At 34.8% G+C, this 288,358-nt stretch overlaps 1 protein-coding gene and 1 pseudogene across 3 annotated transcripts; both read left to right on the plus strand.

Moving 5' to 3' along the window:
• The first annotated feature begins 99,989 nt into the window (after positions 1-99,989).
• On the plus strand, positions 99,990-230,586 carry LOC149557113 (protein TOPLESS-RELATED PROTEIN 2-like; annotated as a pseudogene).
• Positions 230,587-263,849: 33,263 nt separating this feature from the next.
• On the plus strand, positions 263,850-271,181 carry LOC149557114 (alpha/beta hydrolase domain-containing protein WAV2-like). Of its 3 annotated transcripts, XM_089831826.1 has the most exons (8): positions 263,850-263,951; positions 264,045-264,394; positions 264,756-264,791; positions 264,909-264,987; positions 265,183-265,237; positions 265,360-265,476; positions 269,691-269,846; positions 270,620-271,181. In XM_089831826.1, exons 2-8 carry the CDS (start codon positions 264,055-264,057, stop codon positions 270,839-270,841), a joined length of 1,005 nt encoding a protein of 334 aa, XP_089687952.1. In that variant the 5' UTR covers positions 263,850-263,951; positions 264,045-264,054; the 3' UTR covers positions 270,842-271,181. The 3 variants fall into 3 exon arrangements, with proteins under 3 accessions (XP_089687952.1, XP_089687953.1, XP_089687954.1); XM_089831827.1 differs by having other exon boundaries at positions 263,850-264,394; XM_089831828.1 differs by lacking the exon at positions 269,691-269,846.
• Positions 271,182-288,358: the final 17,177 nt, after the last annotated feature.

Here is a 288,358-nt window from a genome sequence, read left to right on the forward strand (position 1 = left end):
TTTCCATAGAACATAATCACACGACAAGGAGAATAGAGCAAGTGCACAAGGTACATTCAGCATCAACATCCAACTGTCCAATCTCAATGGTATAAGAAACACTACCACACAACCTCATGGAACATAAATGGCCCACTCCCACCGTGGTGAGGAGATAATCTCAAGCCCCAAATGGATAACAATCAAAAAGTCATAACAAGAATATAGGTTAAGGAATCCTGATAGCAATCCATCTCAAAGGTACCAAGTACACAAGTACCATCTAATCCCAGACACAACAAATACACATAGAGAAACTTAGCATGCATGTGGGCAAGTGTTATCACATGAGTGAACTCTAAGGTTACCCTAGTAGTCACTCTAGACTCCAACCCCCTTGTGATTCTATATAGCATCAATATCCTTTCTTACAGACAATTAGGCGTACTAACAAGGCAAGGTCACAGCTAATTATCCTCTCTACTCCCATTCTTGTTTGTACTAACACTCGAGGCATGAGTGAGGTAACACACTGACTCTTGTTAATTCATTTAAACCCTATTAATTGAATGTTATCACTTATTAATACAACTTACAATGGGTTGCCCAAGCATCCTCTTTAGGGCTTTGACCTCCATGGCAATCCACTTCCCAACATACACATAGATATCCTACCCCAAGCTCATAAAAGTATATCTTATAAAATCACAATATTCACCTCATTCCTATACAAGCAACTGGAAAACACCAATAGATGACTAATAGAAACCTCACAAGTTACACCAATAAAATCACAAAACATGAGTTTACAAAGGAGAACTCAATCTCATCACAAAAATACGTGAATATAGAACATTGGTTGGGAATGAAATAATCATGAATAAACAACATCACATAAAAGAATCACGAAAACAACCACTTCCCAAGCCTTTGGTAAACATTCCTGTTTGGCTGAACCACTAGGTTGAGATTTAAAATAATTATAATTAATCAACCATTTTAGTTTTAGATATAATTTCATAAGAATCATTTGGGAACAAAATTCAAGTATTCATTTGTAATTTTTTTCTAATAGATAAGGTTCTAAGTTTAGTTCGATCATAAAGCCCTTCTCATTTTTTGTATTTTAAAAGAACCAATTCATAATAAAATTATGTTTTTTTAAATATTTCATTCCTAGTAATAACCATTATTTTTAAAATAATAGTAATAGTAATAGTAATAGTAATATATATATATATATATATATATATATATATATATATATATATATATATATATATATATATATATATATATATATATATATATATATATATATATATATATATATATATATATATATATACAAAATTTAACAACTTAAAAACCATTAATTAAAAACTCTACGTCATAATAACATTAACTACTAAATTACATTTAATAAATTAAATCAAATTTAATTAACTAAACTAAATTTAACATTATTAAATAATAATTTAAATTATATTATATTTAATAATCATTATTTAATATTATTATAAAAAAATAAAAAAAATATTAATTTGAAATATATTAAAAAAATTAATAATAATTTTATTTTTTAAAAGGCTATATTAAAAACCCCCTAAATAAGGTGAGGTCATTGCATATGACCTTTAAAACTGCTACAGCGGCGTAGCTACCTTGGCAATCTCTACTGCTTGCGGCAACTTGCAGCCATGCTATAAATGGTTACATGGAAGGAGGGGAGGGGGGTTGGGGAGGTGGTGGCCCCGTCCCCCAAAATATGTATTTTCAAACATTTTAAAAAAATTTTATCCTCCCTCATTCTATTTTTGAAACTAGTAAAGAAAATGAGTTACTATTACTATGGTCACTATCATATATATATATTTTTAAGAACTTTTTCAATATAGATCTGATAGGGAAATTACTTTTAACCATTTGAATTCAAACAATTATCTATCTTGATTTGAAACCCTACCCATGCATTTCTTTTCTTCAAGTTTTCTAATAGGGGTTCTCAATTTCATTTTTTCTTAGATGATTCAATAACAAAGAACAGTTATTTCTTGAACGAGGGTTTCAATTCACAATGCATTTTCCATAAACAAAATCAATATAACATGTACAAAGAAGACAAGTTTTTGTTGAAAAAAAAGATTTCCAATAATAATTTCTACAAGATTCCTACCGCAATTTGACGCTACAATCTAACAATAGCTCAACAATTGCAAAATTTACGTCTCATAGATCCTTCGAAAACTTCCTATCTTTCAATCTTCAAAATTGCTCCTCCAAACTTGTGTGTGTAGAAATGAGATCGAATCTCTTAATAAAGAGTCTAACCCTACCTAGGGTTTTTGGTTTACAAACATGCAAAAGCATCTCCTTAAAATATTTTTTTTGTTTTTTCATTTAAATCAAATTCCCATGTGCATGCTTTTTGTCTTTAAATAGAATAAACCATTTTTAAAGTATTACTTCTTCATTCTTTTAATAAGCAGGATGTTTTTAGAAAATATGTTTATTAATTTTACTAATAATAATATTTAAAGTCCATTATAATCTATATCTCAAAAAGCAAAAATGAAGCAACAAGTGAAATTTGCTAATTATGCGAAAGGCGGGTATGGCGATGAAAGACCTGGTATAGTAAACCCTCAATGTGAAAGGTAGGGCATACACAACAAATTAGTGAAACTAGCTAATGATTGTGCCAAAACAATAGACTCTGCTCAGGACAGAAAGAGATTCACTGGAAAAACCCAGCATCGTGAACAGTTGATCATGAAGAACAGCTCCGAGGCATTAATATGACAACATGAAGAACAAAACCAAAGTATTGTTCAGAAAAACCATGTAAATCCTAACCAAAATTCTCAAATTCCAAACCCTATGCCCCATAATACCCAAAATCAAGAACCATAGATGGATAAAGGATGAAGCACAATGTATAATTAGAAGGATATCTAGAGGTAGAGGGAACAAAAACACAAGAAATATTTAGATCTCCATGGAAAAGAAGCAAAATCTAGGGAAAAAGAAGACATAGAAAGAAGGGCGATGCAAGCAACATTCTTTGAAAAAATAAAATACATTGTCCAAAAGGTAACAGAACCCTCCTTTTTGTGTCAAAGCCCTACAAATCAATTAACCTAAATTCTGCAACTTCATCTGGTAATCCTCCCAATCTGAAACCCCCTAATATCTCAGAAGCAAAAAATATCTTGATCAAACCATGGTCCAAAAATCCCATTCCATCAAAATATTGACAATATAATCCCCCACTAAAACCCTTATTTCAATTTGGGAACTTTACCAACCAAGAATCAGATATAGCAATCCCAAATCCTTCCCAACAAGAATAAAAGGAGGCAAATGAAGCACCCATGATCATCATCAGTAATAAGGTGAGCAAGAATCGTTGGTTTGATTGCAAAAATAATGGAGTTTATGCTATATGTATTGGATCAAAGTCAACTTGGATAGATTTGGTTAAGTGGTTCAAAGCCATGAACAATGAACAAGTAGGTATCACTTTTCTCTCTGATTATTTAACTTTCTTACATTGTAAAGAATCTAGACATAGGCAATCTTTATTGAAAAAAACCTCTTAGCTTTGTTAAGGGACATAGCTTAAATTTCTTAAAATTGTTTCCAAATTGTAATGACGAACTAATTACTTCCTTAAATATATCGATATGGGTAACATTAAATAACATCTCTGCCGAGCTAGTTGATCTTAAGTTACTCATTCAAATCAGGGGTCTTAAGAGTTTTGAACCTCACCATAATGGCTACAACTAAGTAAAACTCCTAGTTAATCTTAAACCAAGACTATATCATCATAAGGATATCAAAATTATTTCAAACAGATCTCTATACAAAGTCAATTACTCAATTTACAAAGGAGAAATCAAACATATCTTGCTCCTTAAAGATAGGAAGAAGGTAGCAATTGACTCCTTAGACTTCGAAGAAGTAAAGATGGAAAATGATACAGAAGAATAATACCTAGAAATAAGAGCGCAATTGCAAAAATCCTTCCACAAAAGGAATGAAGTCAGTCAAGTGCAAGACACTACAAGAACTCTAAGCTCTATTTTTGCAACAAACAAGGATGAGCTGGAAGAAGGAGAAATAATAGAGCCAGAAATCGTACAGAGTGTTCTTAAAAGTATTAAGAAGAGGACCAAAATTACAGTAGAGGAAGATTTAAACCAAATCACCTAGATAAAATTTAAAGAAGATATTGATTTGTTCAATATCTTGGACAAACAAGATTTACTCTTAAAAGAAGGAAATGTGGAAATAGATGAAGAAAAATGGAAATTACAAAAAACATTTCTAGCATCAAATCTCTCAATGAGGAAGCAAAACTTAAAATCAATGATACTATTGATCAAATAGTATTAGCTCAACAAAAAACTCAAAAAAGAGAGAAAGGTGAGTAGACCCAAGGAAAATTTTCATTAGAAAAAGGCACATAAGAAGAGCAAGAAGGGGAAAGAAAGAACCCAGCAAGAAGCATTATGCAATCATAAACAACAGACCAAGCCAATAGAAAAGATCAATAACAATTTGGAAATATTCCTCACTATAGAAGAGACAGAGAATGTCTGGTTATTTTCAGTAGTAAACCCAAAAAATAATGGAAAGTTGATATCAAACAGAAGTCAAGGTAAGGAAATGGACAAAATAAAAACAATAGCCAAGGAAAAAGGTGATAAAGTAGAACCAACAAACAAAATTAAAAAGATAGTAAAATTCTAGCAAACACCAGAATAAAGAAAATTAGAGGCCAGAGAACTAAATAATATAAGGAGCACTCAACAGGGAATTGAAAGATGAAGAAAAAGGCAGAAGATCATCGATAGGAAGATGAGATACTAGAAGAAGCAAAAGACAAAATAAAATATTTCGATCAACTGGCAGAGGAAATCAATAATGTATTCAACAAAGAAACAACTAAGGAAGGAATAGAAGAACACATTGTAGAATTGATCCAAAAAAATTTGGAACTTGGAGGTAACAACTACAGCTTTGAAGACCTAAGAAGAGATGTTGAAGCTTTCGATCAGGAAATAGAGACAAGAGGTATAGAGCAGTTAGAGAAAGCCTTAATTGCTCCAAATGTAACAAAGATACATAAGAAAAGAGGTAGAAAATCTCATAAAGAACTATGAAACAGAATTGCCACAACTGAGGGACAAACAAAGCTTATAGATATTTATGATGCATGGAAGAAGAATAACCTTCCCAAAGAGGTATGAAGATACTATCCTGGAATGTTAGGGGCCTCAACACCCCTAGCAAGTAGCAACTCTTAAAAATTCGTATCAATAAATATAAACTTGACTTTTTATTAATTCAAGAAACAAAGTTAAGTAACTTAGAATTAGAAAAGTTTAGGGAAAAATTAAGATTTAGGAAGATAATAGGAGTACCTTCAAAAGGAGGCTCACATAGGTTGGCAATCATTTGGAATCTAAAAACTTACCAATGCAAATCCTTAAGGAAAAAAAATTGGTTAAGTGTGAAAGTAGTTGATTTGAATAATTCTTTAACCTTTAACTTGATTAATGTCTACGGACCTATAACTAACTCTGACAAAAAAATAGTATGAATTGACATCAGTCTACATACTCAGCAAGAAAGGATCTTCTCCTTTATAGGGGGTGATTTCAATGCCATAACAACCCTAAAAGAGAAATTGGGAGGAGCGTCTAAACTACCATAGGTAGTAATTGACTTTAATTATTGGATCCAAACTATTGAATTAAATGAGATCCCATCCAAAGATAATACCTTCACTTGGAATAATAGAAGATAAGGTAGCTCCTAGGTGCAAGAAAGCCTAACAACTAATTCTTTAACCTTTAACTTGATTAATGTCTACGGACCTATAACTAACTCTGACAAAAAAATAGTATGAATTGACATCAGTCTACATACTCAGCAAGAAAGGATCTTCTCCGTTATAGGGGGTGATTTCAATAACAACCCTAAAAGAGAAACTGGGAGGAGTGTCTAAACTACCATAGGTAGTAATTGACTTTAATTACTGGATCCAAACTACTAAATTAAATGAGATCCCATCCATAGATAATACCTTCACTTGGAATAATAGAAGATAAGGTAGCTTCAAGGTGCAAGAAAGCCTAACAAATAATTCTTTAACCTTTAACTTGATTAATGTCTACGGACCTATAACTAACTCTGACAAAAAAATAGTATGAATTGACATTAGTCTACATACTCAGCAAGAAAGGATCTTCTCCTTTATAGGGGGTGATTTCAATGCCATAACAACCCTAAAAGAGAAACTGGGAGGAGCGTCTAAACTACCATAGGTAGTAATTGACTTTAATTACTAGGTCCAAACTACTGAATTAAATGAGATCCCATCCAGAGATAATACCTTCACTTGGAATAATAGAAGATAAGGTAGCTCCTAGGTGCAAGAAAGCCTAGATAGATTTTTTACTATTGGCCCCTACCAACATATCCCAAATTACTTCTGAAACTATTCCTTATTTTGGCTCTAACCACTTCCCTATTTGTCTAATAGCAGAAATGAAAGCCATCCCAAAGAGGAATCCTTTCATAGTGGAACAAATGTAGTTCAATGATAAAAAACCTTTTGGACCTATTGGAACAATAGTGGATCAATACTAAAGTGGAGGGCTCTAAGATGTTTAAAGTAGTACAAAAACTTAAACTGATTAAAATTAACTTAATATGGTGGAACAAAGACCATTTTGGAAATATCTTTGAACTAAAAAGAGAAATTGAAGAAGCCTTAATAAAAATTAATTAATTAGTGATGAGAAAGGGTATGGATGAGAATCTGTATACTCAAGAAAAAAACCTAAGATTGAAGCTGGAAGATATTCTGGCAAAAGAATAAATCTACAAGAGAGAGAAATCTATAGAAGCATGGCAAAAAGAAGGGGATATTCTTTCATAATTGTACCAAGGCCAAAAGATCGATTAACTACATAACTAAAATCCACTCACAAGAGGGACAAATCCTAGAAGCAAAAGAAGAAATAACTAAGGAAGCCCTTGGATATTTTGAAACTATCTTGAACGAAGACTCATCCTATCAAGATCAATCAAAGTTTCTAAAAACTATCCTTAAGATTATTAATGATAAGGAAAATAAGATCCTACTTAATAAACTCTCAAAGGAAGAAGTAACAAAGGTTCTTTTTAAGATGAATCTAGATAAAGCCCTAGGACCGGATGGCTTCCCAACTTTATTTTTTCAAAAATGTTGGCACTTCATGGGTGATGAAATTACAAAATCCCTTGAGAGTATGAGGAACTTTGGGAGTATCCTCAAAGAAATTAATCACACCTCCTTAGTTCTCATCCCTAAATTTAACCAATGTATAGGTTTTAAAGATTTCATATCTATAGCCCTTTGCAATACTCTCTATGTAATGCCCCACCAAGGAACCCAAAAGAAATTAACCTAAAGTTTTACTAAGTTTTCCAAACATTTAAAAAAAAAAAAAAAAACTTAACAACAATAGATATAATATAGCGAAAGCAATAACATATACACATACATAAGAAACACAAACAAATTACATCTCTCAAGGGTCCCATGATGTAGAATCACATTTAAGTTTAGTTAATACTAAATCCAATATATAACAATTCCACATTAAAGAATAACTACAAGTACAAGTCCATTTAAATAACATACAATTATCTTGAATGCCACTTGGTAAAAATTAGAATGCACAATCATCCACTGTACAAGTCATAGGGTATGAAAGGTTGAAATAATATACATCATAGAATAGATTACATCATCTCGTAAGATCTATGAAATCAAATACAACATAATAGAGTATAACCATCCATCATAGTACACAAGAAAAAAATGAAAGATAATAGAAAATAGGGAACTCCAGCCATGACATCGAACTGTTGGATCTCAATGGTAAAAGTAAAAGCACTACCACCCAACCTCATGAAACCTAAATGGTCCACTCTCAATGTGCTAAGGAGATACTCTCAAGTCCCAAACATGATAACAATCCTAAAAGTCAAAATCAACATCTAGGTCAAGGAAAACCTGAAAGCAATCTAACTTAAGGTACCAAGACACAAATGAAATCTAAACCCAGAGGCAAACAATGACACATAAGAAATCTACTATGTAAGTGGGCAAGTGTCATCGCATGAGTCAACTCTAAGGTTATCTTGGCAGCCTCACTGGACTCCGGCCCCCTATTGACTCTACGTAACACTAGTATCCTTTTGTACTAACAAGGTATATAACAAAGAAAGGCCACAACCAAGCATCCTCTCTACTCCATCCTAGTATGTACTAGCACTCGAGGCATGGGTGAGGAAAAACAAAGACTCTTATTAATTCATTTTACTCTCATTTAATGAAATGTAATCACTTATTAAAATAACCTACAAGGGGTTACCCAAGCAACCTCTTTAGGACTCTAGCCTCCATTGCAAACCTCTTACCAACATAACATACATATAACCTACCCTAAGCTCAATAAAAGCAAAAGGTCTTATACAACCATAAACCAAACATCAATTCTTAAATAAGCAACTAGAAAGTACTGAAATATCACTGATCATTCATAGATTTGACCAATACAATCATCCTAATAGGACTGATTCAAAATCAAGTACACATATATCAAACCATGACATCATCAAAACAATAACTCTTGGCCTCTGGTAGACATCCCAAAACTGGTCAACACTCTAAGTCAACCCCAAACCCAACACACAAGAAGACATACAATTGGCAATATAGTTTCATAGTTTTGTTTGGTTTTGAAAACATTTAGTTTAAGTTTAACAGTAAGGTTCCACTTTACATTTCGCTATAAGTTTTCATCATAAAAAAGTTTACAATTTCCCAAATGAATGAACCCATTTCCACTTTTAAATCCAAAAACACATTCACCACTAACTTATAGAAATTAATGTCTTTATTATGACTATAAAACAAATTAAATAATAATCATTAAATTATTAAATAATAATTAACAAGTTATTAATAAAATAATAAAAGTTTACTAATAATCATAATTATTACTAACAAATTTATTTAAACTTACCAATTAACATCCAATAACAATTTGATGTTTTCCATTTCGGAAAAGTTTCCATTTTTAGAAGGTTTTCATTTTTGGAAAGTTTTCATTTTTAGTAGGTTTCCATTTTGAGAAAGTTTATGTTTTTAGTAGGTTTCCATTTTTAACAATAAAACAAGAACATGTATCACATTACATAAACATGGAAAACATCAAATTGTTATTGGATGTTAATTGGTAAGTTTAAATAAATTTGTTTTATTGTTAAGTAATAATTACAGTTATTAGTAAACTTTTATTATTTTATTAATAACTTGTTAATTATTATTCAATAATTTAATGATTATTATTTAATTTGTTTTATAGTCATAATAAAGACATTGATTTCTGTAAGTTAGTGGTGAATGTGTTTTCGGATTTAAAAGTGGAAATGGGTTCATTCATATGAGAATTTGTAAAACTTTTTATGATAAAAACTTATAATGAAATGTAAATTGGAACATTACTATTAAACTGAAACTATATGTTTTCAAAACCAAGCAAAACTATGAAACTACATTGCCAGTTGTATGTCTTCTTGTGTGTTGGATTTGGGGTTGACTTAGAGTGTTGACCAATTTTGAGATGTCTACTAGAGGCCAAGAGTTATTGTTTTGATGATATCATGTGATGTCATGGTTTGATATATGTGTACTTGGTTTTGGATCGGTCCTATTAGGATGATTGTATTGGTGAAATTTGTGATTATGATCAGTGATATTTCAGTACTTTCCAGTTGCTTGTTTAAGAACTGATATGTAGTTTATGGTTGTATGAAACTTTTTGCTTTTACTGAGCTGAGGGTAGGTTATCTGTATGTTATGTTGGGAAGTGGCTTGCAATGGAGGCTGGAGCCCCAAAGAGGCTGCCTGGGTAACTCATTGTAGGTTATTTTAATAAGAGTCTTTATTTTTCCTTTCCCATGCCTCAAGTGCTAGTACAAACTACGATGGGAGTAGAGAGGATGCTTGATTGCAATCTTGCTTCGTTAGTATGCCTTGTCAGTACGAAAGGATACTAGTGTTGCGTAGAGTCACTAAGGGGTTGGAGTCTAGTGAGGCAGTCAGGGTAACCTTAGAGTTGACTCAAGCAATGACACTTGCCCACTTACATAGTAGATTTCCTACATGTCATTGTTTGCCTTTGGGTTTAGATGTCATTTGTGTCTTAGTACCTTGAGTTAGATTGCTTTTAGGTTTTCCTTGACCTAGATGTTGATTTTGACTTTTTGGATTTTTGTCATGTTTGAGACTTGAGACTATCTCCTCAAAGCAGTGGGAGTGGACCATTTAGGTTTCATGAGGTCGGGTGGTAATACTTTTTACTTTTACCATTGAGATCCAACAATTCGATGCCATGGTTGGAGTTCCCTATTCTATATTATCTTTCATTTCGTTCTTGTGTACTATGATGGATGGTTATACTCTATTACACTGTATTTGATTTCATAGATCTTACGAGATGATGTAATCTATTTTATGATGTATATTCTTTTAGCCTTTCATACCCAGTGACTTGTATAGGGAATGATTGTGCATTTTGATTTTTACCAAGTGGCATTTGAGATAATTATATATTATTTAAATGGACTCGTACTTGTAGCTATTCTTTAATATGGAATTGTTAAATATTGGATCTATTATTAATTAAACTTAAATGTGATTCTACATCATAGGACCCTTAAGAGATGTAATGTGTTTATATGTTGCTTATGTATGTGTGTATGTTATTATTTCTGCTATTTTATATTTGTTGTTGTTAAGTTATTATCTTCTTCTTTTTTTAAATGTTTGGCAAACTTAGTGAAACTTTAGGTTAATTTCTTTTGGGTTCCTTGGTGGGGCATTACACTCTACAAACTCTAAACCAAGACTTTAGCATCAAAGCTCCAGCAGTTCCTCCACTTGCTCATAAGTGAAGACTAGTCTAGATTTGTCCAAGGAAGATCGATCTATGATGGTTTGATTGTTGCTTAGGAAATAATACACTCACTAAAATTAAGTAATAAGCTAGGGGTGCTAGTTAAACTAGATATAAGTAAGACCTATGATAAAGTAAATTGGAGATTTTTGTGTAAATGCCTGCAGGCTTTTGGTTTTACAAAAGATTGGATTAACTTAATTTTTGAATGTATATCTACACCTAAATTTTTGGTACTAATTAATGGTACTCCAAAAGGTTTTTTTCTCCCTTATAGAGGAATTAGACAAGGAGACCCCTTATCCCCCTTCCTTTTTTTTTTTTTTCTCTCTTAGAAGTGTTGGGCAGATTTCTTAAATAGTAAAAGATGGAATCATCCCTTAAAGGGCTCAAGATTTCCAATAACAAAAAACCTAAAACCCACCAACAATTTGTAGATGATACCATACTCTATGGGGAAGCCAGTGTAAAGGAAGCTGACATACTTAACTCTACACTTATAGACTATATGAAGGTATCTGGTCAAGAAATTAATAGAGGAAAATCTAAAATTTTCTTCTTCAACACAAAGGAAGAAACACAAAAAAGGATAAGCTTCACCCTTGACATTATCATAGGATCTCTACCATGTAGGTATTTAGGTTTCCAATTAAATGATTCCTCTAAACTTGCTAAACTTTGGGAACCCCTATTAGGTAAAATAAAAAAGAAAATCATCATGGAAAGGGAAGTGAATCTCTTTAGTAGGGAAACTACTATGCTTAAATCATTTTAAACTAGTATGCTTATCTACCAACTATCACTGCAAAACCCCCCAACCAGTATAGAGAACTCACTGAATAAAATCCTTAAATATTTTTTCTAGCAAAGAGCAGATAACAAAAATAAGTTCAACCTAATGGCTTGAATAAGATCTATCAAACTAAGGAGGAAGGTGGCTTTGGTATTAGAAATATAAAACTCCAAGCTCTAGCCTTGGGAGCTAAATTGATCTAGAGAATGATTCGTAATCCAGAGCTTTCTTGGGCCAGGACTCTCTTAAGTAAATATATGAACTTCTTAGATCCCCTTAGCATCCTCAGAACCAAATCCCCCCTCAAGGATCAGGGGTCTAGAATTTCATGTTGAATGCTGACATATTATTTTCAAAAAAGTAACATGACAAGTAGCAAATGGTAGGGAAGTTAGATTTTGGATAGATTCTTGGGAAGGATTCCCACCCCTATGTAAAATTCAGAGGTTATCCAAGTCTAGGACTATCTTATCACAAGCAATAGGAACCCTCTTAGTGGATTATTGGGAAGAGGATGTGTCTACAACTAAAGGATGGAAATAGAAAAGTTTGGAAAAATATGACATTCCCACAGAAGAACTCTATATTTTAGAATCTACCCTAGCCTTCAAGTCCTTCACCCTCTCTTCATCTAGGGACAAAATTGTATAGATTGGATCTTGGACTAGAGAGTATAATTCTAAAGATGGTTACAGTTATTTATCCATTCTTAAGGAAAATACCTTGAAATTACTACCAACTAATCTTTGCTGGTACTCGTTATGCCTACCTAAAGTAAGAACCTTCTCATGGCTAGCAATACAGAACACAATTCTAACTGCATAAGATTCAAAAGAATGGATTATGAAGGGCCATCAAGATGTCCCTTATGCAAGGAGGTAGAAGAAGATCCTAACCATGTCCTCTTACATTGCAATTTCGTCCACACAAATTGGACTTGGTTTTATAAAAGAATGAGCATTTTCATGGTTTCACATGAATTAATTTTAAAACACCTCTTAGCCTCACCAAGATTCCACTACAGCAATATTTTTAAAGGACTATGGATAATCTCACCTTCAATCATCATATGGGAAATATGGAAAGAGAGAAATAAGCATATCTTTAAGAGTCATGAAATGTCTATTGATCAAGTTATACTAAAAGTAGAAGCATCGATAATTGAAACCCTGAATATTAAATTAAATCAAACTAATGATAAAATGACTTTGTGGGATGGTTCTATCATAAATAGATGGATTGGACTTAGAATATCTCCCTTTAATGGTAAAGGAGAAAGCTCTAGTCAAACCTTAAGGAAAAACTATGTGTGGACCCCTTCGGAAACCAGATGGGTTAAACTCAATTTTGATGGGGCTTCTAGAGGCAATCCAGGCCTGGTAGGGATTGGATGTTGCATTAAGAATAATTCAGAAATACCATTAGTAGAAAGATTGATGAAAATAGAGCCAACCACAAAGAACGTTGCAAAATTCAAAGCCTTAGTGGAAGGTCTTTGGCTATGTACGCAATTCAATTTCAAGAAAGTTTCCATTGAAGGAGATTCTTCTATCATCATGAAAGCCTTGCAGAATAAAGCTACCCCTAATTGGAAACTAATTAGTTTCCTTAACCATGCCGTCAATCTTATAAATAAACTTGAGAATGTAACCATTATCCACATTTATAGGGAAGGCAACACTTTAGCTGATGAACTTGCTAATAAAGATACCGATGGTATTGATATATTGCAAAGATATTGCTAGACCTAGAGGAATCTCCCTTGATTTGAATCGACGATCTTTTCAAATCCTTTCATTGCCACTTTCTACAGATCTATCCTAACAAGGACTCCTTTTCAAATTTGTTAGATTATTCATTTTGTTTCTTCCTGAGACTGTGATTATCATGTGTCTGAAGCCTTATCATACTAGCTATTAACTAACAACACCTAAGATAGATTAATCCCTCAAACTAGGGCCATTTTTATGCAACAATCTCTCCGATATTAGTAAGTGATGGATACCCCCATTAAACTATGTTGTAATTCGAGGCTAATGGAATTTGATGAAACAATCAAGGTAGAAAGATTAAGGTTGATGTTGATCAAAAGCATTAAGGTTGTAATAAGGGCAGTCATAAGGGTTTTGGCAGATCAACACATCAATTGCCCAAATTGGTGGATCAAACTATGACATAGTGGCAATGTTTACAACCATAGCTTGCCATGTTTACAATGATAATGATATAGTTGTTGAGCTTTGTACCAAAATTTTTATTCCAAGTATTCAACTTAGTCTTTAAGAAGCATTATGGAATATTAGGGATGACTTAACCATCCTATCAACTACCAACTATAGGATGCTCTATATCAAAGGAGCAAAAGTCCCTACATATCCAATCATCTTCACAGAAGATGCAGATGGTTTCTGGGAAACCTGGTCCATCTTTGTAAGAAAATTGAGCTTCTTGGCCCATTAGCACGAGGTCTTTGACCCAACCAATCTTAACAGGGTAGAAGATTACATAGAAGAGGATGAGGTTCTGCAAGATGAAGCAATGGAGGAAGCAATCTAGGAACTATGAGAGGAGCTTGAGGAAGATTTAGAGTAGTTAAGCCCATTGACAGAGCTAGATCTCTGACTAGGATCTAAGGTTTTAGGCTATGTTCTAAGTTTCTAAACAATCTTTCAGTTTAAATGACCCCCCATTTTGTTTAGGGAGTAGAACATACTATTTTATTTCAGCAACTACTATAAACTTAAATTATTATATTTTAGATGCAAATGTCATATGTAAAGTTATATTACTATATAAGGATAGCATTTTTGGGAAGGTTTTTTGTTTAATGCCTATTGTCTAACCAAGAAGATAGATTTGCAGCCTAGGAATGGTCTGATATAACAAAAATGAAAACTGGGAAGTCATCTTAATCTTCAGATGGATTTGGTAGCTATGAACTTGTTTTGGCGGGAACTAATTTTTTTTGCAGCATAGCCATGTTTACCTTTAAATTTTGTAGGTCACTGATAGGGTTATAACAAAGTACCAGCTTTAGTACTCTCTCCTACTCACCTGCTGACATATATGGAAATAGATGTTCTTTCACTTGAAGGATCCCTCTTTAGAACAAAATGCAGTTCAATATTCATCTTGTAATCTTTCTATCATTAAAATTCAAAATGATAGAAAGCCAGTGATAAATTTAATGTAACAAAGTTATTTGTATTATAAATATAAAGATCTCCAAGGCTGAGACTTTGTAAATTGGGGAATACCTCTTTTAATCTTGTAATTATATAGGACTACGGTCCCAGGAAAGATCAGAGGTTTTCTTCCCTGTTCTCTCTAACCAGTGCCCATTTGAACAGAGGATTATGTATGTCATTCTCCAAATTATAAATATATAAATTAATGACTTCGACCTTTTATCGGTCAAAAAAATAAAAATAAATTTAAAGTCCACTATTTAAATGCAACTTCTAAATTTATTATTGTTAAATTAAATAAATATAATTACACCAAATCTAGTCTTTTAATTAAATATTTAATTTTAACTCTTTTCTTTAATTAATTTCATAATTAATTGAAATAATAAATCTAATTTTTCTTTATATAATTTTCATTTAATTAAATCATTTAAAAATCTCTTAGGCTGATTTAATTATACTTGAAAATCACAACATACCCACAAACTCAATAAGATAAAAGTTGACTACAAGGACAAAGTGAGAAATCAAACTCAAAGTTCAGGATCTCGAATTCACATCACTTTGATGAATTCATAAAGGTGAAGAACTCATATACTTGTCCTTTAATCTAGGAAAATTAGGCTCGAGTTTAGGATTTGGACTTGAGAACTATCTCCCCTTTTTTTACCATTGAGATACTGCATAGGGCACGCTCATCTTGGCAATGGCGGGGAGTGGTACATCATATAGATCTCGACTAGTAGGTTACTTTGACTCCCTCCCTCAATCACATTAGATACATCAAACATAAAGAAAAATATACATGTACACCATACACATGCAAGTATGGGGTAAGTAACCATAAAACCACTATTAAATCATCCATATAATTGTCATCATGAAAACAATTGAAATCACTATATGAAGTATACAAAGCATCATCATCAAAAGAATCACCATGAACACATAAAATATACGAGTATAAAGTAGCTCATCAAATATATAATTTAAACATGTAAATAGTATCAACCAAATTAGGTAACCAAGTACCACTAAATCACATCACACAACCATGCAAACTAGCCTAGAAGAATTCAACAGTGTAATATAAAAGAAAACTAGGGGAAGGCACTATATCCTCACCCCTAGACTCAAACTTACTCCTAGAAGCCTACAAGAAAGAAAAAACTCAAGCACTCAATGTACAAGTCCCATTGGACCCCCCCCCTACTGTAAGAGGATAAGACTACACTATAAACACCCTTTGAGATCTACCCATGTCTCCAATCGTGGGCTCTGATACTGTAGGTCTCTGATTCGAGAACTGTGGATGTTGTTGGGGATAATGGGATGATTTATGCCCGTGTTATTCGCATGAAAAATAATCTCCAAAAAAACTTCCCTACACTCTAGGTGCATTGGACTACTAAAATATACCCCCACTAGAAAAATAACAAGTACTTTGTACTAGTTGGTTGTACTAATTGCGCCTATTGCACTAAGAGTAATGGGAATCCCTAGAGTGTGAACCACTGCCACCGCTCTATACTAGAGGATAAGATCCTCCCTATTGTTGTTGATGATGATTGAGGCTTCCTAGTACTATTCGCTCCTAGTTTTGTGTGCTCCTAGACCATGACGGTGCTTGTCCACTTGCAGGTGAACCCACAAAACTGCCATGTCCTGAAGTGACATTTTGCTCAACAAGTATGGCTTGGCGAACCACTTCCTTAAGGGTCTAATGTTGGAGTACCTTCACACCCCTAATGAAACTATTATTTAGTCTATGTATGCAATGTTGCACCATTAATGGTGAATGGTCACTGATCCCTATATAGGGTATGAGCTCAAAGAACTTCTACTCATACTCTACCACAGTTAAGATGAATTGTCTTAGATTGTGAAACTCATATGCTCTCTATTGACTCTACTCCCCAAGTAAAAAATTCTCATGGAAGTTCTCTAGAAATAACTCCCACGTGACATTATTCATATCTAGAAATAACTTCTTCTCCTCAATCTTCCACAAGGTTGTTGGAAAGATATTCATGTGGGTAATGACATACCTTGCTTTGATATTTGTGTCAAAGTATTGCATCACAAAAAATCTATCCAATGTGATCAACCAATTCTCTGCATTGTATCTAGTACCAGCTCTTGAAAAAGCCTTAAGCTTGACTCATAAAAGATCCTTCATCTGATTGGCTTTGATAGCCTCTAGCATGTTCCCTGTATGACCTCTCTAGGGCTCCTAGATCTTTGTCTCTCATCATTCTCAGAATGATGTGACTCCCCTCACTAAGCTCTCTCCTGGATAGGTAGGCACTCTAAAATAATCTTTAGTAGCTGCCTAGTACCAGGTTCTTTAGAGTCTACATGCTATTCTCCACTATTACCCCCTCTATCCTCTTCCTGCACATGACTCTTTCTTTGAGTCAGAGGAGGGCTATCATGTCCACCTCTCCCATGACCTCTATCTTAGCTTACATTATGACCCCTAACAACTGATATATTCTCATACACCATCTTTATATAACATCCAAGAAAGAACAACATAATGCCAAAAAAGTCAAAAAAGTAGGATATCTTAAAGCACAATCATAAGAAAACATGTTTTAAAAACCAAAATTGAGAGTTATTCACATTTTCCTTTTTCTATGTTTAAATACTTGGGTTTGAAGTTCAAGTTGTAATATATAAGTATAGTTGTTTAAGATTGTTTTAAGTGGACTAGTTGTCATCTAGTGGCATTCCAATACACCCAGAGCTCCCAATGTAGAAACTCGGGCTCTGATACCAGATGTAATGCCCCACCAAGGAACCCAAGAGAAATTAACCTATAATGTCACTAAGTTTACTAAACATTTTAAAAAAAGATTTAAAAGAATCAAGAGATAACAAAGTGGAAGCAATAAATCACATGCATACTTAAGCAATACAATAGTAGTTACATCTCTAAAGGGTTCCATAATTTTGAATCACACCCATACGTTTTATTAAGATCAAATCTAATAAGTAAATAAATTCCATGTCATAGAATAACCATACGTACAAAATTACATGAAAGAATATACAAGTACATAAAATGCCACATGGCATAACCATAATGCATACTCATCCTCTACACAAGTCACAGGGTATGAAATGCTAAGAGAATATATATCATGATATGATAAAACATCCCATAGGATCTCAAATAACCAAAGTACAAAATACTAGAATATGAACATTGATGAGGCCAAATATTGCCTTTTTTGATACTCTATTTTATTTTCATCAAAACATTTGTGGACCTATTTTTATCGAAACCTATGATAAACCTATGGGTAGATACTATGCCATCTTTTGCTAGTATTATATATATTATGCAGTATTTCATATAATTAGCAGAATGTGTGTTCTTATATTTGAATTTAATTTGAATAATGCTTATTTACAAACACGTCTCTGCATAATAACTAACTTGTTAGCGATGAAGCTGAAGATGATTGGGCAAATTCAAAGATGAACGTTGCATACAGTTAATAGCATTCAAGAGGAGAAAGAACGTTGAAGTTTAAGTCATAGTGGGGAAGAATCATACCGATTTCGAAGGACACGACTGCGAGAATGGAGGAACTCTGAAGACTTACTATATTCTTTGCATTTATGTCAAGCAGTTTTTGTTTAGACTTTATTCTTCCCGCCTTGAGCTATTACTCTTCCTTCTTTCTCACCTGCGAATTTGTAGTTAGTTAGTTAGTTTTTCTGTTTTTGAAATAAGTGTTAATTTCCTACATATAGGGATTAGACCAGTTGTGTGTAAGTTTGGAAGTTAGTACGAAGTAAGAAGAAGAAGGAACTGTTAACTTTTACAATTGTGTTTTCTATAGTTTCTATGTATTGTTCCCATGTAATGAATTTCTGAAAATGTAATGGAATAGTTTTTAGCTTCTATCCTATGTTAGTAGATTAAAAGAAGCCAATCAAGGGGGCCCACTTGGGAGGTGGATTAGATTAGGTTAGTATAGCTTTATTTTCAATAATTTCTAGTTTTGCAAGTAGAAGTTGTACATTCCTTCCTGTAGCATCATACTTCGTGAATGTTCTTGCAACATCTGTAAGAACAGTTATAGTAGATGAACTGAGTTGGAATAGATGTTAACTTTTCATTTCATTTCCAACATTTGTTTCATTCAAGTGTGTTCATTTCCTGCAGCAATAGTATAGGTTCTTTTTCATGCATTTTACTTTCCTGTAGCATAAGCTTAGTGACTCATTAAGGTACCTAGTGCACATATTGTGCCAACTATTTCAAGTAATTGTCCCTGGGTTGACAATATTAAATGCACCTCATGGTGGGAAAAATAGTCCTTAGTTTGAATATATTATTCCTAAGCATGGCCAGAGCGTGACTATGATACACCTATTGTGAGGCAGACCATTTTTGGTGCCATTGTTGGGGATGGTGTCAAGCTAGGAACATTTTTGAGTCATAGTTTTTGGACAATTTTTTAAAAAGTTTTCAAGCCATTAAAGATGTTCTAGTTTATGGAAAAGCCATTAGAGATGCTTGCTTGAAGAAGCCTGGAAGGAAGAAAAAGGACCCCACCATAGTCCATGTTGTGGGATAATTGGCTAACATCATGTTAGGGAAATTGATCACACCAAAATATTCTGATCCAGGAAGTCCAGTAGTGAATGTCAGTGTAAATGGTCAGTGTGTTAAAAATGCTTTAATAGATCTTGGAATTGCTATAAAGGTTATGACCAAAGACACTATGAAGAAGCTAAAAATAGAAGGGTTAAGGGCTACACCAACAATTCTACAACTTGCAGATAGTTCTACTATAACCCTTGATGGGATGATATAAACCATAGTTGTAACCATAGATTCTCTAGAGTATCCTACAAACTTCATGATTTTATCCCCCAAAGTTAATGTATCTGGTTACCCTATCATCCTAGGATGACCATGGTTAGCCACAACTGATGCAAATATAAGTTGAGATTAGGGAATATGACCATATCAAATGGCCAAGCAACAAAGCAATTTGATTTATATCCTCCAGCATAACCATTACCAGATTTGAGCACATACGTTTGGCCAGATTTAGGGGATGAAGAAGAAGAGTTAAATTCTATAGTACAACTCATGATGTTGCATAGATAATCTTTTTTAAAACTACAAGAGGAAGATTCAGTACTCTAGAGTATCCTCACTAACAATTGTGTGGTAGAAAAAGATATATCTAAAAGTTCTATGTTGGAATTAATCAAATATGAAGAATGTGATAAAAATTGTACTTTTCTCATAGAACCTGATATTCTTTATCCACTCTTACCGTATGAATTAGAAGCAAGTCCAATCTCTGAAGCTGTTGTGATAGAGTCCACCACTACTGTTGAACTAACTAAAGGTCATAATCTCCATGTTAATCCCAAATTAACACCCACACAGATGGAATAGTTAAAAGAGTTGGCTCAAAGGCATGAAAAGGCCTTTGCATGGGACTATAGTGATATGAAAGGGTTGAGTCCTACATTGTGCACCCATAGGATATAAATCAATGAAGGCTATTTACCACTTCATCAACCTTAGAGAAGGATAAATCCCAGCCTTAGAGAAATAGTTAAAATTGAAATGCAAAAATTGCTTGATGCTGGTTTTATTTATCTTATATCTGATAGTAGATGGGTGTCACCCCTGGTCATAAAATGGAGAATTTGTGTAGATTATAGAGAGTTGAATAAAGCTACCAATTTTTTTTACCATTTATAGGCCAAGTTCTGGACACTCTAGTTGGAAAGAAGTATTTCTCTTTTCTAGATGGGTATAGTGGTTATAATTAAATCAGTATTGCTCCTAAAGATCAAGAAAAAACCACATTTACATGCCCATGGGCTACTTTTGCATACTCTATTTTACCATTTGGTCTATGTAATGCTTATTTAATGTTCCAATGAGGTGTTATTGGCATTTTTGCTGATATATCACATGATTGTATGGAAATATACATGGATGACTTTACAACATTTTGAGTCACTTTTGAGGAAGCAATGGTGAATCTTGAAAAGGTTTTGGTTAGATGTCACAAACATAATTTGGCACTTAATAGTCAAAAGTGTTTCATGCTCATGTAGCAAGGCGTGGTACTTGGTCATTTCATATCAGTTATAAGAATACAAGTGGATCCAGCTAAGATAGATGTAATTCAAACATTGCCCATACCTACAAAATCAAAAGATGTAAGATCTTTTCTAGGTCATGCTGGATATTATAGATGTTTCATAAAAGATTTCAGCAAAATAGCTAGTCCCTTGTATAAGTTACTCACAAAAGAAGCCGAATTTAGTTGGACATTCGAATGTGATGAAGCCTTCCTGCAGCTTAAGAAACTTCTAACTACAACCTTAGTTTTACAAGGCCTTGATTGGAATTTACCTTTTCATATATATACAAATGCCTCTGACTATGCTATAGGTGTAGTTCTAGCACAACAATCCCAAAATCTTGAAAATGCAATATATTATATTAGCAAGAGCCTTCATGGACTAGAGCTAAACTACACTGTGACTAAAAAAGAACTGTTAGCAATAGTTTATGCCTTGAACAAATTCTGTCATTCCATCACTAGATACCCCATATTTGTTCGTACTAATCATGCAACAATTAAATATCTTATGAACAAACCTGCTATAATAGGTAGGTTAGCAAAATGGTTACTGTTGTTGCAAGAATTTGATATAACTATTGTTGATAAGCTTGGAAAAGTCAATGTTGTAGCTAATTATTTGTCAAGAATCCATCATGATAATATTGACACTACTTTGGTAGATGATGCATTTCTAGATGAGCATCTATTTCATATTGCTGTTCAAACTCCATTGTGTTGTGGTGTCCACAACACACGCCCATTCCTAGTGAGGAATGGGGACCCCCTACCTTTTCCAACTCGTACACTCATAGTTCGAGAGTCAGGAGGAGAAAATTATGTTAGAGTTAGATTTTAAGTCAAAAATTGAAAAAACACAAATTTTTTTTTAAAAAAAACAAAAAATTAGAAAATCGAAAAAACACAAATACATTAAAAAAATGTTTTAAAAAATTAAATATAAATAAATAAATATATATATAAAATAAAAAACAATAAAATATAAAATTTCAAAAATAAGTAAAAATGATAAAATTTCAAAGGGATAAAAAAGAAAATAATAAAAATAAATGGAAATAAATAAAAGGCCTAAGTGGGGGCATTTTTTTTCTTTATTTTTATTTTTATTCATAGTTTTTATGTTTTTGGACTAATAACGCTCTCTCTCATAATGTGTAGATATTTAAATATCGTCCACGTCCAGAGCAACTCCCAAACTTGTAGTATTCAAGTTCTAAGGTGTACCTTCAAAATCAAGATTCCACGATGACTATGCTGAGATTAGAGATACCGACCTTGGACACATGAATTTAGGAGATTTCCTAAGAATTAGCAACAAGCCAATGGAGAGGTCAGCCTTGGTATTTGCATTGATCCATTCCAGATTAGTGAGTGCAACATCACATCTTGTGTCAGTGCAATCTATTGAACTAATCATGGCCTTGTTACAACACTTTGTTCCTAATGAGAGGGTGGTCAAGAGCGTCACAGGGGAAGTGGTATTGGATTTGTGACCTGATTACATTGAGAAGGTTTTCCACCTACCAAAAGTAGACCAGTTCATTTGACTTTTCTATGAAGGAGCTGAGAGATGTTATAGGGAGCATCAACAAGAGGCCATTGACATTATACAATCCTCGTACCTAATTGAGAAGCCTCCTTAGGGAAGGATAACCGAAAAAGTGGATATGACTCAGGGATACATGAAAGAAGACATAGGGTACTCTATTATTCTCCTGAGAAGAGTCATGGGATTACCTATAGCAGGTCACCTCAGCATATTCATGGTCAACTTCATTGAGACCATCTGATAGGAAAAGATGCCATTGGATTGGGCCACCATACTAAGTGAAAACTTGTGTGAGAAACTGAGGGCGGTGAAGGAAAAGAAAAAGTTTTACATGACTACTTACCTAGTGTACCTGCTTGCAACAAGAGTAATGAACTATCCCAGCTTGTATAAGAAAGGTAGTATGCAGGACCCCAATGCCCGACCTTACATAGTTTATTCGCAGTTGGTGAAGAAGAAGCTCTTAGCACAGAGCAAGGAATACATGATTGTGAATGATGCATTCATTTTTGCTATCATACAATTCATTGAGGTTGACTATGGGAAGAGGTTGTTCGATGAAGCCAAAGCATAGATCATGGCTCTCAGAGCCTACTTCATTTAGTTCAAGACATTCATGTATCTTCGGGTAGGTAGTGCATCAATCAATCCTAAGAGGCTTCTGAGATACCTAAGTGACAAGTTGGTACTATTGGAGATCTCTAGGAAAATTGAGTTGGCCTATGAGAAGATAAAGAGGCAACATAGACTCTGCTGCAATGGTTGTTGGTCATTGGGTTGTATCAGGTGAAGCAAAAATAGGATATTAATAGGATATTCTGACCTTCGAGTGGGAATGAGAGAACTATCCTCTTGAAGAATACAACTCTCCTCGGTCATACTTTGATAATGTTGGTAAAGTGGAAAGCTTGGCAGGGAAGGACTTCCATCATAAGGATGCCATTGAAGATTATTGGATGAATGCTACAAATGACTACAATGTCCGCATCAGGGACTATTGTAGGATGACTTTGTATCTAGTAGAAAAGGCTCTCCATTTGAATATCCCTGATGAGATAAGGCTACAAGACTCTAAAGAATTATTGGATGCTCTGTTCAATGCAGATAAAGTCAGTGAAAGACCCATTCTGAATGCAGAGGTTGACATAGAGGAAGGAGATGACATCAATCATTCAGAGAGAGATGTCATTAGAATGACAAAGGATTGGATCAAGAAACCTTTTCCACTTGATCCAATTCTTGATACTGTAATCTTCCATGCACATGCTTGCCTAGAAAGAGGTAGAGGAAAGTTGTTAGTCCTCTTGATCTTGAGCACCCCAAGCAGACTCTAAATACCATTCTTAAAGAAGGGGAAGGTGTACGGCTCAATCCATTTTTGAAAGCTTGTCAAGAATGGCGAGAAATCCTTGAGGATAGAGGTGTTACCACAATCACAAGGAATTTGAAGTTACTGCATGCTACACAGAAGAACATGAATAAGATCATAGCAATTTTGAGGTAGGACTTCAGTATCATGGATGAAGTACGAGCATGGAGCAAGGATTTGTAGACTCTACAAGCCATAAAAGGGAAAAGGTACCACACTTTGATCGATGTATAAACAAGAGAAGAGCTAGACATGATTGATGATTGAATAGAGAAGATAACAGATGGCAATAAAGTAATGGAAACATTACACGAAGAGATTCATTAGCTCAAGGATCAAGCCTGAGAGCAAATTTTGGAAGCTACAAAGTTGTACAATGATGCATGCTTGGACATTTTTGAAGATGAAGAATGAGAGAAGCTATTGCCAGTTGAGGTAGTAGTAGAGAATTTAAAGAAGACATTAGAGGAAGCATCCAGTGATGAAGATATTAGACAAGCCTTTAGGATAGAAGAAGCATTGTTGGAGTTGGACACTAAACTTAGAGATTTTGTAGAAACTCGAATTGAGGTGGACAACTACAGATAGAAGGTAAAGGATAAATATAAGGCTTTCGATCTTCCACATGCCACCAAAATTATTGAGATGATAGATAAATTCAAAGGCAAACATCCAAAAATAGATTTGGGATGAACAAGAACAAAACCTAGATGCTAGAATTTCAATTTTGACACAGTAAAATTTTGAATTTTTGACCTAGTCGAGGTCTGCAGGTTCGCAGCTTTGCATTTTCATGTAGCTCCATAGGTCTGCAGCTCCACATTTTCATATGGGTGCACAGGTACATAGGTCCACAGCTCCACAATTCAGAGATGCACTGACAGTTAACTACTTGTTCCAAAAATAATGCTTTCCATGCATTGGGAGCACATTCTGACAATAGTTTAACTTTGACATACACCTAGTGAAGGGCCAACTTCTATTTTTGGTGCCTCCATGCACTTCCACTTCAACTGATGGCTTCTTCCTACTTTCTCTCTCATACTTTCTCTGTTTTTGACATGTAAAGGGCTCATGCATCCAATTAATAAATAAAATATGGATGGAGTCCCTCTAAGCACCAGATTAATTCTTAGTCTGTATATGTTTAGTTTGTTTAATGTTTTAAAAGCATTTTATTGCATGAAGATATCTCTCACTCTCAACACAAATTGAGAAGATGATTTCTTATAAATACCCCATTGTAAAATGTAACAAGGGCCACTATTATTATGCAATAAGATTATGCTTTTGGTGCTTGCATTTGGAGTGTAGTTATTCTTGCCTAAATGTGTCACTATTTTGTGAATTTTATTCATGAGATTGTGATTGAGCCAAAGGTTTATTGCATTATTTCTGGTTGTGCGATGTTTTAGTTCTGGTGTTTGCTACAGACTTATGAATTCCACTGATGTAATGAGCTTGAGAAGAGATCACGAAATTGTGTCTGCATAGCCTTTTGTCTCACATGAGCGCACTTTTCATGGCCTTGCGATTTGATGAAAGGTGAAATATTATATGATCGTTAAAGTTTCTAACCGATGATTGTATCAGTGGATTCTAGGAAGTGTTGCTCCTATTTTCATTGGTTTCCTACCACTTTCTTCGAAAGTTTAAGTCACACCGTGTTGTTTTCTGTAGCTTATGTCTATTTAGGATTTCAATTTAATTTATTTGCTTTCAGTTTCATTATTTTCTTTGCTAACCCCTCGTTAGAATAGGAACTCATTTTAGTTGCACTGTTAGATTGCATTCATTGAAAAAAACTAGAAAATACAAAAACATATTGTTCTTTTGAGTGTGATTTTGAGACAAAGAATAGATTTACTTCATTTTGAGATCATAGTAGAACCAACAAAGACCTCCTCGTGAACAATCACATTTATCTTCAACTGAGCAAATTTTGGTATTTCACAAGACAAATACTACTCCTTGGAGTTGATCCCAAAAAGATTAGCTTTTCAAGAGAGGAATTGCACAATGGATTCCTGCTGTTGACCTCATGTAAAATGATCACCCAATAGAAGTGGCACTAGAAGGAGGGCCCCTTTTGACTCCCGAAAAGGAAGAAAATTTGTTAAAGTTTCAAAATTTTACACTTCTGCAATAATTTGTGCTTCACAAAAGTTTAGAAAATTTTCCTGAGTTGTTGACAAATTCAAGTCCACAGCTTTGCAGCTCTGCAGGTATGCAGGTCCACAGTTACACAGGTGCACAAAATTCAAAGAAGTGAGAAAGTGTACTTCTGTAGAGAGGTGCACTTTTTCTAGAATTGATGCAAGCTAGAAGATATTGATCCAAAATCCCCATTTCAGCAAGCATTAAGGTCTACGCCAAGTACACACGAGTTTCTTGCGCTTACCCACTTCTGTAAACCATGCAATGACAAGGGAATATCCCAAGTTCAACCACTTCCATATGAAATTTCATCATCTTCTTCAACTCCACCTTCACTCCAACCACCTGGTGGACCTCCACACGTTCCGCTAGCTACTCCTCAACAACCACCGTTAGGTCCACCAAACCCTCTAATGGCCTTTTTCACAAACACCGTAGATTCACCAATAAACTTGAGAGGTGCACTCCATGACCTCCCCAAGAATCCCGAGAAGTTTTGCCCCAGATTCATCTATGGCGAGACTCAAACCACTGAAGATCATGTCAAGGTATTTAAGGAAATTTGCAATCGCAAGCAAATTGCTAATGAGGACATGGTTTTTTTGTTTATTTCCTTACTCCTTGGGAGAAATTGCCCTCAATTGGTACGTCAATTTTCCACCTGGATGCATTGGAGATTGGGATAAATTTGAAAAATTGTTCTTGGAACAATTCAAAACATTCATCAATCCAGCTGTGATACATCAATAATTCATATCAATCAAAAGGGACCCAGCTGAGATAGTTTCCCACTTCAACCATTGCTTTCATATGGTCTACCACAAATTGGAAATGCCATACACCATACTGGTTGAAGCCGCTATTCAGATTTATTTGAATGCTATGGACCCTCTTACTGCGATCTTTCTGAGAAGACTTCCTGCAACAAATATTGACACATTGGATAAAGTCTTTGAAGAAGCAATCACATTCACAAAGCAAGCCAATCATAATGGAGGAGGAATGATGCTTCCAGTACAAGCAGTGCCTATAATACCAACATACCCACTATGCCTAGCCAGTTCATACCTATGAACCCAGTTCCATTACAACAAGCACCTACTCCACAAACTCAAGTGATAACATATCCAGTGTATGAGCCTCCAAAAACAACTTTCTTTGAACAGAAAGCAATGGTTCCTATAGAAATAGATAACAATCTTATTTCGAAAGTTGGTCAAATGAAGAAGACTATGTCACAGATGAACAATGAATTGACACGTCTTAGATTCTCACAAGGACAAAATAACAACTTCCAAATAAATAATACTAGCCCCTACAATAACAATTTTGGTCAGAATTACAATAGGAATTTCAATGAGAATAACAACAACAATGCAGGAAATAATGGCGAAGGAAACAACTTCAATCCTCTTGATCACAACAATGGCTTCCAAAGGCAAAACTGACAATAGAACACTCGACTAAATAATGGAAACATTCTTGTTAACAACAACAACAACAACATGCAATACACTGATATCAATAAGTATGATGATAGCCAAAATGTGCCTAATAACGATGGTTTGTACTACAATGGTAATCAGGAGGTGAATCAAAATTCACAAGTAAATGACAATCCTCCTCCTATACAATTCAATGCTATTCTATTGGAATCCTATGATTTTGCATAGAATGCACAAGTGGAGCAACCAACAAATGAGGAATTATCATTCTCATTTAGCCAAGAACCAAACCTTCAACACGATGAGATGTTTGCCTTCCGAAATGACAATCGAAATACATACAATCTTAGAAATAGAAAGGATCCCTTAATAGATGGGATTCCTCTAGGTTTGCAACCAACTCCACCTAATCCAAGAGAAAGTAACAATCTGCCACTGGTAAGACCAGTGTAGGGAAGAAAATAGTATCAAAACCCAATTAATGTGTCAACAATATTGAAGAACCCCACTTGGTCCACTGAAAAGTACAATGCAGTAGAAGATTTGAAGAAAACTAAAGCCAATATGTCCATGTTTGACATGTTACAGAATTGTCCACAACAAAGAGAAGCACTCATGAAGACATTGGATAATAGAAAGGTTTCCCACAATATCAATGTTGTCCCCTCAAAAGGTAGTGCTGCAACAAGTAAATGTTGTAGAAGTGATGCCCACCATGTTCAAAGACAAAGTTGAGGTACCCCCATTTTTTCTTAGCATCAAGATATATGGGAAGAATCTTCATAATTTCCTTATTGATTCAGGAGCTTCATGTAACATAATGCCATTATCAATAGCTCAAAGGCTAGGAGTTAGTCCTCAACCCTCTAATCGAGTGATAATACAGTTGGATAAAACAGAGGTAAAAGTCATTGGTGTACTGAAATATGTGCATATACAATTAATAGTTGACCCTTGGATCTAGGATGTTATTGACATACATGTGGTAGACATCCCAGAAATATATGGATTGATTCTAAGCAGAGAATGGATGAGATGTTTGACAGGATGGTTTTCTATAGACTTCACTCAATTGTGGCTACCATGGAAAGGATTGAACAATCAAATCAAGATAGATGCTGAGTCCAAATTGAAAATAATGATCACAGATTACAATGCCCCGAATGTTAGCATTCTTACAATCAGATTTGGGTTCATATAAAGTGATGGTATTGGATATGGTTCCATATAATTCATCTCAAGATTAGAATGAAGAACCTAAGGTGCCGGTACCCAAAAGAAAAACCGTGACACAGTTCATAGACAATATGGTGACTAATTTATAATGTTTAGGAGAGGAAGTTGATCCCAACATCCTCCTCCTTCCAGGATTTTGTTAGTTACACAAAGTTATTCATTCCAAATTTGAATGTTCATCATGTCAAGAAGTAGTTGCAAAGGTATTGACCCACATAATGGAAAACAAGGATAAAAACACCTCGACAGATGAACTCATGAAAATCCAAAATACATTCAAGTCATCCAAACTTGTTGAAAAGATCGAAGAGGAAATTGAAGATTTAAACATGTCATATAGCAATACCTCTTCAGATGGTGGAGGTTTGTCTTCCCCTCCTCTAGGGATGATTAAAGTTCAAATAAGAAGACAATATCTGAAAGGTAAAGGATGGACTTCAGTAGTCATTCATCTTGACCCTAAAGTTAAGGAAATCAAAGCATTGATAGGGGAAATTCAAGAAAAACAAGAAAACACACACTTCCTCTATCTACAGATTATGAAGGGGACTCATCAAGTCTTGCACAAGGAAAGTTACAATGGGTTCCTAAGAAATAATCATTCAAGGCTCAAGTGAAACAAAAATTAAGGATGAATAAGTATAAAGTCAGAAAACCCAAGGAAAATGTAATTTGGACACTCCGCTTTGATGGTTCTAGGTGCAAGATGGGAGCTGGTGCAGGTATCGAATTGGTCAACCCAAAAGGTAGGTCTTTCTATACTACATATCAGTTACAGTTTAGATGTACGAACAATGCTGTGGAATATGAGGCATTAATTCGAGGACTTCTCTTTGCATTGGAGAAAGGAGTCACAACTCTTAAAATTGAAGGGGATTCCAAATTGGTCATACGACAAGTAAAATCCATATACTCTTGTAATGACAAAAGATTACTTGCTTACAGAAAAAGGGTATGGGATATACTGGATGACTTTGAAGCCTTAAACATCAAATCCATTCTAAGAAGAAAGAATGTGGTAGCAGATGCTCTTGCCATCTCAACAAGTGCTTTACAACTAGTTGAAGCAACCAAGTTGAAAAGATTTTTAGTAGAATTGGTCACTGTTCCATCCATCCTTGACAATATCACCAACTTTCAGGTCTTTCAAGATGATCAATATATACTTGAGTTTATCATGTGTATTCACCATTTTAAGGGACAAGAAATTGATGATACACCAAACAACAAACCTGAAGATGATGGACTTGAAGATGAAGATGGGATTCTAAATTTAAAAACTAACACTATTCTAAAGGGAATGGTTGGATTGGAATGTATCTTTGATCCTGATGAATCAACACTCAATAGGAGGGAAACTCAAGAAAAGGGAATCAAAGAATGTGACTCATACAATTTGGGTACTAATGAAGAACCAAGAATGGCACATATAGGAAAAGTGTGCAACTCATAGGAAAGAGAGGATATGCTTAAATTACTCACCGAGTATAAGGATGTCATTTCTTGGAGCTATGAAGAGTTAAAAACATATGACCCTAAGATTATTACACATGATATCCCACTAAAACCAAGAGCTAAACCTTTCTAGCAAAGACAAATACCTATAAATCCCATCATTGAACCATTGATAATGAAGGAGGTTAAGAATTTACTTGATGCAAAGATCATATTTCCCATCCGCCATTCTACTTGGGTGGCTAATTTGGTTCCTGTGCGGAAAAAGACCAGAGAGATTCATCTTTGTGTGGATTTTTGTAACCTGAACTTAGCATCTCAAAAGGACAACTATCCTTTGCCCTCACTAGATGAAGTGTTGTAGATCGTGAATGGGGCTAAGATGATGTCATTTCTAGATGGATATTTAGGGTACAATCAAGTGATGGTAGATGAAGAAGATCGTCTGAAAATGGATTTCACAACAAAATGGGGGACTTTTGCCTACAGAAGAATGTCTTCTGGATTGATTAACGCTGGAGCTACGTTTCAGCATGCAATGGATGAAGCTTTCAAAGGATTGATAAATAAATGTATAGGTATTTACATGGATGACCTGACCATCTTTTCTAAAGATCAAAGTACCCACATTGCTAATCTAAGACAGGTATTCAATTGATGTCGTAAATATGACATATCTCTCAATCTCAAGAAGTGCTCATTTGGTGTTACTAAAGGAAAGTTGTTGGGGCATGTTATTTTTGAAGTGGGAATCTCCATCGATCTAGACATGGTCGAAGCTATTTTGAAGTTAGCACTCCGCATAGTCGAAAAGAACTAAAATCTTTCTTTGCAAAGATAAATTTTGTGCGAAAATTCATAAGTGAATTTGCAGAAATTGTTCATCCCCTTAATGATTTGCTCAAGAAAAGAGTTAAAATAGAGTGGTCTTCGAAAATCAAGAAATCATTTGAAGATATCAAAGTGGCTATTTCCACTGCCTCGGTGCTAGTGAGTCCTAACTACCAACTACCTTTCAAGATATATTCTTTCACTTTAGAACATTCTTGTGTTGGGATTTTAACTCAGAAGAAGGAAAATGAAGATGAAAGGCCAATCTCATTCATGAGTTGCCCCTTAAAGAATGCTGAGTTGAAATATTCCAACCTTGACAAATAGTCCTTCGCATTAATCAAAGTAATAAATAAATTTTGTCATTACATCCTTAGGAGTAAAGTGTATGCCATTGTGTTTGATCTAGTAGTGAAGACACTTTTGATGTAGAATGAGCTTGGTGAATGACATGGGAAATGGATGGAAATACTCCAAGAATTTGACCTTGAGATTCAACTTATGAAATTGGTTAGAGGTCAGGGTCTATTGAAGATGATAGCTGAGAATCAGGATGGAGATGACAAGGAATTCAAGTTTGACACTGAAACAAATGAGGATGATCAGAAGAAGATGGTTGTGTCACAAGTTGACAATAATCAGGGAGCGGTGATAGATGTTTGGTATCAAGACATTGTTTATTATCTCCTACAAGACCAATGCCCAAAGTGGATGAATAGTTCACAATGCAAGGGACTTAAAATGAAGCATGAATCTTATATGTTGCATGACAACAAGTTGTACAAGAGAAACTATGAAGGGATTTATCTGAAATGTTTAGGTCACGAAGAAGCAAAAGAAGTCTTGGAACACTTTCATGATAAGTATGGTATAGGACATGGTTCGACAGAAGCAACGACCCACATGACTCTAAGATTGGGTTATTTTTGGCCCTCAATATTCAAAGACACTTTTGAGCATGTACACTCTTGTCATATCTATCAAACTAGTGCCAATAGAGAAAGGAATCCAGCAATGCTCTTACAGCCTGTGTAAGAGATACGCCCCTTCGCAAAGTGGGGGCTAGATTTCATTGGTCCGATCAGCCCACCATCATCAACTCGACACGCATTTATTCTCACATCTATGGATTATTGCGCACGATGGACATAAGCATAAACATTCAGAAATTGCACTACTAAGGTGGTGACAAATTTTTTGGAAGAACACATTGTTACCAGGTTTAGAATGCCATTCACCCTTGTGTTTGATAACAAGTCTTCTTTTATGTCCACATTCTTGACCCAGTGGGCATTTGAAAACAAAGTTATTATCAAGTTCTCCTCAAATTACTACCCGTAAGGAAATGGGGTAGCAAAATCTACAAACAAGAACTTGATCACAGTAATAAAATGATTGTTGAAGGAGAATCCTAGGGATTGGCATACACAACTAAAATATGCCCTGTCGACAGATCAAGTGAGAGTAAAAAATGTCTTGGGGACTTCTCCATATTTGCTTTTCTAGGGACAAGAACCAGTGTTCTCGCTTAATCTCAAAATTTTGATTTTGAAATTCATGAGTGGGTATGCTGAAGATGCTGATAAAGTACAGATTAGATTGATGAATCTTTTAGAGATGGATGAGAAACAAACAACTGCATTGGAGCACATGGCTAAACATCAAGCTATCATGAAAAGATGGTTTGACAAGAGGGCCATAATCAAATCATTTAGGATTTCCAACCTTGTTCTACTCTAGGATAAGGCTAAAGAAAAGCTGGGCAGTCATACTAAGTTTCAATGCTTGTGGACAAGCCCTTATCAGATCAAAGAAATTTTGGGAGAAAACACTTTTAGGCTCAGTTCCTTATAGGGGGAATTTCTTCCTTTGCCCATAAATGGGCAATTTATGAAGCATTATTTTGAAGCCTGAAAGACAAAAAAAAATTAGTTAGATTTTTTTTTCTTTCTGCATTTAGCTTAGAACTTTTATTTCTACAAGTGTGTTTGCTTTCATGTTACGTGTTTGCTTTTAGTCGTATGTTTCCTTTAAAAGTTGTGTCAGTCCTAAGGGGTAAGGTGTACTTGAGATTTTCTCTTAAGATTTCACTAACCACTTTTTGGTTTCGATTTTAGGAAGAGGTGTTTCTTTGTCAAAACATTTAGATGATTGTGTCTCTTATACTAATCAAGCAACAAATATTTCTTGTGGAAATAGGGGATTTTTAGTTTGGAAATCAGAGGCCTAGACTAACAAGTTCTCAACACTTTGCAAATTTAAAGATTTGATTGTTTTAGGTATTGTTGAATTGAAGTCAAAGATGACGAGAGACGATCCAAACTCTGACTGGTTCAAATAGGAGGGGTCTCCTCAAAAGGTTGCTAAGATCATTGTTTGGCATGAGAGTTTCCAAAAAGTTCTAAAAGAGGAATGCAAGGGATGTTTACAAGAGATCAAATCTGAGAAACAACACCGATGTTCTGACTAGACAGTCTAAGTGTAGTCAGGATACAAATTTAAAAAAAAAAAACAAAAAAACAAAAAAAGAAGAAGAGATAAAATACGGTGTTAAGTCTGAAGGATTCTAAAGATTTAAAATGGCAGAAGATACATTCTCGCAACAAAATATCTTGTATTAAAAGTATTGGTTCATCAAAAGTAACATTTTGAACTACATGGAACAATTATTCAAAAGCCAGAAATTAAAAGAATGTAGCATCCCACCAAGAGCCCTCGAACTGATTCTCTCATCTGGTGAAGCAATTGATTGATAAAAAATTTTGTGGAGTTTTCGAATAAATGAGCTGGGAGGAGTGGAAGATTGTTTCAAGTTGTCAGAAAACTTTGATTAACTACATCTTGGCACATCAAAGGGAATGAATACACAACGCACACACTGAGCTTGAAGGTTTCTAGTTCTAAGTTTTTTTTTTTGATTGAATAGTCATCCGAAAGACACTCGAGATGTTCAAAGGTCTTGTTGGTGTTTGACACACATTGGACAAATGTTTGTTGATGAAGAAATGCCTTGGTCATTTCTTCCTTTTTTTCGAGGCTATTTGTTGTGGTGTCCACAACACATGCCCCATTCCGAGTGAGGAATGGGGACCCCCTACCTTTTTCGACTCCCAGACTCAGTTCGAGAGTTAGGAGGAGAAAATTTTGTTAGAGCTAGATTTTAGAGTCAAAAATTGAAAAAACACAAAAAATTAGAAAATTGAAAAAAACAAAAACATTAAAAAAATGTTAAATAAAATTTAAAAAATAAAATAAAATAAATATAAAATTTCAAAAATAAGTAAAAATGATAAAATTTCAAAAATAAGTAAAAATGATAAAATTTCAAAGGGATAAAAAAGAAAATAATAAAAATAAATGGAAATAAATAAAAGGCCTAAGTGGGGGCATTTTTTTTCTTTCTTTATTTTTATTTTTATTCATATTTTTTATGTTTTTGGACTAATAACACTTTTTCTCATAATGTGTAGATATTTAAATGGCATCCACATTTGGAGAAACTCTCAAACCTATAGTATTCAAGTTCCAAGGCGTACCTTCAAAATCAAGATTCCACGACGACTATGCTGAGATAAGAGATATCGACCTCGGATACACAGATTTAGGAGATTTCCTAAGAATTTGCAACAAGCCAACAAAGAGGTTAGCCTTCGTATTTGCATTGATCCATTCCAGATTAGTGAGTGTAGAATCACATCTTGTGTCGGTGCAATCTGCTGAACTAATCATGGCCTTGTCACAACACTTTGTTCCTAATGAGAGGGTGGCCAAGAGTATCACAGGGGAAGTAGTATTGGATTTGTGACCTGATAACATTGAGAAGGTTTTCCACCTACCAAAAGCAGAATAATTCATCTGACTTTCCTATGAAGTAGCTGAGAGATGGTATAGGGAGCATCAACAAGAGGCCATTGACATTATACAATCCTCGTACCTGATTGAGAAGCCTCCTTAGGGAAGGATAACTGGAAAAGTGGATATGAATTGGGGATACATGAAGGAAGACATAGGGTACTCTATTATTCTCCTGAGAAAAGTCATGGGCTCACCTATAGTAGGTCACCTCAACACATTCATGGTCAACTTCATTGAGACCATCAGACAGGCAAAGATATCATTGGATTGAGCCACCACACTAAGTGAAAACTTATGTGAGCAACTATGGGTGGTGAAGGAAAAGAAAAAGTTTTACATGACTTCTTACCTAGTGTATCTACTTGTAGTGAGTGCAACAAACTATCTCGACTTGTACAAGAAAGGCAGTATGCAGGACCCCAATGCCTAGCCTTACATAGTTTATCCCTAGTTGGTGAAGAAGAAGCTCTCAAGATAGAGAAAGGAATATAGGATTATGAATGATGCATTCATGTTTGCTATCATATGATTCATTGAGGGTGACTATGGGAAGAGGTTGTTCGATGAAGCCAAATCACAGATCATGACTCTTGGAGCCTACTTCATTTATTTCAAGACATTCACGTATATTCGGGTAGGTGGTGCATCCATCAATCCTAAGAAGCTTCTGAGATACCCAAGTGACAAGTTGGTACTATTGGAGATCTCTAGGAAAATTGAGTCAACCAAAGAGAAGATAAAGAGGCAACAAAAACCCTACTGGGAATGGCCATTGGTCATTGGGCTGTATCAGGTGAAGCAGACTCGGGATATTCCAACCTTCGAGTGGGAATGGGAGAACTATCCTCTTGAAGAATAGAACTCTCCTCAGCCATACTTTGACAATGTTGTTAAAGTGGAAAGCTTGGCAGGGAAGGACTTCCATCATGAGGATGCCATTGAAGATCATTGGATGAACGCCACAAATGATTATGATGTCTGCATCAGGGACTATTATAGGATGACTTGTATCTATCAGAAAAGGCTTTCCATTTGAATATTCTTGATGAGATAAGGCTACAAGACTCTAAAGAATTACTCAATGCCCTGTTCAATGTAGATAAAGTTGACAAAAGACCCATTCTGAATGCAGAGGTTGATAGAGAGGAAGGAGATGAAATTAATCATCGAGCGAGACATGTCATTAGAATGACAAAAGATTGGATCAAGAAACCTTTTCCACTTGATCCAATTCTTGATATTATAATCTTCCATGCACATGCTCACCCAGAAAGAGGTAGAGAAAGGAAAGTAACAGTTCCTATCTTTGCACTCTAGTCCCCTAGCAGGCCAGAGATAGTCTACCAGCTTGATCGCCTAGTGGGATATTATCACCCTTTTGAAAGGAAGGGAAAGAACAAAAGAAAGAGGACCTCTCCTCAGATGATTCAGACAAAATAGGTTGCAGAACATGTGTCTTCCCAGCAACATGAACAGAGCTCATAAGAGTCCCAAGGTATTGGAGCTACTCAAATCCAAGATGAACCTCAGTTGCCTCCTGTTGTGCCAAGCCAATAAGAAGAGGGAGAAATTATAGAAGCCTCCATTCCTCCTGTACAAGAAGAGACACTTTCTCCGTCCATCCCCAAGAAACATAAGAGGATCAAGATTAAGATGAAGAAAAGGCAAAAGATCAGTAGAAGATTAGTACCTAATCCATCTATTCCTGAAACTATTCCAAAGGAAGAAGAAGATGAGGAAGAAACAAAATCAAAAGAGGAGGAGGAATAAGTGCCCCTATAGGGAAGAACTCAGTTAGCAAAAGTTGCAGAGTTGGAAAGAAGAAAGAGTGCCATAGGTACCTCCCCATCCACCTAAGCAAAACCATTAGAACTCTCTTCTTCAAAAGATGAAGTGCAACATTGGGTGAATGAGCAAAGGGAAGGAGGTGAAGATGTTTTCTCCATGATGGATTTTGATTTCATTCCCATGGGTATAGAGTTGGTGAGAGATAAGATCAAAGAAAACCCTACAAGTGAACTCCAATAGGAAGATTGGATGTAGATGCCGCCAGATACACAGGGTCTTGATCTTACTCCTCCATCTCCATCATAGATTATGGTGGTAGATAAGGGTTCAGTAACTCCCCCACCTTCGAGTTTAGAAGAGGAACAAGTTCAAAAGGAACCATCACCACAAGAACAACCAGAGCTAAGGGCTACTGATGAATTGTCAAAAGAGGGACAGATGGTAGAATATGCACAACAACCTTCCCAAGATGCTGAGAAACAAGCTACATGATCTATAGAGATTTAAGTTATAGAAGGAGAGTCCTCACAATAGGAGACAACTCTAAGCAAGAGTGATAAAGGGAAGGAGGTAGTCGAACACACCCCTTCATCACCAAGAGCCAAGGTCATAGAGAAACACATTATGAGATGGTTTCGAAAGGATATAATTAGGAGTGCTAAGCCTCAATTTTGTGCTTTGGAGGATGCCATTTGTGAAATTGCAGAGATCTTGAACAAACCCAATCTCCATTACATGATACAATGCCATTTATGTTTGTCACTACCATACAGAACCAAGATTTATTTTCACAAGTGGCTCTCCCTCCTGAAGATATAGATGCAGAAGCCATTAGTCTTGAGGATTATGAAGTAAAAGATGTTATGTTAGGAAGGCCTACATAGGATTCAACCTGATAGATGATGACTATGGGAGTCAAAGAGGTTCTCAGGCACATGGAACAAGATGAGATTGAACTCTGAATGCTTTGAAGGCAAGTTGAGATCCTAAAGGGATATCTAGCCAAAGTTGTTGGTCCTCTTGATCATGAGCACCCCAAGCAAACTCTAAATACCATTCTTAGAGAAGAGGAAGGTGTATGGCTCAATCCATTTTTGAAAGCTTGTCAGGAATGGCGAGAAAACCTTGAGGATAGAGGTGTTACCATAATCACAGGGAATTTGAAGTTGTTGCATGCTATGCAGAAGAATGTGAATAAGATCGTAGCAATTTTGAGGTAGGACTTCAGTATCATGGATGAAGTATGGGCATGGAGCAAGGATTTGCAGACTCTGCAAGCCATTAAAGGGCAAAGGTACCGCACTTTGATTGATGTATATATTGAAGAAGAGCTAGACATGATTGATGATTGGATAGAGAAGATAGTGGATGGAAATAAAGTAATGGAAAAATTACACTAAGAGATTCATCGGCTCAAGGACCAAGCTTGAGAGCAAATTTTGGAAGCTGAAAAGTTGTACCGTGATGCATGCTTGGACAATTTTGAAGATGAAGAATGAGAGAAGCTATTGCCAGTTGAGGTAGTGGTAGAGAATTTCAAGAAGACATTAGAGGAAGCATCTAATGATAAAGATATTAGGCAAGCCTTTAGGACAAAAGAAGCACTATTGGAGTTGGACACCAAACTCAGAGATTTTGCAAAAACTCGAATTGAGGTGGACAACTATAGTCAGAAGGTAAAGGATAAATATGAGGCTTTAGATCTTCCATATGTAGCCAAAATTACTAAGATGATAGAGAAATTCAAGGGCAAACATCCAAACATAGCTTTGGGATGAAAAAGAACAAAACCCAGATGCTAGAATTTCAATTTTGACACTCAGTAAAATTTTGAATTTTTGACCCAGTTGAGATCTGTAGCTCCACATTTTCATGTAGCTCCGCAGGTCCACAACTTTGCATTTTCATATAGGTGCACAGGTACATAGGTCTGTAGCTCCACAATTCAGAGGTGTGTCGACAATTAATTGCTTGTTCCAAAAATAATGCTTTCCATGCATCGAGTGTACGTTCTGACAACAGTTTAACTTTGACATAGACCTAGTGAAGGGTTAGCTTCTATTTTTGGCACCTCCATGGACTTCCACTTCAACTGATGGCTTCCTCCTACTTTCTCTCTCATGCTTTCTCTATTTTTGACATGTAAATGGTTCATGCATCCAATTAATGAATAAAATATGGATGGAGTCCCTCTAAGCACCAAATTAATTGTTAGTCTATATATATATAGTTTGTTTAATGTTTTAAAAGAATTTTATTGCATGAAGATATCTCTCACTCTCAACACAAATTGAGGAGATGATTTCTTATAAATACCCTATTGGTTTTTGAAAGCACTAGAGGGTTTTCAATTATCCCAATGAGAAGATGACATATTTAGGGGTAGCTAACTCCCATTTTCAACATGCCATTTCAGACACTAGGCCAACTATAAGGCTAGACCCTTCTTCTACTTCAGGCTCTGCAAGAACTAGCACATCCCAGATCTTCCATTTAAAGTTCATCAATTCTAGGGCCAGTTCTACTAAATGCCTTCATTCCAGAGAAACTTTCCAATATTTTCCAACCCCCTCCAATGAATGGATGAAAGAAAGATATATCAAGAAGTGAATTCCTAGATCTGATCTCAGAATGACATGTGTCCACTTGGAATTCAATCCCTTGCAACTGAATAATCTCTTTCATCTTTCTACCCCTTTGATTTGATTTTGTTTTCATCATTACTTGTAACTGATCTTGAAATATCTCTGTTGAAATGATGAAAACTTTTTTGCAACCAAAATATCTGATAACTTCATGAAAATGCTAGTGAAATCCTGATTCAACTGACTTGAAAGTGGTTACATTCGATCCCAAACTGCATTTTCATCGCCTTTTAACCACATTTAGGTTATTTCCATGTCAAAAAATAGTTTTGAACTTCCTCACCTGAATATAGTTACAAATTGGAAACCTGAGAGAAAATGTCCTATAGCTTGAACCAGTGGCATTCTATGCAAAAACTGACCTCAAAACTGGAAAATTCAGCTTGTTCCGGTTCTAGTGATATATAACATTGCATATTTGTCTTATCAAGAACCTCCAGAAAGCCAGTTTAAAAAATACCCCTCTATTATGAGACTCAGGCCTGCAACTTTGATTCTTTGCTCATTCCTTTCTGTAATTCTACAATGTCTTCATGAATAATAAAAAATTGCTTCACACCCTTGTATTGGTAGTCAACCCAATGAGATTTAGCCACATGTATCTTTCTTTCATTTTTGGCACTTTGAACTGGACCCACTAAGTTTTGAAGATACGTGTCATTTAGTCGCTATCTTGTTATACATAAAAGTGAGCACCTTTCTATAGCGAGATAGTGACCATCGTTGATTCTGCATTGATTGTGTGGAAGACATTTGATGCATTATTGAAGAGGAATATGGTGGGCCCCTTGTCACTATGTCACTATTCGTAACCTTTGTGCAACTCACCATAGCGAGATAGTGACGATCGTAGATTTGAGATCGATCTGACAATCATGATCTTTCATATGTTTATGAATAGGGTGTGGGTCTAGTTATTGATGAAGCAAGAAAAACCCTACACCGCTAGCATATAAATTCATATTTTAAAATCTTGGTCACATTACCACACTGCTTGGGTCCCAACATCTATTTACTTCCCGACTGGGCGCTATGTCGCTAACAATGAGAAGAACAAGTTCCTGATAGCAATATAGCGACCTCTGGTGCTGTCACTTTTCCCGGTGTATATGTGTATCCCACTAGATGCCATAGTGTGCCAAAACTCTATAACTAATATTTGACAGAGCATTGTCTGGGACCCACCTTCTAAAATTTTTTTCGTAGGATTACTTTCCATCAAGGTGTTATGTCGCTAATGGTGAGAAACACAAATTTCTCGATAGCGATATAGTGACCTCCAGTGACTATGCTTAATTTGGTGACAGAAAGATAAAGGCAAGTGAAGTCATAATCACCCTCATTAATGCTTCTGACATAACAATAAAATCGCACGTCCATTTGATATCACCGCCTTTCAACTTAGCGGCAGTTACTATGTCGCTAAGGGTAAAACACTTGCATCTTTTCATAGTGAGATAGCGACCGCTATAGATCTTTCAAGGATCAGGCAGTGAGAAACAGAAAAAGAAAAGGGGAGACTTGGGGTGTGGAAAGTTTGAAAAGGATGGAGAATATTCGCATATTTTAAAAGGTTTTCACACCATCAGTGGATCCAGTTTGATTTTTTACCTAGGCAAGGGAAAATTATAATGCGAAAAATCAGACCAACATACCCCATTGTAAAATGTAACAAGGGTTGCCGTTATTATGAATAAGATTATGCTTTTGTGCTTGCATTTGGAGTCTAGTTTTCTTGCCTGAAAGTGTCACTATTTTGTGAATTTTATTCATGAGATTGTGATTGAGCCAAAGGTTTATTGCGTTGTTTTTGGTTGTGTGATCTTTTAGTTCTAGTGTTTGCTACAGACTTACGAATTCCACTAACATAACGAGCTTAAGAAGAGATCAAAAAATTGTGTCTGCATAGCCTTTTGTCTTGCATGAGCACACTTTCCATGATCTTGTGATTTGATGAAAGGAAAAATATCATATGATTGTTAAAGTTTCTCATTGATGATTGCATTAGTGGATTCTAGGAAGCGCTGCTCCTATTTTCATTGGTTTCCTATCGATTTCTTTGAAATTTTAATTCACAACGTGTTGTTTTCTATAGCTTATGTCCGTTTAGGATTTCAATTTCATATTATTTTCTTTTAGTTTCATTATTTGCTTTGCTAACCCCTTGTTAGACTAGGAACTCATTTTAGTTGCACTGTTAGATTGCATTCATTGAAAAAGACCAGAAAATACAAAAAAAATATTGTTCTTTTGTGTGTGATTTTAAGATAGAAAATAGATTTACTTCATTCCGAGATCATAGTAGAACCAGCAAAGGCCTCCTCATGAACAATCACATTTATCTTCAACTGAGCGAATTTTGGTACGTTGCAAGACAAATACTGAACGTTAGAGTTGATCCCAAAAAGATTAGCTCTTCAAGAGAGGAATTGTGCAATGGATTCTTGCCATTGACCTCATGTAAAATGACCGCCCAACACATGGTATGCAGACATTGCTAACTACATTGTAGCCAATAAAATACTAGCACATTTTTCTTACAAGGAAAGGAAGTTGCTTGTAGAGAAAAGTTTCCATTTCTCCTGGATAGATAATCTCTTGTTTTACACTAGACCTGATCAAATCATGAGAAGATGTGTAAGAGAAGATGAAATATATGACATTCTACATGCATGTCATAATGAACCATGCAGAGGACACTTTGTAGCAAAAAAAATAGCTTTCAAAATCTTGACAACTGGTTACTGTTGGCCTACACTTCACAAGGATGCAGTCAACTATACACAGAAGTGTGATAAGTGTCAAAGGACGGGCCAACCAACAAGAACAGATGAAATGCCTCTTAACCCATAAATGGCATTAACACCATTTGACAAATGGGGCATGTACTTCATTGGTCCAATTGATCCTCCATCCAATGGGAAATCCTATATTCTTGTGTGCACTGATTACTTGAAAAAATGGGTTTAAGTTAAGGCTATGAAGCATGCTCGTGATTAAAAAGTTGCTGAATTTCTATATGAAGAAATTTGTACCTGCTATGGTGTACCCAAAGAGCTAGTCACTAATCATGGTGCACAATTTATCTCTAATATGATCTTAGAGTTGATGAAAAAATATAACATCAGGCACCGAAAATCTAATCCTTATCACCCTTAAGCTAATGGACAAGTAGAGGTCACAAACCGTGAGCTAGAGAACATCCTAACAAAAACGGTTCATCTATATTGTAGGGATTGGACTAGTAGATTACAAGAAGCTGTTTGGGCTTACAAAAAAAACATGGAAGACTACTACAGGATTCACACCATTTGAGCTGTTATATGGTAAAGTAGCAATGCTTCCAATTGAATTTGAACATAAAATTTTAAGGACATCATTGGCATTGGATATTGAACTTCCTGTAGCACAAAGAGGCTATCTTCTACATCTTAACTATTTGGATGAGATGAAAAAAATTTCTTTGGAGCACACTGAAATTATATAGAGACAAAGAAAACAATGGCATGAATCTCACATTCTCATCAAACAATTTCAAATTGGTGACTGGGCAATACTATATGATTCTAGATTTAAAGATATGCCAGGAAAGCTACAGACAAGATGGTTGGAACCATACGAAGTTACTCATGTCTTTGACAATGGAGCTGTCCAATTAACTACCATTGATCCAGTACCTTTTAAACTATTAGTCAATGGTCACAGATTGAAATTGTATACATAGCCCCAAACAAAAGAGGACCTCTTGCAGCAGTTTCAGTGGCTGGATTCAAATAAAAATCAACTAACTCTTCCTGTAGCCAAAGGTGTTAACCTTCTGACTGCTGCTCTTCAATATTAATTTCTTTGTGCATGTTCATAATAAAAACTTTATGTCCACATAAAGTTCACTTTCTTATTCCATATCATCTCTTTACCTTCCACCCATCCACCTCATCTCATTTCTTTACCTTCCATCCACCCACTTTCCACATCATCAATTTCTCATATTTTCAATAAACACCGCAACTTGCTAATGGATGCTATCACTACTAATGCAACTTCTGCCACCTTTTCAGGTACGTGCGATGATCAGTTGACAAGTATAACATTTTCAAATTATTATTCACTTATAGTACATAGATTTCATTAATTATATTTAATACTGCATTTTGTATATGATGGTGACGTTATGCTAGTCCCTTACCCGTACTAGGTCTGACAAGTGTGGACACTTGTCCAAATTTAGCAAGGCGTAGGGAAGGTCACTAATATCCAATGGCATTTCTAATTATCCATAAATATTTTTCCAAATCTTTGTATTTCCTTCATTGATGGAATTTAATTGCCATAAGTACACAAGTGAGGCGTTGTACCCCTTATTTAAAAAAAAATGACTTTATTGTTAGGTTGTGATGTGGCTTGTGTTTAAATTTTATGTGATCTGAACCCCATTTTTGGATGATTCTCATACATATTTATGATTTACCTTCATTAAAGCCATATTATTGTGCATAACAATTCGTTATGACATTAATTACCTATTAAAACAAAGAAATGTGAGTTATGTCTGGGTTTCACAAAGTAACTTGAATTCATAAGGGGGGAAACAAAGCCGATAGAGAAAGTGTTAAGAAAAATGGATGGATAGTTGCAGAGGAGAGAATTAGAGGAACATACCGTGTTGCTCTTAGATGTAGAGGTCGTAAGAAGGTTTAATACATGCAAATGGCTAGGGTATTTTTTGAGTTTGACTGCATTTGATGAGGAGGTAGCTGTAGAATTCACACAGACATTCGATGAAAGTGAAGCTTTTGTTTGGGGTTTAATAGTGATTGCAACAGAGGAGCACATTACTGAAGTGATTGGGTTTCCTACAATTGGAGAACATTATCCTAGCACACATGATGTGAGGTCAACAAGAGCTCAATTTAGTAGATCAATTGATCCTCAAATGGACATTACAAAGCAAGGTTGCAAGAGAATGTCACTGCCTCTACCATACAATGAATTAGCCATGCACATTATTAGGTACCTTACATGTGAAGGGCGATTCTCATACTTACATGCACATAATTTCAAATTACTTAGCTATATAAGGCATTAATCTTTTAGTAAATATTCCTAATTTCTTATACAATATGCTCTATATTAGTGCAGAAGAAACTCAAAAAGGAAAAGACAATTTCATTACCCATCATGTCCTAATTAAATTACTAATAGAAAGGTCACTTAGAGATGTGTCTCCCATGACATGGGATGAATTTGTTCAAGCCAAAACTTTGCAACCCCAAGTTGCCCCTAGTGAACAAATTACCGAGGAAAATGTAGCTCCCACTAATGAGCCTACTGAACAAAATACCCAAGAGGTTGAAGCCAAAAATACCCAAGAAAATGTGCAAGAAACTATCCTTGTTCAAGAGACTATACCTTTACCTGTTCAAGAAACCCAGAAACCTACTTCTAGCAAAGCAAAGAAGAAACAAAAACTGCAAGAAGAAATCTTTGTTCAGGAAAAGGAAGAGCCAAACCCTACAATTGTGAGACAAAATAGAACTAAGAAAAGTCCTGCAACAACTACTCCTGTAGCAGAGACATCTAAAGGGAAAGGTAGACAAAAGGTTGTGATACAAGAAGAAACCCCTATAAGGAGAAGCCCTAGGATGAGAGGGCCAGTTTATAAAGATTCTACTCTATCCAAAACATATACTAAAGAAACCCCTGTGCAAATTGTTTCTAATCACTCTCCTCCCCATCCTAAAATTGCAAATGTTCCTAAAAGTTTTAATGAGGAATATAGGGATGAAATCAAGGAAAATCCAAATGATACTGCAATAGACTAGCCAGGTACTTCAAGCTATAGAGATGAAATAGTTTCTGAACAAATTGATCCAAACTCCACCCTAGTTACCCATAAATCAACATGGATTACTAGTTTTGTAGAACATTTATGGAAGGAACAGAGGAAGAGGAAAAAAATCATAAAGAAGATAGTGGTTATATTACACTGCAAAAACTCCTTTTTTAGTTGTTTGGACAACATTTGTTGCTAAAGCCTTATGGGAAGAAGAGAAGAAAAATATGAATAAAGTCATAGCATCTTAAGGTGAAGAAATTGCAGATTTAAAGGAACAATTAGCAAGTCAAAAGCAATGGATGGATCATGCTCTCAAGTTGGTCAATCAGGCACTTGATTGTAGACCACCACCAAGAGTTCATGCCCTTTGTTTAAAAGAACAATTTCTTTTGTTTCAACTAATGTTAACTCTTAAGGATATTAATGTAGAGTTCAAAGTAGCCCAAGAATTTTATGGATTATATCAGACTCTTCTATCCTAGCAGCAGAATTTGCTTTGTGGATTATATGTTCATAATTTTGTTATCCCTTCAAAGACCCAATGGAATCCCTTGCTCTATATAGGAGACATACATTTAAGAGTCCTCATGTCATAGATGTTTAATGAAGCAAACTATGATAGACAACTAAATAATTACAGGGATGAGGAAAGGATAGAACCCTTGCCTTTAAGAGCCGAGAGCAACAAGCTAGATGAAGTTCTTAGGCATTGGTTCACATTAACTTATGGAAAGAAGAATCTAGAATTAAGGGATAGAATCTTTGCTAGAAGAACTAAAGCATATGCTAATTATGAGAACTTACCCTATTTTTCCTTCCAGTGAGCTATGACTGGTGTTAGAAGTAGATGGGCTAGATTGCTCGAGTCACTTAAAAGGTCATAACCACATAGTCCCATCAACTTGGAGGTAGCACTTCGTAGGGTTCTTAAGTATCTAGAGTTAGGGAAGCAAGCCAGACCAAAATTATGGTGTCCATTAACCATGCAGCCTCCAATGCTCCTGTGGCCTTTGTATGACATTAATACTGATAGACTTGACAAGCTACAAGAAGATCACAAAAGGGAAGTGTGGGAAAGAACAAGAGGATTTTACTATACCTTCAAGAGAAGCAGGAAAGGAAGGACTGAGATTGGAGAGTTCAGGTCATTAACAAGAAAGTGCAATGCTTGAGGACAAGCATTAGTTTAGTAGGGGGAAAATGATGAGGCCAAATATTGCCTTTATTTCATGATAGTTTTAAACACTTTGTTGATACTCTATTTTATTTTCATCAAAACATTTGTGGACCTATGTTTACCGAAACCTATGATAAACCTATGGGTAGATACGATGCCATCTTTTGCTAGAATTATATATATTATGTAGAATTTCATATAATTAGCAGAATGTGTGTTCTTATATTTGAATTTAATTTGATAAATGCTTATTTGCAAACATGTCTCTGCATAATAACTAACCTATTAGTGGTGAAGCTAACGATGATTGGGAAAATTCAAAGATGAAAGTTGAATATAGTTAATAGCATTTAAGAGGAGAAAGAACATTGAAGTTTAAGTCATAGTGGGGAAGAATCATACTGGTACCAATGGACATGGCTATGAGAATGGAGGAACTCTGAAGACTTACTATATTCTTTGCATTTATGTCAAGCAGTTATTGTTTAGACTTTATTCTTCTCGCCTTGAGCTATTACTCTTCCTTCTTTCTCGCCTACAGATTTGTAGTTAGTTAGTTTTTCTATTTTTGGAATAAGTTTCAATTTCCTATATAAAGGGATCAGACCAATTGTGTGTAATTTTGGAAGTTAGTAGGAAGTAAGAAGAAGGAACTGTTAACTTTTATAGTTGTGTTTTCTATAGTTTCTATGTATTGTTCCCATATAATGAATTTTTGAAAACATAATGAAATAATTTTTGGCTTCTATCCTATGTTAGTAGATTAGAAGAAGCCAACCAAGGGGGGCCACTTGGGAGATGGATTAGATTAGGTTAGTATAGCTTTATTTCCAAGCATTTCTAGTTTTGCATGTAGAAGTTGTAAATTCCTTCCTGTAGCATCATACTTCGTGAATGTTCCTGCAGCATCTGTAAGAATAGTTATAGTAGATGAATTGAGTTGGAATAGATGTTAAATTTTTATTTCATTTCCAGCATTTTTTTTAGTCAAGTGTGTTCATTTCCTATAGCAATAGTATAGGTTCTTTTCCATGCATTGTACTTTCCTATAGCATAAGCTTAGTGACTCATTAAGATACCTAGTGCACATACTGTGCCAACCATTTCAAGTAATTGTCCCTGGGTTGACAAGATTGAATGAAACTCATGGTGGGAAAAATAGTCCTTAGTTTGAATATATTATTCCTAAGCATGGCCAGAGCATGACTATGATACACCTATTGTGAGGCGGACCAACCATATAACATAATCACAAGATATGGAGAATAGAACAACTACACAAGGCACATCTAGCATTAGCATCTAGCTGTTAGATCTCAATAGTATAAGAAACAATACCATATGACCTTGTGGAACCTAACTAGCCCACTCCCACCATGCTAAGGAGATAATCTCAAGTTCCAAAGGGATTAATGTAACTAGATCCAAATCTCCTAGTCTAGGTCTCAATCACCAAAAATCTCCAAGGATTCTTCTAAGCCTATAGGGTTACTACTTGACTCTATTCCCAAGAGGATCTCTCACAATTATCCCCTTCTACAAGATCTATTACATCAATTAATATTCCACTTCCTTTCTCCCTTAACTCACCTAGTCTCCTAGCTAGGCTTTTCTTTCTATCTTGTAAGACAAGGTACAAAATACAATTCAACATTAAAAATCCATCAAAATGTCTTCCTCAAGCTTGATATGAGCATCCCTATCAATCTTGGGTTTTGGCTCACAAACCCACTTCACCAAACTTCAAATTTCTCTTATTAGGCCTAGTAGCCCAAGAGCCCCCAATTAGGCCTCCTATCAAGGTTTATAAGAAATAACCCTTAAAACTTGGAAAAAACTTACCAAACTATCTAGTGATCTAGATATCTTTTTCAAAGACCTTTAAGATTTTGTAGGTTTCATACTTCCAACCTGTCCATTCACAACTTTAGCAAAAAATTTCCTATTTTTAAGGGTCTTAAGGGTTTAAATGCAACATAGCAGTTATGGACTCCAAAATCTCATCAGATGATTTGTCCTAATCACCAAAACTAGTTCAAGGCACCTCCACACCTTTTTCTCCACCTCTACTTCTTGTATTGGCACACACCAATCCCAATCACTCAACTGCTAGCTCTGTATCAACATGTAACTCCTAGCAGGGTACATCAAACTCGCCTAGGGAATGATTTGAAATATAGAAAAGGAACTCCTTATCTCCTCAAAATTAATATGGACACTATATACAAAGTTCTCTTCTTGAATCCAAAGGGCCATGGTGATTTGATAGGTGGAATTCAAGAAATAGCCAATTCTTTTGTAACAACTCAAAACATGACAATAGACTATACAATAACAAAATAAATTTAAAACACCTATTTAATCAACACTTCAAGACACCAAAATGATAGAAATATAGCTACATTCAAACCTCTAACTATCCATGAAACAAATAAATCCCAATTAATCCATTCACATCGGATGTTAGGGTATGCAAGTAGTTTGTCTAGAAATGCTTCAAAATGTGTTATTGCTTCAACTCCAATTCATACAATCTTAACACCAACCCTTCTCCTAGCTGTGGGATGGTGTTATATAGTGTTTGTGCACATGTGGAAACCTTCTATAGGGACCCAACAACTAAAAAATGCAAGTTTGTTCAGTTTGGGCAAAAAGTTGTCAAAGTTGTCAAATGCAACTTTTGCAAAATTGCTTGAGCAACTTTTCCCTCTAACCTTGTATGGATCCAAAAACCATACATATGGGTTCCATATGATCCAAGAATAAATTCTAGCACCATTTCCCAACCTTAGAGTTTTTCATCAACTCTTGGTCAACCCTTGACATATGCAAGCCATTACAAGAAATATTGGCAACCCTAAGACTCCTCAATCATTCACCTATCTATCTACCCGTAGTCACACCCTTGGAGCTTTATATTTATCTCGTATTCACTGATGGTTGGATAGAACCATCTGCAAGCCAAAATGTGTCAGGACCTTAACCTAGATCCTAGGTTCTCTTGCACCATTCTCCCCCTATAACAAAGAACTCATGGTGGATCAACATTAAGAAATTTAGTAGAGATACCTTTCTTCTTAAACTCACTCTTAGCTATCTGTGTTGCCTCAAATTCTAGTTGATTCATCCATTTGATGAGATGTTCCATATAGGTCCATGTTTATTTTTCTCCTTCACTTTGGAATCCAGAACTCTTTTAGCTTGAGGCTTGGATTTTGTTGGAATACTGACCTCCTTAGTGTCCTCTTTGATCTCTATTTCTTGGTGTCCCTCTTTAATGTCAGTTCCTTTATACTAAATTAAATCTTTCTCATTAAAGATAGGAAATTGCCAAATCTTGTGGTAAATATATCTTATAAGCATTAGAACCATATTTTGCAAGAACTTTCCAAGGCCTTATTCTTCTCATTTGTAACTTTGTCAAAAAGCATTTAGTAAGTCTAGCTTTGTTCAAATGCACTAATACCCAACCTCCTACCTCAAATTACACATCTTTCCTATTTGTGTCCATTTTCTACATCAACTTTTGAGTGGCTTCACCCAATGTTCTCTTGTCTTGTTCATGTACCTCCCTCATGGATTGTGCAAAGTTATTTGCATGTCCACTCATTTCTTCATGTGGTTTCAGTTCTCTAAGTTCACATATTCCTCTTGGATGGTAACCATATACTATTTGAAATGGACTTTTCCTTGCAGTCTTGTTCATACTATCATTATAAGAAAACTCTGCTTGTGATAGGACTTGATCCCAAGTCTAACCATACTCTTTTGTTAGAAACCTTAATAGGTTTCCAAGTATCCTATTAATCATTTTAGTTTGACCATCTATTTGTGGATGGTAAGCAAAAATATGGGCTAAATTTGTGTCTAATCTCTTCCATAAAGTTTTCCAAAAGTGTCCCATGAACTTAACATCCCTATTAGAAACAATGTTGGTGGGTAACCCATGTATTCTCAAAATCTCCTTGAAAAAGAGATGGGATATGTAACTAGCATCATGTGTGGTTTTGCAAGGAAAAAAATGTCTCATCTTACTGCACCTATCAACAACAACAAAAAAATTGTCCCAACCTAACTTTGTCCTCGACAAACTAGCAATAAAATCCATACTAATACACTCCCATGGCCTATTTGGTATGGGTAAGGGTTTATAAAATCCTCCATTTGTAGAAGTACTCTTAGCCTTTTGACATGCCATACACTGATAAACATACCTCTTAACATCTTTATGCATTCTTAGCCAATAGTAGAATCTCTCCACTATCTATAGTGTCTTATTTGCACCAAAATGTCCACTAAGACTTCCATTATGCTTATCCTAAATTAGATTTTCTCTCATGGACTCTCTAGGTACATACAACTGATTTCCCCTAAAAAATAATCCATTTTTCAAAGTAAAATCATAATATATTCTATGAAAATGATTATTATATTCTAGTCATACCTTGCAAATCTTTGAAAAGTCTTTATCAGCATATAGGTCCTTAAAACTATCTACTCCAATGCTTTCCAATTGGATTTCTTGGATGGTGAGTAAAATCTTGTTTAAGGCATCAACAATTTTGTTTTCTTGGCCTTTCTTGTGTTTAATAGTAAAGTTATATGACTAGAGAAACTCCACCCATTTGATATGCCTCAAACTCAACTTCTCTTGAGAGTTGGTATAACTCAATGCCTGATTATCTACATAGACAAAAAAATCCTTTACTAAAATATAATGCCACCATTTCCCAAGTTCTTACACTAAATCATACAATTCCAAATCATAAGAGGAGTACCTTGACTTAGCCTTATTTAAACTCTTAGCAAAGAAGGCTACTGGTCTTCCTTCTTGACTCAAAACTGCCCCAACATCAACATTGCTTGCATCACATTCAACAATGAGAAACTTGTGAAATATAGGTAACACAAGTATAGGTCTTGTAGCTACCTCTTTCTTCAACCTTTCAAATCCCTCATTTTCCTTTTTGGTCCATACAAACATGGTTTTCATTCCCCCTTTGATAGTGTCCAAGACTGGAGCACATATCTTACTAAATCTCCTTATGAACTTCCTATAAAACTATCCCGAGCCATGAAAAATCCTCACACATGTATCTATCTTTGGTGTAGGCTAATTGAGTGTGGTTTCAACTATATCCTCATCCATCTTCAAGTTACCTTGCAAGAGAACAAGCCCAAGGTAAACTAGTTCTTTTTTTAGAAACTCACTCTTGTCTAGGTTGATGGTTAATTCCTCTTCTTGCAACCTCATAAAAAATTTCCAAGTGCTTTAGATGTTCTTCTTTATCATCACTATAAATCAATATATCATCAAGATACACCACCACAAAGTTACCTACGTAAGTAACAATAAAACCACTATTAAATCATTCATATAATAGTCACCATGAAAATAACCAAAATCACTATATGAAGTATACAAAGCATCATCATCAAAAGAATCACCACGAACACATAAAATATATGAGTATAAAGTAGCTTATCAAATATATAATCCAAACATGTAAATAGTATCAACCAAATCAAGTTACCAATAACCACTAAATCACATTACATAACCATGCAAATTGGCCTAAAATAATTTGGCAATATGACATAAAATAAAACTAGGGGTAGGAACTACACAGACTTAATGAACACATTGCAACATAAAAAGTGGCCCTCATTTAGTAAAAATTCACAGACCTATATCTTGTGTTACTTAACCATTTTTTTAAACCCTGTCTTCTCCTACAATCACATTAAAACCATAGACATATAATACAATACTAGTCTCCTCTCACAAGCCATAGTAAACACATAATTTGGGGGAGTCTAGTTACTCATGATGACTTTAAAAATAAACAAAATTATCTTCCTTCTCTTTTTAGGAACAATCAACTCAAACTTGCAATTTTTCTTGTTCAAAAATGAATTAAATTCCTTACCATCTACAAAAATAGGAATTTGAATTCAAGAACAACAATGTACCTCTATTAACTTGGTGAAATATCGAAATAGATGGTTCAACTCTTTTCTGTGTTGATAATAAACTAAAGAATGTGAAAAAAGGGTTAAAGAGTGGAACAAGAGTTCTTTTGGTGATATCTTTGATAGTAAATCTAATTTGAAAGTGGAGCTACAAATTATCCAAGATAGAATTCAGTCTGATGGGTACTTGGAGGAGTTGGTAAAGGAAGAGAATGAAAAGCTGGTAAATAACCATGATATTACTTCTAAAGAAGAAACCTTTTGGAGGCAGAGATCAAGGTCTATTTGGCTCGAAGAAGATGATCAAAATACAAAAAAAATTCATCTTACTACTATGGAACATAGGGCTAAGAATTTAATTTCTAGCCTTACTAGGGGAAAGGATAAAATCACTAATGAAAATGAAATTACAAGAGAGATGGTTTCCTGTTTCTCATCCCTCCTCTCTGATGTTGATGAATCTAGATAGATGGAGCTCCTTGAAACTATTCCTCAAGTTATTACTAATGAACAAAACAAAATGATGATAGTTATTCCTTATGGGGATGAAATTTATAAAGTTGTTTGTTCCTTTGAAGGAGATAAATTCCCTGGTTTGGATGGTTTTCCAATGTTTTTCTTCTAGAAACTTTGGGAAGTTGTTGGTAAAGATGTTTGTGATGTAGTGAAAGAATTATTTGGGGCTAAAATAATGCTAAAGGAGATCAAGTCTACTTTTCTTTGTCTAATTCCAAAGAAGTGAGGTGCTGATTCCCCTAAATATTTTAGGCCTATTAGCCTATGTAATTTAATCTACAAAATTATTTCTAAAGTTCTAACCCTGAATTTGTTGACTATCCTTCCTAATTTGATTTCTGACCAACATAATGACTTCATTCCTGGAAGGAAAATTCTAAATTCTATTATTGTTGTTCATGAAAATACTCATTCTTTATCTCTATCTAACTTTTAGGGTTTTGTGATGAATGTGGACATAATGAAAGCATATGATAGAGTTGACTGGAGTTTTCTCCAAAAGGTTTAATTGACCTTTGGTTTTAGTGAGCAATGTCTTAAGATTATAATGCAGCTTGTTACTACCTCTTCTTTGGTTGTCTTAGTTAATGGGAGCTCTTCTGATTTTTTCAAACCTTCAAGGGAATTGAGACAAGGTGATCCTATATCTCCTATTCTTTTCACTATTATGGATGATTGTCTTGGTAGGTATATTGGCAGGCTTGTTTTGAAAGGAGAAATTCAAGGTGTGAGGTCAACTTCCCAACCTCTATTCCATTCTCATGAATAATTGTGGATGATACTATTTTCATGGGTAGAGTTGATGTTAAGGAGAAAAGGAGTCATAAAAAGGCTCTTAACTTATATTCTACAATCATAGGGCAATTGGTCAACTGGGATAAGATTTCTCTATTTTTTACTAACACTCACGTTCATAGGGAACATAAAATTGCAAACATTTTGGGTTGTACTATATGATCCTTTCCTAGTACATACCTTGGTCTCCCATTGAGGTTTCATCCTTCTGAATCTTTTTGGGAGGATCTAGTGGAGAAATTCAATAAGAAATTAGCTGGATGGAAAGGAAATGTGATGAGATAAGTAGGCAAAGTGAATTTATTGAAGGCTTGTCTTCAAAGTCTTCCTACCTATGCTTTGAGCCTTTTCAAATTTCTAGCTAAATTTGTAGATGCTATTGATAAAATTCAAGGAAACTTTTTGTGGCCAGGTACTAAAGAAAGAAAGAGAGTGGCTCTGATAGCCTAGGAAAAGGATTGTAAACCTAAGATGGAAGGTGGTCTGAGAATCAAATCAATTAGAAGTATGAATAAGCCCTTCTGTCTAAACAAGGATGGAAAGTGTACCAAGATGATAAGGAATGGAGTTCTATCTAGAAATATAAGTATCTTTATAATGTTCCAATGACATTTGATTTCTTGTCCTACCCAAATATCTCTAATTCCTCTGCCATTTGGGGTGCGGTTCAAGGTACTAAACATATTTTGAATAAAGGTTGTAAGTGGAAAGTTGGGGATGGAATAAATGTTAGGTTTTGGGAAGATTTAAGGTTACTGGACCATCCATTGTTCAATGAATTTAATGATAACCTCCTATAGAAAGATGTAAATAAGTTTTTTGGAATTTTTGTGGGTATTTACTCAAGAAATAATGGTTGGGTGAATATTGTTGAGATTTGCCACAGTTTTAATAGTATTCAAATTTCTCTCAACTCCTATAATCTTTATTCTAATATGGAGAATACCATGGTTTGGGGCATAGAATGTAGTGGTAATTTTTAGGTATCCTATGTATTTAGATCTAATGTAAAGGATAATCCTCCTGTGGGCCAAAGCTTGGATGGAAGGACTTATTCTTAAAATTAATTTTCTTTTAGACCACCCTTCAAAATAAAATTTTAACTGTGGATAATCTCCAAAAAAGGGGTATTTATATAGTAAATAGATACAATTTATGTAATATGGAAATTGAAGATACTAACCACCTTTTCATCAATTGTAGTTTCAGCCAGAATGTTTGGGGATCCCTCCTCTAGTACTGGAATATATTGTGGGTTCAACCTAGTAATCTTGTTGAATGTTTTTAGAATTGGAAATGTCTTGTTAAAATCTTTGATATTTGCTTCCTATTGAGTATTTCTCTTCCTCATCTATGTTGGGGTATCTCGAAAGAAAGGAACAACATAATTTTTAGAAACAAAGAAACTCCTAAGTGGGTGGTGGGCCAAAACATTATTAGGGCTATCAAAGAAAACTCTATATCTCAAAATAAAAAAATTGATGATGTGAAAATATGCAACCCTATGAAAATAATAGAAAATAAAATGAAACACAATGAGCATAAAGAGGGTGTTATATAGAGTTCCCCTCCTATGCGATGGGTGAAAGCTAACTTTGATGGATTAGCTAAAGGAAATCTTGGAAGAGCTGGGTGTGGTGGATTCCTAAGGGACCATTATAGTAGAGTGGTGGATGTTGTGGTGATCCCTATTGTTCAGTCAACAAGCCATAAAGCGAAGGCTATTGATGCTCTTTACACTATTAGAATGGAAATGAAAATTGGTTATTAGAAATTATGGATGGAAGGGGATTCCTTAAATATAATTAATATGCCAAATAATAAGAATATGGTAGCGTGGAATATTGAAGGGAGTATTATAGAAACTAAAAATCTGATTAAGAAATTTGATAATGTTATTAAAGCTCATAATTACCGAGAGGGAATAACGTGGCTGACTGGATCGCTAATAAAGTATTGAATGTGAATGATAAGCTGATGTGGAGTGAAAACCTCAACAAAGAAAGAGAGCTAATGGAAATCATTAATTATGACATGACTAATGCAATTTAAGGAAAGATTATATGAGATTTTGAGGACTAATGTAGCAAGTGGTGGCTTTAATATGGAGTATTATTATTTCTTGAGGGAGTACCTTTTCATAATTACCATTAGGATAGGGCATGTATTTTAGGCAAAAATCTTCTTTGAGTTAAAACATAACTCGTCTTCTATGATTGTTACCATTTTTTTGCAGAATTATTAGAGCTGGGTGCATTATGGGTGGGGAGCTTGGGAAGTAGGAGCCTTCTAGCTATAAATAATGGAAAGATAAACATGTGGTGTGGAATATACTCTAAAAGGGTAAGGTGACTATGTATATTAAGAAGTTTCAAGGCTTTAAACCCCACATAATGGATTACAGCTTCAAGAATTGGTATGTGGAGAGAATTACTCTTCATGGGGTTATAGTGGAATTGATAGAGGAGTTCATTGCTGAGATTATTGGTCTTCCCACAAAGGGTCTAAAATTCAAGAAGGAAATTATATATCAAATGCATCATTCAAGAAGTTTCCCAAAAGAGAAGAGGAGGAAAAAAAATTTGCGAAGGACAGGGACTTCTATGACCTGGATCATAATATGGCAAGATGTTTTATCTTGTGTTCATGAGTATTTTATTTGAGATGGAAGATTGAAAAGGGTTCATAAATTCTATTTTATATTTTTGAACCATTTCAATATAAGGATAGGTTTTCTTTCCCCTTTTACTTGAAGTTTTCTTTACTGAATAATCTCTAAACCCATAGGAAGAAAGAGACTAGGCCTATTCTCTATGGTCTTATTTTGTTAATTGAAAATTATTGTAGAAAAAAATGCAGTGAATCTTTCACTTGTAGTGGAAAAGAAGAGGAAATATCTTGGGAAAGAGCCTCTTGGAAAAATGAGTGCTAAAAAAACTAAAAGCTATAATGTGAAAACTGAGGAGGGTTGTAGTGATATTAAGGGTAAAAAGAAGTTGATTATGATTGATAATACTTTGAAGGTTAATGAGGAAGCTATGGATTCTGAGAGAAGCAAAGAAGATGAGGGTGGAATAGAAACTAGTGATCTCAACTCCAACTTGGATGGGTATTCAGGCAGTTAGGGAGTTTCTTTGGTTAAACATGATGGGGAAAGTGGTAATGAAGGCGAAATGGAGACTGTGTCACATTTAGAACCCTCAGGCTAGAATTAGGATAAAATTATCATGACTCAAAATGAAGGGCCTACCCAGATTGATTTTAATGAGGTTAAGATCCTGGTGGAATTAGAAAAGGAAAATAATGTTGAGGATAACACCCTTGTGATTAAAGAGCAGAATGAAAACAAGGAGAACTAGAAGGATAATACTGCTTGAGAGGGTTTAAATTAAGACAATTAGTTAAAGTTGGATGGTACCCATGATGCGACTATTAATTTGGAGAAAAGGTGTGATGATTAGGCTAATGAAGACGATAATAGCATGTGAAGATGTATTTCCTCCATAAGGCTAAATTTAAAGTTGACACCTTTCTCTAGGTTGATTCTTGGCTCTATAATGAGATCATTATACTCAAGAAAAATAGGGGAGATCTCCTTAGTGAACTGGATGAAGAAAAAACTAAGAGAATTTAGATGGAGAATCAGGTAGGTAATATCCCTGAGAAGTTAAAGGCCTATGAAATGGAATTACGCCAATTGGTTAAGGATATCAGACAAAGGATGGACATGGTAACCTCGAGTTTGTGTGTAGTTGTTGCGAGCATCGGTAAAAGAAGTAACAAGGAAATCATATCTCCTGTTGTAATTAAGCTATCTGGTGGCCCTAGTAAGAGAACTAGACAAAGTATAAAGAAAGCTATAGTTGGTACACTGGGTTTGGTTGTGGAGGATATCCTTCAAGGTATCATGGTGGCTGGTAAGGAATTAGCTAAGATGATCAAAGAGTTAGCTTAGTTGCGGGCTTTGGTTGCTGGTTGGGTTGTTGGTCCTAGTTTTCTTATTTATGTTTCATTTGCAATTAATTGGATACTCTATTAGGTTCTAGGTCCTTGTAAAAATTGGTTTTGAACTTTTCTCGTTAATTTGTAGGTTCTAGGTCCTTGTAAAACCTAGTATTTTGATGTGCTTGTGAACTCTAGGTTCCAGGTCTTTGTAAAACTCAGGGAAATTTTATCATTTAATATTTTTTGCTAGTTTTAAGGGGTTTTTTTGGTCCCCTCAAAACCTATTTTTACCTTAATCTAAAACAATTCATCTCTATTTTTAATACATTAATAACGTTTCAATCATCAAGAAACTTAGAAAATATTAAATAGTCATGGGTAACCTGTAGTAAACCCAAGATCTTATTCGTTTCACTTAAATAAATTCATCCATTTTATTGATTATTTGGAGCTTACACACTTTATATACTCTACTCCTTCCTCTAAGACTAACAACCCATACAAAAATTCCAAGGGAAATCAAGCATGAACAATTATAACTATTGGTTATGCAATTTCATAGTTTTGGAAATGCAAGAAATGTTGTCAAGTTGACAAGTTGTCAACTATGACAACTAATAACTTAATGAATCAATTACCATTATGAATGGTCTTCACATGACCTTATAACTTATTAAAACTCCTAATCTACCCAACAGACTCACAATTAACTCTCTAGGCCTATATTGCCACCTTTGTCAATTTTACATATTTTGACATTTGTATTGCTTTCCATTACATTTGATGACTCAAATGGCCATGAAATAACATGTAATGAATGATTAAGGTCTTATTACATTGAAAAATGACCATAAATGGTTTTTTATTTGACCTTCAACTCTTGAGGATCCTTTAGTGACCCTATGCCCCTTCATGCTCTCTTGGTGCTCCAACACCAACTCCACTCTACTTATAGATACTAGAATCTCCCATGTCTCTTAAGGCTAAAATTATGCCTTATCATGAACTCAAAGACTTCCTCAAACAATGAACTATGATCATCTCTATTATACCTCTATGACAGACCCTTGTCTTAACTCTACTTTTGAATAAACCTAACACCATAACATAAATTCTTACAACATAGCAACCCATTATAGACTTTGTTTATCCAACTAAGGATCCCAAGACCAAGTACTTTACATTTCCATATCTCCTTATTTGATACAACACTAGACTTATTTACCATAGCGCAACCCTTATGTCTCTTATCATTTATTAGGACAAATTGGTAATTAATAATAATTACCAACAGGTTAATAATAGTTACCAACAAGTTTTAATAGGTTATAGCCTCCAAATTCCATCTAAACACATTTGATACATTTTTTACTTGTCTTTTGTGTAAAATTTATACCCTTTCAAAGAAATTTAGATGTTTTAAAAGTATTTTTGGGGTGAATTTTGTGAAATTAGAAAATTTTTGGTCTGTAAAATTAAATTATGTGAACTATGGTTTCAACTTTTTTTTATTAGCAATAATACTTGAATGTAGTAGACTATGCTTCTATTTACTATAAAATATTCATTTTCCTCTTCCTTGTCTTTTTTCCTCTAATGTAGTAAACTCTACATTCACCTCTTTTAGAAAATATTTCAGTGTCTTTGTTCCTCTTGTTTGTCTTTTTTCTCAATCTCACCCCTAGTTGTAGTCTTAGTATTCAAAGTAATGTGCTCTTCTCCTTATCATCTTAACACTTTTTACAACTCCATGAAGGCCTCTAGTAGTGTACATTTATAACCACAACTAATATCTCTATGATCTCATCTTGAGGCAAGTTGAGTACTATTAATGCATTCGCCTCATTGCATTAGTTTCAACTGTGATTCTTGCAAATACATCCTCATTCTTTCTAATCTCTCATTTATGCATTATATTGCATGATTTTCCTTTAAGTGTGTGATTTTCAATTTGGCTTCAAGTCAGTTTGGGCATTTTTGTGCATAAGAAATGAGTTTAAACATTGTTGTCATATGCTGGCCATATGGATTTTGGGACAAAGAAAATAGGTTTACATATTTTTTGTTTAATTATTCTATTTACATTAGTTTGATCTTGTAGAAGAAGAAAACATCATTTGAGAATGTTCCATTTTAAAAGTGATTATGTAATCTTGATTGATAGTGTGAAAGATTAATCCAAACTTAATTTTGTATATCTTCTTACCCTATCTTCATTTTGACAACCCATTTTCCATGGAACCTTATCATTTTAAGGTATATTTCTCTCCTCATTATTGATATTTTACATCTCTTTATCATACATTTTAGACTTTCTTGGTTTATCATTTAATGAAATTGATCTTTTGTATAAATGACTATCACAGAGTAGCAATTTTTTGACTTCAACATGTGTACCACCCTAGTCAATCAATTGTTTGCATCCATTTTTTGTGCACCCAGATTCAAAGGTATGCATGTTTATCAGTCGTAACTATAATTTGCAAACACTAAAAATGAGTGACTTCCACAATAGTTTTTTCTATTTATGTGGTTCTCTTACACTGTGAAATGAGAGAGAAAAATATAAGCATCACTGTACTTCTAATGGATGTAGCTTGCAGGGACTTTCATTCTATCGCCTAAAATATAATCTCAATTCTTTGTTGTTGATTATATGCACAAGACTCCATTAGGAATAGATGATGAAGGAAATGCAAAATAGACCATTCATCCATAAGTCTTATAATTTTGTCTTTAAATATCTAGCCAATGATATTCTAATATTTAAAAAGCAAACACAATTGTTGAAAAACAAATTAATAGGAAGTTCAAGGTAAAGTTTATAAGCTATCTATAGGCATGAAATTTCTTGAGGATTCCCCTATTAAAGGCCAATTTGGTTGATATTCTGTATAAAGATAGTATTTAATTTATTGGTTATTATCAAGGAGAAATTTACCAAAATAGATTTACCATTGTCTATGCTGGAAGTTAAGAAAATGTTGTTGTTCTTACAAAATCATCTTACATATGTTGCTTTACTTGACATAGTGTTGGAGTATAACATGACGTAATAACCTAGAAAGTTAAATGGAAAGGAACTATTTCAACGACATCACCTTAACATTATGTTTATGCTAGAAAATTATCGTGGGAGAAAACTTCCACAAGTAAATTTAGTAAGTATAGTTCGAACTCTACAATGGCTTGTTACAAGGAAAGTGGTGAAAATATACAATGAAGTAAAATATGAATTCTTCCCCAAGGACCCAAGCTCAACCTTTTTTTGTCAACTAATTTAGATTCCACATTCCAAAACTCTCATAGCATTTATTAAAGGAATTTTTTTTTGTATTATTGTGGCATAGTTATAGTAATTTTGATGAGTAATATATAATAAGCCGAGAAAAAAGACTTTTTTTTTTTTTTTTTAGACTGCAGGAATCGGTGCAACATGGCCCCCCTATAAACTACAGTGCGCCTGGTAAAATTTTTAACGTGACCGGTAGCACTGGTGCGACATGCCCAACGATACCACGAGGATGGGGGAGACTAGAACCTGTGACCAACCCCTTGCAACAGGGAAGATTTAGCCAACTGAGCTAGGGCCCCCGCCCTAGCAGAGAAAAAAGACTTGTTTCAAAAGTTCTTTGCAAATTTTTCTAACTAACTAGTTCTTGCATCAAATTTCTCTTACGCAACTATTTATATACCCCATTATAGTTGGTAATATAATTTACATGTTATGTCTCATGAAAGCATGCACCTACCCTTGTCATAATCATAATAGAAAAACCCTTTTGGAATAACTGGAACATCACTGACATGGAGCTTCTTTTATGATGTAGGAGCATCTTGGGTTCTTTGGCAATCTTGCATCAACCAAAAATATTTCCTGCTTGATGTTCTTGTCTATTGTTCATGGACTGGACCTTTTTGTTCATGTTCTTTCTTTCTACATAATTGGAATCTTAATGAGGACCTATTGTGGATTATCTTCCTATTTTTGTGAAACTTAATTTCATCTTGTTGAATAGATATTTGTCTCATTTCTTGAGGCATGTTCATTTCTTGGAAAATTGAGTAACATGTAGTTATTTGCTTCTATGAGGTTTTTGTGACATCAAGGCTTAATGTGGTCTTGGGGATCTCTTCTTGGGTCACATGTGGACCTATCCTCATGCTTGTAGATGTTATTTTTCTTAATTATTTTCCCTCTAATTTCTCCTTTGGGGTAGGACCTATATTTTTGCAATAAATTTCCTGACAGGCTGACTTGAGGTCTTATTGTCTATATATTTTAGATCTAGTATTAAAGTAAGTAGTATTAAAATTACTAGAAGGAAGATAACATAAGATTGAATTTGTAAATGTAAAATTCTGAGCTCTCAAATTGTATGTTAGTTGTTTATGGCTAGAACTAGGCACGCCTTATGTCTAGCATGCTCTAAGAAGATTTTCTAGTAAAATCTTCATTTGGAAGCAATATATATCTTATTGTTTCTTCCACATTTGTGTTAGTTATCATGTGTACACTTTGGAAGGGTGATTTTTGAGTGATCCTTGGTTCATTTCTCCATCCTACCTTGTATTAGGTGGTATTAGAGAAAATATTTCCTCCCCTGTGAAGTTTTGGGATCATGGAGAACCTTGATTGGATTAGTTGTAGGGTGGTGGATATGATTTCTGACCTATAACTTGAAGAGGGTTGCAATTCTTGTACGGACTATTGTCAAACTATTCAAGGTAGACGAAATGCAGATAATGCTATAATGGAAATATTGAGACAACCTAGAGAAGAGGAGGACATCTTGATGATGTTAGTGATGAAGATGAAGAAGTTGCACCTAATCCTAAATTTGAAGATGAACAATATGAGGAAATGATTTTTAGAGCTTTGTCTAGAGAAAACTCCAAATCTTCTTTTGAACTTTCAAGTTACTATAGAAAACTTTTTATTGATGCTTTATTGGATTAGATATTTGAGATTAAGAAATATTTTGATTATGAAAGTATCCACAAGGATAGGAAAGTGAGAATATCAACTACTAAATTTTAAGGGCATGCTTCTCTTTGGTGGGAACACTTGCAAACTAGTAGGTGGAGAAGAGGAAAAGACGAGATCAAGACTTGGGTGAAGATGGTCATTAAGTTGAAAAAGAAATTTCTTCTTGCTAATTATCAAGTTAATTGGTTGAGAAGAATGCAAAATTTGAGATGGAAAGACACGCCCGTGAAATATTATACTAAGGAATTCTATAGGTTGGAAATTATATCTAGAGATGTTGATGATTAAGTTGAAAACATTACTAGATACCTCAATGGTTTGAGAACTTCAATTTAGGATGAAATCAAATTTGTGAGAATGAAAAATGTTGAAGAAGCATACTCATATGCAAATATCGACAAAGAAACAAGAAGATAGACATAGGATAAGAGGTGGGAGATTTCAATAAAGTAGAGGTAGATCTTATGAGTAAAGTAATAAAACTAATAGTACATCACATAACAAAGGTGTTGTAGTTCCACAACACATACCCCATCTTCGACTTCAAAAATGGGGACCCTCTTCTTATTTTAGCTCTTTGATCTGTTAGATCACAATCTCTTTCAAAATACCTTGATGATCAAGAGGGTCTAGGTCATGTTGGGTAGGTTTTTGGGTCAATGTTGTTAATTTCATTTTGTCTCGAGTTCCCAGTTTTTGTCTAAGCATTTTGTTTTTAATCTTTCACTTTTCATTCCTAGAGCATGATGGTGACCTTGGGACCCACTAGAGCTAACATGGATTGATGATTTAGATCATAATTAGGTTAGTTTTCTTTGATTAGTTTTTTGTATTCAATAAAACACTACTGATTATTAGATTGCATGTGTAGATTCAACATATGCATCTTCAGAGATTGAGGTTAAGGAAGTAGGAGTTCAAGTCCATGCCAATGTTGGACTATAAGGAGTGCATAAATATGTTAATCTTAGATTGGTTTTGACAAGTGAGTGTCTATACACTTAAGTCATTTACTTAGTTAATTCCGAACAAGTAATGTATGTTGAGCACAACATGTTAATTAGAGCATGCCGAGTAAACAATGAGTGCCAAGTCACTCATATGTCGAGTCACTCAAGTGCTGAGTAGACAGTATGTGCTAAGTGATTTAGGAGCCAAGAAAGCAATACATGCTGAGTCATTCAGATGCCAAGTGACAACATTGAAGTCATAGTATGTGCCGAGCACCAAGGGCTTCAGATGCTGAGTAACACAGTTTTGTCCTAGTTGTTTGTATTGGCACAAACTACTATGTAAACCATTTTTGGGGCAACTTAAGGATTGAATTAGGATATTTTGGTGATAAGGATGAATCTTAAGCAAGAATCCCTATGTATTACATGCACCCAATCAGATAAAGGGAAGGTTTAAGCGACAATATTGATGAATCACATCCATTCCCTAAGTCACCTAGGTCTTCTTAAGGAGGATAAACCCTAAACTTCTTATGAGCATAAAAGGGAATAAATGAATGATCAAGGAGAGTTTTGCATGCACAAACCAAGATATTGATTGTGATCAAGGTATTATGATCTGAATTACATTGAAAAATTAGTTAAAGGAGAACAGAGGAAGGAAATAGTGAACAAAAGAGAGACATTTGATCAAGAAGGATCAAGTATACATTAGTATAGAGGTGATCTATCATCAAGCAATAGAGTGCTAATCACATGATCATTGCTGAGACATTCTAATAGGTGAATTAGTTAAATCTCTTAATAGAGTACTCCTAACAGGTTGTATTGAAATCCTCTAACAAGGTGCTTACTTAATTGTGAGTTAAAGTCCTTTGATTAGGCACACTTCTAATAGGGTGTTGAAATTCTTTAATAGGGTGAGACCTAACAATATTTGTAAGCCTTTAACAGGGTAGACCTTTCATAGGGTAGATCATTTTTCATGATCAAACATTGTAACCTTCATTAGATACACTTTATTACTGCAATAATGAAGATTTGTGGGGTGTTATCCCCACCCCAATTTTACCTTCTCATTGGAGGGTTTTTGGGTAATCATATCTTGTGTCATGTATATGTGAATTCTTACTTGTTTAAATACTTTAGATGTATATTATTTACATGGTATTTAAGTTTACTTATTGAATATATGAGATGGATGTGTGGTGAATATTCTTATGGGTTCAAGTTTAAAGCACTAATTCACCCCCACCCCCTCTCAAAGTTTACCTTTCCTATTGTAATTCCAAGAATTGGTATTAGAGCTTTGCTCTCTAAAAGTGAAGCCTAAGAGCTTTGAGGAAAGATCTTGGAAATGGAAGTCTACAAGTTGGGAAAAGTTATTGAGAACCAAGAGATTGGAATACAACTCATTCTACATCAGTTGAATGAAGCAAGAGAAGATCTAATGAAATCATTGAGAAGAAGAAAATAAATTGTTATTGAGGAGAATGACACACAATACCAATATATGGACACTACTAAGCTATTTGCAAATGGTAACTCTAATGAATTTGATGTAGCAGTTGCAAATTTAATGGAAAAGAACAAAACTCTAGCTGAAGAGATCAAAAATCTTAAGATAGAGCAAGAATCACAAGCCATATTACTATGCGAGGTGACCGAACAAAAAAGAAAATATATGGAAAAAAAAGTCATTATTGAAGATAACAAAAGAATTTTTAACAATAGACTAGAGGAGAAATCATTAGAAGTAAACATCATTTCTCACATGCAATTGGAAACAACGAATCAAGTCATGATTGCTAATCATGAAATAAATAGTAACGACATTGAGATAACAAAACTAAAGTTGGAGAATGAATAGTTGACCAATGATATGAAAAGGGAAAAGGAATTTGCTGAAATTTTCAATAAACCAAATGAAACTATCAAGTAATTTGAACAATTGATGAGATCTCCTAGATCTAACAATGATACATTTGGACTTGGATACACAAGTACTAAAGAAGAAGAATAATCCAAAAGTGTTGAAGAAAGAAGTAACAAAGGTAAGAACTCAAAACATAATTGTCATATGTGTGATAAGAAAGGACATACTGCTAATGTGTATAGGAGCAAGAATGCAAATCAGAATGTTAAGAAGAAGAATATGGGTCACTGCCATAAGTGCAAAAAACAAGGTCATCAGGCACATGAATTTAGAATCAAGACCATGCACACTCAAAGATTTGAAGGATATTGTTATAACTATGAGAGGTATGAACATAGATCTTTTGCATGTAGATCCAAACCCAAGTGGTCATCAAACAAGCATACAAAGGTAAAGAACATTGACAACTTTTATAATTGGGATTATAATACAAGGTATAGTTGTCACTATTGTCAAGAGTGTGGACATGTTCCTAATGACTGTATTAGAACACACTTTAGAGGTGATTAAAAAAGGTGGTTGAGTCAAAGCACATGTTTTAGCTATTTGGAGATTGGTGACATCAGCCAATATTGTCCAACAAGATCAAAGGCACCAAGTTGTGAGTTCAACAAAGGAAAAGGCAAGCCAAATATTGAAAATGTCATAAGTGAGATGAATAAGACATGGAAGAGAAAGGAGGATCGCAACACATCAAGTGCAAATGGGATCAGTACACCCAATGGGTCAGGTGATCACACCTCATCAAACTAAGCAATCAAGAGGTATGTGGGACTAATATTTAGAAGATATACCATACATTAGTTGCAAGGATTTAGTTCTAAAAAGATTACATATGCATGAATAAAGATGCAAAGTGTTATTAGAAATCAAGGAAAAATCTTTAAAGTTTTGTCAACTTTTTCATGTTACTGTTGAGTCTGAAAAGTCTCTTATGGTTGCCAAGTGAAATGTTAGTGGATGCCAAGCTAATGAAATTGGTTAGTTGAGGTTGAACTTGTAATGGTTGTTGAGCAAATGGAAAGACATGAGGGTGCCAAGTGAGCCAGAAATGTAGTGCCTGCCCTAGTTTGCATTTTGCTATTGTTGCCGAACTCTTTCTTGGTGTATTTTCTATTAATTAAGTCTAATTAAAAGATTTAATTAATGATGTAATTAAATGGAAAATTAATATGATATTTTAATATTTATTTTTATTTAATTAATTGGAGAATTAATTAAATAAAAATAATTAAATTTGAAAATAAAAGTTATAAGTTTAAATTTGGAACGTGATAATATTTATTTAATTTAATAACAATATATTTAGAGTTCATTTTTAAATAAATGCTAAATAATATTATTATTTAAGTTAGTAAATATTTTATCAATTAAATTTTGAAAATAAATTTAAAAGTGGAAAAGATATTAAAATTATTAAAAGATTTTAGATCGCATGATGCGTGCATGTGATTAAAATATATTAAGATAAAACAAGTGGATTTAATAAAGTGAGTGCATGAGATTTGAAATTAATAAATCAATTTAAAAAGGAGTCAAGTGAATATTAAATATAGAAATTTAATTAAATAAATTAATGTGCATTATTTTAATATTTATTCACATAGGAGTATGCGAGCTCTCGTGAGTTGTAATGTTGACAACATAGGAGTTTGCACTCTAATTATGCACGTGTTGTCTACACTTAGGAGTTAGCACATTATTTGAGCACATGGTGTCTACAACATCCTAGACACCTCATCATGTTTATCTTCTTATCGTGGAAGTTATGTGCTTAGTTGTCATGCTTATCTCCTAGTTCTTTCTAGACACATTCTAGATGCATCTTAGAGGCCTTTATATACAGGCTCTCCTAGTGTGTATGGACATCCTCTTATGCTTCTAAAAGAACTCCTAATCACTTCAAGGGGGTTTTGGTTCTTGGAGGAATTGCGAACATTGGAGAAGGAAGAAATTTGCGAAAAGGAGAAGGTTCTAAGAGGAGGAGCTTCTCTACGATTTTCTGAGGCATAGTGATTTAGCATCAGTGTCTAGGTAGGCACTCGTGATTATTTTGCATACTCTATTACGCTTTCTCTTTCTCTTCCTATTTTCATCATGTCTGTTACGTGTGTCTGAATACTTCTATATGAATGAATCTTCAATTTTGTAATTCAGGCATGCATATTGTTTCATCCAGTTATGGGAATTAAAAATATTATTGCAATCTTCCTTTAGTAGAGTCAAGATTTGGAAATTGATTTGGGTTTGGGTTCGAATTAAAATAGAATCTTATTATTATGCATCAGTTTTATATGATTTATTAACTAATCTAATTAAATTAAATTAAATTAATATCAGTTAATAGTAGAAGAAGTGCAATTAATTATTAGTCAATTTAAATAAATGGATTTTTAAATGAGGGCAAATTAAAAGAAAAATTAATAAGTGTTTAGTGGAATTAAATAATTGAATTATTAATGAGATTGATTTTACTTAAAAATCAATGAAGATTATTTTAAATAAATTATTGCCTTGGAGTGTTTTAAGGAATTTGCAAATTAATTATTTAAAAGAAGATAAGTATTATTCTAGAGATTTGAATAATGGGAGATGCTCTTGGAATTAAGGGAGTTTCATTTAATTATTAGTAACATTGATTTTAGTAAAATGATGCAATGATTTTATTAAAAGTCAATGGGAATTAGTTTAATGATTTAAATAAGTAAATAATTATCTTTTGACTATTTTAGACAATTGTTTAAAATAATGGAGGGATAATTCTATGTTTTATTCGAAAAGATAAATGGGTTGACTTGGAGATTAAACAGAGAATCTTATACACTTGAAATAAAATATGAAAACCTCATTTTTGGCTTAACCATGTGATTGCAAAAGCAAACTAAAACATGTGTTTGTTCCTCTATGATGTTTGTTATTTGAATATCCGGATGGGTTTAATTATTGGGGTGAATGAAGAATACTTTTACCTAGAATATACTTTGAAATGAAAATTGAAACCTCTCACTTGGCATAACCATGTATTTGCATCTTGATTATCTTTGGAAATTGAATGGGGTAATTTTGTATTATATTTGAGCAATTGAATGAGTTAAACCATATTGAGTAAGATGTACCTCTTTAAATTTGAAACTCACACTGAAGTGAAAATTGGAACTTTACTGTAAATTGACATTGTGTGTTCAGAGCTAAACCCAAACATGAAACCTACATTATGGTATGTATATTGTTTGTGTTTTAGGATTTTGGGGTTGACTAGATTGTTGACCAGTCTTAGGTTGTTACCAAAGGCTCAGGGGTTATGTGTTTGTGATGGCATGTTGATGTTATTTGATCTCGATCTTTTTAAATCCAACCATGGTAATGTGATGGTGTGCTCTATGAGATGTTTGTATTTACTAATTGTTATTGCTTTCTAGTCTTCTTGTGTGAGGCTAAGGTGTATGTATTTGAGATACATGACTTAACCATTTTTGAGTCATCGATCAGTTGTACTTGGATTACTTTTTGGTCGCCTTGATGGGACTGAAGTGTTTTCTTTTGATCTTGATGATGTCATGTTGTGACATGTTTGACTTGACCATTTTGGAGTCTTTGATCAGTATTATTTTGAGATATTTTCTGGTTGCTCGTCGAGAACCGATGAATATTATGGATTATCATTTAATGCCTTTCAGTTGCTTGTAAAGAACTGTTGTGAGTATTATGATTGTCTTTTGTTGGATTTTAGTTACTCGTGGAGAGCTAATGTCAATATTGTGGATTATCTTTTGATGTTTTCCAGTCATTTGTTTAGAACTGAGATGATTTTATATGGCTCTTTGATTTGTGATTTTCATGAAAATTGCCCAAACTAGGGTATACACCTGAGGTTTTGTGAGATATCCTTTATACTATTTATGTGGATGGATGTCATGATATGTCTTATGATCCAAATTGAAAATTATATTTATGAGGTTTATTTTGTGGAGCATTTATGTGTACTTGGGTGGAAGTACCAACTTATTTTCAAGTTGCCTGTTAAATAAACCAGTTTGATTATTGTGAATGTTGTGGTATGGGACACAACTGTGTTTTTTGTTCTTAAAAGAGGTTGTCTAGGCACATGTCTTTGGGAGTGGCTTGCAGTAGGGGTCCGGGGCCCAAAGTGGTCAGTACTAGGGTAACCTATTGCAAGTTATGTAATAAGTGATAATCTAGTAATTAATAATTTTGGAGAAACATACTAAAAAGATAAGTTAGAGATATTTGACCCGCCCATGCCTTCAGTGTTTGTATGGACTAAGGATGGGAATGGGATGATTGCCTCATCTTCATGAGAGGGATTTTTGGTTCCACATGTGCCATGTTGAGGGTCCGGGGTTTAGAGTAACCAGTCCAAGGTAACTCAACGCTTGAGGGTTCGGGGTCTAATGAGAGACCAGTCTAGGGTAACTCAAGTAGCCATGTGGTGACACTCCCTAGAATGTAGCTTGAGTCTCCTCTATAGAGTTTGTGTGTACCTCTGGTGGTGTACTTATTGTTGGATGTGTTTATTGTGGTTATTCACTTTCATTGATGATGATTGGTGATTTTTGGTTGATGTACTCTTCACATGTGGATTTTGACTTGAGCCTATCTCCTCCAGTATATTCTTTGTTGGCTTTTACCTTCAAAATGTTCTTGGATCATTATGATGGATGTTATATCTTATGCTTTATTCTTCCATGTTAGATTTCTTTATGCATATGTTGTAGTATGTTTTAGGAGTGACATTCCTACTATGATGATATCGATGATCTCTTCAATGACTTGGGATGTTACACATAGAGGGATGGCTAGGGCCCATGATGGTCTAATGATGCTATTTACAGTTGGGAGGAACCGTGCACTTAGTTAGTTGTGTTTGTGATTTATGGTTATACTTTATGATGGATGTTTTTATCTTCTATGATGATGTATCATGTATGGAATTTGGTTTCATTTACTTTATTGCACTTGTATCATAGATTCGATGAGGATGATGTATGTTTATTTCTACATACGTTTATTCTTTTTAGCCTTTCATACCCTGTGACATGTATAGTGGATGATTGAGCATTCTGAATAGGCATTTGAAAATGAATGTATATTATGGACATTGGACTTCTTAAATTATTCTTTCATGTGAATGTGGTAGTTGTTAGACTTAGTACTAGTTAGATTAAATGTGACTCAACGACTTGGGATCCTTAAGGAATGTAACCTGTTATGTATGCTTATAGTTGATTGTATGTTATTACTTCTACTACTATGTGTTTGATATGAATGATTTATCTTTCATGTTTTAAAAAAAAAAATTGTTTGGAAAACTTAGTAAAATTTTAGGTTAATTCTTTTAGATCCCTTAGCGGGGCGTTACAAGGAATCAATTAATGCCAAGCTTATAGTTGTGTAAGCACTTAGCATTAATTACAGTGTTTTAAGGGCTATTTGATTGATCTGTTCTCATTTAACATCATTTGAATTTGAGAAAGAAGATAAAGAGCTAAAGGAAATCTAAAGAATTTCATCTAAAAAGTTTGTAGGAGATTTGAACAGCTATTCAACACCATTTCATTAGGATTTATAAGGTATTTACAATGTGCTGAGCTACACACTTTCAAATTTTGCAAACCCTAGATATATGTAATGATGTCAAGTTCTTCTAAAGTGAAGGGAGTAGAGGGAAAAGAGGTTTTAAAAGTTCAACTAATTACTAATGAGATCAAATAACCTATTTTCAAGGCTATTCTAGACAGTGTACAAACAGGATCCCTTCGGTGCATTGTCTATGATACCACCACAAGTATTAATGATTCAAGATGTTAGGAATTGTTACAATTGCAAGATTGGAAGCATAGGTGACATGTAAATTAGAGAAGAATATGGAAGACTATGTGAAAATGGAGCATTGAAGGAAGAACACAAGATTTTAGAGAATAAAGGGTTAGCTCGTGCCCTAGATATCCCCAATGTTTTCAAAACTGAGTGGATTAAGATTGTCTTAAGTAGAATTCATGATAGCTCAGTATGGTTAGAGAATGGGCCAAATAAAATCACAAAGAAAATTGTTCATAAGGTAATAGGGTATCTAATCCTAGATCGACCAAAGACTATGATAAGTGAGTCAAAGAAATTTATTGAAAAGAACACAGGGGGTGTATGGAACAAAAGGGGAATGACCATTGACTCTATCATAGATCCCCTGATAGATTTTGTTGTGAGGGTGATAATACACAAGTTTTATCAGTCAAGCAGATTAAATAGTGTACCTTGCATTGCAGTGGACATGGGCTACAAAATTTTGAAGAAAGATCATACTTATGATCTTGTTGAGTTGCAGTTGTAGCAATTGATTGAAAATCTGGGAGCAATAGTGCTCAGTGTAAATTCAGATCTATTTTGGTATGTATTTTCTTCTATATGTAGAATACATTTCTAGTTGTAGGGAAGAGAAATAGATCATTTGTAGTACAGATAGGAGAATTCATTGAACAATTATGTGATAACTTCGAGTTAGTAATGACTAGTTATTTTGAAAATTTTAAACAATCTATGAAGAAAAGATGAAGGATATTAGCCTCACTAGTGGAGAAACATTATGATGATGTTTTCTTCGTAGTTGATACTGATCACACATAGGTTCAAGGAACAATTCCTAGAGTGAGATGGCTAAAGCCATTAGGTTATGAGATAAATGTTGATGAGGCCTTTGTAGCAATCAAAACATTACTTGCAAAAGAAGTGGACAAAGAAGCGCAAGCTTTTGGCGACTATGAATTGGCCAAATCAAAGATTACTATGGAGTTGAAGACTACTTCTATGATTAGGAAGAAGAAAAAATTGGTGAAGAAATTGAAAGAAAAATTTGATGGAGCTGAAGAAGAAGAAGAGGAAGAAGAAGAAGAAGAAGAAGAAGACATATAGGCTCAAGCACCACTGGTACTGACACAAGGTCAGGGAGAGGATCAACAAGAGGAAATAGAAACTATAGAAGGTGCCAAGGATGAAGAAGCCAAAGAAGCACCTATTCCTACTAATAAGAAGAAAAGAAAAGCCAAGACACAAGCAGTGACAAGACCAAAGAAGGTTGCAAAACCAAGCCAACCTAAAACAACAACACCTACCACAAGGGCTAGTACAACAGTCACTACACAAAAGGTTAAAGAGGTAGCCAAGCCTAAAGAGTAGGAAGGTGGAGCACAAAAAAGACCAAGAAGAAAGTATGTTGCTTAGGATGAATCTGATGAGGAGAAGACAAAATATAATGATAACAACCAATTCCAAGTGGTGAGTCACAATCATCCTCAGACCTAGATAATTTATGTGAGAACATTAGAAACAATGCTAATTTGTTAGGTTTCTCTCACATTGAATTTGATAATCTTGGAAAGATTGAGAAAAATCAAATAGAGGAGGCAATATATGCCATGATGGATACTTTTAAGAAAGCTCCTCTAGAAATTTCCAACTCCATATCTAAGAGCTTATATGAAAGAGTTGAGCGAAAATGACACTATTGTTTAGACACAAAGAAGCAGATTAGGGAAACAACCCTTGCTCAAGTTTTGCCAAAACTTAGCAAGGCACAAATGTCTAAAGCCATAAAGAAATATGCTATGATATTTGTACCTAAGTATAGGGCATTTAGCATATTATAAAACAACATAGATGATGTTATACAAAAGTCCAAACAAATGTGGAAGATTACACATGGACTAGCCACAACCAAAGATGATGAACAAAAACCTATTGAGGTAGAAGATGATGAAGAGGATAACAATGATCAAGGCATAGTTAAGGGAGGTAGTGATATGAATATTGATGATCAGAAAACAATTAAGGAAGAGTAGTAGCCATATCAAAGTGTACAAGATACACAAATGCCAAGTGCCAACCCTCTATAGGTGATAAGTGCAAATACTAAAACTATCACAGTAAAGGATGTTTCTGATCCTACTGATCAGAACACCAATCCCCTAATAGAGGAAGATTTGAAAAAGATACTTATCCAATCCACACTATAGGCCAAATTATGTGACAACCTTGTATTGGTAAGTGTTGATGAAATTGAGAAGCTAGAGTCTATGACTGCAAGGGAGGAAGCGAAAACAAAAGAACTACCTACAATCACTCCTCAAGTCACAAGTGTACAATCTTCACAACCCTTAGTCATATATCAAAGGAAGGAGATAGTAGGATGCACTGTTAGTACACCCATGGAAGGCACTCCAGTCTCAGAAAATGTTCAAGAACTTGAAAAATACAAGGTTGAGATAGTTGGAGAAGACAAGGTGGAAACATTAGTGAATGATGGGACACAAAGTAAAATAGGTTAGGTAGATGCACCTGTACCTCCAACATAAGATCATGGTGCAACTATAATCAAAGAAACGAAAAAGGAAAAGTTTGAAGAGATAAATTTGACACCCAAGCCAAAGGAGCTAGTAGTAATTCAAGCACTTGTAACATTACTAGAATTAGGAACTCCTTCCAATCAAACTCTTCGGAGGCCAAGCATAGATGCTACACCATTGTAGTTCTCAGTACTGAGTCCTAGCTCATATAAGGTAGAAGAGGTAATAACTTATGGAGATGTTAGCTTAGATGAAGAAATTGTATTACCCAAGTTTGATTATGTAGCAAGAACAATTGAGCAGAGGGGTATAGTACAAGAGGCCCTAGCAAGAAAGAAACATCAAGAACTACTCAAAAGGGAGCATAGGTAGAAGCAAGATTTTATTGAGATCAAAGAAATTTTCTTAAATGCATTCAGTCTGCCTACTCTAGATGAAACAAAGCCAATCATTGAACAATTGACCAATATAGTGGAAAGAGTAAGTAATATAAACTTGGGTACTAATGTCAAATTATTAGAATGGTTTGAGAAGTAGCTTCAAAATAAAGTGAATGAGAAAATATCTAGTGATATTGCACTAACACAGGTTGCGTTGGCAACTAAGATAGATAGTGTGAAGAAGATAATAGAGAATATTTTCTCTCTATACACCAAATTGTGTAATCCTACACTCTTCACACAAGAAATAAGTAATCACATCATGAGTTTGGAGAGTCAAATGTAGTAATTTGATGCAAAATTGCCCATGACTCTAACTTAAAGTGAGGAACACTTTAGGACCCTTTTGCAATCCCAAAGTTAATTAGCAACATTACAAGAAAATGAAGCCCACAGAAGGGCTAAATTGGTTAGCATTCAATCTAAATAGAGATTTTATAGAAGGAGCTAGGCTATGTAGAGACACTTATGAAGAAAAATCCCAAAATTTCTACATTAGATGGCTTAGTACACCTTGCTGTCGAGTTGACCATCCAAATTAAGTCTTTGGAGGTAGCATGTGATAATTGGGATCCAACTCTTAAAATAAAACTTGAGGTCCAAAAATCTTTCTTGGACAAATACACTATCAGTGTATCACTCATTGAAATCAGTGTCAAAAAGGGGGAGCAAGAATGGGGGAGAAAGAGCAAGCAAGTAGAAAATAGAGAAAGAGTATCAGTTGAGGCAAATCTACTTAGCAGGAGAAAGATTTTGATATAGAATACAATATAGAACATATCAAACAACTCAGGGGGAGCTATACGATTTTGAGGTATAAGTCATGTTGCAAAATTTTGATATTCTAAAATTTTGTATAGAAGCTGAATAGTTATGTATGTTATGCTCATAAGAATAAGAGTATTAATGTATGACCAAGTTTTTTTGACACTCATGTCAAAGGGGGAGATTGTTAATCTCAGATTGGTTTTGACAAGTGAGTGTCTATACACTTAAGTCATTTACTTAGTTCATGCCAAACAAGTAACGTATACCGAGTACAACATGTAAATAAGAGCATGCCGAGTAAGCAGTGAGTGTTGAGTCACTCATATGCCAAGTCACTTAAGTGTCAAGAAAATAGTATGTGTTGAGTGATTGAGGAGTTGAGCAAGTAGTGTATGTTGAGTCATTTAGATATCGAGTGACAACATTGAAGTCACAGTATGTGCCGAGCACCAGGGACTTCTGATGTCAAGTAACATAATTTTTCATAATTGTTTGTATTGGCACAAACTACTATGTAAATCTTTTTTGGGCCAACTTAAGGATTGAATTATGATATTTTGGTGATAAGGATGAATCTTAAGTGGGAATCCCCATGTATTACATGTACCCAATCAGACAAAGGAAAGGTTTAAGCGGCAATATGGATGAATCACAATCATTGATTCATACCTAACCCTAAGTCACCTAAGTCTTCTTAAGGAGGAAAAATCATAAACTTCTTATGAGTATGAAAGGGAATGAATGAATGATCAAGGAGAGTTTTGCATTTGCAAACCAAGACATTCATGGTGATCAAGGTATTATGGTTTGAATTGCATTACAGAATCATTTAAAGGATAATAGAGGAATGAAACAATGAACAACAAAGAGACATCTGATAAAAAAGGATCAAGTATACATTAGTATAGAGGTGATCTGTCATCAAGGAATAGAGTGCTAATTGTAGGATCATTGCTGAGACATTCTAACAGGTGAATTAGTTAAATATCTTAACATAGTAGTCCCAACAGGCTGTATTGATATCCTCTAACAAGGTGTTTACTTAACTGTGAGTTAAAGTCCTTTAATCATGCACACTTCTAATAGGGTGTTGAAATCATTTAAGAGGGTGATACCTAATAGTCTTTGTAAGCCTTTAGCAGGGTAGACCTTTCATAGGGTAGATCATCTTTCATGATCAAACATTGTAACCTTCATTGGATACACTATATTACTACAGTAGTGAAGATTTTTGGGTGTCATCCCCACCCCAGTTTTACCTTCTCATTGGAGGGTTTCTAGGTAATCATACTTGTGTCATATATATGTGAATTCTTACTTGTTTACATACTTTAGATGTATATGATTTACATGGTATTTCAGTTTACTTATTGAATATGTGAGATGGATGTGTGGTGAATATTCTTATGGGTTAAAGTTTAAAGCACTGGTTCAGTCCCCTCAAAGTTTACCTTTCCTATTGTAATTCGAATATAAATCTTGAAAATGTTAGAAATAAATACATAGAAGTGCTTCAAATCCCCATCTAATCAAAACCTAGAAACCGTTTTCAAACTTGGAAACTTTGATTTGTTTGCGAAGTTGTGCACCTTGTGCATAACCCCAAGGTGTGCAGGTGTGCAAGTGTGCAAGGTGAAGCAAGTCAAAAAATGGGCCTAAATCACAAGAAAGATAAAAAAATAAAAAAATAAGAGTGGTCTAAAAATTCATTTGAGAAAAACCCAAAAATCATTTTTAAATTTGGGAATTTTGATATTTTGGCAAAGTTATGCACCTTTGCATAGGTCCCCAAGGTGCACAATTTTGAATTATTAAAGATGCATGAGTGCAAGGTTCCCAAGGTGGGTGCACGGGTTAAAATTTTGAAGATTTTATGGAGGAAGAAATTTTTTCTCCAAAGGTGCACAAGTGTAATGATTTCTGAATACTTCCAGTTGAGCTGACAATTAATTGCCTATTCCAATTTTTGGGCATTTTTAGGCATTGAAAGCATGCTTTTGTGAGTATGACAATTAAACTGATAGAAACACATGGAGAAGGTCAAGTTCTCATTTTTTAAAGCCCCATAAGGTTTCATCTAAAGTCTTCTTTCTTCTTATCTCCTTCTTCTATGTTTGTGTAAAGTGGTTGTAAAGGCACATGCACCATTTAATAAATAAAATAGGAGTGTAGGTCTACTTAGCACCTAGTTAGGAGTCTATTTGTACATAGTTTTCATAAAATTAGTGTTTTAGCATGCTTTTTTCAAGGAAAAATCTCTAGATCTGATAATTTCATACTAGACAGGGTTTCTTATAAATATAGAGATGTAATATATATTCAGGGCTGGTATTTTGATACAATGAAGTATTCTATTCATGCTCTCATTCTAGGTGTATTATTTCTTGCTTGAATGTGCATTTTCTTTATGAATTTTATGTTAATGAATAGTAATATATCCAATAGTTTTCTTGTGTGTCAATTCTCATACATTAAATTAGTTTTTGTGTTTGTCATATTTGTTAACAAATTGCTTTGTTGTGATGAATTGGTGAAAGGATCATTCTACAACTTTTGCATAGCAATTTGTCTCATGTGTGTGCACTTCTCATAGTTGCACAATTTGATGAATCATGAAACATCCTTCAATTTTCATTATTTCCTTTGGTGATTGCATCAGTGGAGTTAAGGACACGTTGCTCTCGATTTCATTGATTTCCTTTTTTATCCTTTTGAAGATTTAATTCTCAGATGCATTGTTACTATGACATATGTCCATTGGGAATTTTATTTTAGAAATTATCTTTAATTTCTCGTTACCCTATCCTAGTAATTTTATTTTGAACATGTGGTTAGAATATGAATTCATATAGTTGCATTGTTAGAAACTTGCATTCATCATAAAGTTTGAATTGATTTATTTTTGGTTTGTGGTAACATTTTTCTCAAGTTATGCAGGATTCGCAGATACTAGAAAAGGTTTCCTTATGAACATACACGTTTATCTTCAATTGAGCTACCAAGTGGGTCAAAAATAACCATCTAAAACCTTTGAGTTGGTTGTCTCTCAAGAGAGAAATTCATAAGGATTTTTGTTGTTGTCATCATGCAAAATGAATACTCAATAGAAGGGGCACTAAAAGGAGGGCCTTAGTTCTAAAGTGTTATAACTTTGTAGGTTCACAACTACACAAGTGGGTAGGTGTGCAAATTGGAAGATCTTGATCTATCGTCTCGCTTACAGGGAGCATTGAGGTCTTCACCCAACAAACAGGAGTTCCTAGAGCTCAACCATTTTTGTAAGCCTTGTAGCAACAAAGAGATACATAGAATCCATCTATTCTCTCCTTATGTTTAATCATCATCATTTACTTCATAGTCCACTACCCCTCTTTACACCATTTCTCTCAAACCTCACCAACAACAAAGTTAGCTACCACCATCATGCACACTGGCCTTCTTTAATGTGGAAAATTTTCCATTGAACATTGTTGGGCAGTGTGGCACTAGAAAATGGGCTAAATGCATAACATACTATGAGAAAATCACAAAACTCAATCATCATAAATTAGCACCCACTAGTCTACCATGAAAGCCAAACTAATCAAAAGAAGAAAATACAAAGTTAGAAACCCCCTCTTTCATTTGTAGCTCTCATGTCCTTCTTTCTTCTCCAAATGATGTAGCTCCAACTTGCCTATAATGCACACAATATTGAAGCAAAGTCTATGATAGGGATAATGCCATGAGAATACTTGAAGTGTGATTTTAGGGTGAGAGCAAGAATGAAAAAATGCAAAGAAGCTAGGGACTCAAAGACTCAAGAATTAGGACTCCAAGGACTAAGGACTTAAGGACTTCAAGACCAAAAATGAAAGGAAGAATTCTCATTTTATAATTGTCATGGAGGATGACAGCATTGGATTTGTCACCCTTAGATATGCGATGTGGCAAGAGATTCCTTTGAGAATCCATGACGCATATGACAAAATATGCCAATTGTAAGATTCTATGATGCATGGAAGTCAAACTTGGCTAAATGTGGAAGAGAATCTATGACACGTCATAAGACACCTCAACCCACTTAAAGCCAAGAATCTATGACAAATAAGCCAAATATGGACATGTGTAAGAGAATAAGAATATTTGATTATGACATATCTTATCCAAGTGTCAAAGGAGAATGCACGAGGTGTCATATCCAAGTGTCACTATGATGCAATATTTTATGGAATATTTGAATTAAAAATCCTATAGTTTGACCTAGCACTAAGAGCTGCGATAGTACCAAGGTCAAATTGATAAGATTGATAGGTTGATAGGTTTCCAAGGCACTGAAAGCCACAACAATACCTAGGATCGAATAAATGATGATTGATTTGGGATGTTTGATATGTTCTGGGTTGATTAGGACTGATTTTGAGTGATTTCAAGTTGATTTGGGGTGATTTTGAGTTGATTTGGGGTGATTTCAAGTTGATATGAAATGGTTTTGAAATGATATGAAATTGATGTGAAGAAGGATACAAATGATAAAGTATGATCAATTTGGCCAAAAGATCAAAGTTAGTAGAATGAGAAAATGGGACAAATTAGTAAAAAGAAGTGATGAAACAGTAGATGTGAACCATTTTTGAGCATCTACATTTTGCCCCTCTTTGATACAATGTGATTTAGAGCGTTGTGTCAAAGAATAACCGATGAGAAAGCCACAACATGCCCTAGTAGGGATGATATATATAGGTGACCCCTCAAGAAATTGACTAAGATAAGCATATGATAAGTTTATTTTTTGACAATGAGAAGAAAAAACCATAGAAATTGACGGATCACAAATTAGAGCTAAAATGTGAAAGTTATGAGGTCTAGAGTGCAGAACGGGGTCAATCAAGATCTCGAGAGTAATTGCATGGGTTACCACTTAAGAAAGACACAAAATGATAAAAATTATAGCTCATTTTTTCTAAAATGAATATATGAATCCAATGCAATTGACAGATTGCAAATCCAAGTTAAAATGCAAAAGTTATGGGCTCTGGAGTGCAACATAGGGGCTCCAGGAGCAGTTCTAGGGATCCTACTATCCCAAGTGCACCCAAAACTCAACCAAGTGCGTCCTAGATGCACTTGGTAAGAAAAAGTGCATAATGAAAGTACCAAGTGCATCCATGATGCACTTGGGAAGCCCAAGTGGACTCAAAAAGTGCAAAAAGTGCTTGAGAAGGCTCCGGGGGCCAAAATCAACATGACGGGGGGCAACCAGGAGCCCAAGAGTAGTCTCAAGGATTACCACTCCATACAATGAAAAAATAATTAAAATGATAGCTCATTATGTTAAAAATAAATATATGAGTCCAACACAACTAACGGTTCGTAAATCAGAGTTGAAACACAAAAGTTATGGTCTCTGGAGTGCAACATAGGTGTTCTGGGAGCAGTTATGGGTACCCTAGGTCCCCAAGTGCATCCTGGATGCACTTGGTAAGCCCAAGTGCATCATGATAGTACCAAGTGTGTCCATGATGCACTTGGAAATCCCAACTACACTCTGAAAGTGTAGATTGCACCCTAAAAGGCACTAGAGGCCAAAAACAACCCGATTGGAGTCAGAATGCCCTGAAACTTTGCATGCATGCCCAAAATGATGGAAAGATGTCATAACATGAGTGAAATAATAAAAAAAGGTCAAATTTGGTCAAATATGATGAGAAAAATGTCAGACTGAGGTTGAACTAGGTGGAAAGCCATAGAAAGTTGATTGACAATGTAGGATGATGCAGGAATGCATGAATGCAAGATGAAGATGATTTGGTGAATCAGAAGACATGATCATGGTGATAGAGAACAAGATGAAGAAGAAAGATGAGATGAGGAGATGTTAGTATTATGGAAAGAATTTTTCTTTTTTAAAGTGCACTATATGTCAAATGGAGCTTTATTTTGATATGGCAAACATAATGCAACACATCGTGGCATGAAGGGCTAGAGCACAAATGCAAGCCTTTTGTGTAAACAAGCATGATGTAGATAGAAAATGACCTTGTCCTTCCTAAGGCATATGTACATGCCCTATACTTTCAAAGGTACATTGTAACAGACAAAAATAACAAAAGATGACCATGAACCATCCTGGTCACTCTCATAGAACAATTTATATAATCAAGTGGCATAGGAACATGATCAAAGAAAAACAGAGCAAAAAAATAAATCACTCACTAAATAGCATGGGCCAACAACTAGTCTTGTCCATTTTTACTTGCTTTTGAGTGCTTTTAGGTGTTCAGATGGTGTTTGACAGGTTGATAATGTGATAGTTCTTGTTGTGGATTCAGTTGAGGGGTTCGTAGTGACATGTTGGATTTATTGTTGATTCACGTCACTTAGATATTGTGATTGTCATTGAAGTGTAGTGCTTTGAGTTTCAATCTGCAAAGTGCAAGTGTGTACACTAAAGTGGTGGTTATCCACAATGAATATGTTAAAGGTTTATTGCAAAATTTTTTTGATGGGTTTTGTGATTTTTAAGGTTTTTGAGGATATTTGATTTTTTTGTGTAGTTGATTTCTTCAGGGCATTTTATGATTTTTAGGGTTTTACTTCAAGACATTTTCCGATTTTTAGTATTTTTTTAGGATCATTTTATGATTTTTAGTGCTTTTTTCAGGACATTTTATGTTTTTTATAGATTTTTCCAGGATCATGTTTGAATTTTTAGAATTTTTTTAGGATCATATAAGCATATACAAGTGTTAGCTCCAATCCGTTATGTGATAGGTCCGATGGATAAAAAGTGCTTAGGAATTTGACCCTAGTTCAAGTTCAAACTCATGCACAATGTAGGTAATATGCCCCCAGACAAGACACAAACTATGTACAAAGGCCAATGACAAAGTGTGTGTGTAGACTGGTGATGCTTAGGAAAGATAACAAAGGACCTTAACCAATTCATGAGCCATGATAAGGGACCAAGGATGTCTTGCAATATGAAGGATATGATCAAAGAATGATAGAGGGGGAAAAACAAGATGGAATCTTGATAGATGGAGGAGCAACAACTAATTACACATGGTGCTTGTTTGCCAGGTTTTCACCATGGTACTTGCCCAAAGCGTCTGTTTGTCAGGTTTTCACTTTTGGACAGATTGTTTTCTCTTGACTAAAATTTTTGTGCCAAGACTCCTATTTGCTAGGTTTTTCATCAAGGCATCCATTTTTTCATGACCTTTTTTACTTTTTCCTTTTCTTTTTTCATGACTTTTTGCTATTTTTTTGATATTTTTTCAGGACTTTTTTCAAATTTTTTGATATTTCTCAGGACTTTTAGATAGAATCAAGAATGTCACTGCCAAATGCTAAGAAGATATCTATTGTTGGTGCTGCTAATTGATAATCTCTAGACCCACAACTGACCATAACTACGTAGGAGTCATTCTGAGTTTGTAGCTAAGATCAAACCAATGAAAAGGCCTTGAGATATACCATCATGTACTGTGTGTAAGACAATGTCTACTCTTGCGAATCAAGGCAACTGAGGATAAATGGGTCAATAGATATGTCATGTGGGATGTCACTGATGATGACATGCACAAAGGCTTGTGGAATAAATATTTGATCTTGGGTGTTGGGAAAATTAGGTAGCTGGATTTGGGGATAAACAATTGGATATAAGGGAGGGTTGGGAGGGTTGAGACCAATGACCTTCCACATGAATGCTGATCGAGAGAGCTCCAAAAGACTTTGTGGCATGTTGAACACTGGAGCATTGATATTTATGGCATCATATTTTTCATTTATTATCCTTGGGAGTTTCTTAGCTTTTGATTTTTTACGGTCTAATGGCACCTTTCAGTTTTCACCAAGAGACCTATGCTTGCTATCTTTTTCTCTTTTTTCTTTGTAACTAGAAGATGGAGTTGGCTCCCCAAAATATGCCAATGTGTTCTCTTTAGAAGAAATTGCTTTTTTATGATTGTCAATCACAATGCCTTCATAGATTTCAAAGTCTATTATAGGAGTGTCCTCATTTTTGAATCAATCAAAAATTGGTGGTCCACGTTGGTACCAATCCAATAGTTCAGGGTAACTTGACGGGATGTCATCATCAGGGCTGAATGGGCTTTGGTGAAAGCTATGGATATGGGCATTAGATTCTGTTGTATCATTGAGTTTATGCTCATAAGCTAGAGGATTGTTGGTTTCAGGTGGGATATCCTTAGATGCCTTTTCATCATACAAAACATCCATAGTCTTAAACATAGGTACCATAGTACTAGGAGGACCTATTCATAATGGTTTAAATCCAAGCCCCAAACTAGGAGGTCATCCTTTTGTAGTGATGGGTTCAATTATACCTTGTTTTTGAGATCCAAGACCACTATAGCCATCATAGCCTTGTTTCTAAATGATAGTAAACCCAAGTCCATACTTGTTAGAAGATACCAAAGTGGGTTCTTGTTCTACTTTTTCTTTCTCCATACAAACAGAAGTATTCTCATTGATGGAAGTGGCATTTTGTGTACTAATGGGAGAAAGTGGTGACTCTTTGATGTGGGATACTTGAGACAAAAAGTAATCTCTGCACCCATTGTATTCAATCTTCATCTTTTCCTTGGTCTTACTAAGGAGTATATCAACATCCACATACTTAGAGGAATCTATGGGTTGTGCTTCATTATTTATTGGGATTTGGTATGCAGTAGCATCTCTTGGATTAGCACAAAACTGGAAAGGATCTGGATCACTGGGGATGGTAACCTCTACGTTGTCATAGCAAAACTTTAGACATTGATGATATGTAGAAGGGACTGCTTTCATAGCATGAAGCCAAGGGCATCCCAGTATCATATTGCAGTTCATTTCAATATCTAGGACATGGAACAATGTGTCTTTAGTAGCTGGGCCAACTTTGATAGGTAATGTGATGACACCATTGGAGAAGCGTTCACCATCATCATAAGCTTTTATTGTGATTCTTCAAGAGGGATCCACATCATCTTCAGAATAACCCAAACCTTTGACAACCTTAAGAGTATAGATGTTCAGTCCTGCTCCTCCATCTATTAAGACACATCTGACTTTGGCATTATGGATAAATACTTCAAGATGAAAGGGATCATTGTGGTTAGGTTAGGAATATCTCGAGGGGAAAAGGTGATATGCTGTGAGCCAGATAGGTTCCCAACCATGGCTTGGAACTGGGCAACATCCATGTTATCTGGGACTATTGACTCTTTAAGGGCTTGCTCCAAGATCTTCTAGTGTTGGGGAGATGCACATAGTAGGTCCAAGATGGATATTTGTGCAGGGGTCTTGCCGAGCTATTCAACAAGGCTATAATCCGATAAAGTAGGAGCAACATGTCTACTAGGGGGTGCAGGTCTAGTAGAAGCAGTAGGTCTAGATGGGGCTCTAGGTAGGGTGATCTTGCTATAGCATGTAGTGACAGTGCAATGAGGGTCTTCAGCCTTTAAAGTGAATGTGGATATGTAGGAATCTGACTCACTGAAATAGTTGACAGTGTAGTCATATCCCATGCGCATGTAATTAACATTAGCTTGTGAGTTTGAGTTTGAACTGGAGGGCTTCTCTTTGTCATGATTACCCAAAGGATCTTTGAAGATAGTGTAGTTAGAGTTAGATGCCAAAAATGATGGATCAACTGTGATTACATCGTCACCAATAAGGTCTTGTATGGCATGTTTCAATTGGAAGCATGATGAGGTTTTATGTCCTTTGGTGCGATGGTAATCAACATTTTTTTTGTCATCCCACCAATCAACTTTAGTCAATGGTTCATCTTTGATCGGGGGTAACTGTAGGAAGTTGTTACTCAATAACTATTGTAGTGTAGTCTCAAGGGGTATCCCCAGTGGTGTGAATTTTTTGTCCTTGGTTCTAGGATGTCTTCGAGGTTTGTCTTGCGTGGGAGTCTCAATCTTCTATTGCAGGGCTAATGTTTGATTAGGAGTTTGTGAATTTGTAGGATTTGCACCCTTCAAAGTTAGTTGAGGTTGTACTGTGCTAATCATGCAGGCATCCACAATGCCATCATTAGTCACATTCTTGTTTTTGAAGAAAATTTTTGGCTTGTCATTAGAGGAACTAGTGTTTGTGTTCTCCTTGTTTATCTTGAGGTTTCTCTTATAGATAAGAGCATCTTCAATACTAGCCCCCTTTTTCATCAGTTTAAAAATTGTGCTTGGGCTCTTGATTTTGAGTTCATACATTAAGTCCAGGACTAAGTTTTCAATGCACAAGTTTACTTGTTGTTCCTCAAGAATGTCTAGTGAGCATTCACTGACTAAGCTTCTCTAATGTAGTAAGAATGTGATAAATGGTTCTCTTGTCTTTTTTTAGTCGAGCACAAATAAAAAAAGTGTCACTTCATTTGTAATGTTAAAGGAAAAGTGGGAGATGAACTTGTTTGCTAGCTCTGGCCAAGATTTGATATTACTAGGAAGTTTGGAGCACCATTCAAGTGGGGGCCCACCTAGAGAATGAGGGAACAATCTCATGAGGTAAGTGGGCTCATCATTGAGTTTAGTACATGAGGCACAAAATTCTCTGATGTGATCAACAGGGTTTCCTTTTCCTCAGTATTTTTCAAACCTTGGAGCCTCATAGTGTTTTGGGAATGGAGGCATATACAAACTTTTATCAAATGGGTTAGGACGTAGGTCCCTTTCTGTATATAGAGCCTATTTCTTTTGGACTCCCAATGGCTCGACTTGTTTGGAAAGATATTTGAATTGTTGTAATAGCTCTTCATTGGGATTTTGTATGATAGTCTTTCCTTCAAGTCTTTTGTGTCTATGAGTAGATTGTTTGCTGTGGTGAGAGCTATATCTACTTGGTTCTAACATTTTCGTGTCTGATGAGTCTGGTGATGTGTCACTAAGTGGTGGAGGTATGTTGGTACCTCAAAGAAAGAAGGGTCTCTATTGTGGGGGAACTTGTTGTGGTATTTGATGTGGCACTTGTTGTGGGATTGATTGCAATTGTTGTACCTGTATATGAGAAATATGTTAGCAAGTAATACTAATCTATTCAAAAACAAAAGCATTAACTAGCATATAAACCATAACATAAATGAGAGACTAAAGAGGAAACACCAATTGGAAATGTGAGCCAAATGAATGGACTCTCCCAATGAGATTTAGCTCCTTGCTTGGTAGATGGGTCTAAAGATTGGGATGTATGCTCAAGGTTCTCAAAAACTAGCTTCAATGGAGATGAAAAATGGCAAATTGGTAGCTTTGTGAGCTCTCAATTTGGCATCATAAGGGTATGGTTGATGGCTTTTGGCTCTCAAAAGGGCATTATAAATTTAGCTCTAAGATTGTGATGAAATGGCTTGGGATGGGATTCAATTTATAGGCTAAGGGGTAGAGGGATGGAGGGCTTAGATGCAAGGATGGATGAAGGCTTAAGGAGGGCTAGGATGCACTCAAAGGAGAGCACATAGATTGTGCTTGTTTAGCACCAATAGGAACGTGACACTTGTCACAAGGAGGATGAGTGTGAGAGGGTAGGGTAAAGGGTTGGTTAAAGGCATGATGAATGAGGTTGAGTATGTAAGAGAGATGTAAGAGGAATGAGTGTGGAAGAGGGAAGAGTGTGGAAGATGGATGTAAGAGTCATGAGTGGGCTTGTAAGAGTCTTTTATGGTTTGTAAGAGCACTCATGACTTGGTGGTTGGGATTTTTGAGGGGAGACTTTGGTTTGGATTAGGAAAGTCTTAAACTTGTTTAAGGAATGTGACAACATTAGGGGGTGGATTAGGCTTGGGTTTAGGATTAGATTAGAGATGTTAGAGATGTGCAAGTGGATGGCATTAATGAGGGTGGGTGAGTTAGTGGCTAAGCTTGGTTAGTATGGGTGGATGGGGTGGATTAGGCTAAATGGAGGATTAGGGATAGGTTAGGGGTTTTTAGATTTGAAAATTTTATTTATCAAATAGATTTATTTAATAAATGAGGATTTTTAGAATTAGATAGAAGAATAGGATTTAATTGATAAATAATAGGTTATTTGATTTATCAATTAGGACTATAGATGATTAATTAAATTAATCAACTAGGGATGGCAAAGGATTAACTAAATAAAAATTTAATTAATGATGCCTTTACAGATAACTAAATAGGATTACTAAAGCGGTGTAATCAAATTTAGGTGTCTACTTTTTGCCCCTCTTTGACATAGTGTTGAGACAACACTATTTCAAAGAAGTTTGAATGAAGACGATACGAGGAAGATGTTTTAGCAATGAGGTTTCCCCAGTCTCGAATAAGAAGAGGAAGACTAGACTTAGATGATGCCCCCTCAAGAAGGTGGCGGGGAGAGAAATGAGGCTCGACGACTTCTTGAAAAGTACAAGAAATTGAGATGAGCTAAGACACAGGTTGGCAAAGAGAAGGGGCTAAATTAGCTCAAACTCTCACTATGGGAGAATGATAAATGGAAATTAGAGGCACGAAAGTAAAGCAAGCTTAAGACTTTCCAGGATTGGGGGGGGGAGATGGAGGAGCAGAGCGCTATAAAAGGAATCCATGGTAGGGAGATGGATGATAGAATGATAAAGCTGATGCAATAGGATTTCAAAGAGTTAGATTGGCAGAAGATGCGTTTCGGAGATCCATAGGACTAGGATTGTGGATCTCGAAAGATGAGGCTTGGTGGATTGATTTGATTGGTGGATCCCTAAGACTAGGATTGTGGATCCCTAAAGCTAAGTGTGAGGAGTGATTCAAAGAGATACTGATGCATAATCTAGGGTAGGAGTGACAGATGTAGGATATGGATGGGGGATAATGGAGATGAAGGGAATCATTGAAGCTTTTTGAGCGGGGGGATACTTCAAAGAGAAGTACCACCATGTAGTTGAGCACTAGATTTTCTATAGGACTGTTGGTTAATTGCCAAGGTTACAAATAACATCAAGGCCTTTTTACCAACCGTCCAGAGGACTGACGAACTGACTCGAAACAAACACACAAGGATTGCCCTAGTATCACACATGAATTCCAGAGGAAGCAGCGTGGAAATGACACTAGGTAACCCACAAGCAGAAAAAGAAAACAAGCAAAAGACCTGATCAAGACCTTATGCTCTGATTGCCCCATTCGCAACATACCATGATATGGAAGATCGTGGCAACCTTGAGGAGGGAACAAGGAGATTGCTTTTAAAAGATACTTCAAGACCCAAAAGGGAAGATTCCAAATCAAAAGAAAGTGAAAATCCAAAAGAGAACCGTTTGCCAACGAGATGGGTAGGACGAGGTACTAACAGACCAAGATTATACATGAGGAAAGCTATATCCTGCAAGGACCTATCGGAGAGCACCTAAGCTGGTGGATCGGGATGAGTGGTGCATTTGGTAAGCTGAACTAAGAAGGATAACACTTTGGTGACATGAGATCTAGCTAAAGGATGCATTGGAATAGCTAACCAAGGTGTGCGATGTGTGCAAGATGTTGACCAAGGATGAACTAACACGAAAGTCGGATAGATACAATGATACTAAGCTAAAGAGGATGTATAAGCTGACGGACCAAGATATGTTACAAATGTACAAGTTTGTTCATGTTTTGGTTTTTTGTGAGATGGAAATGTTTGTGAAGGATGGGATGTCTATAATAGTTGATAGGTGGATAGGTAGATGGTTTGTGAAAAGCTTAAGGAAAATGGGATTCTTTGTGTGCATGTGATAGGATACAAGCTAGGATACAAGATTATCTACAAGCTGGAGCATGGTACAAGCTTTGGACAAGATTTGGATATACAAGGTATGATACAAGATTTACAAGGTATAATACAAGCTTTGGTACAAGATTTACAAGCTTTACAGGAGGTATTTACAAGCTCCAATAGATTTTGGATATTTGGTTGGAACACCAAGGGAACAAGCAGGTGTTTTATGAGATGGTGGGTGAATGGATGAGGGATAGGATAGTGATAGATAATGGATTAGTCTTTAGTACACAAGGCGCCTGAATTACCAGGTTTTCACCAAGGTACCTATCCAAGGCGCTTGAATTGCCAAGTTTTCACCATTGGATGCTTATTTCTCTTTACTATTTTTCTTTTTTTTTGTATTTTTCAAAAGCTGGGTATACCAAGGATCTTCAAGCATAGAACTTCTTGAGGTGAATGATGTTAGTAGGATCATTCAAGAGTTCTCCTTCCGGTGTAGATTGCTGATAGGCTCTGGAGCCAAAGAAAGCAGTGACAACATAAGGACCAAGCCATGTAGGTTCAAACTTGCCTTTCTTTTCTCAATCTGCTTGGACTTTCATGTTTTCTTTGAGGACCATGTCACCTGGCTGAAAGTGTCGTGGAAGCACCTTCTTGTTGAAATTCCTTTTGAGACGAGTTTGGTAGACTGTGAGATGGTCATAGGCTTGTTGTCTCTTCTCGTCTAAGAGATCTAGCTGGGTGAGCCGAGCTACTCTATATTCTTCATCTGAGATTTGCCCTCGCAAAGATACGCGTAGTGAGGGAAGTTCAACTTCTATAGGTAATACCGCTTCAACACCATAGACTAAGGAGTATGGAGTTGTTCCTATGGATGTACGAAAGGAAGTTCGATAGGCCCATAGAGCCAGATTTATTTGAAGGTGCCAATCACGGCTGGAATCATTGACAACTTTCTTTAGGATTTTGAGGAGGGTTTTATTAGTTGCCTCTGCCTGGCCATTACCTTGTGGGAAATATGGGCTAGAAAAGCGGTGATGGATGAGGAGGGAAGTGCATAATTCTTCCATGTTGACATTTTCAAAGTTACCTCCGTGGTCAGTGAAGATGGTGGATGGGATGCCGAAGCGGCAAACAATGTGGTACAAGATGAACTTGGAGACCTGAACTCCTGTAGCTGAGACTAGGGGGACTGCTTCCACCCATTTAGTGAAATAGTCTATAGCTGTTATTATCCATTTATGTCCATCAAATGAGAGAGGTGTGATAGTTCCAACTAGATCAAGGCCCCAACAAGCGAAAGGCCAAGGTGGTGCAATAGGCTGTAGATCTTGTGCTGGAGCGTGCACAAGATTTGCATGTTGCTGACATGGGAGACACTTTCTGACAAAGTCACAGGAATCTTCTTCAATGGTAGGCCAATAGTAGCCTGCTCTAAGGATTTGTCGTGCTAGGACAATACCACTCGTGTGGGCACTGCAAAGTTCAGAGTGTACTTCTTTTAACGCCATTGCGGCCTCATTTTCATCTAAACATTAAGAGAGAGTATCGTGATAACCCTGATGATATAGGGTATTGGCTATGATAACATAGTGGGATGATTTTTGGATGAGGTTCTGGCGTTGGGTACGTGTGAGGTGAGGAGATATGATACCATCGTTAAGGTAAGTGTGAATTTCATGGTACCAAGGGGATTGGGGACCAACCAAGATACAAACATGGTTTGAATCCTCATTCGCATAGGCGGGTGTGAGGAGCCGCTCGACTAAAAAATCATACTGTGTAGCTTCTTGGGGAATTTCCAAGAGCGAGCAGATAGTGGCCATGGCATCTACTGCCTTGTTCTGCATTCGAGGCACTTGTGTAAACTGAAGCTTTGTAAAATGCTGGGTCAGCTAATCAACTAGCTCTTTGTAGGGTAATAGCTTTTCATCTTTGGTTTGATATTCATTTAAGACTTGTTTGATGATGAGCTGGGAATCGCCAAAGATTTCTAACTCAGTGATATTCCATTCTGCAGCTATCTTTAACCCTGCTACAAGAGCTTCATATTCTGCTATATTGTTGGTGCTGGGGAATTGTAACTTGAAGGCTTTTGGAATATAATCTCCTTGAGGTGTAACTAATAATATTCCTACCCTTGATCCATGAGATGTGTATGAGCCATCAAAATAAAGCTTCCATGGGGCTTGTTCTTCAATTAGGCAGATATGCTCATCTGGGAATTCTGTGAGCAAAGGATATGCATCTACTAGAGGTGCATCAGCTAGGTGATCTGCTATAGCTTGCCCTTTGATTGCCTTTCTATCCACATACTGGATGTCAAATTCGCTAAGGAGCATAACCCATTTGGCCAAATGGCCTGGAAGTGCTGTTCTGGAGAGCATATACTTGAGAGGGTCAATCTTGGAGACTAGTTGGATGGTATGACTTAGCATGTAGTGGTGAAGCTTTTGAGTTGAGAAAACAACTGCCAAACAAGATTTTTCCATAGGAGTGTAATTGAGTTCATAACCAGCTAGGGTTCTACTGATATAATAGATGGCTCTCTCTCTGCTATAATCATCATGTTGTGCTAGAAGTGCCTCTAGAGCAGTAGGTGTTGTTGATATATACAAGATCAAGGGACGACCAGGAACTGGTGGAACCAAGATAGGGGGATTGGTGAGATACTGCTTGAGCTGATCGAAGCTGCGTTGACATAAAAGATCCCACTTGAAGTTCTCATTCTTCTTTAGCAAGTGTGAAAATGGTGTACACTTATCTGCAAGTTGGGAGATGAAGCACCAGACAGATTGAAGTTTTCCTTGTAGAGAGCAAAGTTGTCGCAGTGTCTGGGGAGGAGGCATGTCTAAGATAGCCTTGACCTTTTTGGGGTCGATCTCTATACCTCGTTTAGAAACTATGAAGCCTAGAAGCTTGCCAAATGTGACCCCAAAGACACGCTTCTTGGGATTTAGCATGAGATGATATTGGGCCAACCTATCAAAGACTTTCTCCAGGTCAGCAAGATGATCCATGAAGGTGTGAGATTTGACTAGGATATCGTCCACATAATCTTCCAAAATGCTATGGATAAGATCATGGAAAATGGCTATCATAGCTCTTTGATAGGTAGCCCCAGCATTCTTTAGGCCAAAAGGCATCATGGTGTAGCAAAAGGTTCCCCAAGGGGTAGTGAATGTTGTCTTATGCTGATCCTCTTCTGCAATCTTGATCTGATTATACCCGAAAAATCCATCCATAAGGGACAGAATTTCATGTCCATCTGTAAGATCTACAATCATATCTATGTTGGGCAAGGGAAAATCATCCTTTGGACAAGCTTTGTTAAGATCTCTAAAATCAGTGCAGATTTTGATGTCACTGGAAGGCTTAGTGACAGGGACCATATTGGAGATCCACTCTGAGTAGTCGATAGGTCGGATAACCTTAGCAGCTAACATTCTTTCTAGTTCAGCTTTGACTAGTAATGCCACCTTGGGGTACATTTTTCTAACCTTTTGTCTGACGGGCTTGATCTTTGGATCGACTGCAAGATGATGAACTACAAGCTTTGGATCAAGTCCTGGCATGTCCTGATATGACCATGCAAATTGGCCAATGTTCTCTCATAAAACCTCAAAGAGGAGGTCAGCTTGGTCTTGTGATAGGGATGCAGCAATGTGAACAAGTCTAGGGATATCTGAAGAACCAATGTTGACTTCTCTAGTATCCTCTATTAGAATAGAAGACACCTCTGGTCAATTATCTTGAGGAGGCAATACTAAATCCTCATGTTCTGCTTGTGGCTCTAGATTTTCTTGCTGAGGGGTTCTCTTCACTGCCTTAGCTAGTCCCAGATTTACCTTAGTTCCAATTTTGGGTGTATCGAAACTAGGTTGGGGATTTTCTCCAAAATACCCCTTGGGATCTAGCTTGTAGATGTAGGCAGAATCTGGCTTTGTCTTCTTATGAGGAGTTTCGGCTCCCATGAATCTTAGAAGTGCTTCCTCTGATGCAAACTCATTAATATGTATGACACTTGGTTGGTCCCAATCTATGAGTTGTGGATGAGCGAGTGGTAGGTCAATGAGATGGATGGATAGTTCTCGGAGAACAGAGTCTCCTAGGAAGATTTGGTCTGGGATATCATCGTAGGCTCTCTTTTCAACTTCCTTAGGAATGTCTTCAATTTCGACAAGGTCACGGTGGATGTTCGAAAAAGCATGACCATTCTCATTGGTGCCCCCAGTTGTGGGCATGCCAAAGCCAAGACCTGACTTCGTTTCCCAATTATGTGCTTCTATGGGACATTGCATGCCCCTTTCTTCTGGTCCTAGTCCACCTCCTTGATAGTTCCATTTTTTAGTGATGAGCTTATGTTCTTGGGGATACTTCAGGCTGAAGTGATCAAGGCGTGCTTGATTTCTTTGAGGTACATCTTTATGTAACCAATTGTTGATATCTGGAGTGAGCTCTTCATGAAGAGGGGTTTTTGAGGACACAAAGGTGGTTGGGCCAAACTGTTTGTATCGAGGAGGTGGAATCTCCTTAGCTTTGTGATATGTTGGCCGGCCATGGGTATGTGGATCAAGTGGGATTGCTCCGAGCTCAAATGCATCAGACACACTATATTCTCCACAGCCTTTGTTGTTGATCTTTACAGTAGATAGGGTGGAGGCGAGGATGGTTTCTGCATCATTACAAGTGTGGGATGAGCTGGCGATGGCTGTGCTGATGTCTATTCTAGGGCAATGATTTGTATATGAGGCTTCAACTGCATTGTAATAAGCAAAGGGTTCTGGATCGACATGGATGGTTACCTCAGTGCCCTGATGCAGAAATTTGATGCACTGATGGTAGGTGGATGGAACGGCCTTCATAGCGTGAATCCATGGGCGACCGAGGAGGATGTTAAATGGTAGGTTTAGATCAAAAACATGGTAAAATATCTCTTGGATGACCAACCCAACCTTGATTGGTAGCAAAATAGTCCCTTCTGTGGTCCTTTCCAAGTTGTCATAAGCTTTGATGGTGATAACCTCACTGATCATATCTGCCTCAGTATACCCAGCTTGTTTTATGAATTTTAGGGTGCAAATGTTCAAGGATGATGTATTATCTATCATTACTCTTTTTATGACAAAATTGGATACCATGATGGCTATGCGAAGTGGAAGGGTGTGATCTAGCTCGACCGCGGGTATGTCAGTGGGTTTGAATGATAGGGCACATGAGGAGGATAGGTGTCCGACGAGATTACGAAAGTCAGTAGCATTGATATCAGAAGGGACACGAGATTCTATGAGAGCACTGTCAAGGATGTCTTTGTACATAGGACTAGTGTGGAGAAGGTCTAAAATGGAGATTTGGGCTGGCATGTTCCCAAGGTGTTCCAAGATATTGTACTGGCTTTTTGATGGAGCTGATGGTGCTGGTAAAACTGGTGGGCCTGCGATGTTAAATTGTGCTCTTCGAGTGGTGACTGCAAACTCATTGTCTGGTCCTTGGATATTGATAACATTGATAGAAGGCTCTTTCTCGGATATACAACCTATAAGGCTACCATAGTCTATATAGGATGAAGTGTGGTCATTGTTCTTCCCATGCTATTGGTTTGGCTAGCGATTGTTGGTGTTGTTTTGGATAGGTGCTTTTCCAAGATTTTGATTATTGTGTGGAGGAAAAGCATTTTGATAAATCTGTAAGCCTGCATTGGGAGAGGTTTGGGCACCAACAGTGATTTCTTTTCGATCAATGAGGCCCTGCACATAATCTTTCAGTTTCATGCATCTGAGGGTGGTGTGACCATTTACCCTATGGAACTTGCAATACTCATTGTCCTTGTACCATGCAGCTTTGGATTGGCTTGGATCAATTTGCTAGGTAGGAGGAAATTTGATGAGGTTTTCCTTAGCCAATTTCTCAAAAATAACATCCAATAGCTCACCAAGGGGTGTATAGTTTCTAGGTGCAGGTTGGAATCTGGGCTTTTGCCCTGCAGCTACATTGATGGCATTAGCTTGATTGTTAGACCCTTGAAAGTTGGGTCTTGTATTGTGGTTTTGATAGCTTTGGTTATTCCGTTTTTGGTAATTGATAGCTTGTTGGTTGTTTGTTTGATATGGTGGGTTAGACTGGTTTCGAGAAGGACCAACAATATTCACATGTCTGGTGTCAGTAACCCCATCTGTTGCAACATGCTTGTTTTTGTTCCAATACCTAGACCTATCATTGGAATGTGATTGATTTTGGTTGGCCTCTTTGTAAATCTTGACCACACCATCTTTAATGAGTCCTTGCTCAAGGATCATTCCTTTCTCTTTGATATCCTTATAGGTCTGTAGACAGTTAATGGTCATGTGGTGAGCCAAACTAGGATGGGAATTATCAATAAACATTTTCACCACATGGCATTCTGGCAAGGTACAGGATATGCGGGTGGTAAGGGTTTGCCATCTTTGTAGGTATTCGGAAAGGCTTTCTCCACCTTTTTGCTTGGTGTGGACAAGATCAACTATTGATAGCTCTGTTTCAACAAGATGGGCATATTGGGCTACGAATGCCTCAGATAATTCAGCAAAGTTTTTAATTGTGCCATAGGGGATTCTGTAAAACCATTCAAGAGCTGGTCCAGCCAAGTTTTTGGGAAAAAGGCGCAAGATGAAGACATCATTGTATGTCACGTCCTAGCAGTGCATGTAAAATTCTTTGATATGTGTGATAGGGTCTCCTTTTCCTTTGAATTTTTCAAATTTGGGTACCTCAAAGTGTTTGGAAAATGGTGTCGTGGTAATGGCTCTGTCAAATGGGTAAGGACACACATTCTCAAACTTGAATGTCTTCGGATCATTCCCTTCTTGGATGGCTTTCAAAGCTGTCTTCATTTGCTCCCATTCTGAATTGATAGGTGATCGTTGGGGTGCCCCCAATGTAGGAGTGCCTTGAGGTAGGTATGCGCTAGATGGGGCCATTGAATATGGATGGCTGTGAGGGATTTGCTGATAGGGATTGTACATTGTTTGGGTAGCTGCATGGTGGATGATGGGTTGCTGAGGGGGAGGTGGCGCATATTGCTGCATGTGCTACGAGGCTTGCTATTAATATGGGATTTGAGGTTGGGATTGAGGAACATAAGCCAGCTGTGGGATAAATGAATTTCTTTGTGGGAGTAAGGTATAAGATGGTTGTGAGGCTTGGGGAAAGGATCGGGGGGCTTGTGGGGTTTGACCAATATATGTGGGTTGTGCCCCCATTTGGGATGGTATTTGCAAATAATTGGTGGTTGGCTGGATTGGTGGATTACCTCCTAGAAGTGGCATTGAAAAGTAGTTGGTAATAGGAGGTAATGGATTAGTTGGTGGTGGAGGTGGTGGGAATTGAAAGCTTGGGAATGGAATTGATGGGGTTTGATAGCTTGGTGGTTGGATTTGGAAGCTTGGTAGAGTGGTGGTGGGAGCTGGGGTCACTTGGGAGCTTGGTAGAAAATTGGCAGTAGCTTGTGGGATTTGATAGCTTTGTGGAGTGAAGGTAGTAGCTTGTGGATTTGTGGCTGATGGTATTGAGCTCCCAAGACCTAATGGAAATGATGGGATTATGCTTTGGGCTGTGGTGAACAAGCTGGGGGCGATGAAAGGTTGATTACTTGGCCCCATGGGTGGCATCCCTGTTGTATATTGCTGAGGTTGGCCAAAGATGCTAGCACTGATTTGGGAGATGGGTGGATTTGGAAGGCTGGGTTGGGGAGCAGTAGCAATAGTGAAGGGGGTGAACGGTGAGGTGTTTTGGGTAAAGGGGGTTTGGAGCAGAGAGGTATGAACCAAGGATGGAGTGGTGGTGGCTGGGTTGGTTTGCGGCATGGAGATTTCAACTTGGGTGGATGATGGTATGTTTGGGTCTATTGGGTCATATGGATTGGCTGGAGGTTCTTCTTTTGGCATATATTGAGGATAATTTGGATCATAATAGCCTATGGGTGGTGGCAGCTGCCCAAACAACGGGTGAGATGGATCTGATAATGGAGGGGGTCTTCCAAAGTCAAAGGTTCCTACATTTTCCCTTCAAAAATTAGCCATGATTGTCTCTTTGTTCTTGTCTATAATGGCGTTTACTAATACTGCATTTCTTGGTTGGTTCATGAAGCTTCAATGTCAGTAGGTGATGACATAGCTTTCTCTGGGCTGAAGGATGGCTGCGTGCTCAAGGGGGGTGAGGCTGTTCGATCCAAATGATAGGGCTCCATTGTTTCTTTCTTCTTGGCTAAGCGAGTGACAGGTGGCATGAAAAATGCTCCTAAGGATGAGATGCAATAATGTTGATGGATGCAAAAGGGGGAAGGCTTCTCTATGCAAATGATTTCCTAGGTTGAGGCAAAGCTATATGACAAAACCTAAGGAGGATTGGGTTGGGGATTCTAACTTCAAAGATATGTTGTCAAAGCACAAAAGGTCTGCTTTCCTATGTGCAAGCTTGGTGGTGATTGTGTCAACTTAAGGATAGACTGATGATCCTTTAGGAAGAACATGAGATTGACCACTTGTGGATCCCAACCTTTAGCTCAAGGTGATGAGGGATAACAAGTGACAAAGCTAGATTACCCTAGACAAAGCTCTGTCAAAGGGATAACCTTGGTGAGATTGGTGGATTTGGAAGATTTTAGGAATGGCAAACTTTTAGCAAGGTGAAATTTTTTTTGAAAGCTTAGATGTGCAGATTTTTGATTGCTGGCTAGATGGTTTGATTCTAAATGAGATGGATGAGCTAATAATGCTTACAGGGATAACCTAAGATGGCTGGCTTTTCTACAAAGATGACTCTAAAGTGAAGCTTATCCAAGAAGATGGGGAGAAACAAGGGTGTCTAATCATAGAAATCATGCCTAGTTGGTAAGGCATAAGCAAGATTAACTAATTTGATGGTGCGCTCTAACCAAGCCTCTTGAAGTGCTTCGTCGGTAGCTTTGTCCTCTTCTTTGTGGAGTTTGGCAATTCGTGGGCTTGGTGTTATTTCTTTTCTCTTGGCTGAAAGTTCTTGGTATGCTAGAGATGGCTTGAGTTTGACCTTGTGAAACTTCTGTTTGGGTTTGGGTTGTTCCGACATAAATTCCTGAATTTACTTGGCTTTTGAGAAATTTCAGTTATTTTGCTTCAACTTGTTCAACTTCTAAAATAGGCAGTGACTACGCTAAGTGTGCCCTAAGCTAGGATTGACCAAGTTTGGCAAATATTCATTCAACAAGTAAAATAAAATCAAGCAATAGATAAGAACACCCAGATAGAAGTTTGTGGTTCTTAGAATCTGATACTTGTGCCGAGGAGTGTGTATGTTCTACAAATTTTTTGATCAGTCACTCCAAACACACTAACATCTTAGATGGTTTTCTGCAAGGCTGACAGTTGGTTTAGCTAGGGAGTCCTCGATATACACAAAGTACGTGAGACCCAAATTCATAGATGAGACCAAAAGGATGTCACATAGCCGAGAGGAGCGGTAACCCACTTCTCCTCTTTCACTTCTCAAGGGTATAAAGTTCCTTGAGGCTTAGCTCGAATGACAAAATCTTGATCTCAAGAGAGGTGTCTTTCGATTCACCTCTCGATTCTTATACTCCGCTGGAACGCTAGAGTTGAGGTCCTCCAAGGGGTGATGAAATCCCCAAGCAAACCTCCTAAAAAGAAACAAGGTTTTGGATCCTAATCTTATGCACCCAAGATGGCCTCGAAAGACGACAAGGGGAGAGAAGACTTGGATGACCTTGGGCTAAAAAACACGCTTGTTCTTTTACCAACTGACTCTTATGTGTGCTAATCTAGACTTTGCAAGCACTCATGTTTAAGAGACAATGTTCAATTCCAATTTGAAGCACCAACAAAAGTAAATCGATCAAAGAATGCAAACAATAAGAAGAGTTAGGGTCAACAAAAGCAAAATTGCGCGCCTGGAGGCCCTCCACGTTAAGTATCGATTAATTTTTTTTAAGGCATTCAAGATTGAGTGTGGGTTTGTTTTAAGCTCAAAACAAAAGTGTGTGAGATTCGATTTCAAGCACGTGCCCGAAGGCTCTCCACGTCAGTTGTTGTTCAATTTTAGTGCCCAAACTTAAAGTGTGATCGATTTAATCTAGAGTTTTGGCCATTTAAGAATTTTGATAAAGTTAAAGCAAACGTTCAAAGACCAAGTGAGTTAGTTAGATTGTGGAATATTTAACACCTTTTTCAAGTAGACCCATCCCCATAAATGGCACTGAGATTGCAACCAATGGTTGAATTGATGGGTGATTAGAAAAGAGGTGAGTCCAAGGAACTACTCAAATTGATTTTTGCAAATTTGTATTTAATTTAACAAACTTTCTTAATTGTCCAAAAATAAAACTTTACTTAAATTGCATGTGAAAAAGAGATTTGTTTTGTTCAATTTTAGAAGCTCCAAATAAAGTGTTTGATATTGCAATGGTTAATTGATCCTTAGCATTCAAGATTGGATTTGTTGTTTTAAGCATGCATTCCAAGGAAAGTTGATTTTAATCCATGGCATTCAAGAGCGTGTTTTGAGCAACATTCATTCAATGGAAAATGTGTTTAACCATTCAAGTTCATTTTTTAGCAACATGCATTCAAAGACAAATGGTTAAACATTCAAGTTCATTTTTTTAGCAACATGAAAACCTGCAAGAAACATGGTTAGTGGTTCCATATGTGCTCCAAGCTGCAATGAGACAAAAAAAAACAATTTAGTTAGTTAGCCAAAATCTTCAAAAATGAGAGCTTAACTATGGAAAATTTTTTTAAAACTTTTTTTGCTATTTTTCCTACGCGTAAAAATGCTTAAGATGGTCTAAATCCTACAGAACCACTAAAAGTCAAATTTTGATTTATACTTATTTTTTTTTTTTTGAAAAACTATAGGTTCATTTGTTAGAGTTTTGAAAGCATGCAAAGACAATGACTTGAACAAGACAGCCAAAAACTAGGTGACAAATCTTGAAAAATAATACAACAGGCGGAGACGCCAATCTGCACAGACATTGATCTGCGTAGACGACAGTCTGATGAAGAAAGTAGCTGGCGGCGTCGGAGATGACAGTTGGCGGATTGCGGTGGTGGAGACGACAGCTTGACAGGCGGAGACACCAAAATTCGCAGACGACAGCCTAGGCTTTCGGAGACGGTGGTTGAGCTCGCGTAGACGACGGTTATGCAGGCGCAAACGACAATTGAGCTTGCGGAGACAACGATTGAGTTTGCGCAGACGACGATTGAGATGGCAGAGACGATGGTTGAGATTGTGAAGACGATGGTTGAGTTTGCGCAGATGACATTTTGTAGAGACGACAGGCAAAGACGCCAAACTATGGAGATGATAGGCGGAGACGCCAAACTGCTTAGACAACAGGCGAAGACGCCAATCTACGCAGATGACACTGCGCGACGTGAACCGACGGGTGCAAGTTTTTTCCAAAATTCTTTTGTTTTCTTGGTTATTTTCAAATTTTTGAGGGTATGTCTTCTTCTCTTTAGTGCGTCCTTCAACCTACAAAACAAGCAAACAACCTTGCAACAACTCAAACAACATAAACCATTAGATTGTTAGTTTTTAAAAACAACATGTAGATTGAAATGGATGAAAAAAAAATGACCCATAGCGGGGTCCTGTCGGGCGTGCCAAAATGTATATGAGAAATATGTTAGCAAGTAATACTAATCTATTCAAAAACAAAAGCATTAACTAGCATATAAACCATAAAATAAATGAGAGACTAAAGAGGAAACACCAATTGGAAATGTGAGCCAAATGAATGGACTCTCCCAATGGGATTTAGCTCCTTGCTTGATAGATGGGTCTAAAAATTGGGATGTATGCTCAAGGTTTCCAAAAACTAGCTTCAATGGAGATGAAAAATAGCAAATTGGTAGCTTTGCGAGCTCTCAATTTGGCATCATAAGGGTACGGTTGATGGCTTTTGGCTCTCAAAAGGGCATTATAACTTTAGCTCCAAGATTGTGATGAAATGACTTGGGATGAGATTCAATTTATAGGCTAAGGGGTAGAGGGATGGAGGGCTTAGATGCAAGGATGGATGAAGGCTTAAGGAGGGCTAGGATGCACTCAAAGGAGAGCACATGGATTGTGCTTGTTTAGCACCAATGGGAAGGTGACACTTGTCACAAGGAGAATGAGTGTGAGAGGGTAGGGTAAAGGGTTGGTTAAAGGCATGATGAATGGGGTTGAGTATGTAAGAGAGATGTAAGAGGAATGAGTGTGGAAGAGGGAAGAGTGTGGAAGATGGATGTAAGAGTCATGAGTGGGTTTGTAAGAGTCTTTTATGGTTTGTAAGAGCACTCATGACTTGGTGGTTGGGATTTTTGAGGGGAGACTTTGGTTTGGATTAGGAAAGTCTTAAACTTGTTTAAGGAATGTGACAACATTAGGGGGTGGATTAGGCTTGGGTTTAGGATTAGATTAGAGATGTTAGAGATGTGCAAGTGGATGGCATTAATGAGGGTGGGTGAGTTAGTGGCTAAGCTTGGTTAGTATGGGTGGATGGGGTGGATTAGGCTAAATGGAGGATTAGGGATAGGTTAGGGGTTTTTAGATTTGAAGATTTTATTTATCAAATAGATTTATTTAATAAATGAGGATTTTTGTAATTAGATAGAAGAATAGGATTTAATTGATAAATAATAGGTTATTTGATTTATCAATTAGGACTATAGATGATTAATTAAATTAATCAACTAGGGATGGCAAAAGATTAATTAAATAAAAATTTAATTAATGATGCTTTTACAGATAACTAAATAGGATTACTAAAGCAATGTAATCAAATTTAGGTGTCTACAGTACCATATGTTGTTGTTGTGCCACGTGTGATGGTCTTTGTTGGGATACCTCTATTGGTTGTATGTGTGACCATGTACGTGCTTGTTGTTGTAGAGGTATTTGTTGAGGTTGTTGTGGCACATGTTGTTGTTGTAACAAATGTTGTTGGTATGAAATTTTTTGCTCAAGGAATCTTTGGTATTCCAACTATTGTTTGAGTTGCTCTTGTTTTTTAGCAAACTTCGCTTGTTGTTGTTGGAATTGTTGTTGATACATTGCATGGAAGTCAAGTGGGTTTATGTTGGACCATGTATAAGGGATGTTGGATGTTTGCATCACTTGAGGTTTTTGTTGTTGTGGTTGATGTTTTTGTTGATATGTTGGATGTGTGTTGGAGAGATTAGGTCCTTGGACTATCGCAGGTTGATGTTGTTGGGATAGTTGGTTATGTCCTTGAGAAGTGATTGTCATGTTGGTATTGTTTCTTTGGCTCCTTTGTGTGTTAGAGGTTCCTACTTGTGACATCATATTGACTTGACTATGAGATGTGTTCTTGTTGGGAATGGGTGTAATGTCAATAAGGCTTTTCCTTTATGCATCAATAGGGATTGCTGTAGTTGATGTTGCACATAACGTACTCGAGGGAGGCTCCGTAACATTTGATGTCATACCACTTGGTAGGGTTAGGAGCAAAGGTGCACTTTATTAATTTTCCTCCAAAGAAGGTGTGTCTAGCATCCCTAGAGCACAAGTCCCTTTAGGTGCATCTTGTTGTTGCATCATGTGACTAAAACCAAGTCTTAATGTCCTTTTGGGGTGTTTAGGGATTGGTGGTATTTCATCGAACAAGGGGTTTACATTGATGTGTTCAAATGTACTTTGGAGGATTTTGATGGTTGATTCTTGATGGGACTTTATAGGTGCCATTATTGAGTTTGAAAGCTCCAAAGGTAATTTTCCCTTATCTAAGTCCAAATTGATCATGGGTTGTATGTTTTCAATGGTTGTGTTGGTTTGTTGTTTGGACTTAGGTCCTTCCACGTTTGGGTTGAATTTGACAATTTCTTGGGCTACCAAAAGTTTAAAGTTCTTGCGATTTTTTTTGTCTTGACATGCCCTAGCCATTTCTTCATTAGTGATGCCATAGTTAGTGTCAGAGTCATCATTGAGGTTTACCATACCTTGTTGTATGTTTGATGTGTTATAGTTGAAGGTACTTGTGTTAGGTTGGCTGAATTCAAAGGAATGTGATTGTTCATCTTCGAGTGTGGTTGGCACACTTCCTCCTCTGGGTGGTATCGACACGAATATAGGTTCAAAGTCTAGATTCCATTGAACCATCCCATGTGTGGGGGAAGTGTTTGGAGGAAATGTCATGGTAGGTGAATTGTTCAAGGTTTTTTGTGTCATAGCTTAATTATGGTGCTCTTGCAGATACATGTTCAAGGGGTCTGCTAGCAATGGTTGTGATGCCTTGATTTGGTCTTTGTCAAATGTCAATTGGGTTTTCTTACCCTTCTTCTATCTTGGACAAGGTTTCAGTTGCATTGATGTCTTAGAAAAAAATGGTTGGTAAAGTTCTTCATGTCTATGAGCTGATTGTGTCCTAGTAAGTGCTCGGATGATACCTAAGAATGCAGATGCAGTGGAGGGAAACTTGAATGGAATTTTCTGCCTCCCAATTGTGCACCTAAACTACCAACTATGCTTAGACAGTAACAAGTCTGACCATGACATAGTTGGGGGTTTGAAGGTAAGTGGTTGGTAAGTAGGAGGTATGCAATGGGTAAACAAAGGTGTTAGGGTGCCTAAAATGCAAATTTTGAGTGTTTTGAGTGATTTAGAGCGTTTCGTAAGGTCTTGGGATGCAATGCAAGGTGTGGAAGTGCAGATTAGGGTTTTGGAACCTAGAATGAAACACCTAATTACCAAGTGCATCCTAAAATTAACAACTATGCACTTGAAGTGTGCAATTGGTAAAACAGGGTTGCAGTTGGTAAAACAAGGTTGCGGTTGGTAAAAGAGGTCAAAACTTGATAATTAAGATGTGGGTATGCAAGATATGAGTGTTTTTGGGATTTTTAAGTGCTTGGGGATGTTATGAAATGTGAGGAAATGCTAAATTAATTAGGGTTTTGACATGCAAAGTGCAAATGTGCTACGGATATTATGCAAATGCAAATGCAAATGCAAGGTGTCATTTTGAAGGTATGCAAAATGAAGATTATGGTATGCAAAATGTAGGTTAGGGTTATTTTTTGGACTTGGTAATGACACTAAAGCTAGGTGTATGCAAGGTGTATTATGCAAAGGATGGTGTTTTAGCATTCGTGACGACATTTGGGACATGCAAAATGAGGGTAAATGCTCAAGAAGGCAATTTGGTTGATGGACAATTTGATAGGGTTTGGTAATGAAAATGATGCTAGGATTTTGATCAATGCAAGATGAAGGGGATATACTACTAGGGTAAGTCAAAATGAAATTTAGGGATGCTAGGGATATGGTTATGCTATGAAAAGGGTATATGGAAAGTTTTGAACTTAGGTAAAACCTTTAGAAAGTATTTTGTGTAGGAGTTTAACCTTGTGATAAAGGACTTTGGATCTTGACCAAAAAGTGATAAAAAATGAAAAGATCAAATTGATAAAAGATGAAAAGGTCAAATCTATCAAGACATAGACAAATTTTGACTCAAGAAAATGACAAGAAAAGATAAAAAGACTAGTTAAGATCCATTATCTGTCAACACTAGGAGATACTCTAAGACTCATACTTTTTCTAGATTTTTGACTAAATTCAAAGGTTTTAGGGGTTCAAAATGATGTTTTGGGGACTCGAAATGGTGGTGATGCTGAGTGGATATGTGATATGGGAAATTCCTATGATGCACAATGGGATTTTTGGTGCAAGATGTAGTTTTGGGTCAAGTGTAGAATGAGGAGGTACAAAGGCTCCTAGATGTAGTTTTGGGGTCCTAAAGTTCAGTTTGGGGGCCCAAAATGGTCATGAAGGTGCCCAAGTGTGCCCTAATAGTGAAAACTACATCAATGACATAGTTGGTAGGTTTTGGACATAATTGGTAGTTTCTGGGCGCAGTTGGTAAGCTAGGAAGAATGTTTGCTGATTTTGAAGGGTATGGTTGCCAAACTGATATGCCAGGAAGCTAAGGTGGTGGGGTTGGTGTTAGGATGGGTTGGGAGATGCAAAAAATAGGTTATGACCTAAGGAATGATGTCTTAAGTGAAGGTAATGAAGACTAGGAGGTGTAGAATGCAAATCTGGCCAAGCTAATGCAAGGGGAGCTAGCTAGGCGCCTAAAGAGACAGTTGAAGCCCAAAATGTTATCTAGAATCCAAAACTGGGTTTGAGGACCACCAAGTGTACCCAAAAAATGTAGACTATGTCAATGATGTAGTTGGTAATTTTTGGACGCAGTTGTTAATTTTAGTTGGCAGTTGGTAAACTGGGCTAAAATTAAGGCAATTTTGGGAGCTATGAGTTCCATATTGATGTCACAGAGAGATAAATAGTAGGGGAAAGTGTTAAGGCCAGTATGAATGCTCAAAATGATGCTTAGGACACCTAGAATTATGGTTAAAGTGGTCAAGATGATGAATAGGTATGCAAAGATGCAAGGTGGTGAATGCCAAGTGCTGATTTTGAGATGGAAATGCAAAAAACTAAGGGAGGTAAACTAAACCCAAATGGATGCAATATGAAAGGTAATGGATGCTAAATGAGGACTAAAAGGTGCAATATGAAGTCTATATGATGCAAGTATGAGTCCTAGACTAGGGTGAATGCAAGTGAAGTCTATATGAGCGTGAGATCTACGCTTTGCCAAGCACATCTAAGATTACAAGTTGCCATGTTTTCCAAGGTTTGAATGTGTTGAACCAAAGTTTGCAAAGTTTGATAAAGATTGTAAAGTCTTGACAATGTGTAATGTTTTTACAAGTGTTTTCAAGTTTCCAAGGTGTAAATTTGAATGTTAGCTATTATCTTGATTATGTTTTACACACACGCAAGACACATTAAGACAAGAATAGTTGTTGTTAAAAGTGAACAAGCACACCACAACCTAGGCTTTTAGGACCATATCCACTGAATTCCTACTTGAACTGAAGTTCAACCATGCTTATCCAGAGTGGACAACCTAGCATCTTGGCACCACATGCTCACCATTACAACACACTCACTTCTTGGGGCTACCAAGATTTGCTTCCCAAGGGGCATGACTTCCAAAGGGATTTTTGCCTCTACTAAGGACCGCGAGAATGTAATATGTCTTCACGGGCATGGGTGACCCCTTGAGCCAGTGGATAGAAAGGATTTTGGCCACTAAAACATGGTTTTTAGTAAGGGAATTCCATTTGGCAAGAGAATGATAAACTTCTACAGAAGGTCTCCCAGCCTTGAGAACCAAGGTTTGACGCACCATAAGGGTACTGGAGGAGAGCTATCATGCAACAATACTATCGACATGACTTTCACTGTAATTGAGTTTTATATAGAAACTAGAATGTTGAATTGGCTTTTGGCCCATTACTGATCTGAGGTCACCCCCTGACATACCCAATATTGAGTATCTTGGTCCAAGACAGGCCTCCTATAGAAGTTACACAAATTTCTCTTACACCCAAGATCCACGAATGGTGAGGGGAGAGGACATGTCCAATGTAACTCCTAGGGATTTAAACATTGTAGACATGCCAAGAAAAAAAGAAAAAGTTCATTTTAAGCACCAAACGAAGTGTTATCTAATCTAGGAAATCCACACACATGGTTTTAGCAAACACATAATGGTCTTCAACAACGTCATGCAAAGAAAGCATTAGTAGTCTATTATGATCATGTCTTCATCCCATGATTCCCATATGCTACAAGTAGACCATTAGTAACACAAAATCCTCCAATATATGTTCTAGAAGAAAATGGAAACCTTACATGTAGATCCTGATTGATGTGTGTGTTTTGTGTGAACCAAGTGTGCTCTGACAGAGCAGATTGTAGCCCAGAAGGCCAAAATGGCTTAGAACATCCCCAAGTGCACCCAAAGAGTGTATACTACATCAATGATGTAGTTGGGGCCCAGTTGGGTGCAGTTGGTAGTTTTAGGGCACAGTTGGGATGTTAGGTGTAAATTTTGGGGAAATGGTGCCTAATAGAGACCCAAAAAATGTAATTTTTTGACACCTATACTACCAAGTGCACCCAAATAGTGTAGACTATGTCAATGACATAGTTGGTAAATTTTGGATGTATTTGGTAAGTTAGAAACATTAGAAAGGAGTTTTTTTGGCTTCCAGACTCCTAAAACTGCTCCTAGGGGTCCCAAGTGCGCCCTGACAGAGCAGAGTGCACCTTAGGATAGAAAGCTAACAAAATGCATGAAACAAGAGCATACAAGCATGTTACTAGACCCCCTAATTAATCTAGGTGTGAAAATGAAGAGCATATAGTTGTTATACCCTTCCAAGTGAGCTCCTTCCTTGCACCTACAAGCACAAAACAAGAAAACCCAAGTTAGATTAGCATGTTCATGTCGGGTTCACCAATTGTGGCACTAGAAAATGGGCTAAATGCATAACATACTATGAGAAAATCACAAAACTCAATCATCATACGTTAGCACCCACTAGTCTACCATGAAAGCCAAACTAATTAAAATAAGCAAACACAAAGTTAGAAACCCCCTCTTTCGTTTGTAGTTCCCATGTCCTTCTTTCTTCTCCAAATGATGTAGCTCCAACTTGCCTCACAACATTGAAGCAAAGTCTATGATAGGGATAATTCCATGAGAATAATTGAAGTGTGATTTTAGTGTGAGAGCAAGAATGAAAAAATGCAAAGAAGCTAGGAACTCAAAGACTCAAGAATCAGGACTTCAAGGACTAAGGACTTAAGGACTTCAAGACCGGAAATGAGAGGAAGAATGCTCATTTTATAATTGGCATGGAGGATGAGAGCATTGGATTTTTTACCCTTAGATATGCAATGTGGCAAGAGATTCCTTTGAGAATCCATGACGCATATGACAATATATGCCAACTGTAAGATTCTATGACGCATGGAAGTCAAACTTGGCTAAATGTGGAAGAGAATCTATGATACGTCATAAGACACCTCAACCCACTTAAAGCCAAGAATCTATGAAAAATAAGCCAAATATGGACATGCGTAAGAGAATAAGAATATTTGATTATGACGTATCTTATCCAAGTGTCAAAGGAGAATCCACGAGTTGTTATATCCAAGTGTCACTATGATGCAATATTTTATAGAATATTTGAATTAAAATCCTTTTATTCCATAAAATAAGAATTAGTAGAAAATGGAATTAATGATGGAAAATGTAACTTAGGAAACTGTAAATTTCCATGGTTTGTAAATGATGAATCAATTAACTAATAAAATTAATTGATTGAGGACAATAATTAGGAAGAATAATTAGAAATAATAATAGGATAAAATTATGGGTTATTTCATCCTATAGGGAAAATTAGTAGATGATTGGCCAAATTGATTGAATGAAAATGTGACGATGATGGATATCAAATAAGATGATGACAAGTAGACCAAAGCCATGGTCAAATTGATTGATTGATTGAAATTGATAACATGCCAAGGACATATGACATGAATTGATTGATACATAACATTTAACTGACATTGCAAATGCTACAGGATCGAGATTGATTGATAAGGTTGATCATAATAACATCGACAAAAATTGCCAATATTATTAAAATGGTTGATAATTCCATGATCTAACATTGAAAGCCTCAACAATGTTAAAGATCAGATGACATGAAGATAGTTTGACCTAGCATTGAGAGCTACGATAGTACTAAGGTCAGATTGATAAGATTGATAGGTTGATAGGTTTCCAAGGCACTAAAAACCACAATAATATCTAGGATCAAATAAATGATGATTGATTTGGGATGTTCGATATGTTATGGGTTGATTAGGATTGATTTTGAGTGATTTCAAGCTGATTTGGGGTGATTTTGAGTGATTCCGAGTTGATTTGGGGTGATTCTGAGTTGATATGAAATGATATGAAATTGATGTGAAGAAGGATACAAACAATAAAGTATGATCAATTTGGCCAAAAGATCAAAGTTAGTAGAATGAGAAAATGGGACAAATTAGGACAAAGAAGTGATGAAATCGTAGATGTGAACCATTTTTGAGCGTTTATAGGCAGTGACACGACTTGCCCAAAAATCCTAATTTTTTTTTGCCCATGATTCATCTATGGAGAATAAAAAATAAAAAACACATTAATTTTTTTAAATGAATTTTCAATTGAAAGAAAATTCATCATATGGATGTCATATGTTGCCTATTCCCTTACACTTTGGGGGAAACAACATTTAATTGGTACCTCAATCTCCCACTAGCATCAATCATAGATTGGAACTCTATTGAGAGAAATATTCTAGTACAACTCAAGGTCTACATTGATCCATCTATCCTACATCATCAATTCATCTCAATTAAGAGAGGTCCCCATGAGTCTATTTCATAGTTTAATCATCACTTCTATATAATGTATCAAAGAATGGAGTCTCCTTACACTATCCTCTAAGAGGTTATCATCGAGATCTATTTGGGAATAATGGATTCATTAACTTCTATTTTTCTAAGAAGGATCTGTCCCAAATATATTGATACCCTTGAGAAGGTCTTCAAAGTGGCTGTTACATTCACGAAGCAAGTATATTTCCATGGTGGAGAGAACTTTATATCTCCCTTCATTTTGAATAATGCAACAACGATACCACTATTTCTAGTAGGAGAACCTACTACATCCAATCAAATTCCCCTATTGAATCTTGTACCTTTACCACAATAGGTTACTATTGTTCCGCTATCAATAATTATATATTCAAGGTATGAGCCCCAAAAGATTTTATTCTTTGAACATAAAGCTTCACTTGGTAAACTCAAGAACAATATGGCTAGTGAGTTTGAGGCCATGAAGAAGACTATGTCTCATTTATCCAACAAACTCATCATAATAAAGTTATATTCCTCTAGAAACCAAGGAAATTATCCAAGACAAATTGTTGTCCAAAATAATTATTCTCAAACTAGAGCATAAATTATGGCCCCTATGATAATGTCAACAATGGGAATAATTGTATTATAGGTATGCGTCCAGGTGAAAAAGGATACATGAACAAGGATGTTTCAAATCACCCTCCCCAAACTATCAACATTTGCAATTTAGGGCTATGTTGTTTGAATCATATGAAAAATCTAGAGGAGAACAAAGTTATGAAGATGATCAAGAGGATTTTGTGTTCCCACTCAATGAAGAGGAAGATATTGAGTATTCTAAGGTACATGTCTATTGGAGTAATAATAAGAACACATACAATTTGAGAAGAATAAAAGAGCCTCTAAGGGATCATGTCCCTCTTGGGGGTGCATCCTACTCCTCCCAATCCACAAGTCAATGATAGTCCAATCCTTTCTAAGGCTCCAACTAATATTGCCATGACATTTAGAGAGGAATTTTATATTACAGATGAGGTTTTCAAAGGATTTGTGGATAACATAACAAGAGATTTGAAGTACCTTAGAGAAGGTCAACATACAACTATTCTTTTGTTCCCTAGCTATTGTCACCTCCATTAGAGAGTCATTCTAAGTTGAAATGTGCTAGTTTCCAAGATGCAACATCTAATGTGTTAGCACATATGGGTCAAATTTCTAAAATTTATAAAAAAATTGGAGTTTTTGCAAATTTTGATGTTGCAGTGAATATGGAAATGATAGAAAATTTTGAGGATGCAAAAAATTGTGAAGTTCCAAGAATCTATGGAGTTGTAGAATTTTTTTAACTTGCAAAAAATTGTGAGGATGTAGAAATTATTGAGGTAACTAATTTTTTTGAATCTAAAAGTAGTCAAGAAGAGTATAATAGTGCTTCCTATAGTGGTACTAATCCCCCACTGGATAATGATGAGATACCTTTTCCAAAATAGGATATGTCATTGGAGGAGATAGAAAAGGTACTTAATCTGGTATCATGCTTGAGTAAAAAATGTACTACTTTGAGTATTCCCTAAACATATTAGACCTTGCAATAGCAAGCTCATGTACAATTCATCTATTTGAGTTACATTCAAAAGTGAGTTGTCTTGAGTGCTTATTAGCTTGGGAGATCACCATGGAAGGTAAGTATGATCTTGAACATTCTTCCTTGATATATGGGGGAGAAAACACCTTTATTGATGATATTAATGAACCCTACAATTCAAAAGGTAGGCTTATGATTGAGTTTTCTAGTTGCAAGGAGCCTAAATGTGACAATTCATGGTCTAGGGCTAATGATGGTGATAATAAGGATCATAAATGCAATATTTTATCTTTTGGGTCTTGTTTTGATAGCTATATTACATCATTGATGCGTATGTTTCCATGTGCTCATGGAGTTGTGTACCATGAGGTAAGACTACAAAAAGGAGAAATTGTAATGTGTGAGTGTGCCCTATGGTGGGGGACTTGCTAAATCAAATGATATCTTTCCATTATCTCTCTTTTTTTGAATATGATGCAAAAAGTGAGAAAAATTATTTGTGGATAAATCATGACCATGGGAAGTTATCAAAACTTCTGATTTTATGTGAATTTTGCCTAGAATGTAAATGAAAACTGCCCAAATTTTATTTTTCTAAGTACAAAGATAAGTCAAATTTTTTAAGAATTATATGGGGTGGGTTATTATTACTACACATAATGAGAAACCTACTGACAACCAACACACTTTCTTATTGTTCAAGGTTTTTTAAATATAATTTTTGTTCCTTTTCTTTTGAGTCTATTTAGGTAGGTGTTAGTTTTCTTTGTTTTGAGTCAATTTTGTTTAGGTATTTGCACAGTTTTTCTTCTTTTGCTTTTTAGTCTTTGAGTCAAGGAGTTAGTGTGTTTTGTTGGGCATTTTCTCATCACATGGTCCATCCCAACATGTTCTGATTTCTAGAAGAGGTATTTCTTTTTTCTTTTTTTTTTTGGCAAAAAAGTGGTATACCACTTTTATATATTTATATTAATAAAAACCTGGTTCAATGGTTCATGGAGGGAAGAACTAGTAAGAATCCCTCCAATAATCACCAGATACAAAGTAATTTAAAGTACTATACAATTAGCCCATCTCAATGTATCCATCAACAAAAGCCCTTATAACATTTTAGCTATTTACATCATATTTGTATGCAAGCTGTTACCAAATCCATTACATCAACCCTTCACTAATACAAAAACAACGCAAAAGTATTCACAAATTTACATGTATCAATAGTCACAAAATTACCCCTTAGGGTCACAAAAAAGAGTAATCTACAAGTTAACAAAATGTAACCACTCCACCCTGCAACTAAAAATAGTAGATCCACTTCAAAAAATTGAGACTATCGAAAATTACAGAGATCTCTCCAATTCGTGCTACACAACTAGTTCCTAGTCCATCAAAGTCAGGTCCTCATCATCAAGAAAATTCAGATGAGCCATTAGATTATCAATTTGAAACAAGTTACTTGGCCCCTATTCATGAAAAGCCATAGGAAAATTAGCTCATTCCTGAATCTGCAGAGAATGTGGAACATCATGTCCATGAAGTAGGTCACTGATAAACACTACTTTCCCTTGAATCAAATATGCCTCTTCTATTGACATAAGTTCTCTATGTTTCCACAAAATGTCATCTAGTAGGCTGAGATCCCTGTTTAAGACTATACTTTTCCAATCTAAAAGGAAGCTAAGAAATCTTGTATCCCTTCTAAGCAACAAATTTGAAAAGACACCCCCGACTAGTACTAAACACAACACCAAATCATATTTCCTTAACTCCTCTATAATTACTGGTTTGTCAAGTGCATTGTATCGAATTACCCTATCCAAAATGCAAGCAACAACTTCACAATAAGAAATAATATCCATGACATATGTTAAGAACAAAGAGACCACATGTGATGACATAATCATTCTCGCTAAAGATGGATAAAGAAAATTTGAGCCCACTATACCCATTAAAACTTCACAACATTTTGGGCAACCGAATCTAAAAACCTCCTCCAAATCAATAGTGGATAGACAACCAAAAAATGGGATTTCCCTATCATAACATTTCCTAATCACCTTGAAGAACAAAGCATTCCTGTCCATCACACTAAAAAGAAAGATCACTATCGACTTCGCTTTCAGATTTCTTGATGAAGAAGTGAAAATATACAAAGACAACTTTCTTAAATCGATCTCCTTGCACATGTGAGTATCCATTTCCATCAATTAGCCTAGCTCAACTGACATATTCTTGTACTAAACATACTGAATGTGCAAACAAGGCTTTAATATAATTATGCATCACCTTGTTTTTAACATGTGTTGTACCAAACATATCTTACTTTCCAAAAATGATACAATGATAATTAACAAACCATATGCTCGAATGATGTCAATGTCCTTATACTTCAAATCCATCATATTCGTAATACATATAAAGGGTTATGAAATACTAATTCTATCCATCTCAATTACCTTAAAAAGATTAGAAAATAGAGTGGCAACAAATGTACTCAGTACCATGTATGGTATTTGTAAATCACACCCCAGATTGGATAAAATACCTGCTACCTGATTCCCTTCTCTCAGAGTATGGGAAAATACCTCAGAGTTAAATCTATATATTAGATTGCAAGCTTGATGTAAGATGTACCCAGATTTCCAATTACCCACATGTCACTGTAAACAACCATTAATCACTAATGTTGAATCACCCTCTATGTGACTATTTGCATAATTCTTTTTTAAAGCCATTTCAACTCCAAATAGAAGAGCCATTGCTTCTGCACAGTTATTAGTACCTGGAGGAATTTTTCTGGGCTAATAAGTCAATCACCCTACCTTCATGATCTCTAATACAAACCCCTATCCCTGAAGCTACTGGATTGCCTCTTAAACATCCATCAAAATTTAATTTCAAGAAACCTTTCTTTGGAGGAATCCATTTCACTTTTTGTCTATTTTTTTTAACACTTGGCCCAAGGATAATAAAGTTATAACTAGGGGAAATTAAGTTGAACCATCTGTTTGACATTAAAATATCCTAGCCTGTTACAGTTAAATGCTCATTAGTTTTCTTCACATAGGCTAATACCACTTCAACTATTGAACTCTCTTAAGACTTATATAGGTCTGATGGAAGGATTATTATTCTTTGATTATTAATCTCACGTTAAAATTTGATCATTCTCATCACTCTACACAATTAAAGAGCGATACATAGGTTGTTGTTGATCTAGGTGAGCATTGATTGAGATTTTTCCAAGTTGATTGGTATGAAAGACGTTAGTTTCTAGAGCCTCTTTATGATTCTTCTTCATATGTGAATCTCTCAAAATTCAAAAAAGAGGAACACAAACGATGAGAGTCAAAGAAAGTAAAGAAATTTTAAATGCTCTAGGAGAATAGTCTAATCATTGCCCGAGCATTTCAAAAAAAAATTGAAAGAAAGGAAGAAAAAGAAAAGAAAAGATCATGCAGGGTAGCACAATCTAATCACTTCCCTGTATACGCAAAAGAATTCAAAGAGAAATTAAATGGAAACCTATGAGATCTCTCAAATTACAAATCTTATTGAAAAGAAAAGGTAAAAGCCGACTCATTAAAAGAGCCCTCTGAATGGATTCTCACATTTGGCCAAGAGAAACAAAAATGGGTTTCTTGAAGATTAATGAAGCTCTTGCCAATTAATGAAGATTGGTTTCAATTATTTCTCAATTTTGGTTTCCTAAGCCCAAGAATTGAAAGGAATTAAGACATTATACACACACTAAATGTGAAAACTAAATTTTTGGTTTAATGGCTGAGATACTTTGTAACCTCTTATGAAATCTATTAGAGTAATAAAGTTTTTTCCTCTTAATTAAATCATATTGATTTAATTATTAAGTCACTTATTATCTTTAGTTTACTTAAACTAAGCTTTGGACATATAATAATTAATTATTTTATTAATTATTATCATGCAACCTTGGTTAGTTACATGTTAGGGTTTTGATCTCCTTTATAAGGATGACATCTCTTTGTAATTATAACATTGATTCACTTTTGATAATATAAATTTTTATTTTTTCTCATTAAGAATGTCGCATCTATGGATCCAAAAATTCCAACCTACATAGCTTTTGCTTCTCTCTTTCTGGGATAGGTGTTTTCATGTAGGAAATTCTTGGGAGTTGTGGAGTTGAGCTCTCATCAACTTAAACATGGTATCAGAGCTCTAGATCTTCATGCCCATGTTCTATTTATGAGAGATCTGACATAATTTTTTAGATCTATGGCTTTTAGAGGATTTTATATTGGATATGGGGAGGACCAATTTTTTGGAGCACTTTGAGCCCAAATGGACATCACCATTGCACTCAAAGTGCTTGAAAACCCCAATTTCCATATAAAATACGTCAAGATTGGATGTTGTTGAAATATGAGGCAAAATTTTTTTTTGCACTTAGGCTATATTCACTTGGGCATTCAAAATGAGGCAATGATTTTATTATTTTTTCAAAAAATATATGGATTTTTTTGGCTTTATTATAATTTTCCTTATTCTTTGGCATTGAAAAATGCATAAAAGCTTTGTTCTTTATTCGTAAAGGTGCTTGTATTTTTTAAAGTGCTAGGAACTCACATTGGATGAGGTGGCCTTTTTTGACTTTGGGTAGACATTTTTATTTGGAAACCCAAGTTCCTATCTCCCTTGAAATTGGTGCTTCTCATCCCTATTGGCTCCATCAGCCCATGCACTCGATCTCTACACCCACGTCTATACACAGTACAACCTTGACCCTTGCAAAAGTTAGACATTTCTGACACACCATTTTTTTGAGGTCTTTTGGAAACTATGGCACGCTAGGGTCACTAGTATATTGATTGGCGATGATTTCTATATTTTGGATTGTGCGGTAATTTTTGGCAACCTCGACCTCCATCAAATCATCCAACATGGGGTACACATTTTTTTTGGGAGCTATGCATAATTTTTTGAGTGCATGGTGACAAGTGTTTGTCATCCTATGCATTTCCATCCTTGCACTCCATGATTCATGTGAGACAACTTGTTTTGTGCCCTTATTTTTGTGCATGCAACATCCTCCCACACCACATTAGTGTGTCCTCTAAGTTGGCACATTATTTTGGGGTGAAATTCGACATGCTGTGGGACTCTTTGGGCCTGCAAGTTTGGTGGGCATGATTTTGGGTACACATTCTTACCTCCATGTGCTCAACATTGTGAGTGGTTGGTTTTCTTTTTTTGGCACATTCATTGCCCCTATGTAACCCACTAAACATCCCTTCCTAGAAGTGCTACAATTTTTGTTGGGCTCAGTTCATTTAGTTTGGGAGGCCCAATCAGCTGCCATGTGGCCCATCTTATTCCATGTGGGTTTGTTAGATTTGGCTCTCTATGGGTGGATTTTATGTAAATTATTTCTTTGGGTACTACAGTGAAATGACATGATGCATATTAGTGGCACGCTTGAAGCCATGAATTTTTGAAGGATGACTGTAGTTTTTTACCCACGCTCATGGGCTTTGTGCCTCTTTTTATGTAGCAAACATTGGCATTTTTTTTTGGGATACATTAGACCCTACTCACATGGCCATGACAAATTTGCACCCATTAAAGGACTTCTTGACAACATTGCCCACTCACCAAGTTTGGCATTTGCATGGTGTTTGTTGGACTCTTCAAAGTGGTTTGTCGATATTTACCAATGGTTTTGGTGAGTTGATAGAGTTTTTAATTCTCCCCCATGCAATTTTTCTAACATATGAAGTAGTTTACTGGGCATGTACATGTTTTTTTTATCACATGTCATTTATTGGCCACTCAATTATTCTTCCACCACCAAACCTTTGATCTAGCTTGTTTTCGATGATCAAATATTTTTTCTGCTAGGGGTTATTTTTTTGCCTTGATGATTCCTTGACCATCAAGTTTATGATCATTACTTGCTGATGTTAGTGTTGCATCAACACTTCTATCACCCCTTCAGGCCTTATTTGGACCTACCTTTAGTTGTTTACTCATATCTTGGGCATACCGAATCCGATTTGGGAATTCTTTATATAGTTGGAAAGGTCTTTCAAATCTCTTTCTAGTGATGCTATTTGTTTTTCCAAATTCTACTCTAGGCACATTCTATTCATTTTTTGTAGTTTTACATTCAAGTGGATATCTTGGTTGTTTTAGGTCTAGAGATAATTTTTTTGCTTCAGACGATTCATCATTGGTTGTACTATCTATTTTATCGACCTTATGTCTCTTCTGGCCTTTTTAGACATCATTTGTATGCATTCTTGCAAACACATTGAGATAAAGTGCTATATTCCATCTGTATTTTTATTTCAATTATTTTTCCTTATTTTTCCTTCTGATTCAAGTAGTGTCATCTAAGGACACTCGTACATATTATTGTATTCTTGGGATTCACCATATATTGTGCCTTATTGTACATGCACTACTCTGATTAAATTTCCATGGGGGGTTGATGTTTTGTCTTTGTTTGCCATCTTCCTTTGCCTAGTGAGTTTCCCTTTTGTGACATGATCCACATTACACGTCTGAGATTGATCACCTTAGTGCACAAATATGTACTCATTTGTGCATCTTGATCATGATTTCTTGACATGTAGTTCTTTTGGCCCACTTTTCTAGTTTTCTGTCACCTCACCCTTATCTACATTAGGGGGATTCTTCTATTGTTTCTCATGCTTTCTTGGTTCAATGGAGCGATCTATGTATTCAGTATTTGTTACTATGTACTAGGTGGATGCAATGGTTGGGTACCTATATATTTTGGTGAGATGAATCATTTACCATATAGACACTCTTCTTTTCTTTCCTACTTTGGTTGTAACCTTCCATGTTTGATTGATCAACTCTTTAGGCTTTGATGTTTCATGTCATCTATATCTTTGAGTTCAATTTTTTTTCCTTTGTATGCCTCTTGATTTGATGCAGATTATTGTCTTCTCTAGCTAATCAAGTTCTATTTCAGTGGAGGTTCTTCAGATCAATGGTTACTTTTGACAGAGTTTTGCAACTTCTACATGCTTTAGTGGTGTTCTTCATGATCATCTTTTGTTCCTATCTCTTGGGACATTCCCTAGTTTGTAGGCTTCTTCAGTCCTTCACCAGTTCTTTTTAGCATTATTTCCATCTCTTTTTGGTGTAAGGTTTTTCCCATGTAGTTTTCTCCATTTCTTCTCTTTTCAAAGATTTGGTTGTGCTTGGGTACCTCATTAGGCTTTGTTGTTAGCACCCAAATTTACTTTTAATAGCAATTTCTAGGTTTTTACCTACTCCCTAAGTTTATCTTGGGGGGGGGGGGGTGTGGTGTTAGAGTAATAAAGATTTTTCTTCTTAATTAAATCATATTGATTTAATTATTAAGTCACTTATTATCTCTAGTTTAATTAGGGTAAACTTTGGGCATACAATAATTAATTATTTTATTGATTATTATCATGCAACCTAGGTTAGTTACTTGTTAGGGTTTTGATCTCCTTTATAAGGATAATCTCTTTTGTAATTATAACATTGATTCACTTTTGATAATATCAATTTCTCTTTTTGCTCATCAAGAATGTCTCATTTGTGGATTTGGGAATTTCAACCTCCATAGCTTTTGCTTCTCTCTTTCTATGATAGGTGTTTGCATGCAGGTGGTTCTTGGGAGTTGTAGGGTCGAGCTTTCATCAACTTCAACAACGTTAAGTTTATTGCTTGATTGAGTCTGAGGGTGCTTGCTGATAAAGAAATGCCTTTGTTGTTAGGTAACATGGACCAGTTTCTACAAATGTAATTATATTTCCATTGTTATAGTTTGTATCTCATATAAATATGAGAGGATGAGACATGTGTCATAAAGAGATATGTCTCTATGACTAATCATTATAAGATAACAATATAAATCACAATATAACATATGTATTATATATTATATATATATAATGTATATATAATATTATATATATAGTATAATATTATAATATATTATACCAACATTGTATGTTAAGATTAAATCAATCTGACCATAGCTATAATCTTAACACCCCCTCTTAGTTAGGGAGGATTGATATAGAACACATTATACTCTTAAGTATATGAAGAGATACCATCTTAGTATGATAATCTTGGAATGGTCTATTTAAGTATATCAACATAAATCCATCAAAACACACACATATATATATTTTAACATATATTACATATGGAATTTGCTTCAATTCACTATGAGGTTAAATTTCTCAACACTCCCTTTTTAGCAAAGAGAGAATTAAAGCAATTATAATACAATATTTGAACACCACCTCAAGTGTGGTTTAAGATAGATTTAAGTTATAGTATCTGGCAAGATCTGGCCCAAAGAACCATGATGAGTTGATTATCAAGGTGTCTAACAAAAGCTAGCCCGAAGAACCATGATAAGTTGGTTATCAAGGCATCCAACAAAATATGGCCTAAAGAGCCATAATAACATTTGCTCCAACACATTTTGATGTTATGATGGGGACACAACCCAAGCACAGAATGGACACAACAATAAAGGGAAATTTTATTAACTTTGTAAATAAGCTAATACATCCAGTACAGAGAAAATAGACTTCAAAACATGCCCTAACGGCTTACAATAGCATAAATATAGAGATAATTTCTCTTTTTAGTACCTCCTCTCAAACTCCACTCCGAACTACCTTTTACAATACCAAAAATGTCCTTAAATAGACCCTAGAGAGTTAAGGACTAGGAGTACATTCTAGAAAGTGCTAGTAGGCATCCACCGACCTAGTAGAAGGCTCCAGAAGCTGTGTTAGAAGTTGGTGCAAATCTAGAAGAATCCAAAAATGATAACCGAACTTTTGGGAGGCATAACTTTTGAACTGTAGCTCTGATTAACGAACCGTTTACATTTTTGAAAAGCTCTCGAAGTGCTCTATAGCCCTATGGACAAGCTTTGCTTGTCCCCCATTTTTTGGCCCTTTTTGAGGTCATTTAATGCCCCTAACCTGACTTTGAAGCACTCTTAGGAGGTCTCCAAAACTCGAAAAATTGCAATAACTTTCAAACCGTGGGGCCTTTTGACCTGATTCTTTTTCTGGAATGCTCTAAATTACAATTATATTCATCTAGCCAATTTACACCTTCTAGTTCACTGAAATGATGGCCCAATTACATACTCCTATTTTTTTGGCATTTACACGTATCCCAAGGTGTTCAAATACTCTATCCTAGAACATTGATAGTGGAACTGTGAGAGTTGGAACCTTTATTTGACCCAAATGGGTATCCAGAAATGAAAACACATGAAACAAAAACTAAGTCTAAGTACATTTTTTTGGGTGACACAGGATTGCCCTTATACCTCTGGATGCTCCTGCATCAGACACCCAGGGTAGATTGAAAAGTGACCTTGTCGCTTTATGAATGGTAGAGGAAATCCCAAATGGGAAACCTCAATTGCTGAAATCCAAGTTGAGTCCTCTATCGGTCATCCTTTCCACTTGACCAAATACTCTTCATACTACCTATTTCTGGTACTCCTACCCACATGATGATCTAGAATGTCTTCTATCTCCTCCTTCTTAGAAGCAGGAATTGGACATGGCTCTAACACCAGTTCCTCATCTGTACCATCATCATGATACTCTGTTAAGTCTGCAATGTTGAAAATAGGAGAAATGTGAATACCATCTGGCAGCTCCACCTCATATGCATTTCCTGAGTCATGTTTCTTTAGAATTTTGCAAGGGCCAAATTTCTTCATTTTTAGCTTGTTGTAAGTACTGGCTAGAAATCTTTCTTTTCATAAGTGCACCATGACTAGATCCCCTACTTGAAATTCTTTATGTCTTCTCCTTTGATCAGCCCTAGCATTATACTCTTGATTCATCTTGGTAATGTGTGCTTGAACCTCCTCATGTAGACGCTTGATATGTTCAACAAATTCTTCAGCTTCAACACTTGTCCTCTCCCCTTGCTCTATCTTCCTCAATTTTGGTGCAGTCCTTGGGCTACTTCCATATACAATTTGGAATGGTGATCTACTAGTACTCCTATTTACGGAGTTACTGTAAGCAAACTCGGCTTGTGGTAGAATCAAATCCCACCCCTTGGGCTTATCCCCTGACAGTCTTCAACAGGGTTCTATTGAACATTAGAGACTCTCTTCTCTCTGGATCAGCATTTCCTCTTGCCCATTGGTCACTTTGTGCATCCTCCTCTTGAGCCAAATGGATTCTCCTATTCCCTTCTTGGCTGCTACTACCCATTTTCTCAAGAAGTGCTTGTATGTAGCAAGTGCAATATGTAGAGGTAGTGTTATAGAAGGTCAACTAAGCATTTGTTTCTTTTCATTTTTTATATTTCTTTATCTCTTTATCAATCTATCTCTCTATCTATACCTCTTTCTATTTGTCTCGCTTTAGTATTAATTTCTATATGTGTCTTCCTCTTACTACTCCATCTACAGGTTGCAAACAAATCATCCTTCTTCCACCAACGAGTCATTCCATTCAAGAAAGACCGTGTCTGACGATATCAACACACAAAAAAATAGGGAGAAAATTGCTAGAATATGGTCTAACTTAAAAATAAAAGGTGATGGAAAATGTTATTGTCCTTGCAAAAATTGTAAGGGCTTAAAGACTCAAAGATATCTAATCAAAACAACTGAGGAACATTGTAGGCAACATGGTCACATTGAAGGGGGAAACAAATATCGTCCATTGGTATGTATTTTAATAATTTATAAATTACATAAGACATGATTTGATGATGATATCATGGTCATGGCTAATATAAGGTCATCATTTTCATATTGGTTAACATCCCTGAGTTTCATGTCATGGACCATGACAATTCGAAGAATGCAGATTTCCAAATGAGGGAACATGGAGGTGTGAATATTGAAGTAGAAGGTAATGATACAACTCTTCTTGATGTTGTATTGTTGTTGGTGAACTTGAAGGTTATGAATGGTTTATCCAACATAGCAATGGAACGTATGTTAAGGTATGCCATCTTCTTTCATTATTTTTCTCGTAGTTCCCTTACAATTAACATTGGGTTCATGTAACAATTAATATTATTGAAATTAACAAATTATATTTTTGGTCGTAGGTTGATAGGTGTGAGTTTGTTACCACCATCAAACATTCTACCTCGCTCCTACCAAGAATTATCTACCATCATAAAAGATATTGGAATGGAGTATCAAACAATAAATGCATGTTGTGATATTGCTATCAGGATTTAACTGTGTGATTTTTGAGTCAAACTCATTGACCCATGTTTCATGAGTAATGATTCAACATGAATCCATCTCTCATGAGAATAAATGGAACACTTAGCACTCATTGGATCTAGGTGATGCTCATAGGGGTGAAGCACCGGGACTTCCTGGGAGGTCACCCATCCCAGTACTACTCCAGCCTGAGCACGCTTAACTATGGAGTTTCCTCCATGGTTAAACCAAAAGCTTGCAACCCCTTTTGCAAAACCTTTACCAAGTGTTGTGTCTTATGAAACATTCATTAGAAAGCCTCTTAAGCTCATCAATTGATAAGTAGGAGATAATTTCCACAGCAAGTCAAATTGTAATATTGCTATCAAGATTTAATTGTGTGCTTTTTGAGTCAAACTCATTGACCCATGTTTCATGAGTAGTGATTCAACATGAATCCATCTCTCATGAGAATACATGGAACACTTAGCACTCATTGGATCTAGGTGATGCTCATAGGGGTTGCAAGCTTTGGGTTTAACCATGGAGGAAACTCTGTAGTTAAGCACGCTCAAGTTGGAGTAGTACTGGGATGGGTGACCTCCTGGGAAGTCCCAGTGCTTCACCCATGTGAGCATCACCTAGATCCAATGAGTGTTAACTGTTCCATTTATTCTCATGAGAGATAGATTCATATTGAATCACTATTCATGAAACATGGGTCAATGAGTTTGACTCAAAAATCACACAGTTAAATCTTGATAGCAATATCACAATTTGACTTGTTGTGGAAATTATCTCCTACTTATCAATTGATGAGCTTAAGGGGATTTATAATGAATGGTTCATAAGGCACAACACTTGGTGAAGGTTTTGAAAATGGGGTTGCAAGCTTTGGGTTTAACCATGGATGAAACTCCATAGTTAAGCGCGCTCAGGTTGGAGTAGTACTGGGATGGTGACCTCCCAGGAAGTCCCGATGCTTCACCCCTGTGAGTATCACCTAGATCCAATGAGTGCTAAGTGTTCCATTTATTCTCATGAGAGATGGATTCATGTTGAATCACTACTCATGAAACATGGGTCAATGAGTTTGATTCAAAAATCACACAGTTAAATCCTGATAGCAATGTCACAATTTGACTTGATGTGGAAATTATCTCCTACTTATCAATACATGCATGTCTGAATGATCATATTATATATCATAAATAGCATGAATTTGAAAAACAATGCCATATTTTTCATACTAGTAGATATCAATCAGATCAATTAACAAAAAAGGTGCCTCATAAGGTTATTCGGCATATTTCCATTATTCCATGTCTGCAATGATTATTCAGGTGCAATAGCTTGGCACAATTTATGGATTACCATACATGCAATAGAAGACAAGATGACATTATGCAAATGCCTGCAAATGGTTTGACATTTGAGAAAATAGAGAAAAAATGGGCATACTTTAAAGAAGAACCTTGTAATCTCAAGCTTTCATTGGCAGCAGACGGTGTCAATCCTTTTGGAGAGATGAAATCTACTTACTTGGTGTGGCCTATTTTTGTTATCAACAATAACATACCTCCTTGGTTGTCCATAAAGAGAGAGCACATAATGTTGACACTAATTGTTCCACATATTTTTTGATTTAATGGTCATCTAAATTAATTTATTATTATTAATCCATCAAAATGGTCATAATAATTATGTAATGTTTTTGTTCATTCAACTAGGTAAGTGCCAAGTTAAAGATATCAATGTATATATTGAACCCCTTATCGACTAGTTGATGATGTTATGGAATGGGGTTACTATGTATGATATCTGTAGATCAATAGGACAAAGACAATTTCAATTTAATGTAATGCTTGTATGGACAATACATAATGCCCCTGGCTAACATATTTTTGTGGTATGTTCTCTTCTTAACACCTCTTTTTTGGTATGTTATAGTGACAACACAAAGTTAACAAGTTTAATCCAATTATACATGATCTTGTAGGTCTTCAGACAAAGGAAAAATTTGTGGTCCAAAGATGAAATATTATCATTCAAAAAGTTTAAGAAAGCAGGTGTTCAATGAGAATAGACACTTTCTGCACATAAATCATAAGTACCGAATTACCAAAAAACATCTTTTCAATGGGAAAGAAGAGACTATGTCAAAGCCATAGAGAATAACACTTCGCCTATGGAAGTTCGCATATAATAAAATAAATCATTGAGGTAATGTCGTTCCATCTGATGGTTTTTGTTTCAAATTTATATTTTGATATTGTGTTTTGTTTACTAATATGTAATTGATGCTTGCGAAGGTTGTCAAGGCATCAATGACCAACTTCCAAAATGACTAAAATTTTATCCTACATAATTTACTAGGTTTCTGTACTACAAGAAACTCCCAATTATGAATTTGTTTGATCCTATGCATATTGGAAAGAATGTAACAGAGACATTATGAAAAATCTTGGATGGAAGGTGTGACAAAGACCAAATTGTCAAAACTTGTAGTGAGATTGAAGAATCCAACCATGCAATGAAAAATGGCATTCAATCAAATAAAAATGGAGACCAGATTGATACAAGTGCCCTTGGTTATTGTCAGAGTGGCAGAGCAATGCTATAAAAGAAGTCATAAAAAAATACGATTTCCCATTGGATTTGTTGTGAACATAAACAATCTCACATCAAAGAAAAGTGAATTTGGGCCAGGGTTGAAAACACACAATTGGCATACATTTATTAAGGTAATTCATTTTATTTTGTATTCACTATATATTTGTATACTGCATGTAGTTTTAATTGCATTCTTTTATAAAATATTGACAAGATCATTTTACAAATATTGTAGTATGTTCTACCTCTATCTCTACCACACCACTTCGCCAACAATGTCAAATAGGTTATATATGATTTTGGAAAATACATGAGGTGGTTTTCATCTAAAGAAATCAATAAAGAAGATATAAAATATTGGAAGAGTAAAATTCCTCTTCTTATGTGTGAAATGCAAAAGTGTCTACCTCCAAATTTTTCAATGCACAAGAACACTACCTCATACCAACTAGGTCAATGTGGATGGTTGAGAGGAACTTGAAATTTTTGAAAGGCTTGGTTTGACAAAGAGCACATCCAAAGAGTTCTATGGTGGAGGGATATATGGTATACTATACAATGGTGTACATTAGTGAATATCTTCCTAAGTTTGCAGCAAAGATCCATGTAGATCGTATTTGGGATCACAACTCAATTAACAAATTCAAAGGGGAGTACTTGATGGGAAAAGGTAGATTGAGGAAAGTGAGAGGTAAATCTAAGATGTTATTTTAGTTAATTAAATCTTATAAATCTTCAATATAAGTTATTTATAATTGGTGTATTTTTTTTGATACAGGTGGTTGAGAGTGGGATGCAATACATTTTTATATTGCGAACAATCTTGATTGGATGACGGTATGGATTGAACAATGTAAACAAAATGGCTGCTCATTAACATGGGAAGGTGTTTCTTTATTGGTTACAGAAGCTCATCGTAATGTAGATTCCAATGTTACGCCGATGGTAGTTGATCTAGTAAAGGGTTTAAGAGGTGGAGAGGTACATAGAAATTTATTAATGATCATAACTCGACGTATGTTTTGTATCAACTCACGATGCAAATAATTTACACACACTTCAAAAATTGTAGATCAAGCACCACAAAGCTATGTACTATCATGGCCACAAATTTTGCATAAAATAGTTGGATGACACAAAGAAAACTTGTGATTCTGGGATAACTACAGTTTTCAAGGTCACCAATATATCATCTAGAAATGACATACATCCTCAACAATCTCAAAATCAATACTATGGAATCTTGGATGATATAATTGAGTGTGACTTTAACTCCTTCAATATAGTTCTATTCGTCGTCAAATGGTACAAGTTATGACTAAATCAAAATGATCTAGATAGAATGGTTACTCAACATGATAATGGATTTACAATGATTAATACAAGGTCATTTGAGCTAGTTGGAGATGAGCCCTATGTTCTTCCAAGACAATGTGAGCAAGTGTTTTACTCAGAGGTTCCACATAAATAGGGTTGGTCATTTGTTGTTATACATGATCCAAGAGGAAGGTCAATAAAGTATAATGTTATGGAAGAAGAAGATATTGAAGATGATGAAGAAGTAGATGATGAAGATAAAGATGATGGTGATAATGATGATGATGATGATGGTGATGATGATGATGATGATGGTGATGATGACGATGGCGATTATGATGGCAATGATGGTGATGATGATGGTGATGATGATGGCAATAATGATGGTGATGATGGCGATGATGATGGCGATGATGATGGCGATGATGATGATGATGATGATGATGAGGATGAAGAAGAAGAAGATAATCAATGACATAATTGAAATGATCAATGAAATGATTGACATGATTTATTGCTTTCAATTGTAATGATTACATATTTATTGTGCTCAATTCTAATGATTACAACATATGTTATTTATAATTACCATGAATGTTTATATTGTGTTTGATTATCACCCTTTTTGCAAATAGGCAATTGACTACAAACATTGTCACCCCTTCTATTGACAATCTTGCATTCCATGTATAAGGTAAATTTGTTCATGTTTACGATGTTGCATATTGTTCATGTTTTCTTCTATGTTATTTGTAGCATACGCGTATCATGTAAATTTTAGCTAACTTAAGATAAATGATTAACATATGTAGGAAATTTGGTTACATATTTATTGTGTTCAATTCTAATGATTACAACATATATTATTTATAATTACCAATGTTTATATTGTGTCTAATTATCACCCTTTTTGCAAATAGGCAATTGACTACAGACATTGTCACCCCTTCTGTTGATGATCTTGCATTCCATATATAAGGTAAATTTGTTCATGTTGTCTTCTAAGTTATTTTTAGCATACATGTATCATGTAATTTTTAGGTAACTTAAGATAAATGACTAACATATGCAAGAAATTTGACCCCTTTGGCATGGATCGTGCATAGTGACATGGATCAACAGGTATAAGTTAATAAATAGACATAACTTTCTTATATTCTTCTTTTTTATCATTGAGCACATATGTTATAAATAGACATATTATATAATCATATAATGTATATATAGACAAAGAAGGTCTGTATAGAAATATAATTGTATAATCACTTTCAACTTACTACATTTTATATCTCTCACGTATAGACAAAGAAGAACTGCACGTATGAGTCACGACTTGATTATTCTATATATACTATTTAAATATTATCAAATTTCCATTTGATGGATTGCAGGACCCACCAAATAGGTACTTGTCAGATCTATCTACATTGAATGAGGGAAATGAGGAAATGGTAGATGAAAGCTCTACATGTACCACAACTAAAATAGGGAGATCAACTAGAGGTCAAAAGATTAGAAAAAAAATTGATAAACACATGCAATTTTTCTTTGCTAATGGGGGGTCATATTCTTATGATGATGAGACCAAAGGTGATATCAAGGTTCCCTTTTAGTACACACACATTGAGAAAGAATGGGTCCCCAATGAGCTACCTCCAATTAACATCGATTTTTGTGTCAATGAGAGGATATATCACATTGCACCATCCTCATCACATGGTTTGGGCCTATTTTTTATGGATGGGATAAAGGTATGTTACAAAAAAGTTGTCAAATTGTTCAAGTATGTCAATCCATGTTACAATTACAATGATTGGATGCGGATTGTTCAATAAAAAAAAAGTATGCATAGGTATGCACTATCAGCTAATTATATGCAATGGAAAAAAAATGATCAAAGTAAAAGATTTGCTATGTACATTGATGGGAGACAAAAAGAAAAAAGTAACATTGTAGGTTTTATAAATAGGATGAGACCTTCCTCAACTAGTAGGCAACCCAATTGCATATTTGAGGTGTGTGAGGGGAATGCAGTTTTTGTTTGTGCAATAAAATTAATAAGTGCAGGGGAAGAATTGCTAATAGATTACTATTTAAATCACATAGATACAAACAAAGTTACTATCATGAGGGTTGTAAGTATTATATACCATTTTGTTAATAAGTTTTTTTTTGTTGTCTATTGCTTTCAGTTAGCTAAAGTTTTTATGTTTAATCTTTGTGATAGGATGATATGGATCCCACACATGATAGAGGCCATGAGGATGCTACTCCCACCCATTATTTAGCAAGGGTAAACCTTATTGAAATTGTACAAATTAGATAGTTGAAAAATGTTATATTATTATGTTATTTTATTTATAATTTTTGAGTTTTTATGATAGTTTTACTGATATTACTCTCACAATTTGATGTTCAGAATAAGGGAAAAGCACTTGCAGTAAGTACAGAGCCAATAGCTACCCTTTCTGATAATGATATTGCAGAAAAACCTAATTTAACAATTATGTTGAAGAAAAAAATAAACAAATAAATTTAGAAAAAATGAGAATTTTGGATGAAGCAAATATTCCATTTGAGGAGATGATGAAGAGGCTATCTAATTTGAGAGCGCAAGCTCGTCGTTATGAAGTAAGCAGTAATGAATCTTTAGTTATAAAAAATGTTCAATAAAATTTTATATTTTATAATCTTTTATGTTGTGAAATAAAATATGTAATATGTGTTCTTGTTACAGGATTTTTTGGCAACTGATCTAGAACTTGGTCAAGGACAACATGGTGAGGCCGCTATTAGCAGAGCTTTGACTGCCACTGGTACAATAATCTTTTAGTTGACAAGTTACAAGGAATTTTTTATTTTGAACATTCAAAAACTTCTTAAGTTAAATCTTACTTTTATTATTTCAGAATGTCTTTGCTAACAATGTATTGTTCAGGTCATCAAGTGTAGGAGACTCCTACGAGGTTGATGGACATCCATACGAGATTTTTGACTGTAATGTCAACACAAGGGGATGCCCAGCTGGTAAATCCTTGTTTTTCTATATTTGGTTTTGTGTTAATTATGAGTTGATAAATTGTACTTTTATCTTGGGTACATGACATAGTGGATTATTATTTTACTAGTAAGAGATGCACCATCTACTATGATAGATATAGATCACAATGCATGTATTGGTGATAATTCATCATCATTTCCTAGAGCTACCCATGTTTCTAGCACGGGAGCTATGCAGGCGTTGTTGTTGATTGACAATGATGAATCAATGCCTTTAAAATGTCCTAAGATTCTAGGTAATTTAAACAATTATTTTTATATTGTAATATGCATTTACCTATTCATAAGAAGCTTTATGACCTCACACTGCAAACATTTGGGCCCACCATACGTACAAGGTGGAACATCATAAGTGAACTAATTTTATCCCCCTATTTTTTTTTCATATCATTAATTGGTGCAGCATTTTTCCTTTCATTCGGGTATTTTCTTTTAATAGCTATATCTAACAATTTTGTGTTTTTTCTTAAAAGGTGGAACTTTCAAGATAAAAAATTAAAAGATCAACTCATCAAAGATTTAGAGCATGAGTTTGGTATTAATATTTTTGATCATAAGAAAATGTTACAAAAAGCTTGCAAACATCTTAAGGTTGTGAGGGACTCATATAGAAAGAGTCTTGTCCTAAACCCAAAGTACAAGAATCCTCCCTTTATTACAGTGAGGGAATGGAATGAGTTCATTTTGGATGCAAAGGAGAAAGAGGATGGTCGAAGAGAAATTACACCAGCAAATGCGAGAAGGTATGCAATAGTATTAACTACTAGTACATTAATATAATAATGCACTAATTAGTACTGATATTTATATCTATATCATCTAACATATTTCAAACTTTTCATAGGTTGTAGGACACATTAAAGGAAACAAAGGCTAGGCTAGAAAAGGTTGGGCAGCACAAACTTGGCTCTAGGGGATATTCTAAAATCAAAGCATGAGTTGTAAGTAGCAGTAAATTAATTGCAAAGAAAAATTATTTATAAAATGCAAATAATTTTGTTAATTAATAAAAAAATTTAGGGCACTGATTTTAATCTAGAGGCCACAGAAGAACACAAAAGAATTGCCTTCAAGCAGGGCTATGTAGCCATGGCTAAACGCCTATGGCAAGCTTCCACTGCCCCAATTGAATAGACTCTTGCATCATGTGCATAGGTAAATATGCCAAAAAATATATTAGAAATTGAATACTTGAGCAATAATCTATTTGATAATAATGTGCATGACATTGCAATGCAACCTGTTAATCGTGACACAGATCATATGCCGCATCATGAAGCCCCTGATGTGCATCGTACAGTCCATGGAGGTGCTCATTTTCTATTTAAAACTAATTATGTAATTATTAATACAATTTAACATCTTTAATTGAACTTGGTGTAACCTTTTTGTGTATATTTTAGAGGATATAGAATCATGTCGTGCTGAACAAGTGCCAGAGGATGTTCAAATTGATAAGTTGGTAGATCATGTCGCACATTCAGGTAAAGAAAATCTATGTTTTGTTCTTTTAAATTAATTTTTTAATTTATAGTTCTTTTACTTAAATAAAAACTCGTGATTCACTAATATAAAATGGTGTGAATTTAACTCATGAAGTACTTGTTATTGCAACGGACCCCCCTTTGGTGTAGCAGCCTCATGTTCCTCAAGAGATGAGGAGGAGACATGCATTGCAATTAGAACCAGTAGAGGAGGGGGATGACGAGGACATTGATATTCCTCTTAGAAATTTCACGAAAAAAGAAGAAGCAAGAAAGCCAAAAAGAAATGATTGTTGTGTGTTAATGAATTTTATGTGTTAATGAATGTTATCATGTGATTATAATGATTGAATGTTATATTTCAAAAATGGATGAATGAATGAATGTTATTAAATGTTAATGGGGAATTTAGAGTGATTTTGGGGGGGGGGAGGGGCCAAATGAGCTTCCACCTTCACGTGGTTGGCCTTGTTTAGTAGAGAATATTAAACTATTCTCGAAACCAAGTGAAGCTCAAACTTTAAAGATAAGCTTATAGTGAATAGTGATAACCAATTAGCAAGTCCAAATGAAGTTCTTCATTACAGGTACCTTTTTAGTTTTTAAATCACAATGTCATGTTTTAATATTGTGTAGTTTTTTTCTTAAGTCAAAGTATTCTTTTACTATAAGAACATAATTTATGACCATTTTAGTAACTATTCTAATATCACTTTATGAAAAATCCTATTTTGGAAAAGATGGCAATAAGTGGTGCTATCTATTCCTTGGGAGATTGGATTGCATAGGTTTGTCTCTCAAAATCATTTGCATGTGGTAGGAATGCATACTTACAACCATTTCATTCTACGTTTAAAAACATTGATGACACTCTAGACACAAAATAATGCTCATTCTATTGACTTGACAGTGCTATGAAAGAAGACCAATTTTTGAATTTGAATGAACTTGGATGTTTAGATTTGGTCTCCTTGGATTTAGTCTTCATGGTTCTTTGTCTCATTATTAGTATCATCCTGGTAAGGTAACACCTTTGCCTTCCTTCTTAGTCTCTTACAGTTCATACTTGTTTAATTTGAATAATTTTTGAGTTCCTTACAAAAAGGGTATGACAAACAAATATGGTTAAATAGGCTTTGTTTCCTTTACTTGAACTTGATGTTATGTTTTATCATTTGTAATTTTATTATTTTGATGTTGAACTTGAAGCATATGATGATATGATGGTATGATCATGATGCTATGGTTACAAGTTTATGGTGTTTTTGTTGTTTATATGATATTATGTGGCATTCTAATCTAGATTCAGGCTTATAGCCTATATCCACTCATAATGTTTCTCCAAATCATCCCTTTGTTGCTACATCTTTGCTATCAATTTGTCTGCCATCTTCTATTATGGAGATAAGTAAGATCAAGGTTCATGAACTTCTAGAGCTTACTTTCTCCATGTGGACCTTGTGTGAGTAGACATGCAAAATTTGAAGAAGGATTTAGATGAGCTATAATCTAAACCAATGCCAATCTAAAGTAGATATTTGGCTATGATATTGTGACAACCAAAACTCCTTGGTACAAGTGCTGTTGTCACTGTACCACTCCAAAACATGTAGAAATACTACTAACACACCTTTTGGACCATAGTTGATATCAATGACAAGTTTGAAATTAATGACAACCCAACATACATATTTGCATCAATAACCCCCTTCGTCATTTATGAAAACACTTGCGAACTCTTCACAATGTCATATACCCCCCCCCCCCTTGATATCAAGGACAAAGGGTGTCCTCTAAAATACTGTATGGACTTTGTGTTGCCATACATTACTCCCTGTAATATGAAAAGTCATATCTATAACTAGACCCACATATCCTTCTTTGCAATTCATGACTTCAATATTTACATTAGCTTCCTCTATCCCTATGGATTCCCCCTTAGGGAATGCACCAAAAATAAATGCAATAGAAATCAAAACTATATTCCTCATTTGCCAGTGTATATATAGATCCAAAAATGTCTTACCACCAAAGTTGAGTCTTATATGTCAGGTAATATGCCATTATACTATATCTTCAACAATCCAAAAGTAGATTCTAATGAGGAAATGGTTAAAGATAGAATCCTATTCTAACATTAAATTGCAAGAAAAGATATTTTGCAATATCAACATTAACTATTTTTTGCATTTCCTTCTCAATCTATTATGCGCCTTTTGAAACCTAAGATAAAGTCACCATCATTTGATCAATTGCTTCCCTTAATAGAAGAAATTCTTTCTTAATTTGATTTGTTTTCTCTTGTAATATATCTAGTAGAGAATGAAGTTGACTAGTCTGCAATAGGAGAGATGCCATTGTCTTCCTCTAAATCATGTGTCCATTAGCAAAATATGGGTTTCAATTGAGTCCATTTGTGCTTTAATGTGCTTGGTAGAGTCTTTCCATTTCAAACTATACTTGAATAGGTTTGTAGTATTCTTGACACACACTCTAAGCTTCTTTAGATTTTCTTTCAGCATGGTATGAGCATTAGTGCACTTGTTACATCTCTTAACTTTCCCTTTATCATTCATTCTCATTATGACCTCTTATGCTTTTTGTTAAAGGTGTGAAAAGTGATCTTTGAATGAGTCTATCAGTAGTTTCATTTACTATTCCAGGGAAAAAGATGCATCAATATGAATGTGAGGCATCATGAATAATCTTCACCACATCATCAATCAGAATTTTTTTCTTCAACAATTCCTTTTCTTACCTCTTGAGTTTGAGGAGCTGGTTTGCATCATTCAAGGTCTGCTTTAGAATCACATTTATTGTTTTAACAAAATTTACAAGGATAGCACCTATTGTTTTGTATAGGTTACAAGGTTGATATATACCAATTCTGGTGTTGCTCTTTTAGCATTTGTATCAAATGTACTCCATAAACTATGGAAATGGCCATGGAATGAGCTGAATCCATCTGGAAAGGTGATGCTCTTAATTTGGAAAGAATTTCTATGTGCTTCTTAGAAAATTGTCTTTTAAGTGACTAAGACAGTGATCTTCTCTACAGTCTACTGCTAATCTTCAACTGCAAATGTGGTAACTAGCTAGTGGGATTGTGATGACTAATGATATCAGTTCTACAAATCCAAAAGAAGTTGATGCTTGCATAGAATTGTCTAAGAATGATTCCTATGTAATGTTTGCCTTTGGTGGAAAGGTCTCCTTATTTAATATGATGACATTCAAGGTGCATCTTTTGAAAATATGTTCCTCTTCAACATGACTGCTGAGTTGGTCAATTTAGAAGTTATATTCTTACTTGGGTTCCTTATCAAGTTTTTTGTTTCCTTTTTTCAGCCAAAGTTTTGAGAAAATATTCTGTGTCATGCTTGCTAATGAGTGTTTATAGCAAGTTATGACTACCTTCATGGCACCTCCTCCCGCAGGTACTTTTCTGGCTTTTCACCCTCAGGATAATAACATCATTTCAATTAGGATGAAAGATTCAACAATCTAGATATTCAATGTCTGAGTAGATGAGGTGTGATCAATGAGTCTCTTTCTTGCTCACTCATTTAGTGCATCATTAAAAATGGCGACTTCTAACTTGTGTCTTTTCAAAAATTGGTTAAACTAACCAGGCAAAAATGAAGCTTAAAGGCCACCAAAAGAAAATTATAGGCTTGGCATTTTCACACACTTTGAATGTATTGGTATCTTCTGGGGTTGATGCCCAGGTTTGTCTTCTTTTTGTATATCCATTGCCATCTCATTTTGTACATTCACATGTTTATAGATTAAAATTAGTAAATTTTTAGCCAATGTTTTTGTAGCTCTGTTTCTGGAGCATTGATAGATGGGAGAAGCGAAAGTCAAAATTTTTACAAGTGCAGACAGGAAGATCATCACCACCGGTTGGGGATACAAGAGTATAGTTCCATAATGATCAAGTTCACTTTTTGGTTGTTCACGAGAGCTAGCTTGCTATTTATGATGCTTCTAAGTTTGAGTGTTTGCATTGTGTAAGTCTTTATCAGCAATTTAGAATTGAAATTTAGTAAGTGATAATGATATAAGCTACCTTCTCTATATGAGTGTAAACTAATATCACATTTGTTTGTACTATAGTGGACACCTCATGATTCTCTATCTGCTCCCATTTCAAGTGTGGTATATTCATGCAATAGCCTTCTCATAATTGCAGGCTACTGTGATGGTGTTGTTGGAGTATTTGATGCAGAGAACTTGAGGCCATGCTATCATATTACACCTTCTGCATATTCAGCTTCAGGCATGAATAGGTAAGTTGGCCTAGGGAGGAAAAAGTTATGTTATGTATGGATAAATGGATCCCCAAGTATTTTATGATTTAATTCAAAATGTATCCTTTGATTATTCATGCAATGTCTATCCTCTAGTAATTACATCACACCCATCTGACTCAAATTAGTTCACTTTTGGAATGACTGACGGAGGATTTTATGTCATTGAGCCTTCAAAATCAGAAGGAAAGTGGGGTGTGGGACCTAGATCAAATCCAACATTAAGAAATCAAGGTTTAGAACCAGCTCCAAGGTAGTTCATCATATTAGAACACGACAAATGGTGCCTTGTACTACCTTTTTATGTTTACCACTTACCTATCTACAACTCCACAATTGATATTGATAGTCTCTTGCCCTCACCGTGCTCCTTTCGATATATCAGTCTTGTAACCTATATATAAATATATAAATAAATAAATAAATAAATAAATAAATAAATATATATATATATATATATATATATATATATATATATATATATATATATATATATATATATATATATATTCAAGAGCATGGTGCTTCTTTGTGCATAAGTTTGAGCTTTTAGAGAAAATCATTCACTTATGAACATTCCATCAAAGATGATGTATACTGAGGATATGGCTTTTCTAGCTATTAAGTGGAAGTTTTACATTCAAATAACTTTACTTTTATTGATGCAACTGAACTATGAGTGCCTTTTGTGTTCTTGAAAAATGGTAATCTTTCAACTTTTGTGAAGCCATTATGGATGCAAATGAACTACAACTGGTGAGGTGTCAATTTTAAGGCAATTTTTGTTTCTATAGTACAGTTCAATTGCTAGAAATATTTCATCTAGAGGTGTCAATTGATAGATTGTTAATTTTCATGTCATTTTCTACTTTGGTTGGGTAGTTCTCCTTGCATTTGTAAATCTTGATGCAGTCTTTAGCCTAATGATAGTTTGGTATTGCATCCAGGGTGATAACATAGTTGAGTTAAAATTTTGCATTAAAGAAAACATCAAGGGATAATATTTGGATTGTGGATATTTGTAAATTATGTTGGTTTTAGACATAGTTAGATCCTAAGTTACTATGTTCCAAACTTGGTGGTAGGAAAGAGCTAATAGGCTCAGGGATTGATTGCATTTTAATATTATGTCCTGGATGCTCTTGCCAAGGAATTGATCAAGAAGCAGCCAAATAAGGGGTTGTAGTTATATATGCACTCTTATAATGATGTGATTGGGACTGTAAGTTTTTTTGTCACATTTATTTTTTTGAAAAATAGAGATTAGTTAGTGTTATTGGCTTTCATTCCTAATAAATAATTCTTTCCTAATTTTATTTTTCCCTACAGTCTTCACAAGCAATGGTGTCTCAAGAACCAAAATTTAGATAGGCTGTGCCAATTATTACAAAGGCTTTGCTCTCATAGAAGCCTTCTAAACTGTACAAACTTTGATTCTAAAGCATAATTTCTTGGTGGAGACTTAGGATATCGTGCACATTTCTTCCTCCTTCCCATTGTTTTTATGAAATAAATCATGTGATGAACGAAATAATGGTGTGGAGGTAGAAATGTGCACGATACCTTGAGTCTCATGCACTGAGCAATTATGCTTTAGAATCAAATTTTGTGCAGTTTAGAAGGCTCTTATGAGAGCAAAGCTTTTCCAATAATTGGCACAACCCGTCTAAATTTCTACCAAGTGTTGGTCTCAATTTCACCGAACATGTCTTCCCTTTGTCGTCGAATGTATGGTACCACCATAGAAAATTAAGGGGTCTTGGTCACAATTTCAATGATTGTTGGTCAATTTTCCTGTCCGTGGTATGGCACCACTATAGAAGATTGAAGGGATCTTGGTCACAATTTTGACGCTAGTTGGTCATTTTTGCCATTAAAGGTTTGGCTTCACCGTCAAAAAAGTCAAAGAGTGTTCATCAAAATTTTGACCAGCGATGGACACAAATGAGGAAATAAGCTTTCAAGTTGGACTAAGGAAATTGACAAACCTCTCATCGGTAAGTCGACCTTTTTAAAGTCAAAATTTTAGCACATAATGACTGTGATGAAAAATTGATGAAAAAAGATCGATGATATGTTTAGTCATCTATTCGACCAACTCTGGTCGAAATTGTGACCTTTTCTCGTCAAAATTTAGGGCTAAATTTACTAGTGTCCAAATTCATCAAGTGACGTGAATTCATGATTTTGACCCTTGAGTTTGATCTAAGACTCTATCCTTTGTAATGAGATTTCATATTTAGTTTTGTGGGTCTATTGTGATTTTTAGTTATAATTAAATCAAATAAAATATTATTAAATGATTTAATTTAATGAAAATTTTATAAAGAAAAATCAATATTTAGTTATATTTAATTAATTAAGAAATTAATTAAATTTAAAAGATTTAATTAAAGTTCTAATTTTGGCTCAATTATATTTATTTAATTTAATAATAATTTATTTAGGAGTCTCATTTTTAAAGTAAACTCTAAATATTATTATTGGTTAAATTAATAAATAATTTATTAAAGACATCTTGTGATTTAATGAAAGAGAGCAAATTAATTTAGTAAAGTTTATTTTTATTAGAATGCAAAAGGTTGCAGATAAAATTAAAATATAATAAAATAATAAATAAAAAGGTTTCATGTGATTGCAAAATCGAAACCCTAAGAGGGAGAAAAATTCTTTATTAAGAAATTAGAGCTCATTTCTTCACACATAGGTTTGGAGGAGCTAATTTTTGAAAGGAAGGAAATTTTCTTGTGAACTTTGAGCATTCGATTAGTTAGCATTAGATCCAAGTAGGATCTTGTTGAATTTTGCGTAGTAATTCCTCTTTTGAATTATTTGTTTTCTCCATGTTTATTGTGGATCTATATTTAGAATTCAATTGGGTTGAAACCCTTGTTTGTGAATTTATTCTCTTCATTTTTGAAACATCTGTAAATGAATTGAAGATTGGAAAACCCTTGTTTGGTAAATTTTAGAGATTAAAAAATTGATTGATTAACTTCAGCATAGGCTTTTCAAAAGAAAATTAGTTTTATTTACTAGATTTAACTATTTAAATTTTGTTGCCCTATCAGATCTAGATTGTAAATTTAAAAAAAAAAAAAAAAATGAATATAATTACCACAGTGATTGGTAATTATTGTGATAATCATTAAAATATATAATAGTTTAAATTTTTTTGAGAAGGGTTTATAGGGGGGAATTAAAATTGATTTGGATTTTATATTTAAAAAAATTGAAATATTTTAAGTGGGAGGCGGGCCACCATCCCCACCTCCCATCCTCCCTTTCTCCATGTTGTAGCTCTCTTTTAAGGGACTGTGTGCGACAGTCCTGCTGCCATAGCAGTAGGTACTACTAATGCAGTACTCTACTGCTAAGTCAACAGGGTTGTCATGGTAGCGGTACAACCTATGGGCTTTAAAACACTAAAAAGGTAGTTTTAATTTATTTATTTGTGTTTATTAATTTTTTATAATATAATATTAATAATTATTAAATACTTTGTTCATTATTAAATGTTATTAATAGTTTTTCATAATATATATTATATTATTAAATTTAGTAAGTATGGTTATTAGGAAGTTAGTATTATTTTATTGATAATTTAATAAGTTATTATTTTAATAATTTAATAATTGTTATTTAATTTTAATAAAAATTACTAAAAAGATTGGTTATAAGATTATCCTTAAAATTCAAAAAGATAATAATATATTTATTTAGATAATTTTAATGGAGATTGGTGTTATTAAATTGATAGTTTATTTTTATATAAAAATGGGGCTTTATATTTAGACAACTTTTAATGGATTATTGAGTCTCTTGAGGTTCTTGTGGACTCAAATTTTTTGTCAGACATGACTCTATGAAAATGAAAAGTGAAACCCTATCTGTATATCAAACCTTTGTGTTTTGAAAACCTAATGAATTATGAAAACAATTGTTAAAACTCTGATGAGATGTATGTTGTATTTCATGTTGGGGTTTGGGTTTGACCTAGTATGTTGACCAGTTGGGATGTTTACCAAAGCTTGGGGGTTTTGTTCTATGATGATGTTATGGTTATATTTTGGTCATGATCTACTATACCCAACCATGGTGATGTATTCATGTATGTCTATGATGAATTTTGATCAGTTGCTTGTTAATGCTTTCCAGTTGCTTGTGTAGAATTGAGGTGAATGGTGTATTATTCATGTTGTAAGCTTTGAGTTTTTTATTAGTTATCTTCTGGTGCTTTCTAGTTTCTTGTATAGGACTGAGGTGATTATTATGATTGGTCATTAAGTTCTTTCCAGTTGCTTGTAAAGAACTGAGGTGATTAGTGTGTTTTATCTATAGGTGCTTCCCATTTTCTTGTAAAGGACTGGGGTGAAAATTGTGATTTTATGAGTTGTACTTTTCATGAGCTTAGGGTAGGTAATCTATGTGTACATTGGGAAGTGGCTTGTAATGGAGGCCAAAGCCCTGAAGAGGCTACTTGGGTAACCCATTGTAAGTTGTTTTAGTAAGTGATAAAATTTCATTAAATGAGAGTAAAATGAATTAATAAGAGTCAATGTTTTTCCTCGCCCATTCCTTGAGTGCTAGTATAGGCTAGGATGGGAGTAGAGAGGGTGCTTGGTTGAGACCTTGCCTTGTTAGTAAGCCTTGTATGTACAAAAGGATATTGATACGGCATAGAGACACTAGGGGGCCAAATTCTAGAGAAGCTGCCAAGGTAACCTTAGAGTTGGCTCATGCAATGACACTTTCCCACTTGCATAGTATATTTCCTATGTATCTTTGTTGCCTCTGGGATTAGATGATATATGTGTCTTGGTATCTTTGAGAAATATTGCTATTAGGATTTCTTTGACCTAGATGTTGGTTATGACTTGTGGATTGATATATGTATGGGACTTGAGACTATCTCCTCAACATGGTGAGAGTGGATCATTTAGGTTCCATGAGGTCAGGTGGTAGTGTTTTTTCTTATACCATTGAGATCCGACAGTTGGATGCCATTGTTAGATGTACCTATGCAGTTGTTCCTTTCTTTTCAATCTTGTATTTATGTTGGAAAACTATATTATATTGTACTATATTTGATTATCAGAGATCTTATGAGATGATGTATTTTATTCCTGATGTATATTCTTTGAGCTTTTCATACCCTATGACTTGTACAATGGATGATTATGCATTTTGGTTATGCTAAGTGACATCATATATAATTGTATATTATTTAATTGAATTTTCTCTTATGGTTATTCCATGATGTGGATTTTTGTTATGTGTTAGATTTAATATTAACAAACTTATAAATATGATTCAATGTCATGGAACCCTTAAGAGATGTAATATGTTTTGGATGGTTGTATGTATGTGAGTTATTGCTTCCGCCATGTTATCTATTGATGTTATTAATGTTGATGTAAATAAGTATTTACTATTTACACTTTACTTAAGTTTACTTAGGTTAATGCATTATTTTATTATTTCTTAGGTGAGACATTTAGGAGTTTGTGTATTTTTATGAGTTGTCATGTTGACAACACTGAAGTAAGCAACTCTAGTTCAGCACATGGTGTCTATAACACTAGAGTTTGTATAATTAATTGAGTTGTCATATAGGCAACACAATTATTTGCATGGTGTCTACAACATAATTTTGTGTGCTACACCTTTGTAGGCTTATCCTCTCATCATCATACTTACTCCTGTACTTAATGGAGGATAACCCACACCTGGTGGATATGTGCTTGGTTGTATGACTTATCATGTTGCTAACCCCTAGGCATTCTAGAAGCATTCCAGAGGCCTTTATATATAGGAACTCCTAGTGCACTTTCATATTGAATATCATATCATATCATTATTCTGATCATACTCTTTTGGTCTACTGTTGTGCTTGTGCTTGAGTTCCTTGGTCTTGGGTGAATTTTTTCCTAAGGAAAATTCTTACATGGTATCAGAGCTATACCAAATTCTTACATGGTATCAGAGTTATACCAAATTCTTACATGTTATCAGAGCTTGGGGAGATTCTCTTCACATAGCCATTCCAGACCATTCTTGCTTTAGCACCTCGACTCAGATCTAGAGAATCCATAGATATTGGGAGTATCTAGAGCCAAAGGACCTCACCATTGCATCCAAAACATTGATTCGATGAAAATTGACTATAAATTTTCCTATATTGGGCTACAATCAAAATTGAGGCAAATTTTTTTTTTAACTGGCACCTGAAGGCCCCAATTTGCAAATCTAGTATGATCTATTAAATCAGCACAATTATTTTGTTCAGATAATTATTTTTGAATTCTACATTTTTGAATTTTTTTTTTGGCTACTAAGGCCTACAAAGAAATTCTTTTTGTAGGAATCGGGTGGTGAAACCCCGACCCCTGCAAGAGGAATATCCTTCAATTGACTGAATATTCAATCAGAATATTTACTTCATAATCCAATAGCTTCAACAATTATTGAAGATTGCGTTCAAATTTTAGTGGCCAAATTTTGCTAACACTCAGTAGTTTATTTACAAACATGATGACTACATAAGCCAACTGCCAACAATACCATCTGGCGAAGAGGATTCCACATATAATCCAGTGACCATGCTTTTGTTTACTCCCCAGTGTGCAACCTCCTTAAACAACTACATTTTTCCTCTAACAATGCATGTGGGACTAAAAATATTCCCCTTGCCGAGTTTTCCAACCGGTTGTCCTTCCTCAAACTAGTGTTGACATTGTTTCATGGTAACCCTATGCTTTCCCTCGTGTGGCAAAAACCACTCCTTCCACACTAGACATGCGGCTATGTCATGCTTGACAAAGATGCCAGCTCTGCTACCCTTTTCCACATTAGCACCCTTTAGCCAAACACGTCGATCATCGTACATCTGACTCGACAGACAAACGTGAGCTCCATACTTTGACATGCAGACCTTGCCATACACCACATGAGCTGCACACGTCAATTTTGTAGGTTTACCACATGTTCTATCTGTACAGCTAGTCAGCTACCATGTCATCCTAGGGTGCAATTTTTCGCTAATGTTAGATAGGCACTATCTTAAATTTGACGGCCATTTGACCATCATTTCTAGGAAAATTTGAACTATTGTGATGGTTGTTTGACCATCAAATTTAACCTCATTTTTTTTGGATCAAATCCCTCTCTAGATTTAGTTTTGATTTGACAGTCCAACTTTGGGAGGCCATAACTTAGTCATCCAAACTCCAAATCAGGTGTAACTTTTTTTGATTTTGGCTAGAATTTCCTAAATTTAAGTTACCAAAATTAACACCACATAACTATGCTACATGGTCCATTAAAATGTGATGTCAATTAATGCATAATGAAGTTTCTCAATATGCAGATGGTATCCTTCCTAAACCAACAGGTGATTAAGTATCGAAAAGTGATATTAATGCTTGGGAATCAGCAAATAGGAAAGCCCTAGGTGATATTCAATTGGGGGTTGAAGAAAAAATCCTCCATCAGATCGAGAAGTATAAGACATCCAAGGATGCTTGGTATGCCCTCAAAAACTTGTATGGTAAAGTGTCTGAGCAGGATGTTTACAAAATTGAAGATGAGGTTGTCTCACTAGAACCTAAGACATTTGATTCTATACAAGATTTTATCATAAAGGTGAATGAATTAAGAAAAAAGCTTGATGATAGTGGTAGTCCTATTAAAGATGATAGTTTAATCTATCTTATTCATAATAAGTTGCCATTTAAGTACTCCACATTGTGTTTCTTCTTACAACACCACAAAGACTACATTAGGGGCTACCTATTAGAAAGTCTCTTTTGATCATTATGCTCAACTATTGGATGATGAAGAAAAGAAGTTGCAATCAATAGGGATTCTCAATTTGCCCAAGTCTAAGGCATTGGTGGCCAATAATGAGGGTTCTCAAAATTTAGTTGCTCAAACTTTAGATAAAGGAATGGGCAAGAAAAAAGAAGTGGAAAAATAACACACAAGAGGATATAGAAAAGGTAACACCATCATCAAATTAACAAGGAAAGTCTTCCTGGAATTCAAACAAGAAGGGAGAAACTAATAAAGAGAAGAAAAAGTGGGCCTATTGCAAGAACTTGGGTCATGATGAACATGAGTGTTATCATAAAAATATTGATGAGTTGACGACTGTCATGAAGAAGCACAATGTTCCACTGTTTAATGCTTATAAGGAGAAAGGATCTTCATCTTTAGATTCAAAAGGCAAAGGGAAAGCACTTATGGAAAACTCAAGTTCTTCAGTGGAATGGATTCTTGACTCAGGTGCCTCATATCATACAGGTTCTTCAAAAGGAGACTTTTCTTCATTGAAGTAGTCTAAGGTACCACACATCATTGTAGGAGATAATATAAAAATGGAAGTTGAAGGGAAAGGACATGTGGAGATGGAAAATGGAGAGTTCAAAGATGTTCTCTATGTTCCTAACCTAAGTTCTAATGTCCTCTCAATTTACCAAATTGCTCACTATAGATATGGCAATAAAGTTGAGTTCCTTCTAGATTTAGTAGTGGTGTACAATCTACAATCTCAAAGATGATTCATTGGTTATAGTCGGGAAAGTTAATCATGACACAAGGTTGTATTCTTTCTCCCACTTTGTGCCTAAGTCTCCTTTACATGCCTTGTTAACTCAATCCAATTCACAAAGTACATTATGGCATGAGTGGTATGGCCATCTTGCCTTCCACTGTCTTCATCAACTTTTCTCAAACAATATATTCAGATCTACCTACAATTAGCTTTTCCCAAGGTGAATGTTCAACATGTTTAGTGGATATGCATCTAGAGGAGAAGTTTGATAAATGGAAGTCTTCAAGAGCACCAGTTGTTCTTCAGTTGGTTTACATGGTACTAGCAAGTCCTTTCATAGTGACATTAGTCAGCCAAGGTTTCTATATCCTCTCTTTCATTGATGACTTTTCATGCTACACATGGGTCTACTTTCTTCATCACAAAAATGAAGTGTTGGATAAGTTTCTAGCCTTCAAGAATCATGTTGAACAACAATCAAGGAAAGCCATCAAAGTTCTTCAGATGGATAATGAAAGTAGATATGTGAACACAAGACTTAAAGACTTTTGCAAAGTTGAGGGTATTGATCTTTAGAATCCACTAGCATTTAGTCTGCACAAGACAAATATTGTAGCATTGAGGTTACGAACTCTTAAGTCAATGGCAAGTTGCATGATACAACACAAGTCTCTAGATCCTATACTTGAAGTTGAAGCTATAAGAAGTTCCAATCACATACTTATTAGGTCTCCTCATAATGAATTATATGGAAAGACTCCTTTTGAGGCATGGTGTGGTAGAAAACTAGTTGTCGAACACTTCAGAGACTTCGGTTGTCCAACATGGGCAAACATATCTTCCAAGGGATACAATGCACCACCACCTAGGCCTTGTACTTTCATCAGCTATGAAGATGGTGTTAAGGCATATAGACTTATGGATCTTGAGACTCATGAGATCTTTATAGAGAGGAATGTTCACTTTGAGGAAAGTTCACCCAGCTTGTCCTCTAATCCTCTCTGCACTTCATACATTATGGAAACTGATAGTGACACTAGCGATAGTGATTCAATAGACTCAGATATGTGGGATCCTATTGACAAGTATAGGGAGAGGTCACATCATTAGCACATTCCACATGCATATATAGCCACAGTGATAGGTCCAAGACAACAAGGTACACCTAGTCTTCTAATTCCAGCATCAGTGGATGACTTCTTAATAGATATTTCAAGTTTTTTCGTGGAGTCACACATAGCAGATTTGGGAGACATCATTGATAATATACATCTTCTCTTTGATGAAGAAGATCCTTCTTCAGTTGTTGCAAGGGCTCACTTTGACCCTCTTGTCCATTCTCTACATGATTAGTCTACATAGGTTGATATGATTGTGGATCCTTATGTACAAAAATTGTAGGAGGTCTCTTTATCATTTGAGGAGACAATTAATTCTTTGGGACATGTTCTACATCCATCCTTGCTAGATCCAACATTGTTCTTTTTAGCAGCATTGGAAGGGGCGAAAGTCAATATCAACATAGGGATAGTTGAGCAAGTTTTAGAGGCATCATTGATCATTGGGATTCTTTGTACACATAGGGGAAACATCTCATATGTACCTATGATATTGTTTCTTCCAAAGGGGAGGAACATTATTCAATAGTCTTGGATCAACTTCTACATTTGGAGGGGGGACTACCTTGTCTCCTTTCTTCTTGTCTCTTTTATGGGGGACCTTTTCCTCTGTTGGGATTATGTTCTTCTCATACTTCTCTATTGTATATACTTGATGTATGTCATAATGGGGGGATCTTGATTACTCCATCCATCCATGCATCTTGTTTTTTCATCTCTCTTTTTGGGGGATGGGTTTTCCCATGAGGTTTTCCCTCTTTCTTTTCTTTATGAGAGATTGCATTGCATTATGTACTTGGGTATCTATCATGGCCTACTAGTTGGGACCCATCTTGCATTTCATCCTAGCTTTCATAAGCTTAAGTGCATTCCCCTAAGTTGCACTTAAGGGAGGGTGTTGGTGTAAATAAGTATTTACTATTTACAATTTACTTAGGTTTACTTAGGTTAATGCATAATTTTATTATTTCTTAGGTGAGACACTTAGGAGTTTGCATACTTTTATGACTTGTCATGTTGACAAAACTGGAATAAGCAACTCTAGGTTAGAACATGGTGTCTACAACACTAGAGTTTGCATAATTAACTGAGTTATCATGTAGAGAACATAGTTATTCACACTCCTATTTTAGCACATGGTATCTACAACATAATTTTGCATGTTACATCTTTGTAGGCTTATCCTCTTATCATCACACTTACTCCTGTGCTTAATGGAGGATAACCCACACCCGGTGGACATGTGCTTGGTTGTATGACTTATCATGTTGCTAACTCCTAGGCATTCTAGAGGCCTTTATATACAGACACTCCTAGTGTACTTTCATATTGAATTGAATATCATATTGTTATTCTGATCATATTTTTTTGGTCTACTATTGTGCTTGTGCTTGAGTTCCTTCATCTTGGGTAAATTTTGCCCTAAGGAAAATTCTTACATGGTATCAAAGCTATACCAAATTCTTACAATTATCTTCAAAAAAAAAGTTTGGAAAACTTAGTGAAACTTTAGGTTAATTTATTTTGGGTTTCCTGGTGGGGTGTTACATTGTACACCTTGGTTTTGTGATTTATACTGATGAATTGAAGATGGATCCTGCTAATGTAAAAGCTATACTTGAGTGGCCCACACCTAACAATGTTGGGGAAGTTAGATCATTTCATGGAGTAATAAGTTTCTATAGGAATTTTATCATAAACTTTAGTTTTGCATGTAATCCTATGATAGAAACAATAAGAGGAGACAAAAACGAATTCAAGTGGACACATGACAAAAGTTTTGAAACATTGAAACAAAAGGTAGCATAATTACCTATGCTTTCTTTAACTGATTTTACTAAAGTTTTTTAAGTTGACTATGATGCTAGTGGGAATGCAATTGGAGTTATTTTGAGTCAACAATGTGAGCCTATAGCTTTCTATAGTGATAAATTAAATGAATCAAAGAGATATGAATTGGGTTGAGTATATGAAAAACTTTTGTTTTGTATTTGAAGCATAGGAGTGTATCATCAAACAAGGTAGCAGATACATTGAGCAGATGAAGAAGTTTGTTAATAGAGATGAAGGTTGAAGTACATGTGTTTAATGATTTTAAGAACTTGTATGAAATTGATCTTGATTTTGAAAAACCTTGGAAATCTTTTAAGAATCACATAATTTATGAGCAAGATAAGTGGATTGACTATTTCATTTCGGAAGAGATATTATTTAAAGGAATGCAATTATTTATATAAAGATGATCTATGAGAGAAAATATCATTAAAGATAAATATAGTAGTGAACTTGCATGACATTTTGGGATTAACAAGATGCTGAAGTTCATTTCTGAGAGATAATTTTGACCACAACCATACAAGGTTGTTCAGAAGATGGTGAAGAGTTGCAAAATTTATCAAGTTGCTAAAGAAGCTAGTTAGAATGTGGGATTATGTACACCATGACCCATTCCTAGTAAACCTAAACCTTAAGAACATATCAGTATGGACTTTTTTCTTAGACTACCTAGAACTCAGAGAGGTAATGGTTCTACCTTTGTAGTGGTTGACATATTTTCTAAGATGATATATTTCATACCTTGTAAGAAGACATCAAATGCAATACACAATAGATTTATTTTTCAAATAGATTGTCAAATTTCATAGATTACCACTGACTATTGTTTTAGATAGAGATGCTAACTTTAATGGTTACCTTTTGAGAACATTTTGGGAGAAGTTGAATATTGAGAGTAAGTATAGTTCTACATTTCAACCACAAATAGATGGACAAACTGAATTTGTGAAGAGAAGTTTTGTAACTTGTTGAGAAGTTTGATTGGAGATAAACATTATAATTGGGACTTGGTTTTGGCACAAGTAGAGTTTTCATATAACAATTCAATGAACACAAGTACTAGGAAGAAAACTTTTGAGATATTGAATGGCATGAATCCTAGAGGAACTACATAATTAAGGAAATTGGACACTAAGTTGAAGAATTTGAGGACTATATGAAGAATTTACATGAGGAAGTGAAAAAAAATCTAAATAATAGTAATCAAGGATATAAGGAGAGATCAAATGGTACATCTAAAGAATTTTTTTTCCCTATTGGAACATATAGCAAGATGAAGATGAAGAAATTTGGGCCTTGTAAAATCTCGAAGAAACTAATAGTGGAAATGCCTTTGAATTTGAATTGCCCGAAGATATGGATATTTCACCTATTTTCAACATTTCAAACATCTATTATTATTTTGAATCTGATAAAGAGGTAATTGATAATCTTTGTTATCCTAAGAAGACAAAAGGAGTTGAGTAAATCTTGGACATTAGAGAGAGAAAAAGGACAAGAGGAAAAGATTACAAGGAATACTTAGTTTAGTGGCAGAACAAACCAGTTGAAGATAGTTCTTAGATCTCTTAAGATGAGTTCAATCTTTATGATACTTCTCAGAATATCTACACTTTCAAATGTGGAAATCAGTCAATATTTACCTCAGGTGTCTAATGTAGGAGCATCTTGGGTTCTTGGCAATCCTGTATTAACCAAAAATATTTTATGCTTCATGTTCTTGTCTATTATTTGTGGAATGACCCTTGGTGTTCATGTTATTTCTTTCCATGTAGTTGTAATACTAATGAAGAGCATGGTTCATCTTTCTATGTTCGTAGAACTAAATTCCATCTTGCTAAATAGATATTTATCTCTTTGCTCGAGGTGTGTTCATTTCTTGGCATACCAAGTAGCATGTGGTAATTTGTTTATGTGAGACTTTTGTGATATCAAGGCTTTCTACAGCCTTGGGGATCTCTTCTTGGATCACATATGGACCTATCTTGGTGCCCACGAATATTAGTTTTATTAATTATTTGTTCTCCTTTGAGGAAGGACCTATATTTTTGCAATATATTTCCTAACAAGCTAACTTGTGGTCTTGTTAGCTTTATATTTAGATCTAGGATTAGAGTAAGTAGTGTTGAGATTAGTAGAAGGAAGATAATATAATTTTGGCTCTGTAAGTCTGAGATTCTAAGCTCGTAGATTGTATGTTAGTTGTATATGGCTATAACCAAGTAGGCCTTATGCCTGACATGTTGTAAAAAGATTTTCTAATCAAATATGCATTTGGAATCAATATATATCTTGTAGTTTCTTCCATATTTGTGATGGCTTCTATATATATATTCTAGCATGGTGATTGGTGAGTGATCTTTGGTTAATCTCCATCCTACATTGTATCATGTTCTATGACCAAAATGCTAATAAATCCATAATTTGCTTTCATATTTCTTATTATTCTACATTATTTGAACTTGCAGATCACACCAATGGTCTTTGTTGGTTGTTCGACAATCTCTGAATGGTATAATTGTGTTAGGAAAATGATTTGGTAGTTAATGATTTTCATGTTGATAGTGGTATAGTATTAGATTCTGTCATAAACCATATTTTTAAAATTTGACTTAAAAACTGTATAAACATTCTAAAATAATGTGCAAATGATTAGATGAGGAGTGTTGATTGTACAAGTGGCATATATCCAACTCAAAGTCACAGTATTGGGATGAGAATCAACTTAAGGACATATATGTAAGACATTGATAATATTGATTGTACAAGTGGTATATATCCAACTCAAAGTCACATTATTAGAATGAGAATCAACTTAATTGTATCAATCTCATGCGTAAATGTCTTTAAGTTGATTCTCATTCCAATAATGTGACTTTGAGAGGGATATATGCCACTTGTACATTCAAAATTTCTCATCTAATCATTTGTGCATTATTTTAGAACATTTATGTAGTTTTTAAGTCAAACTTTAAAAAATGGTTTATGGCGGGAGAATACTATACCACTACCAACATGGAAATAATTTGCTTGACATAATTATACCATGCACAGGTCACCAAACTTGGATTGACTCTTGAACAATTATTGATGAATGTTCCAACAAGGATGTCATACTCCCAACAACATCCTAGTTGGTAACTTCAAGTACTTACCATCATAATACCAATGACTATCGATGGAGATTTTGATGAGAATGTTAGAGCCCCGACGACATCCTTATCACTCTTCCATTGGTCAAGCTTCTCTCATGACTCTCACTTCCCCATATTTTACCAATAACAACTAGAGTTGGTATTCCAATGACATCTCATTTGTGATAGCTAGCCTTATCTTTGGAATTATGATGACTTCACTCCCCGCTAGTAAGTTTGACAATCATTTAATGATGACACATTTCAACAGTATTAGGATGGCTATTTTCTAGATTGCACGATGAACAAGCATTATAAATTGGTCCCAAATGTAGTAGTATTTGCTATTTAATACCTGTAGTTGATAGGCATGTTTCCTTCACAACCACCTCTTAAGATTTTAAATGAGATTGCTCCAATAAATACCCTTCTAGCTACCCAAGAAGAAGCAAATAAATAGATAATTTTTCATCAAGGATGATAGGTTTAATAATTTATTTATATTCTTTATAATATTTATTTATGTTTTTTTCCAATATTTTTCATTATTTCTTCCTATCTTTAGCCTTGGAGTTGTCTTTATTAACCTTGGTCAATTTCATTGATATGCAACCAAAAAGACTTAAAAGTTTCATGGTTGAACTTGATAATATTATAATATTATGTAATATTTTTTATATGTGGCAATATATGACTATGTTCCAATGAATATCTGATAATGTGGTAAATAGATATATGTTTCATATTGGACATGTGTTGTCTTATTAACAATTATGATGCAGGCCAGATCATTAAGAAGGAATGAAGAGGTGGAGGTCCAAGCGGTTAGCTATGAAGACTTAGTCGTCCAACCGAAGAAGTGACCATTGAAGTATTTCATGAATAAGGATGGTGACAAACAAGAAAAGATCATGTTAAGAGAGCTGTTCTTAAATATTAAAAAAATTGAGGAAGTAGTGGATGTTAAATTTGTTCTTCATGTTGTTGAACAATTTTCTTGTTTCTTATTCTATGGATTCTTATTCTCCATTTTCCTAGGATGAGATTGTTAATGTTTGGTAGCTTCATTCGGATAAATATATAAGACAATACTATCTAGACACACACACACACACACACACACACACACACACACACACACACATTTATTATATATGATATATAAATTATATATCTAAGTATTATTATATTAGAGGAATTAAATTGAATGATTAATGAAAATATGTGTGTGTGTGTGTGTGTGTGTGTGTGTATTTACTAATGCTCAACTTGGTCTTTCTGACGCTTGGCTTGGTCTTGGTTCATGTTGATGCTAAGTTGTCTATGAGCTGACTTTGGGCATTTAATGTTGGAAATAATAATGGGAAAGTTTTGAATCAACACTTCAAAAATTTAACCATAAACATTCACCACGCATCCATCTCACAATTTAGCATGTAAACTAAAATAGCTAACTACACATGTTCATCCATAGCATGAAAAAAACAACACATAATATAATAAATTTGTTACCTAGAAACACTCCAATGAGAAGGTAAAACTAGGGTGGGGAGGACACCCACAAATCTTCACTACTGCAACTATAAAGTGTAGCCAATTAAGGTTACAAGACATTTGACCATAAACTATTATCTACCCTGTGAAAGGTCTACCCTATTAAAGGATTATAAATATTTTTAAGTCTCACCTATTAAAGGATTTAAAAACCCTGCTAAAAGTGTACCTTGTTAGAGGACTTAAACATACAATAAAATAGGCACTCGGTTAAGATATTTACACAAGCATATTAGGACTACTTTGTTAGGCACTCGTTTAAGATATTTATACAAGCCTATTAGGACTACAATAAAATAGGCACTCGATTAAGATATTTACACAAGCCTATTAGGTTTTCTTTGCATCACTTCTTAGAATGATTCAAGACCATGATCCTTTAGTTAGCACCTTACTGCTAGATGTTAGATCTTCTCTATCTTGATGTGTACTTGATACTTCTGATCAGATATGTCTCCTCTATCCTCTCTCTACTTTCCTCTATACTCTCTAAATGATTCTACAATTGATATCATTATCACAACCTCCATAGCTACCATGAATGCTCTCTACACTTAGCATTAATTTCTCTTGTGTTCCCTTCTCTATCTTTACGCATATAAACTATTTAAGCTTTGTCTCCTTAAGTAAACACAAGTGGGCTAGGGTTAGGTAGGAATCAACAGCCAAGGTTGATCCATTTTTCTACTTAGAATATCCCTCAATTTGATTGGTTGCATGTAATACATAGGGATTCATAATACACATCCATCCTTATCTTCTAGAATCATAAAACAATCATTAAGTCAGCCCAAAAATGGTTTACATAGAAGTTTCTGCCATTACAAACAACTATGTCCAAAAATATTTTCTTGACACTTGAAGTCTCCGATGCTCAACATCCACTATATCTTCAATGTTGTAACTTAGCTTTTGAATGACTCGGCATACTCTATTTACTTGGCTCTTGAATCACTCGGCATAAATAGACTACTCAGCTCATGAGTGATTCGGCATTATTTGCTTGGCACATACTAGTGCTCAACATTGACTAGGTATATTACTCGACATGTATTGTCTGGCAACTTATGCTCGACATGCACTAAAATTTTGCTGAATAATGACTAACTATTTTGTCACTGCCTTGTCAAAACCAATATGAGATTAACAATCTCCCCCTTTGCAATGAGTGGCAAAAACATGTTGTCATGCAATACAATCTTTATTATGAGCACAACTTAGATAATATATATCTCTAACTTTCTTCTCATACAAAATTTCAAAACTTCAAAATTTTGCAAAATGGATGACTAACAGTCATACCTCTCAAAACTTCATTACTCCATTACTCCCCCTGAGTAAATTTTTCCTTGCTATATCTAAATCTAATACTCCTACTTAGTATACTTGTTGTATCCTATTTCTGCATTAGTACTCCCCCTTACTCAAAACTTCATAAAATCAAAAACTTTATAATCCCCCTTTTTTGACACTTATGTCATGGGTGGTACACTGATAGTGTGTTTATCCAAAAATGATTAATGGACCTCCATTATGATTTTCAATGTTGCATCCCAATTTTTGCATGCTACCTCTAGAGATTGATACTAAATATCTAGCTTGGCAACAAGGTTAACTAAGCCATCATGAATAGAAAGTTGGTTATCTTTCTTCATCAATATCTCAGCATAGGATAGTTCCTCATGCAATAATTCCATGTAGGGAGTAAATAGGGATTGGATGTTGATCAAGGTGGCTTGAATGTTACCATCTTGTACTTTCAACTTAGCAAGCCTACCTTGAGTGGATAACAGTCTCTTAAAATGTAACTGACTTTGATTAGGTGATAATTTTAAGATATTACCAGTAAGTTTTAGATCTCCCTCCAATTGGTCAACATGCCTCTGAATCTCATGTGTGAAAAGATTCACATCACATAACTTGGTGTAAAGAGAGAAAATGTTCTCCAACACCTTCTTCACACTCTCCATCTTGGTTGCTAAATCAAACTGTCCTAGTGCAATGAAACTACATATCTTTTCAAGTACCTTAGTGTGAAAATTTCTTTGAGACCATTCTAAGAGTTTAGTATTGCAATCTAGGTCTTCATCACTAAGCTTATCAGTAATATTTACTAGTTCCTCAATAATTGGGTTGTCTTCATTAGTAGTTGGAAGGATGAAAGCATCAAGAAAGATATTTTTGATGTCATGAAGCACTTACTTGTACTTACACTCCCTTCTTAGCAACTCTTGTTGTTTCTTCCTCTGTAGAGCTTCCTGTAGGATGCTCATATGCTCAATGCTGATTGTGTTAAGATGTAGTTCAATCAACTCATCTAGGCTTATATCTCTATAAGATATGTCATCTAAGCTCGTTGACATTTATGCACTTGGCCTTGATATTTGCAAGGGTATGTCATGAGTGCTCAACCTCTGAAGAACTTGACTACTGGTAGGGGTAACATAAACTGGTAAGGTAACCAAAGTCTTTATGGAAATCTATTTTCTTGGGGAAGTAGTCACCTTTGATTCTTTAGACTTATCATCTTGTCTTACCTTTGTCTATTGTACTTCACCTTGAGTTTTTGGAGTAGGTGTAGGACTTGATTCCTAACCTAGTTTAACTTTAGTTCCATCTTTCTCAACTATAACTAAGGCTTGCTTAGTTGAAATGAGTGGCACTAGAGATAATGCAACTTATGTTGCAGTAATAACACTTAGTTTTTTAGTGCTTGCACTTTGGTCTTCTATCTCTTTTACCTCTATAGTTGGAGGGGGCACATTGGATGTGTCAATTTGTTTGTCCCCTGCTAATGCCACTTCTACCTTTTCAATTTCATTTGTTCTCACCAATACAAGATTTGAGCATAATTGTGCTACGATGGTGGAATCCTTCAATATCTTCTTCAAATCATCATTAGTCAAAGGATTGATGTTCTATGAAAAATTATTAGGAACAAGTTTTATTTCTATTGAGTCTTGTTGACTCACTTGGTCTACATGTGGGGGATTGTTACTTGACACTTGTACATCTTGCACATTTTGGTCATCTTGCTGCTCTTCTTCAAATATGGCCTCTTCTATTGCTACTTCCTTAATGCCCCCCACACTACCATCCTTTGCTGACACCTCTTGTGTAGTTTTTGTTCTCTCTTGTTCATCTTTTTAAAGATATTGCATTTATTGCTCATCTTTTTCTTTTATAAGAGGAGTGGGTAACCCATAAATAGATTTCCAAATAACTGTGCTTTTGATTACCACATCCTCAATATTCTTATTCAATATATAGAAAGCTCTATATTTAGGGGTAAATTTAGACTTGTGCTTTTCCATAGCCTTGGCAATCTTCCTTTTATCCAATTTTGGCATAACTTGGGCTAGAGTGGATTCCTTGATTTGTCTCTCCATTTGCAAGTTGTATTTCCATTTCTACTCAACTCAATCATATAGACTCTTGGGTTGTGAGTTGGAAATATCATAGGAGTTTATTTGAATGTAGCTATCATGAGATACATGGCTTCCTCAATAGTATTTTGTTCAAATTTCCCTAGCTTATCAAAATCAATATGTGCAAAACCAAACCAATCTACATTTGATTTTACATTGTCCAACAAATTTTCTAAGTCAAAGGAGGAATTGTGGCTTAGCACCTTGAAATGACTCATGTTATTGGACTCTATTTTCTCCTCATTTGACTTGGTTGTTAGAGTGTATTTTCTCCTTGAATATGTTTTCTTTGTAGGCTGGCTTAGCTCCACTGAAGCTATACTCCTTTTGCCTTTTGGTTTTTATGCCTCCTTTACTTGCTTGGTGGTTGCCCTTGTGCTAGACCTAGTAGCAAGTATTGTTGGCTTTTGTTGTGAAACTTTCAAAAGCTTCTTGGGTTTCACACCTCTTGTTTTGTTGTCTTCCTTTTCTTCTTAGATGGTTTAGGTACTTCCTCGACTTCTTCTTCCTTGACACCGTCTACATTAACTTCCTCATCTTCTCCTTGCCCTTGAGTGAGTGCCAATGGGGCTTGAACTTGTTCATCCTTTTCATCATCTTCATCTTCCTCTTCTTTTCCCCCTTCGCCAAATCTCTTTTTCGACTTTTTCACAAGTTTTTTCTTCTTCCTAAAAAAAGTAGTTATTTTCAAGTCAATTGTAATCCTAGACTTGGCTTCCTCATAGTTTCCAAATGAGGTGGCACTTTTATCAATGTCCTCTACCACTAGAGATATACATTAATCTTATATGACATGAGTTTGAGCCATCTGACCCTAGGAATAGTTGCCTTCACATATGTATAATCTGCATCAACTAAGAAGCAAACTTTATTGTAATATTTCTCCACTAGTGACACATGAATTCTTAGCCTTTGTTTCATGGATTTCTTAAAATCCTCAAAATAACTAGTCATTACTGACTCAAAATTATGTCCAAGCTACTCTATGAATTCTATAATCTGAACTGTGATAGACCTATTGGCCTTCCAAGAAACTTTTCCAAAGGTTGGAAATGTTTTCTATACATAAAAGAATATGCAGACCAACAAAGAACCAAATTTACAAGATGCACTCTTTGTTTTCCTTATGGCCTCCAATTTTTTAGATAGTTGCTAAAGTTACAACTTGGCAAGGTCATAGGTATGGTCTCTCTTCACTATTTTGTATCCCAAATCCATAGCCATACAAGATACACTATTCTATCTACTAGAATGAAAGAGCTTATGGGTAAGTGCACCAAGTTGTGGTGCCAAAAGGGGGGTATAAGTGGCCACTTTTTTTTTTTTTTTTTCTAAAATCAACAATTTCTAAACCTTGACAAGAATTTAAAAATAGTTACACTCAAAATTTTAAGATATGAAAAAAACAAAAGTAGTAGTCTTTTGAATCTAGTTTCTAAAATACTATTTTTTTCTTTTCAAAATGTTTTTTTTTAGGTCCTCAAAAAAGGGGGCCATAGAAAGTGGGACTATTTTTTCAGAAAAAAAATAACATAGTACAAAGTTTGGCCCCCTAAAATTTTAAGTTTTTTTGAAATTCTTTAGTCACTCTGGTCAAAAGTTACCAAACACTGTGTAGTTTATCATAGATATTTCAGGTAATTTTATAATATTTATTTTTTTAAATGAATTTTGCAATTGGACACATCCCAAAAATGTGAAATATAGGTGTGCTCCCCCTATAAATGACTGAAAACTAATCTAAAATCTAAAATTCTATTTTTTTAAAGTTTGTAGAATGGAGTCTAGTTTGTAAAAAATTAAGTTGTGAAATTCAATGAACAAGCTAAAATCTACACCCCAATTAGTAAATATTGGTTTTTGATAGAAAATGGACATACATTCAAAAGAAATTATAGTTGAAAGGCTTAAGATAGTTCAAATTTGAAATAATTTATATGGTTAAAATAGCTAACACAAAAATATACAATGTCACATAACCTGATTTTATCAATGGTCAATCACGAGGAAACTTGAAGGAGAGCACACAAGAAAAATCAATCATTTTTTGTATGTTTGTTGTAAAATGTCTCAGACCAGTTTAGAGACTCCAAACCTTTGGGTTGGATCCCCATAGAAAATATTAGGCCTTAGGGTTTGTAGAATCCAAAGCTTTAAATAGTACATGTGTGCTATAGGGCGTGTGTGCTATGTAAAGCATTTTTAAATTCAAGATTACATAAAATGTACGTGCTATAGTGTGCACACACTTTGTAAGCCTAAATTTCAATAGAGAGGGAAGGAGAGGGTAGAGAGTGAGAGAGTAGAGGATGGGAGAGAATAGGAGATGGGAGAGGGTGGGATAGGGAGAGAGGGAGGGAGAAATGGAGAGAGAGAGTAGGGGATGGGAGAAGGTGTGATAGGGGGAGAGAGAGAGAGAGAGAGAGAGAGAGAGAGAGAGAGAGAGAGAGAGAGAGTAGGGGATGGAAGAGGGAGAGAGTGAGAGAGAGGGAGAGTAGAGGATGAGAGAGGGTGTGATAGGGGAGAGAGAGAGAGAGGTGTGTGATAAATATATAGTAAAAGAGAGGAGTGGGAGAGAGATTTAGCTAGAGAAATGGAGAGGGAGAAAGAGAGTAGAGGATGGGAGAGAGAAGGGAGAGGGAGAGAGAGAAGGGAGAGGGAGAGGGAGAGGATTAGGGAATGAGAGAGGGTGGGATAGAGAGAGAGTAAGGGATGGGAGAGGGTGGGGGATAGAGAGAGAGAGTATAGGGGATGGGAGAGGTTGGGATAGAGAGAGCATAGCGTATGGGAGGTGGGATAGGGAGAGAGGGATAGATAAATGGAGAGAGAGAGAGAGAGAGAGAGAGAGAGAGAGAGAGAGAGAGAGAGAGAGAGTAGGGGATAGGAGAGGGAGAGGGTGAGAGAGAGAGTAGGGGATGGGAGAGGGTGGGATAGGGAGAGAGAGAGTAGGAGATGGGAGAGGGTGGGACAAGGAGAGAGAGAGAGAGAGTGGGGAGAGAGAGAGAGAGAGAGAGAGAGAGAGAGAGAGAGAGAGAGAGAGAGAGAGAGAGAGAAGGGGATGGGAGAGAGTGGGATAGAGAGAGAGTGAGAGAGAGAGAGGAGGGGGTGGGAGAGGGAGAGAGAGAGTAGGGGATGGGAGAGGGTGGGAGAGAGAGTAGGGATGGAGAGGTGGGATAGAGAGAGAGAGTGAGAGAGGGTGGAATAGGGAGGGAGGGGGACAGAGAGAGAGAAGGGGATGGGAGAGGGTGGAAGAGGGAGAGAGAAGGAGAGAGTAGGGATGGAGAGGGTGGGAGAGAGGGAGGGAGCGAGGGAGAGAGAGGAGAGGGAGGGAGAAATGGAGAGAGAGTAGGGGATGGGAGAAGGTGGGATAGGGGGGAGAGAGAGAGAGAGAGAGAGAGAGAGAGAGAGAGAGAGAGAGAGAGAGAGAGAGAGAGAGAGAGAGAGAGTGTGTGTGTGTGTAGGGGATGGGAGAGGGTGGGAGAGAGAGAGAGAGAGAGAGAGAGAGAGAGAGAGAGAGGGTGGGAGAGGGAGAGGGGGAGAGAGAGAGAGAGAGAGAGAGAGAGAGAGAGAGAGAGAGGGTGGGAGAGGGAGAGGGGGAGAGAGAGAGAGAGAGAGAGAGAGAGAGAGAGAGAGAGAGAGAGAGAGAGAGAGAGAGAGAGAGAGTAGGGGGTGGGAGAGGGAAAGTAAGAGAGAGAGGGAGGGAGAGAGAGAGAGAGAGAGAGAGAGGGAGAGAGAGAGAGAGAGAGTAGGGGTGGGAGAGGGAAAGTAAGAGAGAGAGGGAGGGAGAGAGAGAGAGAGAGAGAGAGAGAGAGAGAGAGAGAGAGAGAGAGAGAGAGAGAGAGAGAGGGTAGGGGATGGGAGAGGGTGGGATAGGAAGAGAGAGATTTTTTAGATAGTGTGTGCATGCTTTATAGTGTGTAACACCAAAAAATGGTTATAATAAAAGTTTGGGTCCTTATTGACCCATATTCATTTTTTTGTTTGTTGTCTGTTCTATTGCACCAACAAAAAACATGGGTTTCATGCTGTTGGAAGTTAGAAAACACCAAATTCAATTATTGGATACACTATTTTAAGGCTATTTGAACATTCTTTCATGCTATTGGAAGCTAGCAAACACCAAATTCAATCACTGGATACACTATTTGAAGGCTATTTGAACATTCTTTCTATTGAAAAGGTTACTAAGGTCCTTTTTAAATATTCTTTGTTACTATAGAGACAAATTTTATTATAATTTGACAAGTTGTTTAATATATAGTGAATTCATTGAAATTTTTATGTTTGAATGAATTTTTATTTGGAAATGGTTAGAAATTTGACAAGTTCTTTAATATATATTGTGTATTCATTTACATAATTATAATTTATATATGTATTTGAATGATTTGTAATTTACAAATTGTAAGTAATATAGATGTTTGAATAATTTGACATATAGAAATCATCATCATGCCAAGGAAGAAACCAAAAACTTAAATAATGGAAGAAAAGGAGAGAGATTTGGCAATTAAGAGAGAAAAATAAAACTACTACGTGAACAAAGAAAATTGCAATGCAATTATGAAAATTTTTCTTTTGAAGAGGAACACGAATCACCAATACAAAGAAACAAAGAGGAAGAATTGGAAAGACAAAGAGAACAAATGAGACTCTTACGCTTAAGAAGACAGTTGAATTGTGAAGCTACACCATCTTCCAATGTTGGAGTCATATCATTATCTCATGTTGAAGAGACACTAATTTCTATATCTGACAATGTACACACTCCATCATGTCATGTTGAAGGCACAACATCAACATATCAAGTAGGTGATATTACATATTTTGCATCTTATTTTCAAGGCACATCATCTTCCATTCAAGGTACAAAAAAAACTCAACCTTATGTTGATGTTCAAAATGTTGAGGGAATGGAAGAGATTATAACACCTTCTCGAATTTGTTTTAGAAGACAAAAGTATTTAATTGATATTGATACTAACATATTTAAATTAATGCCTGACAAGATTAGCAAGCATACTTGTCAAAGAAAAGTTAATCATATGTGGAGATTATTCTTTGAAGAATTAAATATTATAGGTCAATGACAATTATTTGTTGAAATGGTGAGGAATTAGAAATTTAGGCCCATCATGAAGATTATTGGGTTAATATGATGGATGATTCAAATGAAAAAAGTATTGTAAAGAATCTAATGAGTGCATATGACAAAGTGGGCTCTAAATCACACACTAAAGATAGTAATATCACAAGATGCGCACTCACATTGACAATAGTAAGTACCCAGATGAAGAAAGATCAACTCATAGAAAGACAAGAACAACATTGGGAATTGGTAGAGGTACTCTAAGGAGAGCCATGGTAAGTTGTGAGAGATTGGAAGATCGAACAAAAAATGAGTTATGGACATTTAGTAGTAAACTACTCTGAAAAGAGAAAGAAATTAGTGAAGCTTTGAAATAATTGATTGAAGATTTTTGGACAAATAACATACATGTTTCCCCTAATCAAAGAGATGTTTTAAGGAGGATTGGTAGCCGAAATCATGATCCACATGCAAAACATTTTTTGGACTCAACTTAGATACAATTTTTTACAAAATTTATTGGTATGTATCCTCAAATTTGAATAAGTCAAAGATTTATTGAGATGGGTAAACCTATTTATGTGAAGATAAATCATACATGCACAACTTTTTGTTGTAGGATACATATTAAATTTTCTAACCATTTCGATATTTTTAGGCATAAATGTGTGTTTTTTCATTTTAAGTTTGTTTTGCAAGATTGGGACGTGAATGAGCCACCTAGATCTTCAAGGGAATTCATATCCAACATTTTATGTGAAATAGGGATGGTCAACAATTTTACAAGATGTCATGATTGGATGGTACATGCTTATTTTGTGGTGCTTTACAAGTTTTATCAACTTGTGAACATATGGATAGTACACATGCAATTGGAAATGAAATTGTAGATTGCAAAAAATATAAGATAGTGATGTATGCTCTAAAATATGGGAAATAGGGTAAAAGATGTGATTTAGTCATTGAAAAGATTCCTATGTATGAGTTCATGAAGATTTTTTTGTGAAAAGATTATTTATAAGTATGCAAGGCATACACATCGAGCTTGATGGGTGGATTTGCAATTTAAGTTGTACAAGGATATGTTTCCACTAAATACCATTGTTTTAGTTGTAGACTTAATAGAGAACTACACACTACAACCACAAAATGAGGTGCAAACAAAGTATTATACTTCTCAACAGGTTTCCATATTTTTTCACATGACATTTATGTATTATGCTACAAGTACAAAGGATGATAGGAAGATATTGAAGGAGTATCATTTTTACATTAGCAATGATCAATCACATTCCATGAAGTTTGTACATGGTTTTTTAAAACTATTTTATGGAGATTTGGCTAATAGGGGCATACCATATTGCCATCATATTATTTGGTCAAAAAATTGTACATCTCAATTCAAGAATGCATGAATCTTCTATTGGTTGAGTAGGATGCACAAGTTGTTTAGAATTCAATATATATGGAATTTCACAAAGACTGGTCAAGGAAAAAGAAAGCATGATGGTGTAGGCACATGCATCAAAAGAGCCTTAGCTCATGAAGAACTAAAGTAAAAAGATAGAGCAACATTGACAGATGCAAAATTCATCGTATAGTGGTGTAATGCTACAATGGGTCCAAGTAAGAAAGGTGAGCCTATGGTTTGTAGATTTTTTTGGTTAATAAATAATACTAGCATTACATTGTATGAGGATTGGTGTACACTAACAGGATCAAGTGAGTTGCACTCTTTTAAAAGCTTTGATTCAAGTTCATGGAGTATACACATACATAGAATGACATGCTATTGTCCATCATGTGCAAAGGAAAATTGGGATGAGTGTGAGTAACTGAATGGGTGGACAATTGGGATATATGGATTTTGGACCCAACTAACACCTATCATCCCCCACAAGCACTAGAAATGGTAGAAATGGATTTATCCATTGACTTTGACTGCTTTTCTTATCTAGTGCAACCTGGTAATATATTTATCTTTGTAAATTCAATATGTAACTTTATTACTTTTACCTAAGTATTTGTTGAATTAATGATTGCATTTTGTACATTTATCACTATAGGTTATGTTTTTGCTATTATTGCACCTGAAAAAAATGAAGGGACATATTATTATTTGTGTCATTGTGTCTAGGACAATTTTTCTAGGATAAATTGATTATAGATGGTGAAGGTTTAGAGTAGCATATCGGTGCGGTGGTTGTAACTAACACATGGCTGAGACAATATTCTATGAAGAACCCTAACTTGTGGTTATTCGAGGATTGAAAAAAATAGAGGAATATTCTTCATTATTTGAACCTTGTTTTTGCATCAAATGTCCACTTGATTAAATATGGTGGAAAACCACATAATAAGACTCTTTTGAAGGTTCGCGAGTTAGACCACGAGGCAATACTTGAGACATTAAAATGTAGAGTAGATCTAGTTGGTTCATTAGATTGAATATATTTACAAAACCATGGAATCCTAAGGTAGAATATTGTTAGGGTTGGGAAACTAAGGTATTTTGTTACCTAATAGGTCCTAGGAATCCTAACTAGGGTCCTAGAATAGTCCTAGACGGACCAATTTGATCAATAGATGTAAAGAGCAAAAGTTGCGCAAAGTTCCTTGAGAAACTTTTGTAATTTTCACAAAAGTTTCAAATAATATTTTGGGAAGTTGTAACTACCCATGGTTGGGTATTTTAGCATGGGGAAGTATATTTTGGAAGGTTAGAAGGTTTTCAGCATGGGAAAGCACTCAAATTCCTAGGTTGGTCAAAAGTTGCTCAATGAGCCAAAATTTGTTAAAGATGGAAAAATAAGGTATTTGGTTACCTAATAATTTATAGGAATCTTAACTAGGGTCCTATAATAGTCCTAGATGGATCCATTTGACCTAAATATGTAAAGAGCGAAAATTGCTCAAAAGTTGCTTGAGCAACTTTTGCAATTTTTGCAAAAAGTTGCTAATGGAGGTTTGGGAAGTTGTAACTATCCATGCTTGGGTATATGTGCATGTGAAACATATTTTGGAAGGTTAGAATATTTCCAATCAAATTTCACACTCCTTTCCAACCAAGTTGCATTTTTTAGCAACTTTTACAATTTTGCACAAAAAGTGCAACTTTTGCAAAGTTCACTAGATTTCACTTCTATGACTTGGAAAAGGTTCCAAATTATTTAAAAACAACTAAAAACATCTAATCCTAGGCTATCTTGACCAAAAACTCAAAAAGACCCAATTTTGCCTAATTAGCAACTTTTGCTCTTATCTTGCACAAAGTGGCCTAGGCATACATATCTTGCTCATATCTCTCTTACTGTTCATTGTTGGATGAAATTATCTATTTTGTTAGCTTTTAGTGGCTAGGTAAACCCTATTCCCAAGCTCATTCTATCCTATTGAGCACTCAAATCTTCTCAGGTAACCAAATTGATCGTAAGAGTCACTAAATACCATAGGGCATTGATCTTTGATAGGGCATATCTTAGAGCTCGTGTGAGGTATGAATACAATTCTAGGTGCTATAAGACTATGTTGGTGACACCTAAAATAAAATATCTCTCTTTTTTGAGATTGGATTCTATTTTGATTTTGTGGTCTCATCTCGGGTGATGTTGAAACTTGTATTTTTGGCTAGTACACAGTGACCAACTATTGAATCTCTCTAACCGTTTATCGAGGAATCAAACTATCTATTTCATTAACTCCAAGTGGCCAAGTAAACCCTATTCCCTAGCTTGTCCCATCCTATTGAGTAATCAAACTTTCTTGGGCATGCCAAACCAAACTGACCCTAAGAGTCACTAAATGTCATAGGGTAGGGATCTTTGACAAGGCATATCTCAGAGCTCGTGTGAGGCATTGATGCAATTCTAGGTGCTACATGAACATGTTGGCAACACCTACAATAACCTTTCTCTCTTTTTGGAGATTAGATTTTATTTTGATTTTGTGGCCCCATCTCGGGTGATGCTAAAACTTGTAGTGTTGGCTAGTACAAAGTCACCAACTGCTGAATCTCTCAAACCATTCTTCGTGGGATCAAAATCTATTCTATTAGCTTGGAATGGCTGGGTAAACCCTATTCCCTAGCTTGTTCTATCATGTTAAGTGCTCAAACATTTTCAGGCATGGCAAATTGAATTGACCCTAAGAGTCACTAAATGCCATAGGGTAGGGATCTTTGATGGGGAATATCTTAGAGTTTGTGTGAGGCATGGATGACATCCTACATGCTATAGGATCATGTTGACACCTAAAATAACCTCTCTCTCTTTTTGGAGATTGGATTTCATTTTGATTTTGCAGCCCCATCTCAGGTGATGCTAAAACTTGTAGTGTTAGCTAGTACAAGATTGCCAATTGGTGAATCTCTCCATCCATTTGTCATGGGAAAATGCCTATTTTGTTAGCTCTAGGTGGTTGGGTAAACCCTAGTTCCAAGTTCATCCCATCTCGTTCATCACTTGAACATTCTCAGGCATGCCAAACTAAATTGACCCTAACATTCATTAAATGCCATAAGGCAGTGATATTTGACGGGGCATATCTCAGAGCTTGTGTGAGGTATGAATGCAATTCTAAGTACTATAGGATCATGTTTCTAACATATATAATAATCTCTCTCTTTTTGGATATTGGATTCCATTTTGATTTTGTGACCCCATCTCAGGTGATGTTGAAACTTGTGGTGTAGGGCACCTAGGTGGCAACTGGTTATATCATCTCATCCAATGATAGAGACTCATGATAGAAGGTAAATGAGTGATTATACACCTCATTTTGAACATGTTATTTGTTTATGGTAATAAGGAAATCCTTGCTTTTAAGGTCAAGGAAATTGAGGTCACCTATAAACCCAAGTTGCCTTAGTCCTAAGGATTTTTGCTTTTGTTGTTGTTTATGTTAATAAGTTGACTCAAGAAGTGTTTTTAGAGTCATTAAACCTTATGGAGGTCCTATGTGTTACCAAAAACCACTTGGTTAAGTTCTCGAAAGAGTTAGTGCAAAAAAAAGTATTTTGTAATAAAAGTTGTTGACAACTTTTTGGCAACTTTAGCAATTTTTTGGAAAATGTTGAAATTATCCTTGTAACCAATCAAACCAATTGGTAATTGGTTGGAATGGATGTCAAATGATAAAAATTCCCTCTGTGAAGTTAGAGGAGGCATAAGGTGTTGTTGACTATTAAGTTCTATTTATATGGCAACGAATCACTAATGATGTTAAACTTGTATATAGGATCATTGAGTTATGTCAAATATCATTACTCCCTATTTTAGAACATCAAACTAGTACTTTCTCAGAATGAAACATCACTTTAGGCGAATGTTATCACTGAATGGAGTTAGTGGAATATGTTAAGGATCTTCTTGGTTGTCTTAATATCCATTTCATGGGTTTGAAACATAATCACTTCCCTTTGTGAAGAGTTGGCTGAAAATCAACAAATTACATGTTGTTGCAAAGAAAATACAATCACAAGATGTTGGAAGATTGTTTTCACTCACAGGTTGTTGAAGAATATCTTGGATGGATGGAATAGATGATAGGTTAAAGTTTGTGAGATTGTTATTAGGTGTTCCTTGAAGTGTCTAAGGTGTTAGTTTGAAGCAAGAAGTTGATTGTGATCCATTTCTCAAATTTGCTCATTTTTCCCTTATTGCTTCCCAAGTCTTGAATAGGGAAAGTGATCAAGTATTTTTGTGAAGTTGGGTAGAAGTTTGTTCAGTGCTATAACCAAATTGGAAAGAGTCTTTTAAGATAATTAGGAAGGTGGGAAAGGTAGTTTTCCTTAAAAGTGTTCTTGTTGGGAATCCACTGGCTTTTGGTGTGAGCACTCTGCATCATTTTGGATGCAAATTATATTAAAATGAAATACATGAAATGTGCTTAAAATGTAAACAAGAAAAATAAGATATATTATGATAACCAATAATTTCATGCATGAACAAACATATAATATATTGTGATAACCAATAATGTCATACATGAAAAAACATATAATATATTGTGATAACCAATAATGTCATACATGAATAAACATATAATATATTATGATAACCAATAATATCATACATGAACAAACATATCATATATTATGATAACTAATAATGTCATAAGTCTAATAATTTCATGCATCAAATATATGTGATACATCAAATTAAAAATGTCATATATACATCAAATGTATGTCAAATATGTCCACTAACATAGAATCCAAGATATATGTCTACTAATGCATATACATGTGTGTCTATCCCTATATCTTCTCATTCCCACGAGGGGAAGGAAATAAATCCCTAGAGGTCTTTGGTCATTGCATGGAGGGAGATGATGGGGTCTTCCTTACATGCTCTCTCATCGTCTTGTTTAGGCTCCTCTCTAACTGGAGCTGATACAAAAAAAGTAGATATGAATCAATAATTATTATACACTAAAATAAAATATATGTACACACAAAATTAATTATTTTTTTACCACCATCAAATAGTCACTCTATGCATCCACCTTAAAGGCTTGCGAATGATTAGGAGTAACAAGGCCCTATAACAATTCAATCAATCTAATAACTCGATCATACTTATAAATACCATTTGAAATCTCAATACTAACTATTATAAATAACAACTAAAACTATGAGAACTCTTTCATACCTTGGTCAATGGCTTTGAACTAGCCATCACAGTAGCAACTCCATAATTGATGGACTAGCAAAGATGAGGAGTCTCAGACATCAACAACTGCAAATTATATAATACAATTTACATGTAACATGTAACATTAAACATGAAACAAATATACCTCTACAAAGCTCGTATCATGCCTATGCTTAGAGTCCCTTGTGAATGTTGATGGTCTACTAGAGAATTGATGCACATGGATAAATTTTTTTGTCAATCCTTTATATGATTACTTAATAAATATATGTACTAATTTAAATGATTAAATCAATACATACCTCTCGACTTGTTGACGAGACATAAAATGGGGTTGGAGAATCTATACTAGGGCCATCAACACTCTTACCCTAAATTTTGAATTGTAATTTACCTGTGTGTCAATGCTAAATGTATCACTTAGGAACTCATCAGTGACTAGCCCATCATTCATAGTGTCTATAACATGACTACCAAATATGCATAAGGATCCACATGATGTGCACATGTGACTGCAATACAAAGAAGGCTCCTCCTCAACTAATGGGCTGCTATAATGAATGAGGGTCTATTTCAAAGCATTAATAGTTCCTAAAGTACTAGTATCTACATGTTCCTTCACTACTGAAGAAATAATCACATGCTCACCCTATGGCTTGACAACATTTTCCCTATTTACATTAGGGTCACGATGTGTCTCTAACCTCTCAAATGATGACCCCCCACCTCTACCCTAAGAATCTAACATATCAAAATAAATGGGGAACTTCCTAAGGACAACTTCACAATACAATTTCTTTAATAAATACAATGGAACCTCATGAATATTTCAGGGACGGGCATCAAAGACCATCCACCATCTATCCCAAAAGTTATTTCTAATATCATCATCTATGCAGCAATAGATGGGGAACCTTTTAGTTGTGTGTTTAACTATGTCTTATTCTCTAGGTTTCTTAAACAATGCACATGTGCTACCTTTTTCTATTTCCTTTTTTCTTACATCTTTATAGGATAATTTGTTTGACTAATATCTTCTTTATTCTTCTCTCTTAACATGCCAAATATCCAAATGACCACTAATAGAAGCTACATGGATTATAATGGACTCAAGAGAGGATGCCAATTGTGCTCTCATAGGATTAGTATTCCTACAAGATTTCAACCTACCAATGATTGCTTCTAATTCATTTTTCTCTCTTTCGATTTCATTTATTATATTTTCTTGGGTGGTAGGAGGAGGTCTTTGAATTAGTGGACGTTACAGAAGTTCATTTTGATCTTGTGGAGGGTTTTGATTTTGATCTTGTGCAAGATTTTGATTTTGATGTTGTTGATCAAGTTAGGGATGTGGTGTTTGATTATTCACATTTCTTGATAAGAAACCAATTGAATTTTAAATAAATAAATAAATTTGAGGCAAAACTAGAAAAAATACAAAACAATGCAAAAACAAGAGTAGAAAACATACTATGTGATCCCGATCTTGATCTCCAATGAGAAGGAGGCATTTTTAGGTGGAGAGTGAAAAAATTCTTCAAATTCTACAAACTGTGTGTTCGCTATTGAGGAGAAAGAAGGCAACAACAAAAAGAAATAAAAAGAAATAGAATGGACCATAGGTTTATAGACCATACATATAAAGTTTTAGGTTTTAAAAGTGCACACACACTTTGGCTTGGTCTTCAGAAGGCTAAGGCTTGTGGAACCCAAGCCCAAGCACGTACAAACTATAGTGCATGCACACTATAGCGCGTGCACACTTTTAGAATTTTAAAAATTGGAGCTGTGTGTCATCTTTTTGGCACCACAACTTGGTGCATTTTCCCTTATGTGTAATCGATTTCACTGTAAAGGCAATTATGGGGTCTGAGATAAAATCTATAGATATCCCTTGTTTGTTCCACACTACACCTATGTTCTTCTTAATTATCTCCTTTGAATCACCACACATGCTCTTAGGTTTGTCTAGGGTGGGATACCTTGTTACTTGATTGATGATCCTTTTGGTGATCTTAATTGGTCCATTGTGTAACCATATGAAGTCATCATGCATTTTATTGAGCACAATCTTTATCCATTCAGTCTTGAATACATTAGGGAAATCTAGGTCACAAGTAAACCCTTTCTTTTCTACAATTTTTTTTCTTCCCCAAGACCCCATCCTCAAAAAGTTGGTTGTAAAAATCCCTTATCTCCATGTCTCCTATACTTCCAACTTTAAAAGTTTAACAACACTTCACATCCTAAATAATGAAAACTTTTGGTGGTATCATTGACAATGCACTAGATGGGTCTCTTTTGTATGCAATTTTAAGTAATACTTAGAAAGGTGGTTGTCTTACATCATCACTAATTAATTGCATATTAAAAACCTCCTTTCTCTCTTTCCTAACACCTATAGAAGAGCTAGCTTCCTTATTTTCTACTTAGGGTTTACAAAAATTCAAACAACAAAACTTGACACCAGTAAAATACCTTTCAATTTGATGAATTTTTTTGAGTTGCAGTTGAATTTGGTTCACAAATGCAAGAATCTCTTGTTTCAATTTGCCTTTGTTCTCTTCATGCTCTCTTTGGTTGTCGATGAATGAAAATGAGTCAAGAAATGACTATATAACCCTTAGAATTCTACAATAAATGTGTAATGCTTACACAAATGTAAGCTTAACTACCATAGGGTTTCCAACTCACTCAGCTTACACATGATTTATACTATGCTTGTCTTACATAGCAAGCTCGACCAATACTATTGTACTTTCATTACTTGATAACAATTGAAATTCTATTCACACTCACCAGTAACTGTGAAACCTTCCATGCTCGGCAACAAAATGAAAACTAACAGAACTATAGATTTCATCCAGGTTCTAACCAATACATTACATCTTAATTCATGCATATATAATCTTTTCAGATCTTAGATTCTTGGAACTGATGTATAATATAACTTTGAAATATCAGTCCCACACATACCTTTTGATTGCCTAGTTCAGGGTGATGTGATCACCTAATCCATTAGATGAAGTGACTTCATCTAAAATTGATGTGCTATAATATCTCTTCTTCTTCCATGTTTTTTTCATCTATGCTTTGACCTTCTGAACATTGACCTTTTCTTTGCCTTTAATGTTTCCATTACTTGGTGCTGGTGATTTGGTTGGACAATTTCTATTGATATGACTAGTCTTCAAAAACTAAGCATGTAGTCCCACTCAACCATCTATTGTAATCACCTATAAAATGTGCTCTAATGCAATTCTTAGGAATATGTCCATATTCTTGACAATAGTGATGACTATACCTTGTTTTGTAATCCCAATTATAGGATTTCCCATTTTGTTGTACCTTTTTTTCTTTTTTGATGTCCACTTGGCATTAAATCTGTATTCATATGCTTTATGTCCATACTTCTGACAATTGTGACAATATCCTTCATCTCTCTATATGCTCATGATCTTGGTCCTATATTCATGTGCCTAATGTCCTTGCTTATTGCACTTATGAAAGTAATCCTTGAATTTATGCTTAGGGTTATGATTTGCATTGTTTCTCTTGCAAACATTTGTTGTATGACCTAACTTTCCACAATTATGACAAGTAGGTTGGTAGTTCTTACCTTTTTTGTTTCTTTTTTCACCACTTTTAGATGATTCTCCTTCCTTAGTACTGGTGTAGCCTAATCCAACAGTATCATTATTAGATCTTGGAGATCTCATTAGTTTCTCAAAGTATTTTATGGCTTCACTAGGTTTGTTGAAACTTTCATCAAATTCCTTTTTAGCTCTTAGTTCATTCCTTAGTTGTTCATTTTGTAACTTCAGGTTTGTGATCTCAATGTCCTTTCCATTCAATTCATGGTTTGCAATCATAAATTGATTCATTATATCTAGTTGCATGTTAGAAATCTTTTGCACATTTGATGTCTTCTCTTCCAGTTTGTTGGTTAGTGTTCTTTTGTCATCTTCAATCATGATTTTGTCTTCCTCAACTTTCTTTTTCTATTCAATCACCTCACATAGTAATACTAATTGGAATTCTTATTCTATTTTAAGATTTATGACCTCTTCAGTTAAGGCTTTATTCTTTTCTATCAGATTTTCAACTATTGCATCAAACTCACTTGAGTTTCTATTCTCAAAGAATCTAGTAGTGTCTTCCTCTTGGTAATGAGTGTCATTTTTCTCAATAGTGAGTTCCTTTCTTCTCTTTAATGAATGTTGCAATTTATCTCTTGTACTTCAATCTTCTAGTTCTCAATAACTTTTCCCAACTTGTAGACTTCCATCTTCAAGATATTTCCTCAAAGCTGTAAAGATTTACTTTCCAGAGAACAAAACTCTGATACCGATTGTTGGAAATAACAATGGGAAAGTAAAGTTTGAGAGCGGGGGGGTGATGAATTAGCACTTCCAAAAATTTAACCATAAACATTCACCACACATCCATCTCAAAATTTAGCATGTAAAATAAAATAGCTAACTACACATGTTCATCCATAGCATGAAACAAATAACACATAACACAATAAATTTGTTATCCAGAAACCCTGCATGAGAAGATAAAACTGGGGTGGGGATGGCACCCACAAATCTTCACTACTGTAGCTATAAAGTGTAGCCAATTAAGGTTACAAGAAGTTTGACCATGAACTATGATCTACCCTCTGAAAGGTCTACCATATTAAAGGTTTACTAAGACTATTAAGTCTCACCCTGTTAAAGGATTTAAACACCCTACTAAAAGTGTGCCTTGTTAGAGGACTTAAACTTACAATAAAATAAGCACTGGTCAAGAGATTTACTCAAGCCTATTAGGAGATTTTTTCTACATCACCTATTAGAATGATTCAACCCCATGATCCCTCGATTAGCACCTTACTACTAGATTTTAGATCTTCTCTTTCTTGATGTGTACTTTATCCTTCTAATTAGATATATCTCCTTTGTCCTCTCTTTGCTTTCCTCTATTCTCTCTAATTGATTCTGCAATTCATATCATTATCACAAGCTCCATAGCCACCATGAGTGCTCTCTATGCTTAACATTTGTCTCTCTTGTATCTCCTTCTCTATCTTCACACATACAAACTATTTAGGGTTTGTCTCCTTAAGTAAACACAAGTGGGCTAGGGGTAGGTAGGACTCAATGGCTAAGGTTGATCTATTTTTCTACTTAGAACATCCTTCAATTTGATTGGTTACATGTACTACATGGGGATTTGTAATATACATCAATCCTTATCTTCTAGATTTGTAAAACAATTGTTAAGTTGACCCAAAAATGGTTTACATAGAAGTTTGTGTCATTACAACTAACTATGTCTAAAACTGTTCACTCAGCACTTGAAGTCTCTAATGCTCATAATCCACTATATATTCAATATTGTAACTCAGCTTCTAAATGATTTGACATACTCTATTTACTCAGCTTCTAAATCACTTAGCATGTATAGACTGCTCGGCTCATGAGTGACTCGACACTAGCTATTTCCTTGACACATACTAGTGCTCGACACTGACCTAGTATATTACTCGGCATGTATTGTCTGGCAACTTATGCTTGACATGCACTTAAATTATGTTGAATAATGACTAACTATTTTGTCACTACCTTTTCAAAACCAATATGAGATTAACATTTAATTTTTTTGTAGCCGACTTGTAGCTCAACATATATTTAATGTAAGGAATTTAATTTAATTTGTAATGAATTGGGCTGACTTGCGGCTTAGTTGGGTATAAGTAGAGGGTTTTGTGGAGTGTTTAAGTATTGCTATCATCCGACTTGGAGAAGAGGATGAAGGCTAGATGTGAATTATGAAGAGCTAGTAGTTGCAGCTTCAAACCCAGAGAATAGCTTGGTGGACCTAAGGGTACAAGTGTAAATTCTTCTTGGTGTTCTAATCTAGTTGTGGATTTGGAATATTTGGGATTAGTGTGTGGAATTGGATCTTGTAGAACTGTTATTGTAATTATGGTTGTATTTTTCCCTAACCTAGAAGGCCTTATACTTGGATGTATTGCATGTAATCATTTATTTATGAATAAAGAGTTGTGATTTAGTATCAAATCTTGCATTTTTATTTCTTTGTTGTTGTGTTTATACTATGTGGTTATTGGCTGGGGACTAGAACATCTCCTTTGGAGATTCTCCTATTTTCCACTGTGTAGGTGGTATCAGAGTGAAGGTTGTTCCTAAGTGTGTGAACTGATCGCTGAAGTTAAGGAAATTTGCACCTAGATCTTAGGTTAAAGAAGGTTGATCTTGTGGAGCTGATTGATCTTCTGGATTTGTGGAATTCATTGTAGAGGGTTTGCAAAAATTTTGGAATATGCCTCCAAGAATATTGGATCCTAGGGCAATTGATGATCTTAGTGATGTTGTGGAGGAATGGATCTCAAAGAAGATTAGAGAAAAATTTATATATGATATTGCATTGATTAAGAGTGACGTGATTGTTGAAGTTGTGAGTACTTTAGGTGGTGTACCTAGGCATGTGGGTACTAATGATGACTATGAGGAATTTTTTGAAGAATTTGAAGTTTTTGGATCTAGTGGTGAGGACAAAACTGATCATATGGAGTGACCTATTGGAACTAGGGCTAGTCACTTTTCTAGACCTGGATCTCAGTTGAAGCTGAAGCATAAGATGGAGGTTTCTAATTTCTCAAGTACTTTGACTCCTAAAGACCTTCTTGATCAGATTGGTGAATTGGAAGACTACTTTAGGCTTGAGGATATTGAGAATCCACTCAAAATGAGGTTAGCACAAACTAACCTAAAAGGACATGAGGTTCTTTGGTGGAAAGAACTACAAAGAGACAGAGAAGAAGAAGGTGAAATGAAGATCACTAGATGGAGATTGTTGTTGACTAAGTTGAATGCTAAGTTCATTCCTATTGATTATGAACTTGAGTTGTTTAAGAGGTTCTAGAATTTGAAATATAAAGATATATCTATGAAATATTATACTGAGGAGTTTTGCAAGTCAACTATTCGGTTTGAGCACAAAGAATTGTCAAAGGAGAAGGTAGGGTGGTACATTAACGTTTTCAAATTCAATATTCAAGATGATTTTGGTATGTTAAATATTTCTTTAGTTGAGGATGCTTATCAGTTTTCTTTGAATGTAGAAGATAAGTTAAAGAGGAAAAGTTAAGGTAATGCTAGAGGGAAGGAGAAGCAGGATAACTCAACAAAGGCTAAACTAAGTGCTAAAGGTAAACAAAAAACTATAGATCAAAAGAAAAGGATAGGTAGAGGTGGGTTTAGTGGTAATTTTTTTAGATGTGGTGAAGGACATATATCTTTTGAATGTCCTCATGGTAGGAAAGTTGTTATTTTGAATGAGGTTTTAGTCCAAGATAGTCAACTTGAGTAAGGAGAGAGTTTTCGAGCTTGGCAAGTATTAGTTGGTCAGATGACACTAGATTCTTGTGAAAGGACTAGTTTGTTCAAGACTTGTTGTAAGAATGGTGGTAAAGTCTGCAAGGTAATTGTGGAAGGTGGTAGAATTGATAACCTTTTTGCTAAGGAGATGGTTCAAAAGCTTGGTTTGAAGAGAGTGAGACATCCTTATCCTTATAGGATTAGCTGGTTCCAAGTTGACTATGCTTTGGAAGTGAGGGAGAAATGCCTTGATGATTTCTAGATTGGGCAGTATAAGGATCAAGTGTTGTGTGATATTGTGGACATGAACAATTGTCATATGTTGCCTGGTAGACCTTGGCAATATGATTGCAGGGCTATGTATGATTGTGTCAAGAATGTGTTTACTATTGAGAAAGGTGGCAAGAAGTATTCTCTAATTCCTTTGTAGAATGAAGAGCTCACTAGCAGGAACCTAAGTATTGGTAGCCAAGTTGAGTTGGAAAATTCTAAGAAGATTGGAGATTAGTATGAAAAGTAGACCTATAGCACATATAGGATGGATATGAAGAAAAAAAAGAAAAACAAGGGAAAGAGTGTAGAAGTTGACGAATTGGGAGATATGTATGTGAAGAAGCAGTTTGGGATTTGTGTTTTGAATCCCATAAGATGTTCTTCTAGCTATTAAGAGCATCATTTCAAACCTAGGGTGTCTGATGTAGGAGCATCCCTAGTTGGCTTGCAATCTTGCAGGATGGTGTGATTTCACTTTGGAGTTTGGAAAATTGGTCAAACAATGAAGTGTGACTCAATTGGTACTAAGTTTGTTTGGTTGTTGTGTTAACTGAGTGACTCAATTAATGAAGATGTTTGACAAAGCTTGGGGCACTTAGTAGATACTGGGAGATTAGTTTGCACTGGGAGCTTGTTAGTAGTGTTGCTCGAGTCAACTCGATTGATGAAGGAACTCAATTGCTTCTAGGAGGTTGGCATACACTATGGTGCTCAACATGCACTGGTAGCTCAAAAATGCTTGGGAATATACTAATGCTTGGCTTGGTTTTTCTTATGCTTGACTTGGTCTTGGTTCTTGTTGATGTTGAGTTGTCTGTGAGCTAAATTTAGGTATTTAATATGTTTTAACCAACTTGTAGCTCAACATATATTTAATGTAAGGGAATTAATTTAATTTGTAATGAACTAGGTCAACTTGTGGCTTAGTTGGATCTAAGTAGGGGGTTTTGTGGAGTCTTTAGGTATTATTATCATCTAGCTTAGAGAAGAGGATGAAAGGTAGATGTGAACTTTAAAGAGCTAGTAGCTTGGTGGACCTAGGGGTACGAGTGTAAATTCTTCTTGGTGTTCTTATCCAGCTATGGATTTGGACTACCTGGGATTGGTGTGTGGAATTGGATCTTGTAGAACTATTAGTGTAATTGTTGTTGTATTTTTCCCTAACCCATAAGGCTTTATAGCTAGGCATATTGCATGTAATCAGTTATTTATGAATAAAGAGTTGTGATTTAGTATCAGATCTTGCATTATTGTTACTTTGTTGTTGTTTTTCCACTGTGTGGTTATTGGTTGGAGGATATGACATCTCTTTTGGGGATTCTCCTACTTTGCACTACATCAATATGTATATGTATATATAGATATATATACATATATATAGATATATATACATATATATAGATATATATACATATATATAGATATACACATGTATATATATACATATATATACATACATACATACATATATTGTCATTGTATTAATGAATAGACATGTCCCTTCATGGGACATGTCTCTTCTTGATTTATTATCCATATAAATGGAAGAGATCATTGCATTTGGAAAATACATACCTAATAGGAAGTTATTAGTACATTTGCAGTTATCTAAAAATGATAACATGGTATCAGAGCCAAACTACAAATGTAAAAAGGGGCAATATGAGAAATGGTATTTAAAAATGAATTGTGCATTTTAATATATTGGGCCTGTGAAAATAAAATAAGCTAGGCACATTTTTGGAGTTATGTGTTATTACTTCCTCCAACATGGTATATATCTTGGCAACATGGAAGCTTGTATGAGGTATCACATGTGTTTGAGTTGTGTGGTATATGTGGTTGTTGTTTTCGGCAGACCTTTTGATTCTATAAGGTCATTCTTGTTACTATGTAGTAGGGCATTAAGGATTTTATGATTTTTGGGCTATTTTTTGTGCAAGTGTTTGAAAGTGAGATAAACTGAGCAAATTATGTGTAACATATATGATGAGTATTGTACACCATATATGGTAAGGATATTGTAATGGTAGGAATGTTGGTGTGTAGTGAGATCTAGTACTATGACTGGGTAGTATATTCCTTAAGTTTAGCTATTTTTTGAATTAAAAAATGGTGGGGGGGAGGTGGGGGAAGGAATTATTTATGAAAGAAAGTTGAAATATTTATTTGAGAGGAGTTGTGTAGGAGTTTATGGTAGCAAGACCTACAAAGAAATGTGTGTAAGATAAGGATAGAATGTATGTGATTGTTGTCTTCATTAGTCATGTGAAGAAATTGAAGATGGTGTGTGATTTTGGTTTGTAAGTTTGTGGAAATAATAGGATATTTATTTATGAAAAAATGATTCTTTAGTTGTGCTCAAATTGAATTTATAGAGATGTTTTAGAAGTTGATAAATTATGCAAAGCAAATATCATTGTTAATAAATAATGACATCTTGTATTTCTCAACACCGATACACAGGCGGAAGAGTGGGCACTTTGAAAAGGGGAAGCCTCACACATAAAATAGAGAACATCACATAGACCCATTAAGGATGATGTGAATACCACCATGCAACATGAAAAATTCTTGTGAAGCAACATGGACTAAGGAAAAATTAAAATAGATAAATAAGTAGCGGTGAAGTGGAGTATGAAGAATGGTTTGAGCACATGCCAACTAAGCATTAATTCAAACCATTTGAAAGGTAAATGGTACATAGGCATCAAAAAAAATCAAACCCATTCATGGATGATGTCAGTTGATTGGTTAGGTGGAAGTGCTAACAAAGGTTATAAATTAGGTTTTACCACATGCATATCAAAAGGATTAGTCACCAATTGAGCAAGGTATGTGGGTTGTTATTTAATAATTGGTACCATCTTATTAATGTTAAAGGGGATATCTATTTATAAATCCCATATATCTAAAATGACATTAGGTATATGGTAATTATAAAGGTATGTAAATTATATTTATTATTTCATAAATAATTTATTAAGAATTTAGTCTGTAATAGAAATCTATAATGCATATAAGATTATAGATTAGAATAGTGAATATCAATAAATATAATAAGGATTGATTATAACATATTAATAACTATGTTGAGTACTGGAATAGAATTAATTCATTATGAATTAATTCCTTATAATTAAAATACAATAATATTTTTATTGAGAACAATTAATGAAAGTGATTTTTATTATAGATTTGTTTGCCTTTATCTTTTTAAAGAATGTTCTTGTAGAAGAATATGATTGATATAAGATTCAGAGGGAGTTTGACACTTCATCAAAGGTAAAGGAGCAAAGAAGATTGATGTTTAGAGGGAGTCTCCCACATCCATCTGAAGGAGCGAATAGAGGATATATTTGAGTTGATCCTTGAAGATCTTGATCATATCAGACTCAAAGGGAGTTTTGACTTCATGTAATATTTTTTTTTATCATGCATTTGATTACATGATTTAATGGGCCTACCCCATGTGTACATCATGAGGAAGTGATGCATTCCAAATGATTATCACTTGTATATGTAGAAGTTATTGACAATCTTTCAACCACTTAACCTTCTATTGTGATAGACATTTTATGATGTTTGAAACAGATCATAATAGAATGTAAACTTGCATGGTGGATTAAGTTCCTTAAATAGGCCATGACCTTATATTGTGATGGACATATTATGATGTCTAAGAAGATCACAATAGAAGATTATTTGCATGGGGGATTGAGTTCCTTAAATACACCATGTCCATCTATTATGATGGACATCTTATGATCTCTAAGTAGATCATGATAGATGATATCTTACATGATGAATTAATTTCCTTAAATAGACCATGCCTATCTATATGGTAAGCATTATTGAGAATGCATGTGAACATACCTTATGAATATGTTAAGTACTTGGTGAATGTCATGTGACTTGACACTCAAGAGACCATTACTATTAATATCATGAGGTGATATCTAAATGGTGGATATCTTCTAATCAAAGATATTCTTAAAACTTGTCATTCCTAATTTTGAGGTAGTATTATGTGTTTATCCTCCCTAACTAAGAGGGAGTGTTAATGTTTGGTAGCTCTAGTGGGATAAATATATAAGGCAATACTAATCTAGATATATATACATATACATACATACATACATACATACATGTATGTATGTATATCTCACTCTATATATTATATTATGTGTGATATCATTTTTATATGTTCATTATATATGAGATATAAATTATATATCTAAGTATTATCATATTAGAGGAATTAATATAATGATTAATGATTTTAAATATATATATATATATATATATATATATATATATATATATATATATATATATATATATATATATATAACTATAGTTATTATCATTATATTAATTAATAGACATGTCCCTTCATGGGACACATCTCTTCTTGGTTTATTCTCCATATAAATGGAGACGATCATTGCATTTGGAAAATGTATACCTAACAAGCAATGCTTAGTATAGTTGCAACAATATTAAAACGATAATAGAAATAATGTAACCTATTTATTTTATGTGATTAATTAGCAGTTGATATTATCTTGTAAATAAGTGGTTATTCTGATGCAAAAACAAGCTAGAAGAGAGAGAGTTTTGTGTAATAGAAATAATATATTGTTTGTAAGTACCTATGTATATAATCAGATCTATTTTTGTTATATGAACAAAATGATGAAGTATTCAAGATTAAGAAGTTGTAACCAAGGTCTGTATTCACTCACTCAATGGGGTCCAATTAGTGAGTAATATCTAGTTATTGTTAGATTGCATTTCTATAATATTTAGTTTCAATGTTAGAATTGGTCTATTCCTACAACTATTGAAAATCATTTTCTTGATTGTACCTACAACTAAAGAAGGCAGAGTATTCCCTACATGATTAAACATGGACTTTTTTTTATAGCAAGTTGCATAAGTTTAGTTAAGTGTTTCATCTTGTAAGCATTTTGGTTAGTTGCTTTCAATACTTCATTCTTGTAACCATAGAGTAGTGTTGTTTTCAACTATTTACTTCATGTAGCTTAGAGTTAAAATAGATTTAAGAGGGTTTAATGCACATACTACAATGAACCATTTTAAGTACATGTCCATAAGTTGATAATTAAATGAATCTTCATAATGAGATAAATAATTATTTACATAGGATATCAAATTATGAGGTTAAGTTATGGACCTAGCTATTAATTTTTCCTTATGAATTCAAGCATTTCTGGCATCATTTTCAGGGATGGTGTCAAGCTAAGAACCTCTTATATCCATTAGTTGAAATTTTAGCTTCTCCTTGCATTACTTTTTCTATTTTATGACATTTTAAAGTTGCCTTTAAAATCAGCCAGACCACTCTATTCACTAGCATACATAGAAGGGAAAAAAGAGATGTCGTAGGTATATATCTCTCCAATGAACCTTATCTTGAAGAATAGTTAAACAAAATATTTTCCCAAGGAGAAGAAGAAGGTAATCCCTTTTTTGATACAGTTCATAATTTATTAACTTCATCATCTTCCTCAAGAGAAGAATGTTTTGGTTTAAATATCTTTGAGGAGTCTCTTGATAGAAATTCATTTGTTGAAATATTGGTCAATTTTCATAATCATCCTCTTGATAATCCATTGAATCCAATTCAACTTGATAATTAGTTAGCTTTAGTATTTTATCAACCAAGAGGTCCACCAAGAATGATAACTCTTCCCACCTTTTCATTTCCTATTACTGATCAACATGATAATAAAAACCTCAAGAATATTCCCTTTTTAGCCCTTTTTTAGTTTTATGACTTACTAACATAGGATCCTAATACTTTTCTCTAAATTTGACATTATTTTTAGAAGTTATGACTGCACTAGTTATGCTCATATGTTTATATTATTTCTTGCAAGTTATTTCAAGTCAACATTCAAATGGTTTATGGGCCTAGGAAGTGATTTTGTGCATGATTGGGATGATATGAAGACTACATTCTTGAGTGAAAGGAGTGTTTTAGAGAAAATGATATGAGATGAGATGATATCTTCAAGATGAGATAGAAGGAGGATGAGAGTGCAGAAGACTACATATCATGGTTCTTTTTTAGTCTTCAAAAGACAAATCAACATGAGCTCAATCAAGAGTCTTTTAAATTGATTTTTCTAAGAGGAATGAATGAAGGATGTACTAAATATCTAGACCTACTTGCAAGAGGATATATAACTCAATTAACATGGGATGACATAAATATTATATGTCTAAACTATTCAATATTTATTTTCAATAAGGGAAGAAGATATAGACCTTCTATAGGGAAATCAAATGGCATAGGAATTATCAAGGACGTAGATAACTCATCTCCTATAAGACTTAGAGTAGGACATCATAAATAACATGGAAAAAAAAGTTGGATACTATGAAAGCAATAATAGACATGAGAAAGTTGAGGCTATGCTAGTAGAATATGTCCCTCATTGTAGATAAAAGAAGAGAGATTTCAAATGCAAGATGGTAGCTAACTTGGAGGATTAGAAGCTTCCTATTGACTTCAAGTTAGTAAAAGGAGATGATGATCAAGTTTTCTTCATTTCTCAATAAGGCCATGGGCTCCAAGACAAGGTATTCCAAAATGCCATTTAATTTTTAGTAGTCCATATCCAAATACATATAATACTTAATGGTAACCTTCTTTCAATTATCAATCTTACTTAGAATAATCCCTAACCTTAGGTAAAATACTACCAAAAACTTCTATGGAAAAACCTTAAAGGAAACTAACAACCTCAAGGGAGATGGAAGACACCTCAAGGTTTATGTCAGCCACTATAGGGTAATTAGAGACAAAATCCATAATGAAAAGGAGGCCAACAATGTCAAAACTAGTTGTTTAAAACTTTAGGTTTTAGGTCCTTGTTAAACCTGGTGGTGCTTTAATGTTTATCTTTAGTTTTTTGTAAAGGGTTTTGGGTCCCTTAAAAACTTGTTTTTACCTTAATCTAAAACAATGTAAAAACCAAGCTTATGGGTTTTTCCATCCACAACCACAAACACAACAACAAAATCATATGCCACCTCCTACATCCAATACTAATCTTCCTAGGAAAACCTAGCTAGCTACTCAACATTATCCAAATCCCAATAGAGAACCTCAACAATAAAAACTTGTGAACTCAATAGATTCAAACCAATATGCTTCCTATCCTTTAATTATCAGTGAAATTTATATAAGGCCTGGAACTACATTACCTATACCAACTCTACTTGTCATAATAGAAATATCATTTAATGAGTCAGAGCCAACAAATTTACCTATTATCCCTCCTCAAGTAGAAAATCGTAAGTAAGTTGAATATCCTTAGAAATTAGACCTACCATTTCCACAATGTCTAGAATTTGAGATAAATAAGCCCAAGGAGGAAGCACCATTTGATGTTATTGATCATCTCAAGTACATTGTGTCAAAATTATAATATTTTAGAAAATCAAAGATGTCCCTATCTATGGGAAGGCTATTCAAGAGTATTTATTAAAGAAAACTAGAAGACAAAGAAGGGACCATGTCCTCAGTAAACTTGAAGGTATTATGCTATGAAGAGTTTTCATCCCCATGTACTCTAACCTTATGGAAGAGGTCATTATAAATGGAACATTAGACAAGAATTCCTTAGTTGACCTATGTTCAAACATAAATTTCATGATTAAGGAAATCATGTAATATCTTAGAAGTACAAATCTAAGGTCTACCTATACTATCTTAAAATTTACATATAGCTCTATGTGCAATCCTAATGGGATGATGGAAGATGTGGTTATTACATTGGAATCTTGTGAGTATCATGAAGACTTTATGATCTTCTTTCTTAAAGCTACGCATAGGGGGTATCCTATCATACTAGGAAGCCCATTATTAGCCATTATTGATGTTTTTATCATGTGTCTTTTTGGATGTATGACTATTTTTTCACTAATACACGTGGTGTACATTTTAGATGGCAATTTCTAATGGACAAGACAATATGTGATGAATTTCTCATTTATTTAAAAATGGTCCCCATGTTCATTACAATTTTGACTCCATATTATATAGGAAGTCAAAATTTTAATAGCTTAAAGGGTCGTAGGAAGTATAACTACTACATAGTGTCTTATAGTTAAAATTTTGATGATGTTGCAAACAAGTTTAAAAAACACATTAAACCTCATTTTTAAACACATTAAACCTCATCAATTAAATTTTATTTTATCAAGGAAGAGTAACATGCAAAAAAATCCCACAAGGAAGAGGAGATCATGGGGGAAAATCACACAAGGACGAGGGGTTCAATTGTTAGCTAGCGTACATACTAGTTAAACAAAAATGCATTTGACCTTGTCAATTAAATTTCATTTCATCAAAGAAGAGGAGCAAAGGGAAAAATCACACGAGGAAGGGGAGCTCAATTAATAGTCAGTGAAAAGAAGTAGCACAATTTGAAGCGTTCTTTTTATGTATGTTAAAAATAGGGAAATGTACACAAGTTTGAGATGAGCAGAAACAAGGAATATAGAGAGAAAATTGTTAGTGAAGAGCAGAGGAATATATTGTTGGTACTAAATTTTTGCTAAACCCTTCTTTTGTGCAACACAACAGGGACCCACTAACACCTACCAACACAGAGGCCAATAACAAAACACCCATCCACTGCCTTAGATCTTTGAGCTTATGTTGAGAGAGCTATAAACTATTTTAACTTAGTAGTAAGATAGTTTCAGAGAGTATCAAACCACATTAGGCCAAAACTAAGGTTGTAATGATTTTTTATTATTAATGTGGAAATAATTAAAAATGGAAAAATTATTTGTCATGTAGCATGAATTGGAAAAGTGTTAATTGTATGGACATTGCTAATGGTAAAATTGGTGAGATCTTTTTCACATGAGGAGGTAAATGTAGAAAACATAGGGAAGTGAAAAGATTAAATGTTTATCTTATTTCAAAAGGTAAAAATGATAAGGAATGTAGTTGTGAATAAAAGTATGTGGTGAGTCTATACAAACAGGCTTTTGGTAAAATTATTTTATAAAAGACATTAAACAAGAGGGGTGATGCATAGGTAAAATGTACACACAAATTAATGTATTTTCACAAGAATACTGAAGGAAAGTTCACTGGGTCGCTAGTGGGGTAAAGAATGTACACAAGTGGAAATCTATTGTTGAAAGAAAAAACTAAATGTATAAGATAAATAAGATATTTTCTCAAAAGCATGGGATGTCTTTTCCTAACATATGTCTTGAAATTGTACATGTGCAAATTAGATTTTGTTTTTTCAAATAACATAATTTTTTAAAAAATTGATTATCAAAAAAACAACTTTTAAATAAAACATTCAACTGTAACAAGAAATATATATATATATATATAGAAACAATCGAAACATTAATTTTAAAAAAAAAATACCAAATTCCAACTCAAAGTTCCAAGCTTTCAAAACCAAAATTTGTCCCACAAAATTCACTAGAAAACTACTTCCAACCTAAATGCATGAATAACCTAATAAAGGGAACATGAGAAATTAAGGTTTGAAAAAGCACAAGTATAAGTTCAACTTAAAATTAATAAAAGCAAATTTATTTAGTTTTTAACTTGAGCATGGGGAAAAATCACATGAGGAAGAGAATCTCACGAGGAAAAACCAGGTATGTGGGAAAATGAATTGATCTTCAACTAGCATAGCCCTAAATAGTTTGTAATTTCTTTTTCCTTTCTCACTATTGCAAGGAAGACACATTCTAGAACCCTTGGAGCGAGTTCCATTTTTTAATTTTATTTGAGTTTGGCACATTCTTTGCTTCATTCTATATCTATTTTTATATTGGCACTTACATTTTAAGGATTTTCATAATGGGGTAAATACTTATTTCTAAAATTTTGACCATCTCATGTTGGAAATCTAATGGGAGAGTGAGATGCTAAGAGCAGGGGGGGGGATTGTGAATCAAAATCTCTTAATCTTTTACTGCTTCAAGCATAAACCTTATTCAAACTTAATTCACCATATATCTCAATTTTAACCTTAACCATGCATCATCATATAACTGTTGGAATACAAACACCACTGAGAGGGGGCGGTGAATTAGTGGTTTAAAATACTTTGAAAAACTTGAAATAATTACAAGTTATAAAAATTTAACATATGAGCAAGATAGCTAATGAATAACAAAGTGACACAATATTTCAACATGGAAAACCCTTTAGGGTAAAAAACCACTTTGAATCTAAAACTTTATTGGCCTCTTAGGTAAATCTCTTAGAGCTACAACTCTAGGAAGCACCAACACCCTATTTTAGAAACACCAATTTCAAGGAACACCAATCCCTTACACCTGAAGCACCAACTTCATGAATACAAGAAGCACTAACTTCCAAAATGAACAAATGAGATATAAAATCAAAGGATCATCTCCATTACAATACAAATCATGAATCACTAGTTTCAACTTCTTGTTGAAAACACAATGCAGGATATACTTTTATTCTCCTCAAAACATCCAATATCCAAATATATTTTCTTTTTCTATTAAGAGATCTGATCAAATACTGATATGAATGAATGAAGCAGCAATATATAACCCTTCTTACACCTCTAATAAACTTTTTCAATAAAAATCAAAGCACAAATATGAGAATAGAAACATAAAGCATTACCCTTTTCTTTGCTATTAAAAATCTGCCTGCAAACTATTCAATCTACAAGGAATTCCACACCAATTATGAAACTTCTATCAAAACCACCTATTGGATGTTTTAGAGGAATGTATCCTCTAATTATAAACCAAGAAAGTCAAAATTTTGGAGGCAGTTACATACCCAAAACTTCCATTAGACCAAAATCGCTCAAAACTGCCAAAACTGTGATAAAAATTTGGTACCTATTTCTGATAAACATACTTTTTCTCCTTCTGTACATGTGTTACGCAAAAACTAATGAAGACCCATTTTAGCTAACTCCGAGACCTTTCTAAAAAGGTTTGATAGTTGAGGTCTATCTGATAAAAAAGCTTGTCAACTTTCTAATAGACTAAAACTATTTCTTTAATCCGTTTTCAAAAACAATGTGAACATTAAGTGTTAATTGTATAGCACTTAAGTATTTGTCTTGAATATGCTTTGAAAAATATTAACGGACATCAAATAAGATAGAAAATGATGTTATCCATACCATATGCTCATTATTGACATCAATGACAACAATCAAAGACCAAATACCAAGGGTTCAACATACTCCCCCTTTGGCATTAATGTCAATACCAACTTCTACCTATATATCCTATATATGTACCTGTACACTTGTATATCCAACATGTAGAAATCTTCTTCATTTTTCTCCCCCTTTGACATCAATGACAAAGGAGATATACCAAGGTTTTAGTGTAATAAAAAGATAAGCAAAATATGCTCCCCCTGAAACCTATCACTCATTTATGAACTTATGCAAGAGAAGAGAGGGATAAAACCCCCAATCTTGTTCTTAATCCTTCAAATGTGGCTCTTGAAAGAGGTTTTGTAAATATGTCAGCAAGTTGATCTGAAGAAGGAACAAATTCTAATTCAACATTGCCATTCAAGACATGTTCCCTTATGAAATGATAACAAACATCAATATGCTTGGTGTGTGAATGTATAACTAGATTCTTAGAAATATTGATTACTCTCTAATTATCACAATAGATAGGAACTGGTTTAGACACTATTACTTTCATAGCTAATAAAGTTTGAACCATCCAAAGAACTTGTTGACAACAAGAACATGTGGTTATATATTCAAACTCTATAGTAGAAAGTGTAGTAGATTCTTAGTTTTTACTATGCCAACATACTAGCCTGTTACCCAAGAAATATGTTGCTCCTAAAGTACTTTTTCTTTCATCTAGACAACCTTCCCGATCTAAGTCAGTACAAGTAACAAATCTGAAATCATCATGTTTAGGATACCAAATCCCATAATCTAAAGTACCTTGAATATATCTAAAAATTCTTTTAACTACCATAACATGAGATTCGTTAGGTGAAGATTGAAATCTTGCAACCAAACATACAACATGCATGATATCAGGCCTTGAAATTGTCAGATATAGTAAACTACCAATCATGGATCTATAAGTAGTTTAATCAACATTAGGAGAATCATCATTTTTAGTAAGTTTACATCCTATTATCATTGGTGCTCTCATAGGCTTACAATCTTCCATATGAAATTTCTTTAACATTTCTTTTGCATAGTTAGTTTGGGATAAGAATATACCATTTTCCAAGTAAGAAATTTGCAACCCAAGAAAATAGTATAGTTCCCTCAAGCATGGAAATTTCAAATTTAGATTGCATAAGCTTTGGAAAACCTTGACTTAAAGCATCATCATTGGATCCAAATACTATATCATTAACATAAACAAGAACAATGAGAACATCATCACATGTATGATATATGTACAAATTGCTATCAACACCACCTCTTCTAAAGCCATTTTTGATAAGATACTGATCCAACCTAGAATACCAAGCCCTCAAAGCTTTTTTCAAACCATAAAGAGCCTTTTTTTAACCTATAGACATGATTAGGATAGTCTTTGTTTTCAAATCCTTCAATTTGATCCACATAAACCTCTTCATCAAGATAACCATTAAGAAATGTCATTTTAACATCCATTTGGTACATTTTAAAGCCCTTGAAAGCTGAATTGTTAGAATCTGAAAAGATTAATAACCCAGAAAACTAGTGCAAAGAGTAAATATCTAAACTATGAATGAAAATGATACAAAATCAAAATAGCATCATAGAGTTAGTCTCCAAGAGAGTAATGCAAATGCTGGAAGAAAAATAGCATTAAGAGGATGCAAAAACAAGAGATGCAAATACAAGCTAGGTAGCATGCTTATATAGGCTAGGAAGAGGGAGGAGGTGGCAACACCAACCAATGAGAAGAAACCATCTATCGGACTAAATATAGCAAAGTATCTTCCCAAGATAGCTAATGGATGCTCACATGTAGGAAGGTGACACCTCACAACAATTCACAAGCAAGATTGTTAAAAGTGTAGGAAAAACCTAGCAAAATAGGACAAATAAAAAACTACACTAACAACCCCCCCATAAGCGAAGCTTAGGTGGATGTAGAAATGGGTCCTGACAAGTCAAGCCTGATGAGGTACCCATGTACATAAAATTCCCCCAAAAGAGGGAGAAAAGAGACTCCCCAAAGAAAATTAGGACTCCAAGTGAGAGGAAGAGGCCCCCCCAAAAAATGAAGCATCCCACACCTCCAGCAAAGCTTGCAAATTTTGTCTAGTAGATCCACTTACATCGAACAAGTTTTCTTCCCTTAGGAAAAGGGACAAGATCCCAAGTGTGGTTCCTCATCAAGGAACTATACTCTTCCTGCATAGTTGTATCCCACTCAGAAATACCAGAAGCCTCATGAAAGGACTGTGGATTTGAGATAGTAGCAATGAAGATATGTAGAGCATCCTAGAATTGTGAATGAGTCTGCTTGGTGTCTGATGGATCCCCAACCCAATCACCTGCAAACTGCAAGGTCTATCTAGCCCAAAGTGGACCAAAAGATGGAGAATCTAGAGGAGAATCATCAACCTGTGAATGATGACTAGGAGAGGAAGGAGGTGAGTCCTCTGAATCACTCTCTGCATCAAAAGTGGACGTAGAAGACTGCTCAAGTGAATCTGACCCATTAGAAGATCTATCATGTATTCCAAGTGACTCCAATGTCAAGGTAGAAGGCAACCCTATGAACATGCTCTGTTGGTTAAGCTGATGCAAGTAGTGGAAGTTAAGACTGCCAAACCGCTCATGCCATAATCTACTCACATCATTAAAGTGAGTGAGCAAAACAGTCAAAGGAGGATCAGGAACAAAGTGAGAAAACACAGAGTCGTGACTGATGATCTGCTCTCCCAACTGCAACTGTAGAATCATTGTGCAACTCATGTATCTCCACTGAATCAGGAGTGAACTCAACCTATTTGCCTAAACCTGTGTGAGTGATTTGGTGTACCGATAGGAGATTAGTTGACAATGAGGGTACATAAGGAACATCATGAAATGTGCCATCCCCCAGATCAACAGGGCCTCTCCCACACACCTCAACCAGAGTGTTATCACCCATCAAAATATAAGGCATAGTACATGGCTCCAAGGATGCAAGTTCTTCCTTAGATGAAGCCATGTGGTGTGAAGCACCCGAATCAAGAACCCAAGTGGATGGTGAGGAAGCAACTGCAAAAAGGGCCTTGCCCTTTCCTTTCCCCTTGCTATTTTCTTTTTCTTTGTTAGACCCTTCAGTAGAACTTTGTTTGATAGACTTAGGAACACTGATATTATTCTTCCCAAGAATGTATGTCAAGTGATCAAGTTGTTTCTGCAAACATTTATGTTCATCATGACCAGGTCTTTTACAATAGGCACATTTGACCTTTTCTTTCTTAGGCTTATCGCCCTTGGAAGATGGTGTATCAATAGTTTCTTTTGAAGAAACCAGCATCTGATCCTTCTTCTCCTCGCTATTCTTTTGTTTCTTGTCCTTACTATTGTTGTTACTACTTTGTCCTTGTTGTTCTTTTGTGCCTTGGTTGGCATCCAAGGCATGTGACTTAGAGGACTTAAGAATTCTCATCTGGATTAGCTTGTCCTATTCTCGAGTGAGATTGACAGCAAAATCATCTAAAGATGGCATGGTGAATTGAGTACCAAGTGCACCCTTAGTAGCATAGAAGGTAGAGACAAACACAGAATATTCTAAACTTAGCTTAGAAAGAATACTAAGAATCAGTTGTTCATCTTTCTTTTCAATTCCACATTGTTTTAACTGCAGCCTTAGTGATTTCAATTTGGTGAAGAAATCTTGGATTGTGTTGAAATTGCCTGGACTCAAACTAATTAATTTATTTTCCAACATATGACCCCTCATTGAATCTTGTGTGCCAAATAGTGTTTCTAGCTTTGTCCATATTTCATTTGGTGTATCCAAAGACTCAATGTGAAATAGCAAGTCAGGAGAAACAGACAAACACAATGTTCCAAATGCCTCATCACATTTGTTAAATCACTTAGGCTTATCTTCATCTTTAGCAGGTTCAATTTCAAGTCCCATAGTTATCCTATTTAATCTAGCTTTCCTTAAGTGAATTGTCATGCGTGATTTCCACTCAAAGTAATTGTATGGAGTTAGGATGGGCATATTTGTTTGATCCATGATGAAGAAATGTAGAGAAGAAATGCTAGAAAGAGGAGAACCCAGCCACGACAATGCCCCCTCTTTTTTACTCAATCAAAGAACCCCCCCTAAAGAAATATGATTTGGCACTTTATTTTAGTGCATTTACAACTACCACTAGAAAGAGATACTTAGTGGCCTTGATTTCCATGCATTACAAACCCTCATGAAGAGCATATGCTAGAAGTGAAATTTGGGCACAATAATCAAGGAAACAAATAGCACCACTACAATCTACTCAAAAAATCATGCACTTTCAAAAAAAGAATCCCCTCGATACGAGGTCGTATGAGAAAGTTATGATCTTCCAAAGTTTTCAAAACGAGAACTGTGCACAGTCATAGCTGAGAATCTGTAATTTCTGAAGAATTCATGCATGAAAATCAAAAAACAACTCCACTAGTGGATAGAGCACAAAAAAATAGCCAAGTTCATAAAAAGAATCATCAAAATTGGAGTCTGTATGAGCAAGAATGAGACATTTGAAAACTGCATTCAAATCTGCGATTGCCAATAGAGAGGGGTATGGCTGTAGCTTTGCATGCTCGATTCTAAAAAATATACAGCTTGCATGCAAAATCTAAAAGATACCCAAATGGTTTTTTGGGGCTGCGAACAAAACCCAGAAAGCGTTTTTCTTGCTGATGTACAGAAAATGTTGCTGTAGTGTAAATCAGACGCCTTTAACAGTAAAAAATGGCTCGAAAAATCAAAAAATGACCCCAACAACCAAAATATGACATGAAAATGTTGGATCGGCTTCTTAAGTCCATCAATGGCATGTTGGAACCTACAAAACTGATTGAAAACTCCAAATATGCAAGTTGGTTGTCAGATTTGAGATTGAAATCCCAGAGAAAAATTGTTTTTGTCAAAACTTTTCTGATTCTGAGGATCATCCAAAGATGCAAGAGAAGAGCATACTTCATTTTTCAAAAAACTATAATAAAGTTTATTTGCCCCCCCTCGAATCTCTCAAATAAGGAAACTAAAATCTACTCTTGCACATAGAAAAGCTCTGATACCATGTTAGAATCTGAAAAGATTAATAACCCAGAAAACTAGTGCAAAGAGTAAATATCTAAATTATGAATGCAAATGATACAAAATCAAAATAGCATCATAGAGTTAGTCTCTAAGAGAGTAATGCAAATGCTGGAAGCAAAATAGCATTAAGAGGACGCAAAAACAAGAGATGCAAATACAAGCCAAGTAGCATGCTTATATAGGCTAGGAAGAGGGAGGAGGTGGCAACACCAACCAATGAGGAGCAACCATCTATCGAACTAAAGATAGCAAAGTATCTTCCCAAGATAGCTAATGGATGCTCACATGTAGGAAGGTGACACCTCACAACCATTCACCTAATAAGACATGCTTTATTAACCTAAGCAAGATTATTAAAAGTGTAGGAAAAACCTAGCAAAATAGGGAAAATAAAAAATTACACTAACATGAATATGCAAGAAAGATTCTAATTGCTTCAATTCTAGCCACTGGTGCAAAAGTTTCATCAAAGTCCACACCTTCTATTTGTGCATAACCCTTACAAACCAATCTAGCCTTGTTCCTTGATATCTTTCCATTTTCATCAATTTTATTTCTAAAGACCCATTTACCACCTATTTCATTTTTATTTTTAGATCTAGGCACTAATTCCCAAGTTTTATTCTTTTCAATTTGAATTAGTTCCTCTTTCATAGCATTAACCCAAAACTCATCCATACTAGCTTCTTTATATGATTTAGGTTTAGTTTGAGATAACACACATAGATTAGCACATTCGCTAGATGTAGTTCTTGTTCTCATTTGAATACCTACATGTTTATTCCCTATAATCTGATCTTGAGGATGATACTTCTTCAATCTTGTTCATGTAGCCTTTGTACCTGTGGGTTTCGGTGTTTCCATTTGATCTTTTATCTCTTCTTGACCTTTATCAATTTTATTATTTGTTTCTTTACCTACTTCTTTCAAGTCTTTATCACTATCTTGTAGGAAAGTATTATCCATTCTTATTTCCTTTTTATCCTACACAACTTCATCCACTTTCACATGTACACTTTCAATAAGTTTATTCAACCTTTTATTAAAACATTTGTAAGCTTTACTTTAAGAAGAATATCCTAAAAAAATTCCTTCATCACATCTTGAATCAAAGCTTCCTATTTTATCATTAGAATTCTTAATGAAGCATCTACTTCCAAAAATTCTAAAATGCTTAATAGATGCAGGATGTCCATACCATAACTCATAAGGAGTATGCTTAGTTTTTACCCTTAGTTGTGCCCTATTCAAAAATATATACTAAAGTTTGAACTGCTTCTTTCCAATACCTGTTTGGTATTTTAGATTCATCAAACATAGTCTTTGCCATTTCTTTCATTGTTCGGTTCTTTCTCTCAACTCCATTTTGTTGAGGTGTCCTGGATGCTGCATATTGTCTTTTGATGCCATGTTTTTCACAATAATCAACAAATTCATCTAAAGTAAACTCACCACCTTTATCTAATCGTAAGAGTTTAATCTTCATGTCTGACTCATTTTCAACAATTTTCCTAAAAATTTTAAACTTGTGAAATGTGTCTGATTTATGCTTTAAGAATGTTACCCATGTCATTCTTGTATAATCATCTATAAAAAGAATGAAATACTTTTCACCATTTAACGACATTGTCCTTGTAGGACCACATAAATTACTATGTACTAATTGCAATGGTTTAGAAGCAAAATATTATTTTGAAGGAAAAGATGCCTTTGTTTGTTTACCATGTTGACACCCTTCACAAATAACATTCTCTAGCTTACTTATACATGGCATACCTCTAACTTTATGATGCTTACTAACTTTTACCATGTTGTCAAAATTCAAGTGCCCAAGCCTTTTGTTCCATAACCAACTTTCATTCATATGTCCCATAAGACAAACATCTTCATGATTGTTAGTATTTGTGATATCTTTTAAATTGTATACATTGCCTTTAGATCTTTTACCTGATGCAACCAATTGTCCAGATTTTAATTTGATTTGACAACCATGGTCATCAAAAACAACTTCATATCTATGATCACAAATTTGACTAACACTTAGAAGATTGTACTTTAATCCATCAACATAATACACATCATGAATGGACATTTTGTCACTAAGCATCAAAGAACTGAAACCTTTAATTTGCCTTGAAGAATCATGACCAAAACTAACATTGCCACCTTTTTAGTTAATCAATTTGTCAAACTTCGTTCTATCTCCTATCATGTGTCTAGAACAACCACTATCAATTATCCAAAAGTCCTTTTCTTCAAAATGTAAAGCCATTTGAACAAACATAGACTTATTAATCTTAGGCCTCCATATCTTAGTCACTTTAGTGTTGAATTCTTTATCAAATTGTAGACTAGCATAAGATTGATCATTCTGAATTGACTTAGTTTTGCAATAACTCATAATATGACCAAAGAGATTGCATTTGTAACATCTTAGACTATTCATTTTAGGAAAGGAATAACCAAAATGAAACTTTGAATACTTCCTTTCCATGTATCTGCAATTACTTATTATATGTCCATATTGATGACACATGAAGCAATACCCATCAAAGAAAGAAGTGAACCTATTTGAGTATCTTTTACCCATGAATGAAGTGCTTGATATAACCTGATTTTTATCATTATAAATATTATTAAAATCTGCATTTTTACCTGCATTTGAAGTGGTAGCATTCTGATTTGTATCCTTACTTTTAGATTTAAATATCTCGAATAAAGATTTATCTTTCTTGTCACTAGAACATTGTCCAAGTTTACTGTTAGATCATTATTTCTTCTTTGTTTCCTTAACATATCATCCAAAGTAGTGTTCTCATATTTTTCTAAATTTCTTCTATATGATTCTACTTCATTCATTAACCTTGTACATTCTCGATCTTTAGAATTGAACTCTTCCTTAGTGACAAAGACAATTCTCTTTTGTTCCTCAACTTGTAATTTCAATTATATAACTTGTTGATTTAAGTCCTTATTTTCTTTTTCAAAGTTATCTTTTTCTTTTAAGAATTTATTTTCTTGAACACTTAAATTCATTTTTAATTCCTTGATCTTTTTAAGTGCATAAAGAAATTCACATTCTAAATCAACCTCAACAAGTTCAACATCATCAATACTATTTGATTCTTGACAAGTAGTTTCTATAGCCATGAATGAAACTTCATTTTCAGCACATTCAAAACTACTAGAGTCACTATGTAATATATCAGCAATTGAACTCTTCTTCTTCTTAAACAATTTCTTTTTGTTATAGAATTTCTTTTTACTTGATTTCTTTTTTTCATCGTCTACTTCATCATGGCTATGATAAGGACATTTAGATGCAAAGTGTCTTATTTTACCACAATCAAAGCATTTGAAAGGAAGTTTACCTTTGTATTTACTTGCTCCTTTATTTAATTTCCTTGATAAATTCACTTCAAGAACATCAAGATCTTTTGATTCTGAAGAGACTTGCTTCGCTTTCTTTTCCAACTTGAGTGCTGCTTCTTTGCTTGTGGATTCCTATTTGCCAAACTTTCTCATTTCATAAGCTACAAGTGCTCTATGAATATCTTCCATTGTATACTTGTTAATATCTCTAGTTTCTTCTATAGAACATATCTTAGAATCAAATTTATTAGGAAGAGATCTCAAAACTTTCTTTACAACATCAATATCACCAATTTTTTCACCAAGTCCTCTTATGCCATTTATAGTTTCATCTATCTTAAGGAGATAGTCTTCTACCTTTTCATCATTACCCATCTTAAGGTCTTCAAATCTTGATTTCAAATGTTGTATCCTGGCTTCTTTAACTCTATCATTACCATGATATGTGTTTTTCAATTTTTCCCATACTTATTTAGAAGAACTGGAATGCATTACCTTAACAAAAACATCTTTAGATAAACTGTTAAGTATAGAAAATTTAGCTTTTATATCAGTTTCATACTTCCTCTTTTTAGCAAGATTTGTAGGTAAAGTATTAGGAAACTTATAACCATTAACAACTAAAGCCCAAACATAAACATTAATAGATAACAAATATGTTTGCATCATTACTTCCTAAAAAGCATAATTTGATCCATCAAAAATAGGAACCTTTGAAGAACTATCTTGAGCCATAAAAGATAAGTATTCCACTCAACCAAAATCTACCCAAAGTTGTTAAACTTGATATAGGGAACCCTTCTCTGATACCACTTTTTGGAATACAAATACCATTGAGAGGGGGGAGGGGGGATGAATCAGTGGTTTAAAATACTTTGAAAAACTTGAAACAATTACAAGTTATAAAAATTTAACACATGATCAAGATAGTTAATGAATAACAAAGTGACACAATATTTTAATGTGGAAAACTCCTTAGGGTAAAAGACCACTTTGAATCTGAAACTTTATTGGCCTCTTAGGCAAATCTTTTAGAGCTACAACTCTTGGAAGCACCAACACCTTGTTTTAGAAACACCAATTCCAAGGAACACCAATCCCTTACACCTAAAGCACCAACTTCATGAATACAAGAAGCACCAACTTCCAAAATACACAAATAAGATGTAAAATTAGAGGATCATCTTTGTTACAACACAAATCATGAATCACTAGTTTCAACTTCTTGTTGAAAACACAATGCAGGATATACTTCTATTCTCCTCAAAACATCCAATATCCAAATATATTTTCTTTTTCTATTAAGAGATCTGATCAAATACTAATATGAATGAATGAAGCAGCAATATATAACCCTTCATCTACCTCTGATAAAATTCTTCAATAAAAATCAAATCAAAAATATGAGAATAGAAACATAAAGCATTACCCTCTTCTTTGTTGTTAAAAATCTACCTGCAAATTGTTTTGTCTACAACGAATTCCACACCAATTCTGCAACTTCTATCAAAACCAGCTATTGGATGTTTTAGAGGAATTTCTCCTCTACTTATAAACCAAGAAAGTCAAAATTTTGGAGGCAGTTACATACTCAAAACTTCCATTAGACCAAAACCGCTCAAAACTGCCAAAACTGTGATAAAAATTTGGTACCTATTTCTAATCAACATACTTGTTCTCCTTCTATACATGTGTTATGCAATAACTAATGAAGACCCATTTTAGCTAACTCCGAGACCTTTCCAAAAAGGTTGATAGTTTGGGTCTATCTGATAAAAAAGCTTGTCAACTTTCTAATAGACCAAAACTATTTTTTTATATCCGTTTTCAAAAACAATGTGAACATTAAGTGTTAATTGTATAACACTTAAGTATTTGTCTCCAATATGTTTTGAACAATATTGAAGGACATCAAATAAGATAATTACATGATGTTAGCCATAGCATATGCTCAATATTGACATCAAAGACCAAATACCAAGGGTTCAACAATAACAACATGTGATATCAAATCTACCATCTAATCACATGAATAAAACACATGAACATGTAATCAACACATAACACAAGATTTGGTTATGCAAAACCCCTCCAAGGTGAAGGTAAAACTACAGTGGGGATGACATCCACAAAATCTTCACTACTGCAACAATAAAGTATGCATGTTAGGGCTATAATTTTAATCACTTCTGATAATCTACCCTGTGAGGGGTCTACTTTGTTAAAATCTTACAATAACATTAAGTGTACCTTGATTAAAGGATTTATTGATCACAATTAAGTGAGCACTCTTTTAAGAGATGTACAATAGGCCTATCAAGACTACTCTACTAAGAGATTCACTTGATATACTGGTTAGAATGTAATCGACACCATGGTCCCTCAGTTTTCACCTGATTGATGATGAATGATCTTCTCTTTCCATTATGTAATCACCTCAATATGATTGATATGCAATATCTTCTCTCTACACTGCTCAGTCACCTTAGTCCTAAAACCTTTGATTCACCTTCAACTTCACAATCTTCTTGCTATCAACTTCAACAATATGAAATTATATTTTGAACCCTTGCTTTATAGACATCTAAAGAAACTTCTAGATCTTGATCAATTATTAAGATTCATGCTTTTTTCCATGTAGTCTTTCTTATTTTCTAATTGTTTGCTCATATTGCATAGGGATTAATGAGGCATACTCACAGGCTTAATTACCTCCTTAACTAGCACCTTAAACTTATAAACACGATTCATGCTTGGAAAAATAGTTTACATATGATTTGGTGTCAACCCAAACTCATATACAAAAACTATATTACTTGGCATATATACCTTCCTGACACTCAGCCATACTTGTTTCTTTGTGTTGTCCCTCAGTATAGACCACACTTGGCTCGAACTATTTTAACCTCTGAATTTCTTGGATTATATAGCACTCAACAACATTTGGAATGTCCAATGACATTGATATACTTAGACTACCTCAACACACACTAAACTTGTAAACTTTTACATTGTATTGCTCAACCTCTATTATGGCTCAGTCATAGTGTTGACCGACCTAATCTCCCTAATAAATGACTAACTATTTTTCACTAATTGACAATACTAAGATTGCCTTTAGGGTCAACAATATTCCCCTTTAGAATTAGTGGAAAATAAACTTATCATGCTCAAAATCTATCATAACAACTTCAAAACATTAACTCCCCCTTAGGCTGTACTCCATAACTATAGCTCAGTTATCACATCATTGTAGCTTGTGTTTTCAAAACCTTTTTCAAAATCCTTTTTTATTTCTATCTATATCTCTATATTACTCCTTTTCCTTTAGACATAATATACATAACATGCCAAAATCTATGTACATTTCCTCTTCATCATACTTATACAATATTTTCCCCTTGTTTTTGTCATGTATGCCAAGTAGTGACATTCAATTGTGTTCCTGAGAGCATGCCAAACTCTTTTAAAAATGGGTGATGCACCTCAGAATTATAGACATTGTATCATCCCAATTTTTCTTGAGTGTCTCAAGAATTTGCCTCTCAATTTTCATTCGAGTTGCAAGATCCACTAGATTATTTATTATGGACACTTGTGGACTCTGCATGAGATCTGTTGTATGTTGTGAATGCCTTCACATAACTTCCAAATGAGGTAATAATATGGCTTGTATAGAAGTAACCTCATTTATGGCATTTCACTCATGTAACAACTTAAAAAAAAATTTGTACAAAAATCTAATATTTGAAAAAAGACTGGACTGGAACTAGGATCCAAGTTTAGATATGATCCCATTTCTTTAGATCCAAGTTCTCAATTCTATCCATTTTCTCCCTTGTCTCCTTTGTGAATGGTGGAACATTGAATATTTTTCCAAATAATGTGTTGGTACTAGTAACTAACTACTCAAAATCAGTAATTAGAGTGGAGAGCTCAATCTTCTTGATGCAATTAGTAGCAACCTTCTCCAACACCCTATTCTCAAATTTTATTTTGACCATTACATATTTTTTTCTTGTGTATCTAGGACCATTTAACTTATCAATGATTTTGATCAATTGATCAATTATGGGGGCCTTCTCATCCAAATCATCAATAACCACAATATCAAGGAATATATCTTTAATGTCATTTAATACTTTCCTTTTTTGGATGCTCTTTTCTCATCTCTTCTTTCTTGGCCTTTCTTGTTAGCAAATCAATGAGTATTATCATTTGATCATAATTTAAATAGTTTGTGTCCCAATTTTGAATCACAATCTCCTTATCTAAAGTAACAGGCTTACCCTTAATGGTTTGTGGTGAATGCTTCACCTTTTTTGTCAATTTCTTCCCTTTAGAGTTTGGTGTACTAGAGCTTGACACTAACTGATGTTCTTGTACAATAACTTCCACACTCGCCCTTTGATTTCCTCTCTTGTCTCCTTGACCTTCTTAGGTTGTTTATCTATCTTATTCTCCTTAGGTTTACTTTCCTATTGAGTTTCTTCCTCTATCCTCTCCTTATTATCATCATTTTTGAGTTCATTGGTGGAACTCGACTATCCTACTTCATTTTCTCCTTCCATCTAAGGTCTTGAGGCATGTGGTCTCTCATTAGTAGTAGACTAATTTGCTTGATCATTTAGGCTCTTTTCTAACTTCTCACCTTCATTATTAACATTTGTATTTCCCTCAGTGGCATTATGATTCTTGGGTGTTCTCATCTTCATTGGCTAACACACTCAATTACTCAGCTTCACCAATATGTGCATTGCCTTAACTATGAACAAGACTAACTAAAACAATAGGTATAGTTGGGATAACAGGTGTTGAATCTACCTATTGTGTGATTACCTATGTATCAATTGTACGATAGTCCTTTACTTATGTAATCACAGGGTTTGGGTTCAAGAAAATTTCATGTGTTGACTTAGACTATGGAGTTTTCTTTGTCCTCTCTAGCTTGATCAACATGGAATTTTTTTCTGGTTTGACATCTATGTTTTCTGCATTTGTCACCTCTTTAATGGAACTGACCTATGGTTCATCTTCTATTATGACTACTTCAATTTGATCTTCACCTTGTTGAATAGTGTCATCATTGAAATATCTAGTGTTATCCAATTCAATTGCCTCAGGATCAACTTTCTCAGACTCATCATTCTTCCCATCATCAATCACAAGTCCATCCACTTTCTTCCAAATAATTTTAGTATCTTTAATCACATCCTCTATTTTACTTATCAATATTAAAAAATGCTCTTCTTTTTGGAATAAATTTACTATTATACTTACTCATAATTTTTTAAATTTCCTTTATTCTCAACTCCAACATAACATTTGCTAGAGTGCCTTCTCTAATATGCCTTTCAGTCTTCAAGGTGTGCTTCCCTATCTCATCAATCCTCCCATATAACTCATTACATACCAAATTACCTAACTCCAATGTTGTGTACTTAAATGTTGCCATCATGTCCAAAATTGCCTCTTCAATATTTTCTTTCTTTGCAATGTCCAAGGTATCATACTTTATGTACTTAAATCCTTCCATACTTGCACTCCCCCTAATGTTTTCACAAAATTCATCTATGTTATGGGGTGGCTTGTGCATTGTAATCTTGAAATGACTTGTATCCTCAAAATTTGTCATCTCTTCATCATCTTTATCATTATTCTTAAGCATAACAACTCTTCTCCTATGCTTCTTTGTAACCTTGCTTGCCTCAACCTCCTCTACTAATGCATTCTTCCTCTTTGTCAATAGCTTTCTTTGAGTAGCTTTAGTATCTTTGACTACTTCTTTCTTTGGCTCAGTCACTTCTAGTGTAGCTACTTTAGTCCTCTATCTAGTCACTTTTAGTGTGGTGGGGACTGGCTTGGTGAACTTCTTGGTGCTCTAGATTGCTCGAGGCTCAACAATCACTATCTCTTTTCCTTTTCCTTCTACTTCCTCTTCTTCATTTCCTTCTTCTTCCTCATCGTCACTTGAAAAGTCTTCAACTTTTCCTTTGGTGGTTGTCAATGGTGTCTCTTTCTTGGCTCCTTCACCAAACATTCTCTCCAAGCTCTTTCTCTTACCTTTTATGTTCTTCTCTATCTTAGGAGCATTTATTTGCATAGTTATTTTAACCTTATCTATCTCATACTTGTCGAATGGCTCGACATCCTTGTCATTTGGCTCTACTAACAAAGTTGTGATAGTTTTTATTGCTTCATCAATATTACCTCATATGATAATGACCACAACCATGTCATTCTAGGAATTATTTCTTTGATGTATGTCCAATCAGTGTTCACTAAGAAATATATATCATCATAGTACTTATCTACTAAAGATTGAAGAATCCTTAACCTATTCTTCATCTTTTTCTTAAACCCTTCAAAGTAACCATCCATTACTTTCTCAAAATTATCAACTAACTTATTAATGAATTAGTTTATTTACTAGGTGATAGGTTTCTTCTTGTTCCATGTGACATTGCCAATTGCAAGAAAATAATTCTGAACTTAGAAACATGTGCAAACAAGCAATAAACCAAATTTACACATACTATTTTTCACATTCCTTATACTCTAAAGATTCTTGGCTAATTGTCTTTGTTGGAGGTCAATAAGATCATAGTTGTGATCCTTCTTCATGATTTTTCACTCAACATCAACTATAGCATAGGGAACACTATCTGGTTGGCTAGACTAATAAAACTTCTATGCAATGACCCTCACTACAAACTCAATTTTTGCATCCTTGATGGTGGAAATTGTCATTCATCTCTTGTTCCATACTGCCAATGTGTTTTCCTCTATCACATCTTTTCTCTAAAAATGAATTATCTTCACTTTATCCATAATAGGGTATCCTGTGACTCAATGAATGATTTTCCTTGTTATCTTAACTAGTCCACCTTCCAACCATATCTTCATGTTGTGAATTTGGCTCAAAACTATCTTAATCCATTCAATTTTTAAAGCCCTTAGAAAATTTTAGGCATGAGTTAACCCCTTCTTAACAATGTGTTTATGTTCCTCCTTTAGTTTACCATCAACACACAACTTCTCATATGTATTCATTAATGCAAAATCTCCAACTTCATTGATTTTACACATGTAACAAGATTGAACATCGTGAATCAAAATTAATCTCAGTGGAATCAAGGATAGGGAGCTCATGTATCCCCCTTCACCATAATTTCTAGATAATATTTTAAGTTAGGTGGCTTAACAACTTCATTCTTAATCAATTGAACACTACTAACTTTTAATTCATTCTTCTTCTTAGTTGTTGATAATTTGGATGTCTTTTCTCTAACTAGGGTTTTGATATTTCAAAATTCTTCTTTACTCGGCTACAACACAAGTCTCACAAATCACTTTAAAAGTTGACAACTCACAGAATCTCTCAATGCTGCTCGTAAATCGCTCAAGCTCTATATGCTTCTAAAAACTTGAAAGAAAAGTGATCAAAATAATTGTCAAACATTTCTAAATAGGTCAAAAAAATTGAATTTAGGGCCTCATAAATATTATGTATTCATAGTGAGTGCATGACAACTATCTTGACTAGTACTCTAATGCTCAACAATAACACTTCACAAACTTCAATTTTGAACTTGGACATAACTATGACTTGGTCACTTTAGTTAGCTAGTTGACACTTTTCATCCTTCAATATTGATAGTTGTCCATCTCTAACTTTTCAACTCGACATCAAAACACACTCACTCTCATACCACAAATCTATCCTTATACATATGATATTATGCTAATTTAGACTCTTATGCATTCAATATTAGGAACTGATGTATGATTTAGCAGTTTGAAATACAATTCCATACATACCTCTTTATTTAGTTTGAGGTGTTTGAATCACTTGATCCATTGGATTGGGTGATCACAACTTCATCATTTTCTCTATTGCTTCCTATAGATTTCTTCTTCCAAGTTTGATTCATTTGACTTCTCACTTATTCAACATTAACCTTTGTTTTTCCATTGTTCTTTTCAATATTAGGTGCCAATGCCGAGTTCCTACATTCTCTCCTTAGGTGACATATCTTCTAATAGTGAAAGCATACTGGACCAAAGTTTCTCCACTTTCATGTTATTCCTCTTAGATAGATCCTTGCACAATTTTTTTGTAACATGTCCATATTTTCCACAAAAGTGACAAGTAACCCAAGTATTGTAATTCCAATTTATTGCATTACCTTTACTACTTGCATTACCTTGACCTTTGGTGTCCAACTATGTTTTGCATTAGATTTGAAATATTGTGCCTTATGACTATACTTATGACATGTATAGCAATAACCTTGAAATATAGATGCAACTAGTGCCTTATTGGTCTTTGGTCTTCACTCATATGCTTCATGTCCATGCTTGTTGTAATTGAATCAATAACCATTGAATTTAGGCTTAGGATTGGACTTACTAGTTTTACTCCTTTAAACATTTACTGTATGATCAAGTTTTCCATAGGAATAACATGTAGTCTTCTTGTTCTTTGGTTTTACATTCCTTTATTCTCCTTGATTTGTTGATTCTCCTTTCTTGGTAGATGATATGAACTCGGTATAGAATAATCTAGTAGCATCATGAGATCTTCTTTGTGCTTTTAGTTGTTCATTAGGTTATCTCTTGGTCTCTCCAGATCCATTCATTCTTTCAATGATTTCCTTCTCAACCCTCAACTCATTTTTTAATTGATTGTTGTCTGATCTCATATTTGCAATCTCTTCCACCTTCCTAGCAATCTCATGATTAACATTTAATAGTTGATTGACCATGTCAAATTGATTGTGTATCAGAATTGTTGGAATCTCTAACCATTATTATTTATTAGTGTTAACCACTTAGTTATTTACAAGGTAGATTCATACAGTCATCAATGTGACTAAGTTGCTCTACATAGGCCAAGTCATGCACATAAGATATTATGTATCGAGAAAGTTCTATAGAATTCAAGTAAGTGTATGGTCACAGAGTAATTTTCTATATGTATCAAGCTCATCAACAACTGAGAAAGTTATCAACGACTGAGTAAATTCCAAGTATGCAAGTACCAAGTGATATAGTATGTGCCAACTAATTAATATTCCAAGCATCAAAAGGTTAACAAAGGCCAAGAAAAAAAAATTTCAAGCATTAGAAATAGTAAAGGTTGAACAATGCAGAGTATACATAAAAGTTAGGAATGGAATAAAGTTTTAGGAAAATCACTTATCAGGTCAACTTGGAAGGTTTATTTAAGTTTTGAAGAGGTTTTTATAGAACATTTATGTGATGTGGATCACATATCCCTATGTGTATGTTCAACAATCAAAATGAAGAGGAAAAACCTAGAACCATCTAGAAAAATCTTTATGGAATTCCTTAAATAGCGATGATCTTAACCTAGATTGTATGGTGTGATATGTGAAGAGAACATAAGAGTAAATGTGAAAATAGAAGATCATATGTCATTCAAGGGTTCTATTATCATCTAACAGAGTAAGTGATCTATTCATAAGTAGTGAATGTGAAAAGGAAAGACAAGCGTTATCAGATTGGAGGAGAGGATTAGTTAGTAAGGAGGAGACTCAAAATTAGCTTGCAGAGCAAATTGAGAGTCAACTACTAAATCCATTTTAACAAACTTGAATCAAGGTAAATCTCTTAATAGAGTGGTCTTAAAAGATCTTTGCAAATCTCCCAACAGACTCGTTACTTAATTGTAAGTGTCCAATCCTTTAACAAGATGAAACCTAACAGTTTCTTAAGTCTTTAATAGGATAGACTCCTTAGAAAGTAGATCATGTTTTATGGTAAAAAATTGTAACCTTAAGTAGTTAACTTTATTACTGCAGTAGTGAAGATTTGTGGGTGTCATCCCCACCCTAGTTTTACCTTCAACCCTTGAGGGTTTCTAGCTAAAAAATATTGTGTTATGTGTTATTACTTTCATGCATGTGATTGTACTCATTTGCATGTTACAAGAAAGTTTACATTTACAGTTCTGCATGCACAAGTTATTGATAGATGTGGATGAATATGTGAAAAGTGTTACAGATTTTGATTCATCCCCCCCCCCTAATATCTAGTTTACTCATCCGTAAATCAACAAGACTATTTACTTTATTGATCCTCTCATCAAGACTTGTAGCCATTTTTCTTTTGTCTTCATCTACCATTGCTTTGTCTTCATCTGCCATTGCTTTGTCTTCATCTGCCATTGCTTTGTCTTCTTTAGTCTTTTTCTTTTGAGCAGTAACTTCACATAGTCTCACTAATTGTATTTCATGTTCTATCTTCAATTCTCTTACTTCTTCATTTAGGATGTTGTTCTTCTCCAATAGATATACTATTGCTGCATCAATTTCATAGGATCAACCTTCATCAAATAAGTCATCAATGCTTTCTCCCTAGTATTGTGTGTCATTTTTTTGAATTTCTATATCCTTCCTTCTTTTCAAGGATTTATTTAGTTCCTCCTTTACAACCTTAACTTACTCAAATGCAAGCTTTTGATTCTCAGTCACCTTTCTGTAAGAATTTTCCTAGGGCAATAATGCAACACCAAGATCTAGAAGCACAAGAGATAGCACAAGAGAGACGAGAGATGATCAAATGATAATCTCAATAATGATCAAATATAATGGATTTCATATAAATACATCATAGAAGTTCCTTGTATATAAAAGAAACTAATGTCTAGGATTCATACAAGAGATAAGCATAACAACTAAGCACATGTCCACCAAGAGTGGATTATACTCCATTGTGCATGAATCTATGTGCAATAATGACATGATAAGAGTACAAGGTGTATTTGATAAAGAGATGTAGTAGACAACATGTGCTCAACTAGAGTGCAAACTACTATGTTGTCAACATAACAACTCATATGAATATGCAAACTCCTAGGTGTCTACATGAAAACTAATATAAAAATGCATTAACCTAAGTAAACTCAATTAAAGTGTAAATAGTAAATACTTATTTACACCAACACCCCCCATTAAGTGCAACATAGGGGAATGCACTTAAGCTCATAAAATCTAGATAATAATTGAAGATGGGTCCCGACTACTAGGCCATGTTAGGTACCAATGTACAAATTGCAAAAAAGATGCAATGTGATCTCTCATAAAGTGAAGAAAGAGGGAAAACCACATGGGAAAACCCCCTCTCCAAAAAGAGAGATAAGAACAATAAAAGAAAATGAAGAGAACAAGACTTCATGTGAGGAAAAGATCCCCCCATAAGAGAGAAGAAGTGGAAGATAGACCAAGTAGCCCCCCCTCAATGTAGAATGCACACCTCTAGTAGATGCTCCAGGCTTGATGTAGAAAATGTGCCAGGAATGTAGAACAAAATTCTTTCCCTTAGGAATAAAAAAACCAGAGGTGTATCAATAGAGCCTCCCCCATTTGTATGAATAAACATCAAAATATATGGAATCTCTAAAACTTGCTCAAGTGACCCCATGTCAATATTGAAAAGTGCCTCCTCCAAATCATGTGTACTATGCCACCCTAATGAAAAGGATAAATCAAGATCAACTTACGATGAATGTAGAGCATGTGTCAAAGACTCAAGTGTATCCTTTGAAGAGAAAGTGACCTCCTCCAACTATTCTATCAAAGTATCCACTATCATGTCAACCTGAAAAGAATGATCAAGTAGAGAATGAAGATGAGGTTTAGATTATTCCCTCATAACAAATGAATAAGGATCATCTTCACCGAAGAGAAGATAAATGTCATCAATGATGTATCCCAAATATGCAATGTAGGACTCCACAAAAAAACTAGAAATGTCGATCAAGAAGTCATCCCATTGAACTAAGTCTAGAAGACACTAAATATCCTATTGCATTGAATCACCTAAATCCATGGTTGTGTGAATACAAGAATCATCAAGAACAAGAATAGATGTAATATCAGTAGGAGGAGAAGTAATGGATGGCTCAAGAACTTGATCACATGTGAGAATACCCAAGTTCAAGTAGCCAAAATCCTCCTCAATTTTTTAATCATCGCTGGAAATGTGATCAAAATCTGTTGAAGAATAAATATCATCATCATGAGAAAAATTTGAGAAGTAGTATAGATGAGATGCATGATCGACCACCCCTATAGTAATGACCTCTCTAGTCTTCAAGTCTCTAATAAACACTGAATCAGGTGTGAATTCCACACTCCTACTTGTATCCCCATGAGTGAGATGATAGGTGGAAAGAAGGTTGTGACTTAAGTGAGGTACACATAACACATCTTTGAAGTAGTTGTCCCTCTTATCAATAGTTCCTTTCTCATTCACATTTATGTAAGTATGATTGTCCATAAAAATAGGTGGAGTATGACAAGAATAAAATGATGAAAACGTAGACTATAAAGATGCCATATGATGAGAAGCCCCTAAATCTAGAAGCAATCTACCCTGAAAATTCACTTGAAGTAGAAACTAATGCATAAAATTTTTCCTTGTGACCCTTTTCATCATAAGAATCTAAAAATGAAGAAGAGGATGAAGTATTCATTCTTGAATGTAGACTTATTTTATTATTCTTGAGAAGATTCTTGAGTTTATCAATTTCTTTCTTATAGTAATAATGTTCTTTCTATTTATTCTTCTTGCAATATGCACAAATTTTGTTCCTTCTTGAAGTTGTTCCCCTTATTATTATTGTTGGAAGAAGACTTTCCTTGTTGTGAGGATGATTTTTTTGTGGAAAAATATTGTTGTGTCTCATCTTCTGGCTTAGTCTTCCACTACTTTTTCTTCTTGTTGGAATTCTCAACATTTTCTCTCCTTTATTTCCTTGATTTCCTTGATTGAATTTATTAGCTACCAAAGCCTTAGACCTAAAAGACTAGAGGAATCCCATAAACACCAATTTTTTGTATTATAAGACCAAAATTCTTATAAATGACTCAAATGAAGGCTTAGTGAAGGCATCACCCATTGTCAACTTGTGTGTAGAAACAGGCATCATACTTAGGAGGAAGATGAGTCATGATGTGCGGATCAACTTTACATCCTTAAAGGGCTCACCAAAATCCTTAAATTATGCCCTATAGATTTCTACTTGAGCAAGATACTCTTGTATGGTGTCAAAATTTCTAGGCTCTAATTAGATAAGGTTATTCTCAATGATGTAGGTCATTTATTCATCTACTTTCCCATACAAGGATTCTAGTTTATCCCAAGCTTCTTTTGCATTCTTATAGTTTCTAATGTGATATTTGATAAGATCTGAGACATGTTGAAACAAGGTTCCTAAGGCCCTATCTTGCTTTTCAAGCCAATAATTTTGTGTTTGACTATCAACATCATCATCAAGTTTTAGTGCAATGCCATTGACATAGATAAGCAGATCTAATCCCATCATTTTTTTTGCCATTTTTACTTTCCAAGTAGCATACTTATGAGATGTTAAATTTGCAAAACACATAATGAAAAAGAAAGAGATCAATATCAAAAGAGATAGAAGAACACAAGAGACACCCCCCCTTTCCTCAATCAAAAAATCCCCTCAAAAAAGATGATTTGGCACTTTATATTTTGTGTGTGTACAATAGTGAGTTGTCAAAATGGATCAAAGTGGACTTATGATTTTGATGGTTACAACAAAAAATGAGAAGCTATAACAGACTCAAGTAAATAAGACACCAGATCACCAAAGGACCTAATAAATTACAAGTGCCAAAATAGGCCAAAAATAACCAAATCTAAAAGTATAATATCCACTTACAATTGCTCCAAACTAATATCAGATCTAGAAAGTAGATGAATAATTGTGCACTTTCAAAAAATAATGGCACCAGAAAATGTCTTTGTATGAGCCTGAATGAAGCCTCTAAAGTTTTAAAATTGAGGATTAGACTGGAATAGTCACCAAAATCTCTGAATTCTACAAAATCTACTCACCAAGATCATGAAATAACTACACCAATGGACAATTTGGGAAATCTAGGCCAAAATAAAAAATATTGAGCTCAATTTGGAGCTCGGATAAGTGAGTTATGCATCTACAAAGTCAAACATAGTACCAAATAATGCATGTTTTTCTGTAGCACAAAAATGTATAAGCTTGTACAGTTCTATGCTTGGATCAGCTCGTGGTCTTCAATGTTACAACATTGAATGCTCAAGTTGGGTGGTGAACTTCATATTGTTGCCAAGGATTGTGATTTGCATGACTTGAGCTTGATGATTCTAATCAGTGTGAGGAATAGTGCAACCAATCATTATAGATTAGGTGGATCACTGATGATCTCTATCATTGTGATGCCAATGGTTGAAGATTTGACCAATGATAATGCAATGCTAGCCACTATCCAAAGACTATTTAAGGGAATATCCCAACCCAATGATGTCAAAATCCATGTGATCCTAGGAAAAGAACTTATGTTGGGTTGGCTATGTGCACCAAAAATAATAAGTTGAAGCCTTAGATTAATTACCAATTTTGTTTTGATGGAGAAAAATGTCCCTTCCAATGTGTGGATCAGATCATTTGCCACAAATTAGAAGTTCCACAGTGACTTTGATGGAATTGTGCACAATTCTCATGTGGTTTTGTTAGATCAGATGACCCACATGGTCAAAATCAAAATGAGGAATGAAGCTTGATTGGCAAAAAATTGCAAAATCCCCCATGATGTTGATTAGTGCCATTGAGGGTTGATATCCATAGATGATTAGAAGATGCATATTGGGGTACGAGTTCTAAATCTAAATGTCAATGTCTGGTCACTTTCAGTGTGGTGAATGGAGCTCAACAAAAAATTCTAATGAAGCTCGATGGGACTAGATGTTTTCCATAGGACTAAAATTCATTTCCTCATAGATTTGATTGTTGATTCAATGTAAAGGTTGGGTGATCTGACATGTTGGGATTGAATGCCCACCTGTGAATACTAATAGTAGGTAGAGGCCTATATGGCTAAAAATAACTTTTTCCAACCAAAAGATATGTCTAGAATATCCATATGCAAAAATCCAAAAAAAAAAATATATCAACTTATTGGCTTAAAAAAATTTCTACAAATGGAAAAATTCACTGAAATTGGCAAATTGGGCTTCCAAGTCCGATTTGCAAAAAACATTTGCCTCATATTTGACTTTTTCCCAGATAGGCAAATTTATTGTCAAATTTTGCTCTAATGACCACTCGGATGTAATGGTGAGGTAAGATATTTCTCAAGATGCTCCCAATAATTGCAGATACTTTGGGTCTGCATCATGGTCCTCCCAAATATGAGACAAATGATGTTCTCCAATAGCTATCAATTGTATGCTCCTATGACTCTGATACCATGTAAAAAAATTCCTAAGGTAATATGCAACACAATCTAGAAGCACAAGAGAGATGAGAGATGATCAAATGAGAATCTCAATAATGATAAAATAATAATGGATTTTAGATAAATACATCATAGAGGTGCCTTGTATATAAAGACAATTGATATGTCTAGGAATCATACAAGAGATAAGCATAACAACTAAGCACATATCAACCAAGAGTGGATTATCCTCCATTGTGCATGAATGTACATACAACAATGAGAGGATAGGAATACAAGGTGTATCTCATAAACAAATGTAGTAGACAACATGTGCTCAATTGGAGTGTGAACTACTATGTTGTCAATGTGACAACTCATACGGATATGCAAACTCCTAGGTGTATACATGACAACTAATATGAAAATGCATTAACCTAAGTAAACTTAACTAAAGTTAAAATAGAAAATACTTATTTACACCAACACTTTCCCAGTTTGTAGGCTTCCATCTCCAAGATCTTTGACTCTCAAGTGGTTAGAATTTTTGCTTAGAGAAATTAGGCTATGATACTAATTGTTGGAAATATAATGGGAAAGTGAGATGCTGGGGAAGGTTGATGAATCAAAATATCTCAATCTTTTACTACTTCAAACATAAATCATATTCAAACTTTATTTACAATATTTCTCAACCTTAGCCTTAACCATGCATCATCATCTAACAACATGTAATGTCAGATCTACCATCTAATCACATGAATCAAATAGATGAACATGTAATCAACACATAACACAAGAATTAGTTATGCAGAAGATTGGTGGGTTTACGAAGGATAGTTTGAGATTCCCTAGGAAGTACCTTTGCCCTTTTATGACTTGTGTGTGGCATGTAAGTAAAGTTATTAGTTCCTCGATAATCTTCAATACTTTATGACCTTTTCTAATTTTTGCTACTTTGGTGTTTTATAGAGATTATCAAGTTTTTGAGATGGGTGGGAAACCAAGAAAGTAAGAGTCGAGCAATTTTACGGCATGGAAGGCTAAGGCCTTTGTGTGGGAAATTTTGCAAAAAGGTAATGTGATGACCTACATTGAGAGACTCCATGGGTATAAACCCCACATTATGGAAGCTTTCTTCAAAAATTGGTTTGAAGATAGGGTTACTTTGCATGGGGTCACAATGAAATTGACTGAAGAATTTATTGCTAAGGTTACGGAGCTTCGTATGGAAGCGATCAAATTTAGTAAGGAGACTAGGATCTCCAATGTGGCTTTCAAGAAATTTCCAAAAATGAAAGTTGAAGAGAAGAATTTGGAGAAGAATGGGGATTTCTACAAACTTAATCAAATTAAAGTTATTTGGAGGGATGTGTTGTCTTTTATCTGTGATTATTTTATTCTTAATTTCACTTTTTTTTCCTAAATCATTTTAGGCACAAAGATAGGATTTCCTTCCCTTTTTTTTTGAAATACTCTCTGCTTCTTAGCCTTTATGCACATAGAAAGAAAGAGTCTTGTCCTATGCTTCATGAAGGTTTAATTTTAATAATTAAAAATTTCTATAAAAGTAAGGCTATAAAGCCCTCTCCATTTCTTGTGAAAAGGAAAGAGACTGAAAGTGAGACCCACTCTAAGAAAATTAAGTTGGAAGAAGGGGCGGGTGCTACCAATAAGGTTTTCAAATGGGAAAGGACTAAGAAACATGTTGAGGAAATTATTGAATCTAAGAATTTGGACAATGATGAGAAAACAAAAATGAGGTATCTTAGTTCTAACTTGGATGGCTACTCTAGGAGTAAAGGAGTGTCTTCTAGTAAAGATAATGTGGAGGGAAGTCAAGATATAAATACTAACTCAAATGTGGGGTTAGAAGCACTCGGGGAGGGTGATGATAAATAGAGTGATCACCCTTCTCATAATGCCAGTGAGGATAAAATGGAGGAGGAAACTGGTGAGGAGAATGAGGATAAAGGCGCAATGGATAAGGATAATAGCTAGAGTAAAGGTGAAAATGAGGAAAGGATGGAGAATATGGACATTAATACTGATACCTAGATCAATATTGTGACCACTTTTGATCCTAGGAATGTGGTTGATGGGAGGGATGACTCCCATGATGCTAAACTCTCCTTCCTTCACACTACTAAGCTTAAAGCAAAGACTTCTCTTCAGAGTGATTCTTGGATGTATAATGAATTAATGGTTCTCAAGAAGAAAATGGGGATTATCTAGAAAGAATTGGATGTTGAACAAGCAAAGAGAACCCAGATGGAAGTGCAAATTGGTAACATCCCTCATAAGATTAAAGAGTATGAACAGGAGCTTCGCTAGCTTATAAAGGAAAGTGGTCAAAAAATGGAACATGTCACCTCCAGTCTATGTACTGCGTTGGCCAGTTTGGGTAAGAAGAGTAATGAGAAGATGATGTCTCCTGGTAATGCAGGGATGGGGAGTCCAGGTGGGCCTAGTAAGAGAACTAGGTAAAGCACAAGGAAAAAGGTTGTTGAGGCTCTCAAGGCTCCTGTTCCTTCTCCAACTGACATTATCCAGAGTACTGCAGAAGCAAGTAAAGAGGTGATGAACATTATCAAAGAGCTGTTGTAGGTGTTGACTATGGAGTGGGTGTGTTGGTTGCTAGTCTGGGTGGTTTCCCTTTTTTTTCTTTTGCTTTTCAACATGTTTTAAAACTATAGGTTCCAAGAACTTTTAAAACCTGGTCATTTTTTATGGTTAAACTTTTGGTTTCAAATCCTTGTAAAACCTAGTTTTGATGTGTTTAATTTTTGTAAAGGGTTTTGGGTCCCTTCAAAACTTTCTTTTACTATAATCTAAAACAAAAAATGTAGGGCACTAAGTTCAATAGAGAACTCACCGAAGATGACAAGAGAATAGCTTACCAATAAGGTTATATACTTGTTGTTGAATGACTATGAGAAATGAGTGTACAAATAAGAGATTATACTACATCTATCACACAAGTAAATTTAATTTATTTGATATTAAGCTCCAACATTAGGTGATTATATTTTTTTTAAATAAGCAAGCAATGATAACAATGTGCATGACATTGGAATGCAAGATGTTAATTCTGGACGACAACTTGCACATGATGAAGGTCTGGATGTGCATCCCAGGAGTATAGTATTTGTTTTCTATTAATTATTTTTATGTATTTATTAATAAAATTAAACATCTTAAATTAAAATTAGTGTAGTAATTAATGTAACCTTCTTTTAATATTTTAGAGCATATAGTCAGTGTTGACCAAGTGGAGCATGATCGAACTACACAACAGCAGGAACATGATGTTCCTCCATTAGATAAAGAGGACCACTATTATTCCTTTGAAAAAATTTAATAGAAATTACATTTTTATTAACATAACCCTTTGTATCAACTCTAGATTGTGTTTATTTTGCTAAGGTTGAGGTGTGACAAAATGTTGTGGAAGATGATGTCACCCCATCAACTTAAGACTGCTATAATTATTTTCCTTAAATTAATCAAATTTTTGTAGCAATAGCAAACTATTTCTTTGTTATTGTAGAAAATCCTCCTTTGCAAGAGCAGCCTCATCCTCAGACTATGCATACATTGAGAACACAAAAAGAGGGAAATGATGATGAAATTGATGTTCCACTTATTCTTTTTTCTAATAGAAGGAATAAAGAAAAGAAAACTATAATGTACCTTACTCGATAATGAATGATTTTTTATTGTGAATGAATGCATTTAAGTACTAATGAATTATATATGTTAATGAATATTGATGAATGTCATGTGTTGATGAATGTTAATGAATGTCATGTGATAATGAATGAATGTTATATTTTACAAATGGATAAAAGAATGAATGAATATTAGATGTTAATGGGGAATTTAGAGTGATGTTGGGGGGTGGGGTACAGTTAATCTTCCACCTTTACGTGGTTGGCCTTGTTAATTAGATAATATTAAACTATTCTCAAAGCAAAGCAAACTCAATAAGATAACACTAATTGGAGAACACTAAGGTGCACATCTTAAACTTTGTCTCAAAATGTTTTATGGATTTTTAATATTTATTAGAATGATTGATGGGTTGATGTCTAAGTTTTAAGCCAATACTTAATGGAAAACACTTCAAAATAGGCTAGAGAAAGATGAGAGATGCTCAAGAATAAAAAATAATAGACCAATTGTAATTAGTTGAGGTATGTTTAAATAACTTATTTCACATGTTGGTTTTTTCACTGAAAGAGTTAGATGTTTACATATTCTACTTCATAAGTTTGAGCAAGATGAACCTTGAGTTTGACTTTCTGAGTTTTTTGTACAAACTTGCTTAATGGGAAGAACACCTTCAATGTGATTTGAATGAAGTTGTCTATGGTCAGGTATGAAACTCTATTATAAATATTGTTCATCATATATTACACAACTAAACAAGAAGAAAAATAAAAAATAAAGCTACATGGTTTTCAATAAAAAAAAACTTGATATAGAAAGATCATAATTGATCTTGCAATATGTTCCTCTTATTTGTAAATATTACAAGTTAGAAATATTTATATCAAAAATATTTTATTTGACACACAACATCCACAACATGTAATTATGACTTTGATTTCAATGTTTTAGTTATTATTTGATAAAACTAATGTTGAATTGATATAAAAGATGAGATGTCTTACATTTTGTATTCACTTTCAATGTCGTAATTTAAATCTTGAATGTATATTGATATCCTTGAAAGAGCATGGAGTTTTCCTTGAGAAAAGTATACATTCTAGTTGTGAAGAAAATGTATCCCTTTGTGAAAGTGTGATTAGATAGATTTGATCTTTTATTGAATCAATAATGAAATGGTCATTAATACATGGGAAATATTATTGGAGAAGTATGGCAATGTGTTGTATTTGTTAGAATGATTAGAATAACTGAGATGGGGGGTGAATTAGTTATCCTTGGGTCCAGATGTACCAAATCAAATTTTTACAACTTCAAATAACTTAATTAATCTAATAAATCCACTTGGCCAATATATATAGGAACTCATCAGTAAATCAACTAATTCATTTCAACATTTAGCTCTTTGTTCTAGTGTATGTTTAATAACATAAATATATAACATTAAATAGCATGAAACATGAAAACAACATCAAGTATAACACCAAGATTTAATGTGGAAACACAATTTGGGAAAAACCACCCAGTAACATGTTACCATGTTTTCACTCTTTTAAAGTGAGCTAAGTTAATGGCCAACCTTGTTAAAGGTTACAAAACACACTATTAGGTGTGATCCTATTAAAAGATTTGTTAGAGTAGTTAGATATTTTTAAATTTACTCAATTTTACTTAAGTTAAAATTTGGGCATGTAATAATTAATTCTTTTATTAATTATTATAATGCAGCCTAGGTTAGATTCCTAGTAGGGTTTTGATATCCTTTTATAAGGATCGATCTCTCTCTCTCTCTTTGTAATTTAGTGATTCAATCACTCAATAAATTTTTGTTTGATTCAATTGTAAAGCATGAAACATGAAAATAACATCAAGTATAACACCAAGATTTAATGTGGAAACACAATTTCGAAAAAACCACCCAGTAACATGTTACCATGTTTTCACTCTTTTAAAGTGAGCTAAGTTAATGGCCAACCTTGTTAAAGGTTACAAAACACACTATTAGGTGTGATCCTATTAAAGGATTTGTTAGAGTAGCTAGATATTTTTTAATTTACTCTATTTTACTTAAGTTAAAATTTGGGCATGTAATAATTAATTCTTTTATTAATTATTATCATGCAACCTAGGTTAGATTCCTAGTAGGGTTTTGATATCCTTTTATAAAGATCGATCTCTCTCTCTTTGTAATTTAGTGATTCAATCACTCAATATATTTTTGTTTGATTCAATTGTAATCTCTCCTTTGTGGATTTGGGAATTCCAACCTCCATAGCTTTTGCTCATCTCTTTTTGTGATAGGTTTTTGTGTGTAGGTGATTCTTGGGAACTATGGAGTTGATCTTTCATCAATTTCAACCTAGTATCAGAGTTTCAGACTTGCATTTCCTTGTTCTCCTCATGAGAGGTTTGTTCTTTATTTTCAAATCTATTATTTTAAAGGTTTTTTGTATTAGATCTAGGTGGTCACACTTTTTCGATGCTCTTTGAGCCCAAACAAACCTTACTGTTGGATTTGTAGCACCCAAAAACCCCCATTTCCATATAAAATTTGTCCAATTTGGACACAGTTGACTGGTAAGGAAAAAAAATTTGCTCCCAGATCTAGGTGCACTTCTCAAGGTGGCAATATTTATTTTTTCGAAAAAAAAAACTAAAATAAAGGGGATTCATAATTTTGTTTTAAATTTTTTTTTTGAAAGATAAATAAACTCAAAAGCACTTTATTAAAAAAGTGCATGCAAAACTTTTTTCAAACACATGCTTTAAAAAGCACTTTTTCCTTTAAGTAAAAGTCCTTGTCAAAGGTAGGTTATCGTACCTTATTGTCAGAATACTAAAATATGCATAGATGTTGATGTCATCATAAATTTGAGGTAAATTTTGATGGTCTTTAAACCATTGTTCTTGATTTTTTTGGTCCTTAAAAGTAGTTGATGGTTTCTTGGTCGTATTTTTGGCATGCAGAGGTATTTTTTGACAAATCTTATATCGTTGGAAAGCTCTTTTCAATCTCCTCATGATGGTGAAATTTATTTGGATTTTTTATTCTAATTGGTTTCCTATTTATGTAGTCAAATCTAGGGGTTCTATTTTGCACTCTAGGAGACATATTTTGAGCATCTGATCTCTAATTTGGGAATTTTTTATATTGTTGGAAAGATATTTTAGAGCTCTATCCAATGATGCTAGTTTTATTTCTAGATCTTTCTCTAGGGACATGTATTTTGGTGGATATCTTGGTTGTTTCAGGTCCAAAGATCAATTTTGTTGCCTCAAATGATTCGTCATGGGTTGTACTATCTATTGTATTGGCCTTATGTCTCTTTTGGTCTATTTAGACATCTATTGTATGCATTTTTGCAAACACACTGAGATAAAGTGACATATTGCATGTAGTGCCTACCCTTAGTTTACTTTTCATGTTATACTACCAAATTCTTTTAGGTGAGCTTTATGGTTATGTTTTATGATTTAGTGGTACTCAGTTACCTGATTGATTGGATATTATTTCATACTTAGTTATATAGTTGATGAGCTACTTGATACTCGGTTATTTCATGTGTTCATGTTTATTCTTTCGATGATGATGCTTCATACATTCATATAGTGATTTCATTTTTTCATGATGATAGTTAGATGGATGATTTATATATAGTTTTCTATGGTTACTTACCCCATACTTGCATGTGTATGGAGTACTTGTATGTTTTATTTTATGTTTGACATTTTTGATGTGGTTGAGGGAGGGAGTTGTAGTCACCTGCTCGTTGGGATCTACACGATGCACCACTCTCTACCATTTCTTATTTATTTTATATTTATATGTATATGTACATGTTTGACTTTTATGCAGATTACAGGTATTGGACATTGACTTCTCTAAATTGTCAGGATGAGCGTGCCCTATTGTAGTATCTCAATGGTAAAGAAGGGAGATAGTTCTCGAGTACAAATCCTAAACCTAAGCCAATTGTCCTAGAAAATAGGACAAGTACCTGAGTTATTCACCCTTCCAAGGTCGTCAAAGTGATGTGAATTCAAGATTTTGACCCTTAAGTTTGAATTTGTACTTTAACTTTTAGAGAGGTTTTCTTATTTAAATTTGTGAGTCTATTGTGATTTTTAGTTATAATTAAATCAAGTAAAATGATTACCAAATGATTTAATTTAACAAAAAATTATAAAGAAAAATCAAATTTTAATTATATTTAATTAATTAAATAGAAGAATTAAATTTAAAAGATTTAATTAAAGATCCAAATTTGGCATAAATATATTTATTTAATTTCATAATAATTAATTTAGGAGTTTCATTTTAAATAATAAACTCTAAATATTATTATTATTTAAATTAATAAATATATTTTTAAATACATCTTGTCATTTAATAAAAGCAAGAGAGAATAAATTAAATAAAGTTTATTTTAATCAAAATACAATAAGTTTGCACCTAAAATTAAAATAAATTAAATTAATAAAGAAACAAGTTTTGCATGTTTGTAAAACTGAAACCCTAAAGAAGAAAGCTCTTTATTAAGAAATTTGAGCTCATTTCTCCACACATGAGGAGCAAATTTCTGGAAAGGATTTCAAGAGGAGAATTCTTGAAACTTTTGAGCCTTCATCTAGTTAGCATTAGATCAAGGTAGGAACTTTGTTGAAATTATCACAGTACATTGCTTCAAATCTTTCCTCTGTTTTCTTCGTGTTTGTTTGTGGATCTTGTTTCAAAGATCGATTTTGGTTGAAACCCTTATTTGATAAACTATTGTTATGCGTTATTGAAATTTCTGTGAGAGAAATCAATCAAAAATTCTTATTAGGAAATTGGATCTCTTAGAAAACTAAGATCGGGATAGGGTTTGGAAAAGAAAACCAAAATTTAATTTAACGAATTTGATTGTTTGCAATTATTTTCCCTAGAAGATCTATACTGGAAAAGTTTTTTTTTTTTAAATATATTTATATAAAATTACCACAATAATGAGAATTAAAATGGTAATATTTAAATTGTAATGGTAATTAATACTAAAAAAAAATTTATTGAATTTCATGTTGTATTTATTGGAGGGGAATTTTATTTATAAATATATATTATTTATTTATTTATTGGTAGGTTGGGGCCACCACCCCACCATCCCCCTTTCTTCCCATCCTCAGCCACATGAGTTCTCAACGGGCTTCAAAGCCTGTTGCACAACAAACTCTGCTGTTGTAGGCAATACTCTACTGCTACGTCAGCAGAGCTATTACGACAACTGAATAAGCCTATGGGCTATATAGAAAAAAAGGTAGAGTTTATTTTTTTTAATTAAATATTTAATTTATTAAATAATAGTTATTATTAAATTATATTTTATTATTAATTATATTAGATTAATATGAATAGTAATTATTATTATTAATTAATAAATATTATTTATTAATAATTTAATAGTTATTATTTAAATTTTAATAATTTTAAATTTAAGTTTTTATTTTTTAAATTTATTAATTGGAGATGTATATTTCTTTAAAATTTGGAAATTGTAACTCAATTTATAAATGAGAGAATTGATTGGCTATAATAAAACTCAGATTTTGTTTAAATGGTTCATTTTATATGAAATGTTTTTTTTATACTAAGGAATTTTATTATACTTTTGAACTCATAAATTTTATCAATAATGACACTTTGAAAATGAAAACTTGAACACATTTGTAAATCAAACTTTTATGTTTTCAAACCAAATGAACTATGAAACAATACTTGTTTAAATACTTGAATTGATGTATGGTTTACTTTGTGTTGGGGTTGGGTTTTAACTTAGTACATTGACCAGTTTTGGATGTTTACCAAAGGTCTGGGAGTTATTGTTTTATGATGTTGTATGTGATGTCGTGGTTATGTGATTTGATCTTTGAGATATGGATCAATGTTTATATTGTGATTTCCAGTCACTTGTATAGGATTGATGTTGTCTTTGTGGATTGATGAGATTTTCTACTATGAGCTTAGGGTAGGTTATCTTTATGCATGTTGGGAAGTGGCTTGCAATGGAGGTCAGAACCCTAAAGAGGTTGCCTAGGCAACCCATTATAGGTTGTATTAATAAGTGAAAATGTTTCATTAAATGGGTTTAAAACGAATTAACAAGAGTCCATGGATTACCCCACCGATGCCTTGAGTGCTAATACAGGCTAGGATGGGAATAGAGAGGATGCTTGGTTACAACCTTGCCTTGTTAGTATGTCTTGTCTATAAGAAAGGATATTGATGTTGTATAGAGTCACTAAGGGGCTAGAGTCCAGAGAGGTTACCAGGGTAACCTTAGAGTTGGCTCATGTGATAATAGTTGTTTCCTACGTGTCTTTGTTCCCTTTGGGATTAGATGTTATTTGTGTCTTGGTACCTTTGAGATAGATTGCTATTAATATTTCCTTGCCCTAGATGATGGTTATATCTATATGGGACTTGAGATTATCTCCTTGGCATGGTAGGAGTGGGCCATTTAGGTTCCATGAGGTTGGGTGGTAGTGTTTCTTATACCATTGAGATCCAACAGTTGGATTTCATTATTGGATGTACTCATGCAGTTGTTCCTTTGATTATGATCTTGTGTTTATGTTCGGTGGTCATATTTTGATGTATTGTACTTGATTATTGGAGATCTTATCAGATGTTGTATCTTTTTATGATGTATATTCTTTTAGCAATTCATAACTTGTGACTTGCATAGAGGATGATTATGCATTCTGGTTATGCCATGTGGCATCTTAAGTACTTGTATATTATTTCATTTGATTCATACTAATGGTTATTCTATGATGTAGATTTTTTTATGTATCAGATTTAATCTTAATAAAACTTATGAATGTGATTCAACATCATGAAACCCTTAAGAGATATAACTATTAATGTATGGCTTTATATGTATGTGAGTTATTGCTTCCACTATATTATCTCTTTTTTTTAAATCTTAAAAAAATAATGTTTGGCAAACTTAGTGACTTAATAGGTTAATTTCTCTTGGGCTCCTTGGCAGGGTGTTACATTGCATATGTATTTTTATTTCAGTTTTTTTTTTCTTATTTTTCCCTTTGATTTGAGTAGTGTCATCAGATGACACATACTGATTTCTATATTCTTGGGATTCATTATATCTTGTGTCATATTACACATGCACTACTCTGATTAAAGTGCCATGGGGGGTTGATGTTTTTCCTTTTTTTTTCCATCTTCCTTTGTCTAGTGAGTTTCCATTCTATGATATTAGCCTCATAACGTGTCTAAGGTTGATCACCTCAGTACACACATAGGTATTCTTTTGTGCATCTTGATTGTAATTCCTTGACATCCAATTCTATTGGCCCACTTTTCCATTTTCCTATCACCTCACCCTTGTCTACATTGGGGGGTTCTTATGCTTCCTTGGTTTGATGGCAGTGAGTTGTCTACTTAATATTTGTTCCTATGTACTAGGTGAATACAATGGTTGTGTGCCTATGGATTTCAGTGAGATGGATCATTTACCATATAGACACTCTTATTTGTGTTCCTACTTTGGATGCATTCTTCCATGTTTGATTGATCAACTCTTCAAGTTTTGGTGCTATATGCCATTTGTATCTTTGAGTTTACTTGTTTGCCTTTGTGTGTCTCCTAATTCAAGGAGTGGCTTATGAGAGCACTCATGTAGATTATAGTCTTCTCTACCTGATTAGGTTCTATTTTAGTGGAGGTTTTTTAGATCAATAGTTACTTTTGATAGAGCTTTGTAGCTTTTGCATGCTTCAGTGGTGTTCTACATGATCATCTCTTTTGTTCCTATCTTCTGGGACATTCCCTAGTTTGAAGGCTTCTTCAATCCTTCACTAGTTTGTTCAAAATTATTTCCATCTCTTCTTGGAGTAAGGTTTTTCCCATGTGGTTTTCTCTATTTCTCCTCTTTACAAATATTTGGTTGTGCATGGGTACCTCATTAGGCCTTTTTTTAGAACCACATTTACTTTCAGTAGTAGTTTCTAGGTTTTTAGCTACTCCCTAAGTTTATCTTAAGGAGGGGTGTTAGAGTAATTATATATTTTCTAATTAACTCTATTTTACTTAAGCTATACTATAGAAATATAATAATTAATTATTTTATTATTTATTATCATACAAATTAGGTTAGATTCCTATTAGGGTTTTGATTTCCTTTTATAAGGATTGATCTCTCTTTTTAATTTACCAATTCATTCACTCAATATTTTTTTGTTTCATTCAATCATAGTGTCTCCTCTATGGATTTGGGAATTCTAGCCTCCATACCTTTTTCTCCTCTTTTTCTATTATATGTATTTGCATGCAAGTGATTCTTGGCAGCTGTAGGGTTGATCTTTCATCAACTTCATCAAGATTTAATCACATTGTTGGGAGTGACCTAGTCCAAGGACTTTAGAACATCCCATTAGAATGTCACCTTGATTAAAGGATTTACAATATGACTGTTAGGTCAACATTGAAAAAGGATTTTACTACCACAATGGTTAGAAAGTAATAGCTAGGTTTGACCTGATAAAACACAACTCACTTTAAAAATTTAGATCTACATTCAACTCATTCTTGGTTCATTAATTAGACTTCATTACATTCTTCATCATTGATCTTCTTGGCAACTCTTCAAGTAATCATACTTTCACCCACTTCTCACTTTTCCTCTAAAAAAATTGTTCTCCTCTTATTCTTCACAATTTTGCTAGTCCAACAACTAATCAACCAACATAAAACATCTCGTATGCCTTCTTAAATAGGTAGTTTTGATCTTTTTTTTCTTATACATAACTACAGATCTTAGGGTTTGATCAGATTCATTGAATCTGTCCATTATTTTGACCTTCATCTTCTTCCTTGAAACTTCTAGAAACTTTTCATTAAATCCTTGCCTTAGATAGCTTAAAAAACTCAGTTCTAGCATTAAATATACCAGCTCATCAATCCTTATCATTTATGCATTTTGACATATCTAAAAATTCAACTATGTTGGCCTCAAATCTTGATCTCTCTCAAACTGTTATTTTACTGATACTCAGTCATCACTGTGTAGCTCAATCTCAACTAATTTTTTCTTTCCTAACTTATATTGGCTTGCTCGATCTTCACTGGGTTTAGTCATTACTACAATTTTCTTCTTCATATTGCTTGACCATTACTATCACTTGGCTAATACTATTTTGCTTGGTTGTACTTAAGTTCCTTAATCTTCTACTTCAACTTCTACTTGGTAATGCTTAACTTCATCATTTATTCTACACTTCAACTCATTTGTCTTCTTCCCTTGATACAATGATCAAACAACATACTACCTTATCAAATACCAACTGATCAAGTGCCCATTGTAATTGATGAGGCTAATTATTGCCTCTATTTTATGATAATTTTAAATACTCTGTTTTAATACCACCAAGACATTTGTGAACTTATGTTTACCTGAATCGATGATTAAAATCCAGAATAGAACCATTAACCCATGGGTAGATAGCATGTCATATTTTGCCAATATTATATATATAATGCAGTATTTCATATAACCATCAAAATGTGTGTTCTAATATTTGGATTTAATTTGATTATGCTTCTTTGAAAATATCTTTGCATTATAACTAACCTATTAGCAAAGGAAGCTGAAGATGGTTGGAAGCATTTAAGGGAGAACGTTGAAGAAGGCTGATGGCATTCAAGGAGAAAACATTAAGGTTCAGCTGCGATGGAGTGGAAGAAGTCATAACGGTACCAAGAGACATGACCACTACCAAGGGGGAGCTATAAAGAATTGCTATATTTTCTCTACATTTACTATCGTGTCAAATCAGTTGGCTAGACTTTATTACTCATACTGTGAATTATTTCCTTCTTTCTCTCTGATGGATTTGTAGTAAGCTTGTTTGCTTTCCTATTTTTTGAATAAGTGTCGATCCTCTATTTATAGGGATCAGAGCAATGATGTTAAAAAGTTAGAAGAAATTTTATGGAAAGAAAATGTTGACTCTTGTACTGAGTTGTTTTTATAGTTTTATGTATTGTTCTCATGTAAGAAATTTTTGGAATATAACGAAATAGCTCTTGGTTTACACTCTATGTTACTAGATTAGTAGAAGCTGACCAAGGGGGTCCACTTGGAAGGTGGATTAGATTAGAGTAGTATAGATTTGTTTTCAGTATTTCTAGTATTGCAGGTAAAAGTTATAAGTTCCTTCCTATAACATCATACTTTGTGAGTGTTCCTACAGCATTTGTAAGAGCAGTTATAGTAGATGAACTAAGTTGGAATATAAGTTAGTATTCAATTGTATTTCCAGCATTCATTTTAGTGAGGAGTTAAGTTTGTTAGTTTCCTACAACACTAGTGTAGGTTCTTTCATTGTATTTTACTTTCTTGCAACATAAGCTTAATGACTCATTAAGAAACCTAGTGCACATATCGTGCAAACCATTTCAAGTATACATCCCTAGGTTGACAAATTAAATGCACCTCATGGTGGGAAAAATAGTCCTTAGATTGAATATACTATTCCTAAGTATGGCCTTGGGCATGATTATTATATACCTATTGTGAGGTGGACCAATAATTCCATCATACTTACTTCTTTACTCAGAAACTTTACTAGCTCGTCTTACTATCTCTTCTTTTCAAATTCTCTCCATCAATCAAAAGATATGGCACTTTACACTATTAGCAAATGTCTTACTTGTAAGGTTTGACATCAATGGCAACATAACAATTTTTCCATTTCCAACACTATCTTTACTAATACCTCTGAGATGTCATTTAGTGAAGTGTAACAATTACAACATCAATCAATGACGTTTTGTATTGTCAATCTTGGATAGACTATGGATTAACCATTATAATTAATGACAACATAACAATTTTTCCATTTCCAACACTATCTTTACTAATACCTCTGAGATGTCGTTTAGTGAAGTGTAACAATTACAACATAAATCAATGACATTTTGTATTATCAATCTTGGAGCTAAATTGCAATAAGCATGTCCCCTTGGGAGTGCTATATTATTGTTTGTAATCCTTGAACAAAACATGATCTTAGGAGAGTTGATTAATGATTTAAAAATATTTTATTGTAACAATTGTGATTAGACGTGAATGGTGGAGACCTTAGGTCTGATTTTGGACAACATGAATATACCTTATGATTTCTTGAAGAGGTTAAAATATGAACTAGTCATGCTAAGATGCATTTGTAAAACTTTGGAAGTTGCTTGTATTAGGACATGGTGACCAGTTATTAGAGAAGTCCCTATTTCCTTGGTAAGTTAGGAAGTGAAGGAGTTGTTTTACAAGACTTTGGATAGTAAAAGCCCGCAAGTCTCTACTACATATTTTACAATCCTTTGGATAGTGAAGGAGTTGTTATGCAAGCCTTTGGATAGTGAAGGATTTATTTTACAATCCTTTGGAATTAAAGAATTCCCTATATCTCATTAGATTTTGATAATGAAAGGACACAAGTCTCTAGTACCTTTTTTAAACATAATTTACAGAATAAAAATATTTAGTGACATAATAAAACACTATCAAATTAAAAGGTTTTAATTTCAACCAATAATGCACATGCAAATCTCTTTTATGGTGATTGTTTCTTGTTCCAAATTGTTTTGAGAAATAGTTTTAGTAAATATTCTTTATTTGAGAAAATTTTGAAGTATCTTTCTTTAGCATTTGGTTGGGGTCAAATGGTTGTGTATTTGGGGAGACCCATCAAGTTTTAACGTGAATGTATGGGCTTTTCTATGCTAGTGTAACAAGAAACAACCATATTTTGTTTAGAATCATCTCATATAAGATTTTTAAGGGCTAATCATGGAATGATAAGATTGTAAGGGACTCTGACATCCATTTGCATATCTTGGATTACTATTTTAAATTATTTATGTTGACTAATTGCATGTTCAGAGTCATAATTGCTCAAATGTTTTAGCAGTGACAATCCTATCGTGAATTGTTTATAAATTATAAGTCATTTAATATGTTTCCAAAGGATTGATCACATAAACTATGTCAAACTGTCCAGATTTCCAAACTACCATAGTGAGAATTGGTAGATTTTTGTCATTTAAATTTTTTTTCTCTATAATCACTTGAAGTTACTATATGTAAACATTGTCTTCACACACATACCCTTTCATTGGTCAAGATTACAAGTTATTTTATCTCATGAAGGACTATCCATGCTTTGTTTTACTTTCAAAATAGTGACAATCATATTTGATGGTTAACCTTATGTATTTGTGCAAAAAAGATAAAGGTTTAAAACTTTCATTAGTGTCTCCCCATTTCTTCATGGTGTTGTTACCAAATAAAGTGTGGATGGAGGAAGTTTCTTCTTCAAGTTTGTTGAAGGTATGAATTCTAATTCTATGGTGAAGGGAGCAGACCAAGGTCAAGGTATAAAGCATTGTGGCATAAGTTATTATTTGATGAAGATAGTACTAGTTGAATGATGTTACTTATAGAATGTATATGCTCTAATGAAGCATTGACAAAGAACTTGAAAAGATTGAAGCATTGGGCAGTTTCTTTGGATCATTCATGATCCTTATAGATTGTTGGAATATCTTACATTCTCCCCATCAAATTCATGACAAACTTTTTATTTATTTTTCACCTTTGGTAAAGGTGTAAGACAAAGGTGTAAAATTTGATTGCTAGCAAACTCTTTGGTTCATTGTTGAGGTTGTTTCTTCTTATATTTTCCTGCTTCATTCCATTGTGCTTAGTTTCAATTGTGGGATCCTATTGGGTTAATGGTAACAAGCAACTCTAGAAATGAACTTAAACCATATCACTTAATGGAAAAGGAGCATTCTTGTCCTTGCATGATTTTTGTTGTTGTTTTTGTTGTACATGTCCTAGATTTTCTATCAATCCTTGTTCATCTCACTTTCTTTAGTTTCATTATGATAGTTATATCCCAACCAAAAGTAGAAGCAAACTTCACGGGTTAAATTAAAACTCCTATGGTAACTTGATGCTTCAAAAGAAAATTGTATGTTGGATCTAGTTGAATAGCATTGTGGAGGTATAGTATTTTTCTTATGGATCATCATTAATATATGAATATAAAGCTTTGAATATGGAGATTCAAGAGGACTTCTAATGGACATTTAAACAATACATTTGATAACGAAACTAGTTTTGAGTTGGTTCCTAAAAGTTATACACATTAAGGATTTTTAATCCTTTCCCCCATGATTCTGAAGCTTAATCATATCAATCTATGTATTAATTTCACGCCTTCTCAAATCACTAAGATACCTTGTCTTTATCATATCAGTCTATGTCTTAATTTCACACATCCTTAAATTAGTGAAGAAGAGTGCGTTGATCATATTATGTCCACATTCTTACTATATTCATTGCAAGTTGAAAATGAGTATTGACTTGATGAATACTATTATGCAGAATCTAGAAAATTAGCATATCTCAAATGGGCAACATCTATGGTTGTTGAAATCAATACATGTGTCCCTTAGGTAATGTGCAAACAAGAAGATGCTCTTGGTCCAATTGTGAGTTTTTTTTAACTTATTTAAATTCATTTCCACTTTTAGCATCTCATATATGTAAAATTATAATGTTAGGCGCTTTTTAGATAAAGATCTTTATTGGAGAGAACCTTTAATGCAAGAGAAGATTAACTTCAACACTAGCCAAGTATAATGAGTATGAAAATAAACTAACTATTTATTATATCAGTATGTTTTCTCTACAATTATTATAAATGATTGAACTTTTACCATGAAGCCAACCACCTAAGCACTTTCATGGTGAACCACATAAATCAAATCAAATTATTTTAAAGCTTTAATGAAGATATAAAAAGTTAAACTGTAAGAGCTACTAATTCATATTTTTTTAAATAATATGGTGGTATAATTGGATTGCAGATAAATACTTGCAATGATTTTAATTGTGATGGGTTTACTCCCAATTCTAACAAAAATCCCAAAATTGGACTAGCTATTATGTATAGATTAATATTCAATCCTAAAACATGTTCCTTAAAATAATTAGTGTGTGTCATGTTGGTCATTTCCATTTATGCTCAATATATAGGTATATTAGATTTTAAAGATATTTTACCTAGAACATTTTTTTAACATATTAGTGATTTAATTTACAAGTTTCAAGCATTTGGTGGTGCAACACCATATAGGCCTATAGAGGACATATCATTTAGTATTGCACACTTCTTTCAACAAGGGAGACACAATGTAGAATTCTTATATGGTGTAAATTAGTTGTGCACATCAGAGGAATTTGTGATTATAAATAAACTTTTCACATTTTTTTTGTCAAAAATAATTAAAACTATTGTTATGTAAATGATGTGAGATAACTAGTGGAGCATACAACATTAAAATTTTAGAACTCTTTCATCTTTATTGTGTCATCTTTCATCTTTCCACTCTACTACTTTGTTCATGATTGTTGTCACATGTTAATGGTAGCAGTTATTGCTTGCACCTAGTGTGAAACTTTTACTTTTTGGGTTTCTATTAGCTTATTGCATGCTTACACAAACTAATGTAGAGCAAGATTGGTGTATCCCCAAAGCAAATGACCAAACCTCCAACAGAGATAACATAATGAAGATACAATTGAAAATAACCAATTTATTACCAACAAATCTTGAATTACAAAAAATTAACACCATACATGTCCGATTGTAAGGCCTTCCTCATTATGCCCAATACATTCTACATCAAAAACCAACTACTCTTATTATAGCTACATCTTCCACTTCCTTCTCTATATTAAGCATGCTACCATACAAGACACATCTAAATTACATATATATCCTTCAAGACACAGAGGTCAACTTTGAGTTCACATTCTCCAAAAATACAAAATATGTTCTACAATAAATGACTAAATACATTAAAAAATTATAAGAACATTTGTGACCTTACATGATCAAAGAAAATTGTATTTAAAACCACAAAACCTCGTGGAAAGAGATGAACCTTGTCAAAACAAAATACCATGCCTTGTTTGAAGAGTTATAATGCCCTGCCCAGAGATCCTTGGAACAAGGATTCAATACAAGCCAAGATTTTTAAAAAAAAATTTACAAGTATGAATGCACATGACAACATCATATAGGGATCACAAAGATCGCAACGGAAGACTTCACCACAATCCCAACAACCAACGGATCTTCAAACGCCACTACCAAACTGAACCAAGCAAACAAAAGCCAACAATGACCACGCACAAGATGAGGGCTCAAAGAATTGACCACTCATCAAAAAAACACCAAGCTAGGATAGAATGCAGAATCTTGAAATTTGGCTAAGTCTGAAATCCTGAAGCCCTGAAAATTGGCTAAGTCTGGATTTCTGAAGCCCTGAAATCTCCTAGAATCTTTATCTTATCTCTGAGAGGTCTACAACCTATCTCAAAAGATTTGTCGCATATATTAAAATATATCTTAAGTATAAGGAATTATACTTAAACGATATATTTTAAACCCCAAGAGACAGACTACTGAAACACACACAACATAAAACAAAAAGCAACATCATATGTTTGAAGAACACCGAAGAGGGTCGGGGGTGCCCCATGTAGAGGTAGATGGCATTGTGGTGCAGGGGGGTAAGGGGGGGCCAGTAGTCGGTTGGACCTCGAGGATCGAGATCGCCCAATTCCCCTAGGGAGAGGGGCCCTACTATAGATAGGCCCCAAGGAGGGGGGAGAGAATTTCGCATTAATTTGGCACGTAGGGGCTCCCTACTATAGATAGGCTCCTAGGTCAAGGTTTCTTGCCTTGATGTTGATGCCTATAGCTTTCCCCATGCCTGGTATAGCTCTCTAAATGCTGGCCCATAGATTTTAGGGCTGCTGCTGGCCCATAGATTTTAGGGCTGGTTCAGGGTCCCGGGCCAAAGGAGCGTATGCATCTGGCTCAACACTAATGGATCATATGCTGCAAGCTGCGGAGCCACTACCTTATATACGGATTAACAAATATCTGATAGAATTGGAAGCCCAGACGGATACAAGCGGGGGAGATTATTGTAGGGCCCATAAAATTTTAGGCATACCTCAAAATTATAGCCCGCAATAATATGTTTAGGCCCATACCTCAAAATTATAGCCCATAAAATGGCTAGGGGGCTAGGCCCCCATAAAATGAGGGGGCTAGCCCATAAAATGATGGGGGGGGCAATAATCTCCCATACCATACCTCTCCATACAAGAAAATTCTAGGGCTAGGGCTAGCAATAATCTGTTTAGGGGGCCTCACCATCTATTATAGGGCCCCGGGCCCCTTTTAATAGCCGAGCAATCCCTCCCATATAAATAGAGAGGGCGATTGGTTTTTGGACACGCTACATGCATCTCGGCCCACAATGCTACAGCCGAGAGCAGTCCAAACTCTGAGAAAGTTCGAGATTGGGCAGATTCTATGAAATGGGGGTCAGCCCCCCCTATATCATATCTAACTCTATGCAGTCAGTCATATGATCTAAACTTCTGTGAGTTTAGTTTATCATTCTATCAGATAGGTCGGCCAAGGAACCGACCTTGGCATGTTACCCCCTACCCTACAATTTGATAGGGATAGGGAATCTGGCAATAAAGATTAGCAGGGTGGGGTTAGGGTCGTGCCACAACTATAGTTGTTCTATCCCTCGCTCTTAGAGGAGAATGTGGAACCAATCAAAACCCAACCAATAATCTGCGGCCGGCAAATGCAGGGGGCCCACATGACTACTGAAATGACCTACAATAAGCGATTAAGGCCGGGTGACTGATTCCTTCTCGCCGCGGTGAGTGAGTAACAAGCGAGTTCAATTACGCTGGAAATTGTAGAATCACTACCAAATGAGACGGCACGCTGTGCACCTAAGTGCGAAAGGACAGTGCAAGCTATGTCATGCCAAAACCTGAATGTGGAGTCAGCAACACCTCCAAATGTCATTTCTTCCCGTCGCATTCGTCTTCAGAACGATATAGTCACTAGTTTTCACTCCTCAATGATTGAAAAAATTTGGATCCCCATAGAGATAGAGGGCTCGGTCTGTTCCTAGTGGTGCTTCAACGGTATCTGCTTATCAATTTGGGTCGCTTTGCCACTCTTCTTTTTAAGGATATAGAATGTGCCCTATCATTTTATGGGCAGGAATAAGGCAATAGGCAAAAACCCACCCCGCCGGTAGGGGGCGGCAAAAAGAAGACCGATAACTCAAATTTTGAACCACCCCACCCTTAGATTTCATGGATAGGGTGCCCCGGGCCCCCTGCATGCAGGGGGGGCTACATACCGATGAACCCTACTATCTAGCTAGGTTCGATTCTTCCCAATTGAGTAAAACGCGGAGTGTTTGAATCAGGGGGACCGGGGCTAGGCCATACCTAAAATTATAGGGCTAGGCCATACCTACCTACCTAAAATGATAGTGGGGATAGGATAGGGCCCATCAAATTAAGAATCCCCTACTATTAGGCAGGGCCCTCCCCTAATCCTCAAGCACACCTTCATGAACACCCTGCACGCACAATGGCATGGTAGTCTGCTATGATTGCAGAGGTATTGAATAATCGCCATAGGGGCGAGCCCCCAATATAGTAAAGGGCCTGCGGGTGCTGAATCATCGCCTCTACCGGCCAGCCCTAGGCAAGAATCCATCCAAATTAGTTGATTAGTTCCTTTGCATCTTGACGAGTTGCCTATAGAAGAGTAGGGCATGGTTATAGCCTATAGAAGAGTAGGGGAATCCTATTGCTTATGAAAGCAGGCTAATGCCTCCAGCACCGATTGATTGAGTTGGCCAAGTAACAGTTTAGGTTTCCTGTAGCAGGAGCAAAGGCAGATAGAGCGGAAAGAGAGGCTTCTATTGACTCAGTGGAAGCAACATTAGTGGGAGAGCTAACAGCAGAGGGGAGTGGTCCAGATCGCCAGATAGATATATGGGGCAGGGCGCCAGATCGATATACAGGCATAACCGGAAGGTTCTAGAAATAGGAACAACTGGCGGCACCACATAACTAACTCTGCCCAGTCTGGCATACCCCTGCAGGCCGGGCCCCCAAACAGATTATTGCCCGCCTAGCCCTGGCCCCTACCCTCCCTCCCTCCCTAAACATATTATTGATTATTGATTATTGATTATTGATTATTGTAGATTCTTGGTTGGTCCCTACTTTGAGATCTTAGCTATGGTTGCTTCATCGAAGGTAGGGCAATAGCTCGCCCTATTATAAAAAGGGCTCGATTCTATACGTAACATGCCCACCCCCCCATCCTTTAGCCTTCAACTCGATCCGCACCCGGCCGTTCCCATAGCCCATAGAATTTATAGGCCCCTGGCGCTGACGATACTTGCTCAGATGCATGGGGAGGACCACCAATGACTGACAAGGATCGATGCTGGGACCGAGACATGTCAAGAGGGCATCCATCTGCATGCAGAGGGGGTGTTTGCATGCAGATGGAAGCCGTGAAGCTACATTGATCCATAACGAGATCGAGATGCAGTCCCAGCTTTATCCAAATCAACTCTCAAAAAGTTCAAACCAGATCAAAAAGTACCCACTTCTCACCTGCACAAGTTTTTGCAAAAACCAGACGATATTTTAATATAGCATAGAAAAGTATCGCATGACATTTCTAAACAAGGAGGGCGACACTTTCAGGGACTAGGCGATACTTCTCCCAAAGGTGTGCAACACTTTCAGGGTGTCGTACGACATGTCTCACAAGGAGGTGAGATACTTTCTAGTATCGCACGATATTTCTCCAAGAGGCGTGCAATAGAATCAGGGGACACACGACAGAATTTCAATAGGCATGCGATACATTTTTGTGTCGCACCATGCTGATAAAATGTCGCCCAGAGAAACACAAAAACACTTAAGGAAAATGCAAAAGGGAAAAAATACATAAAATTTGAGTTCAGAACCTCCACACCAAGGAGTACCGAATCCACATAGATCGAGGAGCGAACACTCGAGTGCATAATCAACAATATGCCAAGGAATCAAGACAGAGGAACATCTATCCATCTAAATCATAGAAATAATGGAATGTACTGAAAACAACATCGCAATGAACATAAACAACATCACAATGTACATAAATAATATCACAATAACTGAACAACCAAACTAAGTACGCGGTTCCTCCCAACCATCAATGGCATCATAAGGCCATCATGGGCCCTAGCCATCCCCAACACGTAACATCCCAAGCCACCGATCAAATCATCAATATTATCGTAATAGGGATGTCACTACTAAACATGCTAATAGCCAAAAGCATAAAGAAATCTAACATGCTAGTTGTACAACAGAAGATAAACCTGCAAGTAGATAACATCACCTATCGCATGCTAATCATCATAATAAGGAATGTGTCAAAACTAAGATCATCTAAATATGATAAAAAACATCTCAATGAAAGCATAAATCACAAGAAGCATACTTCGTAAATCAAAGTACCAAGTGAGCACCTCCAGCCACGGTCGCACTAGGATATAAGACCGTCTCTATACACCAGTCCCTAGTAGTGGTAAAGGTAGCTACGCCTCCCAACCACATGGAACCTGTAGGTTCACACCCGTCATGCTAATGGATATAATGATCCAACCAAAAATACACATAAAACACAACATCCAAGGCTAACACTCATGCCAGACAGTATGATGGTTGTAACCCAAAACCTAAAATAATGCAAGAAGTATAGGTCCTAGTTAAACACTCAATAGGCTACTAAATAGGGGTTGACATCATGGAGGGTCACTTGGCATCGAAAATCCCAAGCTCGGATCGTGTGGATTCAACATCCCTTAATGGAATGGCTCGGCACAACATTTTATTAACTCAAGTTTTATTACCATTCACACATTTTCTTTAATTATCACTTGATTAAAACATCCTCTGCCAACCCTATGGGACTGAGGTCACTAGGCTGCAAGATAGAAGCCCCCTCCATATCCTACCCTACCCTACCCATGCTCATCCTATGAAAAGTGCCTGTGGGCATGCATACTCCCATCCCAACCCCAATGATCATAATTTTTGAAAGTACCACGGAAGATCAGGCCTCGCAAGTCACTCGACAAATGTATGTGCATGTACTCATGTGTGGCACACCACCATCATGAAGATCAAAACACAAGCACAGGATGAGAACACAATGCAAAAGATAACACCCAACTGAAAGCAACATAGGAAGGAGGAATTCTACATGAATCTCAAAGTCAATAAAATCATACATCATGAAATCACTCAACTAGCCTCAATCCAGGAGTATGGATTTGACATGAATCCCAATGATGCAACAAGACCAAACATCATGAACTCACTCAACCAGCCTCAATCCGAGAGTATGGATTCTACATGAATCCTAATGTCCATGAAACAAAAACAAAGGTCCAAAAGAAACCATAAAACTAGGTATAAAATCACTCAACCTACCATAGTGTCAGAAGTATGGATGTGACACACACCCCAATGTAATAAAAAAGTGCAATAGGGGTCTGACTAATATCCACACAGATCATCAAGGTCCACGACCCACATTGTGCCAAGAAAACTTGAGAACACAGGGCGGCACACAAAATGAGGTAAAAACTCCAAAATTTTGGAAAGCTTCAAAATTAAAACCCATTTGGCCTTTGGGCACAAAAATCTCATAAATCCAAAAATAATCAAGTTTAGACACTGTATGCAAAAATAGCCAGCATAACGGTGTAAAACCCCAAACCCTCATCTCGAAAAATAGGAAAATGTTCGTACCCACCCAACTGGGTAGAACTAGCATACAGAAATGGAGGGGAACACTAGTTCTTAGCCTTCAAACAAACAACTACCAAAAATAGAAGCAGAAACAGAGCAGAACCAATAAAACAGGAAAGCCCTACCTCACAGCCAAAAGGGCAAAATGGGAATCTGAACCATAAAATAAATAGCCCGCAGAAGTAGCTTAAAATCACGACAATCCAAGGTTTCCTCGAGCTGGATCCAACGAGCCCAACCTCGCGACGATCCCACGCCCGAAGCTCCCACAATGAACAAAATAGTAAATCCTCATGAAGAGGATTTTGGGTTTTACTCTCCAACTTTCTAATTCAAAACTGAGAAGTGAGGAATTAAATTCCTCTTTGGATATTTATTCACTTTTCAAGTGAATAATCGATTAGGGCAATTAGCTAGCCAACCTAGTTAAACCCTGAATCGAACCAAACAAAAATAGGCTATTCCTAGAAATAGAAAGTCATCTATGGAAAAGCTACTAGAAATTAAAATAAATCAATTAAAAAGCTCGAAAACCCAAAAACACATAAATTTCCTTAACAATGTTCGCAACAATGCGAAACTCTAAATGCACAAACACGCTCAATAGTTTAATCACATAATGCAAATGAGTTTGGATTTAATAATCACTGAAAGGTTTAATAAAATAATTAAAATAAGGATACGTCGACCATACAAGGACGACATTGCTAAAATATGAATGGTTGAATCACTAACTCCATGTACCACTGCCAAGGATATAAATCCTGCACACTAAACAAAACGATCAAGTGCAATTGCATATAATAACATAGCTGAAGCATTAATAAATGCATTAAATCACCTAATTTAATCATTTATTTAATTATATTAAAATAATCTATTTACATCACTCACATTCACATAAAGCATTAAAATGCAAGAATGAAGTAAATATCCATAGCATTAAATCCATCACCTAACATAATCAGAGGTAAGCCCAAATACCAGATAACCAAATATCATCATAAAACACATTGTCATCTCAAAATGGCATCGTCATGCAAAATGATCAACTGAATAGCATAGTAGTCTAACATCTATGATACTGAAATCAAAGTATAACATCTGACCCTTAGGTCCTCTCAAATATAAAACATCACATAAGTAACAGATATCTCTCAGATCAAAATATAACAAGGTAAATGTCTGCAACACATAACCAAATAATCCAACATGAACAATCCATTTCTAATTACTTAAGCATTTAATAATGATTGTTTAAACAACATTAAAAAGACACTTAAAACACGTAAGTGAACACAGTCATAAACATGACTATCCACTGCTACAGGAACCTAGTCTAGTGTAGCATGGCAATAGTACACAGTGCAATCTCTGCACACAACTCAGGGTAATCAAGGAACAACCTCATGATACCACATCAGTGAACCATAAATCATATCATAACCTCATAGATCAGTCAAAAGCATAACCAAAGCAACTGATAAAGAAACATACATCAAATCACCTCAACTGTGTAGACTACTCATGGTCACAATCATGATCCATCACAACAAAAGATCAGCAAGGTTGCATCCATCAGGACGACTTACAAAAGTTAAATGGGAGAGGCACTGTAAGAGCCACATAGGTAAATAACAACCAAGAAGATGGAACATAACTCCAAACATTTGAAACCTAAAATTTTACCAACATAAGATAATGATCCAAGATAGGTTCATAATAAGAATCCAAGCTCATATACTCTAGAATGGAAACCAAGTAATCACCAATTCAAATTGATAGATGGGAAACTGAAAACAAAAAATAAGGCAAATATATTTTTGGGTGATGCAAGATTGCAAATGACCCAAGGATGCTCTTGCATCAGACACCCAATGGGTAGTGACAAAATATGTTTCATAAGGACTTATGAACATCAAAAATAATTTAGCACATAAATCCCATGCTCATTCTTAACCCACAAATCCTCATTCAAAGATAACTAAAATTTGTCCAACCTTACTACTGCAACTAACTCTTCCATCAGTTAGCATAGATATGTTGTTGCTACCAAGATCAAATGAATCATACCTTTTGCAAATTCTAAAATAAATATAATTATTCCTTTCATTTCCCATTCTCTAATTCATGGAACCAAATAACTTTCTCAAATCAGACTATTTATCATCAGTAATGACCTTACTCACATGTTCTACTTCATTCAAATTGAAAGTTCTAAAAAATCTTAAGTTCTTTACACTTCCTCCTTCATCATTCTTTAAAGGGGTCATTTTTTTTTCCTTTTATTCTTCTCAAATATAACAATATTCTTTCTAAAATCATGAATAGATCCTATACCAAATTGCCAAGGTCTCCTAAGTAAAAATTGACAAGTACTCATGTTAACCACATCACATTAAACTTCATCTTTATAAGGTCCAATATTGAAATAACTAAGCATTCCTCTTGAACCTATACTCAGTGATCATCTTGAAACCAAGCAATAAAATAAGGAGTAGGATGTTTCAACCTTTGCAATCCAAGCTTTCTAACCATTTTCTCTGATACAAGGTTATCAATACTACCTCCATCTATAATGACTTTACAAAATTTGCCTCCAAATTTGCAAATAGTTCTAAGCAAGTTTCTTCTTTGTATATTTCCTCATCATGTTTAGCCAACATGATCCTTCTCATCAAAAGAGATTCTCCAACCTAGGATGAATCTAAATCAACATTAGATTCCTTCTTATTATGATCTTCTTGTGTTACCAAGTTTTGTTTATCAATCTTTTTACTAGAACATTCAAGAGCTCAGTGTCCCTCATTACCACATTTGAAACAAGTACCCTTAAACAAAAATTTCCTTTTAGAAATCATCTTCTTACCCTTATCCATATTTTTCAATTGTTTACCTTGCTATCTTCCTAACTTATCTTCTACCTTTAATACATATTGATAAGCATCCTCGACTAAACCAAGTTTCAACATACTTAATTCTTCTTGAATGCTAAATTTTAAACCATAAACATACCTTGCAATATTTTATTTAGAAGGCTCATGATGTCTAGACCTGATATGCATTTTGTAAAATTCCTCAATATATTCCTTCATGGTCATATCTTTATATCTTAAGTTTTGCAATTTCTATAATAATTCAAGTTCATAATCTTTAGGATTGAATTTAGCCTTCAATCTACAAACCATAGCTTTCCATCTACTAATTTGAGGTTCTTCATTATCCTTTCTATCCTTCTACAATTATTTCCACCATAATGCAACATGACATTTCAACTTAGTCAGTGCTAACCTAACCCTTTGTGAATCTATAATTCCCTCAAGCTCAAAATAATCCTCAAGTTTAGTAACCCAATCTATCAATTCCTTATGATTTAATGAACCATAATAATTTGATAAATATATTCTATGACTTTTACCAGCTTGTTCTAAAGCTCTCAATAGTATTTCCTCTTCTACAGGGATCTCTACTTTTCAAGTACTTCAAGATCTTTAGTAGCTTCCTCATATTCATCCTCTATTTTAGGATTCCTTAAGATATTCAAGACATTACAAAACTCATTTCTCATATTTTCCTTAAATTATTCAAACTTATGTTCCAACCTCCTAGGATTCATCCTTCTAGGCGAAAAATTGAATCTAATAAAGGTGCAACTACCTCAACTTCAATGATTTGTTCACCAAATAACAAGACAACATATATGTAATGGTTTACCACCAAATTGTGCAAGTCTTCTACAATTGTAAGCCAAAACTATGATCTACCATTGATGCAGGAGCATTCTAGGTTGACTATTATCCTGTTCATTTATGTTCATTCTGCCAGTTGTTGTCGAGTTGTATTCATTACCAAGTTGAAGTTATCCCACATCATGTTAACATTCAGAGTTACGTGTTATTCCATCTCACTCTACAGTGTGTGTTGAGTTCCACAGTGTGTGTCGAGTGATCCTTCATGTGCCGAGTGAACCTATTGATGTCGATTGTCAGCATTTTGGATGAGTTTTCTATGTTTTGGTTCTTAATGGGAGCCGACTTGTAGGATTAATTCCAATCATGACTTTTATGATAAGATATTGTCTTGGGATGTGTGCAGACCATCTTAAGGTTTGCCTTTATGTTATGTAATGTTCTAGAATCTTCTGTAAGTCATTTTGGTAAGTATAAATAGGGTGTTTAGGCTTAGAGTTAGAGCAGATTTTGGGAGTAGAACTTAGAGATTTCAGAGAACTTAGAAAGTTTGATGCATATGTGTTTGGAAGTGTGAATTTGAAGTTGGATCTTGGATCTAGAATGTATTTTGTATCTAGTCATAACCCAGAAGGCCTTGCAGATGGGCATGTCTGTTGATTATTTGATGAATCAATAAAAATGTTTTGCTCTCTCTCTCTCTCTCTCTCTCTCTCTCTCTCTCTCTCTCTCTCTCTCTCGGTGTTGTTCTCTTTGTGTGTTTTCTTCCATTGTGTTAATTCTACAAGGTCAATTTGATTGTTGGGTGTGCCTTTGGCCCTAGTTCTTCTTGCCCTTCTTGTGTCAACCACATCACAACCAAGAAGTCCAGGTCTTGACAAGTGACCAACAAGATCAACTATGCTCTGATACCATATGACATTGTGCAAGACCAGTGTATCTGCAAAGCAGATGATCAAACCCCTAATAAAGAAAACACAATGAATATGCAACAAGATAAAGTTGAAAATAATTAATTTATTATCAATAGATCTTGAATTACGAAAAATGAACACCATACATGTCGACCTGTAATGCCTTCTTGGTTACAACCAATACATTCCAAAGTATAGACCAACACTCTTCTTCTAGCCCCAAGTACCATTTCCTTCTCTATAATGACCATGCTACACTATGAGGCACATCTTAATTGCATATATAGCCATTAGGACACACATGATGGCTTTGAGTTCACAATCTCCAAAAATAGGAAATGTGTCATACAATATAGGATTGACTCACAAAGATTAAATGAATAAATACATAATACATTATAAGAGAATCCAAGACCTTACATATATCTCCTCACATGATCTAAGAAAACACATGTAAAGCCACAAAACCTTGCAAAAAGAAATGAACCTCATTGACAAAAAATATCATGCCTCGCCTGAAGAGCCACATAGGAAAACACCACCTGAGAAGATGGAACATAAATCTAAACATTTGAAACCTTAAATCATGTGAACATAGGAGAATGATCCAAGATAGGTCCATTATAAGAAGCCAAGCTCATAGGCTCTAGAATAAAAATCAAGTGATCACCAACACAAAATGATGGACAAGAAATAGGAAATAGAAAACAAAGCAAATATATCTTGGGTAATGCAAGATTACCAATGACCCAAGGATGCTCCTACATCAGAATGAATTGTCATTCCAATTTTAGTTTGGTGATATTTTAGGGGCATTACGCTTCCTTCTTCCAAGGCTGATGCTCCAGGTCTCTACTGTCTTTGTTGATTTTGGCTATCCCTTGAGTCAGATTTCAAAAATACCATTTATTCCATTTTTGCATAGTTAAGAAACCAATTGACATCTATCTCAAGGAGAGTAAAGAGACCCTTGGAAGGCATGGATGAAGAAGTTATAACCTAGTGTATATTGTTGTGAGCATAAAGTAGTTGATTGCCTTTTCAAAAAGTGGTTGATTGCCTTTTCAAAAATCATAATAAGGCATTCACAAAAGAATATAATAAGGCATTCACAAATCATTCATTGGTAATAATTGGGGAGATACAAACCTAGATAACCAATATAATCAACAAATATTTAGAACTTGAGTTTAGATGAAAGAAGATATGAGGAATAGCTCAATACAATCCATATAAAAGTTATTAATACTTAAAGGATATGATAGGAAATGGTATGAACTTTGATTTCAAAAAAATTACATATCAACTCAAAAATAGAAGGATATGATAAGAAGGAATATTTTATGTACAAGATTTGGAGTTTTCAATGAGTAAGTTTTCCATTGAGTTTATAATTAAAGCGAGATGATTTTTTAGCTAACACAATGCCACAACCCCAAGAATTGTTGGCTGGTTTAGATAGTTTATATCTTTGTGAAGAAGAAATCATAGAATGGTTCTTGATATTTATTAAAGGACAAGATGCTTCCACAAAAGCCCTAGGTATTGACTTAATCCATGCATAAAATATTGTGCCACTTGAAGAGTTTTCATTTTATTTTCTTAAATTTGAATGTGTTGATTTAACCCTTAAAAATGAGGTTGAGAAGTATGACAATGTATTTAAAGAGTTGAATAAGGAAATGAGCACAATGCATTATATATTTGATGATAATTTTATTTGTGATATTAATAAAGAGGATATCTTTGATAAGAGATATCCTATGTTACTTGAAATGTCTCTTTATTCCCAAATTAGTCCAAAGGTTGAAAATTATGTGAGCAATAACGGTCTTAACAAGATTGTGTAGCCTTTTCCCATGAACATTTTGAGCATTGTTTTTTTAGCAAGAGCTAGAAAATTTATTCAAGAATCAGTAAGCAAGAGGTCATAGAGGAATCAAATGCTTATGATGAGATCTGCCTCTTTGGGCATGATTATGTATTCACCAATTTTTTACACACAATTAGTTCGAGTTTCAACATTGAGGAAGTTGCCAACACAAATGGTTGTGCATCACACCAAAGGGACACAACTAATTAGCAAGAAAAGACTCATACTTTTCTCAACTGGTGAATGAATTTGTGTAAGTATTATTGGTCTCTTATTCTTAGAGTAGGAGTTTCCTCCCTATGTACATATTTGTAAATAAGTTTCAACCTTATAAGTTTTGGTGGTGCTTTTTTGGTTTTGGTTTTTGCTTGTTATTTTCCCTACTCCCCTCCACCCTTTCTACAAGAAACTCCCTATGCTCATTTCTTTGACTCTATTCCCAATGGCTAGACACTATTATCCTACTAGAGATTGGTTAGGTTCTCTATGTCCCTTATGGTCCATGTCCCTAATTAGAGCTAGTTGTTGCATGCCTACAACATCCCCAATTTAAAATTTCTAAATTGGGTCCAAAGAAAAAGTTCACTCAAGAATCCCAATGCCTTATTGGATTTTGTTAATAATGTCTTTGTAAATTTTATATTTTGTGAAGAAGAAGCACTGGGGAGAGTTACTAAACTTGAACCTTGAACCACAAAGTTCAAGGTTCAAAGCACAAATTTGTTGGTTCAGATGTATAGATTCAAGTTCGAGGTTCAAGAGTTCAACAATTCAAAAACTTAGTTGGTTCAACAATTTGTAATTATTCTTTAAAATTTCAAGTTACCAAGTTATCATATTGAACTTGAACCATTGTACCTATTTTGGTTCAAAGTTCAAGGTTCAATCATGTATGAAAGCATAGAGACAAGGCAATGAAGGTAATAGTGAAAAAAACATGTTTTGGTTAAAAAATCACAATATTGAATTTTTTTATTGAACCCTGAGGTTCAACTTTCAATGTTCAAAATAACAGTTAAATCTACATACATATTTGCCAATCCAAAAATGCATCCAATTTTTTTTGAATATTTAAATATGAGGATAACCCACCTAATATCTTGACCTCAAATGTCCCCAAATTTAATTTTATGACCATACAAGATCATCTACTATATTATTTTAATATTTTCTCAATGCAACAATATGGTTAGTAGGTCGGTTTACAAAGGATGCACCATGATTTGGTTAGTTGTTTGAAAATATTTAAAACCTTATCTTTAGTTTCAAATATCATAACTATGCACAACTTTTCATGGCTCGAGGAGGTCTGGTTAACCTGTAATGAAATTATTAAAAAGTGGCTGCAAGTTAAATTAAACATTTTCTCACTCTTTATGTATACTAATTTAAAACATTGTAATAGTATTTTAAATTATTTTGAGAGCATCAATTTAAAATATTTTAATGTTGTTTTAACCAAGTTAGACAATAACAATTTCACGGGAATGAGAACTAGTTATTTATTCTTCTTTAAAATCAAGAATTGGTTATCAAAATCAAGAGGTTACAATACGCTATTTGTCGCAGCAATCGAAGGAAAGACAATTTACTCTTTTTTTCATACATACTTGTTGGTTGTAGAAGGGAGGGCACATTTTCTAAATTCTGATTGTCATAGAGGGGAAGAAGATTAATTTTATTTTTGTAGACTTTTTGATGGTGTAGGAACATAATGACTAGTTGGTCATTTTTGTTTACATGTTTCAAATAAAGAGGAGTGTGATTTTAAATTTGTTCATTGAGATTTGCATTTTTATGATTGTAAGAAATTTTTTAATTATCACAACCACATTTTGAATGCTATCTTGTTCTATTTACCAAGTGCTCATGTGTGTTTTGAAATCATATGGGTTTATGCACTTACATATGCAAAAATGAATATTATATATTTCTTTGTTTCTTTATAAGTGAGAAGATTAAGTGAGTGATCTATTAGTCATTTGTTTTTTCTCCTCTAAGTCTTTTAAATGCAAAATCACATTCATCCCATATTGATGGGTGAATGTTAGTTGCCTTCTAGTTAAAGGCAAAATACATATTTTATTCATTGCAAATTATATGAAGGAAGCTCTGCCTTCTTATTAAAATTGAGAGAGCACTTGCATATAACATTTGCAAGTGACTCAACTATTGGTTTTGGATAGTGTCTCATTTTGGGGTGTTTAAGAGTCATTTGTGAAGGTATTGTAAAGAGGACAAATCTATTAACTAACACACACTATAGATTTATAGATGCTAGTAACTATAACCAACATTCCCAAAAAGACCTTATAATGTAGATTTCAATATGTCATCCTTAGAAAAAATGTGTGGATCAAATATGGTCTTGTCAATGGATCAGAACTCTTAAGAGGTCAATGCTATTATATATCCCATTAGCTCTAAACCCTCAAAATTGTAACATATATTACAATTGAATTTGGTAACTATAAGGGACACCCTTGAATGAAGGAAACCTAAAAAATATTATAATATAATTGATAACCGAGAAATATTACTAACCATTGCATGAGCTATCATTATAAAAAAGACAAGGCCTCACATTTATCATAATTTCCAAAGTCAAATCTAGGTCACTATTGCAAAATGAAAAATAATCTATACAACATTATTTGAAACCCTCCCTTTGATTTTTTTCTTGTGATATTGCTATCAACATTTAACTATGTAGTTTTTGAGTCAAACTCATTGACCCATATTTCATTAGAAGTGGTTCACACAAATCCATCTCCCATGAGAATTAATGGAACACTTAGCATTCATTGGATATAGGTGATGCTCATAGAGGTGAAGCATGGAGACTTCCTTTGAGATCACCCTGTACACTCGAAAAGGTTCACTTCTCTAAATCATTCTATCCGAGGTTCTCCATAGATTGGAAAGCTCGAATGCCGACTTAGAGCTCCCTAGTCATGGAGTGCAAGGGGCATACAAATGAACACATAAGAGCTCTCAGCTGAGATTTAGAAACGCAGCCCTTGCTAGTAAATCACAAAATGGGAGATTCTTTAGACAAGAGCAAGAGTGCTAGTGTCAAAGAACTCTTGGATCATGCAATGCAAAAATGAAACTATATTAGGATGAGATGCACAATGCAAGCTATACTAAAATGAGATGAGAATGTTACAAATCCAACTATTAAGCTATGTGATCTAATTATTTGCAAAGAAAAAACTACACTAACATGCAATATGATCTTAAGACTAATATGATGGAATGAGAGAATGAGACAAGAAATGAGAAGTTCTCCACAAAGCTCCAAAGAAACCTGTTAGAAAACCTGCAGCATGACAATATTCAAAAGATGGATTGATGGGGAAAGCTCTCTCCCTTTTAAAGATGTATGGACGGTAGAGATCAAGATGAAGATGGTGGATGATCAACGGTGGAATTCAAAAAGAGGAGTGATCCATGTGCACACACAAGTCAACCAATAGAATATAAGTTGACTTGTCATATAAGACAAAAGTCACAAAGCCTTTTCTTTTAATTGCAAAATAGAAAAAGGACTTTATGTGTGCATTTTAAGTGGGTTAGAAGAATGGGGTCTTTTATTTAATTAAAAGGGGACATGTTCTTTTAATCAAATAATGAACTTAGGATAGCATAGTCAAACTATAGGTTATAATCAAATAAATTGATTATTAGCAATTTGGTCTAGGTAAATGATTAAATTAATTTAGCCAAAATGTTGAAAAGGGGGCTAATAGTCTAGATGACCATTTTTAGGTGATTACACACCCATCCCAGTACTACTCTAGCTCGAGCGCATTTAACTACAAATTTTCCCCCATGGTTAAATTAATTATGCTAGGAACCTACTTGTGAAACCTTCACCAAGTGTTGTGCCTTATGAAACATTCATTAGGAAGTCCCTTGAACTCATCAACTGATAAAATGGACATATTTTCCAAAGTAAGTCAAATTTTGATATTGCTATTAGGAATTAATTGTGTAGTTTTTGAGTCAAAGTAATTGAACCATATTTCATGAGTAGTAGTTCACATGCACCAATATCTCAAGAGAGTGAATGGAATGCTTAGAACTTACTGGATCTAGGTGATTCTCATAAAGGTCAAGCACCGAGACTTCACGAGAGGTCAACCATCCCAATACTACTCTAGCTCAAGCATGCTTAACTATGAAGTTTCCTCCATTGTTAAACCTGCTCTTCTTCCAACCCATTTGCAAAAACTTCACCAAGTTTTGTGCCTTATGAACCATTCATTACAAATCCCCTTATGCTCATTAATTGATAAGTAGGACATGTTTTCCATAGCAAGTCAAATTGTGATATAATTGGTATTGTAGACACCTAAAATTGTCCAAATCCCTTATCCTGACCAATTAAATAAATATTTATTATTTATTTAATTCCCTTACCTTTAATTAAATAAATTTTACATTTATTTAATTATGTTCATCCTTTCTTGATTTAAATAAACTAAGGCTTATTTAAATCCTAGCCTTCCAACTTGCATTCTAACCCATTCACTTTAATTAAGCACTTTGTTTACTTAATTAATCCTTTTCTAATCCCACTTGGAATTAAATATTAAATTTAATCCTATTTGAGCACATGGCTCCTAACTTTAACCCTCACCTAACCTCACTTTTCTAACCTAACCCATCCTTCTAACCTAGATCAATCCACTTATCCACTAATTAATCCTAGTTCCTCATCTAATCACATCCTTAATCATTTTCACAATCCTAATCAAAGGATTAGCAAACCCTAGTCACATGTGACATGTGACTCTTACATCTCTGACAACCTTGTCCCCCTTCACATGTGAACCAAGGTATCTCACACATGTGTGAGAAACCTTGAGCCTCCAACCCTCTTACACCTATCATTGACTTGTCACATCAAAGGTTGCTCACACATGTGTGAGAATCTTGTCCCCTTTGAATGGTCAAAACCCTAATCTGCATGGAGTCTACTTGGCCTCCACCTCATGGACACCTCATTGATCTTGAGAAATCCTAGCCTTCCATCTTGCATTCAATCTCAACCGCCTATTGCATCCATTTTCCTATAAAAGGAGAACCCTCTCCTCATTTTCAAGAAGCACTATCTACCTCATTGTTATGCTGGAGGAATTGTGAGCAACCACATCCCATGAGCAAGGAAATCATCTACAGTTGATGGTTTCATGAGGTTTGCATAGTGATATTTTGAATGGTTTTATGCTCTTTTTTGTTTCATGTTGCTTATTTACATGTTTATCTTCCATATTTTGAGGTTTGCATAATCATGTAGGAATATGCATTAGTTGCTTAGTGTTATTCCATTGATTACATTTTTATGCAATACAGGTATCATGATTTAAGTATGTAGTTTTTGAGTGAAACTCATTGACCCATATTTCATGAGAAATAGCTCACATGAATCCATTTCTCATTAGCATGAATGGAATAATTATAATTCATTGGATCTAGATGATTCTCACAGAGGTGAGGTAGTGGGGCTTATCAGGATGTCACCCATCCCAGTACTACTCTAGTTCAAGAACACTTAACTATGAAGTTTCCACCATGGTTAAACCCACTTTTCTTGCTGTACACTCGAAAGTGTCCCACTCTAAACCCTTCTATCCAAACGATTCCATGAGTTGGAATGCTTGGATGCCGGCTTAGAGCTCCCTATCCACGGAGTGCAAGAGAGTGTATTTCAAGTTCAAGGGCTCTCAGTTGAGCCTTAGGAATACTCTTCTTGCTAGTAAACCATGCAATGGGAGGTTCCAAAGACAAGATGCAAGAATGCAAATGTCTCAAGGAGTTCCTCAAGAATGCAATGCAAATGAAGATTAAGCTAGAATGAATATGAAAAATACAGCTATTCTAAGCATGGATGAGAGTGTTACAATCCAAATATTAAGCTATGTGAGATAGATTATTGCAAAATAGAAGCTAAACTAATATGCAACATGAATCTAAACTAAAATGCTATGGTATGAGAGAATGTAGACAAGAAATAGAAGTTCTCCACAAAGCTCCAAAGAAATCTGTTAGAAAACCTGCAGCATAACAATATTCAAAAGATGGATGGATGCTTTGAGGGGGAAAGCTCTCTCCCTTTTAAAGATGTATGGACGGTAGAGATCAAGATGAAGATGGTGGATGATCAACGGTGGAATTTGAAAAGAGGAGTGATCCATGTGCACACACAAATCAACCAATAGAATATAAGTTGACTTGTCATATAAGACAAAAGTCACAAAGCCTTTTCTTTTAATTGCAAAATAGAAAAAGGACTTTATGTGTGCACTTTAAGTGGGTTATAAGAATGGGGTCTTTTATTTAATTAAAAGGGGACATGTTCTTTTAATCAAATAATGAACTTAGGATAGCATAGTCAAACTATAGGTTATAATCAAATAAATTGATTATTAAAAATTTGGTCTAGATAAATGATTAAATTAATTTAGCTAAAATGCTGAGAAGGGGGCTAATAGTCTAGATGACCATTTTTAGGTGATTACATTTGCCCCTCTTTGACTAATGCGTGATCGATCTGGGAACACATTATGTCAAAGAAAATCGAAGCCAAGTAGGCGATGATAGATATAGATATCTGATTCCAAAGAATGAAATGCAAAAAATAGATAGCAAGTCCTGAATGCACAGCCTGATAGCAGTAGTACTGAACATTAGGAAGATGATGTTAAGATCCGAAAAGAATTCTAACATCTAGCAAAACGAATAGATCGAGAGCAAGTGATAAGGTCAAACAAATGCTCCTAAGAAATAGATAGTTGTAACAATCAGCAATAGAGTATTTCTGCCCCCTCGGGATCGAAATTGAAATGAGGTAAGGGGATGCAAAAACTGGCTAGACATGAGAAAATTAGAATATAGCAATGTCCAAGATATGACAAATAAATGATTAGAACCCAAGAATGACTATAAGAAATTGATGAAATGCCCCAGTTTGACTAGAGTTGACTTTGAAGGATATAGCATAAAAATTAGGTCAAATCTAGTAGAGAGATGATTTAGATGTGAAAAAGGTGAATAGAAGGAGATACGAAGCATAGAAATGAAGAAGCCTCAGCGATGATTCAAAAATTAGACCTCAAACAGTCAGCTAACTGCTCAGAAGAAGGTAGAATTTTAAAAGACAATTTTGACCATCAAGATGAACTCGAATTTGGATTTCGATCCCGAAAATGAATCTAGGACGTTGAAATTATTTAAGAGGTCAAAACTTTATATAATGTGATGACAAGATAGAAAAGAGATGAAGCGAAAGATTAAGAAGGTGAAAAGACATGAACAAGAAGAAAGTAAAGAAATATATGAAAGGAGTTAGCTGATATGTCCACAGAAAGATGAAGAGAGAGCTCTCCCCATATGCAAGAATGCAAGACTAAGCTAGAAAATGAACCTAAAATGCAAGCTAATATGCAAAGTGGTTTACCAGCAAGAAGTGCATAACATTTAGACTCTTAATTTCATCATTGAGCATTTATTAGGGACATCATGAGATCATACAACCATCACTAGTATAACTATGAGGATATGAATATGATCGATATTAGATAGGTATGTGAAAATCCAATCTAAGCATCAGAGACATGTAAGTCAAGATAACTACACGATTAGATTCCCTAAGTTTAATTTAGCAATATTACACTTATATCAAGGCATAAGCGCCAGGATAAACCCTGAGTGTGATCTTGCAAAACAATTAAGGATGATACATTTATAAGTCAAAGTGTTGAATAGGACAAGCATGAATGCTTACAACACTATAGATAAACAAAAGTATACCCACAAGCAGAAATCAAGAAAATATGTCCCATGCCCCCAGTCTTCTAGTCAATGACATCCTTGAAAGACTATTAGGGAGGGAACACTTGGCAAAGAAATCATCATAGACAGCACACAAAGTAGATAAATGTCAGCATAGCTCAGTCGTTTAAGTGTTAAAGTGCGTATGTGTAAGTCACTTGGCCATTTCTTCCAGACTTGATTCTGATAGTGAGAAATATCACGACATCGGAGACCATAGGTAAACTATCTGTAAAGTGTTGAAAAACACTTGATGTCAAAGTGGGGGAAGTGTTAAGAAACACTATTTTGTGAGTTGTCAAAGAAACCCTAATGCACAAGAATACCTCAATAGGCTAAGTAGATATGCCCCCAAGATGAGGACAAGAAACAATTCCAAGCTAGGAAATGTGTAGCAAAGTGGATGATTGAGATTGATAGACATAGGTGCGAGGGTCTCAAGTAGCACCTGTTTCCAGGTTTTCACCACTTGACAGATTTTTCAGGACTTTTTCTGATTTTTAGGATTTTTCAGCATCATATATGATTTTTTGGATTTTTTAGAAGGTTTTAGAGATCACTAGTTCTCAAGCAAGATCACATCATTTTCTCCCAATGTCTAGCAAGGTATAGGATATGATGGAGCAACAAGCCAGTGGATAAGCAAAGATGGATGAAAAAAGAGTATGAAGCAAGTGAAAGTGATCCTCAAGGACTGACTCCTCAAGAGTACCCTAGCTAGGGAAAGAGGTGAAATAGTCATATGAAGCATGTTTTGGATAAGCAATGGAAGTAATGAGAAAGATATCATGTAGAATAAGTAATGAAGCCAACAAGTGAGATAGCATGAAGTGTGTAGTCCAAAAGAGTAGCCATGTCAAGAGACCTATGAGAACCATGTTTCATTTATTATGATCAAGATCAAGGGGTCAACTAGATAGTATAGCAATGGGATAGAGCAATAAGAATAAAGCTCAAGATAGAGGCTATGAGTGAATGGGAGAGCACAATAGAAAATCTGGTGGATAAGATAACCAATATGCAAAGATAGCTCAACATTGTCAAGATCAAAGAGAGAAGAGGGGATAGATGGATGATGGAAGAATTACGCATGATGCCTGTTTGCCAGGTTTTCATCATGGTACTTATCCAAGGTGCCAGAAGAAGTAGTTTTCACCATAGGATGGATTTATTTCTCTTTACTTTTGCTACCAAGGTGCCATAAGAAGTGGTTTTCACCAAGGCATATTTTCATTTTTTTCATTTTTTCATTTTTCTTTTTTCATTTTTTGAATTTTTAGAAAGAGTTGAAGCTGTTTGAATGTAGATAATGCTCCTATAGAAAAGATAAGTCATGATAAGCCAAGACCATAGAAAGGTATGCTCAAAGATGTTGATAGGGTGATGAAAGAGAAATGGTAGTAGGAAGAGTATATGAAGGATAAGAGTTCATGTATAGAAAGGAGGTGTAAGCTTTAGAGGATTTCATGTGGGTAGATAAAATATTGGACAAGATCAACATTGACACACACCTTGAAGGGTATTGGAATGATGGAGGAATCATGGATGAAATAGCTTGAGGTTTAGATCTATGAGAAGGTAGAAGAGATTTGGAAAAAAGTGGAGTGGAAGGCTTTGGAATATTTTTAGGAAGATTTTTGGAAGAAGATGGAATGAAAGCCTTTGGAAGCTTGAATGTCAACTTTGAAGTATTTTCAATATTTAATTCTTTTAAAAGAGACTTGGGAATCCACATAGCTTTAGATTTTTTTTTTTCTTTGGATGCTTGAGATTGCATTTCTTCAATGATGGATTTAGGAACCCACATTTTTTTTGATTTAGCTCTCTTAATAGTGGACCTTTGCGGTCTCTTTTGTGCATTCTCCTTCTTAGCATTCACATGTCGATTAGATGGGACATAGTGATGTTTCTTTTTCAATGGATTCTTATGTTTATTCTCACTTCCAAAGGACTTGGGATTTGTGGATGAATAAGGATGATATGACTGGTTTAGATGGATAGATGGGTGAAAATTCATCAAGTATGAGTGTCTTTGTTGATCTTGAGGTATGATGGGAGAGCTAGGGAATGAGCTAGGAGTGAATGTAGGAGATGGAGGAACATAAGGCCCCAAAATGGATGGAAGGTTTGAATGCTTTAGCTTAGATGGATAAGGACCAAGGATAGATTTAGAAGATGCAAAGGGATAGTGGGAAGGGATATCAACATCTTTAGAATGAGCAACATGGTCAAAGCCATCAATAGACTCATGATTACCTTTGATAGGAACAACATTTTTAATAGTAGCACTTGAAGCTTGAGCACAATTTTGAAGTGGATATGAAGAAGTAGAACATGAGGGGATGCTTTGATCTTGACAAGTAGCCTTGGATAGCATATGAAGAGAACTTTTCTCATAATTTTCAGTAAGCTCAAGGGAGATAATCAAAGTTGTGTCTTCATCATACTTAGGAGGTGGATAAGATATAGAATATGGAGGGGGAAAATCTTGAAAGAGATGAAAGGGTGCTTGATCTTGATCTTTCTTGAAATTTATAGATTTTTTGTTTTGAGAGTCCTCTTGACATGGAGCCACTTCTAAGGACAAGGGAGAATGAAGAGTGAATGGAGTAGTACTTGGATTAGGCATAGTAGTGCATGAAGGTTGAGGATGTTTAGGATTAGTAGCATGGAAAAGGTTTGCAGCCAAATGAAGGTTAGCTTGAGTTTCTTTTAGAGGTAGCCCTTGAGGATACATGTAGTCAATGTGGAAAGCATTAGGTTCTTTATTTGATAGAGGCATATTGGAAAGCTTTGAAATGTTGGGAGATGCACGAGTGTTGGAAGAAGTGGAAGATGTAATGGAGCCACTACTAGACATAGGTTCATCAATGTAATCTTGCCCAAGAGAAGTATCTTCACCACATGAGTCACTAGAGGTTCCAAGATCAACAATCTCATCATCAATGAGATCTTGGATTTTATGTTTCAGCTCTATACAATCAAAAGTAGCATGGTCATTAGATTGATGATAGGCACAATAGGTATCCAAGAATGGATTTCCATATGAGCTAGACTTAGGTAACATGATGATCTTATTGCCAAGAAGTTTTTGCAAAGTGTCATCATAAGAATCTTCCAAGGGAGCAAAAGTTCTATTAGAAGTATGTCTAGGATCTTCTTGTTGTTTCTCAAGTGAATAGAATGCATTCATGTCTTCATCATTATCTTCGTCAAAGATAGGTCCATCATGAAATTTTGGCATAGGCTCAAGTGCTTGTTCTCTGAAGAGGTCTTTAGATCTAGAAGATGAAGACATTTGATGTCTTGAAGTAGAGCATGTAGACCTAGAAGAAGAGAATGACCTCAAAGAAGGTGACTCACATGCATGTAAAGACCTTAAGGAAGATTCATGTAATGATGCAATCTTCTCCTCTAACCTTTTCTCAAGTTTAGACTTCATTTCTGTCATGCGCTTAGAGAGATGAAGGTAAGAAAGATCATTTGTCTCTTCTAGTTCTTTGTATTGCGCATATAGATCTTGAAACTCTTTAGTAACATGGAGGATATCATGATCATCTAGATTTGGTTGAAGTTTGGTAGCACAAGATTTAGATCCCATAGTTTTAGATGCAAAGCCAAGCATAAAATAGTCTAGAAGATAACTTGATGTTGAAACTATAGGAGGTAGAGTGTTCACTTGCCAAGATATTAGAGAGAAATTAAAGAAACTTGTCAAAAAATATGTCCAAGAAACTTACGACATGAATGACTCAAGTCAATAGCTAGACAAGATGCCCAAATAGCCAAATAGATAGAGCAAGCAGGGTGACAAGTGAACAACTCTCCAACCCAAGAGTGTAGTCAAGAAATCAAGGCAACCATTTCAGCAAAAGGATAACTAGCAAGTAGGCATAGACCATGAAGACAAAAAGACCAAGAGCACTAAGACCAAAGAGTCACTTTAAGCATGTTCAAGCACTGATGTTTTGACTTGGTTGATAAAGTTTGACAATAGTTGATAGCATAGCAAGTTTGATGTTCAAAAGCAATTTCTTTCCAAGCAAGATAGTGACACATGAAGTAGTCTTCAAAAAATCAAGCAAGGGACAAAGCAACCTTGCATGATACAAGCATATGTGACATCTCAAAAGAATTCCCTAGAATTATCGTCATGTGTATGTTCAAAAGATTTTCACAAGTATACCACATTCGAGAACACATCCAGCAATATCTACCTAGAAGTCATGGTTCATTACTCAACAACTTGGCCCACACTTGATGCTCCTTTGCCTCACACCAAGTGGTTTCCCACAAGAGATATTGGCTTTGTCATGGAAATGCCATAAGCATGACCAAGGGAACACATATGGTGAGTGTAAATCTTGGGGTGATCCGGGTAGTCCACTAGGATCGATCCTTGCACCAAGAAGTTGAGCGGCTAAAAAAGAGTAGTTACAAACTTAGGGTGTTTAGATAGGGCTTCCGTTCATAGTGTTCCTCTTGCTCCCAATTACGGGACACCTCACCTTGCGATGAGTAATCGATCTCGCGACCACAAGAGTACCTTAAGCATTCTTGCCTAGTGATCTCCCTATGGTCAAAATTCCATAAGCGATCACACTAGACGAAGACAATCACTATGTCTATCAAGGTTTTGTGTCCTTGATAGCCTTGATTTTATAGTGGGTTGGAAGAGCTGGGTAATCGGCTTGTTCCCACTTGGGTCGTTCCTCTCAGGTTGTCCGAGAGCAGGCCCTCTAAAGGATTCTAACTACACAAAGTGGATCAAATTTTGGAAGTCAAGATTTCTGGTTCACCACAAGGGTGAAGAGCATACTCTCCTATTCCAATCATTTTCTCCCAAACACGCCAAGAAGATTCATTTACCCCTTGCTTTTGAAACCAAATGGCAAGTCAAGATTTCTGATTCACCACCAGGGCGAAGAGCATACTCTCCTATTACCAAAAGACTCCAATCACAAGTTTTATGTGCCTATGAAAAATGAACAATTATTCAATGCCACACATGAAAACAAAAAAGTAAGAAATTTGGGTTTTTATGCTTTGGGCAGCCCTGCAAACAATCGTTAGTAGCCCTTGTGCATTTGAAGCTTTGACATGCGTTCTTTTTATGCAATGTTTCAATTTTTTTTCACAAGGATGGCAACCTGAAATCACAACTTGTTAGCAACAAAAGTTAGTGTGAAATAACATAAAAATCTGCAATAAAAAGTGGTGGGTTGCTTCAAAAATCTAATTTATCCTCCAACCAAGTACATGCAAAGAAAGTGCAAGTTAATCACAAATGCTTTCATTTTTACTCTTTGGTTTTGACCTAGTCAACAAGATTGAACTTTTTTGCTATGATTTCGTATCCAAAAATGAAAATGAAAAAAAGAGACCCCTGTTAAAAATCAGAGAGCTTTCCAAAAATGCAAGAAATTTTAAAAAATCTCTTCATTTGTTCCCTAGAGATTGATTTTGTCAAAACAAGCCAAATTTATCAAATCGAATTTTTTATTCTTAATACGATCTCAAAATTAAAAACACAAAGAAAGAACCCCCATTAGAATTCGAAAAGCTTTCTGAAAATGTAAGTTTTTTCAAAAAATGCGCTGATTTGCGATCAAAAACGGCTTTTTATGAAAAATAAAGAAAATATCATAACTTCCGAAAATCATGTCAAAATGCTCTGAAAATTGGATTGAGACATTTTGAGCATATACGCAACCTGCAAACAAAATTTCAGAACCAAATTCTAAGCGGTTTAAAAGATATGATCAAATCTTTAAACCAACTAAGTTTTTGGCCTTCAAACCAATTTACTTATGGCTTGGCCTTAAAACCAAAGTGATAATTCTACAAAAGCATTTGATTAGACCCAATATGCTGCTGTAAAAAACCAGAGATAAGAAATGAAAGCAAATGGAGCTGAAAATTTGATTCAAGCCCCACGGTAGGCGCCAAAAATGTACACTCGAAAGTGTCCCACTCTAAACCCTTCTATCCAAACGATTCCATGAGTTGGAATGCTTGGATGCCGGCTTAGAGCTCCCTATCCACGGAGTGCAAGAGAGTGTATTTCAAGTTCAAGGGCTCTCAGTTGAGCCTTAGGAATACTCTTCTTGCTAGTAAACCATGCAATGGGAGGTTCCAAAGACAAGATGCAAGAATGCAAATGTCTCAAGGAGTTCCTCAAGAATGCAATGCAAATGAAGATTAAGCTAGAATGAATATGAAAAATACAGCTATTCTAAGCATGGATGAGAGTGTTACAATCCAAATATTAAGCTATGTGAGATAGATTATTGCAAAATAGAAGCTAAACTAATATGCAACATGAATCTAAACTAAAATGCTATGGTATGAGAGAATGTAGACAAGAAATAGAAGTTCTCCACAAAGCTCCAAAGAAATCTGTTAGAAAACCTGCAGCATAACAATATTCAAAAGATGGATGGATGCTTTGAGGGGGAAAGCTCTCTCCCTTTTAAAGATGTATGGACGGTAGAGATCAAGATGAAGATGGTGGATGATCAACGGTGGAATTTGAAAAGAGGAGTGATCCATGTGCACACACAAATCAACCAATAGAATATAAGTTGACTTGTCATATAAGACAAAAGTCACAAAGCCTTTTCTTTTAATTGCAAAATAGAAAAAGGACTTTATGTGTGCACTTTAAGTGGGTTATAAGAATGGGGTCTTTTATTTAATTAAAAGGGGACATGTTCTTTTAATCAAATAATGAACTTAGGATAGCATAGTCAAACTATAGGTTATAATCAAATAAATTGATTATTAAAAATTTGGTCTAGATAAATGATTAAATTAATTTAGCTAAAATGCTGAGAAGGGGGCTAATAGTCTAGATGACCATTTTTAGGTGATTACACTTGCAACCCCATTTGCAAAAACTTCACCAAGTTTTGTGAATTATAAACCATTAATTAGAAATCCCCTTATACTCATCAATTGATAAGAATGACATATTTTCCACATCAAGTCAAATTGTGATATTGTTATTTGGATTTAACTATGTAGTTTTTGAGTCAAACTCATTGACCCATATTTCATGAGCAGTGGTTCACATGAAACCATCTCTTGTTAGAATGAATCAAACACATAGCACTCATTAGATCTAGGTGATTCTCACAGAGGTGAAGCACCAACACTTCTTATGAGGTCACCCATCCCAATACTACTCCAGATCAAGTGTGCTTAACTATGGAGTTTCCTCCATGGTTAAACCCACTCTGATTGCAACCCCATTTGCAAAACCTTCACAAAGTGTTGTGCCTTATAAGTCATTCATTAAAAATCTCCTAAACATCTCAATTGATAAGTAGGACATATTTTCCACAATAAGTCAAATCGTCATATTAATATCAGGATTTAATTGTGTAGTTTTTTAGTCAAATTAATTGACCCATATTTCATGAGTAGTAGTTCACACAAATCCATCTCTCAAGAGAATGAATGGAACACTTAACACTCATTGGATCTAGGTGATGTTCATAGAGGTGAAGCACTAAGACTTCCTGGGAAATCACCCATCCCAATACTACTCCACCTTGAGCGCGCTTAACTATGTAGTTTCCTCCATGGTTAAACCCTCTTTTCTTGCAACCCCATTTGAAAAACCTTCACCAAGTGTTGTGACTTATGAACCATTCATTATAAAGCCCCTTAAGCTCATCAGTTGATAAGTAGGACATATTTCCACAACAAGTCAATTTGTGATATTGTTATAAGGATTTAAATATGTAGTTTTTGAGTCAAGTTCATTGACCCATATTTCATGAGTAGTGGCTCATACGAATCCATCTCTGATGATAATTAATGTAAAAATTAGCACTCATTGGATCTAGGTGATGCTCATAGAGGTGAAGCAACGAGACTTCTAGGGAAGTCACCCATTCTAGTACTACTCTAGCTCAAGCATGCTTAACTATGAAGTTTCCTCCATGGTTAAACCCACTATGCTTGCAACCCCATTTGTAAAACCTTCATGAAGTGTTGTGCCTTATGAACCATCCATTAGAAAGCCCCTTAAACTCATTAGTTGATAAGTACGATATATTTTCCACATCAAGTCAAATTGTGATATTGCTATCTAGATTTAACTATGTAGTTTTTGAGTCAAACTCATTGACCCATATTTCATGAGAAGTGGTTCACAGGAACCCATCTCTCATGAGAATGAATGGAATACTTAGGACTCATCATATCTAGGTGATGCTCATAGAGGTGTAGCTCTTAAACTTCCCAGGAGGTCACCCATCCCAGTACTACTCCAACTCGAGTGCACTTAACTGTGGAGTTTCCCTTATGGTTAAACCCACTTTGATTGCAACCCTATTTGCAAAACCTTTACCAAGTGTTGTGCCTTATAAACTATTCATTAGAAATGTCCTTAAGCTCATCAATTGATAAGTAGGACATATTTTCCACAACAAGTTAAATTGTGATATTACTATCAGGATTTAACTTTGTAGTTTTTGAGTGAAACTCATTGACCCATTTTTCATGAGTAGTAGTTCACAAGAACTCATCTCTGATGAGAATGAATGTAACACTTAGCACTCATTTGATCTAGGGGATGCTCACATATGTGAAGCATCAAGACTCCCAGGAGCTTACCATTGTAGTACTACTCCAGCTCGAGCGCACTTAACTATAGAGTTTCCTCCATGGTTAAATTCACTCTATTTACAACCCATTCACAAAACCTTCCCCAAGTGTTGTTCCTTATGAACCATTCATTAGAAAACCCCTTAAGCTCATCAATTGATAAGTAGGACATATTTTCCACAAGAAGTCAAATTATGATGTTGCTATCATGATTTAACTGTGTAGTTTTTGAGTCAAACTCATTGATCCATATTTCATGAGTAGTGGTTGACACAAACCCATCTCTTATGAGAATGAATGGAACACTTAACACTCATTGGATCTAGGTGATGCTCATAGAGGTGAAGCAATAGGACTTCTCGGGAGGTCACCCATCGTAGTACTACTCAATCTTGAGTGCACTTAACTTCAAAGTTTCTTCCATGGTTAAACTCTCTCTACTTGCAACCCCATTTGAAAAACCTTCATCAAGTGTTGTTCCTTATAAAACATTCATTAGAAAGCCCCTTAAGATCATCAATTTATAAATAGGACATATTTTCCACAACAAGTCAAATTGTGATATTGCTATTAGGATTTAATGTGTGGTTTTTGAGTTAAACTTATCAACCCATATTTCATGAGCAGTGATTCACACAAATCCATCTCTTGTGAGAATAAATGGAATACTTAGCACTCACTAAATCTAGGTTATGCTCACAGAGGTGAAGCATCAAGATTTCTTAGGAGGTCATCCATTCCAAAACTACTCCAGCTCGAGCGCACTTAACTAAAAGGTTTCCTCCATGGTTAGACCCACTCTTCTTGTGACCCCATTTGCAAAACCTTCACCAAGTGTTATGCCTTATGAACCATTCATTAGAAAGCCCCTTAGGCTCATGAATTGATAAGTAGGACATATTTCCCACAACAAGTCAAGTTGTGATATTACTATTAGAAATTAACTATAAATAGTTTTTGAGTTAGACTCATTGACCCATATTTCATGAGCAGTGGTTCACACAAACCCATCTCTCATGAGAATGAATGGAACACTTAGCACTCATTGGATCTAAGTGATGCTCACAGAGGTGAATTATCAAAGATTCTTGGGAGGTCATCCATCCTGGTACTACTCCAGCTCGAGCGCACTTAACTACAAAGTTTCCTCCATGCTTAGACCCAATCTGCTTGCAATCCCATTTGCAAAACCTTCACCAAGTGTTATGCCTTACGAGACATTCATTAGAAAGCCCCTTAGGCTCATCAATTGATAAGTATTACATATTTCCACAAGTTAAATTGTGATATTGCTATTAGGAATTAACTATGCAATTTGTGACTCAAACTCATTGACCCATATATCACGAGCAGTGGTTCACACGAACCCATCTCTCATGAGAATAAATAGAGCACTTAGCACTCATTGGATCTAGGTGATGCTCATAGAGGTGAAGCAGTGGGACTTCCTAGGAGGTCACCCATCCCAGTACTACTCCAACTCGAGCGCGCTTAACTACGGAGTTTCCTCCATGGTTGAACCTACTATGCTTGCAATCCCACCAAGTGTTGTGCCTTATGAACCATTCATTAAAAATCCCCTTAAGCTCATCAATTGACAAGTAGGACATATTTTCTACAGCAAGTCAAATTGTCATATTGCTATCAATATTTAAATGTGTAATTTTTGAGTCAAACTCATTGACCCATATTTCATGAGAAGTAGTTCACATGAACCCATATCTCGTGATAATGAATGGAACACTTGGCACTCATTAAATATACATGATGTGTCATATCCTTATTTTAAAACATAATTTTAATAATAATTAGATAATACAATGTTATAAAATAAATAATGATAATAAAGTTATATTAAAACTAATACTAAAATATAAAATTAGGAAATAATAATTATTTAATCTATATTATTAATGAAATAATAATTAGTATGATATTTTAAATAATTAATAAATACTAAAATTTCAATGAGTAAATAAAGAAATAAAATTAAATACAAGAGACAATATTGTAGAAAGTATGTTAACTTTATAAATAGAATTTAATAATAAACATAAATAAGTAAGTAAATAAATAATATAATATTAGAATAATATAAATTAACTAAATCTAATGAAAACTCAAAAGATGTTTAACAAATAGACATGACTCCTTAAAATTAAGATATAAAAGGGAGGAGGGTTTATTTTAGAGAGAAGAAAAAAGAAGAGGAGAGGGGAGGGGTTCAAAAAGGAAAAATAGAAGAGGAAAGCAATATGAAGAAAATAAGGAAGTGAATTTCTAAAACGGTATCAATGATATTGAATTGATGTGAACCTTTGAAAGGGTCATAATTATGAATAATTATGACTCTTCAAAAATATTTTGATTATAAAGAATTGAAACTTTTCCAAAGGATTTTAATTATGAAGTGTTGTGAGTTTTCGAAAGAATTATAACTATGAAGTGTTGTGACTTTTCAAAGGATTTGTATTATGAAAGGTTGTGACTCTTGAAAAAGAAGAAACAAAAAAGTATATTTTATCATTTTTCCTTATAATTAGAAAAGGAAGACTTTTAGAAAATAAATATAGAGTTGAGATAATCTAGAAGGAATAATTCATTGAAGGGCTGACTAAGGATAGAGCCACATGGACCAAGAAAAGAAGAAGGTAAGAAAGGTATGTTTATGGATTATATTTGTTTAATTATATTTATGAATTTATTTATATTAATTAATCATACTTGTGGATAATATTGTGTTAACCTATGGAGTTAGCACCATGGATATTAATGAGACTTGAAGCATGGAGCATATGAGATATTAAGATCTCCATTGTCTGTTATGGATGAGAATCAATGTGGATTTGAAGCATTGAGCATGTGAGATATTAAGATCTCCATTGTCTGCCATGGACAAGAATCAATGTGGACTCGAATCATGGAGCATGTGAGATATTAAGATATCCATTTTCTGCCATGGTCGAGAACCAATGTGCCACAATATTCTAATATTGTCAACATATGCATATATGATTGGCCTTGGATAGAGGATGCCCGTCCAAGAAGAATCTTAAGGGGTGCACTCCTAGGAAAACAACGAGGTAGCTATGAGCTAGGAAGCTCGATCTAGAGATGTCTTTAAGATTGGGGTTAAATTAGAGGGTACAATAATATAGTTAGTTTTGTTATTATTGTGATTCTAACGACTATTTTGCAGGTATTACTTGTCCCAGACTAACCCCAATAGCGGGGATAGTTCATGATGCTCACAGAGGTGAAGCAATGGGACTTCTTGGGAGGTCACCCATCCTAGTACTACTCTAGTTTGAGTGCACTTAAGTAAGTATTTTCCTTTGTGGTTAAACCCACTCTGCTTGCAGCCCCATTTGCAAAACCTTTGAGTGTTGTGCCTAATGAACTATTCATTAGATATCCCCTTAAACTTATCAGTTGATAAGTAGGACATATTTTCCACAAGTCAAATTGTGATATTGCTATCAAAATTTACCAGTGTAGTTTTTGAGTCAAACTCATTGACCCATATTTCATGAGCAATGGCTCACAAGAACCCATCTCTCATGGGAATGAATGGAAAACTTAGCACTCATTGGATCTAGGTGATGCTTACAGAGGTGAAGCAACGAGACTTCCTAGGAGGTCACCCATTCCAGTACTACTCCAAATCAAGCATGCTTAACTATAGAGTTTCCTCCTTGGTTAAACCCACTTTGTTTGCAACCCCATTTCCAAAACCTGCACCAAGTGTTGTACCTTGTGAGAAATTCATCAGAAAGCCCCTTAGGCTCATCAATTGATAAGTAGAACATATTTCCCACAGCTAGTCAAATTGTGAAATTGCTATCAGGATTTAACAATGTAGTTTTTGAGTCAAATTCATTAACCCATATTTCATGAGCAAGTGGTTCACATAAACCCATCTCTTGTGAGAATGAATGGAACACTTAGCACTCCATGGATCTAGGTGATGCTCACACAAGTGAAGTAGTAGGACTTCCCAAGAGGTCACCCATCCCAATACTACTTCAACTTGAGTGTGCTTAACTACATAGATTCGTCCATGGTTAAACTCACTCTACCTGCAACCCCATTTGTAAAACCTTCACCAAGTGTTGTGCCTTGTGAACTATTAACTAGAAAGCCCCTTAAGCTCATCAATTGATAAGTAGGACATATTTTTCACATCAAGTTAAATTTTGATATTGCCAAAGGATTTAATTGTGTAGTTTTTGAGACAAATTAATTGACCCATATTTCATGAGTAGTGGTTCACATGAACCCATCCCTTGTGAGAATGAATGGAACACTTAGCACTCACTAGATCCAGGCAATGCTCACAGAGGTGAAGCAAGGAGACTTCCCAGAGGTCACCCATCCTAGTACTACTCCAACTCTAGCGTGCTTAACTGCAAAGTTTCCTCCCTGGTTAAACCCACCTTGCTTGCAACCCCATTTGCAATACCCTCACTAAGTGTTGTGCTTTATGAACCATTAATTAGAAAGCTCCTTAAGCTCATTAATTTATAAAAAGGACATCTTTTCCACAAGTCAAATTGTGATATTTCTACTAGAATTTAATTGTGTAGTTTTTTAGTCAAACTCATTGACCTAATTTTCATGAGCACTGATTTACATGAACCCATTTCTCATGAGAATGAATGGAACACTTAGTTGTCATTGTATTTAGGTGAGGCTCACAGAGGTGAAGCAATGGGACTTCCCAGGATGTCACCATCCTAGTACTACTCCAGCTTGAGTGCACTTAACTACAAAGTTTCCCCGATGGTTAAACTCACTCTGCTCGCAAACCCATTTGTAAAACCTTCATCAAGTGTTGTGTCTTATGAACCATTAATTAGAAAGCCCCTTAAGCTCATCAATTGATAAGTAGGACATTTTTTCCACATCAATTCAAATTATGATATTGCTATTAGGATTTAACTATGTAATTTCTTAGTCAAACTCATTGATCCATATTTCGTGAGAAGTGGTTCACACGAACCCATCTCTCATGAGAATGAATGGAACACTTAGCACTAATCAAATCTAGGTGATGTTCATAGAGGTGAAACAATGCAACTTTCTGAGAGGTCACCCATCTCACTACTACTCTAGCTCGAGCATGCTTAACTACAGAATTTTCCCCTTGGTTAAACCCACTATGCTTGTAACCCCATTTGCAAAACCTTCACTAGGTGTAATTCCTTATGAACCATTCATTAGAAAGTCCCTTAAGCTCATCAAAATAGGACATGTTTTCCAAAGCAAGTCTAATTGTGATATTGCTATCAAGATTTAATTGCATAGTTTTTGAGTCAAACTCATTGACCCATATTTCATGAGCAGTGGTTCACACGAACCCATCTCTTGTGAGAATGAATATAACACTTAGCACTCATTGGATCTAGGTTATGCTCACAAAGGTGAAGCATTGGGACTTCCCAGTAGGTCACCCATCCCAGTACTCCTCCAACTTGAACACAATTAACTACAAAGTTTCCTACATGATTAATTTGTTTTACGAAAATTATAATTATACTTTTATTATTATTATCAATTATAATTTTTTTTGTTTTAGATGTTTACATCATTTGATGGAAACAAAGAAGATTATTTTTTACCAATGTAATATTCTTTTGTGGTCTTGTTTCAACCACTAAGCACTCTATGACCTCTTCAAATGTTGGAACCTTAGCTTCTTTAAGTGTTTGTTTGGTTCGTGGAATTGTAGAAATCATGATTTCTATAAATCTCAGGGCCTGTTTGTTTTGTGGAATTGAACTAGAATTGGGTTTGGCAAAATTCGGTTTTGTCAAAATGGACATTTGGGTTGAAATTGTTAAAACAGAATTAGAATACCAGCCTTCTAATTTTGACCCAAAACAAGGATATCAGTCTTCCATCAAAATACCAGGAATTGGGAAGTGAATTCGAGGTTTATTATTTTAAGGATTGCAATAGAATTGAAACAAATGATTTGCGTTGAGGCATTTGAAGACGCAAGTGTGTACGTGTGCCCATCTTTGGTGCATCATCTTTCGATCCCACCTAGCATGGACACTGTGGATTCTATTAGCCTATGGAAGGTGCAGTGAGTTAGGACAACAATCTAATGAAAAAGGTCACAACAACCTGTTCTGTAAAGCAAGCAAAGAAGGTTCCAAGCAAAGCAAAAAGTTTCATTGGTGTTTTTATGGCCCACAATAGTGGTTTAGAAGGCTCCTTGCATGCATCTACAAAAGATGGTCCCCCTGTATCTATATCTAAACCTCGCACCACCCAACCAGAAAAGAGATGCACCCCTGATCCATGCATCTGAATTCAATCTTGCTGCAGAAAACGAATGCCTTACTATTGTAAGGGTACCCTTTCCATTTTGGGATGGTTGTAGAACCATCACCTCTATGGAAAACTCTATGGGCTTTTTCCGACCACTTCACCAGGTTCATGCAGGTAGAGTAATCTATTTTAGGGCTCTCGATTCATTTAAATCGACACCTCTCTTCAAGAGCTGCCAAATCTCGGTGGCTAGCCTTATTATATCCCCTGCACAATGTTGCCTGGTTGGATAGTCGAAGGGCTGGATTGTTCAGATCCTTCACCCCAGACAAGCATATCCATGTTCGCTTCCTATCCCCCTACATATTCAACATCTCGAATATTTTTGAGGACATTGTTATACTAGAGACTATAATATTATCCTCATTTGTCATATGATGGTGGCTATGATTATATTACCTGTGAGTAAGGTGAATTCTGTCTCATGCCAAGTTTGGATAAATATGCCAAACCATGGTATTATTGTTTAAAATAGTTTTTAGAAAGTAAATTTAAAAAAAAAATTAAAATGATTTTTTTTTTTTTAAATTCCAATTCTAATTTTACAAACCAAATGTAGAAGATGTATCTTCCAACTCATCTTCTAGGTTAACCAAACAGGACAAATTATTTTTTCAAAATCAGATTTCAAAATTCAACACCTGATTTTGGCAAAACCAAGTTTTGAATCAAAACCCAATTTTGTTAATTCTGTGAAATAAACAACCCCACAATTTAACCAAATCAAGGTTTTACAAATCTTCATTCTTATTTTTGGGATTTTACTTGAACCGTTTGTTTCACTCGGAAGATGAGTGGAAAGATACATTTTTATGTGTAAGCTTGAAATTGCAGGCAAACACCAAAAAATAGTTAAATCTATTATTTTTACACTGCTCAAAAAACGTACCCAAATTTTGATTTTCAATTCCTGGTTGCTAGTGAGAAGTCTGATAACTTGATTTTGGGACAAAATTAGAAGTCGGGTATTCTAATTCCATTTTGTCAATTTTGAAACAAATGCAAAATTTTGCAAATCCAAATTGTCAAAAAACCAATTCCCATCATCTTCCATAAACCAAATGAAAAAATTGATAGATCTAGGTATATGAAGTTACCCTGGACGGCTATGGGTCTCTTCCCTTAGCCCGTTTGGTTGCAAGCATAGGAATGGAGAATAAGAATGCAATATTGGGAATGAGAATAGCTTTTCCAATAACAACTATTTTTTGGAATGGGTGAGAGCTCAGCAAAATGGAAATATGTATTCCCATTCCCTATTTCAATTGACGAACCAATCGAAAAATAGAAACATATTCCATATTTTCTATTCCTATTCCAGCAACCAAACGGTAATGCCCGTATCGTTTTTTTCCCGTCTCAATAGCTTTTGTCAATAGCAAACCCTGCTCAAACTTATGCCGGCAAAGTCTATTAAAGTACAGAAAGGGGTGTTCAGATTCGAACAATTTGATAGAGTTTCGTGCAGGCTAAGTTTGGCGAAAATTATGATCACAGGCATCGAATTTCTGCTCTTTCATGGCATACCCTCTCCCTCTCTCGAAGGTATAATCAAATCCAGCTCACTTAGAGTTATGTGAACTTGCTTAACATTACGCCACATCGCCATACATGTTGATTTAGCAAATCGTATTGCAGGGAAAGAAGGATGGGAAACTCGATTAGGCCAATTGTTTATGGAGCGGGTGGAATAGTGGGCGCCTGCGCGGCACTTCTGGTGACATTCCAGGAGAGATTGGTGTACGTGCCTGTCCTGCCCGGCACGAAGAAGGGCTATTCAATTACCCCTGCTACCCTCCACCTAAACTATGAAGATGTTTACCTCACTTCCGCTGATGGTGTTCGCCTCCATGCCTGGTTTCTCAGACGCCTTCCACACTCTACAGGTCCCAATTCGAAACTTAAACTCAATGGGAGCCAATTTGGGATGGCCCAGGCAAACCCGGCTGCAACGGAGTCGGATGATGTGAATCGGCCTCTTACTGCCGGTCTTATTTCTCTTTCCACTTAGTTGTTGTTTTAAAGTAATGAACTTATGTTTTAAATGGCTGTATCTTTCTTGAGGTTATTGAGTAACCGTTTCCTCCTTCGGGCAGCTTGATACTTTAATTGTCGCTGCCTTGGCCTTTTTTTAAATATTCTGTACATTATTTGTAAGACAATGTATGGATTTATTTTGTTATATTTGATCCGACTCTAAAGCTCGGTTGAAAATTTTCATTGTGGGATATGACAATCCATCAATTTTGTTGCAACCTTGATGATATTCCTATATTCTTATTGTTTCTGTTTGAATTCAAAACTTTTGAATGTTTTTTATTAATATTAACAGAGATCCCTATCTTGCAGATCCAACAATACTGTATTTTCAAGAAAATGCGGGAAGTATCCTTTATGGTTCTGCTGCTTAACAGGCAGTGGAGTATTGTTGAAACAATGGTATTGGAAAACATTACTTTGTCATATTAGAAAAGAGAAATACCTTAACAATTTGTTCTGCAGATATAGGGGACGCGCTTGAGTTTACTAGCAGTATGCTAGAAAAATTGAAATGCAACATTTTCATGCTTTCTTATAGAGGGTGTGTTACAATCTTTAGACCTTCTAAATTTGAATGTCTTCTGTTTACCATTGTGTTCAGTCATCATATCCCAATTGCTTTTAACGTATTGATTTGGGTATTTTTCCACCGATTGGAGGATACTCGGTGTGGAGTTTGATCACGTGGAGTTTAGAGGTGAGAGAGTCTGACGTAATTTAGTTATAATGTAATCAGGTATGGGGCAAGTGATGGCTACCCATCTCAAGCTGGCATTATCCGTGATTCACAAGTGAGTCATTTTAGACATTGAAATATTTCTGCGCTTAAAATAGAATGGTTATCTTAATCTTTTATGCCATTGTGATCACCACAACACTTGGGCCATGTTACTTACGTAAATAACCTGATCAGGCAGCACTGGAACATCTGCTTCTAAGGACTGACATTGATAGATCAAATATAGTTGTCTTTGGGCGATCTTTGGGAGGGGCTGTTGGAGTAGCGCTTGCCAAAAATAATCCTGAAAAGGTGCGTTTCACTGGAAATTTAGGACCAAATAAAAACATGAATGGTTTTTTTCTTTTCTTTTCCGATGAAATAAATCTACAAGTACATATTACTATATGAATCCAATTTATCCAGAAAAAAAAAAGATGAATGGATCAGGATGACATTCCAAAGCCACACAAACAAGTCAAAGTTCCTAGTGGTCCTCGAAAGGTAACAACCACATAACAAACACTCAGCTCTTGCAAGGAAACAGCTGAGCACAGTTATTAAAACATGAAATAAAAGACAAAGTTGCAAAATCTATAAAGGACATGATAGGAGGAGGCTCCTATCATGGTAGATTAGTGGTGGCACAGTCCACCTAGTCTGCTGACCAGCCAGTGTAGGAGAGGACTATCTCCAGTGGTTCCAAGAGCAGCATCAAGGGAGTTAGGGCATCCTTTCTTTTGGTTCTGGTAGGGAGACTTCCTGTCAGGTGGCAAAGATAAGGGAATCTGAGCACAGTACAAGGAGCATTGTATTGGTGATCCAATAATATTTGTAGATGTGCCACCTCTAGGGCCCCTTTATTGGTTTGAATTTGGATCTTACAAAACAAATTGTTAATCATTAAAGAATTGGAGTGAGTTGAGTTTTTTTCGGTGTCCATAGCTATATTTCAATCCCTTTGAACGACGAATAATATCTCCAGTCTGAAAGCATGGTAAAGCTGGACAAATTTAGCAAAAAAATGAGCCTAGAACGACATTGTATCAAGTGAAGGGCTCTGGTCTAAAGTGTAAGAGCTTAAGAATCTAAGACCGTGCATATTTTTCACAAGCACTTAAATCAAAATAGATGTTTGGTTGTCTTAAAAGTGATCATTTGTTCCACAATATAATTGCAAATGGTTTGGAAAATGCTTGTTCCAGATGTGAGGTGTTTAAAGAGACCATTTTATGTTTTCTTTTGAAGTATAGACTGATGTAGGGAGATAAAATTGTCTTACCTTTGTTGGGAGTATACTTGTGGAAAGTGGTATGAACACGCCTTTTCCAATCTTTCCACCAAGGTTTTGTGTATATCACAAAGATCTTGTGTGAGTGATAACAGGGCACAACATCATTAATAAAATCATAGGACTCTTTATCTGCATTTTTCACATCACACGTGGATTTACAGTAAAAAGATTAAGTGTGTTAAAGACTGATTAATCCCTCCCCACCCCCTCCCACCAGTCTCTAGGTGTATTTAACAAGTAGGTTGGGAAAAAAAACATTGTTATTCAGCAAGTAGGTTGGGGAAGAAAACATTGTTTTTCTGAGGCATATGAGGTGTTATTGTAGTTTGTGTGATTCTTTCTGTCTCCATAGATGCTGATTTGTATACATATACAAAAAAAATTAACTATTCTGTCACAATCTCTTAATACAAAAAAAATTAACTATTCTGTCACAATCTCTTAATGATCAACATTAATTCTAACCAACCATCAGTAAAGGTATTGCAATGATAACACATACACAAGAACATCAGATTTACATGGAAACTCAATGTGTTTTATGGAAACTCAATGTGGGAAAAAACACAGTGAGAATCTTACTCACAATATAAATAAGAGTATTACAATGTTTGTTTTAGGCTTTCTGCCATGGAAGCACACTGCTACCTAAAGGACTTGCAGGCTAAGGCCTACTACCTTAGGGCAAAATAAATATTTGCACTGGTTTCCAAAAGAGCAAACAATCTTCTAGCAAGCACATGTAAATGATGAAGTACAAATATATATCATCTCCTGATCAAAAACTACAACTTTGTCAAACTTGCACTCTTTCACATTCACGTAACACTGACTTCACATTCCATCACAAATCAATCCACATACATCTACTCTTCCTCACGCATCGACTCTTTCAATCGCATGTCTATATATATATATATATATATATATATATATATATATATATATATATATATATATATATATATATATATATATATATATATATATATATATATATTTCAATTTGATCGATTAAAAGTACAACTAGGTCAGATTAAAATTACAACTAGGTCAGCTGTGGTAGAGATAAACATCATTTACACAAAGTCGGACACCTTGAGCATTTAAATCCAATTTGATCCACCCCAAGAGATAAAGGGGACCCAAATAGATGATAACACACCTCCAATAAATGATTTATCTAAGCACAAGCATCACAACATTCTCCAAGGCCGGACCCAAATGAAACATGTAGCAAAGTAATATAGCTCATTAATTTGTTAGGCTGAAAAACTCTATAATGCACATGATGCCATGCAGAGCACATCACAGTACGACAGAACCTAACCAAACCTCTTAACTCTTCCTCCAAGCATATTTCGACCAATAAGTCATATATCTATTCACAACATTTAACTAAGGCGGCCATAGACCAGCATAGACAACCATGTCGCACTCAAAACAACATATCTTCACTTGCGGAGAAAACCAACATAAGATATATGATCTGGAACACTACACAAATGTTAGAAACATGTCCACCAAACTGCACAAGCTGAAATGTCATGCAGAGAAGTCTCAAGCATTCTCCAGACTTGTCTTGACAATTTCTAACAGCTAGCCATACTGTCAACAAACAACAAAACAAAACTACCTCTGAACTCCTGTGGACCTGAAAATAGAATGGTGCAACAATCACAGACTGTGCATTGCTTTACCATAACCACAAACCATCAAAATCTAATGCGGACAAATTTAAAACATTCTCCCATACGGACTTCAAATACTCTTTCTTGCATATCAACCTTTAGATACTTCAAAAACGTGTCAACCAAATTGCACAACTTGAAATCCCTATGCAGAGAAATGTGGAGCATTCTGCTAACCCATCTTAACAATTTCTGATAGCTAGACTTACTGTCAGAAAACAACAAAGCACAACCACCTGCAAACCCCTATAGACCTAAAAATAGAATAACACAACATTCACAGACTGTACGTTCTAGTACCAAAACTCTAAGCCACAAAAATCTTATGTGGAGGATTGCAAATCATTTTCCCATACGGACTCAAATGCTTTTCCTGCAAATCAACCTTTATATACTCTTTTCTTGTACAAATTAGATGCTAGTGCTTTGAGTGGTGGATGTCGTGGTTACATGGTTCTTGTGATGATCATAATTTACCTAGTGGAAGAAAGTTTAATGGGTCTAAACAAGTGTCACAAATGAAGAAAGAATGTAGAGGTCTTTAGGATGTTGAGGACATGAGCCAAGCTACATTTGGAGTTGAGTAGAAACATGGTTGCAAAGAAGGTATTGATGCTACATTTGCACTTGTCAGTAGAAACATGGTGGTTAAGAAGGTATTGATGGAAAGTCATTTTTTTTTTCCGTGAAGAAGATGACTAAGTTGGCAAAGAAGGTTTCTTGGTGTAGTAGACGTGGTGTGGACATCATCCTAGGATAGACAACCTAGGGGCCACTTTATAATGTTGCTTATAACATTGGAGATGCATTTAATTTAGGATCACACAAAAGTGCTTTTACTGCGGGGTTTTGCCATGAAATTGGATGACTTTTAGGGTCAAACTAGGGTGTATTTCTTGGGAGATCTCACCTGTTATATCAATTTGGAAAACTAAGAAGTTTTTTTGTTTCCCTCTAGCCTATAACAAAGGCTAGTGGCATTGGACTGATACAATTTTTCTAAATTTGTTGCTTTTGGAACAAGAAGGTGCTGCTAGATTTAGACCATGGCATCGAGACACAACATTTAGCTTTCTTATTGCATTATAACCGTTTTTAATTGATGCAACATGAGGTATTTATTTGATGCTGGGTTTTTCTTGAAATTCTTCCCAGGGTATATGAATTGTTTTGAGTGATTGTCTCCATCTCCGTAGTTTCTGGTTCACAGACAGATTTCCAATTTGTGGTGATTACAGTTTGATGTAAATAAAATACAAAAATTTGTGTTTTTTTCTGTCTCCACAGTTCCTGGTTCACAGACACATTCCAGATTCATGTTGATAATAGTTTCATGTTAATCTGATATAAAACAACAAACAAACTCTTAGATCTACAAAGATATTATATGAAAACTAAATTTCTCTACTGGATTTTGTCGTTAGAGTGAACTCATGGCCTCTATGTCAATGAATTGGTGTTTATTATTTCAGAGCTTTTTTGGGAGATATTAAAGGACATACATAAAAAACTTCACCGTCTTTTTCCTTGGCATAGCACAGATTAAAGCATTGATACTAGAGAATACATTTACATCGATATTGGATATGGCTGGAGTTGTGCTACCTCCTCTGAAGTGGCTTATTGGTTCCAATGGTCCAAGAATTTTTAACTCTTTGGTTCGTTCTCCATGGAATACTATTGCTATTATAGATCAGGTGAGGTTGTAAACTAATACTTTGGTGTGAAATTCGGTTATAAATTGTACTTTCCTTTTTTATATTCATTTTTTTTTACTTCTGTGAGTAAATTGAATTAAGCAGTGGTAGTTTATAATTACAGAGCATTTTTCCTCTGTTTCAGTTATAATGCCATTGCTTTTGCAATAGCTTCCCTATGATGGAATGCAAACAGAAATGAGGAAACGTTGCTAAATAATTGTCGTAGAAGGAGAATACAATAAAGTGGAATGCCCATATTAGAATAGATAAGCTGAAGACACATCATAATGCTTACATTTGATTGGTTTCCATCTTCTAGGCAACAGATTAAGAAGTCTTCGGTAACCCCCAAATCTTTTGGGGAGCAATACAGGTTACAATCCTTAAGATTTAGCAGCAAAAGGACCCTTTTAGAAGTAAAAAGATATAGCAATGAGAACAGCTAAACAGCAAATGACAGCCATGAAACAGAAAAAACTACAAAAGATAGCACTACAAAACCATTCAAACTACCAATTCAAAATCAGGGTGTTATGATCATATATGTAAATATGACTAAAATTCCTACATTTCTTTCCAAAAATCATGATTTTAATCTGATGATGCATATTTTAGGCCTAGTCATGGTAGAAAGACGTTTTGAAGAAGATATCGACAAATAGTAGTATTAAATATAGAGGGGAATTTTTACACTTATTTTTCTCTACGGGAAAGTACTTTTTTCCTGTTTGTCCATTAGATCATTTTCTGACTCTCTCTTTGCATTGCAGATTAAGCAACCAATTTTATTCCTGTCTGGCTCTCGAGATGAGTTGGTTCCTCCAGCCCATATGCGCATGCTATATGAAAAAGCGAAGCACAATCAAAGGTGCATCTTTGAAGAATTTCCAAGAGGCAGTCATATGAATACTTGGTTTATGGGTGGTGAGCGTTACTGGCAAGTAATGCAACATTTCTTGGAGACAGAGTTGTCAAGTGCTGAAAGTCAATGAGCGGCCAGAAAAAGCTAGGAGTTCTAACGACCTTGGAAGCATGAACTCATACATATATGTGACTTATAGTCGAAGCTGAGCTTCGATCAAATGTGATGATCAAAGTGTCTGGCATGTGTCTTATCTAATGGACTGGACTTTGTCGTCACCTTCCAACAAATTATAATTGAGCTATGCAATAATGCTAAATGCATATATCGAAGTATCTGACACAAGAAGAAATTTATTGGGTTGGACTTCTTTATCACCCACTAGCAATATATAACTTAGCTACTACCATTGTACGTTCAATACAGTAATCACTAAATATATATCGTACATCACTTATCATTTACATGCACATTAAGTTTTTTTTGGTTTCAAATCATTTGAAGGTGATATTTTGTCCATCTGATTTATACTAAGATATATTTTTTTTAGACGTTTGACAAATCTGTCTCTTTTTTATCATTTTAGTTGTTTAATATTTATATTTAATTTTTTAAATACAATTGAAGAAGATCATGATTGGAATTTAGATATTTTAAGATGGTTAACAAAGTTTGAGACATTATTAGTACACAATTTTTTTTTTATACAATGGTATCTATTGATAAATGTTTTTAACCTAGGGAATCACTTTGGTATGTCGAGTTAGACATTTGGGAAAGTTGGGAAGCAAAACAAGACCATCCCTAGAAAAAAACTACCTATCCAAATAAGTTGGTTGGCACCAACGAATTGTACTTGAAATTAAGTGAATGAAAATTAGGGTACTTTAAAAAACTATAATTGAATGCCTTTGGCAACTTTTGAATAAATAGAAAAATTGCTACTCTAAGAAAGTGGATTAGAGTCTCAAAAATATAAGATAGGTTATTGTAGAGGGGTCTCGCGCGACCCTATATGTTCAAACAATATGCTTGTACGTGCCTCAAATTCCAAGAAACAACTTGTCAAAGTTTAATAGATTTTTGCACTTAGTTTACTTAAGGGATAGCACCACTAGGGTATGGTATAGAATGTTCAGCCAAATTGGGATTCAAAACAAGATCATGCCTAGGATAAACCTTCTTATTTAGATGTGTTGGTGTTGATAGTTAATTACCACAATGAACAAAATAAAACTTAGATTACTTTGTAACTTTTGATTGCATGCCTCTCTTTTTTTTTTCACAAACAAAAATATGTATATGGAATACCTCTATAACCCTAACTCAGCCAAACATATATTGGAACCCTACATTTATACTTAGATGCTATTTAGTTGTATATTGAATGTTGTAATATTCTTTTATGTCCTTTTTTGTTCTGTGAGTGTGATAGTGTCTAGAATGCATATGTAGAGCTACTTATCTAATATATTCTAGGAACTATTTAGGTTAATACCTCATGTTATAGGATGCATATTGAGTTTTTTCAATTAGGATGAAAAATATATCATATATGTTTTACTTTGCATGCTAATAATGTTTTTCATGAATGTGGTATACAAGTCCCTCCTAATCCATTGAGAGATAAGTCTATTGCGTAAAAGAGACAATAGGTGCATATTTAATAAGATCACGTGTTTGAAAGGGTTGGGTGTTACAATTTTCATAATATGTAAAGATGTGTATATGTAAAGAACATAGATAAAATTGAAAAAACAAACTAGTATCTTTTGGAAAATATAGGTCAATAACATATCATGGAGTATGATTTGAAATGTTGATGCTAAGAAGCATACACAATCGAATCCAAAAACAAAATGGCATTAATTGTAGGTCAGTAACATATGCTATTAAAGATGACAAAGAGATAAAGGTATGTGAGTTAGTGAGTGCAAATATAACTATGAGTGAGTTCATGAGCATTTCCAAGATAAAATAGTTAATGATTATGCAAGACATACACATAGAGCTCATTGGTTGGATGAGCAACTCGATCTAGACATAATATAAACATGTTTATGGATAATATTATTTTTGACATGTTAGACATACTATAAACACGTCATACACGTTTATAGATTATTGTTATTATGTATGTCTTAGGTTCTTAGTGTTGTCCTAGCTTTATTAGGATTTCTTTATTCTCCTAAACGTTACTTATTGACAATGTTTTGACCTAGGCACTACTTTGGTATGGCGTTAGACATTTGAGCAAGAGGGGAAGAAAAACTAGAAGACCATCCCTAGAAAAAAGTTGTCTATCCAAACATGTTGGAAATTATAGTTTGCACTTGGAATTACTTAAATTAAAAATAGGGTAGTTAAAAAATTATCATTGAATGTTGCTATCAGTTATTGCATAAATACACAATTTCTACCCCAAGGAAATGATTTAGTCTCAAAAATCTAGATAGGTTATTGTAGAGGGGACTCACATAATCCTATAGTTTTGAACACAACTCTTTTATGTGCCTCACATTTTAAGTATAATCTGTCAAAGTTTGATAGATTTTTGCTCTTAGGACACTCTAGGGATGATACCACTAGGGTATGGTGTTGAATGCTCAACCAAGTTGGGAGACAAAATAGGACCATGGCAGGGGTAAACATACCTATTTGGATGTGTTTGTGTTAATATTTCATGCCAAAATGAAAAAACAAGACTTAGGCAACTGCATAAATTTTCATTGCATGTCTCTGAATTTTCTTTTTCACAAACATTAATTTTTATGTGTACTAGCCTAAAAAGAAAGCACCCTTAATTAGCTACTCATTTTTGTATATATAGAATCCCACATTGATTTCACAATTTCTTAATTCTCATTGGACATTTATTAATTTATATTTATATTATAAGTCCTCACTCTAGGATGGGGTGTACCCAATTTTAAAGTTCACACGTGATTTCTACATCTATTGATCTCATAACTTTGCACGTATTATGTTTTGAGACCTAGAAATTATTAACATTCTTTGTATAAAATTTCATTGAATTTTATTGTGTACATGAAATTCTTTTTGAGTACATAGCAACTATCTATGTATAGAGAATTCTTCTGAGTACATGGTGGCTTTTTGGGTACATGATTTTTTTCATAAAAACTTACATGCCCTTGACACTTTTACTTGAAATTTTAAGAGCATGATTATATGGTTTTGTCCCCAAAGCTATTCCTTCATAGGTTTTTATTATTTTTCTAAGCGACCTAGAGGTAATTTTACTTTGAGATCTCTATATAAAGCCATCACTTTCTATTATTTCAAAGAGGAAGGACAAGGGTTACAATTGATCAATCAAACAATCAAGCAATTAAATAATTCTCAAGGTCTTCAAGCATCTAAACATTGAATCCTTTAAAAGAATTATTATCATTCTTCATCAATCATTGTGGAAATTACAACATCCATGATTTCATTTTTGTGTTTTTGTGAAGTTCAAGCTATTGCATTAATACTTGTGACTACACCTAAAGAGGCATGCTTCATCAAGATATAAGGTGATTTACAATTCAGATCTAGTTTCTATTTCATCTTTCCTATTCAAATTCCTCATATTTTAAAGGTTGATTTCTAAATAGGGGTTTGACTAAGGAAAACCCTACTAACCAACCCTCTCTACTTTTCTATGTGTAGGAAAATGTTGCAAAACTATTGATAAAAATTTGGAACAATTGGGGCCATACAAAGCACCCTTGCAAATTTTAAACCAAAGTCTAGGGCATGATGACATTGGTGACATGTTTGTGGGTGCTTGAAAAATTTAGAAACATGTCCCGTATATTATGATTCTATATTGGTAGGAAGCTAAGTTAGAACTTGTTGGTCTTAGATATGTAGTTATAGGACATTCCACGATTCCAACAATCAAGAATTCAGTTATGAAACTTACTTTTCCTATTTTATTTCTAGGTGCATTCAAATTATTCTCCATTCCCCTCTACATCAATTTTATAAGTAGATTAGATCAGGGCTATTCTTATTCAATCTCTTGTGTATCAATAAAGGAATAAAAATATTGCATTTGCATTTTCTTGCTGATTGGTATTAATCATATTTTTCTTGAGGTACTTTTGAATTCCAATGCGCCATATGAATTGGAGAAAAGAGCCCTCTTATGTGATCCCCTTTTTTATATTTTACATTATACAATACTTGTATAACCCTGACTCAACCAAGTAGGCATTGCAATCCTAAGTTTATTCTTCGATGCTATTTTGTTGTTCTATTGAATGTTGTAAGATCTCTTCATGTTTTCCTTTCTACTTCTATAACTGTGATACCACTTAAAGCCCATATGTTGAGTTCCTTATTTAATCTATGATAGGAACTATGCACGTTGACTTAATATCTCAACAATTGATGATGTCATCGATGGCTTATATCTTATGGACATGTGGATGTTGTTGGTTATATTTCTTATGGATTATGATACCCATCCATATTCTTCTCTTTTTGGCTATGTACTTAGGATTTTTTAGGACATTATGTGTGATGACATAGGACCTTTTTATGATGTTAGATTATTTGTGCTTTAGGTGGATACATGGACATTGTTAAAATTAGTACATATGTTTCTCTCTTTGATTGGTTATCTAATGATTTTATTATTTATTGTGCCTATGTTTCAGATATATACATATGGTTGTGCTCTAACCCATTATTACATTGATTTCATTTAAGATTATTAGGTCATGGACATGCTTGATATTTTTTAAAATCTTCTCCATGATGAAGGATGAATTCATGCTACTCAATTATGAGACCCACATGATGTTGCATTTCTCCTTCATTGTTTGTTACTACTTTGATTCCTAGTACACACACGCACACACACAATGGGTTTGTGTTCTAACCCATTATTATGTTGATTTCATTTAAGATTATTAGGTCATGGATTTTTTTTAAATCTTCTCCATGATGAAGGATGAATTCATGCTACTTGCTTATGAGACCCACATGATGTTGCATTTCTCCTTCATTGTTTGTTACTGCTTTGATTCTTGGTTCACATGCATGCGCACACACTTACACACACATCTAATGATTTTATTATTTATTATTTTTATGTTTCAGATATATACATATGATTGTGTGCTAACCCATTGTTATGTTGATTTCATTTAGGATTATTAGGTCATGGATATACTTTATTTAAAAAAAAAAATTCTCCATGATATATTTGTATGATGAAGGATGAATTCATGCTACTCACTTATGAGACCCACATGATGTTGCATGTCTTCTTCATTGTTTTTTATTGCTTTGATATATATACACACACACTTGAATTAGTGATTCTACTTTGGCTCTTCTTATATTTTTGTCTCCTCCATAAATTTCTTTTAGTTTGTTCCACATTTCATGAATTGTTTTGCAATCTTTTACTTCATCAAATTCAACATAGCTAAGAGCAGATGCAATACCAATCATCATGATGTTATGATTCTTCTTTTCAACAATGTCTTCCACTGATAATGTTCTGGTAGGATTCTTTTATTCAGCATCAAGATATTTACAACAAGACTCCTCCTAGAACATTATCAGTGGAAGACAGTGTTGAAAAGAAGAATCATAACATCATGATGATTGATATCTACTCTCAGCTATGCTGAATTTGATGAAGTAAAAGACTGCAAAATAACTCATGAAATGTGGAACAAACTAAAAGAAATTTATGGAGGAGACAAAAATGTAAGAAGAGCCAAAGCAGAAAGTCTCAGAGGTCAATTTGATCAGATGAAAATGAGAGAAGATGAAAATATTGCAAAATATGTGAAAAGAATAAAAGCTAGTGTGAGTGTAATCAAAGCATCTAGAGGAGCCATTGATGACAAAACAGTTGTAAGCAAGGTACTCAAAACTCTTCTTCCTATTTATGCAATTAGAGTGTCATCTATTCAAGAAATGAGATGTGATCCAAACAACAAAATAATTTTGGATGCTCTAGTTCGAAGATTGACAGTTTTTGAGTTGGATAACTATGATAACTATGTTCCTAGTTCCAAAGTTATTGAGTCTACATTTGAATCCAAACTCTCACTCAAGAAAAAGAATAAGAAATCAAAAGCCAATAAATTAGGAAGTGAAGAAGAATCAGAAGAAAGTTCTAACAGTGATCTTGAAGTTGTTGAAGCCCTATATGCAAAGAAATACTCCAAAGGCAGAGGAAAGTATAAAGGCAAGATTCCTCTAATTTTCATTTCTTGTGAAGAAATTGGTCACATTGTTGCTAGATGTCCAAACTTAAAAAACAAGGATAAGAAGAAAAACAACAAGTACAAAGGCAAGAATGAATTCAAGAGCTATAAGGACAAAGGCAAGAAATCTTGTTTTATGGCTAAAGATTCTGATAACAGTGAAGATGAAATGGTATATATTGTTGTAAAAGATGAATCTGATGATGAAGAAGATAAGATGGCACTTATCTCTCATGTTAGCAAAAATGATACCTAGATATTAATAGTGGTTGCTCACATCATATGACTGCAAACAAAAAAAAATTTGAACACATGAAATATTATGATGGTGGTAGTATGAGATTTGGAAACAATGAACCTTGTAACATAAAAGGAAGAGGATGTATCTCTTTGACCAATGAACTTGTATGTGATCATGTTTACTGGGTCAAAGGACTAAAGCATAATCTACTAAGTGTGGCACAGTTGAATGACATTGGATTCAAGCTAGAATTTATGAATGGGAAGACCAAACTACTGAATGGAAAAGGAAATCTAGTTGTATCTAGCAAGCAAACAAAAGGTAACCTATTTTATCTTGATCTCAGTGAAAGTTCATGTTTTATTGCTCAAGTAGAAGAAAGCTGGTTATAGCACAAAAGATTATGTCATGTAAACTTTGATAATGTAGTTAAGATAAGCAAACACAAAAGAGTAAGAGGTATTCCTAGTTTGAGGAAACCTGATATGGGTCTATGCAAGAATTGCCAAATTGGTAAGATGGGAAAGACTAGTTTCAAAAGCAAAAACTATCATTCTGAAGAACTCTCAGAGCTTGTGCATACATACTTATGTGGACCTATTGGAATAGAAGGTTATAGTGGAGAAAAAAATTTCATTCTCTTTGTTGATGATTATTCCAGAATGATGACTATAATGTATCTAAAAGAAAAATCAAAAGCTTTTCAAAAATTCAAGTGGTATTTGGCAAGAGTAGAAAAAGAAACTAGAAAGAAGCTAAAATATTTGAGATTAGATAGAGGTGGTGAATTCATATCCAATGAATTCAATGAATTTTGCATTGAAAAAGGAATCAAAAGACAAGTATCAGCCCCTAGTACACCAGAATAGAATGGTATAGCTGAAAGAAGAAATAGATCCATCATGGATTGTGCAAGAACATTGATGATAGAAAAGAATGTTGTACTCAAATACTGGAAGGAAGCTGTCAGCACTGCAATTCATACCTTGAACAGAGTACAACTAAATAAAGACTCAAATCAAACTCCTAATGAGCTATGGTATCGCTACAAACCTAATGTAAGTTAATTTAAAGTATTTGATAGTAAATGTTACATCTTGAAAGAATCTAGAAAAGGAAAATTTGATGTCAAAGGTGATGAAGGCATATTTCTAGGATACTTCTATAGAAGTAAAGCATATAAATATTTGAATTTTTCTACTCATAAAATCATAGAAAGTGCACATGTGAGAATTGATGAGTTTGCAGAAAAGAGTGAAGAAGAAAGTAGTAAAGAGCCTGAGGATTACAAAAGATTTGTCTACTATGAACCTGATACCCTGCCAAATCTATTTGAAAGAAATGAAACTTCACCTCCTGAGTCCCCAAAATCTCCAATAGCTACCGAGTTGCAGACAGTGCAACTTGAGTCACAATCTGAAGGACCTGAGTCATAGTTAGAAGCTACCGAGCTACTTCAAGAGCAAACCGAGTCCTATGGACCCAAGTCACGGATAATGGGACTCGAGCTTGATATTTAAGTTTGTAATGAAATTAGTAAATCCAAAAACCTATGTTAGCAAGATATGTTAGAAGGCATCATGCACCTAATCAGATCATTGGAGACAAATCAAATGGAACAATGACAAGAAGAAAATTGAAAGGTACATGTTTACTTGTTGAATTTGAACCTAGAAATGTTAAAGATGCTTTGGAAAATGAAACTTGGATTGAAGTAATGAATGAAGAAATAGAACAGATAGAGAAGAAAAAAACTTGCAATCTTGTTCCTAGACCCAAGGATAAAAATGTAATTGCAACAAAGTGGGTATTCAAAAACAAGCTGAATGAAGATGGAAAAGTTTCCAAAAACAAAGCAAGGTTGATATGTAAAGGCTATTCTCAAGAAGAAGGCATTGATTATGGTGAAACTTTTTCTCATGTTGCAAGATTAGAAGGTGTTAGAACTTTACTAGCATATGCAGCTTCCAGAGGATTTAAAGTTTATCAAATGGATGTAAAATCTGCATTCTCAAATGGAATTCTTGATGAGGAAGACTACATTGAAAAGCTTGAAGGTTTTGTAGATCCTAGAGAAAAGGACATGGTCTGCAAATTGCATAATGCATTATATACAGATTGGTTTTCAAGCAAGCTCCCAGATCTTGGTATGAAAGGTTTCATAACTACTTGATACAGATTGGTTTTCAAAGAACAAATGATAATAGTAATTTGTACATCAAAGAAGGACCAGATAAGAAGATTGTGTTGGTAGAAACATTTGCTGATGATACTTTATTCATAGGAAATGATGACTTGTACAAGACATTTTTAGAAGAAATGAGTAAAGAATTTGAAATGTCTATGCTTGGAGAGATAAAAAAATTTGTTGGATTGCAGATTTAGCAGAAGAAATATGGTATCTACATTACTTGATTTAAATATATCAAGGAAATTCTAAAGAAATTTGTAATGGAAGATTCAAGACCAATTGGAATGCCTATGTCTACTGGACATAAGCTTTCCAAAAATGATGATTCTAAAGAGGTAGATTAGACCACTTATATATCAATGATTGGAAAATTGTAGTATGTAGTACACAAAAGGCCTGCTATTGCATTAGTGGTCAATATGGTGGCAAGATTTTCAGCAAATCCCAAAGAAAATCATATGATATCAGTTAGAAGGATCATGACATATCTAAAAGGTATTGAAGAATATGGTTTATGGTAAAAAATAGGAGGCAATTTGGAATTAAAAGTATTTATAGATGTTGATTGGGTAGGAAGTATTGATGATAGAAAGAGCACTAGTGGTGGAGCATTCTTTCTTGGTAAAAGACTAGTGTCTTGGACAAGCAAGAAACAAAATTGTATCTCTCAGTCCATAGTAGAGGCAAAATATGTGGCAGTAGTAGTTAATTGTTCTAACATTGTTTGGTTCAAACAACTGATGATAGGTATGAAGGTAGAGATCAAAGATCTAGTAGTCATATACTGTGATAACACCAGTGCAATAAATATATCAAAGAATCCAGTGATGCATACCAAAACAAAGCACATTACTATAAAATATCACTTCTTAAGAGAGTTGGTGCAGGATAAAGAAGTTGATTGGAACATGTAAATACAAAAGAACAAATTGCAAACATATTCACCAAGCCATTACCTAAGGATGCATTTCTATATCTAAGAGGTAAGATAGGGGCCATTCATCTATCTAAAGCTCATTAAATGAAGTTTAGTGATGCATCAACTTCAGTATTGTTGAAGATTAATTAGTTGGTGCATAATTGGCAAGGGCTTATTGCAAGTGAATTAGTACTTGAGGTACATTAATATTCACCAAGTATTGTCTTTGGCATGAGATGTCAAAGAGGAAAAAGTTTATTGTCATATCTCATAGAAATTTTTTGTTGAAAAGAGGGATAAGTTTTTTGTCATAGAGAGAATTTTCAAATAGGGAGAATGATCTTGGCAGAAGTTCTAATAGACAGAAGCTTTCTAACAGAGGGAGTTCTCATGGATGAGAATCAAAATAAAAACTAAGGATATGTTCCTTACTTTATTCTTACTCCAAAATTTCACTTTGCTATGACATGTTGTGTTTTCATCAATGCCAAAGAGGGAAATTGTTGAAACAATTGATTAATTGTGTATTGTCTTTGATGTTACAAAAAATGTCATTTCATCATTAGTTAGTGCATGTCGAGCTCACTCAGGAATTAAAGACAATTTTTTATGGCTACCAAGCATTCCAAAGTTTATTTAGTTTAGAAGGTAATGTCTACCAAGTTCACTTGGGTGTCAAAGGAAAGATTGCAAAAGTTGAGTGTTAACCAAGCTCACTCAGTTAATGAAGGAAATGTTGGATGGAACCAATGCTAATCAAGCTCACTTGGTTACCAAAGGATCTGTGCGAGTATGCAGTGTTAATCGACTTCACTTAGTTAACATAAGAAAATCATTTCTAAGTTAGTGTCTATCAAGTAGGATCGGCTAACAAAGGATTTTCTTATCTTGGCATATTGAGTTTAATTGATTTATCTATTGATTCTAGTCAATTAAGAAGATGCATATTAGTTATTCTAACTTGTATTTAGTTGACTTGACAAAATGGAAGATATAAATAAAAGGTCAAGTTGTGGGTTAGAATGTGTGAAGAATGTGCGAATGCATGGAAGATTTTTGAAGATCTAATGATGCTAAAAGGAAGTGAATCAAAAGGATAAGCAAAATATCCTTGAGAAGCTAAAAAGATATATTCAATCAGGAAAGATCAAGTATACAAGCCAGAATTAAGATCTATAATCAACAATTTAGTTACATCCAAAATCAGGTCATGTCATTGTTACTTTGTAACCATTGTAGTAGTGATCTAAATCTCCTAATAGAGTTGGCTTAACAGCTATTTGTAAATCCTCTAACAAGGTGGCAATTTTATTGAATTGTCTAAAGACCTTTAACAAAGCCACTCCTAACAAGGTGATTAAATCCTCTAATAGGGCCACGGATAACAGTGTGTTTTGTAACCTTTAACAAGGTTGGCTCCTAATAGGGCTCACTTTAGAAGAGTGAAAATCAGTAACTAGTTGCAATTGGTGGTTTTTCCAAATTGGGTTTCCATGTTAAATCTTGGTGTCAAATGTGTTCATGCTATTTCTTTTATGTGTTTGCAACTAAGTTAAAGTAATAATTAATCACAGATAACATCTTAAGATTTGCATGTTAAGTGTTTGCCGAGCAATTATAGTGTTTACCAAGTTACAACATTTATTTGTTTGTCGAGCTTCAGTAGAGTTGAGTTTTCCCAAAATTGTTTTGTACTGACACATAAGGGATCTGGGATTTATTTTTGTAGTAATTGATTCACCCCTCCCCTATCAATTACTCCTCTTATATTTCCAACAACAATTTACTAGACTTAATTATGTAAGTAAATAAATCAATTAAATTGAATAATTATACCAATCATCAAATATACTCAATAAATCAACTCCTAAGAATCAAGGCTATTTCCATCATCAACCAAGTAATTTAATTAAAAGTCCTAACAATTTTAATTAAAAGAATCCATTCAATACATGTCCATACACTTCTACTTAAAAAGAAATTAAAATATAAATTTTTTTAATACTTGTCTAATTACTAAGGAGGGGGGAGAGGGGGTGAATCAATAATCACCAAATATACTGATTAAAACTTCTTCAAAACTTTAACCTGTTAAGCATTCACTCAACAACTAATGAAAATTTAACTTTCACAAACATGCATCCCCAAGAAAATCAACCATACAATGAAAAAACCAAAGTTATCTCATGGAAACCCAAATTGGGTAAAAACCACAGTGTGAGATGATGTTCACCAATGTTGTACTCTTCTGGAATACACCTTGTGAGGAGCTTGTTTGATCAAGGGTCGCAAAAGCACTATTAGGTACTACCTAGTTAAGTGATTTATCTATAGCCCTATTATTTTCCCTATTAAGAGAAACCAAATTAGAGGATTTTGAGCACTCTTTTCGAATACCACCTAGTTAGAGGATTTTATAATAGGGACTTGTTAGGATCCACCTTGTTAAGGGATTTTGTTGTTGTAATGGTTAGAGAGTAACAAAAAGAAATGATATGTGACTTGCACTACCTCTACATCATCAGATCTAATTGAGCTCAAAATGCTTTTTCATACCATATATACTCTTATTTATCTTGATCACACTTGATTACTTCACATGCTCAATCACCACAACCTTCTCCAATTCTGCAATCAACAAGTTGTTCCTTCATTATCTTACCCTTAAGTAGAATTCCTTCCACTGCCTTAACAAACCCTATATCCAATAATACAAATCGAATCTAATAAGATACAACATGTAACGCCCCACCAAGGGATCCAAATGATTAACCTAAAGTTTCACTTAGTTTGGTAGCATTTTTTTTTTGAAACATGAAAGTTAAAACCATTCATAACATAGTAGCGAAAGAAATAACAACATTCAACTGAAAGTAAACATAAACATACATAATAGGTTACATTCCTTAAGGATCCCTTAACGTAGAATCACATCTACATCGACATAAAATAATAATGAAAAGTCCAACATTCTTAAATTACATTTCCAATTGCTCGATCATCCACTATACATGCCACAGGGTATGAAAGGTTTAAAAGAATATACATGCGCTAAATAAAGTACATCATCCTATTTTAATCCATGATGCAAGTGCAATAAAGTAAATGAAACCAAATAATATACATGAACATCATCATAGAAACTATAAACATCCATCGTGACAGATAACCATAAATCACAAACATAACTAACTAAGTGCATGGTTCCTCCCAACCATAAATAGCATCATTAGACCATCATGGGCCCTAGCCATCCCTTCATGTGTAACATTCCAAATCACCAAAGAGATCATTGGTATTATCATAGTAGGAATGTCACTCCTAAAACATACTACATCATATGTAGAAAGTAATCTAACATGCAAAATAAAGCATAAGACAAGTAAATAACACCATCTATCATATGCTAATCATCAATATAAGGATACGTGTCCACCATCATAATCCATGAACACGATAAAGATAGATGCCAAAAAAGAATGCATCATCCACGGTGTCTCAGACGGATCTCAACTGGTAAGAGTGAAAAAGCACTACCACCCAATCACATGGAACCTAAGTGGTCCACTCCCACCGCTCTAAGGAGATAATCTCAACTCTCAAATAGGCTATTAATCACATAGCACAAATACTCTCTAAGTCCAAGAATCCTAAAAGTATACTAACTCAAGTTTTCCAATCACAAAACAACATCTAATCCCAGAAGCACAACAAAGACATGTAGGAAACCTACTATGCAAGCGGGAAAGTGTCATCACACGAATCACGCTAGAGTTACCCTGGCAGTCTCTCAATAGACCCTGGCTACCTAGTGATCCCTATGCGGCCACTAGTATCCTCTCATACTGACGAGGCATACTACGGAATGCAAGGTCGCAACCAAGCATTCTCTCTACTCTGCTCCTAGTCTGTACTAGCACTCGAGGCATGGGCGAGAACAAAACAATTATCTTATTAGGTTCATTTAAGTCAGTATTAGGTGTAATGTTTTCTCTTTTTAAAACAACTTACAATGAGTTACCCTGGTAGCCACTTAGGGCCCCGGCCCCCATTGCAAGCCACTTCCCAACACTACAAGTAGATAACCTACCCTAAGCTCATGGAATCATAAATCACAAAATCACCACAGTCCTATACAAGCGACTGAAAAAATACCAAAAGATAATCCACAAAAAGAGCATCAAATCTCCATGATCAACTGAAAAGCATCCATAGATAATCATGACCACAACAGTTCTCTATTGGCAACTAAAGGTATCACTAATAATCACTATATCCATTGATTCTCAACAAGCAACCAAAAAGTATCTCAAAGTCATACTGATCGAAGACTCCAAAATGGTCGAGTCAAAACATGTCACAACATGACAACTTCAAGAATAAATCAACACTTCAATCCCATCATGGCGACTAGAAAGTAACCCAAGTATAATTGATCGATGACTCAAAAATGGTTAAGTCAAATGTCTCATACACATAAATCTTAGCTTACACAAGAAGACTGAAGACAATATCAATCAGCATGCCATCACATAACCATGGTTGGGTTTATAAAGATCAAAATCATAAGACATCATCATGACATCACAATCATAACCCTCGGGCCTCTGGTAGACGTCCTATAACTGGTCAACAATCTAGTCAACCCAAAAACCCAAAACAAGAAGCATAGAGAAAACACAAAATGCAGCATATGTTTTTGGTTCGTTAAAATTACATAGTTGAATTAAGTGTGGAGGTCTCAGTTTTCATTTTCAAATTTAGATCTCGAGTGAAGAAATTTGTACATTTTACCTAACCCATGTATTTGTTTGATGGATAAAAAGTATTCTCCCCATAACCCATTAAATCTATATTTTAAGATGTTTCTAAGAGTATACAATATTTTTGAAAAAGACCCCCATTGTGTTCCAATAACTCACATAGAAAATTCAATGTAAACAAATATAATTCATCCTCATTTATCTACCCTTTATTAAAAATTGATTAAATTAGATTTAATTATTAATTAAAATATTACAAAATAATTAATTATAAAAAGAAGTAATTTGTTACTAATTTTTTTTTATAAATATATTAATTTATTATATAATAATTAATATTTAATAATATATAATAATTAATATTTAAAAGTTACTAATATTAAATAATTTTTTTATAACAAAATAATATTTAAAAAATGAATCACATATACCATTTTTTTTAAAAATAAAACATAACATACATATTTAAACATTGTCATCTCTCATTTAAAAAGGGTTTCACGGCCCTATACCCTATTGCAGGGCTTGCGACAGTAGTCGCAGTACCTGCAACAATGGTACAGGCAACCATCGGCCGTAAGGCTTATAACGAATGGTGGGGTTATGGGGTGGGTAATCCTGCCCCTCCCCAATATAATCAAAAATTTTTTATAAACATTTTTTAAAAATGCTTTTCTCATATGTGATTTGCGATTCCAATTTTTATAAATGTTTTTCCTCTGTGATATAATAAGCAGTGTTTTACTATATGTGTGTGTGTGTGTGTGTGTGTGTGTGTGTGTGTGTGTGTGTGTGTGTGTGTGTGTGTGTGTGTGTGTGTGTGTGTGTGTGTATGTGTGTGTGTGTATATATATATATATATGCATATGTACATATGTGTGTGTGTGTGTGTATATATATATATATATATATATACACACATATGCATATGCATATGCATATGTATATATGCATATATGCACATGTACATATGCATATGCATATATATATACATAGATTGTCAATTAACACTACAGCATTATATATATATGAATGTATGCAGATTTATAACATATATGTATTTTTTTTTTAAACTGTTGGTGTTTTAAAATGTACTAAAATTACTAAGCGACAAAAATGCTTAATACCAGAATGACAGTACATACACAATCTAAAGACTAGCCTATTCTTATTAACAATTGTATATGTAAGGTATTTGGACCCAACTTCAACAAAACCACAGATGGTTTTCTACTCTTTAGGCTCTGCAAAACCAGGGTGGGTGTACCCAGGGATGGTTCAAAACTGGAACAACTATATGAGGATTATTCTTAATTTTATTCTGATTCTCATTTCAAGATCCTCAAACATATACATAATTCTCACTAACTTTGTAAACACATCCCATAAATAGATATGGCCAAGAATTCTTTTATAGATCTGCAGATGTTTTTAACAACAATGGCTAATTGAAGCTAAAACATTCCTTGCAGACAAGTGCTGGCCAACTTTGAAGATCTACAGGAAATAAAAGTAAAATTTGATTTGATGATGCATTTTAATAACCATTTATAATATATTTCTCCTTTAGCTGAAATAACCTGATTAGTGCCTAATCCATTGGGGTTCAGAGTCTATAGCAAATTCTTAGATCTAATTTGTTGCCTTACAACAAATTCTATTAGCAATTCTTATCAAAACTTATTATTCAAAATCCTTCTCAATACTTAAGGAATCTTATCACATTCATCAAAGCCTTTATTTAATCCATTGAATTAATAGCAATGATAAATGGATATACAACCTAACTAGATTGCATTCAATTGCACAAGCTTTTACTCATACAACATCAAGGTAGCTAAGTATTTAAAAGGAGACAAAATTCAGAAAAAACTGATATGGGGACAGTTCATAATTTGTATTCATTTCCTTTGAAATGGGTATATCTTTTACAATAGACTCAGAATGGCCTTCAGAAAGAAACACAGCTCATTCTATATTCATGTATTCTCAAAGAATTGACAGAAAAATACATTACAAACTTGCTTTCAAAATTTGGACCAAAAACCAGACTAAGCACAATACTTAGAAGAAATAGAATTCGGACCCTTCTTTAGCCTTGGGATCTCACTTAAATAGTGTGAGATTCAACAAGCTTCAGGCTAAAGACAAATGACAGGTGCCCTTTTAAAAAGGCACTCATCTACAATTCTGTCAAAAAGACAAGAACAAAATAACAGAAAGGCTTATTACAACAAACATTCCTTGGTGGGTCCCTTTCTGTTATGCTTCTCAGTTGTTGAGACAAGAAAATATGATCTGATCTTACAATCATTCTTCATCCTCGGAGTACATAGCCATGAGGTCTGAAAGTGATGTATCATCTTCAGTTACCTGCAGACTCACTTTAACCTAAGGATCTTCCATGTCTTCATTACTAACTACAAGGGTAACTGTTACTTTTGCATCTTCCTCCTCATCGTCTCCTGACATCTGTTCCATAAACTAATTTTTCCATTTATTAAAAGCATCATCATCTGGCCAATCAAAACTTAGAGCTTCTCTTTGTATCTTTATTAAAGAATTTGCACTTTCTTCTAAATCATCAAATTCTTTTCTCATAGCGGTATAAAATAACTGCATTTTTACTAGCTCTTCATTTGTCTTTGCCCAGAACCAGTGGCTAGTCTCACTCATGATGTTTATTATTCTTTCATTAAATAATTCGTCCAACTCCCTTTTCCACTTTTCCTTTTCCTTTATTGTATCAACAGATTCTAAAGCATAAGGAAATAAATTGAATTTTTTAGCCATATATTGGGGAAAACAGAGTGTTAATCTTCTCTGTAAAGAATCTCTTTCATCATCAAAATTCTCTAGCTTATTTAATAAATCAAAAATCTTCTCAACTTGATGATAAGGAATTTGGACTGCAGATATACATATGATTGTAATATCATTATTTCTCTCCCTCCATTTTTGTGCAAGAAGAGTCAGTTTATCCTTATCTCTGTTCAACTCCTCCATGAGGGTTACAATTCTTGTCAACTGATCATAAAAAGTTGACCATTGTATTTTATCCCTCAAATATACCACACCCTACTTTAATTTTTCTTCCTGTTTATTTCTAAATTCTATCTGCAACTCATGTAATTTTGTTTTTTCTGCTTCAAAGTCCTCTGCAGTATAGAATTGGGGCCTTTCAGGGGTGTCAGGTATTTCAATGATAGGGGTTGATCCAACAAATGATTGTGAAGGGTATGCAATTCTAAGTGTACTGGATTCTCCCACCTTTCTTTTCCCAAGTATCTTCTC

The sequence above is a fragment of the Cupressus sempervirens genome, chromosome 5, assembly GCF_028749045.1.
Source record: "Cupressus sempervirens isolate cs-2001-9-10 chromosome 5, ASM2874904v1, whole genome shotgun sequence".
NCBI lineage: Eukaryota > Viridiplantae > Streptophyta > Pinopsida > Cupressales > Cupressaceae > Cupressus > Cupressus sempervirens.

Excerpts from the sequence above, each read along its gene's own strand:
- LOC149557114 (XM_089831827.1), top strand. The coding sequence starts at position 264,055 with ATGGGAAACTCGATTAGGCCAATTGTTTATGGAGCGGGTGGAATAGTG. Across the intron at positions 264,792-264,908 it reads TTTTCAAGAAAATGCGGGAA|ATATAGGGGACGCGCTTGAG; the intron begins GTATCCTTTATG and ends TTTGTTCTGCAG. Across the intron at positions 269,847-270,619 it reads CTATTGCTATTATAGATCAG|ATTAAGCAACCAATTTTATT; the intron begins GTGAGGTTGTAA and ends TTTGCATTGCAG.